The following is a 284,773-nucleotide window of genomic DNA, read 5'->3' as shown; positions in this document are numbered from 1 at the left end:
TTAAATGCTCTTCTAAAATAATGACCTTAGCAAAGGTGTTTCAATTAAACACAGTTTAAATGGATAGAACGAGAGTGGCTAGCAGAATGGGGATCCAGGCCAAGGAACCCCACAGAGGGACATATCACCTTAGACACAGACCTGAGAAACAGGCACCTACTCGGGGGCAGAGTTAAGAGGTAATAGACAGCCATATTTCTTGAGAAATTGTGGTTGATCCTCCAAGCACCCTCTGGTGTTGGGGAGGTGATTGTGATGCTAATTTTTTTTTTTATGTTGCAACATCCTTGATTTCTGTTTCTAAGAATATGTGGAATAGACTTTGAAATCCTAGGTCTGGTTTCCACATTAAAGCATGACATAGCATGGCAGGTGGCACACAATTCATGTAAAGGAAGCTATATGATCACTATAATGGCCAAGCTTGGCCCCAAAGAAGAAGCAAAAAGATTTACCTCTCTCCATTCTTTGAAGGCGTGGAGGACTATGGGTGTGGAACATGGCATATACTCTCAGGTGCAGCTGATGCATTAGTTTGCTGAGCTGCCTCCCCTCCCTCCTGCCCCTTTATTTTTTTTTTATTTTTTGTTGCAAAGGTGGCTCACTGAGTAAGGGAAGAGGGGAGGAAAAATATACACAAAAATAAAGATGATATAAAAACATAATGTGGTTGACTGTGGTGGACCTTGGCAGGCAGAGAGAAATGTGTAGAGTCCAGTGGATTCCAAAAGATGCATTTTCTCTTCGATGAGTCTTAGTTTCCTCAAATAGGCTTGATAATCTCTGTTCTATCAATTCTCCCAGGTGTTGATGCTCCCCATCCCAAAGTAACTTTGTGTGTATCGTATTTATTTTATGTTTACTCATCTGTGCACACATTGTCATTCCCCCTCCCTACCACCACCACCAAGTAAGTTTCACCTATGTCTTTGTGTCCTCAGTGCTTAGCATGGTGACTAATGGTTTTTTAAATGCTCATAGAATTAAATTAAAATTCAATTAAGTGAGTGGCAGCTTAGTGGCACAGTGAATAGAGCACCAGCCCTGGAGTAAAAAAGACCTGAGTTCAACTAATGCATTGTTGGTGGAATTGTGAACTGATCCAACCATTCTGGAGAACAATTTTGAACTATGCTCAAAGGGCTATAAAACTGTACGAACTCTTTGACCTAGTGATACCACTGTATTCCAAAGAGATCATAAAAATGGGAAAAGAACCCACACATGCAAAAATGTTTATAGCAGCTCTTTTTGTGGTGGTCAAGAATTGGAAATTGAGGGGATGCCCATCAATTGAGGAATGGCTAAACAAGTTGTGGTATATGAACGTAATATAATTGTGCTATAAGAAATGACCAGCAGACAGACTTCAGAGAAACCTGGAAAGCCTTAGATGAACTGATGCTGAGTGAAGCGAGCAGAACCAGGAGAACATTGTACACAGTAACAGCCACACTGTGTGATGACCAACTTTGATAGACTTAGCTCCTCTCAGCAATGTAATGATCTAAGACAACTCCCAAAGACTCATGATAGAAAATGCTGTGGAGTCAGAATGCAAATTGAAGCATACTATTTGCTCTCCTTTTTTTTTGTTTTGTTTCTTTTTTTTTGTGGTTCCTCCCATTGGTTCTAATTCTTCCTTACAACAGGACCAATATGAAAAAAAAGAGGATCCAAGTTCAAATATAGCCTCAGACACTTACTAGCAGTGTGACCCTGGGTGAGTCACTTAACCCCAATTACCCCCCCCCAAATTAAATTAAGTGGTCTTAGCTAGTAGAACTATGCAGAGGGACCTATGAGGGAAAGAGCTTGGATGCCTTGCTGTGTGGTTTTTGAATTGGGTTTTATAAGGCAAATATTGTCTTTTATGAAAATTGGAGGTGATCTGGGTGAAATTTTTCTGTTTTCTGGATGATGGGAAAATGTGATAGTGTGTATTGTTATCTTTTTATTCTCCCTCCATTCCCATTGCTGGCACTTTTGGTAAAGAAGGGGGTTAGGGATCTAGCTCATTCTGAGATTACATAAGAGTGCAGGCATAATACCCTCAGAGAACTCCTTAAAAGTAAAAGATTTCCTGATGGACTGAGACAGCTTGGAATTACGGAACTGGGGGATGAGTTCATTCAGATTCTCCAAGTGGGTAAATCCCAGGTAATTGTGGAAGTGAAAGCGCTGGGCTCAGCCTAAGCCAGGACTAGTTTATGGCCATCAAGGCACTTTGACTCCAGACTGCAAGGGTCCAGGGACACCCCAAGTACATGTACCCTCTTGAGGAAATAGGGAAGGGCTTTGTAGTTGTGGAGGTGAAAGGATCACCCTCTCTCATCCCCAATCTCTCACTAATTGTCAATCTCTCTCTGTCCACCGGCTGCTTCTCTGAGGCTTAGAAACATGACCCACAGACCCCTCACTTGATGCCTCCCTCCCCCTGACTGTTGTTCTATAGCTCTCTTCCTTTCCATGACTAAACTCCTGGAGAAGATTGCCTACAAATGGTGCCTCCACTTTCTTTCCTCAAACTCTCTTCTTAACTCTCTTCAGTAACGGCTCTCTCCAAATTTACCGATGATATCTTAATGACCACATTCCTTTTCTCAATCCTCGTCAGTCTTGACTTCTCTTCAACCCTTTGTCAATCACCCTCTTGAAGAGGGCTGTCTACCCCATGCATGTGAAGACTTCCTCCACCCCACAGAATGTGGCGGGGAGGGGTAAGGATGAGAACAATTTTTTCCAAGGGCCATGAAGGCAGATGAAGCTTAGAGCTTGAGCAGACACTGAAGATGCTAAGGTCATCCACTACATGCCAGGCCCTAGCCAGTCATACTGACTTTTGTCCTGCCATTGGACTTCAATGACTCTGGAAGAGAGAGTGAGGCAGGTGACTTTGTGCAGCTCTGCCTCACTTAAATCTAATTCATGCACAAGCTAAGGCGTCACCCCGGGATGTCATTGGTCCTCTTTGAAGACCAAGGACAAACAGCTATCTTCCCTCTAGGTTTTCATGACAGGACTCTATCCTGGCTCTTCTACCTATCTGACTTTTTTTGCTTAGTCTCCTTTGTTGCAGCTACATCCAAGTCACACCCACTATCCCTGGGTATCCCCCAAGGCTTTCTTCTGGACTCTCCTCTCTTTCTATATGATTTCACTCAGTGTTCTCATTTGTTCCCATAAATTCAATCATCATCTCTTCGCTGGTGATTCTTAAACCTGCTTATCCAGCCCTAACATTTCTGGTGGCCTCCAATTTTGAATCCCCAACTGCCCATTAGCCACCTCAAACTGTATATTCTGCAGACATCTTAAATTAAACATGTCCAAAATGGGACATTTTCTCCCTTCCTCCCCCCCTCCAAGCCCTTCCTTTTTCTTATTTAAGGAAGGGATATTATTATCAAGCACGAACATCCTCCCAGGCTCCTAAGCTCACAATCTGGTGTCATTATCAACTCATTACCCTTTTTCACTGTGTACACTCCCCCTCCAATAAGTTGCGGTCAGTCAACAGACATTTATTAAGCACCTACTATATGTTAGGTATTGTGCTAAAGTACAGAAAAGCTAGAAAATAGTTTCTGCTCTCAAGACACTCACAGGCTAATGGGGGAGACACTATGCAAACAAATACTTTTGTCTTGTTATTTTTAAACATGTTTTTAAGTTAGTGCAGGGAACTGAAAAATGCATTCTTTCCTGCCTATGAAGTAACCAGAGCAATGATTTCCCCAGGTACTAGAGAAGGAGGATTGACCTCCTCTCTCTCAATCAGGCTGCTTGCAGCTGTTTCAAGTGTTTTGAAAAACCTTTCGAGAGCCAAAGCATCAATCTTGATGTGATCTTAGCAGGCCTCCTCTGTGGACTGTTTGTACAAAGATTTCACTGGACTCCAGTGTTTCTAAACACACCCAACGGTTCACTTTTAATTCTCTCTTTTTGGTGACCTCTTTCCATCCCACAGGACCCTTTTCACTCAAACCAAAGAGCAGGCTGAGCTAAAGTGCAGTTGTTGTGTGCTGGGGCAGACCTGGCTGGCTGTGGAGGCCCGAGAAAGAGGGAAGGCCCAGGGTAAACATGATGTAGATGGGGAAAACTGGAGGTAATCAACAGAGAGAAAGCACTAGCATTAAGGGAAAGCAGGAAGCAAGCTAAGAAAGCCAGGGAGCAGAGACAAGGAGGGAGAGCATACCAGGTATGGAGGACAGCCAGAGTAAATGCCTTGAGTTGAGAGATAATGTCGTATGTGAGGAAAGGTAAGAAGGCCAGTGTCATTGGATCAACCAATCAATCCATAAAGATTTATGAAGTGCCTGGTATATCCCAGTCCCTGTGCCGAGCATTGACGCTACAAAGAGAAGCAAAAGACAGTCCTTGCCCTCAAGGAGCTTACAATCTAATGGGAGAGACCACATGCAAACACATATATACAAAGCAAGCTTTATGCAGGATGAATAGGAAGTGATTAACAGAGAGAAGGCCCTGGAATTCAGAGGGGTTGGGGAAGGCTTCCTGTAGAAGGTGGGAGTTTTGGGGACTTACAGGAAACCAGTGCTGGATCACAGAGTGCCCAGAGGGGAGAAAGACTGTAAAGTGAAGAAGGGGTCAGGGTATGGGGGCTTTAAAAGACAAACTGGAAATTTTATATCTGCTCCTGGAGGCTACAAGGAACTATTGAATGTTATTGAATAGGGAGATGACCTAGACGAGGGTTTTCAAAAGATTAATCTGACAGGTGAATGGCGTCTGGAGAGACCCGAGGTGGGTGGACGTACCAGCAGGTTATTTCGATAGGCCGAGAGTGAGGGGGTGGGGGCTGGTTACCAGAGAGGTGGCAGCGTCAGAGCAGAGAAGGGGTGTATTCAAGAGATGATATGAAGGTAGAAATAACACCTGGGAACTTGGAGAGGGGTTCAGGAGGAAAGAGCCCGGGCCAGGGTGAAGCCACTGGTAGAATTGGGGATGGAGAAACTGGTGCTCCGGAGGCCAGGAAGCTCTCCTGGGCAAACCTAGGAAAGGCGAGTGTCTATGGCCTTCATAACCTGTCTCACATTTATGCCCCCTTCTCTCCTTGGGATGCTGCCTCCACCCTCGTGCAGACCCTCATCATCTCCCACCTGGACGATTGCACTGGCTGCTGGGGGTGCTGCCTGCCTCAAATCTCTCCTCATTCCAGTCCAGCCTCCATTCAAACACCAAAGAGATTTTCCCAAATTGCCGATTTGTCTATGTCATCCTTCTCATTCCCAATAAACTTTAGCGACTTTTTATTGCCTCCAGGATCAAATATAAAACCCTACTTGGTATTTAAAACCCTGCATAACCTGGTCCCTACATATCTATCCAATCTTCTTATAATTTACTGCCTTCCCCCCACATACTTTGCAATCCAATGCCCTTTGTTGTTTATCACACACAACATCTCCAGTCTCCAGGCCTTTGTCCAGTTCATCCCCTATGCCTGGAATGCTTTTCCTCTTCATCTGTCTCCTGATTTCTTTGGCTTCCTTCAGGTCCCCGATAAAATCCCACCTTCTACAGGAAGCCTTTCCTGATCCCCCTTAATGCTAGTGCCTTCCCTCTGTTGATTATTTCAAATTTATCTTCTATATAGCTTGTTTGTACACAGTTGTTTGCATGTTGTCTTCACCCATTAGAACATGAGCTCCTTGAGGGCAGGGATTATGTTTGCCTTTCTTTGCAAACCCAGCACTTAGCACAGTGCCTAGCACATAGTAGGAGCTTGTTGACTTGGTTCAAATCCTAGCACTAACATATGCTACTTATGTGACCCTGGACAAGTCCCTTAAATTCTCTGTAGATTCTAAGATCCCTTCTATTTCTAAAACTGTGTACTCCTATAGACTAGCCTATATTTCTCCATCTTGTCCACAAGAATAATCTGAAAGACTTCAGTAAGTGCTTTGCTTAAATCCATGTATACCTTAGTTATAGCATTTCCCCAACACACCAATCTGGTGATGAGGTTAAAAACAAACAAATTCTCTTAGTCGGGCATAAAAAACCCATGTCTGCCTTTGAAAAGTTGGAATAAAGGGAGGTCTGAGCCATGGCAGAGATGAGAGACATCGAACAGAATTACCGGCTCCGTAGGTTTCTCAGGGAGAAGATCCTGGACTGAGGGAAGTCCCCAAAAGGTCAACTCCTTCCCCAACCACACCCATTCCAGTGCTTGTCACCAAGCACAGACACCCAAGTTGCAGAATTTTGCCTCAACTACAAAAATACCACAAAGACACAGACATAAAAGCAGAGAACCCAACCTCTGCCTAGGTGTCAGGAATCTTTCCTAGCAGGGGGCTTGGAGCAGTTGTGAATGAATTTATAACTTTTTTGGCCTAAAATAACTCCCTAAAGCCAAAGAGGAAGAAGTTATGTAGACTTTAGTGACTATTAAATTACTCTTAGACTTAAAATGAGCTAATTATTATAACAGGATGTTGGCCTCTTATTGGTCATTCTCTCTCCAAATCCTTATGATAATGCCAATTTAATAATATTCAAAAATTTTGCCAGGAATTCAAATAAAATTCATCCTTCCTATAGCATCTAATGCATGGGTTCTTAATACAAGGTCTATGAACTTTAAAAAACATTTATAGTTGTATTTTACTATTATTGGTTTCCTTGCCCATGTTATATTTTACTTTATGCATTTAAAAACATTTTTATGAGAAGAGTTAAGAAACTGACTGCCACAGAGAATAAGGCACACACTAAAAAGGTTAAGGATCCCTGATTTGGAAGGAGAAGAATCTAATTTCTTATACCTTCTGAAAATTGATCCAACATTTGCCCACCTGCAGCCCTGGGACTCTTCTCCTTCCCTCTGAGATTTTCCAAAGAGCACTGACAGCTGTGTTATATTGGAAAGTGCTCTGGTCCTGGAGACAGGACACCTGTGTTCAAAATGCCACACTCTGAAACTTCCTCGCTGTGTGACCCTGGGACCACAGGATTCTTTGATCCCCAGTTTCCACAAGATTCTTTGATCCCCAGTTTCCACATCTGTGACATAAGGAACTAGGTGAAATGAAAAAAAGAATTGCAGAAAGGCAGATTTCTGCACAATAGGCTGAAACATTGATTAACCAACAGAGCTGTCTCAAAGAGGCATGGACTGCTCTGGGAGGGGGTGACTGCCCCATCACTGGAGAATTTCGAACAGAGGCTGGATGTCGACTTGTGGACAATGTTGTTAAGAGAATTTCTGCCCATTTATGAGTGGGACTAGGCAGTCTCTGGGGTCTTCTTCTGTTCGTAGAGTCTGTGGTCCTCTCCTGGAGCCACCCCCCAGGCCCACTTCCACTTCCCTCTGTTTCCTGGACAACTTTGGAATTTGTTCCATCACCACCACCTGCCATTTCTGGCTCTCCAACACTCCACTCCTGTGGACGGAAGCTGGGATCAACAAGCAGCTGGCGTCCCAGGCCAGGAAACTTTCCGGATACAACTTTGAGGCTGCGCCTTCTCTCTGGGGCCTATGAAGTGATGCCTTTTGGGGGAATCCAAGTTCTCATTGACCTCAAATTTCAGGTGTTAGGGTACCCTGGGGAGCTCAGGAAAGCAAAACATAAGAAACAAATACAGCTCTGGCCTCAAGCCTTACACTTCTGGGAAAGGGGGATTGGAAAAATCACAAGAGGATAAAAGTGGATTTATGCAGGGCCAGTCATGATCTGGAACTTTGTAGGCAAGGAAAGATGGGAGAAAAATATAGGTCTGGCGAAATACTCTAAGTCAGAAGTGAGGAGATATGGGTTGTAATTCTGGTTCTGCTGTGAGACCCTGAGAAAATGACTTAGGCTCTCTGTTCCCCACCCCTGGTATGCTGATGACTCTCAGATCTCTGTCTCCATCCTTGATCTCTCTTCTGAAGTCCAGGCCCCATCTCCAGGATGTAGTGACTGTAGGACATCTCCACTTTGATGTCTCATCAGATCTTCAAGAGGTGATTTTTTTAAAAATTCCTAAACTTTTCCTCTTTCTGTTTCTCATTTTTTGTTTCCATAATACCATCATTTATCCTGTATCTTGGCTCTGTAATCCTGGGATTACCAGCAATGCTTCTCTACTCCTCACTTCTTGGATTCAATCAGTTGCAAGGTCCTGTGGATTCTAGTCAGTCACTTAGTCAGCCAACAGGTATTTATTGTTGCTAAGGGTCAGGAATACTGGAGATACCAAGAAAGTTAAAAAATATGATTCTTTCTCTCAAGGAGCTTATAGGCTAATGGAGAAGCTAACATGAAAATAACTAGATAGATACAAGGCTTGATGGAAGGTCATCTCAGAAAAGGAAGGCACTAGCAGATGGGGCAGGGCGGGACAAGGAAAGGCTTCCTACAGAAAATGAGATTTGAGTGAAGACTCGAAGGAAGCAGGAGACAGAGGTGAGGAAGGAGAGCATTCCAGGCATGGGGCACAGCTGTTTTAAAGACATGGAGTCTGGATTTTGTAGGATGAATAAAAATGCCAGCGTTACTGGATCATAGAGTACATAGAAGGGAGGGAGTGAAGTATAAGCAGACCAGGAAAGTATGCAAGCCATGGAGGGCCACCAGAATGAATAGAGAAAGGTCAGATATGAGTGGTAGGAAGTTCACTTTGGCATCTAAGTGGAAGAGGAGTAGGAGTGAGGAAAGACTTGACAGCAAGGAGGCCAATTAGGTTATTGCAGTGGTCTGTATGTGAGATGATGAGATCTATAACCCGGGTGGGGACTGTGGGAGTGGACAGAAGGGGGCATATGCAGGTAATATCATGGAGATAGAAATGACTCCCGATTCAGTAAGACTCTGCTCCTCTCACTAGTGTGCTCACTTCCCCAAGAGTTACTCAAATAATAATCCAGGATGATTCCCTTCTGCTATCTCCCACCCTCATTATCATCAAGCCAAGTTCCAGGCTCCCCTGTCATCCTGCTCACTGGCTCACTGCACTTGTATGTCTTGGTGCCTCAGCTGTGGTCTACCTCCTGCTGCTGATGTCCCCTCTAGAGATCCTTGTTGTTATCTGTATTTCTTGGGATAAAATGCTTTTAAGGGTAAGGAAGGGAGTTTGACACATATTCTTCAATAAAATAACAGATATGATTAGGTTGTCTTAAAGATGAGCTGGAGCTACCGGGGTTATTTTGTAAACTATAGAAATGTGGCCAACCCCATGTCACTCCTTACCCCCACCTCTCTTCGTTTGGCTCCTGGCTCCTCCTGCAGGTCGACACTCTGGCTGTCATAACACAAAATAGCACAAGGTAAGAATCCTAGAAATACTAGGCTAGGATTTTAGAGATGGGAAGAGCAACAAAGTCTAAACTTTGGAGCAGAGGTGATCACAATGTAGCTGAAGGAGATCTTAGAGGCTACCTGGTGCAGCTCCCTTGTTTTATAAGCAAGGGTCAGGAGGCCCAGATTGGGGAAGAGGCTTCTGGTAAAGACCTCCTGCTACGCTTCCAAGATTCATGATGCTCCTAGTGTGTCTAGGCCCTTCACTGATGCCAAGTTCACCTTTCCTTGCCCTATTGACAATCTTTATGGGTTACCGTGGTCAAAAAAGTGTCCAATCTGGTTATGAGCCTCTCTGGACATGGCTGGGCTGGGGTCTGTAGATGGCACACAGCGTGCATATGCACACACACACACACCATACACCACCGGGCATCCTACCTGGTTGGGATCTGCCAAAACCTTTACTTTGCTAACACAGCCTTAAAGAACTCAAGGTTATGGCCACCCCATGAAGAGACATCGAAGATGGTATCAGTGTACTTACTGGGACCATACCTGGCACTGAGGTGGTTCTCTATGGTTTTCAGCGTTTGTTCATCTCTCTCATTCCTCACCAGGACCACGATTAGGGCAAGGTGACCGGTGCTCTGCTCCTGCAACACCAAGATTTAGAAGACACAAAAATTCAAAACAATGGTTTTTAGAGACTGTGCAATTGAAAATGTGTTAATTTGTGTGTGGTTTTTAAAACAAACTAAAACAAACCATGTTTCTTCATCTATAAAATAGAGATAATGATAGAGCCTGCCTCCAAGAGTCATGAGGATCAGGTGAGATCATAGTAAAGGGCTTGACCTAGTGCCTGGAACATGTTGTTGTTGACTTGTGTCTGATTCTTCCTGACTCCATGGGCCATATCATGCCAATACTGTTCAAATCCTTCTCCAGCTCATTTTACAGATGAGGAAACTGAGGCAAACAGGGTGAAGTGACTTGCCCAGGGTCATACAGCTAGTAAGTATCTGAGGCTGGATTTGAACTCAGGTCTTTCTGACTCCAGACCCAGGGCTCTATCTACTGTGCCACCCAGGGTTATATAAATATTAGTTATTATTATGATAGCTTTAAGAGTGCTAATCTATCAACCACTCCTCCGGGCCCAGCACCAACCCTTCTGCCGCACAGATCATTCCCTCATTTATCATTCCACAAATAGTTCCTGCTGAGTGCCAAGCCCTGTGCTCTGGGAAGGGGGATCTACGACACGTCTCTCCCTCCCTCTGGGGCTCAGTTTCCCCATCTGCAAAATGAGTGGGGGAGCCGCCAGCTCCCAAAGTCTACAGAGCCGTGCCCAGCTCTGTGACTTCTTGGGCCAGGAGGGAGGAGCCCGCCAGAGCTGTCTTGTCCTCAAAGATGGAAACAGCTGGGCTCTGACGCTTCCGAAAAGACAAAAACAAACAGAAAACAAGCCCCTCGGCCAAGCAAGACTGAGCCTGGAAAGAATGCTGGGAATGAAGTTCAGCTGAGTTGTTTAGAGTTTGGCACCAATGAGGTCACGGTGGTGGGTTTGATTCTCTTGCGGCCCAGGGAGCTTTGGCTGTGTTCCTCAGATAGAACCGGAGGATGCTGGAGGCAGGGGAACCAATAAGAGCGTATTGTAGCGGTCCAGGAGAGAGGTGGAGGGGCAGGTAGGTGACACCAGAGTGCCAGACCTAGAGTCAGGAGGACCTGAGTTCAAATCTGCCCTTCCTCGCTGTGTGACCCTGGGCAAGTCACTTAATCCTGTTTGCCTCAGTTTCCTCATCTGCAAAATGAGCTGGAGAAGGAAATGGCAAACCACTTCAGTATCTCTGCCAAGAAATCCCCAAAAGGGGTCATGGAGAGTGGGACACAGCTGAAATGAGTGAACGGCAAAGATCTTCATATAAGGATCCCTAAATATCCTTAAAATGCAATCATGTATGTTTTATTGCACTTATTTTGTTAATTGTCATCCAAATATTTCTGAGGGGTTGACACTGCTGTGCCACACAACATCTCCACAGAGAGGAAAGAGCTTTGGCTTCAGAGGCAAAGAACCTGCCAGGGAATCCTTGTTTTGACAATCGTGTGAGACCTTGGCCAAGTCACAGACCATCCATCTGGGCCTCAGGCTTCCTTGTCGGGTGAGGAGAGGACCTGCAAACAGTCCCTTCCTGCTCCAGGCACTTGATGAGTGGGGATCAGGAAGCACCCTTTACCTCCTTTCCCTGCCCAGCTCCCAGGATCCACATTTCTTTTCACCATTAATGGGTAGAAACACCCATTTCCCAGGTGAATGAACTTCCAGGTGAGCTGATTTTTCCTCTGAGGAGAGCTGACAGACATGAAGAAGATCCTCTCCCTGATTTCAGCTACGTAAAATAAAAAAAATACTTAAGCCACTGGAGGTGCTGGCTAAGAGTGGATTGGGAAGAAGGGAAGAACTGATTTAAATGAGAAAAACCAGTGAAAATATTAAGCTAAGCTTCCGACTTCGATTCAGTTCATTTACCATGGGTATGGTGGTGGGCATTACAAAAACAAAGGCATATTAATCTTTGCCCTCAAGGAGCTTCCACTCTACTTCATTGGAATAAGGGCATTTTTCAGGTCTATTTGATCCCAGGGACAGACCTTTAAGTGACTTCCATGTCACAGGATGCAGACATGGAAGGAAATATAGGTTTCATCTAATCTAACCCTTTCATTTTACAGATAAGGAAACCAAAGTTCCTGAGGAAAGTGAGCTGCTCACAACCTCAGCTAGGCCATAGCAAGAGGAGGATCTGGGCCATTCTCGCCCTGCTAGGCCTCATGATAAAAAGATGCTTGAGGAAATGAGCAGGTTAGTGTTCTTAAGAGACTGGGATGGATTCTGAAACAAAAGCCTCCTTCTAATGGGGATGGGACGTGGGCAGCTGGACCCCAACCCCCATTCACTGCCTTCCCCAAGAAGGTTCCAGAAGCTGGTGTCAGTTGGCCGGGCAGCTGACCATTGGCAACTGGCAACCGTGGGATGTGGAGAGAATCGTGAGGGCCGAGCCCCCAAGGTGGATCATGGGGGCTCCCTGGCCCCCCAGTCTGAAGTAGAGAGTAGACCTGAGAGGGATTGTGGTGAACGTGGGCCTTCATGGTGACATCGTTTCCTAGGAGAATGAGTTCTGGGCCAATGTTACAGGTCTGTGAGTAAGCCAGTGGTTCCTATTTTCTCTTTTCTTTTTAATTCATTCTTAGTTTCAAGCTCTCTTGAGTCCTCTTTGGCCAAATGTGCCTGCCTGTTCTTTACAGGGGATAAATTTTTTTTCTTTAAACAGAAAATTTATCCAAACAATATCTTCAGTGTAGACATTTCTGGAGATGTTCACAGTCTCAGGACCAGCCCTGGTGTGGGCAGAGGTAGATTACAAAAGGTGCCTACCTCCAAGGGGATGTATCCTTTCAACCACAACAGTTCATGGAGACTCACCCTTAACATGTAGAGGGGTTGCAGGATGTGTCAGTGAAAGGAAGAAAACACTCCCCAGATCCCAGCTCTCAGGGTGAGGCAATGGAGGGAGCTCAGGTTCTGGTGTCCTAGGAGCTGAGTTCAGATGCTTCCCAGCCCTGTGACGGGGGGCAAGTCTCCTCACCTGTATTTGCCTCAGTTCCCTCAACCACAAAATGGGGATCATGATACCACCTACTTCCCAGGGTTTCTGTGGGGATGAAATGAGGTATCTGTAAAGCACTTGGCAAACCTTAAAGGCCTATACATGATAGCTATTTTTATTGTTATGATTAAAATGACTAGGGCCCCTGAGGTCTCTTCTAACTATAGATCTAGATCCCAATGAGCTTAAGCTACTTAACCTTAGTTTTCTAATCTGTAAAAAGGGGAGAATCAGACTAGATGGCCTCTGAGTTCCCATTCATCTTGAGCCAGGATCCTGGAAGTGTATGTAACATTATGCTTGGTCCCCCGTGGATGTGTAAATCACAGACAAGGGAATGGGATCACAGAGTCAGGTGTTGCACTGTGGGAGGTGAGGAAGGAGGAGGAAAGCTTGAACCTGGGCTCCGGCAGGCAGTGGGAGGGGATCAGGGCATCAGGACCAGGGCCTCTTCACCCTCTGTGCTTGATGTCAGGAAACACTTCTTAACAACACAAGCTGCCAGGTTAAATAGGGAGCTCCCTGTCATGCAGAGAGCAGTTTGCCACTGGTTGGGGATGTCAAGAGAGGAGATTCTCAGATCACAGGATTACGGATCTAAGCTGGAAGGGGCCTCAGAGTCCAATCCCTTCATTACACTGATGAGGAGGGGAACTGATTTACCCAAGGTCACACAGAGGGTAATCAGCAGAGGTGGGATTTGAACCCAGGTCCTCAAAAAATAAGGCTATTTCTACATTACTCCCAGATGGTCTCTGAGGGGCGTTCCGGTGACTCTGAAAACTGAGTTCCTGTCCTCAGGACACTTAGAGTCTGTGAAAAATAAAGCTTGCATCTTGGAAAATAATGATAAGTAACAGTAGTCATGGCATTTGAGAGTTTGCAGAGAGCTTCACAAGTACGGCCTCATTGGGTCTTCACAACAACCCTGACAGATGAGGAAACTGAGGCAGGCAGAAGTGAAGTCACTCGCCACACTAGTCATACAGCTAGTAAGTAAGCTAGTATAAAGCTGGATTTGAACTCAGGACTTCCTGGCTCCAGGTCCAGTGCTCTGTCCACTGGACCATCTAACAGCATAAAACTGTATTTGGGGGTCAAACTAGTGACCTGAACAAAATGTGTTTTTGGAATTGAGCAGAGAAAGAGAGAATCCATTCTTTGCTTTACAGATGGGAAAACTGGAGAGAGACACAGAGAGAGAGACAGAGACAAAGACATGGACACACACACACACACACATACACACACACACACACACACACACACACACGGGGGGGGGGGAGGGAGAGAGAGAGAGAGAGAATGAGATAGAATGAGAGAGAGAGAATGAGAGATAGAATGAGAGAGAGTCAGAGACAGAGACAGAGAGACAGAGAGCGCTGAGCCTCGAAGGATAAATTGACTTCAGCTCTTTATCCCTAGAATGTGACTTAAAGCCAAGTGAGAAAGAAATCCACCTGGAAACAAGACCCAAACAATCAACAAGTATTTTATCATGTGCTTGCATCAGAGCCATGAAGACAACAGTGAACCAGTCCCTCTCCTCAAGGGGCTTCCATGTTGGGGGGATAGGAGGGGGGACTGGGGGGCTAGAAGAGAGCAAAAGCTGTGCACAATGCACATGGGGCAGAGAGACACCTGGGCCTTGGGGGAGGCCCCAGCAGCTGCTCTGTCTCCTTGAACCCCACCAGGGCACTGAGCCAGTTGGAGCTGGAGAACGACCAGAATAGATCTACTGAGGAGCTGGGGGAAATCCTTGTAAATGAAGCCACCTTGAGAGGACTTGGCCAAACAGAACTGGATGAAGAAGAAGTCAGCCCTTTTTAAGTGAAGACGAGTACCCTTGCCCAAAGGGGACCACAGCAGTGCCCTGAAACTTCCTAGTTGCCCACTGGTCCTCTTGTGGGGTGGGCAGCTTCCTTCTTGGAGTCAAAGATGCTTTGATGCTTTCTGGAGGCCAAAAATCACCCACAGGTGCCTCTCCGTGAGGCCAGGAACACTTGTGCCACTGGACCTGAGGGGAAACAGGCCTGGGGAGCAGCATTAATCAAGCACCCCCACCCCATCTTTACCTCAATACAATTCTTGGGGGTGGGAACCAAGCTTCACAATAAGATGTAACTAGACGCCCCTGCTGCAGAGGCTATATTATAAGGGGGATTAGGGAGGGGCCACAAAGCTTCCTGGGCCCATGGCCCTGTGCCTGGCACTATCTTCTGGGCAGGGGGCTGCCAAGAGAGCCTTAAAGAAGTTTATAACCTGCCACAGGGGCACTTTGAGGCAGTCGGTTCCATCCAGGGACCTTCGGGCCTTCAGAACTCGGCCATTGAAGCACACAGAATACCTCCATCACAGCATTGTGGACACCATGCACTATCAGGAAAGCCTGCCCAGGTAAGGCTGGCCACATACCTGATGAGGGTGTGGCCAGGTAAGAGCCTACCCAGAGAAGGGCCTGCCTAGAGAAGCTCCTGCCCAGGTAAATGCCTGCCCAGGTAAGGATGTGTTCTGGTAAGTGTATGGCCACATAAGAGCCCATGCAGAGAAAGGCCTGCCTAGGAAAGCTCCTGCCCAGGTAAATGCCTGCCCAGGTAAGCTCTTGGCCAGGTGAGCTCCTGTTCAGACAAGCTCCTCACCGCATAAGTTCTTGGCCTGGTGAACAGAGCCTGTCTAGCTAAGTACCTGTTTAGGGAAGCTCCTGCCCAGGTAATCACCGCCTCAGCTAAGACCCTCACCAGGTAAGCTCCTGTTCAGAGTCTTGGCCAGGTAAAGTCCTGCCAAGGTAAGTGCCCATCCAGGTAAGAACCTTCACAGATAAATGCTGACCTGGGTAAGCTCTTGTCAACTAAATGACTATCTAGGTAAGCTCCTGCCCAGGAAAATGCCTGCCTAGCTAAGCTCCTGGCCAGGTAAGGGCCTGCCCAGAAAAGAACTGATTAAGTAAAAGTCTGACCAGGTCAGCCCCCAGCAGTGTCGGCTCCGGCCTGGGCATACTCTTGTCCAAGTCTTCATTTACCCAGGTAGGAACTGGTGACATTGCAGCAGTACAGGCAGGTCTGGAAGCATCCAGGATCATCGCTGGCTGCTTCTAGGGTCACATTCCGAGTTTCCAAAGTTCTTTTTCAAACATAACCTCATTTGTTCTTCATTGTAAACTTGTGAGGTAAAACCTTGCAATGAGTACTGGTATCCTCACTTCACACATGGGAAAATTAGGGCCCAGAGACCCTGTTAGAAAAAGTGTTCCTTATAGGCTATAACCTCAAGAGGAGTCAGGATGACAGCCTGAACTTTGGTGGAGGCAGAAGGAGGGAAGAGTAGGGGGCAGACGTAAGAGGCAGAGACAGAATCAACAGAACTTGGCAACAAACTGGTTTAGAAAAGGGAAAGGGAAGGGTCCATGGTGACTCTGGTATTTCAAGCCTGAGTGATGGGGAAGACAATGGTGCCACTAATAGACAAACCGATAGAAATAGGGAAATAGGAGCCCTCCCAACGAGCCTCCTTGCGTCTCCTCTCTCAAGTCCAGTCAAATTGACAAGAATTAAGTGCCTACAATGTGCCAAGCATTGTGCTAAGTGAGGGATAAACTCCATCTTTGTCACAACGGTAGGTGTAGGGAGGACATGGAGCACCGGAGAGGTCGATGGGACATTGAGGTGGCTACATCCAGCAGGCAGCTGGCCACGTAGGGGCCTGGGACTTGGAAAAGAAACAGGAGCTGGATACACAGGTGTAGAAAGCTCTGTGTAGAAGGCATGGGAGGCATGAAGGCATGGGATTTAATTAGACCATCCCTTGATGGCCTTAAAAAATCTATCTGGTTCATAGAGTCTTGTTACGCATTCACTTTAGAAACCATAATGAATCAACAGCCATGTACTGAGCACCTAGAGACAACAAGGTGGGGTAGTGGATAGAGTGCTGGATTGAGAATCAAGACTGATCTGAGTTCAAATCCTGTTTCAGACATACTAGCTTTGTGACCCTGGACAAGTAACTTAACCTCTGATTGACTCAGTTTCCTCAACTATAAAAAGGGGATGATAATAGCACCTCCTCCCAGGGTTGTTGTGAGGATAAAATGAAATAATCCCCATAAAGCCTGTCAGAAACCTTAAAGCACTCTGGACATGTTAACTGTTATTATGTGCTGGGTGCATCTAAGTTTGAAAAGTCCTACCATTCTAGTGAGGGAGGCGGCGTGCACACATGCAGACTCGAATCCACCTTTTCTTTTCCCTTTCAGGCTGCCTATTCCTGATCTGGTAGATTCAGTGAGAAGATACCTAAGTGCCCAAAAGCCTATTTTAGATGATGATCAATTCAGGTACAGACCGATAAACAGGAAGCCTCCTGACCCAAGTTAGCTGGGGAATCCATGTTTGGATTCACAACCACACTCATGCCCTCTCCTCTGAGGCTCATGGGAACTCTGGGGTGGGGTGGGGTATGTGGGAGAGGGGTATGGGAGGGAGCTGTCCTCCAGTAAGCCTCTGGCTCTTCAGCCTCCCCCTCCAAGATGATGTCAAGTCATCAGTGATGACATCTTTGAGTCTAGCCCAGGGGTGGGGAACTGCCTTGAGGCCATATGTGGCCTTCTAGGTCCTTGGGTGTGGCTTTTTGACTGAATCCAGACTTCACAGAATTTGTTCTGTGAAGTTTGGATTCAGTTACAGGGCTGAACTTGAGGACCTAGAGGGCCACATGTGGCCTTGAGGCCACAGGTTCCCCACCCCGGACTAGCCATTCAACTAGGTCCAAATCCATCTAGTTCTTGTATCTCCATGTTGGCAATTACAATGGAATGAAAGACTTGGTCAAATCTCGTATTTCAACTCTCTCTAAGCCATTTTTGTTCTGTCCTTCCCAGTCTAAATGTAGTTCTTCTTGGCATAGAAACAAGGAAACAGAATATTGAGTATATCGAGGATGTCTGACTTCATTTTTGTCATCATCTGATCCCAGGCGATCTTGGATATTACTCCTTTGAGTCTCTTCTTTTCTCCAACATAGGAGAAAACCCCCCAAACATATAAACAAACCAAACACACAGACCCTTTTTGTTGCCCTCACATTCTTTGCCAGCCTTGCGCCATCTGGAACTGAAGAGGACCAGGTCATGCCTCTGTGTTCGTCCTTCATTGGCTCTCTTATTCTCTCTGCATTCAGTTAAAAATCCTAAGTCAATGCACTCGTTCTGTGTCTGCCTTGGTCTCCCTAAACAACTCTTTCCCATTCTCTTCATCCAAATGAATCCTTTTTGGTTTTCAGAAGTTCCCATCCCCTCTTAGGCTGACCTTTCTAAGGAATTTCAGTCTATGGGATCCTGCTCCTGCTCTTCCCCCAAGCCCAGGGGATCTACATACATACCAGTCTACATTCAACTTGCCTTTCCTCCATTGTCATGAAGGCTAAGATGGTCACTTGCCTCTAAGCTTCCCATCACGTTGGCTTTGGTAACCAGGTTCTTCCTCTTGGTGAAAATCAGTGAGACCTTCGTGGTTTCCTCCTCCTCCTCCTCCAAAAGGATGAAATTATTGTTAAGTCATGCCATGATGTGATCAGCTGCTCTGCTTTGGGGAGAGAGAGAACTGGGTAACTGACACCCACTTCACTTCCCAAACTCTTCATCTCCTACTGCCTTCTGTGGGCTATTCCCACAATGTCCCTTCTAGTTTGATCTTCCCCCAAGGGCTCTGCAGTGTGCTTCCTTCTCTGGTTCTTCTATTTTCTCACATGTATCTTTCTTGCTAACTCCCAATGCTTGCTCCACCTCTACTACCTGCTTTCTCCTTTCTGGCATTTTGGAAGAAGGTGGGCCCTTCCAGAGCCTTGCATTCCATGGGGCTCCATGGCCTTCTGAAGACTTTAGGATGTGCCTCCCTGTCATATTAATTAAGGTGGGACTTTTTTGCTGTTTTCTCTTTTGGAATGCTAAAGTAATCAAATGCCTTTGATTAAGCCTTACTAGGTGCTAAACCCCAGGCCCACACCCTTTTGCTAACTAGGTGCCAAACCCCAGCCCACACCCTTTTGCTGATTAGGTGTGAATTCTTTGGGCCCTGAACAGAGTATAAAAACTCAAAGGTTAGCATTTTGTCTGGAGCTCTCACTCCTGGAGGAGTATTGATGTGGAGACTCTGGACAGCTGTTCTAAGAGCCTCCTGGCTCATGAACCCAGATGTTGATGCTTTCCTGGTAACTACGAATTGTGATCTGGTCTGTTTATATTGTGTATGTTTGTAATTTGTCTATATTTGCTCTGAAGTTCAGGTTGCTGGCCTTTTCTCCTGAACTAAGTGAATCATATTTGTATGTTGGATTAAAGTAAGATTGTTAACCCCTAAAGTTACTTTCCTTAGCAAAGCAGATCAAAGAACCTGTGTTAGCAGCCTTCTGTGTGCTGGCTGTTGGTAGGTCTTGCACCCCTCCAGCTGCTGCTAGCTACATTGTTGCAACACTCGCTTATTGCTCACACTGAGTAGAAGACATCAGAAGGCATGGCTTTTACTATCGCTCCTCCATCAGCTTTGACCTCTTGCTGATTTCCTGGACATTTCACCCACTGTTCTTCATTAGAGCTGGTCTTTATGGAAGCCAGCTTCACAGTGATATAAAAGCCCTTTTCCTTCCCTTTCCTTGGTCAGTTTAAAGAATTTAGATTAGATGGATAAGACTCCCAGCAAACACACACACACACACACACACACACACACACACACACACAGTATATATACGTGCAAACAGACACACACATCTGCATGTGTGCACCTTCCTGTAGTGTATACATACGTGTGTGTATACACATATACACATGTGTATATTTCTATAAATACATGTATATATGTGTGCATGTATATGTATGTACACACATATGGATAAGTGGGGGCAGCTAGGTGGTACAGAAGATAGAGTGCTGGGCCTAAGGTCAGGAAGATTCACCTTCCTGAGTTCAAATCTGGCCTCAGACACTTACAAGCTGTGTGACCCTGGACAAATCACTTAACCCTGTTTGCCTCTGTTTTCTTATCCATAAAATGAGCTGGAGAAGTAAATGACAAACCGTTTCAGTATCTCTGCCAAAAAAACCCCAGATGAGGTCACAAAGAGTTGGACATGACTGTAGTGACTGAACAACAGGTATATGTGTGTTTTGTTGTTCATCAGTCATTTCAGTCGTATGTAATATGTATGATGCAATATACATACATTTTAAAAACTAGACCTTGTTAGATATACTCCTTTCATTGCCAAGAACTTATATTCCAATCTTTTAAGCAAGGGTCCAGAAACTCAAATCATATTCTCAGATACAGTCTTATTAACCAGCTGTTTGCTTCCCCCAAATGTTCCCTCTTCCAAAGCCTTTGTATTCAGTTGGTAGCCTTGATGAAAACACCACCTGTACCCCTAAATTTTTCAGTTTCTTACCTAGTTTCATAATAATTCTTAGCAATGCTTTCTAGATTTCTTCTGGCAAAATTTTATTTTTAATTCATTTAATTTTTTTCATTTGACAAAATTCTGTTTTCTGTCCCTCTCACCTTACCCTCATTTAACAAAGAAAGTAAACAAAACCTTTGTAAGAAATCTACATAACAAAGCAAAACAAATTGCCACATTGGTCACATCTCCTTCTGTAGCAGGTCCATTCCCTCTCTGTTAGGAGGGAAGTGGATGCCTCATTACCAGTCCTTTGGCATTATGGGTGGTCATTGTATTAATCAATATTCTCGAGTCTTTCGAGGTCGTATTGTTGTTACTGTATAAGTTGTCCTCCTGGTTCTGCTCACTTCTCATTGCATTGGCTTATACAACTTTTCCCACTTATTTTTTTAACCCATCCCTTTTGTCACTTCATACAGCAAAATAGTGTTTATTCTAAATTCTATCTATATGCCACAATTTGTTCATCCATCTCCCAGCTGTTATTTCTACTTTGTTGATATTACAAAATGAGCTGTTAATTTTTTGTATCCTTTAATCTCTTTGGGAGTAGAGACCTACCAGTGGTATTGCTGGGTCCAAGGGTATGCACAGTTTGGTCATTTTCTAAGCATATTTCTAAGCATATTCCAAATTGCTTTCGATTATGGCTGGGCCAGTTTACAGCTCTACAACAGTGCATTACCGTGCCTGTTTTCCCACAGCCCCTCCAACATTTACAATTTTCCATCTTTGTCAACTTTGCCAATCTGATGGGTATGAAGTGAAATTTCAGGGTTGTTTTATTTTGCATTTTTTCTGCTTATTATAAATTTGGATCCTTTTTTTCATGTGACTAATGATAGCATGGGTTCCTTCCTTAAAAAGCTCTAATAGCATTAATTGTTCCCATGTGAGTGAACCAAAGTTGGGAGTAAAGGTGTCAGGCATGGGAGGTTCACCAGCATCCCTCAGAGACACACCCCTAAAAAGACAGTAGACCTTTCTTTTTAAAAATTTACTTTATGACTTTATTTACAATATGTATTTATTATAGTTATTTATATACTTTATTCACAAGGTTGTCTTTAACTTTATAAAGGAAAAATTTCCAAGGAAACCCCATCTGAGATAGTAAAGGACAATTGTCATAGTAATTTAAAATGCTACATTGCTCAGTTTCCCCAGGTGTTCATTTAGGCATCATAAAGTAAATGGTTTATACTCTTAGTCAGGAAACTCTCTTAAATTCTGCAGTCTGACCTTTTTCTGCAATGTTCTTCTGATGATTCTCTCTCTCTCTCTCTCTCTCTCTCTCTCTCTCTTTCTCTCTCTCTCTTCCTATCTCTGTCTTTCTTTGTCTCTCTCTGTCTCTCTCTCTGTGTCTCTATCTCTATCTGTCTCTCCATCTCTGTCTTTCTCTCTATCTCTGTGTGTGTCTCTCTCTGTCTCTGTCTCTGTCTGTCAGTCTCTCTTGCCTCTCTCTCCTGTGAATAACATACATTATAGAGTGTGAGCAGCCGCGTCCTCCTCTTAGGGTCCAGCAGCTCTCTCTATAGGAAGAGCCTTGTATCTAGTACATAGGTCCTTCCTGCAGCCCCATTAAACAGATGAGAAAACAGAGGCTCAGAGAGTTGCCATTTGCCCAAGGTCACAGAACTCCTGAAACCAGAAGCCAGGTGTGTCCCATTCTAGTCTGGTCTCTTTCCTTCTCCCTTTCCCCAGCAGAGGGGCATCTTCCCCTCGGTTTCCCACTTCATTTTTTTTGCTGTGTAGAAGCAGCTTCTGCTGGAACTTTGCCCACAATGGTTATACCTCTCTGTTCTTTCGCTTAGGAAAACAGAACTTTTGAGTCATTCTTTTAAATATGGTATTGGAAGAGACCTGCATGAAGAGTTGGTAGCTCTGGACGAGCTCCATCAGGATACCAGCTACATTTCAGGTAAGAGGAGAGACAGAGGGGCACATCCAAGGCCCAGAGGCCACCCCATCTAGTTAAAGACAAGGAAACTGAGACCTGGGATGGGGAAGAGGTCGCTGACCAAGTGAATCCCAGTCCTGGAAATTCCCTGATTGCCTCAGATTTCTTTTCTGTAAACGATAGGATTGAACAGTTGATCTCTAAAACTCATTCTGGCTCTTGAGACCCTGACTCAAGATGGCGCAACCTAGAGAAGCAGGAGCTCCCTATCTCTACCACTGATGTGTTCTGTGCACTCACATTTGGCTTTTCCTGTTACAGAAATGACCAACATCCTTGGGACATATCAATATCAACCCAGGGACAAAGGGGATTGTCAGGATCCCCTCTGAATCTGCACTCAGGTGACCCTTTATTGTTCTCAGCACAGGTCCAAGAGAGTAGAAGCTTTCCTTCCATATGGCCTGATAGGGGAGAACAAGGTGACCTCACTAGGGTTAGGGAGGGCTGCCATCTTCTAGGATTCCTAAGCCACATTAGCTGGGAGACCAAGAGGGTAGGAGTTCTCCCCACCCTATGACTAACTATGACTGACTGTCACACTACCCTGAACTAGGGCCTTGTCCATCAGGTTAACCCAAGACTCCATGGCCATTCATACCTCTAGCTCCTGGTAAGTAAGCCCCATGGATCCTTCCCTTTTCCTATATCCTAGGACAGTAGAGAGTTGGGCTAATGGTGATATGCTATCACTACTTGGCTTAGAAAGCTCATTCTCTCTGCTTGGTTGACACATATTGGTGCTGAGCAGATGTCTATACCCCACATTTCAACACCGTGGCCCTCATTCATTGATTCAATAAACATTTATTGAGTACTATGTGCCAGGAACTGTGCTAATCAAGCACTGGGGATACAAAAAGAATCGAGAGACAGTCCCTGCCTTCAGGGAACTTATAGTCTAGTAGGGAAGATGATATAGAAACAAGCTACATACAGGATAAATAGGAAATAATTAAAACTCATGTCCCCATCAGCCCTGGCACCAGAGAACAGATAATTCAGCACACCTCCTGTGAATCCCTGGAGGCTTTAAGGGGCAGGGTATTGCATCCACTGTCAGACACAAACACCCTGTTGGTTGTTTGTGCTTAACTGTTTTCCTTGTCCCTGGCCCAGACCACGGTTAGCATCATCCCAAGGACTACACAGGGTGTGAGTTCTTCCCGCAGACTCTATGATGGACATTGGTATTCGGTATAGTTATATTTTCCATCACTTCTTTAAGAGTGACATAAATTGGAATATTTATCAACCTTTTTAGAGTAAAAGCTCTATAAAGGCCGGCACCTTTATCTAACCTTATCTAACTCTTGACGCATAACACAGCCAGCCCTTAAAAAACGTGTTTTGAATTGAACCAGTTGGAATTGTTGGATTTGACCCCTCATCAATGGTCCTTTTTTCCCTTCTTCTTCTTTTTAGTAATGTGGATTGATGCATTTTTAGCTCTTCGAGATTCTATAGCTTTCCACAGCAATGCAGCTCTTGCCTTCCAAGCAGATCCAAGCCCTGAACAGAATGACCAACTCACCCGGGCAACCAACCTAACCGTATCATCAATTCGGTTCCTGAAGACCTTCAGGGCTGGATACCTTGAGCCAGAGGTCATGCACCTGTACCCAGAGAAGACCGACAATGAACAATTTAAGAAACTCATTCAGTTCATATCTCCAGATATCGTGTGTACTGCGGCCTCTATGGTCAGTGCCTATCCTCTGGATATGTCTCAGTTCTACAGGCTTTTCAATACAACCCGCATTCCCCTAAACAAGAAGGATGACTTGGTCACCGACGAAAGTGGGATGCACATTTTGGTGCTACGAAATGGGAATTTTTATGTCTTTAATGTTCTAGATGGTGATGGAAATATTGTGAAGGCCGCAGAAATCCATGCCCACCTGAAGTACATTCTTTCAGATGAAAGTCCTACCCCTGAATTCCCCTTGGCATACCTGACCAGTGAAAATAGGAACACCTGGGCCAAGCTGCGGAAAGAGCTGTTGAATAATGGCAATGAGGAGGCCATGGGCCTGGTGGAAACAGCCATCTTCTGCCTGTGTCTAGATGACTTTTCTGTTACAGATATTGACCAATTGGTTCAGACCCTCCACCATGGGGAGGGGATGAACCGCTGGTTTGACAAGTCTTTCAACCTGATCATCACCAAGGATGGGTCTGCGGGCATCAACCTTGAGACCTCTTGGGGGGACGGTGTGGCCGTGATCCGTTTCATGAGTGAGATCTTTAAAGACAGCACCCAGGAGCCCATGGTCACACCCCACTCTCACCTTGCCAATGTGGACTCCGCTTACTTGGTGAGGAAGCTAAACTTCCACCTGAATGACACCTTAAAGGAGGGAATTTCTGAAGCCAAGGAACACTTTGAAGCTATGAGGAAATCCTTGACTTTTCAGTGTTTCCGCTTTGAGAAAGGAGGGAAGGCCTTCCTCAAGAGGCAGAAGGTGAGCCCTGACGCCATGATCCAGCTCTCTTTTCAGATGGCTTTCCTTTCCTTGTATGGGCAGACGGTACCAACGTATGAGGCCTGCAGCACGGGGACCTTCAAGCACGGCCGCACGGAGATCATTCGGCCTGCCTCCACGTACACCAAGAGATGCTCTGAGGCTTTCGTCAGGGAGGCTTTCCGATACAAAGTGAGGGACCTTCGTAATATGTTGTCTGACTGCTCGGAATACCACGTACGACTGATCCGAGAAGCAGCCATGGGTGAGTAGGAATGTTGGTGCTGATGAGCTCCTTACCAAGGACTCTTTCCAGAAGAAAGACAGACTTATTTTTACCGATTCAAGCAGCAATACGCAGAGTCTTTTATAGACGAGACACGTTTTTAGCCTTCACTAGGGGCCCCCTCCTATGCCTCATTGTGACATGGAGATGACTCTGCCTTCCTGAAAGCTAAGCAAGTGTGGCAAGAATGCCAAAGACCTGGGGATGAACTGAGTGTCTGTTGCAGAATCGTAGACCATGGACCTTAAGCTGGAAGGGACTTTGGGCACTGTTGAGGAAACTGAGGCCAGCAAGTCAAGCGACTTCCCCAGGTCACCCATAGATCCCAGACCTGGAGCTGGCAATGCCGCCAACTCGCTCTATATGACCTTCAGTTCATCGCCACTTCTCTATGCCTCAGTCTCCCATGCTCTGTAAGGTCCCCCATGTCCCTCACATTGTAGAACTGGTGTGTATGGTGCTGGTTGTGTGTGTGTGTGTGTGTGTGTGTGTGTGTGTGTGTGTGTGTGTGTGTGCAGTCAGTCAACTAACATTTATAAGGAGCCTACTATGAGCCAGGTATAGGGTTTCTTCTAGCCCTGATATTCTCTCTCCTAAGGCCCCTCCCAGCTCTGACATTCCCTGTTCTCAGCCCCTCCCAGCTCTGACATTCCCTGTTCTCAGCCCCTCCCAGCTCTGACATTCCCTGTTCTCAGCCCCTTCCAGCTCTGACATTCCCTGTTCTCAGGCCCCTCCCAGCCCTGACATTCTCTATTCTATAGACTGTTTTTTAAATGTCTTAAAATGTGCTCTTCTGGCTTTGAAATCTCATGATCCTGAAGGCCAGTCACTCAGGTGGGTCCTTTTTCAGACAGTTGTCATCAGCTCCCCAGGAGCCGAGGCCTCCCCTATGCCATCTTGCTCTTTCCCGGCCAGAGGGTCCACTATCACCAGTAACAACCTTTGTCTGTTCCCCAGGTCAGGGATTCGACAGGCACTTGTTTGCCCTGAGGTTCCTGGCAGCAGCGAAGAGAGGCCCCATGATACCCGACTTCTTCCAGGATCCTGCATATTCGTATCTCAATGAAAATATCCTTTTGACCAACACACTGAGCAGCCCCTTGGTGGCCAACATCGCTTTTGCACCGGTGGTGTCTGATGGCATTGCAGTTGGGTATTCAGTTCACAAGGATTACCTGAAGTTCACGGTCTCCTCCCACTGTGGCCGAAATGTGGGCGAGTTCAATCAGGGAGTGACAAAATGCTTGGATAATATTTTCAGTGTTCTAGAAGGCAGGCCCATTCATAGCTAAGGAAGGCCCATAAAACAAGTAGCTGAGGAGGTCAGAAGATTCAACAGCTAGGCCTAGAACCAGCATTAATTAAAGGCCAACTGTTTGCTCTGGTCTAGGCCTTCTACTTTTTTGCCAGAGAATCTGAAAATGGAGGGAGAAAAAGGGGGGGATCTCTCTCTAGAGCTAAGCGGCCAATCCTACACCCACCATCCCTTCATTCACATGTTGGTGCTTGGCTATGCCATCCTCCAGATATATTCCTAATGAGGAAAGCATCTTGTTGCTCCTCCATGCTTCCATCTATACGTGCCCCTTTGTCACCCTTCTGAAGTTGCCCTAACACCAGCATAAGGGAGAACCATGCAAGTGAAACTCTCAATAGTGTGCAGGAGCCCTGGGTATGAGAAATGATTTTTATGAGTAGTTACCGGAGTAAACGAGTTCACCCTGTTTGGAGGTGGATCTACTAGATAAGAGGAGGAGGGAAGGACAACAGGGTAACTGATCAAGAATGAGTTGTGCTCTTTGAATGACACTGGTTGGGCCTTTCCAGTGGATATGGCTCTGGGGCTTGGGTCTGTCCAGGACACATCAGGAACACTCCTCTTCTCTCTCGATTCTGCCACTTACAAGTCTCTTAACCATATGTCCTCAAAGAAAAACAAAAGTTGGGTTGTGTTAATAGAGCTTGGCCACACCTTTCAAACAAAGCTTATGGGTCCTGAGGAACGTAGAATGACTTTCCAAGTCACTTGCACAGGTAGTCAAAGGGACGCCCCTCTGAATGGAAGCTTGAACAGATTTTTCCCCCAAGAGACACAGCAACAAAATGTCCTGGTCTAGTCAAGCATCCAGAACACAAGGAATGACTTGTAAGCACTGATTTTACAAGTCTTTCATTGTTGATGCGTTTTAAAAGTTTCTGCATCACTAAGATTTAAAGATAAACAAAAAAACTCCTGACCTGCCATTTGCTGCGTGTGAATCTTGTGTCTCCTTTGGGAGAGAGGACTTCTCTGTCTGGACACTTGACTGGTACCTAGTAAAGGTGGTGGTGGTGGTGGTTATTAATTGAATTGGTTGTCTCCCCTTAGCATTTTAGAAAAATTTGAGTCTAAACAGGATTCACTTAATAGTTGAAATGCAATTCCTTCTGTTAATGATTTTTCCCTCATGTTTTGGAGGAAAGTTTGGATTTGAATAAGAATTCTACTTTGAGTCAAACATGAAGTCTCCTGTCTTTTCTTTGGGGACTTATACCTTGATTGACACTGAATATTTCATATTAATATGGGAACGCATGGAGGGGTTGCAATCATCTGCAGATCATAGGTGCCTAGCATTCCTGGAGCCCAGTCACACCTTTTCTGGCTGAGGTGACATCACCTCAACATCACCTTAGGCAACCCATCCCAAAGAAATGACTTCCCCGAGCTCTGTCCCCAGGGGCAATAAAAGGAATAGATAAATCTCACAAATGTAGACTAATAATCATTGTCCTCCAAGTCACACTCATCAGGTTAAGGTAGGATTTTAGGTGAAGAGCAGGTGATGCTTAGGGGGTAGGCCAGGTGAAGCTGATCTCTAGTGCCTTTCCTTAATCCCCATAAGCCCACCTTTCTACCTCCATCTCTCCTCAGTACATAGTACACTCCTGCTCTCTTCTCTGTTCTCCAAGATTTACTCTGTCTCCATCAAAATCAAAGAGGTTCTGGATAAAACCTGATTGAGCTCCTAATGCATTCATTCACACCATATGCTGTTCTACTCCTTTGTAGCTGAGGCCTGGGGGAAAGGGCCTACAGTTTGAGCCCAGCAGCTGAAAATAGCATCGGGGTGGGTCTTTTCTGATTAGTGTCATGGAAAAGGGAGTTTTTCAGTTAGGTCTGAGCTGTAAAACTGGTATGCCATTGTCCTACTGGCCAAGTTTGGGAGAAGGTCACAGTGCTGCATTTGGGAGAATAAAGTCACAAAGAGCCAGTGAAAAACTTGTAGTGGCTTCACTCTGGCGTTTATACTATGGAAGAAAACTCTGTCCTTGGAACTTGAGACACAAGACTGCCAGAACATTTTTGATTCATTTAAATTACTCTAAACATTTTTTCTGCTTAAAGTCGAGGCCCTTAGAAATATCTCTAACACACGCCAATCTGGAGTTCACGATTTACAGCATTTCTAGACAATAAACAAAATTTCACAATAAGATGAGCCTCATGGCTACAAAACCCAGGTGAAAGCTTAGTTAACTTTTCCTTCATCAAACAATAACCTTTTAATTTTGGGCATACCCTAGAGAAGGACTTTTCTTTTTTTTTTTTTTGGAGGGGAGCAGGGAAGGCAATTGGGGTTAAGTGACTTGCCCAAGGTCACACAGCTAGTAAGTGTGTCCAGTGTCTGAGGCCAGATTTGAACTCAGGTCCTTCTGACTCCAGGGCCAGTGCGCTACTCACTGCACCATGTAGCTGCCCCAGAGAAGCACTTTTCTAAAAGCCTTCCCACCAGTTTCTTCAAATACTCCAGGGATTTTCTTTTCTAGGTGGTCGAAAGTAACCTTAAGAGATACTTCCATTAAGCTGAAAAAGATCAGACTTCTTCCTTCTCTTGGTCTGATCATTACCTTAGTCTAATCAAGGCATGGGGAAAGAGGTCCTGCTCCTAAGCACTTAAACACTGCTCTTAGGTACATTCCTGCTTTTTTAAAAAATCTAGAAAACATAGGAATAAACAGATCTTTAATATAAGCAATATCTAAAACCAAAAGCTAGTAATATATGTAATGGGGATAAACTAGAGTACTTTCCAGTAAAATCAGCGATAAAGCAAGATGTTGGATATCACTAATTGACATAGTGCTAGAAACGTTAGTTGTAGCAATAAGAAATTAAGGGAATAAGCATAGGTAAAAAAAAGAAGACACAATTACTACTTTTTAAAGATATGATGCTTTACTCAGAGAACCCGAGAGTCAACAAAAAATTTAATTAAAATAACAGCAAAATTGAAATAAAATTAAAATTGAAGATCAAAATCCACATGAATCACAATTTATGTATATAAACAATACAACCCAGTGGGGAAAGATAGAAAAATTCCAGTTAAAATAACTACTAAATGTATAAAGTATTTGGTAGCCTACCTGCCAACATACACAGGAACTACATGAATATAACAAAACACTATTTACATAAAGATAAATTTAAATAATTGGAAAAATATTAATTGCTCATGGTAAGCCAAACCAATATAATAAAAATGACAATACTACCTAAATTAACTTAATCAGTGCCATGCCAATCAAACTATGAAAGGAATACATCATAAAGACAGAAAAATGATAAATTCTATCTGATGGAACAAAAGGTCAAGAATCTCAAGGGAAGTAAATAAAAAAATAATAAAAAAAAAGAAGGAAGGGGATCTAGTAATACCAGAACTCAAACTATACTATAAAACTGTAATCATCAAAATGATTTAGCATGGTTAAGAAATAGTTTGATCAGTGGTATAGGTTAAGTACAAATGAACACAGTAAGCTAGTGTTTGATAAACCCAAGACCCCAGCTATTGGGATAAGGATTCACTATTAAACCAAAACTCCTAAGAACACCCGAAAGTCATCTGGCAGAAACTTAAGTATAGACAAACATCTCACACCATATATCAAGATAAGTTCCAAATGTATGTATGACTTAGAAGGATAAAAGGTGACATAAACAGAGGGGTAAGGAAGAAATTACCTTTCAGATGAATGGATAGGAGAAGAGTTCATGACCAAGCAAGGGACAGGAAGGATCACAGATGATAAACAAGACAATTTTACATAAATGATTACAGAAAATGTAAAAGTTTTTGCACACAAAAAAAATGCAGCTAAAATTAGAAGGGAAACATAACTGGAGGAAAATCTTTGTGGTAGGTTTCATTTCCAAGATGTATAAGAAACAAATAGATTCAAATGTAAAAAAGTTATTCCCCAGATCAAAGGACATGAGTAGGTTCTTTAAGGAAGAAATCTAGAAGTAATATAACACAATATAATAATTATAATATGTGTGTATATATGAAAAAATGCTCCAAATCATAAATTATTAGAGAAATGCAAATTAAAGCAACTCTGGGGTTCTTCCTTTTACCCACTAGATTGGCAAAGTTGATGAAAAGGGAATATTACAAATGTTGGAGGGTATGTAGAAAAACAGGCACATTAATGCACTGTTGTTGGAACTATAAACTGGTCTGACTTTTACTCCATAGATATAGCAAAATTAAACATACACTTTCCCCTGACACCTTCGGGGTACAATCCCTTCTATATCTCCTTGGTCTCCAGGTATAACAGGTATTAGACTCACTTCGTACAGAGTATTGGTCCTACTAAGTTCATATCCAAAGCCACAATTGCTATCAGCTTCTGCTGAGCTAGGACCCTTGCTCCTCAGGGCATTGATGCTTATCCGTCTATAAAACCCACCCTGGAATCCTGGACTGACAGATCCCCATGGTTCCTTCTCCTGGCCCAGATCAGAGACTCCAGTCACCCAGTGACAGGTCCCCAGGGACCATGAAGATGAGAAAGAGCAAGAAGAGGAGGTTGTAGAGGTGATTTCTCATGAAACTGGTTTAAACTTGATATATATAGGGGTATGTGTGTCTATGTGTATGTGTATGTGTAAATGTATATATATATGTGTGTACGTGTATACATATATATTATAAAGAATTACTATTAGTAACTAGTAATTGAGTCTCATGCCTACTGTCTTAACAAAGGGCCCAACACATGGTTAAGCACTTATGTACTTTCTTATCTTTAAAAAAAATTATGAGAAAAATCTACTCACATATTCATAATCAATCGACAAAAATAGCTCAAGAGTCACTGACATGCCAGGCACTGTGCTGAACCCTGAGGTTATATTGAGGTTCTCCTTAAAGAAAACACGTGAAGGGAACGTTCAAGCTTTCTCAAATGATTTTCTTCAGCATAACTCCATTTTTACAAATCTTTACAAATCAAATTTCATTTGATCTTCACAACGACCCTCTGAGGTAGGCACTATTAGGAGAGTTCTGTCTAGAGAGGGCCATTTTGGTTTAGAACATCTTTGGGGAATTTGAGTGAAAGCTTAAGAGAATGGACTGAAGCACCTTTCCCAATGGCAGTGTCCTTGGGATTTGAGAACTGAATGGCCTTCTGGGATTTGTGGTTCACAGGGACAAGTATTACATCACAGCTCTGAGGGATTCTGGGGCTTCTTGAAAAAGAGTCTGCCAGGGAATAGAGTAGGAGGGAAGGGCTACAAGAACACTTGGGAAGGGGGTGGGGTCCTTAGCCCCTACCCTGGATTTAATGAGCTCAGCTGGAAAGAGAATCAGCAGCTGAGGGGTGATGGGTGATTAAAGAGAGGGGAGAGCTAAGCTCCCCAAGAAGAGGGAGATGAGATCCTGTTAGGTTCCATCTCCACCCCAATTAATGAAGCCACACAAAGCCCAGACATCTTGAGTCAATCAAAAGTAAACTAGGTGTGAAAAGTCCTTAACCAAATTGAAAGGCCCACAGGAGTCTTCTTGTTGTTTGTCCTTGTTCTCTGAAGAGGACCTGGACATCAGGAAGGTGATGCCACGATGAGCAAGTGAACTGGATTTAAGTGAGGGAGGGCTGTACAAAGTCAGGACTCAAAACTGTGGGATCAGAGTTTTCTGGTACGTACTTCTGAGAATACTTTCTATCTGGGTGACCTTAAAAAAGTCGTGTAAAACCTGTAGGCCTTAGCTTCTTCATCTAAAAAATGGGAGGAATCAGACTAGATGGCCTCCGAAGTCTTTTCCTAGGATCCTATGCTTTCCATGGGCAAAGTTCCATGGTTCCGCCACATGACTATACATGTGGAAATGGATTTTCTGATGTGGTTTCCTTGCCCAGGGTCCCTCAGCCAAGAAGGGTCAGGCTTTCAATGGGAACCCAGGGATTCCAATTTCCAGTCCAAGGTCTTTCCACCACCCCACACCGCCTTCCCATGCTCATTGGCAGAAGTCCATGCTTGCCTCGTGTGATGGGTTTTCTTGTGTGTTTTATGGAAATCTGTCTCATTCCTTCCCAGTTACACCATGTCTTCTTCATCTGGTGTCCATTCGCCCACAAGATAATGGAGTATGTAGGTTCCAAAAGAAATCTCTTTCAGACTTCCTTCATCGGATGATTCAAAACCCTTCCCTGGTCCCTCTTGGCTCAATATTGTACCTTTTATTTACCACTTCTTGAGCAAGATATCTTTTCTTTGTCCCCCAGAGAGCAAATCTCATCTACTTGATAAGGAGTAGAAAAAATGCCTTCATCTCCATGAAGGGAGGTACAGTGTCTAGGATAAGCCAGGTGACAGCCCCTCACCAGACCAGCCATGGAATGGGGGAGTTTGAGCCTGGGTGCCACACTTTGGAAAGCACATTGATAAGCTGGCAGGTGGCCAGAGGAGGGCAGCCAGAATGATGAGGGAATAAGGGATGTGCTACATACGGATGGGGGATGGACATGTTTGGGTCAGGGAAATGAAGATTCAGAAGGAAACTGAGCTCTGTCTTAAATGAACAGAAAGGCTGCTCCATGGGAAAGGAAGCCCACTGGGTCTAGCTGGCCCTAGAGGCAATGTCTGGGAGGTGTAAAGGGACCAATCTAAGCTCAATGTGAGGAAATACTTCCCAGAGACTAGAATTATTCCAAAGTAGGACAGGTTACCTCAAGAGAAAGGGGGATCTTCTTCACTGGAGGTCTTCAAGGAGAGAAGCTGGAGAATGTTCTAGTGAAGATCCTTGTCCAGGTCTTGGTTAATTAGATCCAGGTCTTGGTTAATTAGATAATTCTTACAGCCCCTCTGAGCTTTGACATTCCGTGTTCTCAGGCCCCTCTGAGCTCTGACATTCCCTGTTCTAGGTCCCTCCCAGCTCTGACATTCCCTGTTCTAGGTCCCTCCCAACTCTTACCTTCTCTGTTCTACATCCCTGCTAGCTCTGACATTCCCTGTTCTCAGGCCCCTCCCAGCTCTGATATTCCCTATCAGGGCTGCCAATAGTCTGGTGGTCTGCATAAAAGGGACCACCCTAATTAGACTCTTGGGATCCTCTGTCATTTTACAGTTGAAGAAACTGAGCCTCGCAGAGATAAAGTGATGCATATTGAGTGGCAAAGCTGGGATTTGAACCTGGGTTCACTTGCTCCAAATCTAAGGCTCTTTCCACCACCCTCTCTGTATGAGGCAGGGAAGCCAGTTAGGAGATCTCTGTGGTAGGATAGGTGAGGTGTAGAGAGACCCGTGGGGCAAAGGGAAGGGGATTTCGGGGCCCTTGATGCTTTCCAAAGTGTCTTTGGCACCATGATGATCCCAGCAAGCAGCTCCAAGGCGTTTCTGTCCTCATTTTACAGATGATGAAACTTGAGGCTGAGGCAAGAAGTGACCTCCAACCAGTAAGTATCAGAGCTAGGGTGGAACCTAGGTATAAACCAATGTGTAAACCAGTCATTATTTGTTTTTTTTCCGAAGCAATTGGGTTTAAGTGACTTGCCCAGGGTCACACAGCTCCAATGTGTCTGAGGCCACTTCCTACCTGTGTGATCCTGGACAAGTCACTTAGCCTTGTTTGCCTCAGTTTCCTCATCTGTAAAAAGAGCTGGAGAAGGAAATGGCAAACCACTCCAGTATCTTTGCCAGGAAAACCTCAAATGGGGTCACAAAGAGTTGAATGTAACTGAAACAAATGAACAGCAACAACAAAATTGTACCAAGTTGAACTGCAGATATAAATAAGCAGAAGAAAAAATATCTGCCCTGAGAGAGTTATATTCTTTCCTAACTGTTCTTATGATGAAATTAAATTAGATATTATTTTAACAAGCCTGAAAGAAGAGAATTATTATCAATCAATCTCTACAAGGATTTATTTAGTCCTTCCTATTCCCAAGCACTGTGCCAAGCACCTGGGACAAAAAGTATGACGGAAGCTTTCTTGTTCTTGAGGAGCCAACTTCCTCTGATGGGGGACTCACGAAAATAATTAACTATATCAAATACACACACATATGTGCGTATATATTATTGTACATAAAAAAGGAAAATAAAATTAGAACTTGTTTCATAATAAAGTATTAACTATATATCTACTTTTTGGAATTAAAAAAATTTGTTTCAGAAAAAAAACCATCTGAGGCCAGATTTGGACTCAGGTCCTCCTGACTCCAGGGCCAGTGCTCTATTCACTGTGCCACCAGCTACCCCTAAAGCAAACATTGTTAAATCAGCATCTGTGACCATTTCGAGAGGAGTAACTCTATTTACTTCATACTTTGAAATTCCCTTATTTTACATCAATCTGATAAGTATTTTGTAAATGTTTATCATTGAGGGATGATAACGTGTGTCTGATCATCTTTTATTACATGAAACAGATCCAGAAAACTTTGGCATCGATTTACATGTTTAAAGAAATGAAGGAGAGGGGCAGCTCAGCCTCAGAACCCGAACCCTAACCCTAACCTTAACCCCACTTGCCCTGTCGTCCCCCCTCCGAAAAGAAAGAAGTTAAAAAATGAGGAGGGATAGGATGAAAGTAGAGAGAGAATAGAATAAATGGGGGTGGGGATAGGATGGAGGGAAATAATTAGCGATGGGAACTGTGGGGAAAATATTTCAAGCAAGTTTCTCTGATAAAAGCCTTATTTCTCAAACATATAATGAATTGAGTCAAATTTATAAAAGTAAGAGCCATTCCCCAATTGGTAAATGATCAAAGTATATGAACCGTTTTCAGATGAAGTAACCAAAGCTATCTATAGCCATACGAAAAAACGCTCTAAACTCACTTTTGATTGGAGAAGTGCAAATTAAAACGGTTCTGAGGTACTACCTCATATCTAGATTGGTTAAATAGGACAGAAAAGGAAAATGACAAATGGTGGAGGGGATGTGGGAAAAATGGGGCATTAATGCACTGTTGGTGGAATTGTGAACTGATTCAACCATTCTGTAAAGCAATTTGAAACTATGCCCAAAGGGCTATAAAACCATGTATATCCTTTGACCTAGTAATACCCCTACTAGGTCTGTATCCCAAAAGAGATAAAAAACAAAAAGGAAAAGGATCTATATGTACAAAAATATTTATAGGAGCTCTTTTCTAGTGGCAAAGAGTTGAAAAGTGAGGAGATGCCTATTAATTGGGGAATGGCTGAATAAGTTGTGGCATATAAATGTAATGGAATACTATTGTTCCATAAGAAATGTTGAGCAGGTAGATGTCAGAAAACTGAGCAGAACCAGGAGAACATCGTACATAGTAACAGCAACATTGTGTGATGACTGACTTGGATAGTCTTAGTTCTGCTCAGCAATGCAATGATCTAAGACAGCTCCAAAAGACTCCTAATGGAAAATGCCGTCCACATCCAGACAAAAAATTATGGAATCTGAATGCAGATCCAAGCAAAGTATTTGCTCTCTTTTTTTGTTTGCTTCTCCTTTCTCGTGGTTCCTCCCATTGGCTCTAATTCTTCTTACAACGTGACCAATGTGAAAATATGTTTAATATGAACGTATATAGAGCCTATATGAGATTGCATGCTGTCTTGAGGAGGGGAGAAAATTTGGAACTCAAAATCTTATGGAAGTGAATGTTGAAAACTAAAAATTAATTAATTAATTAATTTAAAATCAAAACAAAAAAAATTGGGGAATGGTTGAACAAGTCGTGGTCCGTGATTATGATGGAATACTATTGTGCTGTGGGAACGATGCGCAGCACGCTCTCAGAAAAGCCTGAAGAGAGTTGTACGAGCTTTTGTACTTTGTACAAAGTAACAGCGATATTGGAAGAGATCAGCTGTGAATGGCTTAGCTATTGTCAGCAATACAATGATCCAAGACAATCTGAAGGACTTACGATGAAGAATGTTATCCATCCCCAGAGAAAGAACTGATGCTGTCTGAATATAGATTGAAGCATGCCTTTTTAAATTTAACTTTATTTTTCTTTTATTTTGTCTATGTTTTCTTTCATAACATGACTATTTTGGAAATGTTTTGCATAACTACGCATATATAACCGATATCAAATTGCTTGCCTCCTCAGCTGGGGGCGGGGGGGAAGGAGGAAGGAAGAGAATTTTGAACTCAAAGTTTTAAAAACAAATGTTAGAAGTGTTTTTACGTGTAACTGAGAAGAAATAAAATACTAAAGAGAATAAGATATTCATACTCCTCAAAAATAGTCTTATTTAACCTTTTAAATTGTGTTGAGTCGTATAATTTGACAATTCTGCATAAAATAAAATCGAAAATAACGTCAAGCTGCCAGTGGGTTGTATTGTAAATGCTGACCTCTCCAAACCTGGAGTCAGAAAGACCTGAATTCAAATTCACTCTTAGACACGTATTAGTTGTATGACCCTGGGCAAGTCACTTAACCTCTCTTTCTCAGTTTCCTCATCTGTCAAATGGGGATAATAATGATGCCTACTTCCCAAGGGTGTTGTGAGGCTCAAATGAAGGATGTAAAGCAGTTAGCCTGGCACATAGGAAGTGCTGCCAACTATTGTTAGTATCGTAGAAATAGAATTTAAATTCTTATCAGTTCACATTCCAGCCCACAATATTATAAATACAATTTAGTTTCCCAGGCTATCTCGTAATGCTATAAGGGGACTTTAGGTTCCCAAGCTAGCCCACCCTATTATAAGTAGTGTTTAGATTTGCAGGCTACCTCATAATCTTTCAAATGGAACTTAGGTTCCCAGGCTAAACCACAAGATGATGATGATGATAACGGTGATGATGATGATGATGATGATGATGGTGATGATGATGATGGTGATGATGGTGATGATGATGGTGACGGTGATGATGGTGATGATGATGGTGACGATGATGATGATGGTGACGGTGATGATGATGATGATGATGGTGACGATGATGATGGTGGTGGTGATGATGACGATGATGATGATGGTGACGGTGATGATGATGATGATGATGGTGATGGTGATGGTGATGATGATGATGATGGTGATGGTGATGGTGATGGTGATGATGACGATGATGGTGATGGTGACGATGATGATGATGATGATGACGATGACGATGACGATGATGGTGATGGTGACGATGATGATGATGATGATGATGGTGATGGTGATGGTGATGATGATGATGATGGTGATGGTGATGGTGATGGTGATAGTGATGGTGATGATGGTGATGATGATGGTGATGGTGATGATGATGGTGATGGTGATGGTGATGATGACGATGATGGTGATGATGATGATGGTGATGGTGATGGTGATGATGACGATGACGATGATGGTGATGGTGACGATGATGATGGTGATGATGATGGTGATGGTGATGGTGACGATGATGATGATGGTGATGATGATGATGGTGATGGTGATGATGATGATGATGATGACGGTGATGGTGACGATGATGATGATGATGACGATGATGGTGATGGTGATGATGATGATGGTGATGGTAACGATGATGATGGTGATGGTGACGATGATGATGATGGTGATGGTGATGGTGATGATGATGATGATGGTGATGGTGATGATGATGATGATGGTGATGGTGATGGTGATGGTGATGGTGACGATGATGATGGTGATGGTGACGATGATGATGATGATGATGATGATGATGATGATGATGATGATGATGAAAGGTATTTAAGTTTCTAGGATAGCACACAATGTCTCCAATGGAGTGTGAATTCTCAGGCCGGGCCACCTCGGATGAGGCTGCTATGGAAAGTGGTAGAAAATATTCCTGGTACAAAATGTCCCTGTATCATCAGATTCTTGGGGTCTAGCAGTGTCTACAGATAGGCCTCCTGTAACCCAACTCAGACAGACTTTGAAAATCCTTCACACTCAAGTGTAAATGACTGGTGGTAGATAAAGCTTTGATATGAATGAGCAAAAGAGGACTCAAGACCCTGCCAGAGTTGAAAACATCCCAATTCCTGCCTTCATCTGGTCCCATACTCACTTCCCAGCTAAGTGGCCTCCTGAGCGACATCGTCCTCATCTGTAAAATGAAGATAGTAATACTTTTTTTCTGGCTGCCTCAGTGGGTTGCTGTTAGGATTAAATGAGATGATGCAAGGCTTTCTTAACCTTTGCCCCTTTGTCCTGGACCCATTTGGCAGGAACCCTCCTCAGAATGTTTTTAAATGCATAAAATAAAAGAATTTGGTTATAAGGAACCCAATTTAATTGAAATACATTCGTAATTGCTTTCCCATCCAAGTTCATGGACTGCTTGAGATTTATTTACAGACCCTTTGGTGGCTCCATGGACCTCAGGTTAAGAACCCTCTTAGTGAGCTTCATGTGTGTTACTGTTCAGTCAAGTCCAGCTCTTGGTGACTCCATTCGGGGTTTTCTTGGTAAAGATACAAGAGTGGATTGTCATTTCCTATTCTCGCCACTAGGTGGTACTGTTTCCCCTTAGTTGATGCTAACCCTGAAGAACCAGACACCAGACAAATCCACATTGAGGAGGCAAGTTCTGTGTTCCACCCAAACCCAGTGGGAGCTTCAGATCCAGAAGAATCAGCAAAGACTCAGTTCAGCCGTTGAGTCTTAATGGCAGCGAGCCAAGAGAGCCATGCACTAAAACACAATGCCTAATTTCGCTCACAGTCTCCAGGAGTCAGTCATAAAGGTGGGACTCATGGCGTGAGGGGACCCACTTCTTCCTTGTGGTGCAGGGTCTGGACTCAGGGGATGCCCCCAGCCCTCCCTGCCTTCATTAGAAAATGCTCATGTGACTTTCTTGGTATCAGACTGCCCACCCCCATGCTGGAAGACTCAATGAGGAGATGTCTGTAAGTCCAGCCGCCATTTCTGAAAGATAAGCAGTTGAGGTTCTGGCTATTGACCCAATTGAGGAGGTAAGCAAAGCATCGGACCTGAGGGCAGAACTGCAGCTGTTGCTGCCTACCATTCAAATAGATTGCTATCACTGGTCATTCACCAAATCAGAGGTAATGAGACTGGTTATCTGATGGTCCAATCCTTTACTCAGAACTCAAACATGATAGAGAGTAAAGAAATCTAGACTCTCCGTTCTTTTCTAGACAATCTACAGCCCTATAAAAATTTAGGCATTACTTCTGATGTCAGTGGGCTCAAAAGTCAAACTGTAACTCAGGTAATGCACGGACTCACTTTCCCACCATTTCTGGACAACAGAAAAGCTTTGCTGGGATTTTGAAAATAGGATTAGAAAAGAGCTCCATCAACTCCTGGTTCATCTGGATGCGAGCAAACCAGATACTGGTTAGAGCTCAATTTCTTTAGCTGTAAAGGAGAGGAGGTTGGACAGCTGACCTCTGGTTCACTGGGAGTCGCCCCACAGGGCACACTTGGGTGGCCAGTGTTCAGACAACTGGCTGCGATCAGAGAAATTCCCTATCCACCTTGCTGAAAATGTTTTTGTTGATTCCAACTGCTCTTTGGCATCTCAGGAAAACTCACAGTGAACAGTGAGGTTCGTTGAGCAGGACTGTGAGCAGACCAGGCTACATGTGTGTGATCTGCTTTTAAAAACAAGACCCCTGGTTGTGGTCTGGCTTCTTGTCCTTTCTCCTGTTCACTGAATCTGAATGTAGAATGTTCTCCTAATTCCCAAACTTCACCCTCAACCCCTAGCACCTGCTGCCCCAAACCTGGCTCCTGGAGCTCTCTAAACTGGGGGGGGGTGTGTGACAAGACCCTGTAAAGGGGAGAGGTAGGCCTAGCACTGCCACTTGTGACCTCGAACAAGTCCCTTATCTTTCTAGGTCTTACTTTCCTACTCTGTGAAATGAGGTAGAGAGGAAGAGAAGGAAGGAAGGAAGGAAGGAAGGAAGGAAGGAAGGAAGGAAGGAAGGAAGGAAGGAAGGGAGGGAGGAAGGAAGGGAGGAAAGAAGGGAGGAAGGAAGGAAGGAAGGAAAGAAGGAGGGAGGGAGGAAGAAAGGAAGGAAAGAAGGGAGGAAGGGAGGGGGGAGAAAAGGAGAGAGAGGGAGGGAGGGAAGGAAGGAGGGAAAGAAGGAAGGAAGGAAGGGGAGAGAGAAAAGAAGGAAAGAGGAAGGGAGAGAGGGAAGGAGGGAGGGAGGAGGGAAAGAAGGAAGGAAGTAAAGAAGAAGGGAGAGAGGATGAAAGGGAAGGAGGTAGATGGTTTGAATAAGAAGCTTTAAGATCCCTCCCAGTACAACATGATATGTTTTGTGTTCTAATATCCCCTGTTCTAAGGCACCTCCCAGCCCCTACATCCCCTGTTCCAAGGCCTCTCCAAGCTCTGATGTTCTTTGTGTGTTATTTTAACAAGGTCTAGGTTTGGTCTTCAGAGGTTCATATGCTGGGCAGCGGGGAGGGTATTTCCTTAGACAACAGGTCTTCCAGTTTTGTTAAACACTAAACGTGCCAACAAGCCCCAAACCTTCTCACTTTTGATGGCAGTTATCTTGAGGATTTCTCTATTGATGAATGGCTTGTTACCCAGTCTTCTTTCTAAGGTCTGTTTAAATCTCCTTTGCTGTCCTCAAGGTGAATAAAGTCAATTTGCTGACTGAACATTCAGAATGTGAAGACCTTTGTTGGTCTTTAAATGTTTCTCGCTGTGATTAAAAAGTTCAGTTTGAAAGTTAAGGATCCTTGAAGTTTACCGTGTGGTGACCTCTTCCTGCTAGATACTTATGGTGTCTCTCAGACAGATGTTTGGCAATTTTTTTCAGAGGGACACACAGGTAAACCTGCCAAGCCACCAAGGAAGAGGAGTGTGCCTCTTACCTGTTCCCTGAGGGAATAGAAGCTTCAAAACCAGTAGGGTCCAATGGGAAAAGTGCTGGATTTGGAGATGATGACCTGAGTTCAAAGGTTAGTTGGGTCACTTACCTGTGTGACCTTAGTCATCACTTCATTTTGTGCCTCAGTTTCTCTACTTGTGAAATGAGGAAGAGATGAGGTCCAATAAATCAATAAGCATTTGTGAAGCTCTTACAACATGGCAAGCACTGTGGACAGAAGGAAGGTAGGGACTGTTCTACTGGAAAAACCAGTTTTGACTATAGAGACCTTTGATGGCAAGGTGACATCTTTGCTTTTTAGTATATGGTGCAGATTTGCCATAGCTTTCTTTCCAAGGAGCAAGTGTCTTTTAATTTCCTGGCTACAGTCACCATCTGCTGTGTACCTTTGAGCCCGCGGATATAAAATCTGACACTACTTCCAAAGGTCCATGTAGTCAGAGCTATGGTTTTTCCAGTAGTAATACATGGCTATGAGAGTTGGACTATAAGGGAAGTTGAACACTGCAGAATCAACAGAGAAGGCTTTTGAGAGTCCCTCGGACATCAAGGAGGTCAAATCAGTCAGTACTTAAAGAAATTAATTCAGGCTATTCACTGGAAAGTCAAGTTCTGAAGCTAAAGCCTAAATACTTTGGCCACATAACAAGAAGATAAGACTCATTGGAAAAGACCCTGTTGTTGGGAAAGATTGAAGGCAAAAGGAAAGGGGGACGGTGGAGGATGAGATGGATAGATGGTGTCCTGGAAGCAGTGAGCGTGAGCTTGGACAGACTCTGAGAGATAGTAGAGGATAGAAGGGCCTATTGTCCACAGGGTCACAAAGAGTCATATGTGACTGAACAACATGTGGGACTGTTCTTGTGATCCCACTGGGATGAGTAAGTCCCTTCCACCACTGCAAGCTGGCACTTTCCCTGCAACTGAAAGTCTTACAGAGTTGTCCTGAGCCCTTAACCAGGGTCACGCAGCAATGGGGGATCAAAATGGGACTTGAACACAGGTCTTCCGGATTCTGAGGCCAGCTCTCTATCCACTACTACTTGCTTCTTTTCCCACTGTGGATAAAAAAAAAGGCAAAAGCAGTTGGAGCTTATATTCTCAAGGGCTAGTCAGTCAACAAGCATTCATTAAGCGTCTGCTATGTTCCAGTTAGTCAAGAAGCATTTATTAATGTGTGCCCAGCATCGTGCTAGATGCTGGGGACAGGTAAAAGACAGTCCCTGCCCTCAAGGAGTTCACGGTCTAATTGGGGAGACAGCATACAACCAGGTACAACTGGAGATAATTAACAGAGAGAAAGCACTCCCCATTAAGGGAGATTGGCAAGAAGGTGGGATTTTAACTGACCTGAAGGAAGCCAGGGAAGCCGGAGGCAAAGAGGAGGGAGACGGAGCCAGGCCTGGGGCCGGGCCAGCGACAAGCTCAGAATCGGGATGTGGAGCGGATTGGGGCTGGGTCAGGGGCTCCAGCGTTTTGGTATCATGGCTCCCTTTGGATCCCTTCGGACCCCTTCTCCCAGGAATGTTTTCAAACATACAAAATTGCGAACCACCAGTTATGTCCGGCCAGGAGGGGTGTCCGCCTTGATGCTCCAGGGCCTCCTGCACGCCGGTCCAGTGCGTCTGCAAAACGTGGCAACTGAAGAAAACAAGTTAAATCGACTTCAGGGCAACAGAGTGAAAGACATCAGGTTACAGAGGAAGCGGATTGCGTTGAAACAGTCATCGCATTTTTAAAGTTTATGGTCCCCACGTTAAGATCCTCTGGGCTAGAGATGCCACCCACCCTACGCCCTTAGCAGCGGCAGCCCCTGGCACTGCCATCTGAACTGGCCCTTGCCCTCTCCCATGGGCTGCCCCCTAGAACTTCTGGGCCTAGGCATCCGCCCCGCAGCTGGACTCTCTTCTATGTACTGTCTCCGCCCAGTAGGACACGGGAGGCTTTTCTGTTTTCATGCTAAGTGCTTAATAAATGGTTTTCATAGTGATTCATTCGGTCTAACACGGAATAGTGCAGCAGGGACAAGAGGAGTTCAGAAAAAGATCCGGGGGCTGTAGCGGACAGCAAGCTCAGCGGCCGTGGCGTGTGAACCCAGACAGCCGGTGCCTCGCAGAAAGGAGCGGTTCTTCCCAGGAACTGTGAGCGGGCAGCACGTGCTGGTGGGGGAGGGGGAGGGGCGCCACTGCGCAGGCGCCCCAAGCTGCCTAGGCGACGGGCGGGGAACGGGAGGCCGGGCCCCATGGCGCTGTGCCCGGGGCCCCGCCTGCTCCGGTTCGTGTTTCGCCTTCAGCTCAGCAGTCACGGCCGCCCCCCGCTCAGAAGTCTCGGGGTCACCTTCTGGGACATCGGCGGAGACACAGGGAGCAAGAGAGGCAGCAAAAACGCGGGCCTGGTACACAGCATCGTGCCCACCCTGCACTACCAGGGCAGCCTGCCGCGGTGAGGAGGGAGGCGGGGCCGTGGGGGGCGTGACCAAGGGGCGTGGCCACGACGGGCCGTCATCAGGGGCGGGGCCGGAGGGGGCGGGGCTTGATCTAGAAGGCCTGCTCTCCTTGCACTACTGACTTAAATGGACCCCTTACCGTGGGAGGTGGGGCCAGGAAGGGGGCGTGGCCTAGGGAGGAGGGGGCCTCCCTCCTAGGAGCCCTCCCATTGTTGTTTAGTCTGGATTTTTTTTCGGTCCCGTCTGACCCTTCATGACCCCCATTTGGGGGTTTCTTGGCAAAGATATTAGAGTAGTTTGTCATTTCCTTCTCCAGCTCATTTTACAGATGAGGAAACTGAGGCAGACAGGGTGAAATGACTTACCCAGGGTCACACAGCTCTGAGGTCTGATTTGAACTCAGGTCTTTCTGACTCCAGGCCCATTGCTGTACCTAGCTGCTCCTTCCCCACCACCTATCTATGCCGGGGGAGACCCAGAAGCATCTGTCCCAATCGTGACCCACCTTTACTCTTGGATCCAGGGACACTGACCTCCTCATCCTCCATCTCCAGACTCCGGGTGTATTCTCTGGCCGTCCCCTGTACCTGGAATGCTCTCCCTCTTCCACTCCGATTACTGACCTCCCGGGCTTCCTTTAAATCCCAAATAAAATCTCACCCTCTTCAGGAAGCCTCCCCAAGCCCTCTTAATTCCAGTGCCCTCCTGCTGTTAATTATTTCCTGTGTATCCTATATCTGGCTTTCTTTGTACACACTCATTTGCTTGTTGTCTCCCTCATTAGATTGTAAACTCTCTGAGGGCAGGGACCATCTCTTGCCTCTTTTTGCATCCCCAGCACTTAGCACAGTGCCTGGCACATAGTAGGTGTTTAATCCATGTTTATTGATTGATCGACCAGAGCAAGAATCCTCCACATAGCATCTCCAGTAGACAAGGGCTCATCCTTTGATGAGCCTCAGTTTCTTCATCTGTTCAATGACTCTTAGATGCCATCCAGCTCCAGAGCTGTGGTCCTAAGCTGTGAATCCCAGGGCTCAGAACTGGAAGAGGCTTCAGGGGTCCATTCCCAGCCTCCCCACAGCATCACAGATGCTCTCATGGGGAAGGTACCTCAGGAGGCAGTTACTTCACCCAGACCTGAGCAGCACACCTGACTGGGGATCACTCTTGGCTGAGCCTGTTTCTTCATCTGTTGGATGAGGAGGCTGGATCAGGGGACCTTTGAAGTCCTCGGCAGCTCCCAGTGTCTTGTTTCTGAATCCCCAGTACCTGACACAGTGCCTGGGGGGTGGAAAGAAAGGGCTTGATAAAATGCTTATTGATAGATAATTAAGAGTCACCATGGCATAGCCGGGTGGTACAAGTGGACCGAGAACTGGGACGGGGAATCAGGAAGAGCTGAGTTCAAGTCCAGCCTGGACACTATGCCCTCTGGAATGCTTGCTCCATAGGTAAAAGCTTTCTTCTTAAATTTCTTCTTTACTCACTCCCTCCATCTTCTGGTTCTTACTGAGACCTGGCTCCCTCATGATGACTCTCCCCAGCCCAACTTTCCCTCATTCTTTCAGCCTCTGAGAGATGGAATGTCCGTTGCTCCCCATTGCTGCTTCCAAATTCACCATATTCCGTCATCACTTGGTGACTTCTCCCTCCCTGAGGTTCACTCAGTCTGTGTCTAACACCTAATCAAAATGCTGGTGGTGGCTGTTCTCTACCAACCTCCAGGACACTCCCCTTCCTTTCTCAATGAGTTTGATGCCCATCTCACAGACCTTCTCTCCCCTCCAACTCCTGCCCTCATCCTAGGGGATTTCAGCCTAACTATTGATACACCATCAAACACTCTACCCTCCTAAAGCAGGTCGGGAGAAGGAATGCTAAGTTTGGGCAGCAGATTGCTGGCCTGTAGAGTGAATGCTTCCTTGTTTCCCATGGGCTGCTCCTCCTCCCCACCTCCCCCACCCAGAGGAATCTTGATCTTCAGTTTCTGGTTTGAACTTCTCTCTTCTTGTCCCTGTTCTTCACTCACTTTCTATCCCAGCCAAGTGGACCTGTTGACTGTTGCCCAGTCTTGGTGCCTGGAATGCACCCCCTGCTCCCCTCTGCCTCTTAGAATTCCTGGCTTCCAGACTCAGCTCATGGGCTGCCCCTTCTGGGAAGCACAGAGGAGGATTCCCCCCTCACATTAGCTTGTATTTCCTTATCAGTTCATATTAGGTTTTCCCACTTAAAATATAAACTTTGTGGGCAGGGACTGTTTGATTTTTGTCTCTGTATTCCCAGCACTGAGCATACAGTAGGCACTTAATAAGGATTCACTGAATTGGACATATTTTGATTCTGTGAAATATATGAGCCTTCCAGGGCCCCTAAGGGTAAGGGCAGACTCATGGCAGCGATAAACAAGGTGTGTGGGCACAAGCACAGAGTGATTCTGGCCTAGTCCTGTTAAACATGAGTATGTACTGAGAGCTCCCGTTCCCATGTGGTTCAGTAGAAAGCAGTGGTGGCCCTTGGAGTCAGGAGCCCTGGGTTCTAGCCTGCCTGGGTCACCTTTATGGGTCTCAGTTTCCCCCTCTATGAAACAAGAGGGTTAGATTAGATGCCCTGATGGGCCTTTTCCAGCCCTAGACTAATCTGTGACCCTCTGGGACCTTCTGGTAGCACGGAGCTGACTTTGGGCCTTGATAAGCTCTGGGCATTTTTAGTCCAGCTCACATTCACAGTAATGAATTGGATCCCAAGAGGACTCAGAGCTGGTTACACGGGTATCCCTGAGAGGCTGAGCATCCTTCTGTTGGTATTGGCTTAAGGGCTCAGTGTGTTCTCCCAAATACCAGTCACCAGTAATAAGAGGAACAACACTTATGTAATACTTTGTTTGCAGAACACTGAACAAACATCTCATTTAATCCTTACAACCCTTGGAGGGAGGTTCTGTTACCCCCATTTTACGGTTGAGGAAACTGAGGCAAACAGGGTTCAGTGACTTGCCCGGGGTCCCACAACTAGTAAGTGTCTGAGGTGAGATTTGAACTCAGGTTTTCCTGATTCCAGGTCCAGGGGTCTATCCACGGTCTCACCTATCAGTGATTAGCTCTCAAATACTGTTTAACCTGTTCACCAATTAGCTTTTACAAACAGATATTTACTGAGAAGGGGGGCAAGACAGGAACGTAAACATTTCCCCCTAGCTTCTGGGAGTCGAACTCTCATCTTTACTGCCTGTCCCTGGGAAAATGAGCTGAGACTTACAGCAGTTGAGCTGAAAATGTTCTTCCCTGCCCCCCCCCCCCAGTTTACCTTCTGAGTAGTCCCCAGCCAGTGGATACTTTTCCTCCTTTTGGCTCCCTCCAGCCATTGCTCAGCTGGCCAAGGCCAGCTGCCCAGCACCATTTTCCTCACTGGCCTCTCCTTAAGGGAGTTGGTGAGTCCCACTTTGGACTTTTGGAAGCCTAAACCACCCCAGCCCAGTCTGTCCTGTCTCTAGGCCTCCCTCCTGAAGGCAGCAAAGAATAACATTTGGGCAAATGTTGGACAACATTTTATCCAACACAAAATGAATGGACAGATGATGGCACACTATAAGAAATGAAGAAACAGTGTCCGAGAAGGCTGGGAGGCCTCACCTGAGCTGACGCAGTGATGGGAGGAGAGCATAGGTTGTAACATCAGTACCGGGAAAGGAACTATTCGGGATGACATCAAAACTTGGATCAGTGCGGTGACCATCTGAGACTCCAGAGGACACTGACTGAGGACAGATAGATGCCACATGAAGCATGTGTGGACATGCCCAGCTACGTTTACTTGTAACAAGGGTTTTGTTTTTCTTTCTTTTGTTAATGGGGGGAGAGGGAAGGAAGAAGAAAGAAAAAATAGTTGGTAACTTTGAAGAGTTTCTACGCTATCTCTTGGGTGTACACAGGCATGTCTAGTATATAGAATTAAGATTCTTAACGGCCCTGCACTGAAGGAGGCATTTAATGGATGCCAGGATGTAGGGGATGCCCCCATCAGTGGGGTCATGAATTCATTGAGAATTTCCACATAAGGTCGACACAGGGTCTGGCCCAGTTCTGGCTAAGCACCTGCCACTTGCTTCCTGAGGTCTGGCAGCCAGGTGAGATCCCTCCAAGTCAGCACACTGCGAGTTAAGGCAACCAGAGGCCTCCGCTGGGGGAACCATCAGAAGGGGCACCTGCCAGGGACGATTCCCAACTGGTAGGCTGGGAATTGGTTTCAGGGCTCAGCCCAAGTGCAACCGAGACTGCAGTCCAATTGTTAGCCTGTTCAGAGAGGTCCAGAAAGTCAGTCAGGAAGTCAATCAACTGGTGTTTATTAAGTGTGCACTCAGTGCTAGGCACTGCCAGCAGGAAGCAGGCAGGGAAGAATGGATGGAGACATTTCTTTCTTTTTTAAATTAATTTATTTTAAACTTAAATATAAAATAAGAAAAGGAAAAAAAGCATTTCCATGTACACAGCAGAACATAAGAGAGGATTCAAAATGTACAGCAACAAACTTCCACTTCAGGAAAGCTTATGAAATAAAAAGTCCACGTTGTGTTCCGAGCTGGCCGTCTTGTCTTTGCTTCCTTCTAAGTTATCCTTTGTTCTCTGCTGTACATTTGTACTTTGTTCTTTCTTCTCCCCTCCCCCCCAGAAGACTACAATTAAGTGTGGAAATATACATACATACATATGTACACATACATATACATACATACATACACATACATACATATACTTAGATGCCCACCCATAGTCATTGTCATATGTAGACATATACATTCCCATGCATCTATGAAAGACCATCCTATACTTCTTTGTCCTCTGTTTCTCCGAGGGCAGATGCCCTCTTCCTCCATTGGTCCAAGTCTTGCCATGTTTTTCAAAGTCCGCCAGCTCATCATTTCCTATACCACAGGAATATTCCAACCTTATACTGTCTAGTTATTTAAAATAATCTAAAACAATATTGATTAATATGGATTACATAACATTTCTTAACTTTAAAATGAAAAGACTAAAAATGCAGCATCTTTAGGAAGGGCACAGGACTGGCTACAGAGGAAGATCCTTGGGGTTCTCCAAACTCGTCACTCCATCTCTAGCCTCCACACTTGTGCATAGTGGTTGGCTCTTGACCAGTCCTGGCTAGATGCGGCTTGCTACAAGGAGCTTCTGGAAACCTCTTTCTTTTTCCCAGGGCAGTGGAGACCCACTCTGATGCTCAGGGTGGCTGGGGTTTGGCAGTTGGACCCCAGATACGATCTGGTGAGAGCCCCAAACGTGGGGTCAGGAGAACCAAGTTCTTCAGCCAGCTCTGCCACCAAAGCACCACTGCTCTTCTTGGCCTCAGCCACCTCCTCCTTCAAGTCAGAGTGTCAGATTAAAATCTTCTCTGATCCTGGAAATGGTGGGGGCTCACTTCCACCTTGCAGGGACACAAAGTTGGGCTGGCCTGTGCCAGATTTAGGAGAATTCTATTACAGCTCGTAATACAGGGGAGAGATGTCATCTGCAGGCAAAGACTGAGCGCCATTTCCATCCATGGAGTCTGGTAGCAACAGCTTCAGTTGTTACCTGGGCCGTCAGCTAGGAGGACCCGACTTTACCCCTTTGGTCAGTAGGGCATTCAAAGAGTGATCATGGCACCTGCCGAGGGGCATGGTCAATAAATGCTGGGTCTGGAGTTAAGAGGCTTAATCTATATGACTGTGGCCAAGTCATTTCCCCCCTCTTGGACTCAATTTCTTTGGCTGCAAAACAGAGTGATTGGAACACAAGTGGAAAGAACAACAAAATGCTGTGCAATTATAGTGGTACCAACTATGACCAGGCGTGGACAGAAAGAACAGAGACGGGGATGTTCTTCCCTCGTTGCTGCCCAGCCTCCTCAGTATTTCATCTTCAGCCTCCAAGTCTTTGCACAGATTTCCCCCCATTCTTGGAATGAAGAGGTTGGGCACTATAGCACGCTGGTCCTGACTGAAGAGTTGGGGAGTTTTGCTGAACTGTGTTTCGTCTTCTTGGATGTAAAGGATGGCTGGTTCTTTGTGTGGAGGAGGATGTGAGGGGACATGCCAGTGTTGTGAAACACAACAAGGGGGTTCTCCGAGCAGATCTCTGAGGTCCTTTGCACCTCGGGACCCTCTCCCCACTACCTGCAGGGACTCATGATGGCAGGTGGGCCCTTCCTGAGCCCCTCCTTGCCAGAGCCTGGGGCCAGGCTGGACACGGACTAATGTGACTGTTTTTTCTTCAGATTACCCATTCCCAGACTTGAAGACTCTATTGCAAGATACCTGAGAGCACAGAAACCTCTGTTAACTGCAGGACAATTCAGGTATAGATGGTAAAGAGCAAGAAATAAGAAACTGTCCATGTTGTATAAGGACCAGGCTGGAGTGCAGAGAACTGTATGCTCATGGGCCCAGCAGGAATTGTGGGGGAAGGGGAGGATACCACACACCTCCTTTCCAAGAATGTCTTTGGCTGGCTGAACCATTGGTCAACTCCAGGTGAATTAGAGGTTGATTAGCAGTAGTTTTAATGGGTGATTTCTAGAGCTGACTGAGGTTACATTGACTGACAGCTCAGCCAGCCAGTGCCAGGGAACAGAAGAATGCCCAGAGAATGTCCAATGTGGCCTCTTTCTTCTCCACTCATTGATTCTTCCTAAGAAGAGCCCCTGGAAGGGAAAGCAAGAGGGTGGGCTGCTGAGGCCAGGCAAGGTTGGAAGTGGGAGCAGGGAAAGGAGGAGGAGAGAGAGAGCAGAGAGATGGGAAGCTGAAAGTGCAGGCCAAGGCCAGCACACAGATCAAGACTCTGCTCCATCATTTCAGGAGAACAGCAGAATTTTGCTTCGACTTTCAGCATGGCCTTGGCAGAGAGCTGCATGATATGCTGTTGTTTCAAGACGAGCACAGTCAGCACACTAGCTATATTTCAGGTAGGAGGCAATGATGTGGTCAGGGGAGGCAGCCCTGGAGGACGGAATCTAAAAAGGCCCTGGCTTCGTAGCAGGGGCCAGGCTTGGAAGCTCTTGTCCCTCCTCTTCCCCTATTTTCCAGGATGTCACTTTGCAGTTGAGGAAACTGAGGCAAACAGGTTAAGTAACTTTTCCAGGGTCACACAGCTAGTAAGTGTCTGAGGCTGGATTTGAATTTAGGCCTTTCTGACTCCAGGCCCAGGGCTCTGGGGCTCCCCCTAGCTACCTGACTTTGAGTCAGGAAACCTGGGTTGTGCCTGCATCCAGCACTGTCTGTGGTCCTGCAAATAGAGCCTCCCTAACCCATGCACCCGAGTTTATTCAGCAGTAAAGAAGGTCTGCCGGAGTTACTACTCCTCAGCATGTCCTGTGGTTGAATAAAGATTCTCGTTCATAACAAGGACCAACCCTCAGGAAGACTGAAAATAGTGCTCATTGGCTGGGAGCCACGTTCCTGCCATAGCCTTCATCAGCCCTCTCCTCCTGTCCTGTCACTGCTCCACCCTCTGCCCCCAGACCCTCATCCTCTCACCCCTGGACTACTGCCCCCATAACTGCTGCTGGGTCTGCCTTCCTCGCCTCTCCCGGCTCCAGCGCATCCTCCATCCAGGCACCAAAGGGATGCTCCTGCTGTGCAGGTCTGGCCATCCCCCCCCAAAATTATTTGTAAACTCCAGCAGCTTCCTGTCTGTCACCTCCAAGATCAAAGAGAAAACCCCGTTGGGCTTTTAAAGCCTTCATCACAGGCTTCTGCTACCTTCCTGGCCTACACTTCTTGCACCCCAGCCCCTTTACGCATGCATGCTGTGGTCCAGTGACACTGGCCTCTTTGCTTTTCCTTGCAAGGGGAGCCTTCTTCTCCCTTCTCTGAGCACCTTCATTGGCTGTGCCCCAGGCCTTCCTTGCTCCCTTCCCAGGCTTCCCTAGTTCCCTTCAGCTCCCATCTGATATCTCTGTGAGAAGCCTTTTCTGATCCCACTGCCTGCCCTTGAGATTTTTTATTCTTCTGTATCTTGTCCGGATATAGTTGTCGGTATGTTGTCTTGCCTGCTAGACTGGAAACTCCTCAAGGGCAGGGACTGCTTTGTTTTGCCTTTCCTTCTATCTCCAGTGCTTAGAACTATGCCTGGCACATAGTAGGTACTTGTAAATGCTTGTTCACCTGGCTTAGAACAGTACCCTGGTCATCTCCTCCTACCCACTAATAGATGGAGACCAACAGATGTCCTATTTCCTGTTGTCCTGTATTATAGAGCCATACACCCAGTCAGCCGCTGAGCCCAGGCCTGAATGGGCATGTTGCAAAGGGTACATGCTGATTAGACAGTGGAAAGCACTATCTCTCATTGCTATCTGGGTGCCCCTCCCCCTGCCTATGTTCTGGCTGGGGAGCTTGATGGTTTAATTCAACAGTGACCTGACCTGAACAAATGGAGGGAACTTGGTGTTGTGTACCCAAATGAAATAAATCTTATTAGGCTGTTTTTTAAAAAGATAAACCAGCAGCCAGCAACTGCACCAGATCATGGATGCTGGGACATGTCTGCCCCTCATTCTTAGAGGCCTCCCTGTGCCTTTGGGGGCTGAGACAACAAGTGATGAAAGCTCAGCTCAACTGCCTGACCACCTGCCAGTGCTTTTACCTTTGCCCCGTGGGCTTGTTTCCACTTTCTCCACCCCTCTGGATGTCCTTCTAGGGGAGGGAGACCAGGCAACCAGAAGAGATAGAGTCTACAGCTCAAGGGTGCTAGCCCTGCCCTCCCCACCCCCACAGCATCTTGTGGCCAGACTCCTAGATTTCACTTTGAGTCCCAGGGCTGACAGAACGTGAGTCAAGTGAAGACAATAGTAACAATACCTATGTCCCAGGTGGTTTTGAGAAAAGTGCTTTTGGTGAAGTACAACTGAATTGTGACACCAGCCTTATCTGCCTTCTCCCTATTAGGGTTATTTGGGGGATGGATGTCCTGCTTCTGGCCAAAGCCCTGGCTTGGGAGGAGCTTGGGAAGAGAAGATAAAGCCAGATGGTGAAGGACTTCTGGTGACCCAGCATCTCTCTACCTCCCTCTCTCTCCCCCTTCTCCCTCTCTCCCTCCCTCTCTCTCCCTCCCTCTATCTCTGTCTCTCTCTCTCTGTCTCTCTGTCTCTGTCTCTCTCTCTTTCTCTCTGTGTGTCTCTCTGTCTCTCTACCTCCCTCTCTCTCCCCCTTCTCCCTCTCTCCCTCCCTCTATCTCTGTCTCTCTGTCTCTGTCTCTCTGTCTCTCTCTCTTTCTCTCTGTCTCTCTACCTCCCTCTCTCTCCCCCTTCTCCCTCTCTCCCTCCCTCTCTCTCCCTCCCTCTATCTCTGTCTCTCTGTCTCTGTCTGTCTCTGTCTCTCTGTCTCTCTCTCTTTCTCTCTGTGTGTCTCTCTGTCTCTCTGTCTCTCTCTCTCTCTCTCTCTGTGTCTCTCTGTCTCTCTGTCTCTGTCTCTCTGTCTCTCTCTGTCTCTCTGTCTTTGTCTCTCTGTCTCTGTCTCTCCCTCCCTCCCCCACCTCTCACACATACACACATATGCATGTGTACACATACAATGGAAAGGGATGCCAGAAAACATCCATGGCAATAGAACAATGATTCCTAAATAACAACTTAGTTCCCATATTTATAATCGAATGAACATGATGTCAGTTCAATAAATAGGTATTAAACACCTTGATTGGGGGCTGGAAGGGACCTCAGAGGCCACTGTGTCCAATTCTCATTTTATAGATAAGAAAACTGAGGCCTGGAAAAGTTAAGGTATCATAGGGAGTGAAAGGTGAGATTTGGATCGAGGTACTCCTGACGTCCAAGTTCAGTGTACTTGAAGGCCACTAGGGGGCACCACAGCGCACTGAGTGCTAGACCCGGAGTCCAGCAGCTATGAGTTTGAATCCAGCCTCAGACCGTTTACTAGCTGAGTAACCCTGGGCACCTTACTTCACCGCTGCCTCAGTTTCTTTCCCTGTATGGTAATGGGGATGACCATAGTATCTCCCTCCAGGGTTGTGAGGCTCAAATGCGATTGTATTTGTAACGAGCTTCGCAGATCAGAAGGTAGTACTTTCATTTCCATGATGTTTACGAATGCCATAATAGTCTCCGCAATGGGCACTTGGGGGTACAAAGACCACCACAGGTGTTTCCTGCCCTTGGGTACTTGAGGTAGCCCGTCCGAAAGCCCATGCATACAAGTCTCTCTCTTCATTGGTGGAGATGAGTGCCCGGCCTGAGCACACCAGGCCTCCATTCCTGTTTGGCCTCTTAGAAGCTGGAAGCAAGAAGGTCCCCAAGTGACTTGGGGCTTGAAGTGATGGAGAGAAGACATGCAGGCTACTGGCTGAGCCCCTCACATGAGGCCAGGCCTTCATCTCCACCTATGAGGAAAGATTTCCCCTCCAATTGACTTTGGGATGGAGTTCACCTTACACACCACGGACTCTGAATCCCCACAGTCAAAGGCATCTCAGAGACTGTAGGAGAGACCTTAAAGGTCTGATCCGATTCCCCTCATTTTACAGATGAGAAAACTGAGGCCCAGAAAGGGGAAATTGACTTGCCCGAGTCTATCCAGGTGGTAATTGCTGGAGTGGGGATTTGAATTCAGATCCTCTCACTCTAAATCCAGTGTTGCTGAGTTCAAACCCCTGATTTTGCAGAGGAAGAAACCAAGGCCCCGAGAGGTCACTGACTTGCCTGAGGTTCTGTGGTGAAGCTGAGGCTAAAGCCCAGTTCTCCTAACCACCCCCCACCCCCAGTCCAACTCCCTTCCCACTGCTTCCCATGGTGTCTCCTGTGTATCTTTACCTCTCAACACTCCTTTCCCTCTAGATGTATGGTTGAATTCTTATCTAGGCCGTCGCAATCCACCTGCGTTTAACATGAACGTAGGCTTGGCTTTCCAACCAGACCCCAAAGCGGAGTATAATGACCAGCTCACTCGTGCCACCAACATGACCATCTCAATCATCCGGTTCCTGAGGGCCTTCAGAACTCATACCCTGGAGCCTGAGGTGCTGCACCTCTACCCAGAAAAGACCGACAACGAGCTCTTCGAGAAGTTCATCCGCTGGATCCCCAAGTCATTTGTGTGCCAGATAGCCTCCATGTTTAATGTCTACCCCATGGACATGTCACAGAACTTCAGGCTTTTCAGTACAAGCCGGCTGCCCAAGTTTGCACGGGATACACTTCACACAGATGAGAGGGCCAAGCACCTCTTGGTGCTAAGGAATGGGAACTTTTATATCTTTAACATCCTACAGAGCAATGGGACCATGATCCAGACCTCAGAAATCTATGCCAACCTCAAGTACATACTCTCTGACCAGAGCCCCATGCCTGACTTCCCTTTGGCCTATCTGACAACTGAGAAACGGGACACGTGGGCACAGCTGAGGCAAGAGCTCCTGGCCAATGGCAACCGGGAAGCCTTAAAGAAGGTGGAGACGGCCATCTTCAGCCTGTGCCTGGATGACCTGCTGGTGCAGGATGTTGATCACTTCTCCCAGATCATGCTCTTTGGCAACGGGCATAACCGCTGGTTCGATAAGTCCTTCAACCTGATCCTCACCAAAGACGGCTCAGCAGCCATCAACTTTGAGCACTCATGGGGCGATGCCATGACCGTGCTGCGTTTCATGAAGGAGGTGTTCCTAGATAGCACAGAGGCCCCCGCTGTCCAGCCCCGGGAGGACCCCGTGGCCACCGATGCCTCCAAGGCTGTGAAGAAGCTCCACTTCCATCTGAATGACTCCTTGAGGGAGGGCATCACAAACGCCAAAGCCAACTACGACACAGCGGCGCGAAACTTCTCGGTCAAGCTAGTGCAGTTTGAGAAGGAGGGCAAGCACTTTCTGAAGCAGGAGGGTGTGAGCCCTGATGCCATGATCCAGCTCGCCTTTCAGATGGCGTTCCTTGGGCTCTATGGCCAGGTGGTGTCCTCCTACGAGCCATGCAGTACAGCTGCCTTCAAACATGGCCGGACAGAGGTGATCCGCCCCACCTCCATTCATACCAAGAAATGCTCCCTGGCTTTCCAGGAGCCCTCCAAGCACAGTGTGGATGAGCTCAAAGGCATGCTGTATAGGTGCTCCACCTACCACGTCCAGCTGATCAAGGAAGCTACCCACGGTGAGTGTTGCTGCAAGTTACCTTCCTGGAGGGTCGCTGTGCTGGGTAACTGTGTCCTGAGCAGGGCCAAAACTCCCCCACCTGCCCCTCTCTGACCTCCAGCTCAGCCCTCAGCTCTCTTTTTCAAGTATTGTTCTTTGATCTAGCGATGAGAGAGAGGAGGAATGAGGGGGAAGGGTTGTTAAGAGCCTCATTCCTAGAAGGGGGAGCTCTCATCTCATGGATGTGAAGTCTAAGGGGGAGGTCGCTTCTTGGCCTGCTCAGTCTACTGCTGTGGGGGTGCTGGGAGGGCAAAGGTTATCAGTGAGGGGGTCAGGGAAGACTTCTTTGAGGTGGTGGCATTTGAATTTGACTTTAAACAGAGGGGAAGACAGGGTGTTCTGGGCACAGAAAACTGTAAGTTCCAGGAGCACAGAGGCAGATGAGATTGAGGAGGGCCTTCAGTGCCGGACACTGGACAGAAGAGTTTTGGACTTTACTAAGAAGGCAAAGGAGTATCTGAAGAGTCCCCAAAGAGCTTTTCCTCTTCGGCCCTGTGGACAGGGAAAGAAAGACCAGACAACCCAGGCAGCAGGTCCTAGATTCAGAATCCTTGAGTCACATGAGCCCTGAAAGGTCCTTTTGTCCAACCCCCTGCCCACTGGATGAACACCCTCGAAGGCATTGCCTGTAGTTGCTGGGGAGACGCAGGTCTCAATAAAAGCAAGTTAATGGAAGGAGCATGGAAGGAAGAGGTCCAGAAGGGATGGGCGGCACAGAGAGAACAATGGAAGGGCAGGAAAGGTTGTAATGGGACTTGGAAAAGAGCTGAGGAGGATGGGGAGGAGAGCAGTAGTTTACTCCTAGGAAGCCAAAGGAGATTCTACCACACAGCTGAGGGAGAGGAAAAGTTGTGGGAGTTTGTGGATGAACCGTGATGCTCCCATATTCTCAAAGGTGTTTTGTAGCAGGCCATAAGTGTCACCCCCACCGCTCCTCTGGCCAGGCCTGCTCAGCACCAAGGACAGAAGGAAGGGGAGCTTTTAAATACTTGCAGTGTTTGTTTTGTAGGCCAAGAACAATGACCCTGGAAATGCATGGGGCTGAGACACAAGATTAATAAGCAGATAAGAAGAGAATACCCCTTCACTTCCCTTAATGAGTTTATCCCCAGACCCAGATAAAGGACGCCTTAGAACAGCAGCAGATGTGATTCTTCAGCTTTTGTCACTGATCTTTCAAAGATCCCAGAGAATAAGAGAATCACAGGAAGGCTGGAGATTGATATGTTGTTTTAGAAGGTCAGGAATGGAATCTACAAAGGAGGTGACAACGAGCTTGATGGTGACTGACGCCAAGATTATGGAATCCATCATTAAAGGGAGGGTCAGTGAGCACCTAGGAAAGGAGAAGGAGGCAGTGATCACAGAGAGCTGGCTGAGTCTCATTAAGAACACACCTTGCCAGACTAACCTGGTTTCCTTTGTGGAAAGGGTTACCAGGTTGGCTGGCCAAGGGGATGCCATAGATGTGGGTTTATCTAGGTTTAGGCAAAGCTTTTAGCAGAGTCTCTCATTCACTTCCCCCAAGCTAGCCAGCCCCTCCCACACACTTTCCTATTTTTGCTGTGGGTGCTATGTCTTTCCTATCACCCAGGCTCACAGTCACATGGTTATCCTTAACTTTTCTCTCTCCCCCATCTGCAGATTGGGTCAGTTGGCAAACCTGGTAAATTCTACTTCCACAGCATTTCTCACATTTAGCCTCTTCACGCACACACCCTCCTTGCCTGGGCTACCACAATAGTGTCCTTGGACTCTCTGTTTCCATCCAGCCTCCACAGAGTGGCCAAAATAGTCTTCCAAAAGCACAGGTCTATACATGCTGCCCAAGAATCTTCAGGGGCTCTCCATTGCCTCTAGGATGAAATAGAAACTTTTTGGCTTGGCATTCAAAGCCCTTCAGTCTGGCTCTAGGAAGTGTATCTAAACTTTACTTTTCTTCACACATTTAGTAATTCAGCCACACTTGGCTTCTTGGTGTTTCTCAAACTCAGCATACTAGTTCTGTCAAGACTCTGTGCCCTGATGGTTGGAATCCAACCACTTCTCACTTCTGTCTTAGCTTCTTTATGGCTCAACTCAGAGACCTCATCTTTGTGTTACCACTGTCTCTCTCTTCAAACTGCTTTATATTTATCTCTTTACATGTTGTATTTCATACACACCTTGCCCCCAGCACAGAAGAATTCAAGCTTCTTGACAGTGAATATTTGTCAATTTGTTTGTGTACCCAAGCTGCTAACACAGGGCCTTGCACATAGTAGGTTGGAATTGAAATTTTATACTTGTGGATGAGATAGAGAATTGCAAGGTAAACCATATTCAATGGATTTAGCACGAGACCAAAGGAATGGTCACCAATGGTTTGACGCCAACTGGAAGAGTTCACTCCAATGGAATATTCTGGGCTCTTTGTGATGGATGTCTCCGTGGGATCAAGTAAATCAAGTTATAGATGGCAGACTGAGCTAGGGAGGATGGCAGACATGTAAACAACAGTTAGAATCCAAAAAGGGCTTGTCAGGCTTGAAATGTGGAACCCCATAGAATTGCATGATGTTTGATAGGGATGAATGCAAAATGAGATGCTTGCATCAAAAAACTCAGATTCATTGAGGGGAGGTGTGGCTGAATCACAGGTGGTCCAGAAAAGGTCTGGTGGTGTCAATAATGAGATGTGGAAGCCAAAAAAGCAAACACAGGGTTAGAGCATTGTCCAACATGAGAGAAATAATGAGAGCTCCATCCATCATCCTCCACCTTATCAGACTGTGTCTAGAATGCGGTGTTCGGTTTGGGGCACCTCATGGACAAGCAGGAGGGCAACCAGAGCGGGGTGGGGTCCCCAAGACAGTGATAGGCCTGGGGATCATGGCCTAGGACAATCCGTTATAGGAAGGTGTGTAGCCTAGAGAAGAGAAGACTGGGGTAGGGGAGGAGGGGCATGATATCTATCATCAAGTATTTAAAAGGCCAACCCATGGAAAAGTGATTAGACTTGTCCATTTTGGCCCCAAAATGCAGAAATAGGAGCAATGGTGGATGTTGCAAAGAGGAAATTTTAAGCTGGATATCAGGAAAATGTCCTGCCAATGAGAGCTGTTCTAAATCAAAATGGGGCTGGCTACCTTGGGAGGTGGCAGGCTCCTCCAAGCAAAGGTTGTATGACTACTCTTGGGGCACATTGTCAGGGAGATTCTCATTCAGGTGTGAGTTGGGCCAGATGGTCTTGGAAGCCAGCTCTCTTCTAAGACTGTAATTCTGAGGTTAGATCATGGACCACGGCACCTGGAGTCAGAAGGGCCTTTGAGACCATCCAATACAACACTTTCATTAAATTTTTAGACCTCGAGAACCTGAGGTCTAGAGAGAGTGAGGGCCTAGCCTAAGGTCATTGCGCTACCTCAAGGGGTGGGTGGGGCTAGTCCCAGAGCCATTCCCAAGCTAAAATGCCACCACCATTTTGGTCGTTTTCACAGGTCAAGGGTTTGACAGACACTTGCTTGCTCTTCGGATCTTGGCTGACACCAAAAAGGGCTGTTTGCCTAATATCTTCTTTGACTCTGCCTACAGTCAGCTCAATCACAGCTTCATCTTCTCAAGACATCTGTTCAACCCGACATTGAATTTCGGGGCTTCTATGCCCATAGTGCCTGATGGCTTTGGGATCACTTACTTTGTACAGGATAACAGCATCACCTTCAATATCTCCTCTTGCTCTGATTACAACCTCCAGGACTTCATCCAGATCCTCAAAACTAGCCTGGAAAAGATTGTGGTTATTTTAAAAGGCAAGCCCATTACACATTAGCTCTTCCTGGCCTCCCACAAAATGAACCACGGGAGCTGTTAGGTTAAAGAGGAATTGGAGCCCTTCCCTAGGTCTACAAAGACCAAAAACCTCAGTTGGGAGCTAGGGAAATGTTGTCTGCAACTCACTGGCCATATATTCCAAGGCTTCCCAACCTTCAGGAATAGATGTTTGACCATACATATGGTCATTTAAGAAAGGGCTCATCTATCTGGGTTGTACCTCCCTCTTCTCTCCCAGCTGTGGCTTCTCTATTTGTCTCTCTGTCTAGCTCAGTCATTTACCATCTGTTCCTATCTACCAGTCTGTCATCTATGTTAATCTATGTTAAGCTGTTGATATAACAATCTTGTCATTTAGCATCTGTCAATCATCTGTCTGTCTCTATCAGCTACTAATTTATCACCTACCTATTTCTATATCTCTCTCTTTACATCTACCCACCTGTCATCTGGGTATGTATTTGTCCCTCAGTATCTCTCCCTGGCCATCTACATCAGCTCGGTCTATTGAGATTTCTCCATTTTTTTGTACCTATATCTGCCCATCCTTGCATCCATCCCTTTATCTATTACTCAACCATCTTTTATCTATCAGTCTATAAATCCATCTACATATCTTTAAATCTGTCTATAAATCTGTCTTCAAATCTCTTCTCACAATAAAACTTGAATTTAGCTGGGATGCTTGGGTTAATTTTCAGCACTTTTTTCCTTCAACTCTTACTCAAAGGCTTTCTAAAACCTCTCAGCCTACTGGGTGTCCTGCAGAGCCCACTGAACAGAATTCTTTCTCCCTCTAATGACAAAGACCTACACAATAATAGTTTGAGTGTGGACAGTATGGAAACTGTCTCTTTGAACACAGCAGTGTAGCCAATAGTGTCAAAGATCAAGCTGAATAGAAAGAAAGCACAGGACACATCCTAATCATCCTGTCTTGTTCTGTTTTGTTTTTTAAATAAATCTCTGATGTCAACTGGATTTGTCATTCGTCTATTTTTTTTTCAAGTGGAGCACTGAGAATATTTTGGTAAATTGATGCTTTTACTCAGTTGATTTCTTGCTCAGTAGAGTTCTAGTTAATTGTGGATTTGTTTGTTTGTTTGTTTGGGGCACCAGACACCTGAGGGCCTCCTCTTTCCATCATAGTTATCACTAGCTCCACCACTCCTCTCCAGTTACAAGCTGGCTAAGGTGAGAGAGGAGACGCAGAAAGAATGAGTTGGTGCCATGTTTTGGTTGATAAGCAAGCCCTTCCGGTCACCTTGTCCCCCTTAGATAGGCCATGCCTGTCTTTGGGAGTTTCTTCCTCCTTCCCATGTAGCCCAGAGGAGGCCCCACTCTGTCCAGGTCTCAGGGAGCTCAAGCTCATCCACAGATGAAAACAGAAGTCATCACATGAGGGAGCTGGAAGTTAAAGAAGCCTGTCTCCACCACATTCCCAGTGCAGGCCACCCTGGGTAAGTTATCTGATTCCAGGTTCGGGAGAATGGGGGGAAGAAGGGAATCCCCTCCCTGCCTCCTCACAACAGAGGGTCTGGTGAAACTTAAGAAGCCTCCTGTGCTTACAGAAGAAGCCCAGAGTTCAGAGCCCTGTGGGTCTGAGGGCTTATCCCTCTTGGGAGTCCGGGATGATGGACTTTACCCCAAATGCCTCTGAGCCTCAGCACTCCCTTCAAACACCCTCAAAACATGACTGGAATGCTTCCCTGACATTAGGGCCCACCAGTCACATGGGTGATGATTCGGGGCTATAGTTCCTGATGCTTCTCCTTGGCGGTAACTGGGTGAGTCATATAACCTCAACCTTTGGAGTCCCAGTCGATAAACTATTATATGGTTCCTACTTAGCTAACATTAAAGGAAAAATCATTCAGACTAGTAATGGGAATATGTGTAGGGGGAGGCATCCTTGAACAGGGCTGCTTTGAGAGGACATCTCCTCATGATATTTGCCAGTAGAAATTGACGCTGGGGTATTGAGTTCCATTGTTTGTTAATTTCCCTTGCCTAGACTGTTCCATTGACCTCTCTCTCTATTCTTTAACCAATACCAGATGGTTCTGATGACTGCTGCTTTATAACAGTTTGAGATCTGAAAGTTCTATTTCCCCCTTTGTCCCTATTTCTTTTCATCATTTCCCTTGGTATTTCCAAATGAGTTTTGTTATTATTTTATCGAGTTTTATAAATTTCTCCATGGGAATTTGATTGGTGTGGTGTTAAACATGCAACTTAATTTTGGTAGTATTGTCACTTTTATTATATTGGCATGGCCTAGCCCCAAGCACTGAATATTCCTCCAGCTATTTAAGTTTTTCTCTATTTCTTTAAGGAAAACTTTGTAGTTGAATGTATACAAGACTTTTATATACTTTAGTTGGTCAATCCCCAGATATTTTACACATTTTGTAGTTATGAAATTGCCCTTTCTAAAATTAATCTTTGTGTTTTATTGTTATTATATGGAAATACTGTTGATTTTTGAGGGTTTGTATTGTAGCCTGCAACTCTGCTAAAACTTTTAATTGTCTCCATTAATATCTTTGCTGATTCTCTAGGATTTTCCAAATAAACTGTCATATCATAAGCAGACGGATAATTTTGTCTACTCTTTACCTTCTCTATGCCTTTGATTTCTTTCTCTTGTTCTTTGTTAACATTTCTAGAACTATATTAAATTAGAGGAGGAAGAGTGAGCACCCTTACTTTACACCCATATTTATTGGGACAGGTTCTAGTGTATCCCCATTGCGTATGAATCAAGGTCTTTTGATGCCAAACAGAAAAGTCTGTATTTTGCTCAGTAGCCATAGGGAGCTACTAGAGTTTATTGAGCCTCTGCTCAATGAGCTTAGTCAGATCTATGGTCCTCTTTACCAGTACAAGATGGGTGGGGATAGCATGGCCAGACAGCAGTCTCTGTGGGTTACAGTTACAGCAAGCTCAATGTGAACCAAAAAGGAGATATGATAGCTCCAAAAGCTAATGCTGGTCCCATGCATAGGAAGTGGCAGATAGACTCTGCCCTGGTCAGACATACCCAGTGTCTAGTGCTCAGTTCCAGATGCCACATTTTGGGAAGTAGATTGATTACCTGGAGACTTCTAGAGGAATGCAACCAGGAAAGTGAGAGGCCAAGAGGGTGTGTCATTGGAGAATCAGGAGCCAGGGCCATCACTTTTTATTCTGAAGGACAGGAGACTTAGAAGGGACAGATCTGGCTTCAAATACTTGAAGAGATTTGCCTTGTTGTGTAGAGAGGCACATTATGGTTGTACACAAGGAAAACATTCCCACCATCTAAAGATGTATAAAGACTGGCTCAGGAAGAAATGGCTTCCCTCTTACTGGAGGTCTTTAGGCAAAAGCTGGATAGCCACTTATTGGGAATGTCTAGAGAAGATTCTTGGTAAGCTATGGATTAAAACAGATGGCCTTTGAGACCCCTCCAAGTCTGAGATCATGTGAAATACAAAAATTGTGACTATAACTCATTTTGGGGCCCTATTCAGAGTCTTGGCCATGGATTTGGATTTAGGGAACTGGCCCCAGTCAACTTCTCCACCATTCCCTAAATTCCTTTGGTCTTGGACTTTACCTGGGAGAGACAACTTAAAGTACCCTTGGCCTTGAAGGGAAAGAGAGGGCAGAAGATACTAGAGAAGGGAAGCAGAACAATGACCAGGAGAAGAGGAAAGAACAGAAGCAAGCCTCAGGATAGGACCCATGCCAGGGAGCTCCCAGCCAATGGAAGTCTAGGGGAGGTATTGATCTGCAACACCTGGGTTGAGGAAGGCAGGCAAGAGAGACCTTCCTATGCTGGGGTTAGTGGCATCCAGCCAACCCCTCTTCTCTGTCTCTTCTGGAGGAAGCCATTCCTACAGGAACCAGTGAATTCTTTCATCTCCTAGAAAAACTATCTCCCTTCTAGCTAATAGTCAACACAACCAGTTCATTTCTTGTCTATTACTCTTCATTTAGATTTGGGGGAGATTATTTTGTGCTTCTGATAAGAAACCTTGGCCCAGGGCCGGAGGGCTCTGACTGCATGCACTCCATATTGTGACATCTCTATCTCTGGAAGCTGGCAGCCAGAGGACCAGGCTCTCTTTGCCCTCCAGCTCTCATGAAGGCAGAGGGCATTGAGTAATCAATCTCCACCAATGAGGAGAGAGTCCTATGCAATTGGCCCTTTGAGCCAAGGGTTACAATAAAATAAATTAATTCAATTCTCATTCATGGAGGTCCCCTTGGGTTTTCAAAAACTATTCTAGTGAATGAATGAATGAAAAAGAAGCATTTATTAAGTATTCTGGAGTTACATATACAAAAGTAAAGCTCCTGTCTCAAGGGGCTTATATTCTAATGGGGGTGCAATGTACATATGGGCACTGTGGTCAGGGAGGAGTGTTTTGATTTGTAAAGTTATAGAAATGGTAAACAGAGTCATGAGAGAAAGAATGTTGACACATCCTTTCCAGGAGCAGTGGTCGCAATGGTCCGATTTTGGCTTCAGAATTGGAAAGCTGCGGCTGAGGAGTGAAATGAAGCATGGCTGGGGTCTTCTAGATATAGTGGGCCATGTGAAGTACTCACCAGTTGGGACAGCAAGAGCTCTAGCAGGTTCTCTTATGCTAGAAGTTTTGGCTATGAGGCACATGGGAGGGTACCAAAAATATTGAAGAATGTAGTTCAGATGGACTTCAACAAGTTCAGAAACAAGAGAGGCCTGAGGCCTGAGGCCATATATCATGGACACTGTCTTCAAAAAGAGTGTTGGGAGGCTTGGGACTAACAAGAAAAAAATAAAATCACAAAACTTTCAATTGAATGTATTTTAACAGATAGGAAATTACTGATTAACATTAAGGGAGTCATTTCTGAATCTGCTATCTTTGTATGGTCAGATCTCCAACCTGTTAGAGCAAAGATCAAAAGCAAAACCAAATTTGAAGAAAGAGTGAAATGAGAAGAAAATATGTTGCATAATTAAGGCATTTTCAACCTGACCATTTTAAACAAGCCATTGAGGCCAATAATGAGAAATGGACAAAAGAACAGGCTATCAGCATTTCCTAACAAACACAAATTAATTGCCACAATGAGAGCAAAAGAACCAAGAAACTCCTTCTGTCAGCAAACACTAAATCTACTTAGACAATGACAATTTATTATGTTTAATCATTTGTAAAATATCCTGGAGGATGGTAGAAGATTATGAAGAGTATCTCTTCATAAAAATAGTAAGAACCAGTGGAAGAGAAACAGCTGTATTAAAAGCTTGACAAAAGACTCAAGTAAGCTAAAGTTGGAGTTGCAAAGAGCCTCAGAAGCTGTCTGGTCCAGCTGTCTCATCTGACAGGTGAGGAAACTAAAGCCTTGGGAGAGGACTTGTCACTCAGGCAGTTCCTGTGCCTCCAAAGCCAATACTTTTTCCACCGTGCCAACCCTGAGGGCATTTAAGGGTAAAACTTCTTTTAAAAAGTAAGTGTATTATTTATTATTTTTTTTTAATTTTGAGTTCCAAATTCTCTCCTTCCTTCCTGCCCCTCCCCCATCCATTAAACATGTGAAATCGTACAAAACATATTTCCACATTAGCCATGTTGCAACAAGAAGAGCAAGAAAAATAAAGAAAAATTATGCTTCAATGTGCTCTCAAACATGCTCAGTTCTCTCTCGGGAGGTGGGTAGCAGATCTCATGAGTCCCTTGGAATTGTCAGCATCACTGTCTTGATCAGAGTAGCGCAGTCTTTCCGCGTTGATCATCGTTACAATACTGTTGTCACTGCGTTACTGTGTTACAGTGTACAGCGCACCGTGTTACAGTGTTCTCCTAGTCCTGCTCACTTCTCGTGAGGCTTGCAACATTTTTTCTGAAACCAAACTCTGGGCGTTTCTTATAGAGCCACAGTATCACAACTGTATGACTGAATGAAATGAATGAAACTTCGAAGAAAACAAAAACTAGGTGAAAAAATAGAAACCATGTAAAAAGACTTCATTAACAAACTCTTTCCTTCACCATTCGTTCATTCAGCAAGCACTTGTCAAGTGCCTGCTAAGTGGCCGGCCCTGGCGGAAGCACTTTACCAGCAGTATCTCGTTTGGTCCCTGCGACAGCCCCGGGAGAGGGGCTGTAATTACCCCCATTTTGTAGATGAGGAAACTGAGGCCGGCGGAGGCTGGCTCCCAGCCCAGGGTACGTTCCCGGAATTCCTTTTCTCCCTCTGTGGAGGCCTTCAACAGAGCTCCCGGCAGCCCCCTGCTCAACCTCCCACCTGCTCAAGTTTACAAAATCAGCCCCTGGTCCTTGGTCGGGTAGGGGAGGCAGAAGCAGCCCCTCCCCCAACAGGCCCCGCTGCCCTCCCCACCCCACACTGCTTCCATATTAAACTCAACGTGTCCCTAACGGACCTTTACCCCCAACTCTCCCCTGGTCCAAAGCAGCGCCACGCGCCCGGGCTCCTAGTCCGGGGGTCACCCACATAACCAGCTGTCATGTCCTGTCACTTCCGCCCTCGTGACGTTCCTCCTCTCTGCCCCGCCCCCACTCTCGGACAGCCCCTCCCCCACCCCCAGCCCCTTCCACCTGGGCTTCGGTGGGTGTGCCTGCCCCCATGTCTCCCTGGTCCCGACCACCCCCACCCACCTGGTGGGCAGCTCGGACCCTCCCGGCTCCTTCCCCATCCTGGCACCCCCAGGACCAATACCAGAGCCATTCACGGCCCCCCGACCTTCCCCATCTTCTTGTACGTTACCCCTTATTTCCTTCCCCCCCCACCCCGCGCCGGGTCTGAGATCTAAGAACCCGGAGCCCCAAGGCCCCGCCCCCCGGGACGGACCCGCCCCTTCCTGCCCTCCTCGCTCCTCCCCCCTCCTCCTGGGCCCTCTTCTGCCGGAACCGCACGGCCGGCCCGCAGTGTCCGCTCGGACCGGAGACGCCGACACCCCGAGGTCCCTCCGGCCGGGCGCCCCGGGCCAGAGCGAGGCTCGCGGCGGAAGGAGCAGCCATGGGGCCGTTGGTGGTACGCCTGAGGCTCGGGCCGCGGCCGCTCTGGATGCCGGGCGGAGGCTGCGGGCGGAGGCGGCTCGGGGCCGGGGCCGGAGCCGGAGCCGGAGCCGGAGCCGAGGCCGGGCGGCAGTACCTGCAGCGGAGCGTCGTGCCCACCCTGCACTTCCAGCCGAGCCTGCCCAGGTACCGGCGGGCTGCCCGCATTAGGCGCCTTCTGTGTGCGCCCGGCCCGGGGGGGGGATGGGGGTGGGGGGGCCTGTGGCTCTGCCTTGGCGCCCCTCCCCCCGGCCCTCTGCACCCCCGCGCCAGGGCCGCCCCCGGGTCAGCCCCCGACCGCGGCCACCCGCCAGGCCGCCTCTCCTGCGGCTCCCGCGGCCGGAGGGGGGAGGGGAGTCTGCAGCCGTCCTTGGGGCGGGGCAGGGCGGGGTCCTAAGTGGGTGAAAGGTGACAGCCACTTGTGCCTCCCCTCCCCCCTGTGGAACGTGCGGCTAAGTCCATTGAAGCCTCTGGTCAAGGTCCGAGGGAAAGTGTTCAGCTTCTGCAGGTGGAAAAATAAAAGGGCAAAGGGCGTGAGCTACCCCCCCCCTCCCGCCGGCATGCTCCTTTGCTGCGGGGATCCCCGAACCCCTGTATTCCTCTGCCGCTTTGCTGACGCCCCTCGGGACGGGAACGTTCGCTTCAGGAGGATCCAGGGGCGTCTCTGCCCGGCGGGACTGACCTCCCCTCACCTGTGGAGTCTGCTGAGGGTGGGGGGGTGGGAGGTGATGGCTGATTAAACTTTCCCCACCCGAGCTCCTCATTAACGTGGGTGGCCTCAGAGGAAGGGTCCAGATTGCAACACATTAATGAACGAGTCTTGGTGGCAGGATTTTGGCTATGAGAAGCCTTGTTAATCTTGATCAGCATTCAGGTTTTCTCTGAGGCCTGAACCTATGCTTGAGCATAATGATAAAGCCTAGATTTTTACCTCAATAAGTAATAAGCTGAAAACTCAGCCCACCTCTTCATTACCGTTGGGGATTGCTTTATTTGGCCAGGGGAGGTCCAGTGCCGAACTGTCAGGCCAGTCAGAAGGAAGACACCCCTCGGTTTGTCAACCTTCTTGGTGTTTGGTCATCAAGAGGGACCAGCGACCCAATCCGTTGGTCACCACTAGCCTAATAAATTGCTCAGAATTTTGTCTCTCAGAAGGTCTATCGTGACGCTCATCTTTTATTATCAGTTCTCATGACCTTGTTAATAAATATCCTGCTTGGCAAATTGCCTCAGTTTACCTTTTTGTTAAATTTCTAACGCGACACACTGTGGGCTTTCACCTCTGCTGGCTTCTAAATCTTCGCTGATCTCTAACCCTCTCACTTGAGGCACAGAGCATCCCCACCTTTCTGGTCCCCGAGCCTGCTTAGCTTTCTGCAGACCCCCATAACACCCCATCCCTAGCCCCCTTTTGTTTTTCTATTGCCACAATAACTACTGTACCATTCTGACCTTCACTCTTTTTGAAAAAAATCAGTCCTACTGCATCACTCCAATGGTTCTGCAATTTCAAGCGTTTGGGCATTGCTTCCGGTACTGCAGCTTGCTTTAGCGTCCTTCCCCAAGTTTGACCAACAGATTGAGGTCAGGGTTCATTGACCAAGACTCCTGCATATAGGGTGCCAACAGCCAAAATACTGTTTGTTGATGGTCTTAAAAACCATGCTGTTTATTAGCAGCCTTCTCTCTATAGCTGTGGCAGAAGCAAGTGGGAAAAGACCAAGGCCCATCCCAAAGTACTGGTGATGAGCTGATTCTCACCTTTTTGAGGTGGGCCCAGACTGTAAAATTAGATGAATACTTAGGCCACTGCCAGCTCTGTGGCTTTTGACTACAGAGCCTTTGTTCTATGACTTAGTCTCTTTTGGAGGCAGAATTGGGAAAAGCACTGGATTTAAGTCAGGAGACCCACATTCAAATACTGGCTCTACCCTGTCAACACCCCTGGGATCCTGGGAGGAAGGCACTTCACTTGTCTCAACTGAATATGATCATTTGGAAAATGAGGGGGTGGGGGTGGATAGGCATAGGTGAGGTATGATTGGGCAACAGTTTGCCCAAAAAAAGATCTTGGGCTGTTAGTGGACTAGAAGCCATTAGTTAAAACTAACGCCATTGTCCTCCCTTGAGGGGCCCCCCTGTCCCCACTTTCCAGAATCACATTTCTGGAAGGGACCTCAGAAGTCAAGGAGTTTAGCTTTTTCACCTTGTTTCCAGTGGGGATATTGTGGATCTGAAGGAGGGAAGCACCTAGAAAGAGACCAAAAGCAAAGCAGGCCATGCTTCTGACAGCTTTGCCTTTTCCTGGAGTCCACAGGAGAGACATTAGAAGGGAAGGGTAGTACAAGGTGGGGCATTAAAGAGGAGGAAGAATACTGATAAGGTCATGATTCCAGGGCCAGAAGGGAGCTCAGAGGTCTAGGTTAACTCCCTTGTGTTACACTGAGTGAACTAAGCAGCCAAACCAAGATGCCAACCCAGGCCCTGTGTTTCCAAAGTCTGGCCTTTTATTTTTCCCTGACTGGAGCTGCCTCTTCATAGATTGAGATGGGGGTGGGAGTTCACGTTTGTCAGGTTCAAGGCCATATTTATGGCTAATTACAGCTTCTAGGTGTTGAATGCACATGCCCTGTGCCACAGGAACCAAGCTGAGCAGAGCCAGCTGGCTTTCTGGATTGAGAACCTGCCAGAGTTACAGGGGAGACCAGGGTTATAGCATGTCCAGTGGGTGATTGTGGAGCAGCCCTTTTCCTAACATTAGGCTGGTAACGAGGCCTGGAAAGCTGAGTAAACCAGTGACAATCCAGTCAGACACAGGTACTGGAAAAAAGTCAACATGAAACACTTACTGTGTGCCAGGCCCTAGAGATACAAAGACACCACCAAATGGTTACAGTCCCCTGGTAGGTTACCTTACAAGGGACTGGGGTGGGGTGGGGTATGCAATATGGATACAAGTAACTATAATGTCTGTACAAAGTAATTTCTAAAGGGAGAGAGTGCTTGGGGGAAATTTTGTGCCTCTCTGTGGTGGTTGAAAGTAATTACCTAGATCTGGAGATAGGACTAATCTGTTATGGTGAAGTGTCCACAAGAAACTGCCCTCTCAAGAGACCCCTTTGACTAAGTTTGTCTTGGATGCTGGTACTAGGAACCCTTGGCACCTGGTGTTGGGCTAGTTGTGTAGACATTGCTCCCACTGTACTAAGGGAGAACATTTACAGGGAGAGAAATAAAATGACTTGCTTCAAGGCTTGCAGGTTGGAGCCAGGGATTGGAACCGAGGCCTCCACATCTCAAGCCCAATTCAATCCAGCAAGCATTCATCGAGTGCCTTTATGTTCTGTGCACTGCTTTAGGTACTGAGAATACAGAGACAGAAATGAATCAGTCCTTGCCCCAAAGGAGCTTACCTTTTGTGGAGAGGATATGCTTTGTTCGAGATAGGTGTTCAAGCTAGGGAGTGAAGGAGGCAAAGGACAGATCAAAGGGCCCTTGAGACTATGTGAGGAGAGAAGGAACCTACCAACACCCTTCAGGAAATGCTATACAAAGGAGATGGGACCTGAGCTGAACCTTGAAAGAAGATAATCGCTTGATGAGGCCAAGAAGAGGTGAGGGCATATTCCAGCTCTTGGACAGGGCTGAGCCAAGGACATGGAGTAAGAGGTGGCAGAGGAGGAGATTCGAGGTAAAGCAGGAGCCGTCACCTGCACTCAGACTGCGAGGCCATGTGATAGCCCAGAAACAATAGGGAGCCATCGAAATAGAGGGTCGTGCCACAGGAGTATTGTTTTAGTTACCACAGGAAGGATGAGGAGAAAGGCTGGAAGCAAGGAGGCTGATTCCAATTAGGAGAATAACTACAGGTGAGGGGTGACTGTACATGGCGTTATAATCCACAGGAATGAAGAAGTGATTGGGTTACCAGAGGGGAGGGGAGAATTGGAAATGCCTGGGAGGTGCCCGGGAGGGTGGTGGGCTGTCCTAAGGGGGAAGCTAATGAGTTTATTTTGGCCGTGCTGAGTTTGAGAGGTAGGTAGCCTGGCTCATGGAGATCCATCGAGGCAAAGTCTTCATGGAACTTATTTCTCTTCAATTTTTGCAAAGAAATAAACGTGCCAGTGTCTGCTTGGTTAGTGTGGGTGGGGAGTGCAATTGTTCTCCATCTAAATCCCATCTGACTTGGAATTCTTTCCTTCAGGCTGCCTATTCCCAAACTCGAAGATACCATGAAGAGATACCTCAGTGCCCAGAGACCTCTTTTGGATGACAGCCAGTTCAGGTAAAGACCAGTGACCCAGAAGATGCTGTGGGATAGAACCCGTCCAACCTGAAGGTGGCCCAGGGCTGCAAAGCCAAAGATGAATGTTTTCCCCTTGAAAAAGAAAACTGCCTTCTCAGAGTGTCCTCCCTGGCACAACCTGGCTGGCCAGCCCAAAGCTCCCCCCAGGAGAATGCATTTTATGCCCTCATCCATCCATGGCCAGAATGGGAAGAGATGGACTCGAACAGAGACAAAGGCCAGCACAAAGCTAGGACACTTGCTCCACCGTGGTTCAGCGCTCATGAGGGCTCTTAGGGAATCTGCCATCTCTGCCCACAAGAGAAGGCCTCCTTTTGCCTCCTGCCCAGCAGGAGCAAGGGTTCTGTCTGTCCTCCAGAGTCCCTAGAGGAAGGTTCCACTGTTCCTTCCTTTGTATCCTACTTCCTCCTGCAGATATCATGTTCCAGGAGAACATTAGCTCCTTGGGCAGGGACTGCACTTTCACTTTGTATCTCTATCACCTAGGAGATGGAGTATACACAGTAGGTATTTGATGCATGTTGAAGTGGTTAAGAGGGCTGGAGAGGCCGGGGGTGGGGGAGTCAGATCAAGCTGAACCTTAGAGGCATTTCTGTACTGGGTGAGATAACAAAAAGTGTCCAGGAGTCGGTCCTGCGCTTTGTCAATTTAGAAAACAAACTTTTAATTTTTAATCAAGTCACCAGCAATCATAGACTTGACTTAGGGTTGAAAAGCACTTGAGATGACAGCCCCTTTACAGCCCACCTGCAGCATGGATCCTGCTTGCAGAGTCTCTGATGAGAGGTGGTCAGGGAGTCTGTCACTTCAGGAGGCAGTGTTCTCCATGGGAGGATAGCACTGCTTGGTAGACTTCTCTCATCAGTGTACTAGCCAAGATTACTGGCATCAAATGAACCATGGCCTCTTGGGATTTCTCCAGGCACACCTCTTAGGTTAGAGGAAGCTTGGTACAGTGGGTGTCTTAAGAGGATCTACCAGCATCCACCTCAGAAGCAGGGATGTCGTGCCGCACTATGCCTCAGCATACCCAGAATTCAACACAATCTCTGGCTATGGCCCAGCCTGGGCAGAATTCAGGGACACTCTCACCTTGCTTGTTTTGGGTACTATCTCTCTGAACAGAGTCTAGGGCAGTGTAAGATTTTTTCAGCTGCCATGTCGCCCTCTCAACTCCTCTTGAGTTTGCTGTTCACTAGGCCTCCTAGATCTTTTTCACAAAAAAAAGCCACGTCTCCTCTTGCCTTTCATTCATGAAGTTCATTTTTTGAATCCCCATGTTTGGCCCACATTGTGGCCTTTAGGCTCCAGCTTCATTGCATGCATGTGTTAGCTGTCCTCTCAAGCCTCGGGTCAGGCCAGTTTGACAATCATGTGATCTATTCCTATAGCCAAGTCACTGATCAGAATGTCAAAGAGGATGCACCAGGGCCAGGTGCTTGGAACCCACACTGGAGACTTTCCTGTGGGTTAACATCACCTCTTTAAGAAACACTTGGGGGCTGGGCCTTGAGCTCAGGTTTCTCCCAGATCCACTAAACCGTACTGTCATGGAGCCCATATCTCCACTTTATCCTGGATGAGGGCAGCATGAGACTTAGATGCTGCTCCACCAGGCCTTCCCTGGCTAAAAGGAGACATGAGGTAAGTCTCTATGGCCTGGGCTGGGTGATGTTGTGTCACCCTTTAGTGGCCACAAGCATCTCCTTAATAATGTAGGCTCAGATAGTGCCAAGATTTACAGATCAACTTGATGGCCTATAGTCCACAGATATCCACGTGCTTCCCCTTCTAGAAAACCAGTCCTGGGCACCTCCTTTTCTCTGGGTCTTCCAAAGATGACCAGCAGCAGCTCCATCAGGCAGTAAACATTTATTAAGCACCTTCTGGGTGCCCAGCACCATACTAAGCACTGGACATATAAAGAGGCAAAAGACAGCCCCAGCCCTCAAGGAGCTCCCCATTTAATGGGGAGACAGCATATAAAAAGAAGCTGGAAAAGGCAGGGGTTGGCATGGTCTTGCAGGATGAGAGTGGAATGAAGTCCAGAAGTTCAGCCAGTAGGAAAGGAAGGGTCCTTTTTGCTTGCTCTCTTGGTGCTCTGGGTCCGGGTGACAAGCTCAGTGGAGAGAGCCAGAGAGAGCCCAGGTTAGAGGCAGGGAGGCCGGTGGCTGCAACTCTGGACTCTGAGGCAGGAGGGGCCTGTCAGGGCTTAGAACCCCAACTTGGTCACTGACTAGGTGGCCCTGGTAAGGCGGTTCACTGCCAATGAAAGCCTGTGTAAAGTGGTTTGTAAACCTGAAGGTGCCATGTAAATGTTAGACCTGATGTAAATTACCTCAGGCATGGGAGTGATAATGGTCTTGGGCACTTTCTCTGTAAACAGTAAAATCCTGAATTGTCCTTTAGTCTAGCCTGACTGGGGTCTGCAGCCTCTCTGCCCTCGATGTCCTGTGGTCTGATATTTCCTTCTTGAATGTCTCAGGAGAACAGAGCAGCTCTGCAGGACCTTCGAAAGTGGACTTGGCAAAGAACTGCACGCACAGCTGGTTGCTAAGGACAAGCAGAATAAACATACAAGCTACATCTCAGGTGGGTTTGAGTGAAGCCTGGCTGTGAACATGCCCTATGGCAGAGGGGACCTTGTGACCTGAGGGCAGGCCACCTTCAAGGGAGTTCTGGTCCTAAAAGTATTGTGAGGGAGGATGGCAGAGAGGTCAGCGGTCAGCCTCGCAGTGTCAGTGAGCCAAGGTCACTGCTGGCTGAAGGGGGGGAGAGCTGAGGGACAAGTTCCCAAGCGTTTACTGTTGGCATCCCTGCCCCAAAAGGAAGGGGTCCATCTTTGGGCACAGTTATGACTGGGAAAATGGATTTGAGCCCAGCACTTTCTGTGTGCGTGTGTGTGTGCGTGTGTGTGTGTATGTGTGTGCGTGCGCGTGTATGCATGTGTGTGTGTGTATGCATGTGCGCGCGCATGCGCGTGTATGCGCGCATGCGTGTGTGTGTGTGTGTGTGTGTGTGTGCGCGCGCGCGCGCGAGTGCACGCACGCGCACACACATAAATATTGTCCCTTAGTTTGTATTGTGGGCCTTATTGGCAGTTTTTCGGTACTTAAATAGAACGTCCGGCCTGGAAGGGACCTAGGACCCCATCTCTGTGCAGGCCAGTGTCTTACACAAGGGCAGCCGAGGCCCAGGAAAGGGAGGGGCTGAACCCAAGGCCTGTAGTTAGTTCAGTGACCGTGCTGAGCCTGGAGCCCTGGTCACTGCACTCCTTTCACCAAGGCCTGCCTCTTGGAAAGATGGGAGTACACCCGGGTGCCAGGCGTTGCTCGGTATGTTAGCTCACCACAACCCTGGGCAGCTGGTCATTAGCCTCATTTTACAGACAAGGAAACAAACTCAGAGACAGTGACTCCTCCGTGGCAGGTATCTGGCAGGTGTGAGAGCAAGCATTTGAATCCATTCTGCCTGCCACTGCCCTGCTTTAAATTGCAACCCCATGAGTGAGAGGGGTGACAGTCCCCAAAGGGCTCCATAACTTGTTCAGGATTGCCCAGCCTGGAGGTGGCAGAGCTGGGCTGGGCCTTTGTGTCTGGGTGAGGAATCCAAGACTTCCAGCTGCTCATTGTGCCCTTTGCCCCCTCCCCAGAAAGCTGTTCACTTCTCGTCATCTCTGAAGGGGAGTCCCTGTGGTTTCGCTTTAGCTGGTGCTTGCCTGGCCCTGGATTGGATTCTAGAGGCCTCCCCCAGGCAAAGGGGCCAAGTGGGCAGGGCTAAATGGGGCATTACCTGTGTGAATTCTGCTCTCTCAAGAACCAGGGAAGGAAACAGAGAGGATGGAAAAGAGATGGACAGAAGAGCCAGAGCAGAAAGATGAGGCAGGAGAGAAAAGATGAGTGCAGAGAGAGATTGAGAGAGAGCATCAAGTGAGGCCCTGGAGGACAGGGAGGCCACACCAGCCAGGACCCCCAGCATGTACGTATGTCAGTGACTCCAGCGTCTCCTGAAAACGTCCTCCCTCAGAGCAGCAGCCCTGGGGGGCAGGGAAGCCACGCCAGCCAGGACCCCCAGCATGTACGTATGTCAGTGACTTCAGTGCCTCCTGAAAACATCCTCCCTCGGAGCAGCAGCCCTGGGGACAGGGAGGCCACACCAGCCAGGACCCCCAGCATGTACGTATGTCAGTGACTTCAGTGCCTCCTGAAAACATCCTCCCTCAGAGCAGTAGCCCTGGGGAGCATGAAGGAGGCTCAGAGCAGGGCCACTTAATCCAATGTTACAGAGCTAGGACTCAAACCCATATGCTCTCCTTTGCCACCCTGTCCAAGCTCCTTTTGTCTGTCAGCTCCAAGTCCAGTAGTGTTCCCAGGGCATCCCGTCCCCAGGCAGTGGCCAGATGGACTCCCCTTATCGAGGATGGGTGGGCCTGCACCTCAGCAGAGCAGTGTCCCTGATGCCCTGATGGATGGGCAGGTGCCAGTGCACTTCCATCATTAGGGAGCAGAGGCATCGCTCCTTTGGCCTTCCTGGTGATGAGGCAGGTCCTCCAGCAGCAGGTCTGGAGCCTCTCCTCCCAAGAGGAGGCATCAGGTTAGCCCTGTAGTGGAAGGCCCCACACAAAACAATAACTGTCTCTTTGGAGCACTTTACAGTTTATCTCCCAGCAAACCTCTGAGGGAGGTGGTGCACATTTTGCTGTCCCCATTTTACATGTGAGGACACTTCAGGAGATGTAGCTAGTAAGTGGCAGAGTTGGGCTCAAACACACTTCTTCTAAGTCCAAGTTCATTGTTCTTCCTTTATGCCCCGCCGCCACCCCTGCCAACCTGGTCAAATGTTAGAAAAGCATCCACGTTATCCCTCATGTGGCTGACCTGCAGCTTCTTCTATTTTAATTCAGTCCCTGGTGTCCAGCCCATGGGCAGTTAGGCACTGAAGGTCAGGGGTCATCATCAGCCTACACACTGGTCACACTCAGGACCCCATTCAGTTCTCGTGACCCCTTTAAGTGGCCATGTTCCCTATGTGCTGGGACAGGAATCCTGGCTTTGGTGGACAGGGGAGGGCAGGAGGGACCAAAGAAAGATGGGAACAAAACTGCCAAGAAATGGCACCTTGGCTGGGTTCCAGTCAACGGTCAAGGGTCTCTAGTTCTCATCCCTAGAGTGCTGCACTTGGTTCACAATGGACCCGTGAAATACAAAGTTTATTATTTTCTCATTTTACAGATGGAAAGACTGAGGTCAGGTGAGGACAATAACCTGCCTGGGGTTACACAGTGAGTCAGTGTCAGAGTCGGGACTCAGAACCCCGGATTCTGACTGTTCAGCTTCCTAATCTTCTTTTCACCCTGAGGAAGACAGAGATCTCCCAGCAGGACCATAGACAGGCTGGCCCTTCCCTCAGCAGCCCTAGGGCCACATAGCAGCTGGGCTACCTGGAAACCTAGCTCACCAGCTGTGACTCAGGATGATCACACAGCGGCCTTGTACCCCGAAGTCCTGTTCTCACAGGCTCCCAGCGGGGCATTGGGCAGGTTTTGCTGACCTCTGCACAGCAATCCCACTGCATTGGAAAGGGCTTAGGTTACTCTGGGACGGGGAAAGTACACCATTGCCCACCAGGGACAGCAGCTATTTCTCTTCTGAAATTTGTTTTTGTTTTTTTTTTTAAGAGTTGGACAGAAACTTATCCACCCGCCCCCCCGCCCCTCCCACGCCTCATTTTATAGATTGGAAAACTGGAGCCCAGAGAAGGGAGGAAACTGTTCAGGTCACCCAGACAGTGACGGAGACTGGAACACAGACTCCTTTTGGTGCCAGCCTCCTAGAATACCAGAGAGGCACCTTCTCTCAGGAGGACAAATCTGTCTTCTGCAGTAATACTCAGTGCAGTGATCTGAGGAGTACAAGTTAGTTTCTGAAGCCACCTTGGTTTCTGAATTCAGCTGACATTTTACACAGATGTGTCTTGTTAGGCAATAGCAAATTCTTCGGTTTTTCAGATCTGGGCTTTTGTCAGGATTGATCTTTCTTAACTGATGTAGATCACAGTCCCTCTACTGGTTGAATTGCGTGTATTCGTTTTCAGTTGTGTCTGACTCTGTGACCCCATTTGGGGTTTTCTTGGCAAAGATGCCAGAGTGGTTTGCCATTTTCTTTTCTACCTCATTTTACAAGTGAGGAAACTGAGGCAAACAGGGTTAAATGACTTGCCTAGGGTCATACAGCTAGTGTCAGGGGCCAAATTTGAAGCCAGAAATATGAGTGAGTCTGACTCCAGACTCTATCCACTGTACCACTGAGCCACCTCTCAATGAAACGACATAGGCAAAGCCCACATCTTCTTTGTGGCTGCTTTGGTGTGGAGCCTCTTCATGTGGCTTGGCTGGTCCTCGGAAAGCAGACCCACAGTCCATCACTGGGCCTTGTCCTTGACCTGCCAAGCATGTGTACCAGTCATGGTTTTCTGATACCCCAGGAACCACCCCACCAGGATGTACCATGAGGGTGCCCTAGAGGAGGCTGCTTTGGTCAAACATGATTTCCCTAATTTTCTATCACTGCAGACATGCTTTCCTTCCATTCCTATTTGGCCTCCAACAGTTATTCTGACACCAGCAGTTCATCCCTTGACTTCATTATTTTAGCTGGTTAATAATTTATAAACCCTTACAAATTGTCTAGGGAACTCCCATCTGGACCTTATAAAACCAAGGTGCCATTATGTGGCATACTTTATAAGGATTGTTCACATATGAGGTTTGCTTAAATTGACTTTAGAGTCATAATAGCATTTGGATTTGTTCTCATTCAGGACCCATAGGGACTTCTTCAGTCACCTTTGCACATTAGGGCTTGCCGTGTGCAGGAAAGAAACTGATTGGTTTCCCCCCAAAGTGCGTGCCGTTGGACAGCCTGGCTATTGGACAGTTCTGAGCCCACAGAGCAACCAGACTGCCTGCCAGCACTCAGGGAAGCTTTCTCAGTGGTAGATCCTCACATGCTTGGCAGGTCTTGGGACCTCTCTATGATAACTTTGTCTCCCTTCTCCATGACAGCAGGGATCCTTTTTCCCAGTACTAAGCACCACGGTCTGTATATAGTGGATGCTTCATAAATGTGTGTTTTCTAGAATAAAGCTTCTGTGCTTGTCACTTATTACCTTAAATATCTTCATAGGTCCCTGGTTTGATATGTACCTATCTGCCCGAGACTCCATTGTTCTGAATTTTAATCCGTTCATGTCTTTCAACCCTGACCCAAAGCCTGATTATAATGACCAACTCACACGAGCAACTAACTTAACTGTGTCAGTCATGCGGTTTATGAAGAGTCTCAGGGCTGGCCTCCTCGAGCCAGAGGTGTTCCACCTCAACCCTGCCAAAAGCAACACTGATGCCTTTAAGAGAATTATCCGCCTTGTGCCTTCATCCCTGGCCTGGTATGGCGCTTACATGGTCAATGCCTACCCCCTGGATATGTCGCAGTATTTTAGACTGTTCAATTCAACTCGGCTGCCCAAGCCTGGTCGAGATGAGCTTTTTACCAATGACAAGGAGAAGCACCTGCTAGTGCTGAGGAATGGGAATTTTTACGTCTTTGATGTCCTGGATCAAGATGGGAACATCCTCAAAGCAACGGAAGTCCACGCTCACCTGAAGTATATTCTCTCTGACAACAGCCCCACTCCCGAGTTTCCTCTGGCGTATCTGACCACTGAAAACCGAGACACCTGGGCTGGGTTGAGGCAGGAGCTGCTGAATAATGGGAACGAGGAAGTGCTCAGTAAAGCGGACTCGGCTGTGTTCTGTCTGTGTCTAGATGACTTCCCCATCACAGACCTGGTCCATTTGTCCCATACCATGCTGCACGGAGATGGTGTGAACCGATGGTTTGACAAATCCTTCAACCTCATCGTAGCCAAAGATGGGAATGCAGCCATCAACTTTGAGCACTCTTGGGGTGATGGCGTTGCTGTGCTTAGAGTCTTCAATGATGTGTTTAAAGACAGCACCCAGACCCCTGCCATCACACCCCAGGCTCAGCCTGCACCTGTCGACTCATCGAGGGCTGTGCAGAAACTCAATTTCAGATTGAACGATACTTTAAAAGCTGGAATTGCCAGAGCCAAAGAGAAGTTTGACTCCACCATGCAGACCCTTACTATAGACTTCATCCAGTTTCAGAGAGGAGGCAAAGAATTCTTGAAGAAGCACAAGCTCAGTCCTGATGCGGTGGCTCAGCTCTCCTTCCAGATGGCCTTCCTCCGGCAGTACGGGCAAACGGTGGCCACTTATGAGTCCTGTAGTACGGCGGCATTCAAACACGGCCGTACCGAGACTGTCCGGCCGGCTTCTGTGTTCACCAAGAAGTGTTCAGAGGCATTTGTCAGGGGGCTTTCCCAGAACAGCACAGATCAGCTCAAAGAGATGATGGCCCAGTGCTCCAAGTACCACAACCAGCTGACAAAGGAGGCCGCGATGGGTAAGTGTCTTCCCATTATGAGACTCCTCCTGCCCTGGGAGGGAGAGGGAAGTGAGCTGGCCGAAAAAGGATTTGGTGCTGGAGCTGCCCAACAGAGGAATGGATGGCCTCTGCCGCAGGAGCTCCCCAATGCTGGAGACAGGCTGGAGTTGGCACGACTGGGTTGCAGTGGATCTGCACAGCCTCTGAAGGCCTCTCAACAGGTTCCCTCCTGTTACTGATTGCTTTAAGCACCTTTTTAGGCTAGGACAGAGGCTGAATTATAGACAGGAGTTTTTACTGGAGAATTGGGGGTGGATGCATCAGTCACTGTTTGCCTTCTGTCCCGCAGGCCAGGGATTTGACAGACACCTGTTTGCCTTGAGATACCTGGCAGCGGCTGAAGGTCACAAACTACCCGAGTTCTACCAGGACCCGGCCTATGCGCAGATCAATCACAACATCCTGTCCACCAGCACCCTGAGCAGCCCTGCTGTGAACCTTGGGGGCTTCGCGCCTGTCGTCCCCGATGGCTTTGGCATTGGCTACGGGGTCCACGATGACTGGATCGGCTGCAACGTCTCCTCCTACCCGGCCCGCAATGTCACGGAGTTCCTCCAGTGTGTGAACAAGGCCTTGGGAGATATTTTTGATGTTCTAGAAGGCCAGCCTGTCAAAAGTTAGCAGGGGAGGCACAAAGCACCTCTCTAGTGATAACTGTGGGAGCAAGAAGGGTTTGGGAGTGTCCTGTGAGCTTAGAATCATGAAGTGGGGGCAGCTAGGTGGCACAGTGAATAGAGCACCGGCCCTGGAGTCAGGAGGACCTGGGTTCAAATCCGGCCTCAGGCACTTGACACATTTACTAGCTGTGTGACCTTGGGCAAGTCACTTAACCCCAGTTGCCCTGCCCCCTCCCCAAATCATGAAATGCCTGAGTAACTGAAACAGTCATGTTTTAACTTTAAAATCATCAATCTGCCAAAATTAATGGGTTATTTAAAGTGGGGTGGATTGTACAAGTTAGAGAGTGAATTGTGACTTCTGGGGGCTTCTTTGGGGGTAGGATTTGAGCTGGATGGAGGAGACACAGTGTCTGTCCTGGAGGAGGCCGCTGGCTCCTACCTGGTTAGTGTGGCACGGGCCACATGGGTTAGGGTCGCTCCAGAAAACCATCTCAGACTCTTGTTGAGGATCCCGTGTGGTCTGTGTCAGGGGTGACCCGCTGGCTGTTGGAAATTGATACTCCTGTAATAAAAACTCTTCTCTTGAAACCAGTAACTGTCACCCAGGACAGGCTGGCATGTCATGGGCATTTGTCTTCTACTAACGGAACCCTTGTTATTTGGTGCCTGGACCTGTGATTCCATCAGTATAGGGAAATCCCAGGGAGAAGACTCCCTCTCCCAATGCTGATCAACCGCCCAGGAGCATCCAGACTTCTCTGAGGGCAGTGAGAAATGACAGGCCCCGCTTGACCCCAGACCCCAGCCGGGGGTGGCAGAGGCCCAGGCTGCCCCTCCACTGAATTCCTAGAATTAGAAAATGGACAAAGTACTTTCTGTGTAATCTATAAGGTGTTAGCAAGCTGTGGTTATTCTTACCATGTGACTGAGGGAACCAGGGCTCAGAGAGATGAGGTAACTTAGCAGCCTGATCAGTCTCAGAGACTTGAACTCTGCTCTCCAACTGGCCATCTCTTCTAGGCCGAATGTTAGAGCTGGAAGGGGCTTTATAGCCTGCCAGGCCCACCCTTCCATGTGCAGAGGAAGACAGGCCCAGCCAAGGGGAGGGACTTGCCCGGGGCCAGACAGTGAGTCCCTGTCCAGACCAAGACAAGAACTCAGGCCTCCTGAGCCCCAAGCAAGGACTCCTCCCTTTATATTGGTGATCACAGCACATAACTTGTGTCTATTCTTGAATCTCTCTGCTTCAGCATCTCTTTAGCACCTATAATGGGCCACCTGACAGGGGCCAATGTTCTCTCGAACTTCTTAGCAAAGGTAGAGGGACAGAAGAGGCAAAGGGGTGGGAAGAGTTTCAGTCTGCAGCAGGAAAGGCAAAGTCCCCAAGGAGAGAGCTAGAGGCTTAGAGCTGGGGCCGGGGCAGAGATGGTCACGCCTTCCTGGTCTCCACCTCTCACAATGTCTGAACCCCACTGTAGTTTCTTCTGCAACGCATTCTCCCCTGTCACCAGCCTCTTCATGGTCTCAATTTTCCTCAGTCTGTATCCATCATGGGAGGCAGTGTGGTAGAGGGGATGGAGGGCAGACTCGGGAGTCGGGAAGACCTGGGCTTAAATTCCACCTGAGACACTAGTCACACAAAGCTGGGCAGGTCATTTAACATCTCTGGGCCTCAGTTTCCTCACATGTAAAATGAGGGGGTTGGACTCAGTGGGCTCTTTGGTACCTTTGTCTCTCCTGGGCCTCGCTTGGTGCTGAGGGCTTGTGAACTAGCTTTGTCTGGATGATCCTCCTTGCAATGGGACATTGCTGTCTTCTGTTTGGCCTGAGCGCCGTGCTCACTTCTGGCATCACTTCTGCTGTGAATCATTTTGTCCAGGGGCTTCCCCTTCCCCCAGAGCGCAGATCCCGGCTGCCTGCCCACACTGGGGCTACTGAAATGCCTGCTGGTCATCAGAACAACCGCCCAAGACCATCTGCTCAACATTCAGGGCCTCCAACCCAGGTCTGTGTCCTAAGGAACCAGGGCTCCTTCCTGACCTGGGCTGCCCCTCTGCCCCAGGCCTCCAGCTAACAGTTGACTCATCTGCCTGACTGCCTGGGAAGTGGCTGGCCTTTGTTCTCTGGTGGGGGGTGTAAGAGCCCTGGCACCAACATTCACTACTTTTGTGACCCAGGACAAGTCATGGCCTCTGGGCTTCAGGTGCCTCAGATGGACACAATGACCTGTGAGTTCCCTTTCAGCACCTGACCACCTGGTACACAGCCCACTAAGTCCCCACAGCCACTAAATGGAGGCTTTCTGGGTATCTGTTTTCAACCCCCCTCCCCCAGCCAACCAGACCTGCAGATGCCCAAGTGAACTCTGGAGGACAAAGAGCTGAGTGGGACAGCGAGGCAGCCCCCTGCCCCCACCCCGCCTCTCCCTCAGCCCGTCTCTGGGCTGCAGAATCACACAGGCTTGGGGGACACGAGCCTTTATTGGCGTGACCAGGGGAGCTACAATGACAGGCCAGGCCCAGCCAGAGGCCAACCTGTACATGGCAGTCATCTGGGGCCAAGGGGCAGTTTCTTTCAGCATTTCACAAACTGATGAGTGACCTCATAGATTCCCACAGATTCCTGGGCTTTTTCGTCATAGTCTGTCCAGTCCTGAGAAAGGAGAGGAGGAGTGTGAGGACCCTCTGGGCTTCTCTACCCTTCTCCACAGCCTCGCCCACAATGGGAAGGCCTCAGATTTGAGGTCACAAGACCTACCCCCATCCTCTGGCCTCTGCACACATGGTGCCATGGCTTCCCTGCTGGGCCCCACAGGCAGGTTAACAGTGAAATCTGCCAACTGCTTGAAGCCCGAGTCCAGGTGGAGGGAGAAGGAAGTGGACCCTGGACCTGCACCTTCTCGGCTGAGTGACCCAGGGTCAGTCCCTTCAACATCCCCTACTCCCCTTACCTGGGGTGGCCCCAGGAATCAGGACTCTACAGTGCTAACAGAACCAGAGGGAACCCACCCCTCTCACTCCCCCACCTTCCCAATTTCTATGTTCTTTCATACCACCGACAACCCCCTCCCCAAAGGGATAGGTGGGCCACACCCAAGAGTCTGATGCACCTCACTCCCATAGTCCACCTCTCTGCCATCTTGTGAAACAATTCAACCCCCTCATGCTTAGAGCTGAGGAAACAGCATTGGGGGACCATGTTGGGACCTGACACCAGCTCTCGTGATGCCCAGTCTCATACTCAGCCTTCACATGGCAGACTTGCCCACAAAGACCAGCAGTACTGCCTCCCCTGAGAGCTCCCACCCTCACAGAGGAACCCTCCACACCCAGCATCATCCTCGTGGACCATACCTTTTCAAGCAGATTGATGTCACTGAAAACAGTCCCAGTCTCTGAGCCCTCGGCAGCAAAGCCAGCCTGAGTGGAAGCAGGAAAGAGCTGATGAGTTTGGTCAGGGCCCTTAGGGACATGGTCCTGCTCACAGAACCACATAGTTTTTGAACGGGAAAGCCAGAAGGAACCCAGAGGGAAACTGAAGGCAGAGTTGTCCCTAGCCCTGAGGTCTCCCTCCCCACCACCTCTCTAGTGTCCTCTAACACTACAAGACACATGCCACGTGCCAGCCTGAGAACCCGATGGGGCCCCTTTGGCTCCCAGTGTCTATTCAGCCCAGACCCAGAGGCTGGGCCGTGGGTTTCTGTTTGCATCTGTTAGTTCTAAATCAGGCCCAAGAGCCATGGTTAGACTTTTTATCCTGGCCTGCTCTGTTCTATAGACTCTTATCATTAACTCCCCCCCCTCCCCTCTACACACACCCACACCCACACAAACCCACACCTAGTATAATGTTCTGCACACAGGAGGTGTTTAATAAATGCTGAATTCGACTTATTGTCATGAGCAGGGGCTCCTTCCTTCTCCCTGTAGGTGTTGGAGTGGGGAGTGGGGCTCTATGGACACCATCTGGGTTGTCTGTGCCCAGACAGCTCCACTGGCTGTGACCGTGTGGGTTGGGGCTGCAATGCCTCTGGCCTCCAGGGTCTCCAGTGCCATGGGAGCCAGGACAGGAGGGACCGGGGGAGGCACCACCTACTTGGGGTTGGAAGTCCACAGGCTCCAGGCCCCGACATTCAAACTCCACAATCGTCTTGAACTTCTCACTGTCTTCAGCCTGGAAGAAGGAGAGGTTGGTGGCGGAGGGTGGGGGTGGGGGTCAGCCCTTCCTCAGCTTGGCAAGGAACCATCCCCCCACCCCGGCCAGCAGGGCCGCCCTCAGGCAGTGACTCTCCCCAGGAAATCAGAGTCACTGGATTGCGGGACTCAGAGGCAGGAAGGCCCGGGGGGCAACTGAGTTCCCAGCACTTTCATGTTACAGATGAGGAAACTGAGGCCCAGAGAGGGAGAACGACCTGTGTGAGGTCATACAGGCATGAAGTAGGAGTGGGATTTGAAGCCAGATCACAGCCCCAGACTCAGGGTCCCTCCCCTGATCCTCTGGCGCCTTCTCTGGGCTGGTCATTGCTCCCCCAAAGCGCTTTCCTAAGGCCTCACCCTGAGGCAGAATGAACCACCTGCTTCTGGCTGGCCTGGGGTCGATGCTGCTGGAGAACCTCCCCTTCCCTCAGGGAGGGCCCCCATAATTCATCCAAGTGCCCCCTCATCCATCCTGATCCGTCACACAGTCCTCTAGGCAGGCATTGGTATTACCCCCACTTTGCAGGTACAAAGAGTGAGGACTAGGGAAGGGAACGAGCAGGCCCACACACACAGTGAATTCCCAGCGCAGCCCAGTCTAGGCACAGCGGCCGCAGCTGCCCCTCCCCACCACCCTCCCTGCCCAGGGCAGGGTCAGACTCACGTTGTAAGGCTTGATGCTGTTGCTCAGAATGTCTGAAATGAGAAGAGAAGGCGGGAGTCCTCTTGGCTCCTGACAGTAAAGATCTGCTCACTGCTGACACTGCCCCAGAAAATGAATCTGATCCCTAAGCTTCAAAGCCCCCCAAGGCCCCTGACAGCCTTGCTTCTCTTTGCCCAGGCAGTTGGAAGGCCGCTCCCCTCGGGGCTCCCTACTCAGGCACCCAAAGGAGGAGAGAGATTCCACCCTCCTCTCCTGGGATCAGCACTGATTATTAACAGGCAGAGCCACGCCCTGGCTCCCCTCAGCCAGCACTGTGGAGTATCCGCAGTGTGCTAGGCTCTGTGCTGGGCACCAGGGGCCTGAAAGACAAAAGCGAATTCATTCCTGCCTTCCAGAGACACCACAAACACTACACCAAGCTCAGACAGAGTCATACCAAGTGGGGAAAGGGCTTGTGCTCTAGGCCAGAAGCGGCTCGCTCCAAAACCCGGAAGACATGTTGTGATGTAGACAGGCATGGGCAGAAGGGGTGCAGGATCAGTGTGGAAAAGGAGGCGGGAGCCCCCTGAGGAAGGGCTTTGGGGGAGAAGCTGAGGAGTCTCTATTTGATCCTAGAAGCAGCTACAAGCCTGGGGCTTGGGGAGCAGGAGGGGGACACTTGGTCACCCAGGGGCTTTGGGATCCCTTTTTGTAGGTGTGGGGAAGGAAGAGGCTGGAGGCAGGAAGACCAAATGGGTTTTGACTCCTCCAGCCCAGGGACCCCCCTCTTTCTGATTCCTGTCACTCATAAAGTACCTACTGTGTGCCAGGCACCAGGCTGAGTGCTATGCATATAAAGGATGGTAAACTACAGTCCCCGCCTGAAAGGAGCTCAGTCTAATAAAGGAGGGGAGACAACATGAAATAAGCACGGACGAACAAGATGGAGTCAGGATCAATGACACAGGGGCTTGTGGTCTCCGATGGGGGCCCTGGAAAACGCTTCCTGGGACTGGAAGGAAGCCAGGAGATGGAAATGAGGTGGGAAAGCATTGCAGGCTTGGGGCACAGCCAGGGCAAATGCCCAGAGGCCAGAGACGGAGGCCCTTGTTTGTGGAGCAGCCAGGATACCAGTGTCCTCAGACTGAAGAGTATGGGGAAGGGAGCGAGGAGACCGGAAAGGCAGGAGGCGGCCAGGTTATGAAGGGCTTTGGAGGCCAAACAGAGGGTTTTATAGATGATCTTGGAGGCAAGAGGGAATCACTGGAGTTTACTGAGTGGGGATGGGGGGAGTGAGCCCTGACCCAGGCAGTGCTTTAGGAAAATCCCTTTGGTGGCCCAGCGGAGGATGGGCTAACCTGATACTGCGGCATTAAAGGTGGGATGGGATGAGGGCCGGGCCCACGGTGGGACAGGGTCAGAGGAGAGAAGGATGATGGACTTGGTGACAGATTGGACGTGGGAGTTTGATGGGGAAGTGAGGTGGCTGCAACCCCAGTGGTGCCCTCAGCAGTAACAGGTAATTCAGAAGCAGGGAGGGCTTTGAGGCAAAGACGCCAAACTCACTTTTGGGCATGGTTGGTCTGGACCTTTTTAAGGGCCGGGCATCCAGGGTCCTGCACTGTTTGCCGTTTCATGCATGTTTGCTTATGTCTCCACAAGGGCAGGGGCAGTGTCTAATTGACCTCTGGAGCTCCCACACCCAGGGCATGAGACTTGATGAAGGAAGGAAGGGCAGGCAGGCTTCAAGTTTCAGGAGAGGCAACAGAATCTAGCTTTGGGAGGAGCCTGCCCAATGCCAGCAGGTTTTGGTCCGAGCCCGTTGCCTCCACAAGGGTCCCCCAAGCACCTACCGATGGAGTTGTCCCGGGAGCAGAGCTTACATTTCTGCACCATGGTTGCAGAGCCCCGGCCTCCCTTCAGGGGGACACTGTCCTGCAAAGTTACAAAGTAAGCCATTTAGCAGGCTCAGAAGCAAAGGAGAACGAGGGGCCAGGGAGGGGTGAGGGAAGCCCCCACCCTTGGGGCCACATAGTGGGGGCTTTCTGTCAGCACCTGAACTCGTGGGCAGTGTGGTGGGGTGCAAAGCACATCAGACCTCAACAATCTGCTCCCAACCTTGGCTTTATAATCCAAAAACAAATCTCCCTGGGGCAATAGATGGCAGGGATCTAAACCTGGCATCTGTGAGCTTATGTTTAAAAAAGATTTTGATAACTGTATTTCAAAATAATTGGTTTCCTTTGTAATCAATCTTAGGTATTTTACTTGATTCATTTAAAGACGACTCTGGGAAGGGAACGTTGGCTTCATCAGAACAACAGCCAAAGGGGTCTAGGACACAAGAAATGTCAAGAACCTTTGTTCTGTGAAGTCTCCTAAGCTGCCTTGGTCAAGTTCCCCTGAGCAGCTGCTCCAGACTTTTCAAGCCACTGAAAGTTCTCCTTTCTAGCCCTGACATCTTGGTCAGCTTAGAAGACAAAAACCCTGAAATCTCTTCCATGTTAGGCTCAGACTCCCTAATTCCCTTCTGGGCCTGATTCCACACTCAATTTATCAATTATTTATAAATGGGAAGGTCAGACCCTGACTGTGCTACTCCTCCCGCCCCCCAAACAAGTGCTTTGTAAACTACCAAGCAAGATGACCAAGGGCAACCTAAGGGGCAAAGCAAAGAACCTCAGAGAGTCAGAAGGGCCCTTGAGACATCTAGTCCCCACTCAAACCTTCAGCCCCAACCTCCTTGGCAGCTTCCCTCAGGAGATCCATCCAGATAAGGATGACAGATAAGGAGACTCGTTACCTTAAAAGACACTTCATTCCAGCTGAAATCTACCTCCTTGTAACTCTCAGCCTTCACTCCTAAGTCTGTCCATGAAAAGTCTTTCCCACCCTGTCCCCCCATCACGGTCTGGTCTTCTCCAGTGCAACATCCCAAGGTCTCTAAGCTGGTCTTCCTGCTGTCTGGGTTCCCATCCTATGCCTCTCCTCTGGACCTTCTATAGCTCATTAAAGTCCCCCTACAATGTGTCATTCAGAACTAACCACAACGAAGCTTCCAGATGTGTCTGACCAGGGCAGAGGACAAGTGGGCCTGCACAGGACTGAGAGGTTGGCTATGAAATGCAGGGGCTGGACCAGATCTCTAGGCCCTTTGCAGGATAATCCTATGATCGAAGATCAGCCCAAGCTTCTTTGGCAGCAACTTCCCCCAGGCGCCACAGGTGCAATGCAGCACCCCAGATCGCTTTCTCAGGGACTGTGCTGAAGGCTCAGCTCTCCCCTCCCCAATTCTGCAGAGAAGCCATTCTTGGGGGTTCTCTGTGCACTGTCTCTAAGCTGCAAGGCCGTCCTTGGGCGAGGTTACTAGCCTCTGTCTGAGGTCAAAGCAAAGATGGGAAGGTCGAGGCCTTGGGGTTACCCACGCACACCCACTATAGGTCGGGGGGACTCCACGTGTGCTGTGAAGTCTGTGCCCACGGGCTGCTGCTGAGCCACGCTGGGGGCTCCTCCAGGGGACACGGGGTCACTGACGTTCACAAGCTCCTGGACACGAGTCCAGCCGCCATCCCATGGGAGCCCCCCCACGCTCCCCTCCCGCTGGGCTGGGGGTCTCACCATCAACCGGACGTACTGCCACTTCTCCGACACCTCCCCGCAATTGCCGCATTTCATCTTGGGGAAGAGGGGGAGAGGGCGGCTGGTCAGGGGCTGAAGGTCAGCTGCACCGGCCGGAGGGCAATGGTCCAGGGACTCCGCCCCCCACCTGCCCCAGGGCTCCCCGCAGCCGCCCGCACCGCACCTTAGGCTCCTTCCCTCCGTCCCGGCCCCGCCCCTCGCCTTAGGCCACGCCCCCAGGGGCCGCACCTTAAGGTACCAGCGGAAGTCGTCACCCACGGGCCGCAGGTGTGTCACGTTCTCCAGCGTGGCCTTGAGCTGCAGCCCGATCCTCTGTGCAGGGCGGGAGAGACGAGACTCGGTCCCGACCGCGTCCCCCGTCCCCCGGTCCTCCCCTTGTTCCCTCCTTCGGCCCGCACCCCCATCCCTCCAGCCGCAGGCTCCCCGCTCACCCCCATGGCCGGCCGGAACCGCAAGGGTAGCTGCGGGCGCGCTGCTTTCCGGCCTGGCGTAAAAGCGCCGCCCTGCCCGGGCACGTTGCGCCCGCACGCATGTGCGGCATTACACGGGGGGCGGGACCTGTTACCCTGGTAACCGAGAGGCGTCCCCCACATAAGGGAAAATGAAGCTCTCAGGTCCAGGTCCTCAAGGTCCTCCATAGTTATCCGTGTAATTCTAGTGGCCTTAAACATCTGGTTTGTCACGCACTTCATTGACGCTCGCTCTCTGCTGCCCTGGGCACTAAACCTCCTCCCATGCCTCATTTTACAGATAGGGAAAGGCCATGTGCCTTGAGGTCGTGGGTATGGGGTAAGAGTGAAGTGCCCAAGACGTGCTTATTGGTCTGAAATGTTTATTCATAACCTCATCAAACATCTAAAACTTTAGGACAAGTCGCTGCCAAGACTCATTCCTCGTCTGCAAAATGGTTATAACCATGTCTCGTTTCCCTTGGTGGACCGAGCCACCTCCTTTCCCTGGCACCCGGACCAAGCCTGCCCCGTGGCAGCTTTGCCCCATTATTCCTGGTTCTGCCATTGGACACAAAGTTCCTTTCATCACTCAAGGTGGATTGTAAAGTGCTTTAGAACGAAGACGTGAGAAGGGGGAGTGAAAGCAGGGAAGACTTCACTGGAAAGGCAGAGCCAAAGGTTTCTCTAACAGGATGAAGATGCCACACACTCTAGGCTGCCAATGACAATTCAGAGACGGGAAAAGGCACACCGAATTCAAGGCAGAGCTAGACGTCCAGTGTGGCCAGAGCTGTGCAGATTACAGCCACCAAAGGGACACTGCGGACATCAGAAAAGCCAGGGCAAGATACTTTTGACTCTACATGAAATGGGGCCAGGGAAGGTCAGGGAAATATCATGGCACAACTTAATAGAGGAGAGGAGATGAGGTCCTGACCTCAGCTGGGGGCAGCTTTTCCTGAGATCACACAGAGGTAGCAACTGCAGGATTGGTTTGGGGAGGGGGAGAGTGAAAGATCTCTCTGAGCCCGAGGAGAAATAAGCAAGGTGGGGAGGGCAGAATGTGACGAGTTAGGTGTGAAGTTTGAGGTGCCCACAGGACCTGGCGCAAATGCCCAGAATGTGCTTGAAGGACTTCAGTTTAGGGTACTGGGTCACAGATATAGGAGGAACTTCCAGAGGAGTGACCAGAGGATGGCAGAGGCAGCGTCCCCAGGGGGAGGGGCAACATCCCTGGACCATACCTCCATCCATGGCTAAAGGAGAAGCCTATGGACCAGCCAAAGGGAGCCCACTGACAGGGAAAGACAGAAGACAAAAGCAACAGCCAGACAGGTAGGAGAAGCAGGGAGAAGGAGCAGTCTCCCAAAGCCCGAAAGAACATCAAGGGTGAGGGGCCAGCAACATCCAACAGGCGAGAAAAATGAGGACTAAAAAGACCAATTCAGATTCCATTAAGGTGCCCTTTTCCAAGAACAGTTTCAGCGGAAAGCAGATTGCAGGGGCTGAGGAGGGAGTGGGGAGGAGGCACCAGACACTGAAAGTGTGACAGGCAGGATCAAAGGAAGATTCTTTGGCTGGGGAAGACCCGAGGGTGTAGTTAGGAGGTGAGAAGGGGAGAGAGGCAGTGCTAGATGGGTCAGCTTCCAGAGATGGAGGGCCCGGGATTGGGGACACAAGGAGTAGAACCCTGTGAAAGCAGAGGGAGGAGACTCAGCTCTTTGTAGCCTTCTAATGCACTTCTAGCATAATCTGGATTATATCCATCAATGTCGGTGCCTCCTTTTCTCCCACCGGACTCTGGGCCTCCCAAAGATGCTCAGAGTACATCTTGTCTTTGTCTCCTCCCTGTGCCCAGCACACAGTGGGCTGTACACAGCAGGCACACAACATTGGCTAATTGATCACTCACTCCCTGATCTCAGCTGTAAGCTGCCCCTGTCCAATGCCATGCAGACTTCTTGGGTAAGGAACACAAGCCACACAGCCCTAATTTCATAACCCACACGCAGGGTGGAGTCCAAGAAAGTCACCTGCTGTCAGAACTTGAGGCCCTCCAGGACCAAGTGACTCTGATGCGGAACTTGGCAAGTAAACAAACTCTGTATTCATCTGCATATTTATTTAAAGACAATCACTTACACAGCATATAAAAAAATATTTTCCTAGCTTACACAAAAGTCTTCTGACATTGGGAATGAAAAATGCCACCACCCAAGCACACAGAAAAAGTTAAAAATCCTCAGCCTAGATGGGCTTAATCTTGAAATGCAAACCGATAAGACTGAAGACTAAACACTTTAGGTCCTGGACCAGGTAATAAAACACTCGCAAACCTTCAGGATCCCTAAAACACAAGGAAACACGTGTTAGACTGTATCCAAGGGACAAAATCAAGTCTTCTCTGGCTTATTTCCTTGAACAGAGTCCCACCCAGAGGTACTGAGGCTGCTGCGAGGAAGCCCTGGAGAGCAGCTGGCCCACAACAGATTCCCCGCATTGAGCTGAACATATGGTTCCCACCCCACATCTTATGTTCAACATAGAGCTGATAGGTTTTCTGTAGTGATACTATCCACGTAAATGGCCTAGGATTGCTCCTAGAGGAGAGGGGCCCAAGATCTGCAGTAACAGGTGACTCATTTATAGAGGCAAATGTGAGGAGCAGGGAAAAGAGCCCAAAGGTACCATCTCCATTCACCCTAGGGCCTCTGATGAAGCCAGAAGCAGTTCCGTTAAAATCTGCACCTAGGCTCTGTAGGGGAAGGAGCCCAGAGCCTGACTTGGGGGCAGGATGGTCCGGTGAGCTCAGTGCTTGCTGGGACTGAGCCAGGTAAGAGCCTCATTCCCACTTGTCAGGTATCAAGTGCCCTGGCAGGCCTGTCATTGGGCCCCTGACCTTCAATTCCCCCAGGGAATTCTTCCCAGCACTAAGGATGTGGAAATATCACACGACCAGGCTCTGGGCACCTCAGCAGATGGAAATGGTCAGCCAAACTGTCTGGGCCCCACTCACTGACCAGCCTGAGTATGGGCTGCACCCACCCGTGCAGAAGCAGCAGGGGGTGGCACACTTACTTGGACTGGTTCACATCAATAAGGGAGCCAATCTTGGATGTGGTAAAAGAAATGTGTTCATCTCCAATCACAATTTCAAGTTCCTGAAAAGGAATGGTTTAACAAAAAATGTTATCAGAAAATGATTATCCCGAGTCCAGGCCCTGCCTGATCACATCCAAACAAACTGAGACAGAGAGAAGCCAGGCTTTTCTAGTGACTCACGGCCAGTATGTCACAGTGTGGAGGGACTGGGGCTCTGGGCCTGGGGTGGGGGGGTCTGGGCCCAGCCATACTGAGTGCAGGAGGTGGTTTTAAATGGGAACAGGTGTGAGATGTCATGGACATAGATGTGACAAAGCTGGATTTGAGGAATGAGGGAGGAATGCCCTCCCTCCTCAGCTTGCCTCACAGACTCCTTCTCTCCCTTCAAGACAACTCAAGTAGCAGCTTTTGCACAAAGCCTTTCTAGGTCCCCTTGGCTGTTACTGTTGTCTTGTTTCTCAAACTCCCTTGTACACAAACCACTCTGTTTACTCGTATTTATTCTCTTTATACTAACATACAGATTTGTCATCTCCCCTGTTGTACTTGCAGACCCCTTCCTCCTGCTCCCCACTCACCTGCCTGCCCACCCTGTCTGGTGGAGGCCACAAAGCATCGTCTTCTTTTGTAATCTCACTGTCGTCAATGATTCTCTTCAGTTCCTCCATCACACTCTTATGGACATAAGCCTAGAAACGAGCCAGAGAACAAAACTGGCACTGGCTGCAGACAGAGGATCTGCCCAGTTCTCCACCTCTCCCCCTCCTCTGATCGCTGCGCCCACCCTCAGAGTGGGGGATGGAAGACCTGCTCACCTCTTTTCTGATCATGACGTCATTTTTGTAGTTGCTGTTGTTGGCATACCGCAGTTTTCCTGTAAGAAATAAAAATCACGTTCAGTTTACAAAAAACGAAACCACCTGGTAAAACATAGCTGCCAGAGCACATTCCTTCCCAGCCCCAAACACCAGGTCAAGGAGGTTGGTGGCACTTCCAGAATCAAATCCCCTTTGCCATTCAGAGCACCTGACACCTCCCCCCTCTGGAGTCTTACGCCCTGGCCCCCACCTCACCCTCTTCCAGCCAGTGACACTGGCCTCCAGGCTGTTCCACGAACAAGACCCTCCCCCTCAGCTCTGGGCATTTTCTCTGGCTGTCCCCTGGGGCTGAGGCTCTCCCTCTTCCACTGACTACTGACCTCTCTGGCTTCCTTTAAGTGCCAACTAAAATCTCCATCCCTTCTTATTTCTGGTGCTTATTTTCTATTTATCTTGTATACAGCTTGCTTTGTACACAGCCATCTACATGCTGTCTCCAGCATGATGCTGTGAGCACCTTGAAAGCAGGTACTGTCTTTTCCCTTTCTTTGTATCCCCAGCCGTCAGGACAGTGTCTGACACAGTAGGTGGGTGCTTAATAAATGTTTAGGACTGTCATGGCTGACATTCAGAGGGAAAAACTTACAATGTGAGAGTACAGCAAACTATGTAATTAAAGGTACAATAGGTGGCACAGGAAGAACTGCCTTGTTCTGCTTGGCTCCACAGGACATGCCTGGGAGCAATGGGGGGAAGCTGCCGTTAGAGATTTTGGTTCCAATATGTAGGGGATAGAGTGGAGGCCAGGCCCACTCAGTGAGGATGTAGCCATTACAGGATCCTTGGGGCTACACTGGATGGGCTCTGAGGCAGACCCAAGAGGAGCAAGCTAGCATGCTGGCAGAAGAACAGCAGCCAGATACCCAGAAATTCCACGAGATGAAAAAGGAGGTGCTTGTTGAACACCTGGCCTCAGCTAACCACACACAAATGCCAAGGGAAAAGCTGACAGGCAAGAGGAACTGAGCCTGAGCTCACAAAGTGACACTGCCTGCAAAAGCCCGAATAATCCTAAAGAAACGGTGCAGAAATGGAGGGAGAGGAGCAAGACGCATCTGTTTCCTGGCTGTTTTTTATTAAACCTATGATGCCATGGGGATCGGGAACTCCTAGGGAGAAGCTCCCTCTTCCAGAGCAGATAGCTCTCTCCACCCCCAGAGCCAGGCTGTTGTGAGCAGCAGCTTTGTGAGCTACAAAGACATCATGGGAGGAAAGCCAGAGACAGAACTGGGTTCAAGTGAAGACCAGCAAAGGAGTCCCCTGTGCGTGGGCAGCTGAAGCCTCTGGGTTGAATGGCAGCTTCCTAGTTTTCTATCTCCTGGAATTTCTGAATATCTCTACTGCTGCTCTGCTACCTGCTCGGTCACCCTACACATGGTCATACTCAGGAGCTATCTGGTCCAGCCACCAACAAGTTTCATTGGTAAATCTACAGCCCACCTGAACAGGCTGGGAAATAGAAGAAACAGAGAAGAAGCCTAGGGCAGGAGAATTCTATAGTGGCGACAGGGAAACTTCTATTATCCAGATACCTTGCCCACACACAGAGGCTAATAATTTCTTGACTTGCCTTAATGATAATTTCATCCTTCAAAAGATATGTAGGCCAGGGAATTTATACTCTAGATCTGATGTCCAACAACAAGAAGGAGCAGGTTGATGGAGTGAAAATGACAGGAGCCTTGGGAGAAAATGATTAACCATTCCAGCTCAGAGTCTATGATGAGGAGAGGAAATCCGAGCATAGTCTAACTGGCAATCTAGATTTTAGGTGAGCTGATTTCCAAGGTTTGGATAAAGGTTAGGTAGGATTCCACATTATAAAAATCTAAGGTCATAGGTTTCTCATCAGAAGAGTTACTCTAGCAAAGGACAAATGATGATCTGTCAGGGCTGTTGGACAGGACTTTCTTGTTCATGTACGGATTGGCCTCTAAGGTCCTTTCAATGCAGATTCGAAATGAAGAAACAGCATTAGCGGCGTACAGTGATCTGCATCGTCGGTATCTGGTGACAGCTGGAGCTTCAGACGCCAACTCTCCAAATACAGTGTTAAGTACTCCAAATACAGTGTTAATTACTCCAAATATAGTGTTCTACTAATTCTGCCTTAGCCAACTTTGTCAGATTTAAGGCTTATAACTTTTGGGTGCCAACTCTCTGGACTTGAAAGGTTTTTAGTTTAAGAAACTCAATACTTTTACATCCCAAATAGACACCAAATGTAATCAATCTGTGGATTTCTCTAGTCTATCCTATGACAAATCAGGTGAGCTGTAGCTTGTCAAACCAAGTATTTACTAAGTGTCTAATGCGCCCAGGGCCCTGCACCAGGCAGAGGCAAGAGATACAGGGCAAAGAGTACTGAATTTGGAGTCAGAAGACTGGGTTTGAATCCTGACTGCTTCCTGCCTCCTATGTGACCCTGGCCAAGTCTATGGCTTTTACAGTGAGGGGTTGGATTACATGATCTTAAAGATCCTTCCTGCCCCTAAATGCTATGACACAAAATAATACATCTGAAGAAAAAGTTCCAAGCCTCAAGGGAGATGCAATTCAAATACATGGAAAGCCAAGCAAAAAGCCAAAAATATACTGCAAGACAATGTAAGTCACAAGACTGCCCACAGGCTAGTAATCACCAAATGAGTGACTTAGCTAATATCTATAATAAGATTTCCAAGAAAACAAACCAAAAGAAATCCCTTGAGTTTTGTGGAAAGAACAGTGTCTGGGAGCCAGGGCACCTAGGTTCTTGTCACTGTCCTGCTAATGACCCTGGCCAAGTCATTTCCCACACTTGGGCCCTAGATTCCTCATTTATAAAATGAGGAGGTTGAATACGATGATCTCCCACTTCGCATGTGCTACATACACCTCAATACTGGTTTAGACCAGGAACCTCCCAACAGCCAGGTGGTGATACGTTCAGCTCAGTGGAAGGATGGGGACCTAGGCTTGGTAAGGACAGAAACCAAACAGTCCTGACCGTCCAGGGCTTTACATTCTATGGGCTCAGATTCTAGCAGCCCCAGACAGGAAATGGGGAGCCTGGTAAAGCAGACAGTCCTAGAGCACCTGAGTGTGCGAAGCACTCCACCCAGAGCATTATTTTACGGCAGAGGACACTGAAGTCGGCGTACTCTCCTTCCTCATTGAACACCAAAATCAAGAACAATAATCCCTGACCCCGGATTACCAGGGGTGAGGGGCCTCCTGACATGACTCCCTTCAGCCCATCGGTGGGGACTGGCAGCACCCCAGTGAAACCCAAGCTTGGGGTCCGCAGCCTGCTCCCCACTTCCCCCGTGTTCCCCTTAGTTCGGCCTCACCCAACCAGCCCCGCCCCCCTCCTCCTCCGTGTCCCCCTCCAGCCGCCCCCAGGACCCTGCCCCGCACCCCTCCCCTTCCGTGTCCCACCCACCCACCCCCAGCCCGGGCCCCGCCGCCCCCCCGGACCCTCCCCCGCACCTCCTCCTCCCCCGTGTCTCCCCCCGCCCCCCAGTCCGGGCCCCACCGCCCCTCCGGACCCTCTCCCGCCCCCAGCCCGGGCCCCTCTCCCGTTGCGGCCACGCCGCCTTCGCCCCTCACCGTCCGGCCGAAACTCGAACTCCAGGAACTCGTGGCCGAACTTGCCCTTGTGCCCCACGTAGTAGCGCAGGTAGAAGTCGCTGGCCATGGCCGAGCCGAGCTGGGCCCGAATCTGCGGGACGCGCGGAGGGACGGGAGGCCACACAGGCGCCGCCGCCAAGCAGACCGGCAGGACTCTGGCTAGGCCGCTGGGCGCGCGGCATTTACGTCATGAGCCAGCGCCCGCCAGCTCCCGAGGCCGCGCCCACTCCCTTCCGCCCGCACACAGGCCCCGCCTTCTCCTTGCGTCACCGGCACGGCCCCGCCCCTGGAGCGAGGCGCGGGGAGGTGCATGCGCGGCACGGAATCCCAAGCGGGGCTTTCTCTATAGCCGGGGAAACCCTTGAGCGCTCTGTGCGGAGCATCCCCAGCCGCCTCCTGCGCTGCCCAGCCCTTCCCACCGAAGGAGGAGCGGCCTTTCTCTGCTCTGCAGTCTTGCGTCTCCCGCCGCCTACTGGACGCCTGGAACTGGATGTCCTATAGACATCTTAAACTCATGTAAAGCCAATCCCGGCAGCACCCCTGAGGACTGCTGCTGTGAATAACCTGGATGTCATCCTCAACCCTTCACTTTCTAACCCACCCACATAAAATCTGTGGTCAAACCCTAAGTCCTGTTGATTTCACTTTTGCAAACATCTCTTCTCTCCTCCAACAATACTACAACCCTGGTACTTGCCCTCGTCACTTTCACGCTCCTGTCATAGCAATAGCCCGCTGACTGGTCTCCTTGCCCTCTGTCTCCCGTCTCCAGTCCATCCTACACTCGGCTGTCAAGGTGGTCTTCTTAGAGCCCAGCGCTGACCGGTCACCCACCTCACCCCCATTCAAACTCTAGTAGTTGCCTATCATCTCTAGGATCAAACATAAACTCTGTTTGCCATTCCAAGTCCTTCATAACTTGCTCCTCCCCATCTTTCCAGTCTTAGAAATGCTTCTTCCCTTCTGTAGCTGAGATTGCCTCCTCCTTTTACAGCTGGGAAAACTGAGACCCAGGGAAATGACTTGGGGTCTCATACAGACATGGTTCTAATGAAATGTATTGAAAAGGGGTTCAATGGGCAGACCTGGAGAGTATTAATTAAAGGAACAGTCAATGGCCTTACTCTACCTCCTCTCCCCACAATGCCCTCTTCCAACCAATGTCACTGACCTCTCCTCCCAGCTTCATGCATTTTCACTGGCTGTCCCTCCTGCTTGAAATGTTCTCCTCCTTCACTTCCATCTCCCAGTTTCCCTAGTTTCTTTCAAATATCAACTAAAATCCCACCTTTTACAAGAAGACTTTCCCTTTCCCCCTTCATGCCACTGCCTTCCCTTTGAGATTGTCTCCCATTTATCCTGTATATACTTTGTGCCTATTAGTTTGCATGCTGTTTACTGATAGAAGTTGGATGGGGGGGGGGCTTCAATGACCAGGCTATTAATGATGAGTGAATTTCAAAGGATCTTGGGTGCAATGGCAAACAAGGTGGGACTTTTTGCTGTTTTTTTCTTTTGGAGTGCTTCTTAACACTAAGGCAACCAATTGCCTTTGAGTGAGTCTTGCCTTTGTAGGAAGGCTCATACCCTTTTGCTAACTAGGTCGGGAGAGGTGTGAAGCCCTCTGACCCTGCAGAAGTGTATGTATACTTTGAGATTATCATTTTGTTTGGTTCTCACTCATTGGAAGAGTGTTGGTGTGGAGACTCTCAGTAGACTTAAGGAGCCTCCCTCCCCCCACTTTGAAAACCCAGATATTGGTGCTTCTCTCTGTGGTAACCATGCATGTATAGCTTTGGTCAGACAGATAGAAGCCTGTTTGCTGATTTGTGTTATTTTGCTCTGTTTATATAATTTCTACTTGTAATTTCTGTTTGTGTTTTCTCTGAAGTTAAGGGTGCTGACTTTTCCCCCTGAACTAAGTGAATGATATATGTATGTTTGATTAAAGTGAGATTGTAAACCCCTTAAAGTTGCTTTCCTTAGAAAAGCCGATCAAAGAATCTGTGCTAGTTGCCCTTCTGTGTGCTGGTGTTATTAGCCTTACACCTCCACAGCAGCTGCTAGTAACATTGTTGTTACACTGGGTAAACCACAACTGAAGAAAAGAGTTACAGCAGCAGAGCGGTAAGAAAGGTGGTTCTGGTGGAGGGATGCAGAGGGGTATAGAAGAAGGCACTAAAAGCATTTCCTTCTGATACCTTGTAGAACTATAAACATATGCTCCAGAGTCTTCTTGACCTTGGCAGAGGGCAAAGGAAGTGGTGGAGCTGGAGGAAGTAAATGGAAATCATGTTTGTAAAGCACTTAGCCTCCTGCCTAACAAATGTTTGTTCTCTTCACTCCCCTAGGAGAAGGGGAACCAGACTGGTCAGGATTCCATTCGTGTTTCCCAGCTTGAAAACCGCCTTTCATTTTCTATTCCAGGCAACCTTTGGCTGTCTCTTCCTGTCAAAGAAGGCTTCCCACTCAGCCTTAGTCTTGTGAGATTCAAGGGCATCATCTAAACATACTATTCCATAAAGATTATAAGATCTCTCCTTCAAAAACTTACTGGATCCTCCCTTGCCTCCATTACATTCATTCAGAAATCTGCATATAGACTGTAGTAGATGTCTATATAAGGGGAGAGAATAGGGGAATAAACATTTATTAAGCACCCGCTATATGCCAGTCACTGTGCTTTTATAAACATGACCTCATTTGATACATATGACAATTATAGCTAGCAATGGCCAATCACTTGAAGATCACATCTTACACAATGCTGTAACGTGTGGTATTGGTATCTTTTTTCTACAACTCGACACAATGGAACCAGCCTGGTCACCAGGAAAACTCTGGTTCAGATCCCATTCTACTACATCTTGGCTGTGTGACCTTGGGAAAATCACTTAACCTCTCAGTACCCCAGGCAACTGAAGGTTCTAACCTGTATTTGGCACCAATGAAATCACAGGCTCTAAACCCATCCTGAGGGTCCACTTTTCTCTGCTCTAATGTTTTAGCCTCTGGAGGACTTTCGGCATGGGACACATTCACTGTCCTCTCTCTAGCTTTGTATGACCTACAAATCGGTCACAGCCTATCTGATGCTAGGGACTTGGTTAGAACAGGTCAGGACCAAGCACGGCTCCCTGGGGCTCTCTGCCTGAGACCCCTCCTAAGGGCACTGACTCGTTCATTAATGAACACTCTTCAGATCTGCTCATTTGACCTCTTTTGTGTACATTTCATTAGAACAATGCCTGTGTGAGACCCTACGTCCCTTCCCTGGGCCTCAGTTTTCCCAGTTGTAAAATGAGGAGACATTCTCAGCTAGGGAAGGGAATGAGCATTTATACAGCAGTCCCTGTGTGTCAGGCACTGTGCTAAGCAATTTGCAACTATTGTTTAACCCTGGGAGGTAAGCGCTGTTATTCCCATTTTATGATTGAGGAGATCAAGGTAAAGAGAGGTGACTTGCCTAGGGTTACACAGCCAGTCATTGTCTGAAGCTGGATTTGAACTCAGGTCTTCCTTACTCCCAGGCCCACGTTCTAGCCCCTATATCATGTTACCTCCTAATAGACATCGATGTTTCTGGTTTTATGATGATCTTATTTATTCTTTAAAAAAAAACCTTAATATTTGTAGAGTCGGGAAGAACAAATATATGTAAGAATTATTTTGTGGGAATAGAGATAGGGGTTAAGGGGGGGAGAGGAAAAAAGTCTCTTCCCTACATATGACAATATTGAAAGGGGACACGTCATTCCTTAGCAGCTTTGCCCTATGGGATCTTTTGGGAGAAGCATACCCAAAGGAGAGGAGGGCCCAGTGGAGGGCAAGGCATACCCAAGGGAGAGGAGGGCTGGATGACTGCAGGGCAAAGACAGAAGACCAAACCGAAAGCAAAGAAATGTATGAGCACGCTAAAGGAACTGCTGATCACAGCTTCAATTCTAGGGTGCAGATTGGGTTTTTGTAAGACTTGGGCTTCCTTAGAACGCAAATTCAAATGGCAGCACTCTGCTGCAACTTAGAAATAACACCTTTCACAGAAAGAGGATAGAAAAATAGAGAAACGGAGAATTATTCAGGGGAGAAAAGGGAAGCTTTCTGAAGGAATATCTGGAATAAGAGACATAACCTATTCAAGGGCAGGTGACCAAATACTTTTACCATTGTGAAAAACGTCCATTTAGACAAAACTGCAGAGTTGAAATAAGCATTCAGAGCAGAGGGCAGATGTCTCTTGTCCAAGGACAGCAAGCAGTTTTTACAGCAGTGGATGCAATCATCCACTTTACATGGCTTGTTATAATTGAATTCTCCCTACTTTCTGATAGAAAGACACCAGATGGTTGGGGGATTTCTACATTGTTAGTCCATTAAGATGTTGTTAAATGATAATAGTTTCTATTCCCTGCCCCCATCCCATTCCCTTTAAGTCAAGGTGCATCCTCCACCATGATCTGTTCCCTCTACCAGTCCATGCAAAATTAGTAGTAGCCATTGGCCTTTGTGCTTAAAGAGGACATCGCTATGTTGGGTCAACGTACAGTGTGTCTGACTGTGGCCCATCAGACCAACACACTCTCAGAACGCTCTACCACAGGTCAGGCACAAATAGTCCATATAAACATTTGGAGTGGAGAAGGCTCTAAATTTATGCATCTCATGTTTCTTTAGAGCGACTACAATTTGACTTTGCTCATAGAGCACAGTGCCTTCTTTGATGGGGGCATGACATGCTGGGCAGTCCTTTGCCAGTGTCTCCCATGTCTCACAATTGATTCCAAGGTTCTTCAAAGAGACCTTGAGAATGTCCTTGTATCGCTTCTCCTGACCTCCATGCGAGTGCTTGGTTTGTGTGAGTTCTCTGTAGAATAGTCTTTTAGGCGACCATACTTTTGGCATTCAGGGAACAGTGGCCAGTCCATTGGAATTGAGTTCTCTGCAATAGAGTTTGGATGCTTGGTAGTTCAGCTTAGAAAGGACCTCTTTGTCCAGTGCCTTATCTTGCCAGGCGATTTTCAGAATCTTCCAAAGACAATTCAAATGGAAGCCTTTCAGTTTCCTGGCATGGCACTGGTACACTGTCCAGGCTTCATAGGCATATACCAATGAGGTCATCACAACAGCTCTGTAGATCTTCAGTGTGGTGGGCAGCCTAATACCTTCTCTCCCATACTTTCCTTCAGAGCCTCCCAAAAGAGTAGGTCCAACCATGTTACTCACCCACTCTCAATAAACCCCAGTGGCTCCCTCTTATATTTGATCCCCTGGGATCAAATATAGAACCTTCGTTTTAGTGCTCAAAGCCCTTCAAAATCAGCTCCTTCTTACCATTTTAGACCCTTTGCACCTTGCTTGCCTCCTTCCTTGTATTCTGTGTCTATGATCCAGTGACACTGGCCCCCTTATCTCCTGCATTTCCACTGGCTATCTCCCATACTTGGCATTTGTGTCTCCTGGCTTCCCTCCAGACTCAACTCAGACTCCATCTTCTACAAGAAGCCTTTCTTGATCCCTCCTCATCCCCAGTACTTTCTCTCCAAGATTACCTTCCATTTAGGAAAGGGAACAAGCATTTATTAAGTACCTGCTGTGTGCCAGCCACTGCACTAAGTGCTTTACAGATGTTACTTGGTCGTTTACACTGGTTATATCTCTTCTATGTACATAGATATTTTCATCCCATCTCCCTCTTTCAAATATTATTTTTGTGAGGTCAAGGACCATGTTTTCAACTTTCTCTGAAGCCTTAGTGCTTAGCACAGTGCCTAGCTTCTTGAGTGACTGACTAGCTTTTGAAAAAACTACAGGTGGTCAAGGACACAACTCTTTCGATTGTATAAAATAAAATGACAATGTTACATGGTCGAGCATTCTAGGATGCATATGGTGCTCTTCTCCTTTTAATAAAAATCTCCCACCTAATATATTAACCTTTGTGCTCTCAGGTGAGCTACTGTCCCTCTCAGTACACCTGGGGCTCACCAGGCATGTGTTTTCTCTGGATTCCAGGGTGGGGGCTCTGAGTCAAGAGTTAGAAAATCCCCTGGGCTGTCTATTCTTTCAGTGATCCACATCTAGTTTTAAGTGACCACGATGAGCATAGTACTATACTAGGTGGTGAGGAGCAGAAATAACAGTGAAAAATCCCAAGCAACCTCTGCCCTCCATGTACTTACACTCACTCCTGAGCCTTGGCACCAAGAGCAAGTTCCTGCTATGAGTGTTAGAAGCAGATAACAGTGGGATACTCCAACAGAGTACCCTGGGCTGGGGTCAGATGAAGCAGGAGAGAGCATCGCCAGGTTCAAGGTCATCCTGGGAAGTCTGTTGTTGTTGTTCAGTTGTGGCTTAATTCTTCGTGACCCAATCTGGATTTTTTTGGCTGATATACTGGAGTGGTTTGCCATTTCTTTCTCCAGCTCATTTTACAGATGAGGAAACTGAGGCAAACAGGGTTCAGCCACTTGCCCAGGGACACACAGCTAGTAAGTGTCTGAGGCTGGAACTGAACTCAGGTCTTCTCAACTTCAGACCTGGTGCTATGTGAACTATGGCGTCACCTAGCCCCCCACCCTCCACCTCCATCCTGGGAAGATACCTCTATAAATGCAGCCAAAGGAATTCAGTTTCCAACCGGCTGTTCTGTTATGTTAAAATCAGGTTAAGAGATTATTACCTTAGTTCAATAGAGGCGAGAGTGAAGCAGGTGGGGCAGGACTGAAGAGGTGGCAGCCCTTAGCAAAGTGCCTGACACACAGAAGGCACTTAATAGATGTTTATTGAATGAATGACACACACACAGTAGGGCTTGTCACTCAGACATCCTCCAAGATGCTCAGGAGAAAGGACTTGTTTGTGGAAACACTGCCCCCTGGTGTTCTTTCTATGCTATTTGCTCGACTCCTATTTACTGTGAATCTACTTGGTTTTCAGTCAGCAAACCTGATGCTGTTTGAAGATCCACTGGATCCCAGAGGATGCCAGAGCCAGCTTGAACCAGGTCAGAGAGCTGATTGTTAAATGTGCATTGTGAGCATTTACACTTTGGAAATTGGCAGGTGCTACAAACCAGGACTAGATTTATTGTTTTGTTGACTTTTTTTTTTTTTAAGAAAGTGAGGCAGAATGTGAGAAAAAATTCAGATTAAACTTAAAAGTGTGTCATGCGTGTTCATATCCTCCCCACACACACACAGCCTGAGGCAGTTAAACATTTATCAGCACACCACTGACCTCAGAGCCAGAGCTAAGAGAGACCTTAGAGTCCATAATTAAAAAGAAAATAAAACAAAGTCATCCACAGGCCCACAGGTCTAGGCCTGGAAGAGTCCTCGGAGGCCCACTAGTCTACCTCCCTCATTTAACAGAGGAAGAAACTGAGGCCCAGAGCGGGGAGGTCACTTTTTTCCCAAAGGAGACTCTAAGGGTTCCTTTTCTAAAAGAATTCCCAATAAAATTTCTTCAAAGACTGTGATATCCAAGTGTATGTAAAGAAGTCAGTGTGCAAAAACTAGATTCTCAGGAACGCTGCTATTAGGTAACATTCAGGTGGCTCCATTGCACAGTAGCCAGAGCAACGGACTTGGGGGTGAGGAAGATGAGTTCAGATCTGGCACAGACACTTACTAGCTGTGTGACCCTGGGCAAATCATTTCATCCTGTTTGCCTCAGTTTCTTCTGCTGTAAAATCAAGGGGGGGTAATAATAGCACCTGCTTCCCAACAAGGGATTATGAGGATCAAATAATTTTTGCAAAGCACTTTGCAAACCTTAAAATGTGATATAAATTATTATAACACACATATGTAAATATGTGTGTATATACACATGTATAGATGTAGATATACATATATATGAATATTTTGTCTATATATGTGTGTTGTTTATCTATGTATGTGTACATACAGTGTGTGTATGTGTGTATATATGTATACTCTGTTATTATTATGTATGTCTTTTTTTAATGCCCCTTTTGAGGAAAATTTCTTCCCAATAATTGGACTGATGAGGTAATTATCAATAATATAAACCAATGAAATAGAATTAATTAACCTCACAACTCCTAGATTCTGTGATCCTTCAAGGCCTCAACGTGCAGTGTTACAGTCGGGACAGGAGCTACATGAGACAATTAGTTCCTTTATTGTGAGTCCCATGTGTGTCCAAGTCTCCGATGTTTTCCTAAGATGAAGTCTTAATGGAGAGAAAATACGTAAATGTATAGAAGGGAGCACCCGATACATTAGCTCCATTTAAAATTCCATTGGCAGTAATTTGTAATGCGTTTGCTGTCGTTTCCACTTCTGTAATTACCTCCTAATTGGCCTTCCTGTCTACATTCTCTCTATTTTCCATCATATCCTTTACATGTCATCCTTTTCATAGTTGTAAAAAGCACTTAGCACCACGCCTGGCACACAGTAGGCACTTACGTGCTTGGTCCTTTCCCTCCCCTCCACGTAGCAGTCAAATGCGCACTCTTCCTAAAGCACTGGCCTGATTAGTTCAGTCTCCCACTCAGGAACGGTCAGTGGCTCCCTACTGCCTCCTGGATCCCATCCAAACCCTTCAGTCAGACAGCTCAGTTTTAAGCTCCTCACAGCAGGGCTCCAGCGCACTTTCTTTTTTCCTGTTCCTCGTGAAGATGCTTCAGTCCTTTAAGGGGTGAGAGTCGTTTCTTAGAAGCACACTCCACCCCCAAGCTTGACCAGCGACTTTCAGAAAGAAAACTTTGAGCAACATGGCCTTTGTAAAACAAAGCTGGGTTTTGCCCCCAGGCAGCTTCATCACACTGGACACATCCCACCTTCCCACTGAACCAGCCTACTTGAGGCTCCCCCAATTCAGCGTTCCATCGGCCAGCTCCTCACCTTTGCCGCCTGTTACGCAGCCCTTCCTTAGCTTGGCCCTTTGGAATCCTTAGCTTTCTTCAAGGATTGGCCTGGGAGGTCCCCCATGCAGGGATGGGAGGGGGTGCTTTCTTCGCTACAAGCTCCAGGGGCAAAGCATTTAGGACATTGGATCAAAGGACCGCTGTGATTCCAAGTCTGAGAAGGTGGCACCCTGTGACTTCTGAAGAGGTATTCGCCAGGCCTTTTAAATACTCCCATAGATACTAGGACTATTGGGTAGACGGAACAAGCATTTATTAAGCACCTACTGGGTGCAAGACACTGTGCTAAGCACTTTACAAATATGGTGCTGTTATTATCCTCATTTTATAGTTGGAGAAACTGAGGCAGGAGGAGGTTGAGTGACTTACTTGTCTGAGCTCACACAGCTAGTAAATGTCAGAAGCCAGATCTGAATTCAGGTCTTCCTAACTCCAGGCCTAGGCTCTATCCACTGCACCACCTGGTTGCCTCTAATTTTGGTGGAATGTTAGCAATGCAAGGAATCCCTAGGGATCGACCAGTGTAATCCCTTGTTTTTCTAGATGGGGAAACTGAGGGAAGAAACTGGAAAAGGATTTGCCTTTAGTCACTAATACTTGTTAGTGGCAGTTAGTCCTAGAACCAAATGTCTCCTGAATGTGACAGGCCAGATGTGAACTCCCTTCAGCTGGTGGGGGGGTGGGGAGGACAGTGGGCTGAGTGTTCTTTCTAATTCTGTGATCTGAACAAGAGAATCACTGGACGAAGGCTGCAAAGGACCTCAGAAACCAATCCCCTCATTTAACTAAGGCTCAGAGATGCTCACTGACTTGCCTGAGGTCATATAAGGAGGAAGATGCAGGATCTGAACTCAGATCTTGACTCCAGAGCCCAGGCTCTTTCTATTGTACTGCATACTGTTAATATTCAATAAATCCAGTTTATAGGTCCCAATACGAATACTACAATTGAAGACATCTTTATACTTCTTTGAAGTATATTGGGGTTCTTTGGTCTCTGATCAATCAATTCCCAGCCCACCCTCTTTTGATACAGACACAGAAAGCAAAGGACAGCTAACTAAGGTGTTAAGGTATTGAAGTGTTAACAAAGTTCACAGGTGTTAACACCCATTATCCCTTTAGGACTACGGAAAGTTTTCTTTGATTGGATTAGAAAAGTAAGTGCCATTGGCAAGGTGATGATCAGATTCCTAAGAGACTGAGTTCACCAGCTTTTCAAGGATACATAGCTTGTGTGGTGTGACCACTGTGCCTACACCAGAGAGTGGGGAGGAGGGATTGGTTTTTCTCCTTCTTTCTCTCCATTAACTATTATGGCTAGCACCAGTTATTTGCCCAGTAAGAGACACCCTACCCAGTAGTTAGTTAATCAGTTCCGAGGCATTCTGGACATAGTTGATACACATTCAGCAGAGAGATGAGAAACACATTCTCTCTTCACAGAGAGACACAAAGAGGCAATGATTAGAGAAAAGAGGTAGCATCAGGGACCAGAGAAGAAAGTCAATTGTGGTTTCAGGGGAGAACTAGCCCAGTAAATCAAGAGGTAAGTTCTGTGAAAACTCCACGAGGAGAAAAAGGATGCTGAGGCGGGCAGTATTGGAGACATGAGTTACCCTGGCTATATGGGTTCTCTCTGTTTGTGCCTTACTACCACTATATTCTAAATTGGTGCCTGCTTTTCCCACAGACACTTGTATTTGTCAGGGAAGGTGCTCCGGGTTTGTGGGAGTAATGCTTTTTTTGGTAGCTTTTGTTCTTACTGCTCTGGTATTTTTGTCAAATGGGGTCATGAAAGTTGAACACAACTGAACAACATTTTTACTGTGCCATCTTAATAAATGCTTTTACTTTGAACTAATTATGTCTGCTGGCTTATTGTTACTGATAGATTCATTGGTGGGAGCTCATGAGCCATAGTTTTAGGAGTCCAGATCCACAGGGTTCCCTAGAGCCTTCCAGCAGCAACCAGCTTTTTGGGACCTAACCTGTGAGTGCCATGTTGGGGAGGTAGCCCCCAGAGGTGAGTGCTATACTTTTTATACTTCAAATTCCTCCTGGCTAGTAGCAATCTCTGCACATAGTAGGTATTTTTTAAAATGTGTGTCATATTGACAACTAAAGTGTTAAAATGTATGGTGATGACAAACTGGACTCCATTTTTCTCCAAAGAAAAGTTCAGGTATAATGCTAAGACCTCCGAGAGAAGGGTGGTGTGGATTCCTGGCTGCCACTGACAGGATTCCACTCAGAATACTGTATTAACTGGTATAGCCTTGTAGACAGTTTAACCTGACTAAGGCCAACAATAGCTTATACACAAAGAAGCTGGTCACTGGGGCAGTGTGGTCCAGTGGCTAGAGAGCACATCAGATAGGTTTTCTTCACAGCCCTGCCTCAAGCTTACCTTTGGCAAGTTTACCTTTACCTTTACCTAGGTCCAGTTCAGATATCACCTTTTCCCCAATGCCCTTCCTAAATATGGCTCTCTTGCCCCCCAAGCAGCACAATTTCCCCCTCCCAATGCTTTGCCTGGACTTTTGTTGTGCATGGACCACCATCTCCTCTGCGTAAGAGTTGTCTGTGTACGTCTCTTCCCCCCTGCCCCTGCCCTTATTGCCCTAAAAGCTCCTGGAGGCTAGTTAGGATCTTAGCCCAGAATTGTATTCTCAGTAATGAGTACAGTTCCTTATAAGCATTAGTGCTTAATAAATGTTAGATCAATCTGGCATTTCTGAAGCATAGAATTATGTTACCCTAGAACTGGTTCAACTCCTAGTGGGAAGCAGTGGAAATACTGTAGAATCATATTTCTTGTGTTCAAATCCTGTCTCTGATGCTTATGACCTATGTGATCTTGGACAAGTCACTTGGCCTCTATAAGACTCAGTTTTCTCATCTGCAAAATAAAGGAGTCAGACTAGATGACCTCTTAGGTCCCTTCCAGACATTGGTCTAGGAGCCCATTAGAGAACATTTAATTTAACTTTGTGCCTAGATTTAGAGGTGATGAATGCCCTCTAAAATATTCCTAACAAGTGGTTATCCAGCCTTTGCTTGACCACCCCCGGTGACAGGAAACTGAAAGGCAGCTCATTCCACTTTCAGATAGTTCAATTACTAGCACGTTCCTATAATAAGCAGAATCGGTAGTCTTGTTGTATACTTAGCTAATTATAGTGTTTCTATTAGTGTCGTCTTGATGTTCTTTTAGATTCTAAGCTCCAAGGACTGTGTGTTATCTAAACTCTCCTCCTTCCAACAACTATCACACTCCTGCGCACACAGTGGGCATTTTGCTATTTAACATATTCCTCAATGACTTAGAGAAAGGCAGAGACAGCATGTTCCTCCAATCTGCAGATGTCACCATGCTGGGAAGGATAGCTAACCCATAGGATGACAGGATCCCCAAATAGTCAATAGTCAAACATTTATTAAGCACCTACTCTGTGCCAGGCACTGTGCTGTCAAAAGAGCTCGACAGACTAGGAAACTAAACTGACTCTAAGAAGGTGAAATGTGATGGGGATAAATTACAGGATCATAAATTTAGAGTTGGAAGGAACCTCTGAGTCCATCTAGTTGAACCACCTCACTTTTGCAAATGAGGAAACCGAGGCCCAGAGGGGTAAAGTAACTTGGGATCATAGATTTAGAGCTGGAAATGATGCAAGAAAACATTTTGTTTAAAATCCTTGGTTTAAATTCTTCATTTTGTAGAACAGAAAACTGAAGCTTAGCAAGATTAAGTGATTTGTAAGTGACTTGTCCAAGGTCACACAAGTGACAGCCAGAAGTCAAACCCGTTCCTTTGATTCTAACCCCCTTCCACACTGCCTCCAAATGTAAAGTCCTACCTTTAGGCTCAAGGCATCAACTTCACTAGTACAAGATGGGGATGGAAGGAATAATGAAAAGTTCTTCTGAAAACAATTTAGAGTTTTTGATGGACCACAAGCTCATTATGGGTCAACAGTGGGACATAGCATAACAGATGTTTTGAGGTTGCATTAAGAGAAGCATAGCTTCAAAGAATAAGGCAATCATTCCTCCAGTGGAGCAGTGCACAGAGTGCCAGGCCTAGAGTCAGGAAGACCTGAGTTCAAATCCACCCTCAGACATTTACTAGCTGTGTGACCCTGGGCAAAGTCATTTAACCCTGTTTGTCTCAGTTTCCTCATCCATTAAATGAACTGGAGAAGGAAATGGCAAACCACTCCAGTATCTTTGCCAAGAAAACCCCAAAAGGAGCCACAAAGAGTCAGAAACAACTGAAATCACTGAACAACGACGACCCCGCCCTAGTCAGATCCCATCTGTCTTTAGTTTTGGGTGTCACATTTAAGAAAGGTCGTGAATAGACTGGAGTGTCCAGAGCGCAACCAGCATGAGGAAGGTCTAGGTCATTTGTGGATTAATGATTAGCCTGGAGGAGAGAAGGTTGGAGGGTGAAGTGGGAGCAAAGGCCGGCAATAGCCATTTTCAATTGTTTGAATGGCTATCATTCGATAGAGGGATTACACTTCCTCTGCTTGGTCCCAGAACTAGGAGTAGTGAGGAACTAAAGCAGGAGCAGATTGAAGCGCTATGTCAGGAACAAGTGGCGCTGTCCAAAACCGGAAGGTGCTGACTAAAAGACTAAGGCGTTCCCTTTCTTGGAGGTCTTCAAGCAGAGGATGGATGACCACTGTGGTCCCTTCCAGTGCCGAGATTCTTGGACTACGAGTGGTCTGAGAGAGTGCTGGACTTGGAGGGAAGAACTGGGTTCAAATTCCAACCCAGCTTGGCATTTCTGCACACAGGCTGTGTCCTCATTTGTCAAGTGAGGGGTTGAGCAAGGTGACGTATAGAGCTAAATCTATGATTCCATGAGTGATAATATATAAAGTACTAAAGACCCTAGGTTGGCAATATAAAAATAAGCCTTTCCTGATTCCCCTATATGGTGGCCCAAGGGTTCTTAGCCAGTTCCCCTTTGGCAGTCAGCCTGGTGAAACCTATGGACCCCTTCTCCGAATCATGTTTTTAAATGCATAAAATAAAATAAAATATAGAGGATTATGAAGGAAACCAAAACTTAGTGAAAATAGAGATGTCATATTCCCCCTGTCCAAGTTCACAGACTCCCTGAATTCTATCCAGAGGTTGATTCATGGACCCCAGGTTAGGACCACTCCCTGCCATTATCTGGTATTTTTCTATAGCTGCTTGTGGGTGTTTATATCTCTCCCAGTAGAATGTAAGCTGTTTCATCGTTGGCTCTGTATCTCTGGTGCCTTGCATAGTTCCTGACACGTAGCAGGCACTTAACAAATGTCTTTTGGTTGACTAGTACTTCATGTTCCTCATTAAAAGACCACAATGATACAATTCTCCCAGATTAAAAAAAATGAGTTTAATCTGATTGTAGAAACAGTGCACTGTTTTACAAATGACCTCATTTGGTTTTCAGTTCCCCCACATCTATGTCAGTCCAGCAAAAGAAATGCAGCAGATTCCCCCACCTGTCCTCAGTCCCTCAGCCCATGAGCTAGAAACCAAAAGGGAAAAGGCACTAAGCAGGGATGTGAATAGAGCTGGAGGCAACCCGAGGAGGGGGCAGAAACAGTTAGTGTTAAACAACATTCTAACAAAGCCTGACAGGGTGCTCAATACCAGGATCTTTTCTTTTTTTTAAAGAAAAGCAAGAAACAAATCAGGACACAACAAAAATGGTTTTCTGTTCTATGACTTACGATTTTCTTTTTACAAGAGAATGATGCTTTCAAACCAGGACTGGGCATGAAATTTACAACAATTTGAAGGAAACAAAATTTATTTTTGTTTTGCTTTTGTTTCATAAAACATGTCTGTACAGATTCGTGTTTTGTTGTCTTTTTTTTTTGTAAAAAAAGTATCAAAACCTTCCCATCTCCAAACATATTTACAGGTGGGTTTTTTTCTTTCCTTTTGATGCCAAATGATTGGTACAAACATGGTTTCCTGCTGATCCTGGGCCATGCACATGGTGAATGGCCTCAGAGGACAGAGGGCTTCCTTGATTTAGGATGAGGATGGTAAATCCAAAGCAGGTTTGTCTGTCCCCTCTTTGGAGGTCCTCTGGCCTCCAAAGGACCCCAAGTCTAAAATATAATGAATGCCTCACTTCAGATACTCTACCTTCATGCATCGATGGGGGAAAGGGATGATTTACTCTGGGAAATGTCTTATTATGGCTGACTCATTGCTATACTGTAAGAGGACCGTGGGTTCACTGACCTTCATGGTATACAATGATTGGGGTCTATCTCCAGACGATGCTGCAGATCCTCCATTTTCTTCTTCATACTCAAGAAAGAATTCCAGGAGGACACTTACACACTGACATGAAGACACCCTCCCCCACCAGGCCATTCACTTGAATCGTTCTTGTCTGTGTCAAAGAATTTGGATTTATGGAAAGTGAAAAGTAGTGAGGACCTCCCCTGCTCCCAACGGTGTGGACATAGCTCGATTGAACACTGGGATGTCTACAAAGCAAGGGAGATGGGAGCACTAAGATGTCTACACAGTGGTAGGTTGGGGATGGACATTGCTCTGGACAGAACACCAGCTAAGACGTTTACAAAACACTGGGGATCGAACATGGCTAGAAGATGCCTCAAGGGCCACGATATCCAAACCTCTCATTTTATAGATAGAGAAAGTGAGGAGACCCAAGGAGTCATTGAATGGCATTTGAATGACCACACAGATACTAAGCATCAAAGGGATTTGAACCCAGGCTTCCAATTTCAGAGATCTTTCCACCATGCCTCTCTCTTTGGCAGACACTAGGATGTCTATAAAATTGGGGAGAACTGAATACAACTCTGTATCAAACTCTAAAAGATCCCATCCACCCAGGGCTGGGAATATAATTTGGGCATCTTTCGTTGAGCCAGCACCCTGAGTGTAAAAGGGTCAAAGGTGCTTATATGCTGTATGCTGGAATAAGAGAGTAGAGAAATAGTTAGAAAAGAGAATTTAATGACCAACCAGGACACTGAATGACTGAAACTCTGGCTTTTTTGGCTGAGTCACCATAATTCAAATCTCCCCTCCTTTCTGGATTTCCAATCTCAGCTGCCATCATGCCTGGGAGGTCAGATACTGCCCGAGATTCCCAATAAAGACCCGGATCTCTAAGGAAATGGAAGGGCTGACATGTTACCCAGAAGAGTTTTGTGCAATCTTCCTAAAGACGCTGAGGAAAGGGCAGAATCAAGAATACATCAGCTCCTAGGACTTGAGCTAGAAGAGACCATCTTAAAACACTGAGCCGAACTCTGTTCATAGACAAGGAGACTGAAGTTCAGAGAATAACTCATTGAAGATCAGAAAACCAACAGCAAGAGCAGAATTCAAACCCAGGTCCTCCAAAGTTGAGGGTTGTTGCCCCCCATGTTGCTCCTCCCTTTCCTTTTGAGTCAAATGAAGGGGGTGGATTGGAAGCACTTTAAGGTTCTTTCTTCCAGGTGCAGAATTCTAGGTTCTAAAGAACATCACAGAAGCTCATTCTCTTTCCCTTTTTTACTGACCTTGGATATTTTCCTGGTGATAAAGGGCAGATTTAAGTATTGTATGTTATAAAGGAATTCTAATTGTCCTACACAGCTGCCAAGTTCCCCTCTCACTAACTGCACGCCTTTGTGTTTCTGTCCCAAAGCCAAGATGATAAATGCATGGTGCACATAGAAAGGGTCTAGGCCCATCATAGTGAAACATGGCTGGATGTTCTAGGCTCATCAAGCCTTGCTGCAGAACAAACTAGAGCCACCGTGCCTGGCAGTGTCCTATCCCAGGGAGGTGAAGGTATGATGATGATTATTGATCCCAGCCATCCCGTGGCTGATGGGCTCAGCGGGTGACAGGTATGAGCAGGAGCAGTAGCTCAGCAGGGAAAGAGTCAAGAAAAGTCTGTCACAGCAGAGAACTGGAGGTAGGGGCTCAATCCCTCCACTGGCAGGACAGTGAAGGGGCTAGTTGTTGATAATAGATCTCACAAAGAGAATAATACTGCCCCATGGGCTATGAGGGACTTCCACAGAGAAAGTGACCTATACCATGTGTGTGTGTGTGTGCATGCAGACATAGAAATTCAGACTTGCCTCTCTTATTTACAAAAGTGTAACCCACATGTGTCCATATGCACGGATGTCTGAGACCTGGGAATAAACAATTTGCCATTTATTTGTTTCTCAGAAATTATGATTACAACCTCTTTGCCTCTCCTGACAAGGATCAGAAAGGAGTTTCTTTGATCTGAACTAGACTAGCGGAAAGAACGATTTTTTGCCTTGAACACTTTTTTTCTCTCTTCCCTCCCCCCCCCCCCCCGCTAAAAAAAAGGGCAGAAAGGAAAAGATGAGAAGCCAGAGCACATGGGTCAAGTCTATGCTCCTGGTACTCTTGTTGCTGCCAGGGTGTGGCAGCAACGGAGACAGATTAGAAGCTGGAAATCCTGGGTTTGGAGAGGCATCAGAGTAACGGGGTGGACTGTCAGCTTTGGAACCAGCAAAGGCCAGGGTTCGAATCCTAGCCTGACATAACCTGGCCACTCCCTAAGGCATTAAAATTGAACAGAAGGTGCTGATCTCCACTGGCAGAAGGAGTTCCCTCCCCTGGGAACCCCCTATACCAATGTAATCCCAGGGTTTGAGTCTCAGCTCCATGAGCTGTATGGCCATGGGCACGCCACTTAATCTGTGCCTCAGGTCCTCCACTGAGGAAATGATGACTGCCCACTTTAGAGCGTTTCAAGGTGCACAAAGGTGCTCACTGATCCCCGCATCACCCCAGGAGGAAAGGTCTCATTACCACCATATGAGAGGATACCAAGGCTCAGTGAGGGTCACATGGCTAGTACGGAATAGGGAAGGGAACAAGCATTTATTAGGCACCTACTGTGTGCCAGGCACTGTGCTAAGTTTTAGCGGTTGGATTTGCACCCAGGTCTTCAAGCATTTTCTCTTTTAGCTCCTTGAGGTTTGTTTCTCTACTGGTTCTAGATCTATGGTCTTATATGTAAGTCACTTGACCTTTCCTCAGGGCCCGTTTTCTTCTCTGTAAAATGAGAAGGTTGGACTAAGCCTCTGAGACACCTCCCAGCTCTTAATTTATGACCTTAGCACTAGAGCTGGAAAGAGACTCTGACTCATGAGCCCCTTTCCTCATTTCACAAAGAGGGTCCCAAGGCTCACACAGGAAGTATCTGCACCAGGATTCAAGCTCCAGACCTCCAGGGCTCTTCTTGATCTTCATCACTGAAGGATCAGATGCTTCCATAGAGCCTTGGTTCTTTCCTTTAGCTGCATTCTGCCCCACCCCGTCCCCAATGGAGGGCTGGATACTCTCCTGGGCTTCAACAGACCCCACGATGATCAGAGCAGGGCAGACGGACACTGCCACACAAGGCCTCTGGCCTGAGAGGGCTCCAGGCCTGATGGAGAAGGAAGTGACCCAACCTAATCCCAGCTCTGAGCCTGACTAGAATGTAAGCCCTCTGAGGGGAGGGCTGTCTCTTTTTGTATTCGTATGGCCAGTAACCGGACAGTGCTTAGCACTTAATAAGTGCCTGTGGATTGCTGCCAGGTTTCCTCCTCTATGAAACTGGAAATAATGCCATGATCAGTACTGCACAAGAGGCCTGGGAAGAGATGATAAAGGGGCCAGACAAGAGCACTGACCCTGCCATCCAGGAAGCAGAATCATGGATTCAGAGAGGGGCAGCGTGGGACAGCATCTCAGAATGTTAAAACATAAACTGTCAAGGATGTAAGGGACTTTGGGGTAGAAAACAGAATTCAGAGCACAGAATCTGAGAGCTGGGAGGGGCCTTAGAACAGGAGATGTCAGAGCTTGGGAGGGGCCTTAGAAAAGGAGATGTCAGAGCTGAAAAGACCTTGGAACAGGAGATGTCAGAGCTGGAAAGACCTTAGAACAAGGAATGTCAGAGCTGGGAAGGGCCTTGGGATACAAAAAGATTATTTAATCACCTCTAACCAAACCCTTGTTTTACAGATACAGAAACCAAGATCCCCAGGTGTTTCTGGCATTGTACAAACTGAGCACAGTGGCCTTAGGGATAGAAGCCCAGCCCACGGAAGGTTCTCCATGGTGCTGTCTTGTCCACCAGTGATGGGGCTCTGGCCCACTTTGCCTTTTAGAGATGGGGCAGAAGTGAAGAGGACCCTCTTGCTCCTCTGGCCAGTGTCTGACCTACTCAGAGGCTTCAGCCTCATTTCCACAACCACCTCCGAAGCCATCCCAGACCCTCCTCATTGAGTGACATGACCTTGGGGCTTTGCAGCAGGACTGTCTGTATTTCAAAGTTCAATGTCCATAAAGGTCCATTCCTTCTGACTGCCACCCCCCCACCCCCACCACAGTCTATACACAGCAAGCCAAACATACCCCAAAATAAATACTCTCACCTCTCTAAATTATTTACAGCTCTTTTCTGTGAAATATGTTAATAAATATTCTAGATGGGGTGTTGGGGAGTGGAAAGGACATGAATGGGCTCATCGTTTTTTTTTTAACTTATGTTGATGGATAGCCACAAAGCGTCTTCATTTTATTTACAAAACCCCCCTAAACACCCTCTATAAATATAATTTTAAAACAGTAAGCCAGCTCCTGTCCTGCCAGGCCGGGTCTGGTTCCATCCATCACGTCAGTTGCTCAGCAGGGGCTGCTCTGCTTTTCCTTACGGTAGCGCAGCCAGGTAAGACGCGTATAAAACATTATACATACAAAACTCTCACATCCTTTGGATGTCTGCAGTTCATTATAACTTTGTGGTTACCTTTCCGCAACATAAATTTTAAAAAAGAATCCCAAGCACACACACAGACACACATCCTCACTCCCTCGTTCACACACACACACACACACACACACACACACACACACACACACAACTCCAGGCAAAGAAATGCATCCATCTGTCCATCCGTCCAGTGTCCAGAAAGAGTCCAGTGCATGTGTTTGATCCCATCAGGCACGGAGGGGTGCTCGTCCTTAGGGCAACCCGTCATCTTCAAGGCTTAATGCCACACGCTGGGGAGACAGACCAAAGCAGAGTGAGAGCGAGACAAACTCTGTCTTCCTGAGGAAGACCATGTCCTTCCCTATAGGATCATAGCATCCTAGCTCTATAGACCACCTAGTCTGACCGTCTCATTTCACAGATGAAGAAACTGAGCCCCAGGAGTGGGAAATGCCCTGTCCCAAGTCACATAGGCAACATCAGAGGCCCAGGAGCAGGTCACACCAGACTGGTGGCTTAGAGATACAGTTTACCTAGACTTGGGCTCAAGCCATTCTTACGTTTTATATTTAGGTGACTTTGGAACTGGTTGAGTGATAGGACCCAAGTGTGATCATTAATGGGTTAATGGAGGGGAGAGGTCTCTGGTGGAATGCCCCAGGGATCTGACCTTGGCCTTGTGACATTTAATATTTCTAATGATGACTTTAATAAGGCTACTTTCATAGAAGGCACAGAATTGGGAGGGATAGTTAACATGGTGGTCAAGAGAGGTACTCTTCAATAGGCTAGAGCCTGGGTTGAATTAAAATCCCTTCCATAGACAGCAAGATAGATAGCAAAACAAATCAATACATTGGTGTGTCTGGTAATAGTTGGTAAGCTAATAATAAAAAATTTTAGTAATAGGTCAAATTCTAATGAGATAAGATTATCAATGATAAATTTCCATATTTGGGTTAAAAATAAACTCATACATACAAAATGGAGGAGGAATGCTTAAACAAATATTTGAAAAACAAATCTGAGAGTTTTAGTGGATTACTCAGTAGAAGTAGGTACTTAGCACGGTGGCCAAAACCCCAAAGTGACCTTAAATTGCCTAGCATTTGAAAGGAGGGAAGTGATCATGCACTGTCCTCTAGGCCAGTCAGATGGCTGCATTCGCTTCTGGGCATCTCATTTTACGAAAGGTGAAGAGATTTTAGCTAGAAATTATCTATTCAGGTGGTTTTGAAACTGGCTGCATGATAGGATCCAAATTGTGGTCGTCAGTGGGTCAATCTCAATTAAACTGAAGTTTGACAAAAAGAGGGCAAGTGGGGCATCAAAAAACTGGCAACTACATACATCACCTCAGATGGGCTGAGAGAACTGGGGACGTTGAGCATGGAGGAGAGAAAACTCAGGGAAGATATGCCACTGACTTCCAGTACCTCTCTCAGATACTTGGCACATGGAAAAAGGATGAATCTTCTGTATGGCCCCGAAGGACAGAACCAGCAACAGTATGGGGAGAGGTGCTAAGAGGCCAGCTGAGGCTGGATTGTAGGAAACAGTACCTGGAAATGACAGCTGTCCCGAAGAGGCCTGGGCTGCCTCGAGAGGTGCTGGGCTCCCACTCCTAGAAGGGCTCCAAGCAGAGGCTTCATAGCCTAATAGCCCAGGGGAGCAAAGTTTGGGGAGATAGATACACAGGGCAATGCTATCTCTTGAGGGGCCAAAGCTCACAGGGACCTCCTCAGCAGACACAGCTACTGAAAACCACCCAAGTCCTTGGCACTTTCAAATGATCCCATCTCAGAAATGGAGATGGTTTTATTAATGGAAATAATAATAAAGAAGGGGCTGGACCATCTGCTTGGCTGCTACACCCTGAGGACCATCTGACTTGCAGCTGAAACCTCCCATACGTGTGTCTCCTTGAGAACAGGGACAATATGTTTGTATCCCCAGTGTTTGGCACATAGTTAACATGTAATAAATGTTTTTAATTCACTCGTTTATATTGCTATGTGGATTCTTTTGGGGTCTGGATTGGACTAGGTGGCCACTGACATCCCTTTTAATTCTCAAATTTGGTGATTCTGTGATAAGGAAAAACTTCCTAATAATTAGAACCATTGTGAAGTAGAAAGGTGTGAGACAGGGATGGAGGAAGAGAGGGACACAATGGGAGGAAGGGAGTCAAAAAGGAAGGGGAAGACACAAGAAGAGAGGAAGGAATAGGAGGAAGAAGGCAGGGCAGAGGGAGAAAAGAGGAAGGAGGGAGAGGTAAGAAAGGAGAGAGAGAGAGAAGGAGGGAGAAGGGAAAGAAGGAGAAAGAAGGGAGAGAAAAGGGAAGAAGAAAAAGGAAAAAGGGAGAGAAGTAGGGAAAAGGGAGAGAAAAAAGGAAAAAGGGAGAGAAGGAGAGAGGGAGAGAAAAGGAAGGGGAAAGAGAGGGCAGAAGAGAGATATGGGAAAAAAGAGAGAGAAAATGGGGAAAAGGAGAGAAGGGAGGGAGAGAGGAGGGAAAAAGGGAGAGAGAGAGAAGGAAGGAAGGAGAGACAGGGAGAGAGGGGAAGGAAGAGGCATAAGAGCAGGGGAAAGGTGGGGGAGCATGCTGGGCCCAAGAGAGAGGACCCTCCCTCTGCCATTGCTCCCCAAGAACACTCACTGCAGGGTAGACGTGCCCAATCTGCGCCGCCCTCCCAATGTGGATCTCGTCCTCATCTTCTTCCTCTGTCGTCTTCCTGTACACGGGGTTGTCAAAGTTCATGCTTTTTGTGTTCTTCCTCTTCCAGTTCCTCCAGATCAGGAAGCCACTCATGCCCAGCAAGGCGATGACCGCTGTGAGCGCCGATTGGTGGAGAGAGAGGACACTTCAGCCCAGGCACCAAGTGCTCCCCCCTTGGCCCCAGGGTCAGAGCTTTCTGGACCCAGAAGAGACTGGACACCATGACATTCCCCACAAGGGGCCATCTGGCCTCTGCTCAGAGAGCTCTCATTCCCCGAGAGGTGCCTGTCCCATGATGGGACAGCTCCAGACTGGTAAGATGTCCTTCCTTAGGCTGAGCTGAAATTTACCTCCCCATGACGTCCCCTCATGACTCCTAATTCTGTCCTCCAGGGCAAAGTCTTGCCACCTCCTTGCAGGGCATCTCTCCTTCCACAGGTAGTGGCCCTTTGGCATCTCAGAGTCAGGATGTCCAAAACAGAACCATGACCATCACCCCCTCGCCCCAAACTAAACTTGCCCTTGTTCCCAGTCACCTGACCTCAGTGCCATGCTTGACACTTCCCTCTCTCTCTCACCTCTACCTCCTCACCCCATAGTTAATCTGTTGCCAAATCCTGTCATTCTTGAGTTTGCCCCCTTCTCTCTTCTGCCACCCCCCGGCTCAGGTCCTCATCACCAGACACTACAGTGGCCGCTGGTGGGTCTGCTGGCCACCAGCCTCTCCCCACTCCAGTCTAGCCTCTACTCAACTGTTAAAGCACAGGCCTCCCCTTGTTATCCCTTATTCAATAAACTCCAGAGGCTCCAATCACCTCCAGGACCAAATAAAAAGTCCTGTTTGGTGATCAAAACCCTAGCACCACCCCCACCCCCCACTACCTTTCCAGTCTTCTTACACACACACACATATACAAACACACACACACACACACACACAGATCTAATTTCTCCAGTTAAGACTCTCCATCTCCTGACTCAGTGACTTTTCTGTCACTTTAAGTCCCAGCAAAAATCTTACCTTCTACAGGAAGCCTTTCCCAATCCCTCTTAACACGAGTGGATTATTCCCCATTTATCCTGTCTACAGCCTGCTTGTATATATTTGTTTGCATGCTGTCTCCCCCAATAGATCGTAAGCTTTTAGAGGGCAGGATTTGTCTTTTGTCTTTTTTTGTATCCTCAGCACTCAGCACAGAGCCTGGCACAGAGTAGATGCTTAATAAATGCTTATTGACCAACAATCTAATTGGCCTCCCTGTCTCAAGTCTTTCTTTGTTCCTGTCCATCCCCCAAAGACCCCCTTTCTTAGACAAAGCTCTGCTGAGGATACTCCTCTGCTCACAGACATTCATGAGCTCCCCAGTGTTCTGCTTCCTATTTACGCAAGCCTCTCTGCTGGCCATTCTAAGGCCCTCCACCTCATTATCCTGGTTTTCCTCTCCCTGTTCCAGTCTGCCTTCTCTGGACACTCTCAGGCTCTACCCATGTCCCTCCTACAATGTGGCAGCCAGAGCCGGACATGGTCCTCTGGATATGGTCTATGTCAGAAAACATCACTGCCTGAAGTCCTACCCTAGATTTCTATTCATGCAGCTGGGACTGAGCTGATTCGGGTGGGAGGGGCCTCCTCATTGCCACTTTTCCTTCTCATCTCAGGGAGGGGTCTAGCCTATGGCCCAAGTCTCCATACACACATGAAGCAGAAGGCTGGTTCAGTGGTAAATGAATTCTTTCCAGTACTAGAGACAGCCCAGCACACTGCCCGGCTCATTTAAGATAAAAGGGAAGAGAAGACAGGCAGGGAGAAGAAAGCCTTCTATGGCTCCCATTTCCCCACATCCTCCTCTCTGCTCAGGCCCAGAGATAACGGCTTTTTCCTCCTCCTCCAAATCAAAGAAGAGGATTCAGGGGACCCACTCACCCACAGGGACGATGATGCCAATGATGGCGGCCGTGGCTGTGGAGACCAGCTTGCCACCCATGGTCCCATCTGCAAGACGTAGAAACACATTGACTTAGTAAACCCTGGCAGAGCACTGCCCCATCCACGAATACATTCTCACTCCAAAGTGGCAGAAAAGAGGAAAGATGGCTGACTTGGGACTGGAAGGGACCTTAGACATCATCTGGCCCCACCCCAACATCACCAAGCTAGTAAGTGTCTGAAGGCAGATTTGAACTCAGGTCTTCCTTACTTCAGTCCTGGCGCCACCTAGGTGCCCTAGGTGGTTGTGGTGGTGCTCTTCATAATACATGTAGTGACGTATGGCGCCCATATTGAATGAGCACTTGGTGGGAGTGTCCATGTTGTCAACCTCATGATACTCTGGTTTGAGAGTCAGAGGAGCTGGGCTCGAATCCTGCCTCTGATGTGTGACCTTGGACCTCATATGGAGGTCCTCATATGGAAAATGAAGGGGGTTAGACTACATGGCCTTTCCTTCTCTGGATCTAGAAGCAATCTCTGGTTTATATAGGTTTACCCCTCAACTCTCACACTTGAGAGATCTCTATTTTCTTTTTTTGGAGGAGGGCCTGGTTCTTTATTTCAAAAGCTGTTTTGTCCGTTTTCAATATCAAAGCTCTATAGGTTCCTCCTCTGTCTAGACTGGCTCCCCAACAGAGAGCCCCAAAGAAAGTCCCACTTCAAGCCAACAGGCTTCAGGGTACAAGCCTGACTCAGGCTTCACAGAAACCTCACCCCTCAAAAAAAGGAACTTAAAAAGATGAGCAGCTCACTTCCAGCCCAGAGACTGGAGAGAAAGAGAGAACATTCACAGCCATACTGGGAGGAGAAGGAAGGAGAGAAGGAAGGCTGTCTACAGGGATTATATAGAGCAGGGACGGATGGTTGGGCCTATATTAAGAGTATCCTTGAGAAGGGGTCTACACCCCAGCTTCCTTTCAGTGCCTTCTCCTGTTCTGGGAGTGACCTTGGGCTCTTAAAGGCTCTGCTTTTGCAATCCCAAAGCAAGCAGGTCTTACCAGACTGGAGAGGCTGTGAATGATAGGTAGGGTCTGTTGCCCAAGACCAGCCTCGCTGGGCACCAAGGGGTTCATCACCAGGACTCTGGGATGCAAGTTACAACAGTTCATGAAACCGCTGACTCAGACATCAAGAGGATGACACTATGCATCAATAGAGGGTTTGTTCTGTTTAACTCGAAAGAACAGAAATTTTAAACACCGCTCATAGATTATAAAGATAATAATTAACAAGCAAATTGCTCTCAACAATTCTGGTTTATACATAGACTAAAAATATGATTTGTTGAATAATTCCTGGGTTCACAAATTATGCAAACAATAATAGATAATATTAAAGATGACAACACAAATACTGCTTATTCAAATTTAAGGGTTGTAGCCAAAGCAATACTCAGAGGCAAATTTCCACCCTCCACACTTATTAAACCAGAAAGGGAAAGAGGACATTTAGGAGTGGAGTTAGCCATTAAATAAATTAGAAAAGGAACAAAATAACACACAAGGACAAGCACCAAACAGGAAATCATTACAGTAAAAGGCAAAATCAATGAACGAAAATTAAAAGAATGCTTGGATTGATGAAGAAAACAAAAATCAGTCATTGGAAAAGGCTGCTAAGATCGACAAACCATTAGCAAATTCCCTCAAACACAAGAAGAGGATCCAATGACCAAAACCCGAAAGACAGGGTAGGATCTCGAAGAAAACCCAAGGAAGAAAGAAAACTGAGTCAGCCTGGAATCAGTTAGACCTGGGTCTAAGACTCATCTTTGATATGTCATAGCTATGAGCAAGTTACTTGTTCCCTTAATGCCCCAGGCTTCACTCAGACTATAAATCACAGATGATTGGCCAATCTGTATCGGTGGACTTTCCTCCACCAATTGAATCATAGCTTCGAGCAAAACAATGCCAGTAAAAGAAAAAGGATATAAAATATAAAGAGAATAAATTTACAGAGAACAGAAAAATAAACGTTTATAAAAACCTGAAATACTCAAATCAGCAAGGCAAGAAATAGACAAACCAATCTCGGGAAAAACCCAACGAGCTATTAAAGAATAGCCATGTACCAAGTCATCATCCATTTCACGAGAGAACTCTATGGAAAACTAAAAGAACGAACAATCCCTATAGGATATAATTTTCTCAAAAACAGCAAAAGAAGCCATTTTATTTCATTGTTTGTAGGAAGAAAATATGGTTCTGATCCCCAAATCTGGCCAGAAAAAGATGGGTATTCCCCCAAAAGATCCTAGATCTCTTGAAATTGAAATAATTATACTAATGAGCATAATCCTGGCTCTGCTGATTGCTAGCTACATGATTTGGGGGAAGTCATTTCCTCTCCCTGGGGCCTCAGTTTCCTCATCTGTAAATGAAGGGGCTGGACCAGAAGACTTCCAACGTCCTTTCCAACTCTAAATCTCATGTCTGTGAACAAGTCTCATGTGTACATTAAGATCTATAAAGTGCATCCCCACAACAGCCCAAGAAAATAGGTGGTACAGGCATTATTACGATTTTGTAGATAAAGAAACTGAGGGTCAGAGAAGGGAAGTGCTTTGCCCAGAGACACACAGCAAATGACCCGTTTGTTTATACCCTGCTGCTTCTCTTGTGGAAAGAAGGGTGGTCTTCCTCTCCAGGTGTGAACTAACAAAACCAAGCCTGCAGTACACTCAGGTTCCGTGAGCTGAGTTTTGGGGTGTTTTTTGTTTATTTTGTTTATTTTTTGTTATTGTTGCTTTTTAAATTAATTTTTAAAATCTTTAGTTCCAAATTCCCCCTTCCTTGACCTCTGTCTCACTCACTGAGTACATAAGAAATATCATACCCATTATGCATATGAAGTCACACAAAACAAACGCAGTGAGGTATTAACTAGGGAGGCTGTCTCTGAAGCCAAGGAGCACCAATAAAACCCGGGACAGTGGCTGCCAGAATCTTCCCACATCAAGGATCCTGGGGGATGCGGGGCTGGTTTCCCAGAGGGGCCTCGGCAGACCAGGACCTTCCCATTCCTTCCCTCTGCAGCTGGGGACAGGGTTGGCGTTGCGTGGAAAATGATTTCCGAGAGAGTTTATCCTTCTAAATGAATTCCCCTTGGCAGGTAACTCAATTAGAAAGACGTTTACCAGGTAATGAGACAGGACATTTCTAATGGTGACAATTATTGTGCCTAACATTTTAATAAGCTCTGAACTTAATTATTTTCATCTGGGGGGCTAGGCCAAGGCCTGGGCAGACAAGGGGACTAGGGAGGACTATCTGGGGGATAGGCTTTTACAGGAACCCAGCCAGGCACCCTGTGGTGGAGGCAGTATTGGGTGAGCTTCTGGAGCTCCTAGCCCCATCCTCACATCCGCCCTTGGTTGGGGAGGATGTCTTCATTTGGCAGGGAAGGAAAGGAAAGCTCAGAGGGCCTTTAGAACAGGGAATGTCAGAGCTGGGAGAGATCTTAGAACAGGGGATGTCAGAGCTGGGAGGGAGCTTAGAACAGGGAAGGTCAGAGGCGCTTGAGAACAAGGGATGTCAGAGCTGGGAGGGGTCTTAGAACAGGGGATGTCAGAGCTGGGAGGAAGCTTAGAACAGGGAAGGTCAAGGCGCTTGAGAACAAGGGATGTCAGAGCTGGGAGGGGTCTTAGAACAGGGGATGTCAGAGCTGACAGGGGCCTGAGAACAGGGAATGTCAGGGCTGGGAGGGAGCTTAAAACAGGGAACATCTGAGCTGGGAGGGAGCTTAGAACAGAGGATGTCAGAGCTGAGAGGGGCCTTAGAACAAGGAATGTCAGAGCTGAGAGGGAGCTTAGAACACATAATACACGAGATATAGGATGACATGAAAGATAGAGCACCTGACTCAGAGCCGGGAAGACCTGGGTTCAAATCCTGTCTCAAACATTTACTAGCTATATGACTAAGTCACTTAATGTCTCTGAGCCCATTACCTCACCTATGCAAGGAGGATAAAGAGCACCTTTCCTTCCCCTTCCGAGGCTTCAATGAGTTACTATGATAAGCACCAGGCAAACCCTAGAGGTTATGCGAATGTGAGCTATTCTTATTAATAATTCAGAATCTCATCACCAGAAAGGCCTCTGAGCCCAGGATGTCAGGGCAGGAAGAGACAATGTGGCTCGAATGGGAGATCCGACCCCTCTAATTTGCCCAGAGCAGGGATGGGCTTTGCCCAAAGCCACGCCCACAAGGGGCACAGCTGGGCCTCAGCCCAGGTCTGCTGATGGCAAGGCCAGGACACTTCCCACTGCACCACCCTGCCCCTCTCCCTCAGGCAGGACCTTGCTTCATTAAATCCAGCCTCTGGTGGGGGCATCCTGCAGGTGACCAGGTAACCCACACCCTCCTGATTTCTTTTCTCCCCACCCCACCCCAAAGGGCGGCCAGATCAGGAATCCTTACAGTGCTGGGAGTGGTTGCTGTTTCCTGGGGTGGCAACCCCTGGTGAAGACGGGCTGATGCTGGGCTCACTAGGGGATGTCCCGGAGGTCTGTGAGGCCTCTCCCGAGCTCTGATTCTTCCTGTGGCCTGGGAGGGAGGCAGGGCTGGTGGTGAGAAGGTTTGTGCTGGGGGTCCTCACGGTGGTGGAGGCCAATGTCGTTGTCGAGGTAGATGGAGGGGCTGTGGAGGGAAGGCGGAAGACTGGGTCAATTGTCCAAGCTGGCCTGTTCCAGCTCAAGCCCAGCCATGCAGATCAGACCTTGGGGCTAACGTAGTCCCTGGCATACAGCAGGCATTTAATAAGTGCTGGGTGGATAATAAATTGCTTGTAATACGGATGAAAGAATGAAAAAATGTACAATCTACCCTAACTTACTGTATTGGGCCAGCCCAGGCCATGCTTCCCGTACCATCTCTATGCCTGGCATCTTGCCATCTGCCCGTCCCCTACCACCGCCCCTTGCTTTCCACCTCTTCCATCACTTCCAGAAAGGGCTTTTCAAGCAACCACACCCTATTTTTTAATTCTCCAGGGACTCCCTCCCTTATGTTCACTCCAGGCCTTGCACACAGTAGGCACTTAATAAATGTGAGCTTCCTGACTGACACTGACTTGTGCCGCCTTCCTTGATAAGAATGAAGGTTCTTCGAGGGCAGGGGCAATGTGTCTTCTGCTCCTTGGGGTAGAGACAACATTTTCTCTGAATTTGGAAAACCTGGGCTCATCTTAGACAAGTCAACTAACCTCCCTTTACCTCAGTTTCCTCATCAGGAAACTAAGGAAGTTAGACTCGAGGGCCTCTAGGTCCCACCTAGGTCTAATTTTAGAATTGTATGATACTAAATGCAGGTACACAGTAGGTGTCTCATAAATGCTTTTTTATTAATTTCACTTCGTCCACCCCAATGACTAATGCTAACAGAATAAAATACAAACTGTTTGCCTCAGTACTCAAGGCCTTGCTCCCTCTGTTTCTACTTTTTATCTAGCTGTATAGCATACTTGACCAAATGAGATAATATTTATAAAAGGTCTGACACACAGCAGGTACTTAATACGTGTTTATTTCCTCCCCTTCTCCCTTCCTTCTCCTCTCTACACATTCTGTATCTGAGCTGAACTGGGCTATTAGCTGTTCTCCAGACTGGCCCTTCCCTCTCCCACCTCCAGGTGGTGCCATGATGGGAGCGTGCCTTTGCCTCATCTCCACCTGCTGAAGATCTCTCCCCTCAAGGCCCCACTCAGGGGAGCCCAGCTCCATGAACCCTTCCCTCATGAGCTCAGCTCAGCCTTCTTTCTTTAACTGCCCTCGGGTGCTCTGTTGGGCTCCCTCCTCTGCCCCAACCACATTTAGCCTCCTGGAATGTGAATCCTGGACCTGTCATCCCCTCTCCCAGCAGACTGCATGCTTCTTGAGGGCAGGGACTGTGTTGTTTTCGGTTTTTGTCCCTGAACTATTTGGGACCAAGTAGACACTCAGCATGAGTTATGAATGAGGGAATGAATGCTTTTCACAGGCTAGGTGGCCAGTTCACTTGGCTGGGGCTGCTGGGACTCCTCACTTAGCAAAGACAATGCCCATTTCTTTAGAGCCTTAAGGCTTAAAGAATTGTTCCCCTACAATCCCCATGGAAGGGAAGGAACAGAATTATGGTCATCCCAGTGGAAGCTCAGAAAGTGACCAGACCAAGGACACGCAGGCACTAGGATTTGAACTGGGTCCCCGGCTCCATATCCCGCACCGGGCTCTAGCCAACACCCCAGGGGCACAAATGGGGAAGGGGATGGGGCCAAACAGGGCCCCTGGCAGTTCTTACCTCGATAGCACCTCTTCATGTCTGGGCCCAGCCACATGGAGTCAGGACAGGCACAGGTGTACTTGGGGGAGTGGATGGAGATCTGGGGGGCAGGAAGGCACAGGTATTCACAGCCGCCATTGGGCTGAGAGCTCTGCTCGCAGGCATCGGGAGCTGAGGAGGAGAGAGAGAGCAGGGTGACAGCTCAAGCGAGGGGCACTCCAGACTCCCTCTGGATGCTCTCACAGACCCTTGGGTCAGCCCCACTTAGAAGGCAGGGACATCAAGGCTCAGGAAGGTAACCTGATTAACCCCAGGACCCAGAGACAGGCGTCTCAGCTCCAAGCTTGGGCTTTCTCTATTCCATCCAGGGGCCCTATAGATTCCTGCAGAAGCACAGACTTTTAGGGACCTCAGAAGCCACGGAGTCCAACCCCTGCACAAAAGGCATCTGTACCATAACCCAGCCAACAAGTGGCTGTTCAGGTGAAGACCTCCAGGAGGGGGACCCACACATCCCGAGGAAGGAAGCCCCTCCACTTCGGGGAGCTCTCCTCGGTAGGAATTCTTTCCTGACAGCAAACCTCAACTGATCTCTTTGAGATCCCCCCAGCCCCCAGCTGTTCCTGGGTTTTCCTTCTGGGGCGAGGCACAACAAGCAGATCCTTCCTCCCCAGATCCCCGCCCCCCACCCCAGTCTTCTCTTCTCCAAGGTTCCTTCAAGTGAGCCCGATATAAGAGGCTTTTCAGGCCCTGGTCCATCCTGGCCTCCTTCAGACAATTTACAATGGACCCTTGGAGATAGACTGGAGGGTGACCCCAGCCTAACAGCTTTGGCCATGGCCAGAAAGGAGGGAGCCCTGAGAGCCCAGGCAAGTTTATCCTCCTCTTTCACAGGACTAATGTTGGAAGGAACATTTTCATACCCACTAGGCTAATCTCCCCATTTCAGAGAAGAGCAAACTGAGGCCCAGAATGGGGTATTGATCTCCCCAAGATTCCACAGTCAGTGAATGGCATCTCTCCTGACACCCAGGTCAACCATCTTTCTTCACTTGGGAAACTCAGAAAGGTAATTTAGAGATCACCAAAAAAGTGACTGTAGACAGGCCACTTCCATACTCAGGGCCTCAGTTTCCCAAGCCATAAGACTAGAGGACCTCCAAGGCCTCTTCCACCGTTGGCGTCCTGTGGTTTACGCTTCATTACTTTTGAGTCATGTCTGGTTTTTGATGCAAACGGTATTCTTCAGGCCAATCCATAACATCCCAGAATCTCCGAGGCAGCCAGGTGGCGCAGTGGTTAGAGCTCTGGGCCTGGAGTCAGGAACATTTGAGTTCAAATCTGGCCTCAGGCACTTACTAGCTGTGACCTGGGCAACTCACCCCACCTCTATCTGCCTCCGTTTTCTCCTCTGAAAGATGGGGACGATAATAGCACCTGACTCCCAGGGCCGTTATGAGGCTCAGATGAGGAAGCATGTCACGTGGCTTTGCAAACCCCACTGTTCTATGTAAAAGCTGGTTATCATCTCTGAGTTGGGTTGGACCTCAGAGGTCGCCTGGCTTGAGCCACACTTTGAACAAGAATTCCCACTAGCCCTTCTCCAGCAAACGGCCACCCAATCTCTGCATAAAGACTTCCAAGAAGGGCAAAACCACCCCTATCCAGGCAGCCCATTCTGCCTGGGGACTGTTCTCACCGTTAGCGATGTCCGCCTCACATCAAGAAGAAATCTACTTCCCCAAAACTTCCCCCCCCTGCCCCTCATTTTCCCCACAAAGATCTAGCCTGGTCCCTCTCCAGCACAGAGCAGAGATGAGACATTGACAGGCCACACCTTATTCCCCAGAGAACGCTCCAAATGACTCAACTGCCTCCAAAAATCAGACCCACCTTCAGAGGATGGAAATTTACTTCAAAACACGAAACCACAAGAATGATTTCAAAGCACGCCCTGAATGCGGCTCCCCTAAGCTATGAGGATGTGTCTAGAATTACCGCACCGCCTCCCAGGGGATCGGCTCTCACCGGGGTGGAGAAGCTCCGGCATCTCTATAATATCTCTCCTATCTCTGTGGGGTGGCTTGGTTACAAACTGCCTGACATGGAATTTCTCGTTTGACACTCAGAAGAGTCCTAGGGGATGGGTAGTGGAAGGGCTGTCATGCCCATCTTGTAGACGTGTTAGCTGAGGTCTAGTGAGATTAAAAAATTTATGGAAATTCCAAGAGGAAACCAATCCATCGCCAATCTCTAAGCCGAGGCTGACCAAGTAAGCAGGCTGGTGCTAAGGGCGGGGAGGGGAGCTCGAGACGTAGGGCGAGGGGGTACAGGGAGGGCACCCTACCCGGGGAGTCACCGCCTACCTTTCGGCTGCTTCAGTTCATGGAAGATGACGATGTCATGAGGGTTGTTGAGGTTCTCGGCCAGGACAGAGATTTCAAGGCCATTCAGGCGGTTGGCACTGAAGATGGCTTCGTTCTCCAGGTCTGTCCAGAACACCTTGTCCTGTGGGGCGCAGGCAGAGAAGGTGAGGTGTCGACCCAAGCCCCCCCGAGCCTCTCTCTCATTCTGCCATCAACTGTCTTCATCGGACTGGGAGCTCCTTGAGAGCCTTTTATTACCTTTCTTGGTAGCCCTGGACCTTCGCACAGGTGCCAGGCACATAGTAGGTGCTTAATCAATGCTTGATGACTGACCTTGGGCCTTCTTTGGGCCCTCAGCTTCGTCCTCTGTGAAATGAGGGAGGGGTGGACCAATGACTACTGCATGTACTTCTAGCTATGAGCAAAGTGCCTGGGATCTAGGATGGGGTGAGGGGGCTGCACCTGTGAAATCACTGGTATAGGGAAGGAAGGAAACAAGTATTTCTTAAGTACCTACTAAGCGGCAAGCACTGCTAAACTGTTTACAAACGTGATTTCATCTGATTCTCATAACTACCCTATGAAGTAGGTGCTCTTATGATCTCCATTTTACAGATGAAGAAACTGAAGCAGACAGAGAATGAAGTGACTTGCCCAGTGCCACACAGCTAGTGTCTGGAGCCAGATTTGAACTCCAGTCTTCCTGACTCCAGGCTCAGTGCTCTGTGCACTATGGCACCACCGAGCTGTCAGTAGGCAGCATGGTTGATGAATGGGAAGATTTATCTGAACTGATCCAAAGTGAAGCAAGAAGAACCCAGAAAACAATACAACCATAAATGGATGGAACAGCAGCCTGAAGACTTTGATTATAATGACCAAGCTTTGTCCCAAAGAAGAGGTGAGAAAATGTAATTCTCTCCCTTTTTAGTTGCAGAGTTGGGGCCAGTGGGTACAGAACACAGCATGTTAGTTTATTTGGCTCAAATGTCTTCCTTTCTTCCTCTTTTTTTATTCTTTATTACAAGGAATGGCTCACTGGGTAGGGGAAAGAGGAACGTGTTTAGAATAAAAAAACTTTAAAAGAAAGAAGGGTTTCAACATAAAAACAGAGATGAGCAAGAGGAATTTCAACCTTTGTGTTAAGAGGCTGGAGGAATGAAAACTACGACAAGGAAGAGATAAGTAAAAAGGACCAATGAATACCAGGCGATGAGTGACCCATCTGAGTTTCTTCCCAAAGAGCTGAGTTCGACTCTCTGGAGAGGAAGCAGCTATTTGTTCTCCAAAGAACAAAAATGACATGGATGATGATGGTGGACTAAGGAAAGAAGCTGGAGCTGATTAAGTTTTATTTTTCTCCAATTTTTCTCTGCCATAGAGAAGAATCTTTGGACTGGAAAGGACAAAGGAAAATGGCAAAAGGGAAGCTGAAACCGGATAGGTGGGGAGTACACCCTTTAGGATCCTAAGTTATCCGGCCCAAACCAAAGGGACTAAAAGAACTGATGGGCTGAGATATCATCCACGACATCTGAGCAGGTGGGAAATGTGCAGCAAGATTGGAAAAGGGCAAGTGCCCTGAGATTCAGAAAGAGGGAAGAGAGAAGAGTCTGCAACGATTTCTGGCAAAATTCTAGGACATATTAGACAAAAGTCAGTTAGTGGAAGAAACAAAATGGTCGCTTATTGCAGATGATATAATGATCTACTTAGAAAACCCCAAAGAGTTAACTAAAAAAATTAAAACAATAATTTCACCAAAGTCATAGGATATAAAATAAAATCCATATAAAATGACCAGCATTTCTGGGCATAACCAACTAAACCCAGTAGGAAAAGATAGAGAAATTCTATTTAAAATGACTACAGAAGCAGGGTAATGTGGCGGCTGGCAAAGTGAATGCCCTAGAACTAGGGAGGTAATGATGGGTCCCACTGTCCCCTGCCCTGGTCACACCCCATCTGGGATGCTGAATTCAGCTCTGGGTGCCATATTTAGGAAGGACATTTAGCATTTGACTGCATGTAGAAGAGAGCAGCCAAGATGGTGATGGGCCTTCAGATCAGGGAATTAATCATGATTTTGTAAAAACAGGGATGATGCAGTCCACTGTACCTACCTCATAGGCCTGTTGAGGATCAAATGAGGTGATATGAATAAAGCCTTCCGTAAGCCTGAAAATTTGATAGCACTTCCATCCTCTCTCCTCTCCCCTCCTCCATTCTATGAGTCTCCAATTGGTTCATTTTGCTGAGGGCAGAATCACCGCTTCCAGAGCCTGGGCTAAGACAGGACCATTCTGCTCACAGCATCTACACTCTGGCCCCAGGCTATGTCTGTGAAGCAGCAGCAGGCCTTCAGGCCCCCACTGGTGTATGCCTGTGATAGTTAGAGTCATGCAGACTGTCCAGCCTCAAGAGCTCAGCCCCAGATTAAAAATGGCACACACATCTTTATGGAGCCACAGACACATACACACATACGGAATTGGGGAGATAAAGTGGAAGGGTCTTTTGGGGATCTTTGAGGCCAAAAGCATCAAACTCTTCACTGCTGGCTCACAAGCAGCTGCACAACTCCTGAGTGCAGCCTGAACCAGATTAAAATGTAACTGGGAAAGGTGTAACACAATAAACAAAAGTGGAACACCACACAGGCAATGCTAATTTGTGGTTTTTTTAAAGTAGCCTTCCTTCAGGAAAGGGAGGTTGGAGGGAGATCGTGAAAGCCTTTTTTTTCTGTTCTTTTCTTATCATGGCCTCTACAAAGGCCCCACCTGTCTGCCTAGGACCAGCTGAGCTAAACAAAGACAGGTTCCTCAGCACAGGGATGAACACGGGTGAGGAAGGAGGTCTCCAGACCTGTCTGCTAAAGCCCGAAGGAGCTGGGACTGATCATCACACAAAGTCCTCACAGGCCGGGAGAGACTAGAGATTCCTTTGGAAGCTATAGTTCAGCACAGGCTGCTGCAGACCTGCTTCACTCTCCCTCCACTGGGGATCCCCCAGTGCTGGTGCTGTTCTCCCCTCCCCACATCTCCCTGCTTACACACAGAAGTCATGTTGTATCTGTTTCTAGTGTCTCCTCAGTTGGCTTCCCCCTGAGCCTGGGCCCCTCTAAGAGACACAACATAGACTGACCACTTTATGATGCAGGCATCTGGGGGCCAACGCAGAGGGAGCCCAATACAGCTCAGTATCTAGAACAGTGAGGTTCTGATGGTCACTGCATTTCACAAATTTACTAAAAGCTGTAAAATATAAGATGGACTTTGGGTCTTAAAAATATGCCCCCTGGGGCAGCTTGGTGGCGCAATGAGTAGAACACCAGGCCTAGAGTCAGGAGGACCTGAGTTCAAATGTTGTGACCTCGGACACTTGACCCACTTACTAGCTATGTGATCTTGGGCAAATCATTTAACCCCGATTGCCCTGCCCTCCCCCCTCCAAAAACAAAAACAAACAAAAAAGAATCAACTAAAACTATGCCCCTCTGACACTCCTTGTTCTAAGGCCCTCCCAGCCCTGACATCCCGTCCTCAGACCCCTCCCAGCTCTGACATCCCCTGTCCTCAGACCCCTCCCAGCTCTGACATCCCCTGTCCTCAGACCCCTCCCAGCTCTGACATCCCCTGTCCTCAGACCCCTCCCAGCTCTGACATCCCCTGTCCTCAGGCCCCTCCCAGCTCTGACATCCCCTGTCCTCAGACCCCTCCCAGCTCTGACATCCCCTGTTCTCAGGCCCCTCCCAGCTCTGCCATCCCCTGTTCTCAGGCCCCTCCCAGCCCTGACATCCCCTGTTCTCAGGCCCCTCCCAGTTCTGACATCCTACATCCAAAGATCCCTTCCAGTGCTGATATTGGTCATGTTCGGCTTACCTCAAACACTGCAATCCCAAAGGGGTGGCTCAGAACGTCCACAGAGAAGATAAGGACCTTCCGGTTGCCACCACTGAAGTCAATGCTGGAGAGCTGATGCAGTTTGGAGTCCACCCAGTAGAGACGCTGGCTCAGCAAATCTGGCCAGAGAGGAAGGGAGGGAATTGGGGTAAGGGGGAGGTGTCCATGGAGGCAGAGGGGATGTGGAGTAGGCAACCTCATCAGGGGCACCCGGCTCCCCCAGGCACTGCCCTTCCTGTGTGTCAGCAGAAGAGGCTGTGCTAGGCCCAGGGCATGGGGAATGAAGGTGGTCTGAGCTCCAATGGCAGACTAGCCTTGGACGACAGAAATGAACAAGAAAGTCAAGGAAGTGGGCAGCTAAGACCACGGCCGGCAGACTTTCCACTCAGTCTGTACAAGAATGGATGGCCTGGCCCGCCTGGTCCCAAAATCCCCTCTGTGGCACCGCACCCCTCCCTCTGGTCCTACCCCATTCTCAGAGCACCTGAGCTCCTGCTTGCAGCCCCACTCCCCCACCCAGGGCCCTGCTGCCTCACTCAATTCCCATGACTGTGGATTGTTCATGACAACCTCGGCTTGTTCTTGGCTCCAGCTGCTGAAAGTTATGCTACAATGTTTCCTTGTATTTATTTTGTGCATGCTTGTAAATGTAAACAGCATCTCCTCCAGGCACAGCATAAGCTCCTACAGGGCAGGGGCTCTTCCCTGGGGCCTAGCTTAGTGCCTAGGCACAAAGGATAGAAGATAAGGATTGAGCTGTGATTTCACTGGCCTGGGAAACTCTTGGTGAAGAACTGCCTCGACCAGTGCAGACCAGCCCCCTCTCTGTAACTTAGAGTTTTAGAGTGGTCCAGGGTCACTGAGAACTCCAGTAACTTGGCCAAGGTCACCCAGCCAAAGCACTCCAGAGGCAAGACTTGAACTTGTGTCTTCCTGACTCTGAGACCTGCTGTCCATCCCCTAGCCGGGTCGCCTCTTGCCTGGCACAAAGAAGGCACTTAAGAAATGTGTTAACTGAGACAGCCCTTGCAGTCTTCCAGGAACTTTAGCTCCTCTTCCAGGCAGGGTTTTGGTGGGTGGCACACTTCCCACCCTCCTGTTTCCAGGGCTGGGCCCAAGCCCTTGTACACGGTCCTGGAGCTAGGCCACGGCCAGGCTTTTCTGTGTGACTTTCCCAAGTCCTCTCTGTATCAGCTCTAGGGCATCTGTCAAAGGCTTTCCTGCTCCATACATGAAGAACCAGGTCCTGTCAGTACCTCAGAAGGCAAAGGTGTGAATCAAAGCCTTGAAGTCAAGCTTAATGACCAGCATGCTGTTGGGGATCTACGTCTGGCTCCAAGGAGAGTCAGGCAGTCCATTCTCCTCATCTAATTCCCTAATATGGGATAAACTAACAGGAACTGTTGAAGCTTCAGCAGCCCCTTCCCTAGGAGGTCCACCTGGATTGAGTGGAATATGGCTTATTTTGGGCCTGTAGGAACAGAGAGTGAGCGAACGGCTACAAGGGCCTCAGGAGATCTCTAGTTCAACCCCCTCATTTTTCAGAGGAGGAAGCAGGGGTCCAGAGGGGATGGGTGACTTGCCTGATGTCACAGAGCCTGGACTCAAATCCAGAGACTTTGTGCTTATTTGACTAAGGAGAAAATGAAGACCCAGAGAAGGAATGTGACTTGATGAGTTACACAAGAGAAAGAATTTGAACCCAGGTCCTTGGACCCTCACATCTGGCACTTTCTACTGCACTTGTTTGTGGACCAATGACATCTCAGGTGACATCTTGACTCTGACGTGAATTGGCTTTCGGTGAGGCAGAGCTGTACCAAGTCATCAGCCTCGCTCTCTCTTCCAGATTCATCAGAGTCCAGTGGCAAGACAAAAGTCAAGATGCCTGGCAATGGCTTGGATACAGCAGGTGACATTGGCGTCTACAATGTCTGACCAAGCTCTAAGCACTCCAGAGCTCCTGCTTCAGCCTCCTTTGTGGCCGCTGGAACAGACTGTTCTCATTCGCCCATTTCACCCGGGGATGTCTCTGGTTCACCAAGAGGCTGTGGCTATTGGCAGTCTTTGCCGGTCAGACAGCTTCCAGTACCCAAAAAGCCCAGTGTGTGAGTATCCACAATGATCCTAACCAGCACCAAGCAGGCTCCCTTGCCACATGCAGCCCGGTGCCGCCAACGCCTCTCCACTGGCCCAACACAACTAGGCCGAACTTGTACTCCTGGGCAGGCAAGAACCAATAGCAGGTTTGAAGCCTCCCTGTCTCCCGGCCCCCGGCACTTTTGAGGGTTTTTTATTATTAACAAGGGCCACACCAAAGGGATGAAAGGCCCATCCCTTCCCTCCCATCCCTTTGGTTCTCTGCCCGGGGTTCTAACCTCCCTCTTCTGTCCTCTCACCTCTCACTTTGTATGGGACAAAGAGTTTTTACACTGACTTCCTACAGCCTGGACATTTAGAGCAGTGTGGCAGAAGCCCTAGAGGCCAATTCTGATTCAATTTTTAAAAATTCCTCACAACAGAAGTGTCCTAAAGCACAATGAGCCACCTTAGTAAACAACAGGCTCCAGTCACCGGAGGTCTTCAAACAGAGGCCCAAGCAACGCTGGAGAAGGGGATCTCGTTCAGGCCGTGGCTGGACCAGAGGAGAGGCAGGCAGCATGGCATGACAGAAAGAACTGAATCTGGAGTCAGAAAACCCGGACTGGCACCTGAGTTCTGCTACCTTGTTGTTTGGTCATGTCTGGCTCTTCATGGTCCCATTTAGAGTTTTCTTGGCAGATACTTGAGTGGTTTTTCATTTCCTTCTCCAGATCATTTTAGAGATGAAGAAACTGAGGCAAACAGGGTTAAGTGACTTGCCCAGGGTCACACAGGTAGGAAGTGTCTGAGGCTGGATTTGAACTCAGCAAGGTGAGTCTTCCTGACTCTAGGCCCGGTGCTCTATCCACTGCACCCCCTTGCTGCCCAATTCTAAGCAACACAAAGCTAATTCTCAGAAAATCCCAAATGGGGTCATGGACAAAGAGCTGGACACAAGTTGTACATGAGTGAATGACAATATGATGTGAAAATCTTATAAACATGGAGGAAAGGGCTGGCGGAGTGGGCATTCCATGGGCCTCTTTTACATATGAGCCACACAAAGCAGCCCTACCACACACATACACACACACACAAAATGTTCCAATGTACTATGCTGCCTCCTAATCATGATGTCACAGATCTTCTAAAGGACACACAAATATACACACACATATGTGTGTGTGTTTATGTATGCATTATGTATATCTATATCTATATATGTATCTCCATGTCCATGTCTATGTCTATGTTTCTGTCTGTGTCTATGTCTTCATCTAGTCCATTCATGTCTTGGCATAATGTTTCTATCAGGTCATCAGGCTATCTACTGACTGTATCTGTGTTAGAGTGAGTCTGGATCCGGAGCAGTGTGGACATGATGAGGTACTTAATGGGCTTCCCAAAACTAGTGATGGCAAAGACAGGGCCTGGTTTATCTCTAGACTCACCCAGGGTGATCCCATTGGGCCATTCGATGTTGTCTAGAACTAACACCTGCCGGTCCACTCCATTCAGGCCTGATTTTTCAATCTTGGCCTGGTCGCCCCAGTCAGACCAGTACATGAACCTAGAAGGGCCAGAGAGGGGAGAGAAGCACAACAATGTTTAGCACAATGCTTGGCACTTAAGTAAACACTTAAAAATATTCATTCATTCATTCGTTGTCCCACAGCAAAAAACAGGAAGGCCAAAGGGGAAGGGAAGAGAATAAGCATCTATATTGTGTCTGTCATGTGCCAAGCACTGTGCCAAGTGCTTTATAAATATTATTTCAGGGGCATCACAATGGGCGAGGGAACTTAGAAACCCTAGACTTGTACTAAGCAAAGGACCCAAGATTGTGAGACTGAGGATGGAGGACTTAGTTTAACCTCCTACTCTGTCAGAGAATCTTCCTGTAACACTCCTGAAGGGATCCTTGGACAGCTCCGGTCACCAGGAAGCTCTTCCTTAGACTGAGGTAAAACCTGCCTTTCTGTAACTTCTACTCACAGACAGATTTGAACCCAGGTTTTCTGATACAAAATCTGGTGCTACAATGTTCTGCCTCCCAATCCATTACTTTCTAGGGGCTGAACAAGTCTATGGGCTGGTGGGATCCTTGTTGAGCACATATCCTACATGGTGTGGGGTCAGGTCAGAGCCTGGCCAGCCCTTCCCAAGGCGGGGATTCAAGGCCAGAAACCATCTTCCCTGGTCTCCAGCCTCCCCCTGCTCCCAGTCACAACTCACCCATGGAGCGGGTCCACAGCAATGGCTCGAGGCTCGCTCAGATCGTGACTGAAGAGGGTCTTCCTCCGGCCGCCATCCACGGTGGCCACGGAGATGGTCTTGTTGCCAGAGTCAGTCCAGTAGATATGCTTATGTACCCAGTCGACTGCCAAGCCCTCGGGGGAGTGCAGCTGACTGTCGATGAGGACCACCTGCTCTGTCCGGTCATTGGCCTTGTCGATAAAAGCACTAGGGGGAGCAGAGGGTCAGATGTGGGGCCATGCAGCCACCCAAACAAGCCCAGGGGCCCCCATCACACATGGCTCTCCCTCTCCTATAAACCTCCCCATTTCCCCGGTCTATTCAATGTGGCTGGTGTATGGCACTCCATGCCTGGGCCCAGGCTATGCCCCATGTCTACAATGTTCTCTTTCCTCACTTCTGACTCATGGACTCCCTGGCTTCCTTCAAGGCTCAGCTCAGGAGTCACCTCCTACAGGAAGCCTGCCTGGATTCCCCCAGTTCATAGGACTCCCAGGAGGGCTCTCAGAGGCTATCTAGGCCAACCTCACATTTTAAAGGTAAGGAGGAGAGTGATACGGTCACACAGTAGGGCCAGAATGCTGCCATCTCCCTCCAAACCCAGCCCACTTCCCATGACACCAAGCAGCCTCAGGTAGCTCCCGTCCTCTCTGCTGAAAAGACTTTGTAGCTCTAATTTCCTAAATCTGTATGGTTTTCCTCTAATAGACTGTAAGCACCGTGAGGGCAGGGGCTATCTTGTTTCTATTTTTATGTGCCCAGTGTTTGGCACAGTGCCTAGCGCTTAGTAGGTGTTTAGTACAGATCTGCCGAATGAATGGATGGCTGAATCCCTGGGGATACTAAGGAAGCACGGGCTACCCTGCCCACAGGGTGACTGGGAGGGCCAAACGAGGTCATTTGGGTTCAGAGAATCACTGCAGAAACATCGGCTCTTGTGATTGTTGAAGACGATCTAATTTATCAAGCATTTATTAGGCATCTGCTGTGAGCCAGGCTCTGGGCCAGCTGCTGAGGCTATGATGACAATGATGGAACAGCCCTACTTGGAAGGAAGGAGGGAGGAAGGGAGGGGAGGAAAGAAGGAAAGAGGGAGGGAGGGAGGAAGGAAGAGAGGACGGGAAGGAGGGAGGGAGGAAGGAAGAAAGGGAGAGAGGGAGAAAGGGAAGGAAGGAAGGGAGGGAGGGAGGGAGAGAGGGAAAAAGGGAGGGAGGAAGGGAGGGAGGAAGGAAGGAAGAGAGGAAAGGGAGGAAGGAGGAAGGGAAGGAAGGAAAAAGGAGGAGGTCACTGCATTGAAGAGTGTGTTGGGTAGTAAGGCATTAGAAGACTGGAAAGGCAGGAGGGGCCAGGTTATGAGGGGCTTTGAATGCCAAACAAAGCATTTTGTATTTGATCCTGGAGTGACTGGGAATCACTGGAGTTTACTGAGGGAGGGATAACATGGCCAGATCTTCACTTTAGGAATATTACTTTGGTGGCTGAAGGTAGGACAGATTGGAGTAGGGAGAGACTTGAGGCAGCAGACCCACCAGCAGATTATTACAATAATGGCGTGAAGTGATGAGGGTCTACACTCGAGTGGTGGCCATGTCAGAGGAGAGAAAGGGGCGTATTCGACAGATGTTGCAGAGGTGAAATCAACAGGCCTGGAAAGCGGGGAAGGTGAGAAGGGATGAGGAATCCAGGATGACTCCTGTGTTGTGAGCCTGAGGGTCTGGAAGAAGGGTGTTGCCCTCTATACTAACAGGGAAGCTGGGGGGCGGTTTGGAGAAAACATAATGAGTTTAGTTCTGGACATACTGAGTTTAAGATGTCTACTGGACATCCTGTTGGAGATGTGTGAAAGGCAGCTGGCGATGTGAGACTGGAGGTCGGCAGATAGGTCAGTGAAGGGCAGATCTGAGAGTCAGGATAGAGATGGTCATTAAATCCACGAGAGCTGATGAGGTCACCGAGAAAAGTAGTATATAGGGAGAAGAGAAGGGAGCCCAGGGGTTAGAGGGTGTGACCTGCCTTTGTTGGTATTTCAGTCACGTCAGACTCTTCATGACCCCATTTGGGATTTTCTTGGCAAAGATACTGGAGTGGTTTGCCATTTCCTTCTCCAAATCATTTTACAGATGGGGAAACTGAGGCAAACAGGGTGAAGTAACTTGCCCAGGGTCACATAACTAGTAAGAGTCTGAGGCTGGATTTGAACTCAGGTCTTCCTGACTTTGTCCACAGCACTGCTTAGTTGCTGTGACCTGGATTAGAATCCAGCAAAGGGGAAGGAGCAGGCCTCTGGTGTGGTCCAGGATCCTGCTGGCTGCTAGGTTGGCTGAGGCTCATTGCCCAGGGCTTAGCCAGAATGAGTTAAATATTTTCTCTACAACAACCCATGAAATCACCTGCTACTGTTGGTGATGGCTAATGGGGGCCTGCGCTGATAAAATTATGGGTTTCCTAAGTGCTGGTGATTAAAGTGGCCCTGAGCTAAGCATCCCCTGGAAAGCCCAGTGGGGAGGGTGGCCTGGCCTCAATTTTCCCTAAGTCACTGGAATGGCTCTACATGACCACAGGCATTCTGTGTCCCTGCCTCCTCCTTCCTCACAGCCAGAGGCAGCGAAAGCCATAATTTCTACAGGTAAAGAGACAGACAGCTCATAGGATCACCTGGGGGAGGAGGGAGAAACAGTGACTTGGGGATGGCACAAGAATGTGAGGGCATCAGAGAGGTCGCTCGGGACTACAGAAAGCACCCTGGGTTTGGCGTCAGGAACCCTGAGTTTGAATCCTGGCTTACCCTTATTAGCTGTGTGACCTTGGGTGAGTCACTTTGCTTGGGAGGCAGCAGGCCCTGAATTGGAGCCAGGAAGGCCTGGGTTTGAATCCTGTCTCAGACACCAGCTGTGGAACCACAGGCAAGTCCCTTCTCCTCTCCTCTTCTGTAGAGTGAGAGGGTGGGAACCAATGACCTCTGAGGTCTATGTTCCTTTCATCCTATAACTTCCTGGAATCTCAGGCTCCCATTCTGTAAAATGGGTATAATCATGCTTGTGCCACCTTCCTTTTGATCCCCAGCACTTAGTGCCTGGCACACAGGAGGAGTTTAATAAATACTTGCTGATTGACTGACTACCCCCGACAAAGAGTTCAAGCCTAGAGATCCCACGCCTCCCCTCCAAGACTCTCAGGAGGAGGCTTCACTGGCAGAGAATGAGCCTGGGCCTGGGCTGAGGTCAGAGCAGCGTGGGGCTGCGGGGCTGCTGAGTCCGGCCCAGGACGAGGTCAGAGCAGCATGGGGCTGCGGGGCTGCTGAGCCTGGGCCTGGGCCAAGGTCAGAGCAGGGTGGGGCCGTGGGGCTGCTAAGCCTGGTCCAGGAGGGCTTTGTAAACATTCATGAAATGGCTCTGTTGGGTTTGGCCACCACTAGGTCCCAGGGGAGGCCACTCTCAGGCTTGAGGGGTACTGCACAGGTCACCTGGTCCAGCCTTGGCAGAGCAGCCTGGACCAGTGGCCATGCAGCCTCCACATCGAGGAGAGCCGTGGCTCTACTGGCCTCCCAGTCCCACTTCTAATTCACACTGACCGTGGAGAGACGTAAACCTCCAGGGAGACCCTCCACATTTCCATAATAGCCTGGAGAAAGTGAGTCCTAACGTGGAGGACAGATCATCTGTGTAGGGTGCCACTCCATGGCCACTGAGGGAAGACCACTAGTAACACCTTCATCCTAAGTGGATGGTCAGCCTGGGTGCCAGTCAGGGTTCCCACATGTAAAATGTGGGTTACTTAGCTTTCTCCCATGCATTTCCCACTGCTGCCACCAGGGGGCAGGAGAGCCACTTGCATGACAACCAAGAATACTTGCCCAGTGGCCTAGAGATTAAAACGTCATTGGAAAATATTTAATAAAGTAAATAAAAATACAATGGAACATAGGTGATGTTAATATGTAATTTTCTAAGCCAAGAGGTGCCCCACAGGATTCTGTCTGTATGGTTTCTATTTGAGATGGACACCCCTGCTCTAGAGAGAAAATGAGGGGATGGAAGGAAGGGCCCCTTAGAAGTGGTGAAGCATTATGGAAACGGGGTGTGTGTGTGTGTGTGTGTGTGTGTGCGCGCGAGCGCGCGTGTATGCGTGTGCACGCATGTGTGCATACATATGTATATGTGTGCGTGTGCGCATGTGTGTGTGTGCTGCATGAGTGTGTGTGTATCTGCACATGTGTGTGCATCCATAAGGCTAAGGTCTGCCAGGAGACTGTAGGTTCCACAGCAGACTCTGCCAGACCCTCCCAAGCCAGACCAGCACTGACTCCAGGCCCGGGGGTGGACTGTGGCTCTGTCAATCGAGGCCCAAGATGGTGGAGTTTTGGCTGGTTGATCACCAAAGGCCTGGCCATCAGAGGATGTAACTCCCCCAGATCCCAGACTGCGCCTTAGGGAGGCTATGATCTATGTGAGGGAGTGAGGACCTGCCCTGCAGGAACAGAAGATCTCTGAGGTGTGTCAATACACCCTCTGGTATAACACGCAGTCTTCAATGACTGTTTGCTAACTGACTAAAGGAGCATCACTGAAGTCAGGAGACCTGGATTCTAATTCTGGTCCTGACATTTACTAGCTGTGTGACCACTTAGGGCTGGGCGTTCTGAGCCTCGGTCTCTTCAATAAGAATGGGGATGCCAGCACCCTCATCACCCACTTGTCTCCAGGCCTCCGTTTGTCATCTGTGAAATGGGGGCACTCACACTCCCTGTTACTTATCTCCTCAGGCTCTGCTTCCTCAGGCTGGGTACCCTCTGCTCCCTGAGGATGGAGCTGGCGCTGGGGGGGGGGGGCTCACCTGTAGATTTTGCGGTAGAAGAGGTCACACCAGTAGATGCGGTTGGTGGCCACCTCCACGTCCAAGGCCACCACGTTCTTGAGCATGGGGATGAGGGGCGAGTAGTCCCGCTTGCCCAGGTTGATCCTTCGGACTTCATGGCGGTTGGTGAAGATCAGGGAGGGGCTCGTGCCTGCTGAGGAGGCCAAGGGTCAGGGTCAGGAGCTGGAGCCCGGCTCTCCATGGTCTCCCTCTCTCTCCCCTCTTCTTCCTCTCTTCCACCCTCTCTCCCTCCCTCTCTCTCTCTCTCTCTCTTCCTCCCTCCCTCTCTGTGTCCCTCCCCTCCTCTTCCTCTCTCTCTCTCTGTCTCTCTCTCTTCCTCTCTCTCTTTCTCTGTGTCTGTCTCTGTCTTTCTGTGTGTGTGTCTCTGATTGATTCTGATTATCCTCAGTCCTCCTCCTCCATGGGGACCTCCCTGCTTACCCCAGGTTCTGCTGTCCCTACTCCCACCTGCCACTGACCCAAGCTCCCTTCCTCCCGTGTGTGCGTGTGCGCGCGCGCGCGCGCGCGCGCGTGTGTGTGTGTGTGTGTGTGTGTGTGTGTGTGTGTGTGTCTGCGCCCCATGGATGATGGATGGCCTCCTGGATTGTGAGTGACCTTCTCCTGATCTCTCCTGACCCCAGTGCTCGCTAGACGAGGCTCCTCTGCGGGATGGCCTCCTGCATGGTATTCCTGGGTGAGGTGTGTGCGGCCCCCCACCCCTCCCCCGGCCTCACCAACAGCCTTGCAGTTTTTGGAGAGCGTGTCCATCTCGTAGCCCGGGTGACATTCGCACTTGAAGTACCCCTTGTAGTTGATACAGATCTGGCTGCAGGCATCCGGGTTATCACACTCATTGATGTCTGGGGGGGAGGGGAGACACAGGTGCCCATCAGAGACCCTGCCCCCACGGCCCCTGGGCACCACCCTTGGCCCCTGCTGGCCCCCCGGCCCCCTGTGCACACATGCTCCCATGGGCTCTGAACCACCAGCCAACAAGGTGCAACACAGAAGGCCTGAGCCAGGGGCAGGGAAGGAAAAAATGAGCCTTGAAGTCAGGAATTCCAGCTCTGACCGTTGCTGGGGCCTCGGTGTTACCATCTATAAAATGGAGACACAAACACTCCCAGAGTAACATAGAAATGTGAACTGTTCCTACTGTCTTTTTAACATCGCTGCCGGACAATTTGGGGGAATGGCTGATGAGTGAGGACGGGATGAAAATGGTGCGTCACAGGCACAAAAGGCTTTTGGAGGACGTGCAGCCCAGGGCCAAGTCCACCACCATGCGAGCCTCAGTACCCACTTCAGAGGATTGTGCCCAGAACCGGACGTCATCCTCTAGGTGGGCTCTGACCAGGGCAGAGGCCGGAAGGACCGTCACCTCTGTGGTTCTGGAAGCTCTGTCCCTCTTAATGTAGACCAAGACTGCATTAGCTTGTATGGCTACCACACCCCACAGCTGATACTACTGAGCTTGTGGTGCACTTCAACCCCCAGATTTTTTTTCAAACTGCTCAGATAGCTTAGACCAAACTTCTGAGATGCAGACCCTAGGTCTGTGGTGACAATTAAAATAAATTTTTTTTCATTAAATTCAGGTCCTCTGACATCTCTCCCAGCTCACACTGAGGCTCATACTGAGCTTGTGGTCTAAAAGGCTTTGTATGGGCTGCTGGAGGTCATCTTTTAGGAGCAGCTTCCCGGAGGACATGTCTGTTGAGTAGGGCTGTGGAATCCAGCAGGTGGGACACGCGGAGGGATCTCTGTGTCTCCATCCCTCCCAGCCCCCGGGGCCTCACCTCCACACGTCTTTTTGTCCAGTAGCTCATATCCTGGTGGGCACTCACAGGCATAACCGATCTTCAGGTCCTTACAGATATGGGAGCAGCCACCATTGTTGTGGGCACACTCGTTAACCTCTGCAAGAAGAGCAACAGGTCTGAGGCTCCTGGGGCCAGAGTGGACCCAGGGTAAGGGAACGCTGAGGAGCTGGGAGGCACCATGGGGGCACGGAGAAGGGTGAGGCACCAAGGTCTTTAGAGCTCTGCTTCCTTCTAGCTCTTAAGCTGTCTCAGCCAGGAGAGGGCAAAGCAGGGGGCCCAGGCCTCCCCTTCCCTATCCAACTTTGACTCAGCCACCTTCTCTCTTTTATCTTTCTCACTCTCTCTCTCTCTCTGGGGCACAGACCTGTGGGGTTCCTAGTGACCCAGGCACCTGACTCTTTGCCAAGGATTGGAGACCTAAATGCAGTGGGAATTCCAGCTGCATTCTCCCTGGCAGGCAGCCATCTGCCTCCTCTTGAATACCCCAAGTAATAGGAGGTTCACTACCTGTCATGGCAGCCCCTTCACTTCCGGCCAGATCTCATTGTGAGAAAGTCCTTCCTGCCATCCAGACTACACTGGCTTCTCTGTAACTTCCTCCCAAAATTCCTGGTCCCTCCCCACCAGGGCCACACAGGACAAGGATAATAATTCCTTTCCGCACGCCAGCCCTCCGGATCCTAGAAGGCGGCCACTCCATCCCTCCTGAGTTAATTCTGGAGTAATTTAGTCCCTCCAGTCTAAACAAGCCTCTGAGGGCCTGGTCACCAGCCCGTTCACCATCCTGTCCTAGACACGTGCCCTTGTCAACATCCTGCTTGAGATGTGATCCCAGGAGGCAGCCTGGGTACAGCATAGGTCTAACCAGGGTGGGAGGCAACAGAGTATCTCAGGAAGCTGGAGGGGACCTCAGAAAGCCATCCATCCCTTCACTTTACAAAGGGGAAAACTGAGGCCCAGGGAATTTAAGCAAAAGTCTCAAAGTCCCATAGGTATTAAGAGGCGCGATTTGAACTCAGGTCACCCTGACTCTAGAGACAGGGTTCTTTCCACTGTATTACATTGCCTTCTCTGATGGCTATGCCTTGTAGGATGGCATTAGAAAGTATTAGTGTTGGAATGGCTTTTAAACAGCCATATACTGAAGACTTGTGATCAGCTAAGACCTCCCAGATCTTTTTTATTTGCTCTACTACTACTGCCTAGGGCTAGCCACCTCTTTCCCATCCTCTCCTAATGGAGTTTGCTTGTTGGAACGTCTTTGTCTTTCCCTCCCAGGTCCTTGCTCCAGACTTCTGACCCCTCCTAGGGGCTCTGGCAGCTAAAACTGCCCCCGGTGGCATGGTTTGTCTCTTCCTTCCAGGCAGGAGTGCACAGGAGCATTTGGGTTGGGGGTGATGGGAGGGGGAGGCTGCTCGCTGCATCGGTGGCCCCTTTGCCCCATGCCCACTGAAGCTTCAAAGCTGCTGCCCCGAGCAGAGAGATGAGGCCATTCCCAACCCCCCCAGGGCAGCAGCTGCAGGCGCCTCTGGGATCCCCAGCTCACACCATGCACAGCAGGTGACTCCCCGGCCATGCAAAGGCAGCTCTGCTCAAGACCCCTCCCCCCTCCAGGGTCATGCACAGCTGGAGTGCCCCGAGCCATGCAGACACGAGTGAGTCCCCTTTACCCCTGGGCTGCCTCTTCCTTCTCTGGGCCGCTGTCATAACTGAAATAGCAACATGACGATGAGATGATGATGACGGTGACATCTCCCCCTTCTCTGTCACTCACAGGCTTACAAGGCACTTTCCACACAACAGCCCGTGAAAGTGGTAAGCACCAGTACAGTGTTCCCATTCTACAGATGGGGAACACTGGTGTCTTGCCCAGGGTTCCACAGTGAGAAAGGGCCGAGTCAGAATTCCAATAAAGGTCTTTTCACTTGAAGCCCTCACTACTCCCCCCAGCCCCTGCACCTCCTGAGGGGGCCCCAGGGGGTCTGGCTGACTGGAGGCCCTGTCTCATCCAGGAGCCAGGCTTCCCAGGCCTTCCTGAACCCCAGAGTCAGGCGGATGCCATCTGGGGGATGAAGGGTGCTCAAGGGTCAGGCAGGAGCTGCCTCAGTGACCTCAAGGGCATCGCCCTCAGAGGCCAAGCTACACAGAGCACAGAGAAGGTCGCCCCATCCACCAAAATGTGAAATGATTTCAGGAACGTTTCTTGGCATCCTTTGGTTTTTCATGACCTTCATCTCCCCCCTCCCAATAAACGGAAGCCGATCCTGAGGGTCCAGGGCCCACCTATCTCTGCTTCCCATCTCTCACCACATCCTCAGCTAAGACGTCTTTCATGGTACTCGGTTATTTAAATGTCTCCAGACTCCCCGAGGGGACTAGGACTGGCTTGTTTGGGACCCCGGGAAGGGTCTGGGGAGGGGGAGAGGGAGGGGAGGGAGGCTCCATCCTGACATCCAGGACTCCCCTTCTCAAGCCTTTGCCAAAGTGTATCAGAGCAGGCAGTGAGTGACCTTAATGGATGGAGTCTCAGGGAATCATGGGACATGAATATCATTAGGGGCCTTGGAGACTGCAGGATCATGAGATTTTGAGTTGGAATGAACCTCTGGGGTCTACTCTGACCCTTTCATCTTAGAGCCAAGAAATTCTGAGGCCCTAAGAGCTGAAATTACTCATCCAAGGTCACAGAGATGATGAGCAACAGAGGCCCAAAGGGTTGGGGAGGGGCAAAAGGGGTTCTTGGGGTCACCCCAGGAGGCCAACCTAAAGGGGAGTAAGGCAAGGAACCAGGTCAGGGCTCCCAGAAGTCCCCAGCAAGGACCCCAAACTTGACATAGGGCCACATTTGTCCCAACACACATGTACCATGCTCACACATACACCCATGCGCACTCCACTTGGGTAAGTCATGCAAGAGAGACAGGGAGGAAGAGAAGAGGTTTAATTGGTTAATGTCCCCTGGCTGATTTCTGTTCCTCCCTGGGATATGGTGAGGGGGGGAAGGGTTTAAAGGAGGGAAGGGGGGTCCCCTTTTCTGGAAGGTTCTGCCATGTCCAGGAGAGGTCACTCTCAATAAGACAGGGCAGGCCCCCTGTCAGAGCTGAAGGGACCCAGGAGTGGCTGGCTCGCCTTGGGCCTGAGTAAGAGTCAATACCTTCCTGACCTGTGGTCCCCCAGTGATGGGAAAGGCACTTTGGGACCCCCTCCCATGCCTAGCAAGGGTTTTCTGACATCATACCTAAAACTGCTGCTTTGTGACTTCCCTCCCTCACTTAACCCGCTGTTCTGCCCTCTGGGGTCGAGCTGTACAAGGCCACCCAACAGCCCTCCAAATACTTGGGGACAGCTATCATATCCCCCACCCCCAGACTAAGAACCCCAATTTCTCTAATGGATCCTCCACGCCAAAGGGCATGATCTCCAGCCTGCTCACCGATTGGATGGATCCCAGTCCTTCATAAAGGAAGGGGGTACCTATCACAGGCTCTGTTAGGGTACCAGGTCCCCATTAAGAGCACTCACTCTTCTGGCTGCTGTATCCTACCACTGAGTCATGTTAAGCTTGTGGCCTAGCAGGACCCTCAGATCTTTCCCCTACAAAAAGCTTCTTAGCTCTACCTCTCCCAACCTCTCCTTGTACAGTTGGTCCTTTGAACCCAAGGACAGAACTTTATATTTATCCCTAATGAGTGTTACTGTGTTAGATCAAAGCCAGATGACTGTGGCTCCCCCCACCCCCCTCCACTGTTCCTTTACATCCGATGGGAAGTCTGGGGAAGGGATGGCGAAGTGTTTTCCTTCTCCCAGACGATGGAGTCTTTGTCCAATAACTCGGATTCGGAGGCGTGGTCAGCCAGGGGACTCATTCTGTTTTCTTAACCAAGTTCAGAGATGAGTGCACCTTTAGGGACAGACCCACAACGCTCAGGGCCCATCTCCAGGGCAGCAGGGGGATGTGAGGAGGGCATAAACCCGCTGAGCCCAGTCCTGGAATCTGACTAGTTCCCGTGCTCCGCTCAATCCCCTGGCCTACCTTTCCAGGAACCTAGCTTGGCAAGGCAGGCATTGAGACCCGAGCCGCCAGGGCACCAGTCTCTCCACCCACCAGTCCAATGCCCCCCCATCCTTCCTTCTTCCTGTTCCTGATTACTCAGCTGTTCAAGCCCCCACTGACCTCTCCCCTTTCTGACCTTCAAGCTGGCCTCATCTTTCAAATTTCACAGGCTCATAGTCCTACACTTTGAAGAGTGCTCGGAAGCCAACTCCCTCATTTAAAAAAAGGGAACTGAGGCCCAGAGGGGTCCATAGGGTTCTAGGTCTACCCCCTGTCCTCCCCTTTAACAAAGCAGGCCCACGTTCCTACCTATGGCCTGCTCCTTGCCAATCACACTAATGACCTCTCACTGAATCCAAGCTAGGAGAGCACCCAGGCAGAGGTGGATAGGAAGCAGGCCCACCGTCTCTCCTAAGGCATCTCCTGCAAGCAGTCACTCAGCCGCTGCTTGAATACCTCCAGTGACAGGGACCTCACCATCTACCAGGGAGACGCTTCTTCCACCACCTGAGAAGCCCATACTCGCTCACTGGTTTAGGATTTCTTTTTCTGGATGTGGAGGTTGCCTGGGTAGGGCTAAGACCCTGGCTATATCAGCAGGAGAGAGAGACAGAGACAGAGAGACAGAGAGAGAGAGAGACAGAGAGACAGAGAGAGAGAGACAGAGAGAGAGAGAGACAGAGAGACAGAGAGAAAGAGAGAGCGCAGAACCTGGAGAGCCCCCCTTTGGAGCATGGGGAGCAAGGGCACAGGCAGAGAGGCTGAAGGCTGTCAGAGCTGGAAGGGGTCTGAGGGCAGAGACCTCACCCCGTTATTCTAAAGGCAGAAAGGCCAGAGACGTTAGGTGACCTGCCCAAGGTCATACAGTGAATTAGTCAGGAGCAGAGGTCAGAGCAGGCCGGGGCAGAGCCCTGGAGAGGAGCAGGGGAGGGGGGCAGCAGAGGTGGGGGCCGTACCACATTCTTTCATTGGCTCATCAGACCCGTCGCGGCAATCTGCGCGACCATCGCACACTCTGCTGCTGTCCACGCACTCGCCACTCTTACAATGAAACTTGCTGGGACTTTCGCATGTGGATTCTGTCGGGTCGGACAAGAGAGCAGAGTCTGTTAGGCTGGCTGGGGATGGGGCAGAACCAGGCCCTGGGAACTTCCAGGCATGGAGGAGATAGGAGCTGAGCCTCCCACCAGCCTTTAGGATAGGAAAGAAGGGTCAGAAAGGCCCCCCCACCAAGGTTTCTGGCTCATCTCCTCGACAACACTCCCACAAGTGGTCATATAGCCCTGCTCTTCATACTTCCAGGGATGAGGAAGTCATCCCCTTCAAAGGCAGACCACTCCTGTTGGACAGCTGGAATGGGATCTAAGATCGGCCTCATCTCCACCTCCATGGATCCTTGGAGGTCCAAGGCTGGGCCTTGCTCAGAGGCCCCTCCCAGGTGCAGCAGACACCAAGACAAAGTCTGCCTGGGACTGAGCCACCCTCTAGCAGGTCCCTGGAGAGGGCCCACAAGAAGTCTAGGCCGTGGGCTTCCTCAGCATTCCCCCATTGAGGCCTTACAGGTTTTAGGGGGCCCAGTGCTGAGGAGCTCTGAGCCTCCCCCCAGGCCCAGCTACAGAAGACAGAGCCAGCACCCAATCCAGAGGCCCTGCCTCTCCAGCCTCCTCCCCAGGGGACATCTGGCCATCCAATACAAGGTCAGAAGAAGTCCCCATTGCCCCCACCCTGCCCCAGAACGTACCCTGCAGGCAGCCGGCCTCATCGCTGCCATCAGGGCAGTCCAACTCATGGTTACAGCGCTTGGCACCCTGGACACAGGTCCCGTCTGCACACTGGAATTCTTCAGCTCGGCAGGAAACCACAGCTTCAGAGGGGGAGAGGAGACACATGAAAGGGTCACACCAGGAGAAACACAGACCTCTCACTGGCTGCCAACTCGGCAAAGATGCGGAGGAACCCTTCCCACTTAGTGGGAAGAGAAAACTAAGAAAATTCATGGGCTTTGGCCCAGAGCTCTGGGGGGTCCCTAAGTTGGATGGTGACCTCTCAGAGGAATGGGGGTGCCATTGTGGGGGGAGCAGGGCCAGGGGCTTCCCTCCCACTGTGGGATGGCTCTCACTGGCAGCCTCCCTTCAGAGCTCAGGCCCTCAGCCTCCACAAGGCTCCATCACACAGACTCGGTCATTCCCATGGTAGAACTGTAGAGGGGGAAGTGGGCTTTGAGTTCGGCTCACCTGAATGGCCTTGGGTAAGCCCCTGGCTCTCAGCTCGATGATGCTATCTACAATCTTGGGGGTCTGTGCATGAAGGGGCATGGAGAGATGACCTTCCCACTCCCCATAAGCCTGAGGCTAACCCTTTTTCCACATGATGGCTGAAGACAGCTATCACATCTCACCGAAATCTTCCTTAATCCAGGCTAAACAGGCCCAGCCAGCTCCTTTAATTAAATCCTCAGATGGCACAGTCACCAGGCCCCTCACCATCCTGACTGCCCTTCTCTGGACACTCTCCAACGGATCCACATCCTTCTTAAGTTGAACACAAGCCTCCAGCTGGGGCCTGGCCAGGACAGGGGGCAGAGGGACAATCGCCTCCCTTATTCTGAGAACTGGATGTCCATGGACACCGGGGGACAGGGAGACGCCACCGAGGCAGGGAGGGCGGCGTGGCATGGCAGAGGCGGGCCGGGGGCCAGGGGCACACCCGCTTCTTAGCGATTAACTGGGGATATAGGACTCAAAATGATGCTCTGAATTCTCCGTTCCCCCTCACAGAGCCCCCAGCTGAGGCAAAAGGGTCTCCCCTTCCCCAGTTGGCCCTGGCACACAGCCGGGCACCCTCCTTCAGGTTCCTCTATTCTCCCTCGTATCTCTGGCTGTCTGCACACATTTCAGGGCCTCCTTAGGAATGGCCAGAGGGGACTGCAATGCCCAAGTGGTGCAGGCCTCTCCAGACTCCCACGGAGGTGAGATGATTTGCCCAGGGGTAGCTGGGTGGCGCCATAGTGCACAGAGCTGGCCCTCGCGTCAGGAAGACCCAAGTTCAAATCTGGCCTCAGATGCTTCCTAGCTGGGTCACCCTGTGTCCCTTAACTTAGTTTTCTCATCTGTAAAATGTGCCACAGAAGGAAATGACAAACTGCTCCAGTCTCTTTGTCAAGAAAACCCCAAATGGGGTCACGGAGGGCAAGACACGACTGAAAACAACTCAAGAACAACAAGCAGAAAGGGGGCTTGAACCCAAGGCCTTCTCCCCCCAGTCCAGCACTCTTGGGCCCCATCAGAATGTCAGCTTCACAGAGCCAGGTCTGCACCGTGCCCATTCCTGTGCCCTCAGCCTCTGCATGTGGACACTGACGTTGCCTCAGAAGTGCCCTCCCTCTGGTCTGGGGGCGCCCCTGCACTGGAGATGGCAGAGCCCTGACAAATGACTGGGGATAGCCCTGGGTAGGCCTCCCGCCCATCCTGGCAGCCCAGGACCGCTAGCTAACAAAAGCCATGGTTCGGGGAGCCCGAGGCCAGCCCCAACACCCATGAGCTGTGGGACAGTAGGCAAGACCCTCCCTCGCCCTGAGACTTCCTCAAGGGAGCCTAAGGGGCGGGGCTAGACAGAAAGGAGGAGGTCTGGGAGAAAGAGGAGGGTCTGGTGGGGATGGGAGAGGCGGGGTGGGGGGGGGGAAGGTCAGGAGAGGGAGGAAGGTTTGGTGGGGACAGGGAGGACGGGGGAGGGGAAGGTCAGGAGAGGGAGGAAGGTTTGGTGGGGACAGGGAGGAGGGGGGAGGGGAAGGTCAGGAGAGGAAGGAAGGTTTGGAGGGGACAGGGAGGAGGGGGGAGGGGAAGGTCAGGAGCTCTCTGTTGGGGCAGGTTGAGTCTGAGATGCCCTCAGATGGCAGATGGGAATACGTCAAACTGGCGTTTGGGACCAATGGGTGCCTAGACAATGCTTTGGGAATTTAATGGCCTGGGCCCGGTAGAGCCTGCCCTGACTCCTTTCTCAGAGGGTGCTGTAAGGTGCTAATAACAATAATAACTAGCGCTTTACAGTTTGCCAAGCACTTTTGTGCATTATCTCATTTAAGGGAAAAGCTTTTCGTAAATCCTAAGTGCTCTGCAAACGTCTTGCCAAGGATCAGCCAGAGTGGGCTGCAATCTGCGTTGGTGAAGGGGGTGTCCACAGGGGTAAGAACACAGCTCTGGTCTGTCTTCTTAAGGAAGGTTTAAAGGGAAATGGGAAGGAGGCAGACCCAGGAAGAAATGGGGCAGACCCGGGATGGCCTGGGGCTGGGGTCCCCTTTGACCAGGGGATCTTCCTGGACTTCTCTGTCCAGTCCCCACCATGGCTCCCTTTTGCCTGGGATGTTTCTCATCTCTTCTCTCAGTCTGTCTGTCATCCTTCCTTGTGAGAAGCGGAGCGACCCCACGGACCGCCTGCTTCACCGCCTCCCCCTCCCCGGGGGCTCCCAAAGCCCTGGCTGCCCTCCCCCCAGGCACACACCACAGCTGGCCTCGTCGGACTTGTCTTTGCAGTCCGCGTCCCCATCACACTTCCAGGTCAGATGGATGCATTCGCCACTGCCACAGAGGAACTCGCTGGCGCCACAGGTGGCAGGGGCGGCTGTGCCCGCCTGGCGCCCGCATCGCTCAGGCACCTCGTCCGACCGGTCCTCGCAGTCAGCCTGGCCGTCGCAGAGCCAGCGCTCGGGGATGCAGGTGCTGCTGTTGCATCGGAACTCCTGGGGTCCGCAGACCTGGGCCGGGCATCCCCGCTCGTCGCTGCCATCGCCACAGTCATCGTCCCCGTCACACACAAAGACTGTGGCGATGCACGTCCGGTTACTGCACTGGAACTCATTGGGGGAGCAGACTTTGGGGGAGAGAGAAGACGCACACACGTGAGTCAGGGACACACCAGGGCACGCCATCACACCCATCTCCCCATCTGGGAAAGGAGGCGGGCTTCTGAAACTCCTTTCAACTATGATTCGAGATCTTTTTCAGCTTGATATCCCAGAAGTCTCCTCCAGGTATCAAGTCAACCAGCATTTATTAAGCACCTACTGTGTGCCCAACACTGTGCTAAGCGCCAGGGATAGATACCACGAACAGCAAACACCGTCCCTGCTGTCAAAGGGCCATCTAATACATAAATGCACGTGTATAACCTATATCTCATTGCTTACCGTCTCAGGGAGGGAGGGAGGGATAGAATTTGGAACACAAAACTTTAAATAAAAATGTTTTAAAAATAAACTACTGAATTTTTTTTAAAAAAAGATCCATCTAATAGGGGAGGCAAACCTGCAAACCAAGACATCTATTTAACCAATTTATCCCCTAAACAGGTCTAGTACTTTCCCACCTCTGCACCTTTGCTCATGCTGTTCCCTATGCCTGGAGCCCCTTCCCTTGCCTTCTAAAATCCTACCCATCCATCAAGGTCCAGCTCAAGTGTCCCTCCACCTTCTCAGCCTTCCTGATCCCCTGTAGTCAGCCAGGGTCTCTCCTCCCTGTGAACTCCACCGTCTTCTTGCATGTGCTGTACTTAACATTGGTCTCTGCGTTATTCCCTTACCAGGCTGAAGCCCTCTGTGAGTACAGGGGCTGTGCCTGAGTCAGCTTTCTATCTCCCCTTAGTGGCCAGCACAGGACCTCCCCCCACCCCCATTAGAGCGTAAGCTCCTTGAAGGCAGGGGCTGGGTTTGGGGTTCATTTTGTCTCTGTATCCCCATTGCCAGCACAGTACCAGGCACACAGTAGGCGCTTCAAAAATGCTCACTGACTTGCCTCACTCGGTGCCCAGCAGATCGTCCCAGGTTTTCTAGGTTTACTGGCCTTTTTCCGGCCCCAATTTCTGGGGGGCAGAGGCCACAGGTGATTCCTTTTTTCACTGCTCTGTCCCCATAACTGCATCAGCCCCTGGCATTGTTCTGGGGATGCTGCCGCACCAGCATCCAGCCTCGGACCTGGAGGTCCAGGGGTCCCTGAGCTTCCTCGGATCAAACAGCAGAAGGTTTTGTCGTCTCGAGCCCAGTGGGGCCTCTCTGTGACGCCCCCACCCCCGCCCCTCAGAGCCAAACAGAACAAACGGAATCCTTCTGGCCTCCGTGGGACAGCCCTCCGCGCCCCCCACCCCTGAATGCCGCGATCACGTTCCCTAAGACTTCCTCGCCCCAGGCTACACGCCCACAGTCTCTTTCCCAATCCTCTTAACGGCGCCGTCCTATTTAATGAGGCTCGGGACTCCAGCCAGCTCTCCGGCGTCTCTGCTAAAATGTGGGGCCCAGAACTGAGCCCATGCTAAGAGCTCCCCCGCTTCTCTGACACTTTACGGCTCACAAAGAGCTTGTCTCACCACCCATTTTACAGATGGAGAAACTGAGTCTCAGAGTGGCAGTGTGACTTCTCTAGGGTCACAAATCTAGTAACTGGCAGAGCTGGGATCTGAACCAGGGCTTGATTTAAGGAAAAACTTCATAAGAACTGTATGAAGTGGCATGCTGGAGTATCAAAGGACCTGGGTTCGAATCTTGCCTCTGCCATTTATTCCCAGAACAACTTGAGGAAAATCAATTCTCCTCCCTGGGCTTCAGTTTCCTCCACAAAATGATGGGGTTGGACCAGACGGCCTATGAGGTTCCTTCTGGTTCTAAAACAGAGGCTGTGGCCTCCGGGCCTCAGTTTCCTCAGCTGTAAAAGAAAGCTGATGGGTTAGATGGCTTCTCAGGCCCTTCCAGCTCTACACCTCCTGACGCTGGACTGTGTCCTGCCATCGTCCAGGAGATGATCCTGAGCCTGGGCCCGGCCTCCTGCTCCCCCTGCTCCTCCTCCCACGGTGGCCTTGGCCTCTGAGAGCCCCAGCCCCGCTTCTGCCCCCAGGGGTGCCCACCTGTGGCACAGCCGACCTCGTCGGTACCCATCTCGCAGTCCTTCTCCCCGTCGCAGCGCCAGGATGAGGGGATGCACTTGTGGCTTGAGGGACCACAGCTCAGTTTCTCCGTGGGGCACACCTGTTTGGCTGCATGGGGAGGGAGACACACAAGCACAGGGCAGGGTGAGAGGGGCCCCAGGCAGCCCATCAGTGGCTGAGGCCTGAAGGACCATGGAAGCCTCAGGATGTAGGGGCCCCGGGGAGGCCGTCCGGAACCCAGGAGGGCTGACCTCCTCATTTTGCAGATGAGAAATCAGAGGCCTACGGACATGAAGTGAATTGCCCAGACTCATACAAGCGGTAAAGGTCACGGGTGGGATTCGAACCCCAGTCCTCTGGCTCCAGAGCCCGCACTCTTCCCACACTGTACCATAACAAGCCTCAGTTTACTTATCTGTAAAATAAAGGAACTAGATCAGAAAAGTGACCTAAGCCCTCGGCGAGGAAATGGGAGACCCGAGTTCAAAGTTCAAATGTGCTGTGTGACCTTGTGCAAGTCACGACCCTTCTCTGGGCCTCTTCCTCCTCTGTCAAGGGAGGGGACGGAGAAGGTGCCTCCCAAGGTGTCTGGCCACTTGAGCCCTTCCAGCGGTGCCCACTCCCTCCCCCTCTTCAAGCTGCTCCCTCTCTCCTCTTTGAGCGTCCTGAACCTACTCATCCTTCAAGGCTCAGCTCAAATCAGAGGCTGTGGAGGGTGATACATGGAACACTGGACTTGGAGTCAGAAAGGTCTGTGTTCAAATCCCCTCGAGGCCAGCTCCCTCATTTTGCGGAAAAGGAAACTGAGGCGAAGAAGGTTCTATGACTTGCCCAAGGTCACACAGGAAGGGTGTGAACTTTGAATCAATCATTACCTGAACAAGAATCCCCTCTACAACACTTTGGACAAGAGGTGGTCCAGCTTCTGCTGTGACCCCCAGTGACAGGGAGCTCACCACCTCCTGTGGCACCTCATTAAGGAGAAGCTCTCCTCGTTGTCCAGCCAAAGGACCCCCTATCAGTTCTATCTCTCACCAATGCACTGCTCCCCATTCCTTCTGGAGCCAAGGGGAGCCAGTCTGATCCCTCCTTAACATAGTAACCCTTCAAGAACCAGGGAAGAAGAAAAGTGATGAAAGGAGGAGAGGAGGGGAGGAGAAAGTAACCCCAGAACTCAGGGCCTGAGAGAATTGAAGAGATAACCTTAAATCCTCTTGTCCAAACGCCTCAGTTTTACTTCTGCTAAAGAGCAGAAAATGACTTGGCCAAGGTCACCCTGCCAATAGCTGAGAGCAGCATTCCTGGCTGCCATCCACAAGCCTCTGGTGACCACAGAAGATGTTCTCAGGCCCCCTCGGCCCCCCACCCTCTGCACTAACACCAGACTCAGGCCCGTGACTGGGCTGAGACCCAGAGACCGAGACCGGCTGTCGTCAGGATTACCCTCCCCCCTCGAAGGAGGCGCTCTCTGTCTTTTCTTAATAAACTCGTCACTGCCCACATGATCAGCCAATTTTCTAACAGAGCTAAATTAAACCTCAAGAACTGTATTAACTTCCCAGAGGCCTCCAGAGTGTTCCAAAGCCACAGTGAGACACAGAGTACCTCAGTCCTCCTCAGGCCCCCTGTGGTGCTCACATGGGTCCCAAGAAGCCCCCCACCCCCACCCCTCCCAAGCCAGGGAGAGCTCCTTTTGAGGAGGGACTGTTTCATACATTGTATTCATGCCTGGCACATAGCAGGTGCTTGTGGAACAATACCCACACACATAAAATACACAGAACCTCCCAGGTACAAGATGCCTCAGGGACCCTCTTGACCAACCTGTACTTGAACAAGAATTCCCTGGCCAACAAGTGCTCATCCAACTGGGATACCTCTAGGTGACGGGGAACTCACTACCTTTCAAGGCATTCCAATCCATTCGGGGACAGCTTGCATTGATAGGAGGCATTTCTCACCTCTCCCCCCTGTCCCTAGTACTCTAAGCTCTGCCTCGTGGGGCCAATAAAGATAAATTGCTCTTTGATGGGCTATCCCACATCTACACTCTTTCACACAACATCCCTACACCATCATTATAATGAGCATTTACACACAGCAGGTCGGGGGACACAATGGGGGTAAGCGACTTGCCCAGGGTCATGCAGCTAGTAAGCCTCCGAGGCCACATTTGAGCTCAGGTCTTCCTGTCTCCAGACCCACTATTCTAAAGTGGGGCCAGTGACCTTGTTTTTAGAAATATTTTGCTATAACTGGTATCCCTTGTAAGCCATCAGGTGCTTGAAGTCCCAGGGCTAATCTTCAGGCTGCACCTGGGCCACCCAGATCTCTTTCAGAGGGGACCTTCTCATTCCTGATCCAAGTCCTGCCAGAGCTCCCCAAATCCCAACTCCTCATCTAGCCCTGTCCCTGTCCTGAGCCGAACTCTGTCGGGGGCCCAGGCTGCTGCGGCCACACCTCTCTGTCCAGTCACAGATGCCAGCTCACTCCCAGATCTGCCCCATTGGGGCCCTCCTCATTTCATCTTCCCTCCTCTGGGTTCCCACAGCCCAGCCTGTTCATTAGCAACGAGCTGGTGGGATAAGCTACAGTGGGAGATAGTGAGCTCCCCATCTTCCAGCAGAGGCCAGCTGACTGTTCAGGGCGTCATAATTGGGATTCTTGGTCAGTCATAGGTTGGACTCCATATTTTCTACGGCCTGGTCCAGCTCTGAGGGTCTAAGATTCTCTAGCAGCCCAGACAGCCTAATGCATATTTACATGGCTCAATGCCTAACGTCTGACTACAGGCAGGAGTAAAGGAAGGGTCTGTGGGGATCATGGCTCAGCTGGGAGGGCCAGGACTTGGCACCTGATTAGAAGGAGAGGGCTGAGAGAATGGAACCAAAAGGTCCCCCAGCTGGAAGCCTCGCTGCAGACAGAGATGAGAGCAGTCCCAGTAGCTTTGGGGGTGGAGGGAGAATAAGCCCGAGCTTGGAAAAGGCTCCAGTCATGGTGCCCACCCCGAAGGGAATTTAAGGGCTGGGACAATCAGGGGAGAGGGGGCGGGTTCGCCCCCAATCACCCTAAGCTCCCTCAACAGGGCTGCGGGGATTTATACCCTCATCAAGCCCTAATGGGCCTCGTGGTGGATTCTTCCGATCACTTAATTTTAAACAAATCCCCAGGAGCTTCTGCCGCTGCTGCAGAAGGGAGGAGGGTGGGGATGAGTCACCGCCCCCAGATGCTGCTGACGCTCCAAAGGGGCCATTTAATTTGGTCTTGGAAATCTCAGCTCCCTAGAAGATTTGAGCCAGACAAAATCTTACCGAACATCACGGGTCTAACCTTATTTTTCAGCTGAGGAAACTGAGGCCCGGAGAAGCAAACCTACAGGCAGTAAAGGCTGAGGTTGCCCAAGGACAACCTCTCTGAATACAGGAGATGGCTCAGCTGAGCGAATAGAGAGGCTGGCAGAGAGTGGGGCCAGAGAATGAGACCCCTGGGGTGAGAAAGGGAAGGAAGCCTGGTTGGGGGAGAGAGAGACAGAGGTGGGGATGCGGAAAGATGAAGCCTGGAGGGTGAGAGATGACGACAAGAGAGACAGATGGTGGGAGAGGAATCAGGAGGAAGGGGGAGGGAGAAACAGAGGCAGCAGAAAGCTAGGGAGAGACAGGGGGCCACTGTCAGAGAGACACACACAGGGAGTGTGGACAAAACAGGAGAGATGAGGGACACACACACACATACACACAAAACAGGACAGAAAAGACAGAAAAGGAGAGGGAGAAATAGATAGCATGAAGACCCCCCCCTCCTCCGGGGCCAGGGAATGAGGGAGGGGAGATTTGTTAAGGATTACAGAGAGAGAAGAGCTGGTGCCAGCCCCAGAGAGACGGCAAGTGGCCAGAGGGGACAAGAACCTGGACATTTGGACTCACCAAGGGCTCCTGAAGGGCCCAAAGGCTTGTCCTTGAGAGATGCCACCCTCTGATCCCACCAAAAGTCTGGGGCACAGGATAAGCCTAGCTCTTCCCAATGTCTTCCCAGATGTGGCTGGATGTTAGCTCTCACCTGGGGCCCCTCTGTGCTCCAGCTGGCACCTTTAAGCCCCTCGTCAGCTATGTCCTGGCCATGCCCCTCCTCAGGGATCAGAGTTCTAGTTCAGACAGAAAGGTCCCTCAAACCCCCAGGCTCAGGAGAGCTCTAGAGGCCAGAGCTCTCTCCCTGGGCCTCTTGAGTCCTCCCCATCTCACCCCCAGCACATCCAGACCCAGGCCTGGCTTCTCACAGGGGTAGTGGTGCTGCCAGACCTGGGACATACCCTCCCAGATCGTTCTGGTGAGGGGATGATGTGCAGCAGGTTACAGGAAGTCTTCTGGAATAATCGTTAACAGGCCTCACATCCGCCGTGTGATCCAGGTACCATGGGGTACCCCAACGTCCTTGAATCTCCAAGTCAAAGGAGCCTTGGGAGCCTCACTTGGACCTAGACAGCAACCCCCTACAACCCCTCTGACGAGTGGGTGGCCAGGCCCTGCTTGTAGACCTCCAAGAAGGGGCATCTCACTCCCATTCTCCTGGAAGCAGCTCTCATTAGCTGGAAGTCTTCCTTGAACCCCAGCCTCAACTGGCCCCCCTCCTTGTTCTGTTTTCCTCTGTTCCATGTGCCAGCCTTGTATCCACCCTCCCCAGGCCCTTTCTCCCAATGTCCTTCCTCTAACTGGGGCCTCCCCATAGGCTCTGACCGAGGTGGAATACAGCCTGGAGGCCCTCCTCCTCCTGGACACCACCCAGCCCCAAATCAGGTTATTGGGGGGGGGGCGCCACGTCACTGGTGATGCATATGGAGTCCACAGTCCACTAAAACCTCCACATTTTTTCCCAGATGTAAACCACACCTCCCTCATTTTATATCTGTAAAGCTGATGGGGAGGAGGGAGGACAGCCCAACCTCATTATTATCATCCTGTACTTTACATACGAGGAGGAGAGAGGCTCAGGGGAGGGGGCAGCAGCACCACAGCGTACTGGGCAGCAGAGTGCTGGATCAGGAACCAGCTGACAGTGGATACTGGGACGACCCTGGCCTTCCTCAGGCCTTTGGTACCCGGGCCAATAGCCAACCATCTTCCCAATATCAATGGTGATGGCTCAGCAAACCCCACCGAGAGGAAGGGGCCAAGGGGACAACTGGAGATGGTTGTGTCCACCAAGTCACTCGGGCCACTCCCCAGGACCCCTCCTGTCACGTCTCCCACTCTCTCGGGAGCCCCGGCTACTCATCTCCACTTTAGACTTCAGACTTCTAGAGAGTAGGGTCTAGGGGACAAATATCTTTGTATCCTCACCTGGCATCCCTAAGTAGCCTCACTATCTGTAGAACAGGAGGAGAGGGGAAGAGAGAAATGGAGGGAGGGAGGAAGGGAAAGAGAGAAGAAGGAAGGAAAGGATAGGAGGGAAGGAAGGGAAGAAGGAAGGAAGAGAGGAAGGAATAGAGGTAGGTAGGGAGGGAGGGAAAGAGAGAAGAAGGAAGGAGAAGAAGGAAGGAAAGGAAAGGAGGGAAGGAAGGGAGCAAGGGAGACAGAAGGGCTGGCATCCTCAGGCCAGTCTTCACAGTGTGGTCTCTGGGGACAGTAGCAGAATGCCCGGGCCGGGCTGCGCTCTGAAATCATCCCATCTGACTTTCTCACTGTACAGATGAAGGCGGTGAGAGCCACAGAAGGGGAGGGGACCACCCAGGGTCATGGCGGGGATTCTGACTGAGTCTCCAGGTCCTCTCTGATCACTGTCCCAAACTCATTTTCCCAGTGACTGCTCATTAACCTGGCCTGGAAACCAGACTCTGGAGAGGTCCCTGGTGGCCTCCAGCAGCTCCTTCCCCTCCACCCTGGCAGGGCAGTCCCTTCCAGTGGCCGGCTGTCCCTGTACGTTTGGCCTGATTTTGACTGGCTGCTTGTAACCTTGGACTTGGTTCCCCTCCAAAGGGGGTTCTGTTTTGGTCACTTTTCCGGCCTCAGCGGCTTCTCCCTGGGCACCTATCCTGGCCATGCCCTCAGACACTGGCAGGGGTGGCCTGTGCAGATCAGATGAGAGCGTCCCTCCCAGAGGGATGGCCCACCAAGGCAGTGTGTCATTGCAGGGAGAAAGAGAGAGCATGTCTTGATGCCAGGAAGACCTGGGTGCCAGTCCTGACTGATACATTGTGGCTGTGTGATGCTGGCCAGGTCAATAGCCTCTAAGTGTTCCAGGCAACCCTTCAGGCTGTGTGCCCTAAATGGGCAGAGGGAGCTTCCTGGCGGGGCACTCTCTAACCAGGGAAATGACGGGTCTAGGTTACGAAACAAAAGAAAACAGCAGCGAGTTATGGCAGCCCTAAGGGAGGGGTAAGTAGTACTATAATAGGAGGGCAGAAAAGTCCTTCTCCCCATTTTACAGATGAGAAACTAAGGCCCAGTGAGGGAAATGCCCTAGTCAAGGTCACACAGCAAGTGGCGGAGCTCAGACTCCAACACAGCCTCCCTGCCTCCCATCTGGGGGCTTGAACCCGGACACAAGGCTGCCAAGTAGCCAGAGAAGTGGAGGCTGTTGGGATATGGGAATGTCTGGCAGACTCAGCTCTAAGGATTTCTTCTTCTTTTCCTCCCAGGCTGTCAGAAATAGAGATGCCACCGAGTCATGAGAAACGGCTCTCCAAGCTTCAGGGATGGAGGGGAGGGGGCTAAGTCCGACCCCTCCCAGGAGAGTTCCATCTCCCTGAACTAAGAGGCACAGGATCTGGGTTCCAGTCTCCTCTCCTTCAGAGAACTCTCAATGTAGCCCCAGCTCATCTCCAGGGACCCTAGAGAATCAGACTGGAGGTAGGTCCTCCTCAATGGGTGCCCCGAAGGGGGCCCCAGGATGGAACCGAGGCTGAACAACTTGGCCAAAGTCACCCAGGGAGCTCATGGAAGACCCTGGCCTCCCGACGGCCAGGTTGCTGCTCTATCCACTGAATCACACTGCTTCCTCTACAGACCCTGCCTCATGCAAGAGACCCCTGGAGCCCTTCAACAGCCTGAATTCCTCAGGCAAAGTCAAGGAGATGAGGGGCTACCAAGGGTGGTGGCTGAGATGGTGCCAGGCCAGCCAGGGAGCTCTCTGTCTGTCTCTTTCTCTCCCTCTCTCTGTTTCTGTCTCTGTTTCTCTATGTCTGTGTGTGTATGTGTGTGTGTATGTATGTGTGTCTGTCTGTCTCTGTATGTCTCTCTGTCTCTCTCTCACACACACACACACACACACACACACACACACACACACACACACACAGAGTCTCTGTTGCTAGGTAATGAGGAAACCAGCCTGCCTAGGCAGGGGCCTTAACAATGTGTGTCTCTGCCTCTCCCTTGACCGTGACCAAGAACAGCCCCCTTCCAGTCGCTGCCCCCCTTCCCTTACAACACCCCCCCCAGCCCCAGCTCCAGCTCTGCCTCCACAGCAGCTCCCCCCTGAAGCTTGAGGCCCCTGGGCCTGGCCCTCCCCTCACCCAGACAGGGCAGGGTTGTTGCTTTCACTAATGTCCCCCCCTCTGTAATCAAATGAGAGCCTGCAAACCCTGACAGAGGTCTGCTTTGAGATCTAGAAGCCCTGAGAGCCAAGTCGAGGCAGGCAAACAAAGCGCCTTCCCTCCAGGAGCCCCTGATCCAAGGGAGCTCTGAGGTTCCTCTTGGAGTGCGCAGCTGGAGGGCCCAAGAGGCATCCCCTCGGCACCCCTCCATGCCTTGGTTTGGTTCAGGAAGATCTATGCAATCAGACTAGTAGACAGAAGAACCTCAGAGGCCATGGAGTCACAGTAACTTAAAGCTAGAAAGAGCCCTAGAACAGAGAATGTCAGAAAGCAAAATGTCATAACAGAGAATCTAAAAGCTGAGAGGGGTCTTAGAACAGGGGATGTCACAGCTGGGAGGGACCTTAGAACAGGGGATGTCAGAGCTGGGAAGGGCCTTAGAACAGGGGATAGCAGGGCTGGGAGAGGCCTGAGAACAGGGGATGTCAGAGCTGGGAAGGGCCTTATAACAGGGAATGTCAGAGTTGGGAGGAGCCTGAGAATAGGGGATGTCAGAGTTGGGAGGAGCCTGAGAACAGGGGATGTCAGGGCTGGGAGGGGCCTGAGAACAGGGGATGTCAGGGCTGGGAGGGGCCTGAGAACAGGGGATGTCAGGGCTGGGAGGGGCCTGAGAACAGGGGATAGCAGGGCTGGGAGAGGCCTGAGAACAGGGGATGTCAGGGCTGGGAGGGGCCTTAGAAGAGGGCATGTCAGGGCTGGGAGGGGTTTTGGCGATCATTTAGTACAACCATATTATCTTACAGATGAGGACACTGGGACCCAAGGGAGGGAACACTGCACCAGATCCTCAGGTATGTTGCTGGCAGACCCAGTACTTGGGCCTCCCAGGCCAGGGCCCTGTCAGATGCACCACCCCACACCCCACTTTGCAGGAGCCCACCCTCCCAAGTGCTCATCACTGTCCTCCCGTCAGGCGCTGGGCACTCACTGCATGTGGCCTCAGCCTCGTCAGACCCATCGGGACACTCCTCCTCGCCGTCACACTTCCAGCGCTCTGGGATACAGTGCCCGTTGTTACAAGTGAAGTCGCTGTCTGAGCACGTCTTCTTGGCTGCAAAGGGGAAAGGGAAGAGATTTAAGAGAAGTGGGCTGAGACGGATGGACAGCACTGAGGCATGAACAAGGCACCATCCTACAGAGAGTCTGCAGGGCCCGGCTCCTCCAGCACCAAATCGCTGTTTCTGTGACTTCTCAGGCATCTTCTCACCCAGCTCCTGGGGAACACGTTCATCCAAGATGAACTTTCATTGAAACTAATACTTCTTGGGGGCCTTCGAGGGCCAAGGCCCTGAGCCTGGCCTTGTGGGGTAGGAAAGACAGGTGAGCTGGCATTCTTGTGATTCAGACACCAGCTGTTTTAAGCCAAAATCTGAGTCGACAGAAGAAGTAACAGAGAACACTTGGCTAGTGCTTTCCCATCGTAGCCCTGGGAGATAAGTAATGCATTATCACCCATTTCACAGATACGAAACTGAGGTTTAGAGACAAGAAGTGGCCTGGTAATCAGCTAGTAACTGGAAGTTCAGACTCAGGTCTCTTGGCTTCAAGTACAGCATTCATTCAGAGCAAGTCATCCCATCCAGCCCATGTCCCCCAAAGGACGGAGGAGAGAGTGAGGCTAATGACTTTGCACAGCCCTACCTCAAGTAAATCCAATTCCCTTGGGAGTCAAGACCCACATCCAAATGGATGTCCATTCTGTATGTGAAGACCTTCAGCGAGGGGGACCCCAAATCTGCAAACTTCTGAGCCACGATCCAAACCCGTTTCCTGCCTCTGGGCTGGTCCTTCCAATCCCACCCCATGCCCTGCAGAGAGCCTTGTGATGGTGACTCCGGGGGATGGGGGGGAGACACATTTCTGTAAATCACTCCCCTGCCCCCCTCCCAAAGGGGTCCTCTTGTTTCTAAGGTATCCAGGAAGCCTGCCTTGAGCCACACAATCCAAACCTTGTTCTCCTCCTCCCTCTTCTTCCTCCTCAACCAGACTGTTTTCCCGAGACACTCGCCCCAGGAAAGCATCTCCACACAAATGGCTTGGCCAGGAAGGGTCCCTTCTGTGAGCACCTGACAGGACCATGCTGGGGGCTTTGTCTGGTCCCAGACACTGGCATGATGCATGCTGTCTGCCTTGGTGTTGAAGGCTGGCGTGGGGGTGGGCATAGGGGTGGGGGGGAGGGACCGTCCCCCTCCTCATCTCCTAATCTGGGTTAGAATGGGGGGATCCAGCTCAGCCAGGTCGGAATGCCAACCTCCAAAACGGAGGATACTGGGAATGGCCTGAACCTGTCTTCCTGAAACCAAGCTATTCCCAAGAGCCACTGGCTTATTTGCATGTGATTTGCATATCATTTACATGCATTGTGGAGATGCACTTGAACAAAGATTTAAGAAAACAGTGATTGAGGCACAGCCAGTGTAACCTTGAGCAAGTGACCTCTGTGGCTCCAGCTTCCTCACCTGACAAAGGAGCCCACAGGGCTGGCTGGGTCTGGGGGCTCTGTGTGGGCAGGAGGAGGGAGTGCAAGTAAAAGCAATAGGGCACCCCCTGCCCTGCAGCTCTAACCACAGAGAGGGGTCAGGCTGGCAGGATAGGAAGGAGGGAGAGAGAGGCATAGAACTGGAGGGTATCAGAGCTGGGAGAGACCTTAGAACAGGGAATGCCAGAGCTGGGAGGGGCCTGAGAACAGGGGATGTCAGAGCTGGGAGGGACTTTAGAACAGGGGATGTCAGAGCTGGGAGGGTGCTTAGAACATGGAATGTCAGAGCTGGAAGAGACCTTAGAACAGGGGATATCAGAGCTGGGAGGGACTTTAGAACAAGGGATGTCAGAGCTGGGAGGGACTTTAGAACAGGGGATGTCAGAGCTGGGAGAGACCTTAGAACAGGGGATGTCAGGGCTGGGAGGGGCCTGAGAACAGGGGATGCCAGAGCTGGGAAGGTGCTTAGAACATGGAATGTCAGAGCAGGGAGGGACCTTAGAACAGGGGATGTCAGAGCTGGGAGGGGCCAGAGAACAGGGGATGTCAGAGCTGGGAGGGACTTTAGAACAGGGGATATCAGAGCTGGGAGGGACTTTAGAACAAGGGATGTCAGAGCTGGGAGAGACCTTAGAACAGGGGATGTCAGGGCTGGGAAGGTGCTTAGAACATGGAATGTCAGAGCAGGGAGGGACCTTAGAACAGGGGATGTCAGAGCTGGGAGGGGCCAGAGAACAGGGGATGTCAGAGCTGGGAGGGACCTTAGAACAGGGGATGTCAGAGCTGGGAGGGGCCTTAGAACAGGGAATGTCAAGGCTGGGAGGAGTCCTAAGAAATCATCTAGTCTGAGACCCTGATTGGGGAAACTGAGATACCCAGAAAAGGTCACCAATCTGTGGTTTCACTAGAGTTAGAATGGCAGGGTCAGAATTTGAACCCAGGTCTCCATATGCCCCATCCCATTTTCCTTTGACTACTGCCTTCCTTATGAATCAGGGCTAGGAGAAGAGGGGGCAGTCTGCAGTGACTTTCCTCTGCTCCAGCCTTAGCCATTCCTGAGGAAAATAACGCTCATGAAGGAACCACCTCTGAGTCTACGGACTGCACTCTCATTTTGAGAAGAGGCTGTGTGAGTGTGCGTGTTCCTGCTGAGGGCATCCCCAAAGCCAGAGAGGGAAGGCCCTTTGCTTCCTCTCCAGAACCGGGCCACACAGACTGCGGGGATGTCTGGCAAAGATAGACCTTGGAAGCAGGACGGCCTGGCTCCAGGGGAAGGGCCAGGGATGCATGATCTCATAGGGGACAGATTTCTCTTTATTTTCTGGGAGGGGCCACAGAAAGCACCTTGTCCAGTCCTAGCCACCCCAGGGCAAGGATCATCTCCCTGGCGTCCCAGGCATCCCTGGCAGTGAGGCTTCCGGCTCGACCAGCTCCACTGACAGAGGGTTCGGCGCCAAGAGAGGAGGAGCTGAAAAGAGAACAACTGAAAAGAGAACAAGGCCTAAAGTCCAAGAAACCAGAACTCCAGGTTGGGCTCAGACGCTTGCAGTCACACGACCCTGGGAAAGCTCATACGGTTGTTGCACGGCCCAAACAGGCCTCAGACACTGAGTTTACACAATGTGATGCAAACATTCAAACAGATACAGAAATGTCAGATGTCACTCATTTTATAACCACATATCCAACAATACAAGCATCACTGAAGGCCCACTGTGCGCAGCAGCGCCTGTGCTGGGTGGTGATGGAGGTGTCAACTTTAGATATGCTATTCCCTGTCTTTGTAGAGGTGGGGGGCTATGGGTACTGAACACTGCCTACACTGTCAGACTCAAATAATGTGGCGATTAGTAGCTAATAATAACTTACATTTGTATAGGGCCTACTATGTGCTAGGCACAGTGCCTTTTTAAGCACTTTATAAGAGTTACCTCATTTGATCCTCACAACAGCCTTGGGAGGTTATCCCCATTTTACAGATGAGGAAACTGAGGCAAACAGAGGTTAAGTGACTCACCCAGGTTCACACAGCTAGGAAGTGTCTGAGGCTGGATTTGAATCCAGGTCTTCCTGACTCCAGGGCCAGGGCTCCATCCACTGAGCCACCAGCAGCCTAGTTAGTTTTACTAAAGTCATATTCTTTTCTTTCTTTTCTTCTTTCCTTTCTTTCCTTTTTAAATCATAGGATCATAGATCCAGTGCTGGAAAAAAAAAACCTCAAAAGGAAGTTTCTCCAACCCCCTCATTTAAATTTTTTAAAAAAATTTATTTATTTTCAGTTCCAAATTTTCCTTCTCCTTCCACCCATTGAGTAGGCAATAAATATACCCACTATACATGTAAAGTCATGCAAAACATATTTCCACCTTAGCCATATTCGGGGGAGGGGCAAGAAAAATAAAGGAAAAAATTCTGCTTCAATCTACACTCTGAGTTCATCAGATCTCTCTGGATGTGGGTAGCATTTTACATCATGGGTCCTTTCGAATTGTCTTGGATCATTGCATTACTTAGAATAGCTAAGTCATTCACTGTTGATTGTTGTTACAATGTTGCTGTCACTGTGTACAGTGTTGTCCTGGTTCTGCTCACTTCACTTTGGATCAGTTCATAGAAGTCTTCCCAGGTTTTTCTGAAACCATCTTGCTTCTCATTTCTCAAAGCACAACAGTAATTTGTCACCACAAAAAGAGTGGTTATATTTTTGTATATATAGGTCCTTTTCCTTTTCTTTTTATCTCTTTGGGATACAGACCTAGTAGTGATATCACTGGGTCAAAGGGCCTAGTTCCAAATTGCTCCCCACAACGGTTGGATCAGTTCACAATTCCACTAACAGTGTGTTAATTTTCCAGTTTTCCCACATCCCCCCCCCAACATTTTTTTCTGTCATCTTAGCCAATCTGATCCCAACTCTCTCATTTTTTTTTTACAAATGGGGAAATCAAGGCACAGAGAGCTGTAGTAATTTAGGACCATAGGAATCATAAATCTAGAGGGGGCAAGGAGGCCATCTAGTCTAACCCTTCCATTTTGCAGATAAGGCAGTTAGGTGGTGCTGCGGATAGAGCACTAGACTTGGAGTCAGGAAGACCTGAGTTCAAATGTGACCTCAAGACACTTAAAAGCTGGGTGGCTTTGAGCAAATCACTTAACCTCTGTTTGCCTCAGTGTTTTCATGTATAACATTTCAGGGGTTTAGCTTAGGTCTCTTCCTGATACAAATCTGTGGGCACTTAATAAGTATTTCTTGATAGAATGATTGAGTGAAAGGTCCAAGGTCACACAGGCAGTAAGCACCAAGGGTAGGATTTGAACCCAGAGTGGATCCCTCCAAAATCAGTGCTCTCTCCACCAGAATGTAGGTTGTCTCCCTGATTAGAATGTAAGCTCCTGTTTTTTTCTTTCTTTGTATCCCCAGAGCTTAGCACAGTGCTTGGTATATGGTAGGCATTTGATAAATACTGACTGCCTGACAAAGGATGGTGGGGATACATTCGAAAATGAAAGTAATATAAAAACAAAAAGCATCAATAAAATTTTTTTTAAAAAAAGTTTTACACAGTTTTGAAAAGAGACTTGAGCCCTGTCCTCAAGCAGTTCATGGTTAGTAGAGTCCACCAAGGTGAAGGAAAGAGCGCTGGAGCCCCCTCGGGGCCTTTTAAAAGCCCCCTACCCCCACCCTAGGAGGGCCCTGGCAGGACCACACTGCAGAGGCTTCCTCGATGCCAGGTCCCAGGTCTGCCCTGTGATCCCTGCTCCTGCCCTGGCACCACCACCCACTTGCCCTTCCAGTGACCTTACATAAACAGGTCAGCTGCCAGACAACAGCTGCCTCTATGTCTGGGCTGAGGAATGTTAACCCTGATCTCCTTGGCCTTCACGAACATTATATAATCGCCCTGAGCTGGTGATATCATAATCCGGTCCCATGGCAACCAGGGAGCTTGAACAAAGGAGCCCAGCTTCACCCCCACCCCCACCCCACCCCCAGCCAGACAATGGAAATCCCATTGTCCAAAATGGAGAGGTGGCCCATCTGAGGAAGGAAAGGCCCAGGCTCGGGGAGGCTGGGCCAGGCTCTGCCTTCAATGTGCTCCATAACCTTGGGCAGGCAAGAGGGACTTAGTTACCTCTACTGAGAAATGGGGACAACTCCGTTTGTCTCAAGGTGACATAGAGAACTTCAGATCTGGGGGTGGGGGGTCACAATCCTAGATGTGGAGTCAGAAGTGCTGGCCACCGAGTCCTAGCCTTTCATGTCACAGTGGAGGGGACTGAAGCCCAGAAAGGTGAAGCGATGTAGGGTCACAGATCTGAACCTAGAAGTGGCCTCAGAGGCCACTGAGTCCAACCCAGAGAAGAAAACTGAAGCCCAGAGAGTGAGTGACTTATGCAAGGTCACACATTTAGTCCAGAACAGAGCCAAGGTCACTGATTCACAGAAAGGACCTCGGAGGCCACTGAGTTCAAACCCTTCCTTTTATAAGTGAGGAAACTGAGACCAGGGAGATTGAGGGCTTGCCTAGGCTGCAGCCCTCTTCACCTCTATTTCCTAGCATCCCCCTCTTCCTTTAAGATGCTCTTTATGCTTCAGTGATAGGAGCAAAGGAGAAAGAGCATTCCAGGCACCGGAGAGAGCCAGAGAAAACGCCCAGAGCCAAGATATGAGGAGTCTTGCTTGTGGAACAGCCAAGAGGACAGCATCCCTGGAGCCAGGAGCACAGTTCAGGGAGTTAGGCAGGAGGGGACTGGGAGATGAAGGACTTCAAAGGCCAAGCCGATAGTGTATCTGATCCTAAAGGCAACAGGGAGCCACTGGAGTTTGTTGAGTAGGGGGCGACACGGTCGGACCTGGGTTCAGAGTACGTAGTACTGAATCCAAAGGCAAACATTTGGAGGGGCAACATTTCATTCTGTATGCTTCCTAGTGGTATGACCTTGAAGAAGTTGTTTTACCTCTAAGTCCCATATTACTAGACTGTATATTGGGGAAAACGAGTCAAACTACCTACCTCATCAGGATGTTGCAAGGAAAATGTCTATAGAGTGCTACAGAAATGTGAATTGTTATTAATAAAATGAACAGGAAAGTGTTCTGTAAATTATGGAGTGCTCTAATGAGTAAAATGGGTTCTTATTATCAGAGAAGTTGCTCTGGGTCTCAGTTTCCAGCTCTGTAAAATGGGGGAAGTCACTATAAGGCACATATCTGAAGGAGGTAAAAAACTAGAAAGATCTCACATACTCCAGACTATTTATAGCTGCATTTTTTTGTGGTAGCAAAGACTTGAAAACAAAGTAGATGCCTATCAACTAGGCCATGGTTGAACAAGGTATGTTGTGTGAATGTGATGACTTTATTTTTTGTGCTGAATTCAGAGAAGCATGAGAAGACTTATATGAACTGATGCAGAGTGAAGCCAGCAGAACCAGGAAAACAACATACACAGTAACTACATAAGAGGATAAATGGAAATACTGGAAAAAGGAAACTGTAACTATAACAACCAAGCATTGCTCAGGAGAACAGATCAATGAACCAAGCACACCGTCCTTATTTTATGGGCACCGAGAGCTGCCTGGGCTGTCAGACATGGTTGCTTTGTAGCTGGTTTTTCCTAATGGTCTTTCTTTGTATCCTCCAGTGCATGGCACATAGTACACCATTTAAAATGCTTGTTAATTGATTAATTGAGAAGAAGAGTGTTCACTGGGTAATGGTGGGGTCACAGATATCACCAAAAAAAACCCACCAACAAAACTTTAAAAAATTAAAATTGAAATTGGGCTCTTAACTCTCTTCTAGTTTCACAACTTCTTAGCTGACTGATGGTCTCGGGCCCTGAGCCATGAGAAGGATTGGGACCAGAAAAGTCCTCTGGTCCAAGGGGATGGAAATAGAGACTCCCAGCATCCAGGCCAACATAGAAAATTCAGGATCATCCATATGCACAGGATGCAGGCTTTCCGAGTGTGGTTTGGTTTTGCTCATTTGTGGTATAAAGTAAACAGGACCAGGACAGCCTGTCACATGCAAAGTCTGTTTACGTGTAAACAGGCCCTGGTAGAGTCTGTCACATGCAAAGTTTTAAAACTCCTAAGGTAAGGTAAGCAGGGCAGGGGCACGGATGGTCCCCAACAGGCTTCCCAAAGGGCCACCGGCCACGCACAGGCCGACTTCGGGGTGAGAGAGGGACGGTGACCCACACAGGTAGGAGGAGGGCCCTCACCCAAGGAACTGATGGTGATGAAAATAATGACAACAGCCAGGAATATCTAGAGTAGCATCCACCCATCCTTTATCAGACTTGGTCCTAACCAAAGCCTGGGATGGAGGACATGTCACTATTCCCATTTTACGGACGATTAAGTCCTTAGGGACACACAGCGAGCACCTGTCAGAAGTGGGATTTGAACCCAGGTCTTGGTGATTCTAGCTCCAGCACTCTATCCCCTATACCCACTGCCTCACATTTTATGTCCGACTCCCTCTCTCACTGGGATGAGCCCCAGGGATCATCGTGAAGCCTCCCCCACAACAGCCCTGCAGGGGAATGTTCTGAGATACAGACGCCTTGTTTTACCTGCCAGGGAGAACAGCTCTTTCAGCTGAGTCTCTTCCCCTGAGTGGAAAAGCCCCTTCCAATCACCTCATGTCAGAGCCAGGTAGGACCTCAGACACCATTTTTGACTCTCTCTTTTTACAGGAAAGAAGAAAAGCAGAGTGATTCACCCAAGGTCACATAGCAAGCTCATAGCAGAGCTGGGAATGAATAGCGTATCAGACTCTGCTGAGTCCTGGCCCTGCTCTTTCAAGCCCAGCTCCAAAGGACGCAGAATTTTAGAGAGATCTGCAAGAACCACCAAGTCATGAAATCACAGATCTGGACCTAGAAAGAAGCTCCAAGGCTGAGTAGCCCGCACCTGAAGAAGAGGCGTCTCCAAAGCTTCCCTCCCAGCTCTGCCATCCCACATTCTAAGGTCTCTCCCGGCTCCAAGGCCCCTCCCAACTCTGACATTCTCTCTTCTAAGGCCCTTTCCGACACTGACTTCCTAATACTCTATATTCTAACATTGTTCTGGAGGTCTCGCCTGGCCCTGACATTCTCGGATTCTGCAATTCCATGACTATTGCTTCCCCTCTGTGAGTGTCTGCCAGACCCCTCCACGTTACCAAGACAACCCTAGCCAGTAGAATTCCAATTACCTTTGGGGGCTCCAATCTAGCCCACTCCCCTGCTCGCTGCCTGGGCAGGCACATTCAGATGCCTGTCCAAGAAAGGACTCGACTATTAAACCATCACCCCAGTCAATGGGGACTGTCTGGGGAAATGCCATTTGGCCCCGGGAACAAAAAACCAGGGAGTCCGGGGGAGGAGACTCATCACAGGCACGTACACACACACATATGTACGTGCACACACGTGTACACACACACACACACACACACACACACACACACACACAGAGGCAGCTAAAGCAGGGCAGCTGCTTTATTCATTCATGCCCAGCCTCCCATCCAGTGACTGGCTCCGTCTGGTCCTGGGGAGCTGGGACCCTAGGATGTTCACTCTTCCCTCTCCCCAGCTCTGTCCCTCTCCTTTCTGAAGCATCTGCCTGGGGCTTCCAAACACCCTGGGAGGCAGGCAGGGCGCAGAGGCCTAGACCTCCCAAAGGGCAGTGGGTCAGTGCAAGGCAGGATCAGGCCTGGAGCGTGGGCAAACAGCCCAGGCTTTGGGTCAGAGCTCACAGGAACTTCATGGAGCTTTACATGAAACCCCTCATCCAACACAGGGAAGAAGTGACCCCAGAGGGGAGCAGGGGTCACCTTGGGCAGGACTCTCCCTCCTCTCTGTGTCTCCTTTGTCTAGAGATGAGGGCAGAGGCCATAATCTCATTTGTCAGTGGCAGGTCAAGTTCACACTCTAAACCAGCCTAGACTGTCACAAAGGGTCCAGGGATCATTGTGCTTATAGATTTTGAGCTGCAAGGGCCTTGAGAGGCCATCTAGTGCAAGCTCACTGGACAGCGATAATACAGTACTGCTACCCAGCATTTATTAAGCACCACTCTGCTCCAGGCTCTGCGCTAAGAGCTTTACAAATATGATCTCATCCCATCACAACAACCATGGCAGGTGGGTGCTATTATTATACCTCTATTTGACAGATGAGGAAACTGAGGCAAACAGGGTAAAGGGACTTGCCCAGGGTCACACAGCTAGGAAGCATCTAAGCCTGGACTTGGACTCGGGTCTTTCTGCCTCCAGGGTCATCGATCTGTCCACTGCAAAGCCCAGCTGCCTCTAGGGGCAGGAGCTGAGGCCCGTAAACGTCGAGTGCTCTGCCAAAGATCACCCAGGCAATAAGCAGCAGCGTGGGTGCCGCTTTAGGGGGCCAGGTCAACCCCCTCTGAAAGACTAAAGGAAGTGGACTGAGGACAAACGTAAGGATGGTCTAACTTCCCACAGAGGGGAGACACTGCGCACTTGTCAGTGCCCAAAACATGCATCCACCTCTCAACCCGAGAATTCCTGGATTAAGAGTCATGTGGAACTCCTAAAGGAAGACCCTCTCATGGTGCCCATGCACACGTCAGTTCTTCAACACCAATCTATCAGACAATTAGTGCGTGTCCAATACCAAAAGCAGGAAGATGAGGACTCCACACGGTCATTACGAGAGGGTCACTGCCTCGTGGGGCTTATGACCAACCTTCAGTGACCTGTGGAGGCAAAATCTCTGGGATGGCAGCTGGACCTGGGTGAAGTCACACGTAGGCACATGCTGGATACTTCCTGGCTAGGCACCCCCTTCTCCCCCCAGTGACTTGTTAGGATGACAAATCACAGATGAATTGTGGATCTGCATTTGGTGGAGGGGGTTTCCCCACTGGGAGTTTCTTGCTCCACTCCTCCCAATGAAATAACAGGTATAGAGCCCATGGTTCTGCACATCAAGTCCTCAGATTCTTAAGGTCCAGAGAGATCTGAGACAATACGGCTCAAGGAGGGATGTACACATACCCTGCTTTGGTGCTGTGGCTGGGATAAGAAAACATCTATGCTAATGTCTTTGTCTTGCCAGCCCGGGAGGGGGAGAGTTCAAGCCCACCATCATTAATCAGTGTGTGACATCTGAATTTGCCTTCCGCCAGGACCCGCTCAAACCCTCCCAACTCAGGAGCAAAAAAAAAAAAAAAAAAAAAAAGGAAGAACATAGAGGCCCCAAGGGAGACGGTCAAGATGTGATGGCCTGGGAAAAAGCCCAAGAATACGGGGTAGCAGTGTTTTCTCCAAAGACTTCCCTAGATCGCCCCTTGCCTTTTCCCTTCGGTTTTCTGCCTCTGGCCTTCTCTTCTTGCTGGCTGCACATCACAGTTCACAAAGGCATCACCCTGAGCACAAACGGGAGCATCAGATCCAACCTGGTCATTTCACAGCGGAGGGAGCTGAGGCCCAGAGAGGTTAAGAACCTGGTCCAAGGTCACACAGGGAGCTCTCAGCAGGTTGCTGTCCTTGAATCGAGGGCTCTTTCGGTGATACCCCCCGGCCTCCAAAAACGACATGATGGGCCAAGCAAGTCCCAGAACAGAGAGCGCTCTCCAGAAAACCCTGCCAACACGGCATTTCATCTTCCCTCTCAAATTCCATCTTTATCCCCCACTCTCGGCCAAAATGTAAAGGAAAAAAGTCACTATTTTTATCCCTAGGCCTTCCAAATTTCTGCAAGTTCTGTTTCTCTAGGCAAGGGATCGGAACCAAAAATCGGTACTCAATCTCCCCTTGCCTCTGGGTCTTTTTAGTGCACACCACTAGGATGGCTGGGTCTTGAAGGAAAATGGCAGCTGGCTTTGTGTATCTTCATCTGCTCCCCACCCCCCTCCCCACCCCCACCACCCCACCCCCGCCCTATCCATTAACAAGCAATGATTGAGCACCTACTGTGTGTCAGGTACAGTACGAAGGCACTGGAGATGCAAAGACTAGTCTTGAAGCTAGTTCTGCCCTCCTTACATTCCACTGGGGCAGGGAGGAACAGTTACAGACACAATTCGGTGGACAGAAAGTCATTTCAAGAGGGCGAAAATACTGCCAAGTGGGAGAGCCCAGCAGGGCGTCCTGGAGGAGGTGGCTCCCAATTGGCTTTGCAGGGGCAGCCCTTTGTGAAACTCAGATCAACTTGAAATAGGCCATCCTGCTGTCTGCCTGGGTGCTTTCCTGGTCACCTGGGGCCATGGGATAGAGCCCTGGACACGAGTGTTGAGACCCCTCTCCTCACCCCATTCCATATCGAGTTTCTTCATAAGAAAAATGAAAGACTTAATTTTCAGGGCCTATACTTTGGATGTTAGCAAATACAGTTCCACACATGATGTTCTAGGCTGGGCATGAACACTGATGCCTAAGTGAAATGAGCCAGTTGCACCAGAATCTTAAGAATCTCAAGGTTGGGGGTGTGGTCTCAGGGGCCATCTTGTCCAACCCTTTCCTGAACCATCAATCCCTTCTAGGATATTTCTGATAGGATTCTATGTCCTGGCCAACAACCCTGAGGACCTCCTGGGGCCCTCCTCAGAAAAGGAGATGCAGGGCTTCCCACAGTCGGGCCCCAGCCCCCAGCAACCAGTTAGTGAAGCTGGGCCGTCCCAGGGTGCTTCCCAACCTGCGGCCCCAGCTGTTGCCAAGGGCTGCCTGGGCTCTTCCTTGGGAATGCCAGGCTCCCTGTAGCTGCTCTCGGCTGCACCTTTGGCACGATGAAGATGGAAGCCTTCCCTGGCCCTCTGACAAAGGCATCTTCCCTTCCCTGTGATTTGTGGGAGGGGCACTATTCAGCTCCTGACATCTCAGGGTGATGGACTGACCCAGCCCTGGTGGCCTCCGGCCCCAGAAGGGGCCCCTCAGGCTGGCGCCAGCCAAGGAATCTGGCAGCATCTGGAGCCTGGGGAAGAGTCAGCTTTCAAGTCAGAGCTGGAGCTTTCTCTCGGCCACTAATTAGCTGTGTGACTTTGAATGAGTCCACTCTCCCCTCTGGACCTTGGTTTGCCCCCCTTTCAAATGATCTCAAAGATTCCTTCCAATCGAGCTATTCTGGGGGCCTATGACAACCCTCTGTCCTTGGTATCAGAGGTTGTAATAAAGGCCCCTGGTTAATTCAGGTCACAGAAGGCCAGAGCGCAAGGGGGCCCTTGGTGCTGTCTAATCTAAATTTCCCATTCTACAGATGAGCAAATGAGGCCAGAGAGTTTAAGAGACGTTCCAGTACACTCAGTCAACTTTGATCAAGTGGGTCCTACATGCAGGGAGCACAGTGCTAGGCACTGGGGGCAGACTTTGAGGGGACTTGTGACCTCCTAAGGATAAGCACACTCTCTGTTACAGAAAGCAGCCCACCTGTACATCCTTATCCTGTGTGATCCTAGTCTGGCTCTTTCTATGGATGTGACACCTTTCCTGTCCCCACAGAGCCTGAATCCAGCAGTAGAGAGAGGTCATGGAGAGAAATACATAGAGTAACACATGTAAGTAAGGAGCAGTATTGGGGTGTAGTTAGAGGCAGCTTCAGAGCCAGGAAGACCTGGATTCAAGTCTCACCTCTGACTCATACTGGTTGTGTGACCCTGGGCAAGTCACTTGGCTTTACTGGCCCTCAGTTTCCCCATCTGTAAAATGAGGGGGTTGGCTGGACTGGATGGTTCTTCTCTAACAGCCAAGACCCAAGCCACGGTCTACCCCATGCCAAAACAATGCCCCTTTTAAAGATTAAATTTGTCAGGGTGGAACCCACCCCTTCCCAGGGCTACTGTGGGCAGAATTCTCTGATCCCTCCCCATCCACAGAGGAGTCGAGGAGCCATGTTTTTCATTCTTCTTTCTCATCCTTCCAATCCTCAGGAAGAAAAGCCCCAGTTTCAGCAAGATTAGAGAAGGGTCAGCTGGGGAAGCAGGGCCCCCCGCCACTCAGGCTTGTGGTAGGCCTTGGCATCTATCTGCCAGACCAGCAGCTCCCAGGCGGAGAATCAGCCGACTGCTAGCAAAGAGGGCTAAATTTAAACAGAGGCTGGCACCTGCTCCGAGGCTCCTGTTTGAGACCCACAGCTAGGGACGGCCAACTCAGGAGGATGCTGTGCCCCTTACAGCCAGCTGGATGACCTTGGCCAAGCGCCTACCCTTTCTGGGCCTTAGAATCATGATCTATGAAATAAGAACAGGAGGGGCAGGAGGACCAGATGACCTCTAAGCCTCGCTTCTACTCTGACATTTAGGGAGTCTGTGATTTGTCTGTTTGGGAGCCCCCAAGGCTGCAGGGGGAGAAGGAGAAAGATGGACCCAGGGAGGTGGGCAGGGCCCACATAACGCCCATGAAGCATGGAGCTGCTAGCTCAGGGGGGAAATATATTTTCTTAATAAGAGGGCGTCTCCATCTATTATTCATTCTTGCCCACTCTCAACTCACTTCTTCAGGGAATGGTTGCCTCCATCAGATTAATTGGCTGGAATCATTTGCATTTTCTGTTCCTACACACTGAGTTTACTCAGCATTTCTAAGGGCCCCCTGGCAAAAGGGTTGTGTCTGCCTGAGCAAGCCTTGTGTGTGCCCAGGGAGCTGGCTGCCCAATGGCAAGGAGGAGCTGGAGATGGCAGCACATCCTCACTGGGGCAATCTGAGGCCTAGGCTCAAGGGGTCCTGGACTACTCCAGGGCAGCCTCCAGTTCTGAGGGACACAGAGACCCTTGGGGATGAGTGGCCCAGAGGAAGAGGGTATCAGCAGAGCTCAAGCAGGCATGATAAGAAAATGAGGGCAGTACAGTTCGAAGTTCTGATCTCCTTGTCTGGACAAGGGAGAGAGAGGAGGAATCTTTGGAATCTTCCCTTGAGAACAGACTTCAGAACCTAGGAGATGGCATGTTTGCCCAAAACAGGGTGTGTGTGTGTGTGTGTGTGTACACTAAGCCCCTACCAGACTGTAAACTCCTGACAGGCAAGCACCTTTATGGGTACCTAACAAACCCCCATCCACTGACTGGAATAAAGGCCCACATTTCAGGAAGAACTCTTCCCTCCTCCACCTCAGAAGAACGCTGGAAGGTCTGTAGACGAAGCACTATGATTCCCTTTGTAGAAATGGGGAAAGTCAATCAGGAAAGCTTGCCCAGGGTCACAGAGGATCCTGCGTCAGAGCTGGGACCAGCCCCCGGTCTCCTCATAGGCCTTGTGGCTCTTGAGAAATTAATGAATGAAGAAAGAAATGGCCAAATAAATGCACGGGGCAGCTGGAGAACAAGTGAGGGGTCTCTCCCTGCTCAGGAAAGGGGAAGGAAGGATGGTTCCCTTGCAGACATAAATGCTTGTTGATGGACTGTTAACCATCCCTTTCTTTGCTTTCATCACATATACCTGAGGGAGAGTGGCATTGGGGCCCAAATCGACAGGAAATGCCTCACATTGGAGCTGGAGGGGCCTTCAAGAGATTCTCTCATTTCTGAGGGGAGAACCAGGGAGTGAGAAGGGGTCTTCGGGGCCTGGCCAGTGGCCATCCAGTCATTGGGCAGAGGGAGTCCAGGGCCCCAGGAGGCAGCCACCCACACACTGGACAGCTCCCCTTGGCAGGAAGCTGGTCCTTGCCATGAGCTGAAATCCTCATTGCTGGTTTTGAACCCTGGGGCCCCAGACACACAAAGAACCTCAACCATTGCCTCCCTCCTGTTCTCCAGGCTAAACACTCCCAGGTCCTTCCATACTCATCAGGCCTTCCACTCTTCCTGATTGCCCTCCACCTTATCCCTGTCCTTCCTGAACAGAACAGTTCTCCAGAGTTGGCAGAGTAGTGGAGCGGGTCTCCTGTTCTCTTCAGTCATTTTTCACTTGTGTCCAATTCTTAGTGAGCCCACTGGGGATTTTCTTGGCAAAGATACTGGAGTGGTTCGCAATTTACTTCTCCAGCTCATTTTACAGATAAGGAAACTGAGGCAAACAGGGTGATGTGACTTGCTCAGGGTCACACAGCCAGATTTGAATTCACAAAGGCTGGATTTGAACTCGCTCCTTCCTGACTCCAGGTCCAGGGCTCTACTGAACCTCCCAGCTGCCTCACAGACCTCAGTTTCCTTATCTGCGAAAGGAAGGGCTTGGGCTAGATGGGCCTAATAATCCTATGACCAGATGACCTTTGAGGTCCTTTCCAGCTCAGAGCTGATTGTCCTGTGACCCTGGATCCTCACATGCCAAACCTCAAGTGTTCTTCCTACTACTCCATGCTATCTATGATCTGACTTTGAGGCTTTGGGCCAGTCATTTCCCCTTTAGGAGCCTGCAGTAACTCCTCTCCTGCTGCCTTCACTTGCTATTCAGAGAACACCTCACTGCGGGCCCTCCTTCTGTCTAAAGACAGACAGCAAGGCTTCCAGTGTGCGGAGGAACTGACACAGGGGTCCTGCCTCGACCTCATTTGCTTGGAGTCGTCATTAGGAGATCCAACTGATGTGTGGCTGCTGAGGTTGGAAAATCCCGGGGCTTAATATTCTTAGCTCCTGCTACACGCTAGGCAGGAGGTGGAGGGAGGCGCGATGGGAGGCTCGTTCTCAGAGCCCCCATCTGCAGACCCTCCCTCCCTCCCACCCAGCATTTGGGCCAGACGGCGTTCTCCTATCCTGCCCTGGCCTCACTGGAAGGACAGGAGATTCTGCCTCCATTTGACACACAAGGCCCAGAGACTCAGGTGACTCACCTAAGGCCACACAAAGAGGATAGGCCGAGGTCAACCCTCCCTCCATCATTATTCCCAATTTATCCGGTCCATAGTTCGACTGTACAGGGTTCTTTGCATGTTGTCTCCCCACTTAGACTGGGAGCTCCTTCAGGGCAGAGACTGGCTTTTACCTTCCTTTGTATCCCCAGTGCCTGGCACATAGTAGGTGCTTAATCGATATTCAATGACTGACTGGTATGTCCTCTGACTCTAGAAAAGGAAGATTGCCTGACCTGAGGGTTCTCAACCTGGAATCTTTGGACTTGTTTTTAAAAATATCTGGACAATTGAGTTTTATCTTACACATTTCAAGACATGATTTTAAGAAGGGGTCCTTGGCTTTACTGGACAGCCAAAGGGGTTCAGGACCCCTTAGAAACTTCAGGAACCCTCATCTAAGCCAACCCTAGATTCTAGATCCTAGATCCTAGGAACACTCTATAAAGTCTCCCTGACAGAGCTGTTGGGCCCCCGGCCTGAATGCCTCCAGTGACAGGCTCCATCGGTGTGCCCCCTTCTCCTGAAGAGGGAGGGAAATAGGTTCCACACAGGAGCCCCTCATTTGGCACAAATGAATCTCCTCCTCCCCCCTGCTCATGAACTGGCTCGAGCTGGAGAAAGATTTCCAGGGATGTGGAAACGTGCCAGGCACTGAAGTCAAATGATTCCGAAGAGCAGCCAGGCTGGTAATAGGTTTTGGTGGGAAGTGAGAGGGGATAATGTTTAAAGGCTGTTAATTCTGAGTCTGCAATAAAAGAAATTAAGGCGTAATATACTGAGGAGGCCAGCAGGCCCATTAACCTGAGTGGAATACCAATTATAGTGACGTTCTCCAGAAAGCTAGAAAGAGAGGCACTTTCTTCAAGGCTTCAAGACAGCTTGGAGGCGAGGTGGGGAAGGTTGTTTGCATCTAACAGCACCTTAATCACGGGACAATAAAGAAGCCAGCCTTCATGGGGCTCTACAACGGCCAGGGAAGGAGCCGGGAAGAGGAGGTTTCTAAGCTCCCCAGGAAGGCAGGACCCCTACCCTCAGCCACCACTAGCCTGAGAAAGGCACATCAGCCAAAGAAGCATAGAAAGCTAGAGCTGGAGGGGAAGCCTGGAGATCACCCAGGCCAACAAATGGGGAAACTGAGGCTGGGAGCCAGTAAGGAGTTTGCCCACAATCCTGCAATCTCAAATCCAGGACTCCTGACTCATTTTCCACCAAATCACCTCCTCATTCGTCACTACCCTCTCCTGTGTTTCACATCTGGCTCCTTCCCTCTGCTCACATCCCTCAATGTGGCCTTTACTGCTACAGCCTCCAGTCAGTCTCCTAGCCTCCGGTCTCTCCCCTCTTCTACCCATCCTTTTATGCAGAAGTCAAAGGGAGATTCCCAAAGCACAGGCAGGCCTGGCCATGTCCCTCCAATGCCTTCTCCCCCTTAACACCCATCACAATCTGGCTCCAACTTATCTTTCCAAACTTCTTGCACACACCCCATGCTCTAGCAAACTGGTCAACTCACCATTCCCTTTCTGGGACCTCCTGCCTCCCATCTCCCCTCCACCTCGGAGAATCCCAGCGGCAACCCCCCAGCTTACACGCTCCTCCCCAGCAGGCAGCGCTTCCTCTCTCTCCCCATTCTGTATTTCCTTGTCTGTGTCTGTGTTGTTTCCCCCAGCAGAAGGTAAGCTCCTTGAGGGCAGGGGGCATCTCCTTTCTGTCTTTGTACCCCAAGAGCCCAATACAGGGCTTAGCATATAGTCAGCCCTTAAGAAATGCTGGCTGGGTGAAAGAGAATGCCAAGCCAGCTGCCACAGACCCTGACAAGCTAGGGTAGCCAGAGGACGGCAGGCAGGATGGCGAAGGGTCCTCTAGTCCATGCCCTGTGAGGATTGGCTGAAGAAATGGGGTGGGGGAGGCGGCGTGAAGGCAGAAGAAAGAAGACTCAGGGTTGAGGTCCCAGCTGTCTTTGAGAACTGAAAGGCCTGTCATGAGGAAGGATTCAACCAGTCCTTCAAGGCCTCAGTGGGCAGGGCTGGTGAGAGGGCAGGAGACCACACAGGCAAGCCGACGGAGGTTTTGGCCAAATGCAAGGAAGACCCTCCTAACAATGCAATCAGTTCTTCAAGGGAAGGAGCTAGCAATCTCGATTGGTGGAGGATGTTTCCACACTGGGAATTCCCTTTGACAAAAGGAATCCCAGGCCCAGGCCAAAAACAGAACAAAATTAATTCAATGACATCAGATTGTGGTCGTTCTCCTGCCTCCTGGTCCTCAAAATAAACAAGCAAAACTGAGCTCTTTCCCACAGTCCTGGGGTTGGAGTCAGCAGAGCTGTGGGTTTGAATCCTAACTCTGACACCCACTACGTAACCCTGGACTCTCCACTTAGGTTTGCTCATCTGTAACTACAGAGAACGACGAAGCTTCTCTCACAGAGATAGTGTATGTGACCTTTAAGGTGCTATATAAAAGCCAGATACTTATGATGACGATGAAGGATGATGACGGCCCATTTTCCCTCTCCGCCTCTGGGTACTGCTTGTATGAAGGAAACATGCCCTGCCCCCACTCACACCCACTGCCCAGATTCTCAACTCCCCTCACGGTTTCTAGATGTCCTAGACTCCCCAAACCCTGGGCTCAGGTTGGGGGGTGGATCCTGGAGGTCTCTGATTCCCCCCTAGGGGAGGAATCTTTTCACTAGCCTCTATGACCCCACAGCTCATCTAGCCTCTGTTTGGTTACCTCCAAGGACAGGGAACTCACTTTCCTCGGATCATGAGGATGAGCATGCCTGAGAGGAGAGAGTTCCAAGGGGCTCTCAGCCAAGCGTCCCTCATTGACTCCAACGTCCTGTGGGTCAAACAGCTCTGACACACGGGGGCCTTGGCATTCAGCAGGCAGAATCAGCCTTCTCTGCTATCCTATTCTCCAGCAGAAGGATCCCATCCCACTGGACCATGGGAGGGAGTGTAGACCCACAAAACAAGTGACAAATGGCTCTAGTATCAAGGGGCCTTAGGTTCATATACTGTCCTTGTCACCTCAGGCTCAAACCGCTGCTGTAAATTATCTGTGTGGCCTGAACAAGTCACAAAACAGCTCTCCTTGGCTTCCCCTTGTGCAAAACAAGGGAGGTGAACCAAAGGGCCTCTGGGGTTCCTTCCAGCACTCACTCTAGGATCTTCAAATAATATGGTCTCCAGTCCCTGCCCCATCCTGGCCACCTCTGCCCCATCCTGGCCGCCCCTGCCCCATCCTGGCCTCCCTGCCCCGTCCTTACCACCCCTGCCTCGTCCTGGCCACCCCTCATGGAAGAGAAGAGGAGCCTCAGGACCAAGACAAAGATGGAGAAGAAGCAGCATTCAAACCCAAGTCCTATGATCACATACCTAGCTTTGTTGAAAACCACCTACCCAATCCCTTTGTTGTAAAGAGGGGTAAAGTGAGACATGGAAAAGTTAGAGGGATTTGTTCAAGGTCCCACAAATATAAGTCTCCATGGTGGGATGTGAGACTCAAGGGTCCTCCATGTCTTGGTCCGAGGGTCTTTCCTGCGTGTGCTGTGCAGGCTCCAATGGCAACATCTGACTCTACACTGATGGGTAAATAGAAGGAGGAGGAGGCTAGGAGGAGCCAACCTAGAGACCCAGAGTTGCCCAGCCTGGCTTTGAGACACACGCACACATTCTCTGTCTTTGTCTCTCTCTGCCTGTCTCTCTATCTCTTCTCTCTGTGTCTGTCTGTCTCTCTCTATCTCTCTGTGTCTCTGTCTCTCTCTCTCCCCATCTCACAGAAGGCCAGGCTGCAGTCCTTCTGGAGTTCTGGATTATACTTCTAGGTTAAGACCAGGAATTCTGGGTTCAAAGCACTTCCTGCCCCTTACTAGCTAAGCACTGTGACCCTGAGAGCCAGGTCTTGATCCCACCTCTACCCAAAGCAAGCTGTCCGAACAGAGGGCAGTCCCCGGGTCTGCCAGGCACCTCTCCCCTACACAGATGGGCCAAGTTACCACTTACTGAGGATTAACCAAAAACCTGGAGATGGGGGGTGGGAAGGGGTTCCCACCTCCACAGATGCTGATACTCTTCCCAGGGCTGCTGTTAATTAATCACTCTTTACCTGACCATTCAGTGTAAATTAGCCAGCCCAAGAGCAAGTCACACACTCCACTGAGGCAGGCCCTGAGAAAGTCCACAGGGGGGGAAATCAGAGAGGCCTGGATGGCAAAGGGGGAAGGAGCCTTGGCAGTCATCTAGCCCAATCCTCGGATTTTACAGAGGAAGAAACTGAGACCCAGAGTGGCCAAGCAACATCCTCCAGGCACACAGAGAGAGTTGGCAGTACCTGGCCTGCAAGCCCCCTGCCATTTCCCCTCTCGCCTCCTGTACTAAAAAAAAAAAAAAAGAATTTGGTATCAACAAATCAAAAATACTGCCTTTGAGGCAGCTCAGTGCTCAGTGGCTAGAATGCTGTGCCTGGAGTCAGGAGACCTGAGTTCAAATCCACCCTCAGACACTTACTAGCTGTGTGACCCTGCGCAAGTCACTTCACTGTTTGCCTTAGTTTCTTTAACTGTCACATGGGGCTAATAATAGCATCTACTTTACAGGTTGCTGGGAGGATCACATGAGATATTTGTAAAATGCTTTAGCACAGAGCCTGGCACACAGGAGGGGGCATATACATGCTCATTCCTTTTCCTTTCTTGAAGGTGTTGCTGAAACTCAGCCCCTACCCTTAGTTGGGACTTCTGCCTGCTCTTGCCCTCTAGGCCTATGGTATCCCCCTGAACAGGACACTTGTGCCTTCAGCCTTGATCACTGCGGGAGATGAGGAAGGAGGGTGATATAGCTGAAAGCCCCTGTGGAGGGTCTGAAGTCAGATGACCTGGGTCCAAATACTGGCTTTGTTACTTATTACTAAGAGGCCTTGGATAAGTCAAGGAGTTGACCACAGAGTCTCCAACTCACAGCCATCCCAGCTTTGCTTGAAGAGGTGGCCCATTCCACTCTGACATCACTTAACCTTTTCAGGCCTGTTTCTTCCTCTGTCCAATGAGGAATTTGGGTAAGAAGACTCTTAAGACCTTCCTGGCTCTAAATTCTATGATCTTATGAAAAAAATTGGAAATGATCTGCCTGATCCTCCCCTCCTGCCACTTCCCTCCCATCCCAGGATCCTGGAAAGAGTGCCAAGCTGTGATCCAGCCTCCCGTAGGGGTGACCATAGGTCACACACTGCCAGAGAAAGCCTGGCTGGATTTTGCTGTCTTCATTTCCCTCCTTATACCTCTCCACTCACTCCCCTCAGGCCCTCCCAGCCTTCTGATTTCTCCATCCCACTGGGATGACAAATGGCCAGTGAGATTTCAGCTGTTCCACCAAACAAATTCAGCCAAGGAAAGGGCCATTTCTTGGGTTGTGTCCAAGCTGTGGTTTTATGGAAAATCCAGCAACATAAAACAGAACCTCCAGAAAAACAATGAATCTTACTGGCATCGGCGCTAATGCTCCCCAGGCCTTAGAATCTTATAAAGAGATTTTGCCCCTGCTCCCAAGCCATCTTTCCTCCAAACTTCCCTGTTTCTGTCAAGGGCACCCCCATCCTTCCAGCCACCCAGGAACACGGTCCCTGCCCTCACCCCCATATCTGGTTCTGAAGTCTTCACATCATGTCTCTAATCTGGTCCCTTCCTACAGTCACCACCTTGGTTCAGGCCCTCATTAACTCTCATTTGAACTACTGTAATGGCCTCCAAATGGGCCTCCTTGCCTCTCATCTCTTTCTTCTCCAATTTAGCATCCCAGGCTCTGTTTGAGTACCCCCAGTGCCCCTCACCTTCAAAACCCTTTCCCTCTTGTCCTATCCTCACAGAAAAGTCAATAAATCCAATTCAAAGCCCCCCTCCCCCACCACTTCCTTCAACCAATTCTTAAATGGAATGGTTTCCAGTTCTCTCATCTTCATGGTTATCCTCCTCTGAATAGAGCCCTGGGCCTGGGTTCAAATCTCACTTCTGGCACTTACTACATGTGTGACCTTGGGTGAGTCACTTGACTTCTGAGAGGGTTGAACCAAAAGGCCTCTGTGGTCCCTTCCAGCTTTCAATCTGTGAGGTTCTGAAAGACATTTGTGGGTATATTGGCAATTAAGGTGGGACTTTTTTTTAATGCTGTTTTAGAATGCTAAATTAATTAAGTGCCTTTGATTAAGTCTTACTAGGTACAAAGCTCCAGGCTCACACCCTTTTGTTGATTAGGTGTGAATCCTTTGGGCCCTGAACAGAGTACAAAAACTCAAAGGTTAGCATTTTGTCTGGGGCTCTCACTCACTGGAGGAGTGTTGATGTGGAGACTCTGGGCAAGCCGCTGCTGTAACTTCACCCCCACCCCCACCCCACCCCCCACCCCCCGCCATGGCTTTGCTAACCCAGACCCACTGGTTCTCTGGTAACTACGAATTGTGATTTGGTCTCTATTGTGATATTGTCTCTGTTTGTCATTTGTTTGTATTTGCTCTGAAGTTCAGGTTACTGGCTTTTCCTCCTGAACTAAGTGAATGATATCTGTACGCTGGACTAAAGTGGGATTGTTAACCCCTTAAAGTTACTTTCCTTAGTAAAGCGGATCAAAAGAACCTGTGTTGATATATTGGATTCCATGCCATCTTGGGGAAGGAGGGGGGGAAGAAAATCTGGAACTCAAAATCATGTGGAACTGAGTGTTGTAAACTAAAAATAAAAAATCTTAATAAAAAAAGAACCTGTGCTGGCAGCTCTTGTTGCTGGTCTTGTTGGGTCTTACATCCCAGCAGCAGCTGCTAGCTGCACTGTTGTTACAATGGGCCAGGGGTTTTCTTAGCAAAGATACTGAAGTGATTTGCCATTTCCTTCTCCAGCTCATATTACAGAGGAGGAACTGAAGCGAACAGGGTTAAATGATTTGCCCAGGGTCACACAGCTAGTATCTGAGGCCAGACTTGAACTCAGGAAGATGAGTCTTCCTGACTTCAGGTGCTCTATCCACTGCACCACCTAGCTTCCTGGGAAGTCAGGAAGACCTGAGTTCAAATTTGATCTCAGACATTTACTAGTTGCGTGACCCTGGACAAGTCACTTAACCTCCCTAGGCCTCAGTTTCCTCATTTGTAAAATGGGGAAAATAATAATCGCATTGCTACACTGGGTTCTTGTGAGGATCAAATGAAGCAACCCAAGGAAAATGCTTTGTCAACCTCTGAGAGCTATGTAAATGCTCGCTGTCGCTGTGATTACCACTACCTACCTCACAGGACCGTAGAAAGCTCTCCCTATACCATAAAACACTATAGGATAGAAAGGACAATTAGTAAGTCATTGCCAAGGTTCTCTCTGACTTCATCTGTAAGACTCCAGCACCGGACCTTGAGGCCTTGCGGGCCTCACTCAGAGGCTGACGGGTGGGGATGGGGGGCCAGACGAGCTCTAAGGCTGGATGTCTGTGGTTTCACAAAGGTATGTCAGAACATCACTGACTCAGAGCCAGGAGGGACCACAGAGGCCTTTCGGTTCAACCCTCTCATTTGAGAGATGAAGAAATAGGGAAGTCAAGTGACTGACCCAAGGTCACACATGTAGTAAGTGCCAGGCCCGGGGGTCTATTCAGAGGCAGGTAACCATGAACACGAGGGAACTGGAAACCATTCCATATAAGGACTGGTTAAAGGAAAAGGAGATCTTTAACTTGAAGACAAACAGTAGGAGTGGGAGAGGAAACAACAGCTGTCTTCGAGAATGAGAAGGGTTGTCATGTGGAGGAAAGAGCCTTGGTCTGCCTGGCCCCAGAGGGCAGAACCAGGGCCAAGCTCTAGGCTTGATTTCTGGAAACACTTCCTACCAATTAGAGCTGTCCAGAAGTAGAGGGGGATGCCGATTGAAGCCAAGCCCCAACCTAAGGCATCTGCCATCTGAGCTGTCTGTGGTGCTGAAACATGGGCTGGCCTTGGTGACGAGCCCCTGAGCTGTCCGTGGTGATGAACCCTCTGCTGTCACTCCTGATGGATCCATTAAAGGAGAATGAAAGTGTGTCTGATTATGGTGAACAGCACTTATCAGGACAATACGCTCGATGGGCTCCCAGCCAACTTCCTGCCTCTCGGAAGCGTCTAACTACGCAGCTGTCATTTTTTTTTTTAAACTACAGCCATGATAATTAAATAGTCATTATGAAGAAGGCTCATAGAGACTGGTGCTGAGTAAAGAAAGCCATGCAGTGAAGACACAGCAAGCTGGAGCAGTTAAACAGAGCTCCAGAACATCAGAGGTAGTCCAGGGTCCAAGGGTGGCTCCAGAGAACTCTGAGGCCTTGGGCTAGTCACGTGACTCCTCTAGCTATTTCCCCCTGAAGACCTGAGATGCTACAAGGAGAGAAGAAAGGGAAAACCACTTGACAAGTGAAAACTTTCTCCTCCTGGGTTCCAGAAGGCACCAGCACCAGACCTTGAAAAGCCAGAGGAAAAAAAGGAAGGGTTTCATTTGGGGTAGGGGCTTGGGATACCTGAGCCTCTGGCAGGGCTGCATTCCTCAACCCTACTTCTAGCACGACCTCAGCCATGGCCTAGTCCACACTTGCCACAACTTCTGCACAGAACTGCTGGCCACAAGCACCAGGTCTCTGCCAATAACTAGCCCTGAGATCTGAAGCCAGCTGCTTCTGTCTGAGCCTCATGATCCTCATCTTCAAAATGAGAGGACTTGGACCAAATGCACTGAGATCCCTGTGAGGGGCTCAGTACCAATGTGACCAAAAACTTCCTTCAAGACACAGCTTAGGCTTCTACCCAAGGCTTTTCCTGATTCCTCCAACTCCCTCAATCCCTTGTATTTACTCTATGTCTGTGTGCGTGTGTGTGGGGGGGCGTGGGTGTGTATGGGTGTGGGTGTGTGTATACACACACATACACCCCTCCACACACACACACACACACACAAAAATCATAGTTGTTGAGCTGGAGGGGGCCTCAGAAGCCACCTTGTCAAACTCCCTCATTTTACAGAGAAGGAAACTGAGATCTAAGGAGGTCAAATAGTTTGCCCAAGAGTCAGAGGGAGGATTTGAATTCAGGTCCTCTGATTTGGAGCCAGTGCTCTCTCCCTTGTTGTATACCCCAAGGACATACAAGCTCCCTAAGGGTGGGGATTGTCTCAGTTGTTTATCTTTGCATTCCAGCACCCTGCATACAGTAAGAATTTAATAAGTGACTGTGGATTGGTCTGTTAGCTACAAAACCAACCCAACGCACATATGCAAGTTCCTACAGCTCAAACATACATATGTATGCACAAACACACACACACATCTCTCCAGTGACATCAAGTCACAGCCAGATGGTCGGCTCTTCCTGGAGGCCAACATTTAATGCTCTAATTAATTAACAACAAACCACCCCCCCCCCCTTTTCCACATTCCCACTGCCTTCACCCTGACCAATATGCCTGTATCCCTAATTCCCAAAACGGGCACAAGCCATGTTAGGCAGACTAAGGGGAGAAATCCCCAGGGACCATTGCGTTCATCTGGTTCCACCGGGCTCTGGCCCTCAAACAACATATTTAGGGGGCAAGGCAGGGGTGGAGGGCTGGGGAGGAAAAGGTGCGTCAGAGTAACAATTACTATTCACTGCTGCATAAAGGAGCAACTCTAAATTCTTTAGTCTTGTCATTCAAGGTCCTCTATAACCCATGACAATCCTTTCAGATTATTTGAACCCCAATAATATCCAAAGCATCCGAACTGCTTTTGTTCTACTCTAAAAATGCCCTTTCTGTGGCAGCAACTTCAAAGACCAGATAAGATTGACAAGGGGCATCTTTCCCGTTGGTGACAGGAGGTCTGCGGCCAGAACAGTGGGATTTCTCTTATCTTGATATTCTAAGGACATCTGCATCTTGGGATCATAATCTCTAAATGACACTACCTTGTCAATTGTCTTGTTCAACTAAGAAACTTTCTTTCTTATGACATGGAGATCATAAACTGGAGTTGGGATTGTTACTTAAACCTTGTCTTTCTTCTTTCGGTCAATCAGAAGTTTGCTTCTGATTCTATGATCATGTGTCTGATAGCTTTAAGGGAATAAACTATATGAATTTATATATCACCCAGCCTGTCTGCCTCCTTTAACCAAACTTTCAGGTCGACACCCAACCTCGACCTAAACTTCCAGATTTACCTGCCCTCATTCTCCATAGAAAACTACCAACCCGGATTGGGTAGGGGAGGCAGCAGGGAGCAAAAGCAACCTAGAGGTTGGATTTTACAGATAGGTGAACAGAAGCCCAAAGAGGGGTCGTGGCTAGGCCAAGATCATCTGGTAAATAAATGGTAGAGAGGTGCTTCTCTCGGGAACTCTCAGTCTGGGGAGCTGCCACGGGCCCTCCCAGCGTAGGACAGAAAAGTCAGGACACAGAATGTTAGTGATTAGAAGAGCACAAGAGAGGAAGAACTCATTTGAAGCCACTTGGACATTCTGCTTCCTAACACAGAAGAGGCTGGGGCCTACCTGGAGATCAGGAGTTCTTCACCAGAGGTGTATGAACTTATTGTCTAAAAATATTTTGACAAATGTTTTTTAAATATAATTGGGTCTTTGTGTATTTTAATTTATGCATTTAAAAACATGATTCTGAGAAAAGGATCTATTGGCTTCACTGGACTGTCAAGGGGCACAGGGCCCCTTTTGTGTATATTTATATTTCTGGGTTAGCCCTTCCCACCTCCCTGAATCCCTCGGTGGCTGCCAAAGGAGGCCCAAAGGCAGAAAAGTTGGACACTCTGAGCATCACTTGGAGGAAAAACAACCCAGCCATAGCCGCCAACCCTGCCCCTCATCCATTCCATTCTCCACTAGGAGTATGGGGGAGTAAAAAGCACCTGAAGACCTGTGCTCCAAATCCCTGATTATTGGTCATATATCTGTGAACAAGGCACGCTGCTCCATGTGCCTCAGTTTCCCAGCCTGTAAAATGGGGATGACCTTACATGGTTGCTACAAGGCAAGTGTTTGCCTTCTGGTCCTATGGATATGGAAGTTGTAATGATTAAGGTAGCCTCCTCCTTGGCCTTTTGAAAGGCTGGTCTTCCTCGGTCTCTCCTCCCTTCTTCCAACTGCTGGCTCACTGTGGCCTGACCTTTCCATTCCACCCAGGGAGGGACCCTAGCAGCTGGTGCAGAGAAGGGCTCCCAAGAAGGAGGCCCCTTGGCTGTTCATGGGAGAGACTGGCATAGGCTGCTGGGATATGACTTATTCAGCATTCTGAATAATACAACATAAGGCTCCAGGATTTCTTTTCAAGCCGGGAAATGGGGAAGAGAAATCAGGTGGGTCCTTCCTGAGTGTGAGCCATGCCAGCCCCATGAACACCATCCCTCAAACTCCATCAGAATACTGTGACTTCTCACAGAGAAAGGAGATTTGAAATGTGAAATAGGGACAAAGATTGGGCATAGGGGACCAAATTACAAGGCAAAAAGGCAGGCTCTTGAATTTGGAAGGGATCTTGTGGGTGGATCAAGGCCAATCTGGAAATGAACAGGAGCCCCCTCAATAGCATCCCAGATATACCACCCTAATCTCTAATGACCTCCAGCAATGGGGAACTCACTACCTCCAAAAGCAGATGAGTCCTCTGTTACTTAGCTCCAACTGCTATGAAGCCCTTTCCTACAGCAAGCAAAGATCTGCCTCCATGCAAGTCTCCCACCTTTGTTCCCAGGTTCTAGGCCCAGATCTGATCATAAAGGGCTGATGCCTTTGTAGAAGTCATTTCTCTGGTCTGGGCCTCAGTTTCTACCTCCATAAAATGGAACTGGAGAGTCTCTATCAAGACCATTTGGTTCTATTACTCTTTAACTTGGAGGCTGCATGATCTGAGAACCATAGTTGACAAGCTGGAGACCATCCAGAGGACAGCAACCATTCCAGTGAAGGGCCTCAGATCCATGTCCTAGGAGGGCTAATTGGGGCAGTTTAGCTTCAAGAAGGCTCTGGAGGTATCCACAAAGCTGCCTGTGAGGATCTGAAGGAAGGATTAGCCTTGTTCTGCTTGGACCCAGAGGCAGAATCAAGAGTGATGGGGGGCACTTCCAAAGAGGTAAACTGAGGCTCAATGACAGGAAAGGCTTCCACCAATGTGGAACAGGCTGCCTTGGTAGGTAGCGAGCTCTCTCTCACTGTAGGTTTTAAAGCAAAGGCTAAGTGATCACGTTAGGAAAGGTATATTGGGAATTCTTTTTAGGGGACAGAAAGCTAGTTCTGGAGTCAGAGGATGTGGGTTCGAATCTTGCTTCTGCTGCTCTGCCATTTGTGTGAGTTTGGGCAAGTCAATCAACTCCCCAAGGGCTCAGTTTCCTCATCTGTAAAATGGAAAGGTTGGCCTAGACAGCTTCGGAGCTTTGTTTAAGCTCTGAGATTTGGTGATTCTTGGAGTTCTTTTTAACAACTCGATGGAACAGTCAGTCAATAAGCATTTACTAAGTGCTTACTATGTACTGGGAGGGGAGGGAAAAAGGATGGGTGGGAAGAAGGATGGGAGGGAAGAAGGATGGGAGGGAGCAAGGGAGGGAGGAGGGACGGGAGGGAGGAAGAGAGGGAGGGAGGAAGGAAGGGAGGAAGGGAGGAAGGGAGTGAGGGAGGAAGGGAGGGAGGAAAGGAGGAAGGAAGGAAGTGAGGAAGGGAGGGAGGGAGCGAGGAAAGGAGGGAGCGAGGAAAGGAGGGAGGAAGGAAGGGAGAGAGGGAGGGAGGGAGAGAGGGAGGGAGGGGGGAGGAAGGAAAGAGGAGAAAAAGAGGGAATAGCTGTTAACCCTATTAACTGCTGGGCAGTTAGATCAGAGGTCCGCCAAGCTCATCTGGCTCATCTTTCTTGTGAGCGGCATGCCTCCCCTGTCTGTTTTGTAAGACTCAATCTGTTTCTCTCTTCCTCTTTCTTGCCTCCATTGCTAGGATAATACCAGCATCCCCAGGGGCCCTGGAGCCTTCTTCTCTTGGCACTTACTGAGTTACTCAGACTTAATCTCCTATAAATCATGAGGCGGGCATGCCCCTGAGAGCTGCCTGAAGAGGCCACATCTCCCACACCAGCACAAATAGGAAGGCAGTCACCGATGGTATCACTGGAGGACAGGAATGGGACATCTTCACAAAGGGTGGATGGGCCTGGAAAGACAGTGCTTTTCTCATTTAGATAAGGTCTGAGGAGTAATAAGTATGGAGGATATTACCAGGACCCTGGACTGATCTGCAGTCTGGCAAATGCCTGTTATCTCACACACCAAGAATGAGCCAGATAATAATGTCCGATTTTGCTCAAACAAGACTCGGCTATCTTCTAACATGCACTTATGGAATTAATGGAATTTGAAACCCAGTGTTGTATGGTCTATCCGATGAGCTGATGTGCCCCAAGTACTGTTGAGAGCCAAGAGAATCCCAGACTTCTGGAACCTGATGATCCTAGAACCCCAGAGGCTTAGACCATCAGAATCCCATAATTGCAAGATCATCAAGTCTTGATTTGTCAAATCCTGGAATCACAAAATCAAAGCCTTACCAAAAAATCTTATAATCTTGGAATCTTCTACTTGAGTCTTAAATTCACAGCATCTTGGAGTCACAGAATCAAATACTCATAACTCTTACAATTGTATATTCTTGAAATCGTAAAATTTCAAACTCACAAAATCTCAGAATCCTGGAACCACAGACTCAGAGTTATTGAATACTGAATCACGGACTCTCAGATTTTTACAAATGATGAAGTATAAGAATGACCAAGCCTTCAGACTCATGCACGGATCCTCCAGATCAGGATTATAGAATCTTAGAAATCCAAAAAGCAAAGACTCATGGAATCTTAAACACAAAGAATTTGAGATTCCTGAGGTGACATGGGCTGCCTCAGCGGGTAATGGGCTGCCTCTCAAGAAGGCCTTCAAGCAAAGGCTGAATGACCAGTGGTTGGGTGAGTTCTGGTGGGTGGTCTTGCTCAGGTAGGGTCTGGATTGGGTGGCCCCTGAGGTCAGCGATGAGATCCTGTGACACGGAGAATCTTGGCATCCTACATTCAGAAAATCTCAGAGCTGGATGCTATCTCCATAACCAGAGGCGGCTGGACGATAAGGTCCCTTCCAGCTCCAAAGCTGTCAGCCTATGCTTCTTCTCCTGCCTTAGTCTTTGCAGTACTGTGAGAATCCTACAAGAAGTGGATCAGAGTCAGGCGTCCAACACAGGAACCTTCTGTAGCCAGTGGCCAGCATCCTTCCATGCTCTTTTCCAGGGGGCGCTGTGTTGGATTACAACCACCCATCTGGTTGGCTATTTCCTGAAGGCATTTCTCAAGGGTCCTGGACCATACCAGGAACATAGGACAGAGCCCTGGATTTGGCATTTAGGGAACCTGGGTTTGCATCCTGAACCTGCTCCAGTATTCTGTGTGACTTTGGGTGAGTTCTTTCATTGCGCTGAGTCTCAGATTCCAAATGTGGGAGTTGAAGATACAGAAGAAGAGGGATGCCTAGATCATCTCTATACCTTCCATCCTCTAGAGCTGGACAGAACGTCAAGGAGCACCTAATTCAGTCCCCTCATTTTATGGGACCCAAGAGGGAGTGATCTGCCCAAGGTGGAACAGGCAGTAATTTTCAGGTCCCCCCGATTCCAGGGCAGTGTGATTTCCACTGTCCTCTGATGGCCATCCTATGATCCTGTGATGGATGTTCCCACCAAGGGATAGTTGTAAAAACTTTAACTTTCTCAAAGACAGAGGGGAAATGATGCTGTCACGGGGAGATCTACACCGGGATCTCCAGGGCCTCACCTGGGCACCCCCAGCACACCGGCCAGTTTCCTTCAGCTGTTCGAAGGCTGTATCCTCTACCCCTTCGGCTCCACCTTCTGACCAAATGGCTCTTCCCAGCATCTCCATTTAAGGAGGTGTTCAAACAAGCCATCATTTCATTTCTCACCAGGCTGATGCCCCCACAACCATCTACCTTCCTCCCATCCCTTTTCAGCTCCCTTTTACATGGTGTCTTTCCCAATTAGAACATAAGCTCCTTGAGGGCAGGGACTTTCTTTTTGCTTGTAATTGTATTCCCAGTGTTTGCCCATAATGAGCACTGAAGAAATGCTTGTTGACTGCCTGGCACTACCGAGAGGAACAAAGAGCTCAAGAGGATGGTGACCAAAAAAGAAAAGGAAGATTCATCGTCCCTGCCCCAAAGCCTCTTTTACCAGTGCATAAGAGATAGACACATAGGTACACACATAGATAAATGGATGAATGAAGAGCCAGATAGACAGACAGAGATCCAGATACAGGCACAGAGATAAGTTCCTATCACCCCGTATCTCTCCACTTCCTGGTCAACCAAACTGTCTACACTGGGTGTCCCCACTTCCTTCCCTCTCACTCTCTTCTTAACTCTTTGCAGTCTGGCTTTAGACCTCATCGTTCAATGGAAGCTGCTGAGGATCTTATAACTGCCCAATTTAACAGCCTCTTCTCCCTCCTCCTCCTTGATCCTTCTCAGCTTTTGATGCTGCTGCTGCCTTCTCTCTCTCAGGGCACCTCCTCCTTATCTATCTGCTCTCCTCTGCTGGAATTTCATCCAGGCCATGCACATGGCTCCTGGGTGCATCCCTCCGCTCTGTCCCAGGCACTCTTTCCTTCCTTCTATATACCAGGATGCCTTTTTTATATCATGGAACCCTCTGGCATGCTAGTAAACCTATGGACACCTTCTCAGAATAAGGCTTTTAAATGCATAAATTACGAGACACAGATTATGAAGGAAACAAAAGGTTAGTTGGGGGAGGGGAGAAGGTTTTCTAAAGTTGTTTTTTTTTAAATCTCTTCCCAAGTATCCATGGGTGCCTTGGGGGTTCATGGGTTCTAGGTTAAGGACCCGGTCCTCCACTCTCTCACTTGGTGACTCCATTAGGCCCCGGGTGTTAGTTATCAACTCTATGCAGTTGACCCACAGGTCTCTGTAGCCATCCTCATCTCTCTCCTTATTCAGTAATCACCATCAGCTGCCCATTAGACAGTGCAACTGGATGTCCCACAGGCATCAGACAAACACGTCCCAAACTGAGCTCATCTTCTCTCCCCGCCTCCCCTTTCCTGATTTCTCCACTCTTGCCAAGGGCACCAAAAGCCTTCCCATTACCCAGGCTTCCCATCCTTTGACTTCTTCCTCCCACCCCTCCCAGTCACTAAGTCTTCTCTCTTGACAGTTTGTTCCATTTTCCATAATCTCTTACAATCGCCCACTTCTGTCGACGTGCACCTGCTTCAGGTCCTCATCAGCTCTTCCGTAGACCATGCCACGTTATCCTCTCTTCCACATCCTCTGACCTCCAACCACACTAGCCTACTGGCCGGTCCTCACCCCAGTCCCCAGCACTCTGTCACCCAGCTCCAGCCCCTTGTACTGGCTGTCCCCGACGCTCTTCCTTCTCACCTTGGCTTCTCAGAATTCCTTCTTTCCATTAAGATTCAGCTCTACCCTCTCCAGGAGGCCTTCCTTCATCCCCCAGCTGTTAATGCCTTGCCTTTCCATCATATTATCTACTCTGAACACATACCTGTGTTCATGCTGTCTCCCCCCTCCCCCCATCAACATTGGGGAGCTCCTTGAGAGTGGGAAAAAAAAAGCTTTTTGTTTTTGTCTTCACATCCCCACCACTTAATACAGGGCCTAACACAGAGCAAAAGTTTATTAAATCCTTGTTGATTGATAAGTAAGTCATTTCTCCTGAGCCTTGGTTTCCCCATCTGTCAAATGGGGCACAAACTACTTCACAGGGCTGCTTGCTTGAGACCTTCTCTTTTTAATCCCCAAGAGCTATGAAAATGCCAACCCTATAATGAATCCAGGCCTTGGATTCCCATACCCTTTCTCTAGTTCTAACTGGGGGGCCATCCGTGGAGCAAAGAAAAGCCCCCAATCACCCCCACTGGGAGCCAAGGTAACAGGACTGTCTCACTTCCTAAAGTGGGATCAGTCGGGGCCTCCAGCCCCTAAATCCCTTCTTATGCTGGGGAAACAGGTAACCCAGAGGCCACAATCCATCAGTGGCTCAGGCAGCCCTCCTAGGCCTCCCTCAAACATATAGCCCCCTACCTCCCACCATCTCACCGCCCACACACTCGTAGCTGCGGCTGCTGCTGCCACACATGATGAGTGTGCGGGGGCAGGGGGCTGCCTGTAATCGAGGGATTTCCCAACTTTGGCTGGGATCTGTCACAACATTAATGTTAATTACGGCTCGTTAATTTAGCCTTCTGCTTAACCGGGGCTCCTGACAGCAAATTACTCATAAGCTGTGGTGGTTCAATTCACTACTGTGGTTTTCCCAAACACTTGTATGGCTGACTAGGAAGGAAAGACAAGAAGAAAAAAGAAAAAATGCCCCATCGTTGGTGACTGTGGGCAAGGTAAGCTTCTAGCAAGGTGCGCTCCAACCTGCCCTCAGCAGCTGGTGTTCTGTATCACAGTCAGGGAGCCTGGGCAGAGAACCGGCATCAGGGACAGGGAGGGGCTGGTGTTTCTCAAATCCTGCCTCTAACATTCGTCAGCTGTGGGACCCTTCCCAGCCTTAAAGGATGGGCAATGGCCTCACCAGCTCAGCCAATGCTACCTCCACGCCTGCCCAGCTCCCTCCGAATCATCACTCCCCTTTCTAGAGCAGAGTGTGTTCCCTAGCTTTATTCCCATTTTAAAGAGGAGACTGAGGCCTGAGAGAGGCAAAGTGTTTTGTCCAGGGTCACTAGGAAGAGTGTGAGCTAGGATCGGAGCCCGGCTCTGGTGACCAGGGCTCATGCATCCCTGAGAGTGGGCCCATCATAAGAACAGAGATTACCTGAATGTGGCAGGACACCTGCCCAACCCCAGCTACCTGATAAACTCCACAGAGCCTCAGTGACAGAACGGAGCTGGGGAGGGATTGGGGAGGAGGGGATAGCTCTCCATCGGCTCCAATGCCTGGAACTAGGTCAGGCTCCCCACCCTGCAGCTTCCGTCACCAATTCCCAGTGTCCCCATAGAGCACTCTTTTCATTTAATGTTTAATTAGCCAGGCTGATGAGCCACCATTAGAACGCAGGCAGGAGATGGGGGGAGTGGTGTCCTCCTGGGAGGTGCCTGAGGGGTATATCCAGGCCACTCTCCCCCAGCTCCCCTTCCCTAACCTGGGATGTCAAAGTCAGCCCACAGGTGGATAGGAAACACCCACAGGGGACATGGTGGTTATCTTCAGTGACCCAAACCAGACCAGTGGATGTTTCCGTATGTCACAGGCTGCCCGGCATCCCTAAGACGCAGCTCAGCTCTCTGGCTTCCTTCGAGGCCCACGGAGCTCACATATGACGCCCTTCCGTGAAGCCTTTCCTGGCACCTAAGTTGTTACCGTCCCCACCACCCCCCCAAACTCCTTTATATCTACTTTGGGTATATTTTGTATATTCATCTATAAAGCAAACTGTAGGCTTTGGTTTCCTAATCCTAGAGATAAGTGGGGCAGCCAGGTGGCCACTGGCCATGGAATCAGGAAGACTCATCTTCATGAGTTCAAATCCAGCCTTAGACACTAGCTGCGTGACCCTGGGCAAGTCACTTCACCCTGTTTGCCTCATCTGTCAGATGAGCTGGAGAAGCAAATGGCAAACCACGCCAACATCTTTGCCAAGAAAACCCCCAATGGGGTCACAAAGAGTCAAATACCACCAAAGGACAACAAATACTTCAGGCACCAGCTAGACACTGAGGATAAGTGATGAAAGCCCTCGAGAAGATTACATTCTAATAGGAAAGTGATAAATGCCTCTATTGATACGTACATAATAAATAGAAAAAGGGAATCACAGAAGTTAGGAAGGCATGGGCATCTGGGGGGCAGAAGAGGCTAGTGATGCACTTAAGTGATCCTACAGCCCACGGTGAGCCACTTCCCTGCTGTGGGCCCTGGTTTCTTCATCTGTAACATAAGGGAGGCTTCAAGCTGAAAGCACCCTTCAAGGCTACTCAGTCCAGCCCCTTCATGTTGCAGATGAGGACCCGAGGCCCAGAGAAAGGAAGCACCTGCTCCTAGTTACCAGGCTGGGGAATGGCCGATCAGAGGTCTGACCCCAGGGCCTCAGATTCTGAGTACAGGCTCTTCCCTCTCACTCCTAAGGCTCCTTCTCTCCTCATTTGGCCCCGATTATCAGCCGTGGGCTGGTTGTCTGCTCCATTAAGTAGATTTATAGCCGACCACCAGCCCAGGCCCAGGCTGCTGGTTAGCCCACAGGGACAGCTCTGGTACCCGGCTTCTCTTCCCTGCCTTGGGCTGTCCAGCATTTTTATCAGTGACTGAAGGGTCTCACTATAACAGCTCCGGTTTCTTGAATGCTCTAAAGCCTCCAGAGGGCTTGGCTTCCAGTAACCCCAGGAGAGGGGCAGCAGGGCTAGTATTGTTCCCACTTAGGAGACCCAGACCCCCAAGGGAGGGACCACGGACATGACTGTCCAACCACCCCCAGCAAACAGCCAGGCAGTTTGACATGCTGGGGTGGGGAGGTGGAGCCCAGGGCTCCTGGCTAGGCCTCTGGCACTGACTTCTGGGTGACCCCCAGTTCGACTCTTGACCTCTTGGCTCTATGACCAGCAATTTGAGCCCAGCTGACCTCTCTGGGCTGCTGTCAGGAAAGGGCTTCATAAACGCGAATGCAACATGAGCTATTAAAATACTTAGACGCACAGCAGGGTGGCAATAGGAAGAAGGCCGGATTGGGAGTAGAAGACCTGGGTTCAAATCCTAGCTATGCCATTTACTAGCCCTGTTACCTTAAACAAATCATGTCGCCGATCTGGGCCTCAGTTTCTCTTTATGGAAAATGAGGGACCTAGACTAGTAAGTGCCTGCTGTGCACCGGGCTGAGGATATGTGTATCCTCAAAAACAAAAAACAGAAAAGCAAAAACAAGGCCCCTGCCCTCAAGAAGCACACTGTCTAACGGGGGCAGCCTGAGGATACTCTCAGAGGGCAGGCACTATTGGGGACATAGTGGGAGGAAGGCAGGGGAGGAACAGACCAGAAAAAAGCCTCCTGACTTGGATTCAATCCAGCTCTGCTCCGATTGTCCTGGCCCGCTGGCATTAGAGTCACAAATGCTCCGGCTCCCTAAGAATCTACTCAATACGGCAAATCTTTAATAAACTTTGTTTTTTCTTTGACAAGGAAAAAAAAAAAAGAAGAAAAGGCCTCCTCTGGAAGGTGGAATTTGAGCCAAGAAGGGTGAAAACCAGGAGGTAGAGACAAGGAGGGGGGTGGGAACAGTCCTGTCCCCACCCAGTAGATGTGACCACTTATTTTTCTCCCCAACTCTACCGGCTGTGTGACCTTAGGAAATCCCTTAAGCTCTGTGTGCCTCAGTGTCCTCCTATGTAAAGTAATACTCTCTCAGGCCCCTTCTGGCTCCAAATCCTATGATTCAGAGATGACTTCAAGTTGGGTGAGACAGGAGGCCAGGGACACACCAAAGGCCCTGCCCTCCCAGGTTGCCAACCAACTTCCTGCCTCTGGCCACTGAAAGCCCCTGCCGCTGGCTCCTAAACAGGAGGGGCCCCAACAGTCAGTACTGCAGAATTCAATGACACAAAGAGGGATGGCTTTAATTAGCCGGCTAATTGTTTCCACTGGGGCTCCTAGAGAATCACTTTGTTCTAGGCCAGGCCCTGGATTCTTCTGGCTCAGAAAGGGAGAGACAGGGACAGGAGAGCGCAGGACTCTGGAGAAGCGATGATTCTGTCCAAGAGGTGAGGGGCCACAGGGGTGAGGTCAGGCATGCATTTGTCAAAACACACCCCAGGTTCTCCCTAACGCAGCAGCATCAGAACTCAGTACCTGGAAACAAGAGAGATGTGGCCACCCACGTTGTCCTTCAACAGCTCCTCACCCAGTCTCTCTGAGCCTCGGCTTCTTCATCTGCAAAATGGGCCAGTTTGAACTACGGGAAGTCACCTTCAAGTCTAAAGTTTCTCAGGTTTATGTTTTGCGTGACTGCACACGTATAACCTATATCACTTAATCATTCACCTTCTCAAGAACGGGAGGAGGGGAAGGAGGGAGCGAAAGAATCTGGAACTCAAAATGTTTTAAAAATGGATGTTAAAAATTGTTTTTACGTAATTTGGGGGGGGGAATAAAATAGGAAAATTTCTTAGGTTGCACAGTGCCAGGCTCAGATACTGACCTATCTGGGAGAAAGAGGCTTCTGTGTTTCCCAGCTGGTGGCCCTTTGTCTCTGGGGAAGATGGGTGACCATTGAAGGGATAGCCAAGAACCGCCAACTGACCATCGTCTCAAAGTGCCACCGCCAGGCCACTGTGAGGTAAGGATGCAGGGCCCCCAGAAGGGAGCCCTGAAGGACTGATGGTGCTGGGGAGAAGAGATCTATGCAAGCCCCAACGGCTTTAAGGCTCACAAAGCACGGCTGTCACAACAACCCCGGGAGAGGCGTAGGGCAAGGATCCCCGAGTACCCTTTACAGACTCAAAAACTGAGGTTTGGAGACAAGAGATTTGTCTGGTATCACGTGGGTACGAGGCGTCAGATCCCAGACAAGAGGCTAGTGAGAGGCCAGGGATAGCCTTTCTTTCTCCCTTGGCACTGCTGCTGAGTTTCCCTCCCTCTTTTCTACAGGGAACAGTGGGGTTGGAGGTAAAATCCCAAGCACCGGATGGCTGGGACAGCCTCCTTCTTGGCGCCTGCCCCAGCGACCAATCTGCTAGGCCTCCTGCCGGCCAATCTGGTAAGGCTGGCCAAGGCAAGCGCGGTGCAGAACTCTAGGGCTGGAAGGAAGACGCATGCAGGGGGTGCGATGGACAAAGAACCGGGCCTGGCGTGAGGAAGACCCGAGTTCAAATCCGTCCTCTGACGCAATTGAGCTGTGTGACCCCGGGCGAGTCACTTAACCTCGTCTGTCTCCATTTCCGCAAACGCGGATAATAATAGCGCCTACCTCCCAGGGCTGTTGTGAGGATTAAATATTTGTAAAGTGTTTAGTACAGAGCCTGGCACTGAGTGGGAGCTTACTAAACGTTTCCTTCTTTGGCCACCTGGTCCAAGCCGCAGACACGGCTCTAAAAATACCATCCCGGATGAGCATGCTTCCAATGCTCTGCCTGAAGAACCCGGGGGAGGGGGACCCCGCCATTTCCTGAGGCAGACCCCCATTCAGATTCTGGACAGCGCTCGGTTAGGAAGCGCTTGCTGCCACCAACTGACGGCCACCTCCTGCCCCCCAAGCCCTCTCGGACCCCAGGGTGCCAAAATCAAACACAGACAGCATTCCAGGCTTCCAAAGCTCCCCCCACCCTCGGTCCTGTCCCCCTTGGGATGCCATCAGCCCCTTCCCTTTTGGTCCCATCTGAGCCAACTCAAGGACGTGTCTGGGTGACAAAAAGCCACACCAATGTCCCTCCTTAGCCTGCATTACGTAAGAGGCTGAGCATAATTTAAAATTGTGACTATGGGAGATCAACCCTTGAAAGGAAGATGTGACAACATGGGCCCAGCGTGAGCAAGGGCTTTCATCTCCTCTCAAAGATTCCCCCAAAGAGGGGCACAGAGCCCCCACTTAACTTCTTTTCCTACCAGCAGCACAGCTTGGTTTCAAGCCCAGGAACATCCAGCCACCCCATGAGCTCATCACCTGAAACCCCATCAGCTTGGAGGCTGGCGCTCCTCCTCACACTCCCTTCTGGAGGGCTGGGCAGGGGGCGGAGCAATGAACTCCTCCCAAAGTCTCCCTGTGCCTAGGGTGGTACTGCTACCTTCCGGGTTTCCTAGCTGCTCTGCGGTCCCCTCCCCCCTTCTGTGGGTCATCTTCACTAGCAGACTATAAGTTCCTAGAGGGCAGGGAACATCTTTCTTTTATTTATCTTTATCTTAGGTTCTTTCTAGCACTAGGACCCTCCCAGCTCTGACATCCCCTACTCTAAGGCCCCTCCCAGCCCTGACAGCCCCTGCTCTAAGGCCCCTCCCTGCTTCGACATTCTGTGTTCCAAGGTCCTTTGCTGCTCTGACATTCTACACTGTAAGGTCTCTGCCAGCTCTGACTGTCAGTAATTGTGCATGATTCCTCTGGAGGAGAAAGGACAGCATGGCCTTGAGCCATGGGCAGAGATAGAGAGTGCTCTCCCCCTCCTCCCCCAGCCCCACCTGCCTCCTGCCCACCCTCCACTCCCCCATCTCCCTGCTGTGACAGCCTCTTGGCACCGGCTCTCCGGTTGCCTCCATCTGTCAGGAATAGGCTCTGACAAAGTGTGAGAACTGCAATAAAGCCGTCTCCTGAGCCTGGCCCCCCGACTCAGCAGCCCCGGTGCCAGTCCCCTCCCCCCACTCAGTAGCCCCAGTGCCTGGTCCCCCCAGTTCAGCAGCCTCAGTGCCCAGTCTCTCCACTCAGCAGCTTCAGGGCCTGCCCCCCCCCACTCAGCAGCCCCAGTGCCTGGTCACCCCCATTCAGTAGCCCCAGTGCCTGGCCCCCCCATTCAGCAGCCCCAGTGCCCGGCCCCCTGCTGCCTCACTCCTTATAGAGGGATGGAATGGGGGGCATGCTTTGGGAGGGGGTGGGTCTGAAGCTTGGGGTGACCAGGGATCTCCAAGGCCATATCAGCAGAGCTCAGCTCCATGGGAAAGGCCCTGAGGGCAGCCCATGGAGGGGCCATGCGCCCACTGTCCTGGGACCCAGAGCAGAAATCTTGCAGCTCATTCCCCTGAGGTCGGCCACCAGGCAATGGTCTTCCTTCACCAGGACAGCCTGCAGAGATCATCTGGGGTCTGTGGAGATGGGGGCAGGACCGCAGGGCCCTCCAAACATCCAAGGATCTGCTGAGAGCTGTGGGTGTCATGTTTACAGGAAACTTGGGAACCTCGGACACTTGGGTCATACCTGAAGACATCCCCAGCATGCAGGCACTCCTTGGTCTGGCCTCCACTCCATCCCCAGTCCCTCCCCCTCTGCCAGCCCCCTTCAGCTTCCTTTTCTGTGTGATCTTCCCCCATTGGACTGTAAGCTCTGAAGGGCAGGAATTAGCCCTCTTTTTGTACCCTCGCTGCCTTAGCACAGTGCTTGGCACATAACAGGTGCTCAATAAATGTTTATTGGACAGACTGACTGACAAAGCATATTCTCAGTCGCCCGCATGCTGATTTTCTCATTGCCACCACATTGCAAGACTGAGTCCAAAAACCACCTCCTCCAGGAAGCCTGCCTTGATTTCTCCCAGGCAAAACAGACCCACGAAGCCTGTAGCACTCTGTCTCTAAGCTGGGAGAGATCTTGGAAAAATTACAGCTGGCAGGGCCCTTAGAACAGAGAATATCTGAGCTGGGAGGGAGCTTAGAGCATAGAATGTCAGAGCTGCAGGAGAGCCTTGAGAGAAATGACCATTAATAACCAGGAATTTGAGGAGATTCAGAGTTCTCCCCTTCTAAAGTCCTGATTTTAAAAAATTCAGTCTCTTGAAGGACATTGCTGATAACAAGACTGGACTTTCTGGTTCAGACCCCACCCAGGTGGAGTAACCACGGTGTTCTGCTCAGGTTTGGGGGGGGGGCCTACGTGGGGGGAGGGAAGGGTCTGGGTACAGAGATAAGTCTCTCATGCCAAGGGGGGCATGATGTCGCTCTCAGAACCTCATGAACACCTACCCTTCCAAGGGCAATAAGCTGTGAACCCACCTCACCCCCATGACTGTCACAGCCAAATGACCATCTGAGCTGGGAGGGGGCCTGAGAACAGGGGATGTCAGAGCTGGGAGGGGCCTTAAAGGAAATTTACTCAGATCCCAGGCCTTGCTATCAGGTGGCTCAGAATTCAGTTCCAATTTTACCACGTATTAGCCAAGTGATCTTGGCTAAGTCACTTCCCCACTGAAAGCTTCAGTTTCTCCACCTATAAAACTGGGATACTAATCTTTTTACTGCCTACCTCAAGAGGGTTTTTTTTTTTTTAATACTTTGACCTGTATTCAGACCCCATCAGTTCTTCCTCTGGGGACAGACAACGTTTTCCATCGCGAGTCCTTCAGAGGTGTCTTGGATCGTTGCATCGCTGAGAACGGCTAGGTCATTCACAGCTGACTGTCTCACAATGCTGCTGTTGCTTCGTACACAGTACATCACACTTTGCCTCAGTCCACGCAAGCCCTTCCAGGTTTTTCCGAGAGCACCCTGCTCATCATTTCCCACAGCACAATAGAATTCCATCATAATTACATATCACTACTTGTTCGGCCATTCCCCAGTTGATGGGCATACCCTAAATTTCAATCCTTTGCCCCCAGAAAAGAGCTGCTATAAATATTTTTTTGTACATATAGGTCCTTTTCCTTTTTGCTTTTTATCTCTTTTGGGATACAGAGCTAGCAGTGGTATTGCCAGGTCTAAGGTACACATGGTTTTATAGCCCATTGGGCATAGTTCCAAATAGCTCTACAGAATGGGTGAATCAGGTCACAACTCCACCAACAGGGCATTAACGTCTCATTTTCCCCACATCCCCTCCAACATTTGTCATTTATCTTTTCTGTCCTATTACCAATCTAATAGGGATGAGGTAGGACCTCAGCATTGTTTTAATTCACATTTCTCCAATAAATTATGAGTTGGAGCATTTTTATAGGGCTATAGATAGCTCTGATTACTTCATCTGAAAACTGTTCATATCTTTTGACTGTTTATCCATTGGGGAATGGCTCTTATTTCTATAAATTTGACTCAGATCATCATATGTTTGAGAAATGAGGCCTTTATCAGAGAAACTTGCTTCAGATTCTTTTTCATAGTTACTACTGCTAACTGTGTTTCCCTCCATCCTATTCCCCACCCTATTTATTCTATTTTCTCTCACTCCTTTCACCCTGTCTCTCATTAGGGCTGTTTCAGGGATCAGAATCATAGGATTATATGTTAGGGCTGGAAAGGATCTTAACTCAAATGAGATCAGCCAAGTAAAAGTTGTTTGAAGCACTCTACAAACCTCAACTGTTAACATTTTTTACTAGGAAATGAGCCCAGAGAAAAGGGACCTTCCCAAGGCCACCCAAATCTCACCTCTGAGACTTCCCCAGGAAAAGCCCCAGACCCTGCACTGGGTTCTAGTAGTGAGCCATCCGGAGGCTGATGTACCAGGAGGCCTCTGGGGCCAAGGCAGACAGCCCTCTAATTCAATATGGTGCAGCTAGAATGAACTGCTAGTCCCCACCCTCCCTGGAGCATGTCCTTGGAATCCGGGATGTGGATATGGGGCATGAATGCACAAGGATGTACACGTGTGCTGTGGCGCAAAAGAAGGTGGCAGAATGTGAGGGTGAGGACTTGCAAAATCTGAGCAGGGAATGCAATGGCCCAAAGCAGCTCTGAGGAGGAAGAGAAGGGTTTCCAGGGGCAAAGAGGAGATTGGTTCCCTGTGTGTTCCAGGTAGGAGGGATGAGGACAAGACAAATAGCTGAGAGTCCAGTGTGGATGGAATCGACCTCATAAAGGGGTTAAGGAGAATTAAGGCTGGAAAAGTAGGTTGAAGCCAAGATGGGAAGGGCCTCGAATGCCAGGCTAAAAATATCATTCTATCCTGGAAGTAACAGGGAGTCACTGAAGATATTTTTGAGCAAGGAAGGTGTATGGTCAGAACAGAACCTTGGGAAGATGGCTTTGTCGACTGTGTGTAGAAGGAATCGGAGCTGGGAGAGCCTTGAGGCAGGGAGACCCGTTAGGAGGCCCCCACAGCCTGGTGAGGAGGCAGGTAGGGGAGGCGGCTGGGTGGTGGGCAGAGGAGGGAACAGGAGATGTTGGGAAGGCAGAATCAAAATCACCTGGCAACTGATCCGGTGTGGAGGCTGAGGGAAGACTAGGGAATGATGCCAAAGTTACAGACCTGGCAACTAGAAGGATGGGGTCTACACCCTAGGGAGGTTAGAAGCAGGGGCAGGTTTGGGCAAGGGCAGAGAAGACAAGCTTGAGGGGGAATGGGAGGGGGGAGACCCCCTGGCCTAAAACACACGTCCCAAAAAACAAAATGGAAAGACGCCAAAATCAGTGAAAAGGGAGCCAACTGTCAGCAGGCCTTGTTAAAGGCAGGGATGGAGGACCAGCTGGGGCTTAATGAGATCATCAGAATCCTGCTCGCTGGACAGGAGCTTTTCTGTGAGTGGCGGGGGACAGAATGAGCAGAGCCCAGCCCCAAAGGCATCTCAGGGGTCTGTTGTGGAAAGGAGTCAGAGCTGGCGGGGGACCGTGGCCATTCTGGGGTCCAGTCCCTCATTCTATGGGATTGAGAGAAAGGAAGAGACGAAGTCCAAAGTCACAGAGCTAGTCAAGATGAAGCTCGGGCCTTCAGGCTCCAAGACCGGAACATGTACTACACCGGATGTTCTAGGTATCCACCATTCTAGCATTCCATGGCCAGAAGAGTCCTTAGAAGTTATCGCTTTAGAAGACTAGGCCCCAGTGAGGTCACACAGGGACTAAGTGGCAGAGTCAGGATTCACACTCAGGACCTCTGACTTCAAATCCCGAGTTGTTTCACTATAGTGAGCTGCCTCCCACTTCTCCAATTCTACCATCCCAGGGCTCTGTGATTCTAGCATTCTAGGGCATTCGGTGCCCCTCCTAATGCCAGTGGGGCAAGCCTCCTGACCCCCACTGCTTCTACCTGGAGATTCCCCATGGGCCGGATGGCTCTGTGGGGATCCTCCTAGTGCTCCATGGGATGGAAGTTGCTGCTCCACCGGACCCAACATTTTGTAATGACTTTTCCCAGCAGCCCTGGCCTCTCACTGACACTCAGAACACAGTTATCACCCCGCCTCCCCCAACACACCTCCGTTCATTAGCTCAGGGCTCAGGATGGTCCAAGGCCTGCAATGAGATCCATAGGAGTTCTTCAGTTCATCAGGATGGCCCACAGCCACTGCGTGAGCACATCAGGCTGCCGTCTCATGACTCAGCCATACATCAGCCATGGTGAATATCTCCTGGTGACAGCCACAACACAACCTCTGAATGTCACCTTGAGATCCCTGGCCCATCCACACCTGCCATCTCATCTGTCTCTGTGAATGCCCCCCAGGAGGGAGCCTCCTGCCCCCCAACCCTGGCAGCAAGGCCACTGGGAAGGGGATGGGGGCTGCCTCTTTGGACGTCCACTTCCCAGCTCAGAGTCGTCCCTGAAGAGCCCAGCCTCTACGCTGGCACCCTGCAGAGTTCATCTAGACCAGGGTTCCTAAGCTGGGTCCCCGGATACATTTTAGAGACAGGGAGGTCCGTGAACTCAAATAGTTTTGGATGTTTTCATTAATGTCAGACAAGATGATATTTGTATAGGGTTTAGCACAGTGCCCGGCCCATGGAGGGGACTTCCCTCCCCATTCACTTTTCCCAAACCACCATTCTGAGAAGGGGCCCTGGGGCCTCACCAGGACTGCCAGAGGGGTCGGGGCCCAGCCAAGAGAGGCTCTGGTCCAGAACAGGGAAGTCATGGGCCGAGGGTACCGGGCAGCTCAGTGGGCAGGGCCTCCCCAACCTCAGGACTTGCAGGAGCACAGATGGGGCCCGGCGAAGGGGCTGAGCCATGCAGCATCCATTTGATTTTTTTTGTCCAAGCCTCTCCTGAGCCAATCTCTGATGCCAGATGAAGGATACAAGCTTCCCTTCCACTCTGTAATCTAGGACTCTAAAAGCAGGGAAGGTACTGAGGCAGTGGAGAGATGCTGGAGTCAGTCAAAGGACCTGGGTTTGAATCCTGACAGCCACTTACTACCTATGTGTCCTTGACCAAATCACTTTAGTCTCTGGGCCTCAGCTCTCTTATCTGTGGTCTAGACAACCTTCAAGGTCTCCTCAGCTTCAAACTGAGGCACCTACAAACCGGACTTTTAGACACCAAAAGGGCAACCCCTCCATTCCACAATGAGGATCAGAACAGGAAAGACCCCAGAGGCCACCAAGTCCAACCTCTTCATTTTACAGGTAGGAAACTGAGACCTGGACACATACAGTGACTTACCCAAGGTCACACAGGGAGGACATTAACCAGAATTCGAATCCAGATGATACCCTGTCACTCATGACTGCTTTCCAGGGAAGGCACCCAAGATTCCAGGGTTCCTCACTTAACACAAACCCAAGGCTCAGAGGGAAGGGAACTTGACCAAGGGCACACAGCAAATTGCAAGGATGAGCTCCTGGAGAGTCTGGGCCCTGCCCAGGCGCTGGGGAGGGACGGGCCGAGTTTCTCATTTCATTGAGAAGCCACAGGAGCCTGGGTCTCAAGTGGCTCCCTCCCAGCTGCACCTCATTGACCTAGATTGCAGCCACTTTTCCATCAGAGCATGTGATATCTCTCACTAAGTACCTCACCGTACCTCCCCAGACCCTGGGCTCAGGGCCGGACATGACAGGCTTGGGAAGCATTCTGACCATCAGCCCCATGCTGACCGGGGCCAGGCTATCCTGATCCTAATTATTTCACAGAATGTCAGAGCTGGGAAGGGCCTTAGAACAGGGAATGTTAGAGCTGGGAAAGAGCTTAAAACAGGGAGTGTCAGAGCTGGGGAGAAGTTTAGAACAGGGAGTATCAGAGCTGGGAAGGAGCTTAGAACAGGGAGTGTCAGAGCTGGGAAGGAGCTTAGAACAGGGAGTATCAAGAGCTGGGAAGGAGCTTAGAACAGGGAATGTCAGAATTGGGAGGGGCCTTAGAAAAGGCAGTATCAGAGCTGAGAGAGGCCTTAAAACAGATTATAGAGAACAGAGGCCTTACCAGCTACCTAATCTAAATCCTTCATTTCACAGAAAAGGGAACTGACTCCCAGGAACAAAAAGTAACCTGCCCTGCCCCATGTCCCCCCACTTCTGCATCCCCTTGAGCGGTGGTCACTGGGGGTGCACAAATGGGCAAGAGCCCCAAGGGAGTCCCTGAGAATACAAACCTCCCCACCGTGGTCACCCACCCCACCTCTTTGCCAGTCTTTCCTCCTACTATAGCCTCTTCCCAAGTCCAAGGGTCCTTCTCCCTCAGATTCTGGCCCATGGCCTGAGAAATGGAGAAGCCAGCCCTCTTAGGTAAAAGGTGGGAGGGGGGGGTGGTGATAGGGAGCCAGCCAAGGGCCCCCCACTGCTCCCAAGCCGAAGTCAGAAGTCCTGTGTATGCACCTGCAGTGACCTAGACAAGACAGCAAGACGGGCAGGGTGTTCTTTCTGTAAAGAAGATTCTGCCCAGGCTTTTGTTAGAACATCAGTACCTGGTGTCCAAGGGGCAAGGGAAGCTCAGGTTCCTTCTCTCCAGATCCAATGTCAGAGTGAAATACTGTCTCACGCACTGGGGGGAGGGGAGGCCTAGAGTCAAGATTTTGTCCATATAGGAACTCCCAGCATGAAAATTCCCTCTACCAACTTGGATGACGTCTGTAACTTGCAGGCCCAGAGTCCCCTGGAACACTGAGAGGGCAAGGGACTTTCCCAGGGTCACACAGCCAGGATGAAGCAGAGCCAGCACTCGAACCCAGGCCTTTCTGACTCCAAGGCCGGCTCTGTATCCACTAAGACACAGTCGCTTCCCCGAGCTCATTAGACATTCAGCGTTTGCTGAGTGAGAATATTGGAACTGTCGTGCCAGGGTGGGTATGTGACTGCCCTGCCCAACTGAATGCTCTCTGAGGGCCAGGGTTCTCCCCTGTGTATCAAAACTCGGATTCTCCTCCTGCTTGGAACAAAGGGCTCTGAACATAGTACCGGCTTCACAAATGTTCCCTGAATAAAAAGGAGGTCCAAAATGGAGAGAATGCCCTTGGGCCACTAGGTGGCGCCATTGTGCACAGAGCACTGGGGCCTGGGTTCAAATCTAGCCTCCAACACTTACTCGCTGTGTGACCCTGGGCAAGTCGCTTAACCCTGTGTGCCTCAGTTTCCTCATCTGTGGAATGAGCTGAGGAAGGAAATGGCAAACCAGTCCTGTGTCTCTGCCAAGAAAACTCTAAACGGGGTCACAGAGAATCGGACACAACTAGACAAAATAAGCCCTTGTCACTTTACTTTAGTGACAAATAGCTCGGTGCTGTTTTGGTTTTTAATCACCCCTCTTCCCTCCCTTTTCTAGGCTAGAATGACAAAATCGAGAAGGGCCTCAGAGACTACGCCCAATCGCCTTCATCCACAGATGGGGAAACTGAGATCCAGAAAGGACAAGTGAGTGGGAGAGCCAGGATTCGAATCCAGGTCCTCTAGTGGGATCTCAGACCCAGGCCCAGGCTGTCTGTCCTCCTATCCTGCCCCCTTCTCTACGGCAGACGTTCTTAGATCATTCCTTCCCCCTCTGAACAGTGGTCATTCTCGCACACGTGGTCCGTCCACCTGGGCCATCCTAACAGGGAACGTGGGCGACCTTCACTCCCCAAACCTGAGAGAGGCAGCAAAAATCTGGTGGAAGGAGCAATGGAAAACTCAACATTTTAAAAAATGAATGTTAAAAAAAAGGAATGTTTTCAAAGAAAATGAAAAGAGAAATAGATTTGGAATCAGAGAGCAACCTGGGTGCAAATCCTGCCTATCTCTTACAAGCTGTGTGACCCTGAACAAGTCCTCTGATCTCTAGCTTCATCCTCTGTAAATGACGGAGCTGGACAGCCCCCAAGTCACACCCAGCTCTAATGGACCATCTCAGGAATCTTCCTTCCTTCCTTCCTTCCTTCCTTCCTTCCTTCCTTCCTTCCTTCCTTCCTTCCTTCCTTCCTTCCCAGAGAGTCCGGGAACAGGATGGGCGGGGGGGGGGGGGGGGGGGGCTGGGGGGGAGGGGAGCGCTGCCAGTGCCCTGGCTCAGCAACGGCCTCAATGACCTCCTTCCACCATCCTGGCCTGAAAGTGAGCAACCAGGAAATGAAATCGGACAATTCACTTCTGTCCCCCGGGGGGAAGAGGAAGCGGCCATCATGCTCTAGTCACTGACTTTGAGCTGAAAGGGACCTTAATAAGTGGAAAGAGCAGTCCAAGACCACATAGCTAGTAAGCAACAGTGGCAGCATTTGAACTCAGGCCTACATGACTCCAAATCCATCGCTGTATCTGCCAAGGCTGTAATTTCAGTGTGCCTGGGGCACAGACCCACAAGGAGATCTCCTCTGAGGCACCAGAGAAAGAGCCAGGCTAGCGGGCTTTCAATCTGGCCCCGACCAGGAATTCTCAGCTGCGTGATGCTGGCTGAGTCATTTCCGCGCTCCAAGACTCAATGTTCATTAATGTTTCAATGTTCATTAAAAACCAAACCAAACACTGTTTCCTTTCTGCGGCTGTGGGAAGGGTGCTTTGTATTCCTCCATGTGTGGGAGCCCCTGAATCGCCGGAGGACATGAACTGTGGTCTTCCAGGCTCCAAGGCCAGTTCTAGACATTACCCCACACTGCTTCTAGGCTAAAATGCAAACTCCTTGGCCTGGCGACATCCAGACCCAACCTTGCTGGCCAGCGCTATTCCACATGACCTCCGTGGCCAAACAAGGCAGCCAGTCGGGGGAACTTGCCACTCCCCATATCTGGTGCGCAGTCTCCTACCTGCGGGCATTTGTCTGATGTCACTTCTACCTGTCAATGGCCTAGAAGCACCCTTGTCTTCCATCCACACGCACCACCCTTCTTGAAGCCTGTCAGCTGGAAGTCATCTGTCTGCCTCCTTATTCTACTTCTCTGCATACCTGGAACACCGCACGCTTGACAGCAGCTAACGGCCTCCAAAGTTGCCCAGACAGGCCCAGGGGTCAGGACTGGGGAGGGGATGGTTCTGCTCTATTCTGGCCACATCTGGAGAGCTGGGCTTAGTTCCAGGACCACCATTTAGGAAGGACATCGACTGAGCTGGAGAATACACACGGAGGGCGACCAGGAAGGCAGAGGCCCCCAAGGTAAGGAAAGGAAGTAGACGCTGTCAGCCTGGAAAAGACTCGGGAGGCCTGCAACGAAGTGGATGAGGGATGAGCTGCATTCAGCTTGGCCCCAGAGGATAGAACCGGTAAGTTCTGTCATAGGTGAAAAGTACAAGAGGCCCATTTGGCCTTGCCATAAGGAAGAGCATCTAATGGTTAGAGCCATCCATGGGCTGCCTGGGAGGCTCTCCCCGGAGGTCTTCCACAGCGGGCCTGGATACCTGCTTGTCTGGGACGCTGCAGGGGGGATGTTTTTTTCCATGTGTGGGTGGCTGTCCAGATTGTCATCTCCAGAGCACGGGGCCCTCCCCAGGCTGCACGAAGCTCTCATTTCCCCAAACCAGAGCCTAGAGAGCAGACCTCCCTTCCAATGCTCACACTATCTTCATCCCTAGCAAAGCAACCTAGTGAAACTCTGCTTGAAGGAGGTCTGGTGGGCAGCCTCGGGGCTACTGACACCCTGCTCTTCCTAGAATCTCAGGTTTAGAAGGGAAGGGACCTCAGAGACCATGCAGTCCTACCACATCTGAACAAGAATACCTCTGATAGCCCCTGCTTGTAGACTTCCGGTGATGGGGAGCTCACCACCTTCCTAGGCGCATCGTTTCACTGTTGGGCAGCTCTAGTTAATTCTTCTCTTCTTCAGGCCAAAACCTCCCTGGTTCCTTTACCGATCTCCATATGCTGTGATCTGTAGCCTCTTCCCCTGAGCAGTCTGAAGTCTGAGGTTCTATAGGGCCCTAGGACTACCAGGCATACACTCCCAACAGCAGTGAGTATGGCCATCGGCCATCATTGATGAAGAAGTGGTCCAGCATGTAACATCTTCAATGGATAAAGACACCGGATGAAGACACTGGATGAGGACATGGCATATAAAGATGCTGGATAGATACTGATGGCTTATGAAATTTGTGGCTAACACTAAGCTGGAAGGGATGGCTTTCAAACACAAGATCATGGATTTTGAGCTAGAAGAGACCTCGGAGGCCATCGAGTCCAATCCCTTCCATTTTACAGATGAGGAAACCGAGGCTGAGCTAGGTTAAGCCCAGAATCACACTTCTAGTAAATGTCTAAGGCAGGATTTGAACTCAGGTCTTTCTGACACCAAGCACTCTATAGCCCAGCATTCTATCCCGTGGGCTATCCAGGCTGAATGACAGGTTCAAGTTCCCAAAAAATCCTGACAAGTTGGAACTTTAGGCCACTCTATTAAGATGAAATTTAATAGAGATAAAAGTAAAGTCCTACACCTGGGTTCAAAAAATCAATGGCACAAATACAAGATAGTTCCCAAGAAAAAGGGCCTAGGGTCCAAAGTCAATCAACTGTGTGACACGGCAAGTCACACCTTTGTCCCCTTTAAGAAAGGAAGGAAGCTGACTGTGTCACTGTTCTGTCTTAGCCAGACCACAACAGAAGCACTATCTTCAATAATACTGGAAGCCATATTTTTTAGATAGAATATTGACAGAACTAGAAGGGCAAAACCAGAACAGGCACTGGCATATGAGAGGAAACTACCCAAGATCAGGAGTTCTCAACCTGGGCTCCATGAATGTGTTTTTAAAAAATGTTTCAATATCTATACTTCAATAGAATTAGTTTCCATTGTAATCCTATGTATTTTATTTGATGCAAGCATTTAAAAATATGTTTCTGCACTATTGATGGTGGTTGTTGTTCAGTCATTTCAGTCATGTCTAACCCTTCGTGACCCCATTTGGGGTTTTCTCGGCAAAGATACCAGAGTGGTTTGTCATTTCCCTTTCCAGCTCATTTTACAGATGAGGAAACTGAGGCAAACAGGGTGAAGTGACTTGCCCAGGGTAACACAGCTAGTATGTGTCTGAGGTCGGATTTGAACTCAGGAAGATGAGTCCTCCTGACTGCTGACCTAATGCTCCATCTACTGTACCACCAGCTGTCCTCACTACTGATTAGACTCATAGGGACGGGGAACCTGCAGCCTGGAGGCCACATGTGGCCTTCTAGGTCCTACGGCAGATTTGTTCTGTGAAGTTTGGATTCAGTCAAAGGGCCACAAATGCTACAAAAGAAAACACAAACTAAAAAACAAAACAAAACCAAAAAAAAAAAAAGAAAGCAAAAAAAGCATGCTTCTGATCTAACTATTCTGGAGAGCAATTTGGAACTATTTCCAACAGGCTATAAAACTGTGCATACCCTTTGACCACTAGTAGGTCTGTATCCCAAAGAGATCAAAGGAAAAGGAAAGGACCTATATGTACAAAAATATTTATAGCAGCACTTTATGTGGTGGCAAAGAACTGGAAATTGAGGGGATGCCCATCCATTGGGGAATGGCTGAACAGGTTATGGTATATGAATGTAATGGAATCCTATTGTGCTGTAAGAAATGATGAGCTGGCAGATTTCAGAAAAACTTGGAATGACTAGAATATGAACCGATACAAAGTGGAGTGTGCAGAACCAGGAAAACACTGTACATAGTAACAACGGCAGACAAATAGAGGTTAGGGGACTTGCCCTGAGTCACAGAGCTAGAAACAGATGAAGCCAGATTTGAACTCAGATCTTCATGACTCCAACTCTCCAAGTTCCATCTACTGCACAACCTAGTTGCCCCTATCTAGGCTGCCTCCGACTTATGCTTGCTGTCAAGAGTAACTTCCTTATAATGAGAAGCGTCCCAGTGTGGAACAGGCCACTTTCAGAAGCAGTGGGCACTCCTTCCCTTGGGCCACCCCTTTATGTCAATATTAGGAGACACCCTGTTTTCCAGAGCTGAGGCCCAGCAAAAGCAAGCTGGGCCCTGGGCTTGGCATAATAATAATCCTTTGTGATCCCCCTCTGGATGATCTCATCCTCTGGCAAAAGCACCTAACAATCACATTGCTTTGATCAGTACCAAGTGTTCTCTGAGCTCGGACAAGCACCTGCTGTACCCACGTTCCGGTCATGAAGCCCTGTTACAAACGAAACCTGTTCCACTGTTGCTGTCACACCCCATTGTCAGGGTTACAGCTCATTGCGTAGTGACTGATGTAATTACTGAGATCTTCCCACACTGCCTCGGGTCCCCCCACTAGGGGCGAGGCCTCTGCATGTTTGTCTAATTTACCTGCTCACTGGCAAGCCATTTTCCTCACTTTGAAATTAAACTCGTTCGATTCCCGACTCTCCTATCTCTAGGCTGCTCTGTCTGGCTCTGGCCATCCACAGGTTAGAGGCTTCTGCTCAGTTGACACTTGTTCAGGCCTCTGAGGTCCCTCTCCCCTCTGAGATTCTGAGACTGTGTGAAAGGAATGTCTGTAAAGTTCTTGGCAAACCTTAAATCAATATCTACGCGCCAACTCTTTTCATGTTTGAATTTTTCTTTGTATGGCTCATGAAGATATAACAGGGTCAGCTTCCTCCTCAGCACAAAGAGTTGGACCAGATGGCCTCTGAGGTCCCTCAGCTCTGGCCTGCAGTGGCGAATGACTGTCCCTCGGTCTCTGAGCAGGCTTCCTCAACACCACGTCCTAACCCAGATCAGAGGGACAAGGCCTTCAGAGCACCGAAGGAGGAGAGGCATCTGCCAACACTCACCTCTGGGCCCTAAGGCCAAAAAGCCAGACCGTCCTGGGCCCTGCCACGTCGTTTCTGCAGCCTCTGAGGTCCTCAGCCTGAGGGAGGGCAAGGGTCATCCCACACACGCTGGTTCAGCTCCCAATCCCACCCTCCTCTCTCCTTCCTCCTTGCCTTTATTTGAGCCACCCTTCAAACCAAGCCCGACCCCTATTTCTCAGCCCTTGTCTATACCTGCTAACACCCCTCCCTCCCATCAGTACTCAGCTTGGGTGCCAGGCACAGGGGTCACAGGAGCTTAGATTTAAAGACAGAAGGAAGCTTCCAGGTTGTCTAGTCCTTATTTGTAGATGAGGAAACCAAGGCCCAAGGTGGGTAAGTGGCTTGCCAAAATCATAGAGGCAGTAAGTGTCAAAGACAGGATTTGAACCCAGATCCTTGGACTCCACATCTGGCACTCTTGATATACTCCTCATGCTGCACTCGGATGGGGGAAAGATGACCGGCACGCCAATGTCAGATGTCACGGGCCATTCTGCTCCCAAAGCTGCCCTCTGCCCACCCTCTTTTCCTCCTCCTTCCCAGGTTTAGTCTGGGACACACAGAGCAAGGAAGGGTTGGAAGGCCCTGCACAGGGAGGCCAGTGTCTGTTTACACTTGCACAAAGCCCCAGTCATAATCCCCCGGTGGGCTGGGAAGTGACCGTCTCCCTCAAGGCCCACAAACCCAGACACCAAATAAATAGAGCCAAGGCCTCCCTTTTCATCTGCAGCGGACAAGGGCGGACCCCAGCTCTGAGTTCCCACTGGTGGAACTCAAAGACTACACTGGGCGCGGCCAGTATTTGGCTTGGGAACCAACCCGGTGACTGGTGAAGGGAGGTGAGGAATGTGGGGGTTAAAAGCAGCCCATCCAGCACAACCCCCCATTCTGCAGAGATGGAAACTGAGGCCCCAACTCCCAGTCAAGGGTTCTCCCCTCCTCTGTCACGGAACCTCTTTCTTTAGCTTCCAAGTCTATACCAGTGGTCAGGAGGACAGTGGAGAGAAGAGGGGAGGGGAAAGCAATGAGTCGAATGGTCACAAATCCAGAGCTGGAAGGGAAACCGAGGCCACCCCAGAGATGGCTTGTCCAAGGCCACACAGGTAGAAAGGGCAGGGAGCCTGTCCCAAGTCTCTTGTTTCAGCCCCCTCCCCCACTCCTGAAAAAGGGCAGAGGGCCTTGGCTGGCCTCACGGGGCGGGGGGGGGGGGGGGGGGGGGGCTGGAACCCATGATCCCCAGCCCCGAGGAGCTACAGCTCATACAAAGGCAGCGTTGATCCCACGGCCTCAGGATGGCCTCATTTGGAGGGATCCCTCCTCCCCACTTCCTGAAACGTGGCCGGGGTTACCACCTCAGAAGCAAGGCCCTCTTATTCAGATGCCCCCGTCTGCCCACCCACCTGCCAGCCAGCAGCCTAGCTACCGCCCCTCCCATGGGCAGGCTCCTTTCTATCTTGCCCCAACCCCCAAGGGGTCAATAGGTTGTCTGCTCCAGGTGAAAATGCTGGGGCACTTGGGGGAGAGAAGGTCTGACTTCCTGGGCTTCAGTTACAAGGAGCAAGCCCTTCCCTGGACCAGTGAGGCCTGAGCCTTCCTTCTCTCTTCACCCAGGGGTGGGCCGGGCACAGACAGACATCTCTTGTGCCAGCCTTTTGTTTCTGACCAGCTCTGTGATTTTATCGGCGCAGAAATAGCTGGCAAGGGAGGTCCTTTCCCGATGTACATGGGCCCCCGATCTGCAGTTTAATCTTAGGGAGATACCTCTGCCAAGAAGAGACAGTAACAATAATTATTGATAATAATAGGCAGGGACCAGGCCTGTGATTTTACTGGGACAGGGCACTCCCTGGGGAGGAAACTCTTCTATTAATGCAAACAGCATCTTCTCCGCAGCGCAGCTCACAAAAGCAAGGTGGGGGGAGGTCATTTGTCCAGAGTCACCCAGACCGTTCGTGTGAGAAGCAGGTTTTCTTTCTCATTCACCTCTAAACCACTGATTGACTCATGAAAAATCAAACCCTGTGAGTAAGTAAGTGCCTTCCCCTGAAGCCAGGCCTCAGAGATCTCAGACACCAGCAGGGAAGAGCATCTTCACCTCCTCTGTGTCCTGAGGAAGCTCAGGGACCCCATCTCAAAGTCAGGTTTTTAAGAGCATTGAATAAAATACACATGATTGCCAAGGAAACCAATCGTGGGGAAACTATTGTCAAAATTGTTTGTTTTTTAAGTTCACAGACACCGCCCCCCCCCCCCCACGCCAAGATTAAGAATTCTTGATATAATCCAACCCTCCCATTTCATAGACAAGAAAAAGGAGTCAAAGGGAAGTGACTTACCCAAGGTCACACAGATACTAAGTGTCAGAAGTAGGATCTGAAACCAGATTCTCTGACCCCAGAGCCAGGGCTCTGTCCACTCAAGACCAAGGCCTTCCCTCCCTGCTCCAGCTGCAGCCTGCCTGCCTGATGGACTGACATTCCTAGGGGATCTCAGCTCCTATTAAGAGCCAATGAGTGACTCGGTCCAGGTGCCAAAGGGGCAGGATGGCGAACTGCTGTTACATGAGCACAGAGCGGGAAGCAGAGGCAGGGGACGTGGATGGCCCCCGAGGGAGGACAGGAGAGGCCACAGGTGAGCTGGGCCTGGAGCTGGGAGCCATCCAAGGCCAGAAAGGACCAGAAAGGTCAGCCCCAGGGCCAGAAAGGTCGCACCCACAGCCAGAAAGGTCGGACCCACGGCCAGAGAGGGCCAGAAAGGTCGGCCCCATGGCAGGCCCAGAAGAGAGCTGGAAGTGCCCTGGAGGCTGGGAAGCCAACAGCTCCGTTTTTTACAGGTGGAATCTGAGTGGGGGGAGTCACACAGCAAACACGAAGTGAGGCCTGGCACTCAAGTCAAAGTGGGGTGGACAATGTTTAGATGCTCTGGCTTTGTTAGAGATGAACAGTTTGAGGGAAAATGTAGGGTTAGTCCTGTGCTCATTGGTGTCTGTCTGTCCATCCATCTGTCTCTGCCTATGTTTGTATTATGTGTGTATGTCTGGACATGTCTGTCATTGTGTGTGGGGGGGGGGTATGTGTGGGTGCGCGTGCGTGTATGTGCGGCTCAGCATCTGTGGATGTGGAGGGGTGTCTGCGTGCCTTTTCTCCAGCTGCCTGTGTTCCTAAGCTTTAATAATTCCAATTCACCACTCAGGCAAAAAATCGATCACACAAAGGAATAGTGCGCCCGGGATCAGGGCTCAGCTGATCGGCCGCTGTTCATCCTTGTTTCTGTTAACCGCTTGATTGGAGTGATCATTAAATCAGCTGCCCTGGGGATCTCGGAGTGGGCTTCGTGCCCAGAGCCCCAGCCTGGCCTGGACCCCTTGGCCCTGCTCCTGCTCAGCTGTCCCTTCCTCAGGGTGGGGGGGGTGGTCGTCACAAAAATCAGCGACCTTCCCAGGGCCCATAGATAACAGGCCTCTTGGGGAGCAGGCACTCAGCCTTCCTCCTGAGCTGGCCCAAAGCCCATTGGGGGAGGCTACAAAAAGACCTCCCCTCAGCCAGCGTCATCTTCCAACTCTTTGGGTCTCCTTTCCTTTGTCCCTGTCACTCGTGCACCACCTTGTACACTGGACATCGGTGAGAATGTCAGATGACTGACAGGACAAGGGGAGCTCCCGGATGGCCAGCCCTGTCTTTCTGTCCTTATGTCTCTGGTGCCAAGCACAGCGGGACCTCACTCACTAAACGGCCAGCCGTTGGTCACCAGAGCCTTTCAGGTCAGGCAGGGGCAGGAGGGGGTGCCCCTCAGTTCAGACTGGTCCAGATGTCACCAAATGAGGAAGAGCAGCCCCCGGCCTCTACACTAATGGGGGCACATGTGGTCAAAGAAGCCGCCTGACCCAGGCCCCACTCTGCCAGCCTTCAACCTTATCACTCAGGCCTCAATTTCCTCCTCCAAGGTCTGACCCCCATGCTTTTACGGATGGGAATAACAAAGACAATAAGCCACATTGGCGCAGTGTTCACAGGTTTATCAAGTGTTTTCCAGCCTGTGTGAATCCATCTGGAAAGTGGGCTTGGGGTCTAAAGAGAAAACCCCAGCACTATCCTCCTCCCTCCAGCCAGAGCCTGAGCCGCATGAAAGCCCCCCAGGCCGGCCACGCAGTGGGGGGGCAGGTGGTTACAAAGCATGTTGGCATCTCTCAGCTACAAATAATTCAAGCAATAAACAGCCCCGCGGGTCGCTCTTGGCTCGGTGCCTTCTCGGTGGGGGACGGGGGAGGAAGCAAGCTGCCTTGGCCTGGGACAGGCTCTGTGTCTCAGGGAACAATGAGCTTCCCTTTCTTCCCCTCTCACATACCCACATATCCACAGACCCCCACACACTCGGGTGGGGGATGGGAGGAGAAGAGAGTAGCCTGAATTCAAGTGTTGGGGGAGATTGGGGTACAATGAGCAAAGAAAGGCCCTACCGGAGGATGACAAGCAGTAGTTTGGGGGGAGGCTTACCCCACCATGGAGATGGGCTGGGAAGAAGGCCCAGCTGGTGAATGCACCTGGCTTCGAGCCCACCAGGAGCAGCCTGCCTTGGCCACCAGCTATTCCTTCCGGCTATTTAACTCAGCTCCCCCCCCCCCACCCCTTGGCTGCTCCCAATCTCTGTCCCTGCCGCCAAGTCTCTGATGTCCACCGAGGTTCGCCTGCTAACCGAGGCCCACCTGACCAATGGGTAACAGCTTCCATTTTCTCTGGTGGTTTCCAGTGGACAAAGAACGCAATCTGTGTCCCACTCTTGACATGTTGTTCCCCATACAGGACAGTCCATCTCCAGCCTCCACGCCACTGAAGAGGCTATGCCCCATGCCTAAACTGCGCTCTCTCCTCTCTTCTGCCTCCCTGGATTTCTTACAAGAGGTCTTGCTGCCATCTCCTACCCCAGTTGTTAATCCCATCTCCCCTCCACACTGCTCTATAGTTACTAGAATATTCAAGTGGTCTCTTCTCAGCAGAATGGATGCTCCTGGAAGGCAGGGCTGTCTCATTTTTGTCTTTATATTCCCACTGCCCAGCACAGTCCCAGCACATACAAGGGAGACACCTGCTTGTGGAATAGATGGACCCTGGATATAGTTTAAAAGGCCCAATAACCAAGACTCATCTAGTGCCATAACCCAAGCCCAAATGACACTGGTGATCCCAGGAACATAAGTCTAAGAGTGGAAAGACCCTTAGAGGCTAATCTGACCCAGCCTAATGTTAGAGACAAACAAACTGGCATTTATTCCTTTTGGCTGCTAGGCAGTAGAGTAGCTACAGAGGTGGGTCTGGGGTCAAGAAGATCTGAGTTCAAATCTAGCCTCAGAAACTTACAAGCTATCTGACCCTGGGCAAGTCACTTAACCTTGCCTCAGTTTCCTCATCTGTAAAATGGAGGTAATGATGGTACCTACCTCCCACGGTTGTTGTGAGGATCATGAGATGATAACTATGAAGTGCTTGGCACAGTGCCTGGCACATGGCAAGTGTTATATAGATGTTAGCCGTTATTAGCCACTCACAAGGTCTTACCCAAGTTATACCCCATATAGCCTGGCACCTCCTCTTTCTTTTGGAATCTGCCACATCAGGAATTCCCATTGCCCATGGAATGCCTCCCTGTCTGTGACATCAGAAGAAGAAAACCAATCCAATCCACTCCTCCCTGATGACCGCTGGGCCTGAGACTCTGATGGCCACATCTGACTTTCCCTTCCCTGTCCTTGGTTCAACTCCCACCTCAGACCCTTACTAGATGCATGGTCCTGAGCAAGCTCCTCTACCTTTAAGGGGTTCAGTGTCCTCGTCTGCAAAATGGGGAGGCTGGACTCAGTGACCTCTAAGGTCCCACCCACTTCTAAATCTACCATCCTGTCATTCTTCCCCGTGCTCGCTGGGAGTGGCAGCTGCAGCCTGGGTTAGCAAGCAGGTGCTAGACTGATGGCCTTTTCTCAATGGCCCTGCTTCACATTCCCAGCCTTGGGGGTCTCCAGAGAAGCTGTAAAGCCTTCCTTTGTCCAAGAAGCCAAATGAGAGGCCCCACTTCTTGTGTCAGTGACCTCTCACCCTAGTTCTTCAAAGCCCCAAGAAGGGACTCCCAGGGACCAGGAGGCAAACCAGGAAATTCAAGAATCCCAAGTCAGAAAGAGGCCTTAGAAGGTCATCCGGTCCTGCCTCAGTCTGTGGGCAGATCCACAATCTGGAAATGTAAACTGCCCCTCCAGAACAGGCCACCTTCTGCCTCCAACCACCTCTTCCCTCTGCGGTTATCTCCAACTTGTTGGTGTTCAGTTATTTCAGTCGTGTCCGACTCTCCGTGACCCCATCTGGGGTTTTCTTGGCAGAAATACTGGAGTGGCATGCCATTTCCTTCTCCAGCTCATTTGACAGATGAGGAAACTGAGGCAAACAGGGTGAAGTGACTTGCCCAGGGTCACACAGCTAGGAAGTGTCTGAGGGCAGCTTTGACCTCAGGAGGATGAGTCTTCCTGACTCTAGGCCCAGCACTCTGTCCACTGTGCCACCCAGCTGCTCTGCCTTCAACATACCCCGTATATACTCTGTATATACTACAACTACATGTTGCCTACTCCATTAGACTGTGAGCTCCTTGAGAGAGGGTCTTTTGCATTTCTTTGTATCCCCAGTTCTTAGCACAAGGCCTGGAACACAGTAGGCTCTTAATAAATGCTTGTTGACCCTGCCTGATCTGGAGCACTTCTGGGGCCACTTACAAGCCTAGGGGTCACTCTAAGTACCACTCCCACAACCAAAGGGTCAAGGACTCTGGAGAAAGCCTGCTTCAGTAGAATATTCCAGAATCATAACAGCCATTCCCCTGGGGGTGGGTGCCTCAGAGATCACCTGTGTCAACCCATGCACAAAAGTCCCTTAATAACGTCACTGGCTACTGCTCATCTTGCCTCAGCCTTCGCTCCTCCAGCGAAGGACTTCAATAAAGTAACATGAGAGAAGATTAGCCGGAAAAAATCCTCAACCTCTCTGGATATGACCCATGGAACCCAGCAGAGCAAGAATTAGACAAGAGATCTATGAAAGTACAATATGCCTGGAGCCAACCTTCCAAGACACGTTCACGCCATCTCTGAACACAGCTACAAGGCACTCTTTACAGAAATAAAGGCAGACAGATAATTAGAGAGAGTCGTTGTTCCTGATTAGGCTACGTCCAGAGAATGACGATGATAATTCTCACCAAATCAATTTACAGTTTTAGTGCCATATCAAACAAATTCCCAAGTAGTTATTTTATGGAAATAGACAAAAGAATGATAAAATTTATCTAGGTTTAAAACAAACCTCGAGGGAAATAACTAGTCGATGCTGGTAAAATAGTTTAAAAAGCTGATCAAAGGGGCAGATTAAGTAAAGAAGGCCAAGAAGCAATTAAACATAAGTAGCCCTAGTTTTCAATATACCTCCCAAACTCAAATCACTGGAGTAACGACTCCCTATTAGATAATCACCACTGGGAAAACTAGAAAGCAGTTTGGCATCAAAACAGATGTCGTTTAGCATCTTACACCATATACCACAAAAAGCACCAAATGGAAACTCAACCTAAATAAGAAAGAGCAAATCGCAAATAAACGAGAGGAAAATAGAAGGAAGGAAAGTCCATGACTATGGTTATGGAAAGAAGGCTTAAATAAATAAGTGATGGAGGTGATGATAAAAATAAGAGGGATAATTTCAGGTACTCAAAATTAAAAAGCTTTTGCATGAACAAAATCAGTGCAGCTAAGGATGAAATCTTAAGGGGAAGGACAGACTGTATCAGGGAGCAATGAGATGTTGGGAACCAAACCAAATCCCTTCTTTTGAAAACTGAGGTTGTGATCTAGTTATAGCACCAGCTCAAAGGAGAGCAGGGACAGTCTTTCCTACATTCCATAAAGTACGAGATCTTGCCTGTGGAAAGAGCCAAGAATGTACCAGAAGTTCACACCGACCACACTGGGTCACTGAAGCATGTACAGAAGGCTGAGCATCAAAACATGCCAACCAAGGCAAGGCTGAAGGAGCCATAACCCCAAGAAGAGTTAGAAGAGAACGTGGTCCCTCCTCAAATTCCTTAAAGGGCCTCCCCATAGACAATGGACAAGACTTCTGCTTAGCCTCATGGGCAGAATTAGGAGCACTGAGTAGGTCAAAGCTACAGGCTCGTCATTTCAGTATGAAGAGAAACTTGCTTAAAAAGAGGCCGTCCAAGAGCCCCCGGCACCGGGAGTCTTCAACGGATGCCAAATAACCCCTTGTCAAAGACACTTCGGACAAGGTTCACACTCTGGATGACAGTCAGACTAGCTTATCTCTGAGGTCTCTTCCATGATTTTTGTTGTTCAGGCTCAGAGACTGAGGGACAGGCCCAAGGTCAAACAGCTAGCAAGGAGCAAAGTGTGGGCTCTACCCCAGGCCCTCGGAATTCAAGCTCAAGGCTCTTTCAATGACCCTTGGATGCTCTGTTTAATGTGGTCTCACGGATCCTAGAGTTAGAGGTGACAGAGACCATCGAAGCCAACCCCCTCATTTTACAGCTGAGGAAACCAAGGCCCACAGAGGTGGAGTGACTTTACCCAGACACAGCTATGATTCCCTGGGCTCATTCCAGATTCCAAGCCTTGCCTTCCCTCCTGTGCCACCTAGCTCCCACCTGGAAAGCCAGTGGAATGATGATCTCATCAAAATGGCTATTCTCACCTGCCTAAACAGCCAGGTGGTGCAATGGAGACCTGAGTTCAAATCCAGCCTCGGATACTTACTAGCTGGGTGACCCTGGATAAGTTACTTTACCTCGGTTGGTTTCAGTTGCCTCAACTTTAAAAAGGCGGATCATGACAGCACCTACTTCACAGAGGTGTTGTGAGGCTCAAATGGGATAATATTTGTAAAGTACTTAGCACATAGTAGCTGTTTCCTCTTTTCCTTCCATGTCTGCCCATCCCGTGTAAGGCTCCAGAGAGCCATAGAATCTCTTCCCATTAAACTGCACTTGATTCAATCCAGCCCATCATTCCAACATGCCAAGATCTCTCTGGACCTAACTCTGTCACTGAATGGGTCACCCTGAATAGAGACATCTCCATTTTAGAGACATCTCCACTCCAGATGTTCATTTGGACTGTTTGTGCCCGAGCTGGGGTACAGCCTTGCACACTCTTATTAGTCTATCAGCCACAATGGGACACTGTACCTCAACTTCAACATAGTGACATCATTGTGGTCCTCTTCGAGAACGAAGGACAACCAACCAACCAACCAACCAACCTCAAATGAACTTCCCCTCCCGGCGTCATCTCATCTGCTGCTTGAATAAGTCCCACCGTCTACATCCTTAGCCAAGTAGCTTCATAAAAATACCAGACAGACCTCTAAGGTCCCTCCCAAGTCAAAGAGTCTAAAATGCTAAAATGAGAATTAACAAGAGAACACAGACGAGACAGTCGGGGAATGTGGTGGGTTTTTCCCCAGCCACATGGAAGTCTTTTCCTCCATGGATGTGTTTGCAGTTTGTTCTTCCAAAGCCCACAGCCCTAACGAGGATGTCCTCCCACAAACACCCATACTGAGAGACCAAACTATAGGCACTGCTAGCACCTAAATATAATCTAAGCACCAACTTGTATGCTCAGGCTGGCATCTGCACTGATCAAGAATGAGGAAGCAGAACCAGGAAAAGAATACACCCAGCACTGGAACCAGAAAGAACAATACAATGAGGGGGACCTCTACCTAACTGCAATGACCAGCGTTGGACCAGGAGAGGAAACGAGAAAATGAGCCTCCCTCCTCTCGTAGAGAGCTGGGCATCTAGAGATTGGAAAGGCTGCCCAACGTGGCTGCTGTGTCCTGGGCTTTGTTTGGCTCTATCTTACTTCTCCTGGAATATCCCTCCACAGGCCTGACCCCTTCTCCGGCTGGTGAGCTCCTCCATCTTGTGGAGGGAACCAGGCCAGCCAGCCTCCATCCCCTTCCCAGCTCTGTTCCTGACTTGCCAGATTTCAAAACCATGCCTCTGCTTCTATCTCATCCTGAAACTTCCCTCAGTACCCGGGGCCTCCTCGCCCACAAAGAGCCAAATATCTCGGTGGCCTTCTCTCTCTCTCTCTCTCTCTCTCTCTCTCTCTCTCTCTCTCTCTCATATCCCTGCACCAGATTTGCCACCTTTACTCATGAGTTTACACTAAGTCTGCCATTTTGTGAAGAGGGACGAGCTGGCCGGCCGGTCCTACTAACTTTCCAAACTCTAAGCCACCAGTCCCCACACCAGTTACTGCCATCTGCTATTCCTCCAGCTTTTTTCAGCTCCTTTTTTGTGTATTGCCTTCCCTCATTAGAATGTAAACTCCTTGAGGACAGGAGCTGTCTTTCTGCTTGTATTGTATTCCCAGGGCTTGGAATACAGTAAGCACTTAATAAATGTTCATTTCCTTGTATCCTTTGCTCCAAAGGAAGGCCCACACGATAAGGCACCCAGGACTGTGACATAAAAAAAAAAGGCATTACAGATATCCTAGCATAGAATGGACTTTGAGAAGGGGGCCCAGGCTCCCCCTTCCACAGGCCTTCAAGAAGAGACTGCAAGAACACTAGCCAAGGACGTTTTTACTAGAGATTCTTCTCATGGACCAGCTGGACTACAAGCCTGCTGAGGTCTCCTCCAACTCTCAATTCTGTGATTTACTGATGGTTGATAAAACTTTAAAAAAAAATAGTCTTAGCTATTCTCAGCAATACAGTGAATCAAGACAATCCCAAGTACTTAGGATGAAAAATGCTATCCACCTCCAGAGAAGGAATTGATGGAGTCTGAATGCAAATTGAAGCACACTTTTTAAATTTATTATTCTTGGGTTTTTTGGTCTGTGCTTTATTTCGTAACATGGCTAATGTGGAAATGTGTCCCATGACTGCACATGAATAATCCATATCGAATTGCTTGCCTTCTCAATGAGGGAGGAGGGAAGAGAATTTGGAACTCAAAACTTTAAAAAATATTAAAAATTTGTATTGACATATAATTAAGAAAAAAAGAAAAGAAAAATTAAACGTAAAAAAATACTCTGGGGACAGTATCTGAACCACGTTCTACACTGACCAAACACTCCTGGTCCTACAAGATTACCATGAACAACCTTGGGGAAAGGAAGAGGCTAGACCTGTGATTTCATGGGAAAAGGTAAGGTCGGTCTCTCCAAAATGAGGAAACGCCTTCTAGGCATCTAGGGAAGTGCCATCTGTGCAACATGGAGAGACCCAGAGCTGCCTCGAGCGCCAAGAGGTGGCAAGATGTGGCCAATGTCACACAGCCAGGATGTGTCGGAGGCTTGAACCTGAGCTTCCTGGCTTGGACGTCAGCTTCTCCAATAATAAATGACTTATTCTTTTTGGACCAGACCCGTAATTTCTTTTTTTTTTTCCTTGTTTAACTTTTATTTATTTTTAATTTTATTTTCAGTCCCAAATTCTCTCCGGCCCTCCAACCCTTCCCCAGCCCCAATAGGCAATTCCTTCTACCAGTAGAACCTTCAGGACCTTCTCTACAACCCTCTATTTTTAGGACAGCTCTAAGTGTGGGGAAGGCTTTAGGGACATCATGCCTCAGTGGGTCCCTTTGCAGCTTTTACCCACCATTACTAGTTCTTCCCTGTGGGCTGGGCAAGACAAGGCTCCTCCACATGAGGACCCTTCAGATACTGAAAGACTCCCCTCACATCCCCCAGCCTTCTCCTCTCCCAGTTAGACATCCTTGTCTCCTTGAACTGATCCTCATATGGCATGGGCTCCAGACTTTTCTCCAGGCTTGTGGCTCTCTTCTGAATACACTCCATCTGACCAATGTCCTTCCTAAGGAGCGGACCACAATAATCCCACTCTGCTCTGACCGGGACAGGGGGCAAAGGTCAGTCCTGGGCATCATACTTCTCATAATGCAACCTGCCACCACATCACTAAGACCCCTAGATCTTTTTCAAATAAAATTCTGTCTAACCCCATTTCTCCATTCTATACTTTGAATCTGATTTTGTGAACATACATCTAAAACTTTTCATTCATTCCTGTTAAGTCTCACCCTAGTACATTTAGCCCAAGCTTTCTTCAGGGCAAATACTCTACCAATACTGGAGGGCCTTCCTCTTCCTCCTCCTCCTCCTAGCTTGAGTCATCAGTCAGCTTGAGAATGCCATCCACACCCTCATCCAAGTCAGAAACATTAAGCAGCACAGGACCAAGCAGAGATAGATCCCTCAGGCACACCAGTAGAGACCTCCTTCCAAACACATCAAACTATTAATGATAATTCAACCAGAACCCCCTTAAGGACACTATTTTCTAGCTCACACTTGTTGATCTCCTCCATAAGAATAAGAGACTTTAAGTGTTTTGTTAAAATCTAGATAAAATATTACCAGTCTAATAACTGAGTCTAATCATAGGTCAATAAAGGAGAGACAAAGTGGAGCTGGGACCACCTGCTCTAGGTGAAGCTGCTTCCTCTTCTGGGTGATCACTAATTACCCCTTAATGATCCTTTCTAGAGCTCTGCCAGAAATCCACAGACCTGCAGCCTTTAGAGTCTGCTCTCTTTGAAAACCTGAGGCCAGATTTCTCCTTGTCCTGCCCATTCTTGGGCCCCTCTCCCCTTCTCCCAACAGAGACAATGGCTCAGGAGATTCTGTGGTGAGCTTGCCCCTGATCCAAGAGGGTGTAGCGGAGCCTCCAGTTGGAGGGAAGGACTCAACAACATGACCTCAGAAATCTCTCTGGGCTCTGAGATCTCATGAGCTCATTCCTGTCCGTGAAAATGGGGACAGAGTGGTCTGTGACAATGTCTGCTCTGTGTCCACATCTGATAATTAGAGATGCCGACTGATGCCCAAAGGTACCTCTGAGGCTGGATGGGGCAGAAGAGTAAGGTGACAGAAGCTGGCTGAGTTTGACAGCCCTCCCCAGGGACAAGGGGATGCTCCTGGTAGGCACACAAAGAGGTCTCTTCAAGAATGGGGCTGACTGCTAGGGTGTGGGCAAAGAAGGAACGAGAGGGAGAAACAGCCCTTAGGCACCAGGAAACAGGGATGCAGTGGGAAAAGAATCAGAATGTCAGAAGTGGAAAAGACCTTAGAACACAGAATGCTACACCTGGGAGAGAGCTTAAAACAGAGAATATGGGATTTGGGTGGGGCCTTAAAATAGAGACTATCAGAGCTGGGAAGGAGCTTAGGACAGAGAATGTCACTATTGTAATATAAAAAAGGACAAGCAGGATGGTTTCAGAAAAGCCTGCAAAGAATTACATGAACTAATGCAAAGTGAAACGAGCAGAACCAAGAGAACACTGTACACAGTAACAGCAGCACTGTGCAATGATCAACTATGGTAGACTTAGCTCTTCTCAGTAATACAATGATCCAAGACAATTCCAAAGGACTTAGGATGAAAAATGCTATCTGCTCCAGAGAAAGAACTTGAATCTGAATGCAAATTGAAGCATATTATTTTGCTTTCTTTATTTTCCTTGTTTTGTGCTTTTTTTTGTCCTGTATTTTTGTTCACAACATGAGTAATATGGAAATATATTTTGCATGACTGCACATGTATAACCTATGTCAAATTGCCTGACGTCTTAATAAGGGGAGAGGGAGACAATTTGAAACTCAAAATTTTTTTAAATGAATGTTAAAAATTGTTTTTACATGTAATTAAGGGAAAAATAAAATTAAAAAACCAGAGAATGTCACAGCTGGGAAAGACCTTAGAACAGGGGATGTCAGGGCTGGGAGGGGCCTGAGAACAAGGAATGTCAGAGCTGGGAGGTGCCTTAGAAAAGGCGATGTCAGGACTGGGAAGGAGGGCCTGAGAACAGGGAATGTCAGGCCTGGGAGGGGTCTAGAACACAGAATGAATACTGAGAACAAGGCTGGTCCCACTTTTGTCAATGTAACCCCAGGACCTAGCACAGTGCCTGGTGTGCCAGGGCCTTGAAGTGGGTCCTTAATTAATGTTTGCTAACTGAGTCTGGTCCACGTCCCACCCCTCTCACTAATGGTTGGACCTTAGGCATGTCTCTTTCCCTCTCTGGGCCTCAATTTGCTCATCTGCACAATGAGGGGATTCGACCAGACACCCTCTAGAATCTCTCCCAGCCCCACCTCACTCCCTTGCTCCCTCTTTTCCAGGAGCACCTTCTGATCCTTAGTTCCCTCTCCCATCTACAGGCCAGTGGCTGGCTGCTAAGCAGCTCGGAGGGCCCCACAGTGCTCTCCTCCACGCCACTATAGATGGCTGGGGGGCCCGTGACCCCACCCAGTCACCCACACCCTGCCCCCGAGTCTCATCTTTCTGGACAAGATTTCTGTCACTGATGCAGCTGCCTGATTTGCTGTGACCAGCAACCCTCAGCCCCCCGCTTCCAAGGCCAAACTGGGCAAGGCCTGATTCTAGGGCAGGTGGGAAACACTAAGGAAGTGTCATGCCCCGCCCCCACTCCCCAAAATGTCCAGCCACCCACTGGTCCAGGAATCTGTCCCTTCACACCCCCACCAGGCTGAAGCCTGCCAATTGCCCATGCTCATGTCTCCATCTCAGGCACTACTGACTCTTCCCCATCCCCTCAAGGGGAGGAGACCTGGAGTGGAAGTCCTGGCCTGGAAGTCTTGGGGACATGTGACAGCTGCTTTCAGGTATCTGAAGGGGAATCTGGCTTACTCTGCTTGACCCCGATGGGGAAGGGGGTTCCCAGAGGAACAAAGCTTCCTCAGGATGAGAACTGTCCAAGGTGGGTCAGGGGCTGCCACAGTAGCTGGGGGCTCCACCTTTAGGGATCTTCAAGCGTCAGGTAACTTACATCAGGGAGCTGGGGGCCTGGGCCGGCCTAGATGGTCACTTAGACCTGTCCCACTCCAGCCCAGCCTCCACACCACTCCTAAACAGATAGTCCTAAAGCACAGACCTGACCCCATCACAGCCCTGCTCATGAAGCCTCTGGAATGAGCTAGGAATCCCTCTGTCCTCCTGCACTGAAAGCCTTGCACAGCCTGGCTCAGGCCTCCATGGGCACGTCTGCTGCACATGGGGGTCTGGCATGGCCTCTGGGTTCTAGCCACACTGGCCTGGTGGCCATTTCCTGTACGCTGGGCCGAAATCATGGTCTAAACTCTGACCTATCCTCCACTGGAGCCCCTCTTAAGACTTAGATCACCTTGTCCATGGCCTTTCCTGACCCCATCCCCACCCCAACTGCTCATCCCCTCCAGTTACTTTTCTTTTTAAATTCTAAACTTGACAATCACAAAATAAAACAGGTATTTGCATACACTTATCATATATATTCATATCAATTTACCTGAGTATGTGATGTTGTGTGTATCTATGTGAGTGTGTATGTGAGTGTATGAGTATGTATGTGTGTATACGTGATTGTGCGTGTGAGTGTGCATGTGCATACACGCATGCACTCTTGAATTCTTGGGTCTGAGAGCATGGACGCACTAAGAGGGCAGGGGTTGTTTCATTCATAAACTGGAGCTCCAGCACTGAGGACGGGTCCTACCACACAGTAGGCTTCTTGAATGAATGACTAAGAAGCAGGCCCACTCTCTCAGAGCTCTCAATCTCCCAAGCTCCTTACTCTGGATTGCAAAGGGTCAGAAAGCCCAGATGTAAAGAGAAGGAGGAGGAGCTCTTGGAGGAGGAGGCAGCCATGAGGAAAAGACCCTTACGAGGCAGGCTGGGGAGGTGCCCACCCCACACAGGGCAGCTGGAGCCGCCAGAGCAGCATGGCATGGGGCCCCATCAGAAGTCTGGCTGCCTTCTCTTGTTTGCACCAGGCAGCCAGACCAGCCAGAGGGCAGTCACTCACTAAGTCCCCACTAGGCTGACCACCAAGGCCCCTGCCAGCTCTGCAGACCCTTCTGGGTTTCTGGGGCGCAGCCAGGGGCAGGAAGGAAGCTGGGAACAGTCCCCAAGAGACAGAGGTGAAAGGGCCTCTTTGTCTCAGGATTCATAAAACCTTTCAGACTGGTCCCCGCCACCTGTGCCTAACAAAGCCCTGGCCAGATGCTGTAAAACATCTGTGGGGAGCCTCAATTAACAAATGGAGAGATGGTCATCAGAGCCCCCAGCCTAAGCCCCTCCTCCAAGGGACAGGGCCTGCCCCCTCCCTCATGTACATCCCATGGAGACACCCATCAGCTGCGGTCACAGAGCCAGAGATTCAGAGCGAGAAGGGACCTTGGCAGATCCAAGCCCCTCACTTTACGTTTGGACAATCCCAGGCCCAGAAGGGTGGCAGCATTTGCAGGAAGTGACGCGGGAAGGAAGCAGCAGGTACTGGTACTGAAAATCCAGGGCTCTTGTCATCGACCCCGCTACTGCCCCCTTCCTTCTCCCCAGGGGATTAGTCCTTAGCTTCCCCAGGAGCCAGGGCCCAGCAGCTCCCACCCACCTCTGCCATACCACAAGAGGCCCTGGGCTCAAAAGCAACCATGCTTCCTGCCCTCATCCAGTAAGACAGTAGAAAGAAAAAGAAACGATTAACCAATAAAAATGAGCCTGCCTCAGCCAGCCCTGGAGGGAGCTCACCTCAGTGAAGCCCCTAAGCTTTGGCTGCGCTTGGCATTGAAGGGCAATGGATGTGCCTAGGACCACTAGACACAGAACGTGAAGCCAGGAAACCTGGGTTCGAATCCAGCTCCTGACACCACCTCCCTGCACGTCCTTGGGTTTGTCCTTTCTCTTCTCCCAGGCCCCGATGGTCCCTAGAGTCTTTCTTGTTTTAACTTTAGCCTCCCTTCCCAGAAGGCTGCAGTATGGCAGACCCCTGGGCCTCCTGCCCTCTGCAGAGCAGGAAGACAGTAGCTGAACCTGCAGCCACCAGATATGGGGAGAAAACTTTCCACTTCACTTAATTGCATTCCTTCCAGTTCCCTTAGAAAAACAATCTTAAGTCACATCTGCTGACATCAGCAAATTCTATTTCCTCTTTTTAAAAAGTTGCTCCCCCTACCCCTCCCAGTTCAACCTAATGTAGTCACTCTGTCCCTGGGGAACAGACAGCATCTCTCTCCAGCTCTGCCTCACCCAGAGCTCCCCAAGGAACACAGCCTGGGGCTGAGAAAACCACCGAGTTGGGGGATGCTCTAGGCATCGATTGGTTCAGACACAAATGGACCAGCCCTTTCCAGTTGGGTTAATTATCCTTAGCACCCAGGGGCTGTCCAAAGGAGAGCCAGGGAGGAGAGAGGAGCTGGGAGGCCCAGGGGACTTTATCTAAGGATGCTCCTTACAACTGGGACAAGAGGTGGGCACCCTGTGCGGAGATGGAGACACCTCCGAGGCTGTCTGGCCCAGCCCATTCCTCAACACTCCCACCTACAGAAACCTCGATGAATGGTCCTCCAGCCTCAGCTTGAGACTGCTAGTGGCAGTCCATCCTACTCTGGCATACACACATACATACGTGTTCAATGCGTCCCTGGTATCTGTAAGAAAACACAATTGCCATGGAAGTATAAGCAAACTAAACGCGTTGTTGTTAGAGCTGTAAGATGTTCCAACCACTCTGGAAAACAATCCCTACTTGTGTGAAGAATGTGACCAAATTGTTCATAGCCTTTGATCCAGAGATTTCCCTGCTCCGCACGTCCCCCAAGGAGATCAATGATAAAAAAAAGAAAGGCCCCATACACACCAAAATATTTATATTGGCACGTTCTATAGAAGCAAAGAACTGGAAACCGAGTTGATGCCCATTGACTGGAGAATGGCTCATCAAATGACGGTACATGAACGTAATGGCGGCTAAGGGGCTGCTAAGGAACAATGACTAAGATGGATTTGTATAAAGGAACGTGGGAAGACTCACAGGTAGTGACGGCAAACAAAAGTGGGGATGAGGACGACCATGTAAATGAGATAGAAAACTGACCCCAAAGAGAGACAGGAAAGGACACGTCCCCTTTGCTTCTCTGCACAGGTTTGGAACGCCACCTAGAAAGTCAGCCTGCTGCTCCAGAAAAAGGAATGGGGGAAGAGATACGGTGGGAAACAGCATGATGTGAAAACAAAGGATAACAATAAAATGTATTTAAAATGAAGAATAAAACCCGCCACCCTTTGCATCCTCGATTTTCTCCTCACGGTCACTGCCCCCTGCTCTGCCCTCCTTCCCAATGGCCCCCTGCCTCCTGCCCATACATACATCATCCCCACCACAGAGCTGGTGACGAACAAAAAAGGACAGCTTAGGTGATAAATCGGCCCCAAGAAGGGGAACTTCAGTGATTCAGGGCACAAGGCCAGACCTAGAGGCTCACCAGCCAGCCCTCCCCATCCAAGCGGAGGCCAGCCTGAGAGGCAGACCCAGGGGGAGAACAGAGAAGGAAGGGGAGGAAGGCACAGGACAAGCCAGAAAGATTTCTGAAAGGGTTCTCCTCACCCAGTCCCCCTGGGGGCCTGGAAGAAACCAGGCCAGGTCTGAGTGAAAATCAGCACTCAGGCCAGAAATTGGGTTACTAAAAAGGAGACTGTGACCTGCCTTCTTCCCTTCATCCATCCCCCTGGAGGCTGGGAGGGCCCTAATTCACGCCATCCAAACTCCTGGCCCCAAGCACACGTGCCCACTGGTGAAGGACTGGCACAGCACTCAGGTGGGTGACTCTCTCCACAGAAGGAGGTTTACTGTTTCACCCACTCCAGAACCCCCAGGCCTCCTGGATCAGAAGGCCAATTTAATTCAGCTTGTTAAGTGTCTAACGTGTGCAGAGAGCTCCATCCTTGGCTCTGGATAACAGAGTCCTAGATTTTGAACTGGAAAGGACCTTAACGGACCAACCCCACCACAATTCTTCCAGAGGAGGAAAAAAATGAAGGCCAAGAGAGGTTAAATGACGCATCCACAGTCACACAGGCAGATCTGAGATTTGAACCCAGAGAAGCTCAGCATTGGAAGGGACCTCAGAGCTCATTTAGTCCAAGCTGCACTGAAATAAGAATCCCTTCTCCAACACAGCGGAGTGGAAAGAACATTGGCATCAGTAAGAGGACCTGGGTTCAAATCCCACCTTGGATATTTATTACATATGTGACTTTGGGGAAGTTGCTTCATCTCTCTAAGACTCAGTTTCCTCATCTGCAAAATAGGGAGGTAGAACTCCCTGGCCCCTGGGGTCCTAATCCAGAGCTGTTTCCATTTTTCACTCTGTGAGGGATCCAAGGAGGTGCCGATCATCTGGGGAATGAGACCCAACTATGATATACAGCATGACTCAGAGAGAGGAAAAGAAGGGCCCCAAAGGGAAATCTGAGAAGCCTTCCTGGAGGAGGCCAAACCAAAGAACCAGACAAGAGTGAAACCCCAGATCTGGGCAACCTTTCCCTTTTCTAGGTCTGTTCTGTCTTCCATACAACAAGGGAGCTGGGTGAGCTCACTTCTTGAGATCATTCGGCTGCCATTCTCCACTTACTGAGCATCTGGAGCCCCAATTTCCAAAGGGAAAGATGGCCCAGGCCCTAGGCTCCAGGCTTTGGATGTGTCCACAGAGCAGCCGGCTGGGAGAGCCCCTCTCCTCCTTTCCAGCGGGAGCTGAGCAAGCCCCGGCCAGGCAGGCCTCCAAATAAGAGAAGACCTCGGTGCAGCAGAAAGTATGCCCAATGTGGAGTCAGCAGACTTCAGCTAATTATGGAATACCTTCTTTATGACCTTGGGGAAGCGACTTGGCATCTCTAGACTCGAAGGGCTTAGAGGAAGAAGGAGGAGGAAGGAGGAAGGTCAGGGCCAGCAGCCGAAGGAGTCTAGAGGAGAAAGAGGCACCAGAGATGGGACCCTTCCTTTCCCAAGAAACAACTGGGGTAGCCCCAGGCTAGATCTCACTGGCCATTTCCCTGTTCCAAGAATTTAAACAACTCTCCCTTCTCCACAGCTTTAACGCTTCCAAAGCACTTTGCACCACCTCCTTTGGCAGGCTGGGGGACGGACAGCAAAACCCCATTTTATGGACAGGGAAGCTTAGAGAGCTTTCATCACTGCTAGGATCGGAAAGGCAAAGCCAGATCTGAACTCACAGCGTGGCAGAACCTCAGAGGCAGGGGTCTGTGCCATGGGCCCCTCTGGCAGGCAAGGGAAGCCTATGTGCCTGGATTCTAATCTCATGATGGTGACTTAGAAGCTGTGTGACTTTGAGTAAGTCACTTCTCTCTGGGCCTCAGTTTCCCTGCTTCTTCTGTAAAAAGAGAAGGCAGGACTCCAAACCTCTACAATCCTTCCCAGCTTTAAACTCTACAGTCCTATAGGTTCCCTTCCTGGACACACACACATACCACATAACTGAGAGGGAGGGACGGGAAGAGAAGGTGGCCCAAGGCCAAGGCGTCCTCCCGCTCTGAAGGTTCATTTCCTGGGGTAGGTGTAGATGAGCTTTAATTATGTATGAGGGCCCAGCACAGCAGGCCAGCCACATCCCACAGTCTGGACTGTGCGGCTAATGAAGGTCTAGGCCTAGAGACTGAGTGTCCTACACTCCCCACCCTTCATGAACCCTTTCATCTCTCTTCTCTGTCTCTCCTCTTTCTGTCTCTGTGTCTCCCTGCTCTCTCCATCCCTCTCTGCTTGGCTGGAGGGGAGCTGAAGATGGGGGGGGGGCAGGAAAGGCTGATGAAATGAAGGGGGACGCTAATGAAAGTGAAAATGAAGCCAACCATCGTCACATAAAACCAAGCGAATTGTCTCCTGGACATGGCAACATATTCCATGGTGCCATGAAATGAGGGCCAAGGATTGCCAGAGTGCGCTAAGACTTCAGAACCAAGAAAGGGATGTCTGAAAAGTGAGCTGGAGCATTGAATGGCAGAGCCGGAAGGTCTAGCCTTTAGAGCAGAGAACAGAGACTATCAGAGCTGGCAGGCACCACTAAGCACAGAATGTCAGAACACAGAACATGGGAAGTAGAAATACCCTTAGAACATAGAATGTTAGAGTCCTTAGAGCCTAGGATGTCAGTGGCAGAGGTGGGAGGGACTTTGGAGCAGAGAATGCTGGAGATTGGGAAGGACGAGGGGGTAGCGGTGGTGGTGGTGGTGCTGCTGCTGCTATTCCTCTTCCTCCTCCTCCTCCTCCTCCTCCTCCTCCTCCTCCTCCCTGTCCAAAGCCTGCCTCCACAGCCCCTCCCTACCGAAATCTTTGGGCATCCTCACCCGGATCAGTACCACCCTTCCCCCACAAGACCTCACACCCTCCAACAGGTTTTATAAGCAGGGGAGGAAATTGGTTCCCAGTGTGTGTCCTCATCTCTACCTCCCTTTGAGGTAACTAAGAGGAAAGTTCTCTCCTGTCTCTGCCTCCCCTCGGTTCCCTTCAAGCCCCTGCTCAAAGCCCGCTCTGCCAGAAGCCTTTGCTGTCCCCTTTCTCTGCCTCCAAATCACCTCGAACATCCACAGCTGTCTGCATGTTGTCTCTCCTATCAGACCAGGGGCTCCCAGGAACAGCAGAGTCTGTCTTTTGTCTCTTGACAGTGCCTGGCGCATAGTAGGGACTTAACAAATGCTTGTCAACCTGACACCTTAAGGTCAAGGACTGTGATCCGACTTGTGTTCCTCCACACCCCCAGACTGTGCCAAGGCGCTCTCCACACCCCGTACATGCTTGGACATAAACAGCTGGAGAATTTGAATCGCCTAATTGAGCCCCTCGTTTTTGGAGGAAGAAAATTGAGGTTCAAAGAGAAAACGTGATTTGCCTCAGTCTACCCAACTAGCTCCTTTTTATTTTTTTGAGGCAATTGGGGTTAAGTGACTTGCCCAGGCTCACACAGCTAGTAAGTGTCTGAGGCTGAATCTGAACCCAGGTCCTCCTGACTCTGAGGCCAGGGGTCTAGCCACTGTGCTACTTAGCTGCCCCTCTAGCTAACTCCTTAAGGGAAGGGACTGGCTTTGCTTTTTAAACTGGATCTCTAGCTTAATATAGTGCTTGGCATATAGGAAGCACTTAAATGTTTTTTCCTTCTTTCCTTTCTTCCTTCCTTCTCTTCCTTCGATCCCTTCCTTCTCTCTCTCATTCCTTTCCTTCTTTCTTCCCTTCCCTCCTTCCTTCCTAATAGAGCTGGGTCCTTGCCTCTCTCCATCAGCCCAGGTCTCCCTTCTCCTATTTACACAGGGTCTGTAGATTTCTAAGGGTTATTTTTCCCTCTTAAGTCTTTTCCCCAGAAGTCTTAGGGGCCCTCCTCCAGGGAGGGGGTGGTAGGGAATAGAAGAAGCTAGGCCTAAGGAATATGCAGTTACCCAGGAGAAGGGAAGCTCCTTGAGAGCAGGCATCTTTTTTCAATTGTGCCTCTGTATCCCCAGCACGATGTAGAAGGAAGTTCTGGGGTCATCTACAGTCTAAACAACCTATCATCCCACAAAGGAAGAAAGTGAGGTCCAGGCAGGAGTTGTCCAAGGTCACACAGGGAGTAAGCATCAGTCAGAATTTGAACCCAGGTACTCAGATTTCAGAAACAGTACTTTTTCTAGTAGGAGACTGGATTAGCTGGTCTCTAGGGCCTCTTGTAGACTTCTCCTCCCCTATCCCTGTGCGCGCACACGCACACACACACACACACACACACCCCACCACCTGCTGACTGCAGGAACCAGGAGGCAGCTTTGTGGAGCCCTCAGTCTGACCTGGCCCTGGATCAGCTTCCTCTGCTCTGGCCTCTGGCTCCTAAGCCTCTTCCGGAGCTTTGAAATGCTTTCCAAGCAGTACAGAAGTGGCTGTCATCCCTCCCCTCAGCCCCATCCCAAAGTTGCCACCACCCATCTCCTAGGTCTTAGTCCTACTAAGGCCTGGCCATCCACAGTCAACCAGGTCTAGGTCCTACTAAGGGCTGGCCAGACACAGTCAGCCTCAAGCTGGGTCATTTGGGAATGGAGGAGGTGGGTGGGGAGGTATGGCAGAACTGAGTCTGCCTCCAAGGCCTGACCTTCTTTCCCTAACAGGGGTACCCCCCTCTAAATCTTCGCGCTCCAACCCTTCCCTTTAACAAGTCTCTCCACATTCCCCCCCCCACTCCCTTCCACATCTGGAAAGGAAGAACCTTTCACCCCTATCCAACAACACAAAGGCTGCTTTGTCAGGTAGTGAGCTCCTTGTCACTGAAGTGATCCAAGCAGAAGCTGGATGACCAGGTTACAATGGGCTTCCTCTATGAGGTGAGAGGTGCTAACCAACCCCATCTGAGGTCCCTTCCAGCTCTCGTTCAGCCGCCTTCACTCCACATCCTCACTTTTGGGGGCCTACTCTTCCAGGGTGGTGGTTTCCCATGTCTATGTTGGCATCAGAGAAGGCCATCAGACTCTGTCCTATTTAGTTATCTCTGCTTGATTAGAGAATCTTTAAAAAGTCAGTTGAGGGGCCTTAGAGATCACCTCTTCTACCTCTCCCCACCCTCACTTTACAAATGAGGAAACTGAGGCCCAGAGAAATTGACATGTCCCAGGCCACAAGGATCCTGGACTCAAATCTGGATCTTTCCTCTTCTCATTCAGATACATGGCTTCCCAGTCAGTGGTCTTTCACTAACCACACATGGGCCCCATAGGAACCTCTGTGTGTCTGTCCTTGACTGGACGCTGCCTGAGGACAGAGATCACATCTGCTATTTCTCCCAAGTCAGCATCAGCTGTGACCTCTAGCCAGTCCAGCTGCCTCTGGCCCTCTTCCAAATTGAGTTTCAAGGATCAGAGATCAGCAGGCCTGGGATAGGAAAACCTATCATATGATCATTTCTACCATCCTTCTCTCAAATGCTCCAATGCCTCAGTGGGACAGAGGTGACTGGGCCCTCTCAGACTATACCAAAATCCCTGGCAGGCCCTGCCGAGCTGTCATTCAAAGATCACTTGATAAGAGTGGGCAGGCCTATCACCAGAAGGCTGGCCAGCAGGGGATGAATTTTCCTAGCCATAGAAACTTACAAAGGGTATGTGAGTCGGAGCAGAGAGGGCTAGGTCCCACCATGGCCTCCTGCCATAACATGACACTGCTTCTCATCCTGACCCCTCTCCCCGGGCCCTGGGGTCATGGGGGTGGGGTGGGCAGGGATGCAGTAAGGACAGAGGACAGGCTAGGCAGGATCCAGCCAGGGAGGAGGAGAGTTAAAGATTCCACTTGGGCAGGGGCTAGCAGGAGTACGGTGGTGATCGGATCGGGGAGGAGAGCCAGGCCATGCTGGGGAGGCCCCACCCCCATGACAGAGAAATAGTCTGGTCTCCTGCTGCTAACCCAAACCCACTGGCTTAGTGACTTCCCTGTGTGAACTGCCTGCTCTCAATGCCGATTGTCCTGGCCCGGCGGGTGGGTCCTTCCCTGAACTCAGATGGAGCCTTGTTTTCCCCCACCCAGGCCTGGAACTGGAACAGAAGCCTTTTTCACCGTCCCCCCCACTTTCCAGCTCCCACTGACAGCTCTCACCCCACACTGGGCCCTTCCAGGCCAGGCGCCCGCTGGGATGAGGGGCACACAATCCTTCAAGGGCCTCTCACCCCTGGTTTCTTCCCAGGCCTCCAAGACCCTCCCCTCACAGCAAGCCCCTGCATTTCTATGAGGAGGTACTGTCTGTAGAGCCCTGAGAGGTGGGCGGAGAAAGCATAACTGGCCCTCTCTTACTTACACAGGGGAACGCTTAGATCACTATATCAAAGTTAGAAAGGCCACCCTTGTTGTACAGGTGAGGACACTGAGGCCGGCAGAGGTGGCATGGGACTCCCCCAAGGTCACACAGTTGGGACCTCAGCTTCTGGCTTTGGGGCCGGGTTCTAACCATGACACTGCCTTTGGATACCAAAGATCATAATGGAACCAGAGAATGACAGAGCCAAAATGGACCTCATTTTACAGAATTGAAAATTTTACAGAATTTTACAAAATGAGAAACTGAGGCCCAGCGTAGGGAAGGCACGTTACTCAGAGACATCAATGAGCTTTCACCCCACACCCAAGGGCCTCTGAGATCTGAGGCCAGCTTCCCTTTCCTGCCTTATTCCACACGATTCCCCTCACAGGGTCCACATTCCCATCCTATGGAGCTTTGGCCCCCCTGCTTGCCTCGCCCACACCCACACACTCCATTCCCCATCACCCTCCTCTCTTGTCTCTTGGAATCTCCAGATGACTTTAAAGCTCGGCTCGAATTCTACCTTCCAGCTGAGGATAACAAAGAAGAAGAGAGCATTTAGATGCTTTAAGGGCTGCAGCGGGCTTTACAAATATCTCATTGATCCGCAGGACAGCCCTGGAGGGAGGTACTTTTATTATCCCCCATTTTACAGATGAGGAAACTGAGGCTCAGCTGCTAAGTGTCTGAGGCTGAAAGTGAACTCAGGCCTCCCTGACCCCAGGCCCAGGGCTCTAGCCACTGCACCACCCAGCTGCCAGGAAGGAAGGAAGGAAGGAAGGAAAGAAGGAAGGAGAGATGGAGGGAGGGAAGGAGGGAGAGAGGGAGAGAAGGAAGAAAGGAAGGAAGGAATCCATCTGGGCAAATGAAGAAGCTGAGACTAAAGGCTCTCTGCCTTGGTAGCTAGAAGGGTCTCTAAACTGCCCATATGAGAAGACACAGAGAAGTGGAAGTGAGAGGCCCTAACCAGTAGCCACTGGGGCGTTCCTGAGCCTGGCCAGCACTTTTATCTGCCCTATTCTCTGGCTTTCAGAGATAAGAGAGGTAGAAGGCTGGCAGGGTCCTCCCAGAGGAAGACACTTTGTCTCCAGTTCCTTCTCTTCTTTGCCAAGGAAGCTCCAAGAGGGCAGGGACCAAACCTTGGCCTCCTTCCCCAGCCAGGAAAAAAAGGCCTGGTGCTGGGAAAGCCCTCCACCACCAAGAGCCTGGCTACCTCTCTCTCCTAAGTGTCTATCCCTACCTTTGCTGCATTCCACTGCCCACTAGCAGGCCAAGTGACTTTGGTGTGGGTGCTAAAAAGCAGCCCCATCTGGTTTTCTAAAAGCCACTTCCTCCCTCCCTTCCTTTTGAAAGAGCCACAGTTTAAACTCAACATTCTAAGCCTATCCTGAGCCCCAACCTCCCAGCTACCGCCCACCCTCTCTCTCACAGCCACCTGGCATTTAATCAGGAATATAATCCTATATAGATTGTCTCTTTCCAAAGAATCCAGGCTCCATGAGGCCAGGGGCTGTTTTGGTCAGCCAATAGGCATTTTGCATTGGAAGCCCCATTCTAGGGAAAAGACAGAAAGGTGGCCCCTCCCTTCAAGGAGCTCCCAGTTCAAGGGAGTAACAGGTCAACTGGATATAGGCTGGAGAAACAGATGGGAGATAGCAGAATTAGGGAGGGCTTCCCCGAGGTCTTCGGCAGAGACCAGAAAAAAGCCCTGAAAGCCCCAGATGAGAAGAGAGAGTATTCCAAGCATGGGGGGGCAGCCCATGAAAACTAAGCCTCCTGCACTAAACTCGCTTTCCTTTGCGATCCTGGATATCTTACTGTATGTATGTCTTTTAAAAACGTTATCCTTAGGAGAGTTACACGGCCAGACTGCCCAAGATGCCACACAGATTAGGAAGCCCTGATCTAGGCCAGCTCCTTTCTGAGGACCTTGAGAACATGGGCCCAGAGAGGGGTGGAGTCTTAGCGTGGTAGGGCCACACATTGTGGCAGCAGCCCCCCAGCCCAGCCCTGGGCTACCAGAGGAGCTGGCCTCCTGGGGCCACTGCCGTTCTCCTGTTCACACCCCCACACACAGAAGCTGACGATTCCCTCACCCACGAGGGCCGACTCAGTACTCCCATCTCCCCCGAGATCTCTCCCCAAGCGGGAAACTCTGAGCTGGGCCAATAGAAAGCTGCCACAGCCCGAGGCCCCAAGCCCCAAGCCCAGGTACTTCCAGGAACATGGGCCCCGCCTCTGGCGGGGCCCTCCCGACAGCCTCCTCCTCCTCACCTCCGGGATCCCATCACCAGCTAAGGTGACTTGGCAAAAAAAAAAAAAAAAAAAAGACAGTGGGAGGGGAGGGGTGTGTCAGGGGCGTGGTGATGGGGAGGAAGAGGAGGAGGAAGAAGTGGAGGAAGAGGAGGAGGAAGGGGAGCCCAGGAGAGGAAAGAAAGGCTGACTACCGGCTTGGGTCCCAATACTACAGCGGCCAGGTCTCGGCCCGACGATTGGCCGCTCCGGCCACGAGGCCTATCTGGTGTTGCGAGCCCAGCCAATCAGGGCCCGCGGGGAGCCCATTCATTCACAAAAAAGCCAGAAGGGGAAGGGAGCACCGGCAGCCGGCCCTGTAACTCAGAAACCCCTCCGCGGTCGGCTAAGTCACCCACGTTTTCCAATGCCGCCCCAACACCCACGTGTCTCGGCTAGGTTACTCAGGGCCATAGCACCCAGGGCCACGGGTGGTGGATGAGGCAGGCCGGGCCTGGGGGTGTCACGGGGCTAGGGGCAGCCCCCCTGCTCCTGTGCCCAGGGCCCCCCCATCTCCTCCCCCCGCCCCCGACAGGAAGGGCACTGGGCGCCTCTGAACACAGCCAGAGGTTGGCTAAGACTCCGCGGGGAGTGAAGGTTGAGGGTGGGGACCAGGAGCCTTGTAACGGCCTCCCCACCGCAATTTCCCCACTCCTCCCCCAGGAGCCTGGGTTCTCCTCCCTGAAGGGCAGAAAGCGCCCAAGGGTGACCCAGCCAGCCCGGGGAGCTCGGCCTAGGGCTGCCACCTTCCTCCCTCTCCCCACTCACGGCAGTCATCCTCGTCACTGTTGTCCACGCAGTCATTGTCCTCGTCGCATCTCCAGACTGAGGGGATACAGCGTTCGTTCCCACACTGGAACTGATTCTCCTCACACTCCTTGGCGGCCCCTGAAAGCCGGGAGGGGGAGAGCAGTGGTGTGAGAATCAGCACCTAGGGCGGGCCCCAGAATGCCCCTGCCACATACACACAGCTGGGCAGTGGCTCATCCAGGGGCCCTGGAAAGCATCAATCCCAGTCACCCCCAAAAGCACGTTGAGCTCCTATAATGTGCCTGGCACACCGCTAGGCACAGGCACCAAGACAAAAACCAAACAGTGCCAGCCCTATCGAGTTAGTCCAACCCCCTGCATGTTTTGCAGATAAGCAACTGAAGCAAAGAGACTAAGTCTCCTTCTGCTGAGCTCCCCTTCCCAGACTATGCCCCCAACTGTTTGGTGGTGGAAGAAAGGGGACAATAATTGGGGACACAGGCAGAGAGGGCAGATGGGGGAGGAGCCTCTCCTCAGCAGCCACCAAGGCTAGAAGCCCCAAGAACCACCGATGGCAAAAAAGGCTGGAGATCTCACCCCCTCCCCTTGTGGAAGAAGAAAAGCCACCCTCAGAAGGGCAATGTCACTCCCTCCCCTCAGTGTTCCCCGCCCCAGACAGCTAGTCCAGCCTAAGCCACTCACCTTTCCTCATCCAATCCTGGCCTGGACCAAGGTCCCTCCCACCCCACTCCTGCACCCTCAGACCACAAGGGTAGCGCACAGTGCTGAGGCTCACCGAAGTCCGGGAGTCCTACCCCCCTCCCATATTCACAGGTGTAGGGACGCCAAGAAGGCAGTGAAAGAAAATGAAAGAAGGAAAATAAACCACCTAAAAGACCACTTCTCTGCTAACACCCTTAAACACAATTTTGGGCCCCCTCTCACATCATCCCCCCAAAGTTTTCTGTTCCCTCTTCACAGAAACACCGTTCCTGTCCCTGCATGGGGAAGGGGGGAGGGGGGGATCCAGGCAGCATCTGAGTCTCCATTGCAGGACCTGGAAGAAGGGTGCTTGCAGAATGGGAGGGGCAACTAATATGCGGGGGGGGGGGGAGAAGTGGCCCCTCCACCCCATCTTCATTGTTGGGGGGGCCCAAAACCATGTTACTTAGTTAAGAAAACAATTCTCTATGCAACGCACCCGCCTCCTCGACTCTCCAAGCCTAGGGAATTGGGGGGGGGGATGTAGATACAGGGGAGGAGGCATCTCCAGGGTAAGATAAAACAGGGACAAAGTTAAGCGATCACCCTACAACCACACATCCTCAGCACTCCCCGACCCGAAAGTTCCCATTCTGGGAGTACATTGGGGGCAGAGATATAGACATGGACCAAGGCTAAAATGAAGGGGGTGAAAATAAGATTCTCTCTTCCCCCGTGCTCGGGAGCACTCCATTCCAGGAAGGGGTGTGTGCATGGGAGTGGGAAGGACATCATTCTCTCCCCACTAAGATGAGGGGACAAAGTTAAGAGAACTCCCCAACCCACATATGCTCAAAGCCCCCAATCTTGGGTACTAAGTACCCCATCCCTAGAGAGAGTGTGTAGGGGGCAGAGATGACAGGGAACAATCTCTTCTCCCTCAAGGTCTGATAGTAAGAGGGACAAAGTTTAAGATCCGCCCCCCCCCCCAGCCCTTACTAGCCTGGTCCGTTACGGGGGGGGGGGGGGGGCAGAAATCCAGGGAGCAAAGGACATAACATCCTCCCCTAGACCCTGTCCCGGGTCCAGGCAAAGAGGAAGGTGGATCAGGGGTGGGGTAGCTTCCTCCCCAATGAGTCGGTGGTAGGGTAGGTTGACTACATCCCGGGGAGCACCCCCATCCTAGAGGAAACGTGTGCAAGGAGGGGAGGTGGGGGGAAATGGAGTGGAGAGGATGCAGATAGGAGGGAGGGGCAATCACGCCCCCCCCCGCCCCAGAAGATGAAAGGGACAAAGTTAAGGCATCTTCCCAGCCCCCACCCCCACCCCCGCCAGCTGCACACTCTCAAAGCCCCCAGTCCTGGATGGAGGAAATGGTGGGGGGCGGGGTGTGCAGGCACTGAGGGGAGCGGGCATCACAGCTCCTCTCCTACTGCCAAGACGAAGAGGGTGAAGTTCGGGTCTCGGCCTTCCACGCCCCCCCCCCGCCAGCCCCTCGCAGCGCCCCCTCCCCATCGGAAGGGGGGGATGTCTTCTTTCCGACAATGGCCTGCGGCTAAGGTGGAGGAACCCCAGGCAGGCTTTGTGCGGCTGCCTGGGGGGGGGGGGCTCGGCCCCGCACCTCGCCACCCCTCCCCACACATCGCCCCCACACACACACATCCCCCCAGAGGCGGCCCCTCCCCCCGCTCTCCCCCTCCCCAGCGGCACGCACCTGGGGCCAGCAGATGCAGCAGCAGCAGCAGCGCCGGCAGCAGCTCGGGCCGCCCCATGGCCGGGGGTCCCGGCGCCCCCGCAGCGCCCCGCGCCCTCAGCCGGCCGAGTGCGGACCGCGGGGCTGCTGCGGCCGGCTCGGGCTCGGGCTCGGGCTCGGGCTCCGGCTCGGGCTCAGGCTCCGCTGCATTTCAAGCAGCCTCCGTGACGCTCCCCTCCCCGGCGGGCGGGGCGGGCTCAGCCTCCGCGCGCGGCCCGGCCCCGGCCCCCCGCGCCGCCGCCGCCGCCGCCGCCCCCGCCACGCGCGCGCGGCCCCGCCCCCGGAGGAGGGGGTCGGGGAGGGGGGCCGGGCTGTGCTCGGGGCACGGGGAGGGGCGGGGCGAGCCCGGTGGGCACGTTCCGTCCCCTCCCCCTCCCGAGGGCCCCCGGCCATTGGTGATTCCTCATCCTTATTCACGACACTCATCGTGACGCGCACGTCGCCAGGATGCTGCTTCCCGCTGCGCTTCCGTCTTGTCATCAGTAGAGAGGCCCGGGGCGAGCCGCCCTCAAGGGCCTGGGCAGGACCGCTCCCGCCCCCACCCCTCCTTCTGCAAAATAAGGATGCTAAAAATAGTGGGGGGAGTTGGGGGGCGGAGGGAGTCTGAAGAACGGGTCCTAGACCCGCGAGCCTGGAGCAGGCCCTTCCCCAGCTCGGTGCCTGAGTCCTCATCTGTAAAATGGGCATAGGAAGCCTGGCATGGCCTCCCCCTCATGGCTGGTGAGAGGATGGCACTTTGCAATGCTGGAAGCCTGGACAGATGGCTGCAGTTAGCCCCTCGCCCGAGGATGGGGTGTCTTTGCTTGGACCCACTGGAACGTGAGCTGCCTTAGAGCCCCGGGGACTGGCTGGTCCATCTCTTTGTATGCCTGGCGCTGAAGCCGGTGCCGTGCCCCTAGTCCAGGTTGAAGCTATGCTTTTTCATTCATTCGTCCAGGATCTCGGTGCTGGGGGTGAACTCTACAGCAGCGAAGATCCTGGCCCCTCCACGCCTTCTCATCCCCATCTTTGAACAAGCTGTCATGAGAGCGTTTATCCAGCCCAACCTTCAGGAGACCTTCCCTGCCCTAGCTCTTCCACTGTGTCCTGACTAACTGGGCAGGGCTTGGGCCTGGCATCTGGAAGCTTAGATTCCCACCCACCCACCTGCTTGTACGGCTGTACGTGGCCTTGAGAAAGCAGGGACCATGCAGGGACCCAGCACCCGATGGGAATCAGAACCTGGGCTTGGATTCCAGGACCTACTCCTGAAGCCCCCACTTGTGAGTCGGCCTTACTAAGGGACCTCTCTTGGGGCCTCTGGGCCTCAATCTCCTGTCCCTAAAACAAGTAGGTTGGGATCTCTAACACTGAGTGGAAGGAGCAGCTTTGAGAGACCGGTCAAGCCCTTCCTCATTGGAAGTCATGGGCCCAGAGCTGAAAGGGCCCGAAGAGACCATCAAGTGCAGCCCCTCCATTTTACAGATGAGGAAACAGAGATCTGAGATCACTTTAATAATAATGATGATGATGATATAGCTAGCATTTACGTAGCGCTTACTCTGTGCAGGACACTGTGCTAAAGGCTTTACAGACATTATCTCATATGATCCTTACAAACAGCCCTGGAATGTAGGTGTTATCACCCACATTTTGCAGATGAAGAAACTGAGGCAAACATAGTTAAGTGACTCCCCCAAGGTCACACAGCTAGTGAGTGTCAGAGGCCGGATGGATGTGACTCCAGGCCCAGCTCTATCCACTGCACACCTGAGCTGTCTGTGAGTGAGTGAGCGAGCATCAGAGGGAGCCTTCCAAGCAAACATGCCACGATCACTTACTCTGTGTTGAGGGGGGAGCTTAAACAGGTGGACTTTGAGTCAGGACAGCCTGAACCCAGATGCTTTCCAAGATCCCTCCCATGATTCTCTCTGTCCTTTCCAGCCAGATGATGGGGAAGCAGTGAGCTGTGATACAAAGAGCCTTGAGCTTGGAGCCAGACGGGATTCTGAAGATCACCCATGGGCTATGGGGGGAAGGGGAAGAGTTAATTTCTTCATCTGCAAAATGATGGGGGGGTGCAATGTAGAACTGTGGAAACAGCTTAGAACCTGGAGTGAAGGGAGATCCCACCTGTAACATTTATTACCTGGGTGACCTTGGACAAGCCCCTGCCTCACTCTGAGCCTCTACTTCCTCCTCAGTAAGAAGAGGGGAGTGGCCTAGATAACCCCAAAGTCCCTTCTCTGCACTCAGTCAATAATTCTAACAGACCTTTATTGAGCACCTACGTATTATCATACTCAGGCCTCTGCTAGCAACTGGAGATCAATGCTGAAAGAAAAGAAAAAGTCTCCTCTCCAAGTAGTTTACATTCTGCTTGGAGGGGTCGAGGGTGGGTGGGCAGGGTGCAAGACCAAAACCACTGCTGGAAATCCTGGTAGATTCTGGAGAGGCTGCAGTTTATTCATATAAGGAAATCACAGTCAGGAAATTCCCTCTGCCCTTCTCAGCAATTAACAGTCCTTCAGGGTTGCTCAGAGCACCGAGGGGTTAAGTGACTCATGGACACAAAGACTGTATTGTGTAGGTGGGAATTCTCAGGCTAACTGCATTGTCTCACAAGAATTCTAGTATCCAAAAAAACCTCAGGTGTTGGGAAGATCAGGACAGCCCAGGCCTATTGGGAAAGCAGGAGCCATCCCCATGGGAGAGCACGAGGCCAGCAGTGGAACCACCAAGAAGAGGAAACTCTGCCCTGGCCTGGGTCAGTACCCTTGGATAAAGGCCCCAGTCACCTACCCTAGTTAAGGCTCTGTAGAGCATGCATGCAAAAAAGTCTAATGTGAGGGAAACTGAGGAAGAAGAGAGCGCCAACACCTGGAGGACCCAAAAAGGCTTCATGAAAGAGAAGGAAGCTAAACCCTGAAGGAAGAGGAGGATTCTGGGAAAAGGACCCCAGAACTAGGGGTTGAAAGGGCCTGAGAGGCCAGCTAGCCCAATGGCCTTACTGTAAAGCCTAGATAGGAGAAGAGGAGGGAACAGAAAAAGAGGAAGAAACGTATTCCAGGCTTGAGGGTGAAGACCTGTGGGGGTGGAAATAATCCACTCTGTCCCCGAATGTAAGCAGGCCCAGCCAGCTCTGACCTTTGAGGACTGACTAATCCTAGCTCCATGTCTGGGTGACCTTGGGCAAACTGTTCCCAGGCCAGGAGCTTCTACTTTCTTCTGTACTGTGAGATACTAATCCCTTGTCTATTGACCTCACAGGGCAGTGCTAGAGCATCAAGCAAGATTGAGGGGAGAATCTAAAAAGGTTTGACTGTCAGGAAGGGGACCACGATGCCCTCTGGGCCCCCTAGCTCCTGATTCTGTCTCTGAAAGGGAGGTGGGGGACATCTGCCTCCAGGTCTTTGCCCTGGCTGACCCCCAGGTCTGGAAAGCACTCCCTCCTCACCTCCAACTCCCAGAATCCTTGGTTTCTTTCAAGGCTCAGCTCAAGTCTTCCCTTCTATATGAGGTTTTTCCTGACCACCCTCTGCCCATCTCGACCGCCACCCTCCCCCACAAATTTGTATGTTTTCTACATCTGTGTGTGTATATACACATATTATCTCCCCCTACCCAGACTCTTTGTATCAGTGCCTGGCACATAGTAGGTGCTTGTTATCAATGGAGTAGGGAAGTCTGTCCTTTCTGGGTCAACTTCACAGGAATTTAATATTAAAAATAGCTTACAATAAGTAACCTCTGATTATAGGGTCCTTTGTGATTTCACAATAGCCTACCTGTGAGGTAGGCACTATTTTTATCCCCAATTTACAGTCAGACAACCGAGGCTCACAGAAATGACATGACTCACCCATTTTCACAAGCTTGGGAGTTCCTGAACGAACGAGGGTCCCACCGGTAAGGACGAGGCAGCCTCCCTTCATGGCCATGAACTCCTTTGTCTCAGCCTCTTCTTTACCCAACCAATGAGGGGCTTAGGGAGATGACCCCTCTGGGCCTGGCCTTGCCTAGTTCCAGGATCCTTTCTGAGGCCATTTCTATCACCTGGATTGGCCCAGCCTTAAGAGTCAGAAGACCAGCCTTCAAATCCTGATACTGGTATTTATTCACTAAAAGGAGAAGATATTTGTAAATCACTTTGCAAGTCTTAATAAATGCTGGCTATTGCTATTTTTGGTTGTCACTGTTGTTTTCTCTGAGGAGCCTCAGTTTCCTCATTTCTAAGACAAGAAGGTTGGACTCCATGACCTCTAGGGCCCAGCCCTAGGCCTACACTCCCGTGGCTGCCTGGGTACGGTGTTGTGGCAGCAGCTCTGCGGAGGGAAAGCCCAGGGTCGGCCCAGAAATCAGGGAAAGTTTCCTTGCAGAAGCAATATTGGAGCTGGTCTGTGAAGGGTGTGCAGGGAGTGTCCTAGGCCAAGGGAACTGTGTGAGCCAAGGCATGGGGGGGGGGAAGGACAAATGTGTGTTTGGGTATATACTAGGCATTTAATAAATGCTTGTCTAATTGAATTAAATTGGGTTGATTGGAATTGAATGGGGGCAACAGGGCAAGGTTCCATTTGGCTAGAGCGTTGGCATCCTGAAGGGGAGTGGAGGGAGTAATGAATACTCACCAAACGTGGAGGAGGAAACCTGGGTTCAAATCCTAGCTCTGTCATTTTCTACCTGTGTGAGCTTGGGTCTCTGTCCCCTCCTCTGTAAAATGAGAGGATTAGACAAATGATCTCTTAGGTCCCTTCTATCTCTTCATCTTATGAAATCTTAGGAAATGCCAGATGGGGTCAGATTGCTATAGACAATGGGGAGCCATGGAGGATTTTGAACAAAGGAGTGACTCAGGCAGAGAGGTGTTTGTTAGGCAAAAAATTGCCTGGGCAGGATGGATTGGGGAAGGGTGTAGAGAAGTTGGGATGCTCCTTGAGGAAGGATCAAATAACTACAGTCCTCCACCCCACACACACATTCTCCCACCCTGCACAGCGGGTCCTAATTGGCCCCCTCCCTGAGCACCACACATAGAGGCAGCAGCTCAAGGCCTTGCCAAAAGCAATTAATGGAATCACACCCCAATGGCTTAATTAGGCCCTCCTCCACCAGCCTCCCAACTCCATTTCATTTGGCTTGTGGGTCATGTGGGCCTTGGGATGGAGAGGTAATGGGGGCACCCTGCCAGACAGTGCCAGCTGCAGCCCTGTCTACTCTTCCTTTTCCACCCTGCTCCCCTTCTCAGACTCACCAAAGGCACAAGGCAGAAGCAGCCTGCAGGAGGGCAGAGTCTGATGGCCTGCTCCAGGTTTGAATCCTACCTCCAACATGTGCTAGCCGGGAGACCTTGGAGAAGTCACTATCCCTTGACAGGCATCACACTCCTCAGCTATATAAAGGGGAGATGGATATTTTGACCACTTACTGCACGGGATCATCGTATGCAAAGCTTCCTATAAGTCTGAAAGCTTAAAAATGGGAACTATTATCATTAGTCTCCAAGCATCCCCCAAAGATCTGGGAGGCATGGAGCAGCGAGCTGCCCCCCTCCTTGGGCCCAGGCTGAGGGCCTTTCTAGGAGGGGTCCACTTCACAGCATCTCTCATATCTGTCTCTTTCTCTATGCTCAGATAGCCATCACCCTGGCCTAGGCCCTAATACCCTTCTGGGTTATTGCAACAGTTTCCCTTCTTTTTCCATTTCCTTCTCCAGCTCATTTGACAGATGAGGAAACTGAGGCTGAGAGGGGTTCAGTGGCTTGTCCAGAGCCATACAGCTAGTAAGTGTCTGAAATGATATTTGAACTCCAGCCTTCTGGACTACAAGCCTAGTGTTTTTGCCCACTAGCTGCCTACCTTTTTCAGGTTTACTCAACCTTACTCTCCATCATCTGCACAGCTAGGTGGCATGGTGGATAGAGTGCTGGGCCTGAGTCAGGAAGACTCATCTTACCAAGTTCAAATCCAGTCTCAGACACTTACTAACTGTGTGATCCTGGGCAAGTCACTAAACGCTGTTTGCCTCAGTTCCTCATCTGTGAAAGCACTCCAGTATCTCTGCCAAGAAAATCCCAAATGGGGTCACAGAGAGTCAGACACAACTGAACAATAAGCCCTTCGCCTACTCCATGTTCCCACCCAAATGGCTTTTTTGCTCTTCCCCATATATGAGGATTCATTTCCCACCTCCATCTTTGCGCAAGCTGTCCCTTACCCCTCTTGCCTGGAAGGTTCTCCCTTCTTCCTTTCACCTCCTGAAATCCTTGAATTCCGTCAAGGCTTAGCTCAAATGCCATTTTCTACCAGGCAGTTTTCCTGATTACCCCAGTTGCTAGCACCAACCCTCAACAAGATCGATTTGTATTTTCTCAAGACACCTCCCTGCCAGCAGCCTCCTCACACTGGAGATGTCTTTGCCCTGTGGCTCTCTCTTCTTTAAAAAAAATGTTTATATTATGTATTTTTCCAATTACATGTAATAACAATTTTCAACATTTTTTTTAATTTTGAGTTCCAAATTCTCTCCCTCCCTCTGTCCCTCCCCTCTCCCTTCTTTGAGAAGGCAAGCAATAGATTATACATGTGCAGTCATGCAAAATATATTTCCATATTAGTCATATTGTGAAAGAAAACACAGACCAAAAAAAAAAACCCAAGACAAATAAAGCTTTAAGAAGTATACTTTAATCTGCATTCAGCTGCCATCGGTTCTTTCTCTGGAGGCAGATAACATTTTTCATCATAAATCTTTTGGAATTCTCTTGGATCATTGTATTGCTACGAATAGCGAAGTCATTCACGGTTGATCATTGCTGCAATATTGCTGTTACTATGTATACTGTTCTCCTGGTTCTGCTCACTTCACTTTGCACCAGTTCATATAAATCTTCCCAGGTTTTTTTTTCTTACAGGATAATAGTATGCCATCACAATCATACCCTTAATTTCTAATTCTTTGCCACCACAAAAAGAGCTATTGTAAATACTTTTATGCAAATAGATCCTTTTCCTTTTTCTTTAAAATCTCTTTGGGATGCAGACCTAGTAATGCTACTGCTAGATCAAAGGATAAACACAGTTTTATAACCCTTTGGGGATAGTTCCAAATTACCCCCCAGATTGGTTGGATCAGTTCACAACTTCACCAAAAGTGCATTAGTGTGCCAATTTTTCTACATCCCCTCCAATATTTGTCATTTTGATTTTCTGTCATTAGCCAGTCTGATAGGTATGAGGTGACACCTCAGAGTTATTTTAATTTTCATTTCTCTAATCAATAGTGATTTAGAGTGTTTTTCATATGTCTATAGATAGCTTTGATTTCTTCTCCTGAAAATTTGTTTATATCCTTTGACCATTTATCAATTGGGGAATTACTTGTATTCTTATCAATTTGATTCAGTTCTCTATATATTTGAGAAGTGAGGTCTTTATCAGAGAAACTTGCTGTAAATTCCCCCCCTCCCTAGTTTTCTGCTTTCCTTCTAATCTTGGCTGCATTAGTTTTGTTTGTGCCAAAACTTTAATTTATTTCACATTCCATAATGTTTGGTTATAAATGTCTCTTGTTTGGTCATAAATAGATCTGACAGGTAAATTTTTCCATGCTCCCCTAATTTGCTTACAATATCACCCTTTGTGCCTAAAACATGTACCCATTTCGACAGTATCTTGGTATACAGTGTGAGATATTAGTTTATACCTAGCTTCTGCCAACTGCTTTCCAATTTTCCCAGCAATTTTTGTCAAATACCGAGTTCTTGTCCCAAAAGCTTGGATCTTTGGGTTTATCAAACACTAGAATACTATGGTCATTTACTTCTGTGTATCGTGTATCTGATCTATTGCTCTGATTTAGCACTCTACTTCTTAGCCAGTACCAGATTGTTTGATGATTACTGCTTTGTAATAGTTTGACATCTGATACTACTGCCTCCTCCATATTTTCTTCCATTGATTCCCTTGATATTCTTGACCTTTTCTTCTTCCAGATGAATTTTGTCATTATTTTTTCTAGCCCTATCTTATCTAGCTTTATAAAATATTTTTTGGTGATTTGACTCGTATGGCACTGAGTGAGTAAATTAATTTAGGTAGAATTATTATTTTTATTATATTGGCATTATATATGAACCATTAATATTTCTCCACATGTTTAGATCTGACTTTATTTGTGTGAAAAGTATTTTGTAATTGTGTTCATATGGTGCCTGGCTTTGTCTTGACAGGTAGACTCCCAAGTATATTATAGTGTCTGTAGTTATTGTAAATGGATTTTCTCTTTCTATCTCTTCCTGTTGGACTTTGTAATATAGAGAAATGCTGATGACTTGTGTGGGTTTATTTTGTATCTTGTAAATTGCTAAAGTTGGCAATTATTTCAACTAGTTTTTAGTTAATTCTCTAGGATTCTCTAAGTACACTATCATATCTTCTTCATTGTGATAGTTTGGTTTCTTCATTGCCTAGTCTAATTCCTTCAATTTCTTTTTCTTGTCATTGCTATAGCTAGCATTTCTAGTACAATATTGAGTAGTAGTGGTGATAATGGACTTCTTTGCTTCTTGATATTATTGAGAAGGCTTCTAGTTAATTGCCATTACAGACAATGCTTGCTCTTGATTTTAAATAGATACTACTTATCATTTTAAGGAAAACTCCATTTTTTTCCTGTGCTCTCTAGCGTTTTTTAATAGGAATAGGTGTTGTATTCTGTTGAAGGCTTTTTCTGCATCTATTAGGATAATCATATGATTTCTGTCAGTTTTGTTATTGATATTGTCAATTATTCTGATAGTTTTCTTAATATTGAGCCAGCCCTGCATTCCTGGTATAAATCCCACCTGGTCACAGTATATGATCTTTGTGGTAGTATTCCTGGAATTTCATTGCTAGTATTGTATTTAAAATGTTTAATATTCATTAGGGAAATTGATCTATAGTTTTCTTTCTCTGTTTTTGCTCTTCCTGGTTTGGGTATCTGCACCATATTTGTATGCTAAGAGAGATTTGGTAGAACTCTTTCTGTGGCTCTCTTCTGATTGGTGAACCTCTGGCCTGAACCATTACTATGTCATGAGGGGCCCAGGTAATACTCAATTCATACCCACTCCACTCCTCACCCTCTGAACTTTTCCATCTCCCTGTCAACAACCATGTCCTAGGTGAGTATTGCCTTCTCCTTCCAGCTTTTCTTTCTGGGTTGTCTTCCTCCATTAGAATGTAAACTCCTTGAGGGTAGTGATTGTCTTGATTGCTTGTATTTATATCCTCAGAGCTTAGCAGAGCACCTGGTACCTAATAAGCACTTAAAAAATATTCTATTGTTTCTCTCTCTCCACCCCCTTCCCTCATATCCTCCCTCTCTCCAGTGGATAGAGCACTGGGCCTGGACTCAGGAAGACCTGAGTTCCAAATCCAGCCTCAGACACAGACCTTGAGCAAATCACTTAACCTCTGTCTGCCTCAGTTTCCTTAACTAAAAATGGAGATACTAACAGCACCTACCTTGAAGGTTTGTGGTGAGGATCAAAGGAGGTGATAACTGTGAAAAAACATTAGCACATAGTAGGCACTATATAACTACTTCTTCCTTTCCCTTCCTCCTTCCCTAGCTATTTATCCTTTACCTATTTTCCTTTCCTCCCAATAGAATGCAAGCTCTTTGAAGACAAGGAACATTTCTTTTTTGTCTCTGTAATCTCAGCACCTGGGGAATAGTAGGAATGGCCTGGTTTTGACATCAAGCAGACTTTTAGATGAGTCTGTCTGTTACTGGTCATAGTTTCCCGGGGAATGATCTCTGCCTCCAGCCCATGTCCAGTTTCTCTGAGGGTCTGCAGTGTATAAGCGGTCTATGGCAGGCCTGCCCTGGTGGAGTTTAGAATTCAGTAAGGGTGTGAAGGCAGACACACAAGGGGCCAGCACGGCTGTCCTGAAAATCGAGAGAGAACCTACTGTATCATAGAAAGAGCCTTGGACTCTTAATTGAGAGCCCTGGGTTCAGACACTGGCTCTGTCCTTGACTAGCTGCAGACTAGACACTCTGTATTTGGAATCACAGACTGAGAGCTGGAAGGGATCCTGAAAGTAATCGAGTTCAATTGCTCCATTGTGCAGATGAGGCAGCCTGTGCAAGTTTTAGGAAAACCAAAAAACCAGAAATGACTTGTCCAGGCTCACACAGCTACCAAATATCTGCGGCTGGATTGGAACTCCAGTCTTCCTGACTCCAAGTCCAGGGCTCTCCTCATTGACACCATCTAGCGAGCTGCCTCTAAGCACAAACCAGGGAGTTAGGGAGGGAAGAAGGGCATGAGCAGTTGGCGATTGGGTCCCTCTGACTGGGCTTAAGCCTCTTCCTCTACAGAAGGAAGGGGTTGAACTGAAGGCCCTCTGAGGTGCCTCTCTGAGCCTCAGTCTCCTTCTCTGAAATAGTCCTGGGGCCGTTGTAGGGATAGGGCTCTGTGACCCTCCAGGCCATCCAGTTCTGTTTTATTCTGGTTTTGTTTTTGACCAGACCTGGAGTTTTCTGAGTGTAGAGCTCCAGGTGAGGGAGCTCCCTTCACCAAAGCAGGTCAGCAGCAACTCGGCAGCTCACAGTCTTAGCCAATTGTCCTGAGGTGTGATTCACCCAGGATGGCCCATGGTGGTCCAGTGGCTTGAACCCCAGCATGTCTGGATCCTAATTCCATGGCCAGCTAGGCAACTCTGGGCAAGGCCTTCTCTCTAAGACTGAGTGTCCTCTTCTACCTCACGAGAGGGGCTTGATTGGACCTGATGGTCTTGAAGACTCCCCTCAGCTCTGAACATGGGCTCCTAGGCCCCATTAAAGCTGGGCCACTATCTGCCTGGATGCCCTGGGTTCTTTCTCTTCAACTTGCCCTCCTGTAGCCAGAATGGACTTTGTTTTCTTTGAATGGCTCAGCTCGCCTCGTTGAGCTTCCCTGGACGCTGGGGCTTGCTCTTCCGGGGCGGGACCGGAGCTTCCTGTGTGATGAGTCGTGGTGCTGGCTGAGGGGAGGTGTGTTAACGTGGTCTACGCTGGGGGAGGGGCCAAGTCAAGAACCAATTGGCCCTGGTCGTTCAGGCGGCGCTTGATGATGTCAAAAACTCTATAAGAGGGGAGAGGACAGCTTGAAGATCCTCCTTTCCTTTTCCGGTTGGAGCCAGAGACACCTACAGCCGAAGCTGAGCTGCCGGTAGCAGAGCTGACTAGAGGCTAGTGGGTAATCTTCTTACCATAGAGGGGAAGCATGTATACGATTTTGCCTTATACCATCTCGCTTCTCTGTGGCCTCCTATTTACCCTTGTGAGGCGGACTTATTGGGCCTGGAAGCTTTTGATGAAAATATCAAAATGGGGATGCTGATTTGTGGGCTTGTTATTGTGGAGTGTAAATACATGCTTTAGTTCTCCTGCCTTCTGCCTAGAGAATTCCTTATATCCTGCGGTTCCGGACCTTTTAGGCACATATGAGATTCTCTTTGAAATCATAAATTCTGCCTTCCTAATATACCTCCCTGTCACAGTGAGTTCCTAGCATAGCTCAGCCTAGACCCCAAGGCTCCCAGCTCTTAAACTCAGGCTCCTTCTACTTAGGATCAACATGGAAAGGGGCATGAGATGGGAGCAGCTTTTAGAAGAATGGCTCCTTGCACCAGAGAAGAATGTTGGCTACAGACTAGGGAAAGGACTTCCAGGCCACAGAGTGCCAGGAGCTGTGAACTGAGTTTAAAAGTCCACTCTTCCCATGGACTTACTTATATGTGTGGTGGATTGTGTCACCAGCTCTTGAGGACAGTGTTTATACCAAATATTCTCACTGTATCTCTTTAGTAAATAACCTTAGCTAAAAAGGTAACTCAAGCCACTGGCTGATTGCCAATGGGGAGAACAATAGTGGGAACTCATGAGTCATACTTGTAGAAACCAAGACCCTTAGGGTTTTTCTTTATTCGTGAGAGAGTGGTAGGGAAACCACCCTCTGGGGATCCAACCTGTGAGCATGAGTACGTTTAAGGAGTATTCCCAGAATGCCTTCATCGATGGATACCTTTGAGGTCTCTGACAGTTCTGAGGTTCTTTGATTCTCTGATGGAATGAATAGCAGGATATTCAGGCCTTTACAATGTGTTTGCTTATAATGTATCGAGCTATTAGGAAAGGGCATTGGCTGGGGCAACCTGCATGATTAAGTCACTAATGATAAACTCTCCCAGACCAGCCTCTTCATAGAACCAGAGGAGAAGGGAAGGAATGACAAAGGACAGACTTTTATTGTTAAAAAGACCCTCAGGAGCCATCTGGTCCAACCTATGCCTGAACAAGAGTTCTCTCTACAGTGTACCAGACCTCCTGTGAAGAGAGACTCACTACTACCAAGGTAGCCCAGTCCACTTTGGGATACATCTCATCGAAGATGGCCATCTCACTTTCTCCCTGTTACACTCAACACCAAGCTAAATATGTCCAGTTCCTTCAACTGATCTGCCTATGACGCAGACTCCAACTTCTTTACTCCTGCCTCTGGTGAAGTGGTGGCCCCTCTCTTTGCCAAGTCAAAACCCTTTGACTTTGGCCCCATTCCGTCCCATCTCTCCCTGTCTACTGGCACCTTTCCTGCTGCCTCCAAATACACTTATGTCTCCCACATCCTCAGAAAACCTTTACTTGATATGACTATCCGCAGTAGCTATTGGCTGATGACCCTCTTCTGCTAGTCAACTAATCTCATTGAGAAAGCCTTCCACAGTACATGGCCCTTTCCTCTCACTCTCTGTAGTCTGACTTCTGACCTCATCCATCATTCAACTGAAACTGTTCTCTCTAAAATCACCAATGGTCTCTTAATTACCAATCCAATGGCCTTCTCTCCATCCCCATGCTCCTTGGTGTCTCCGAAACTCCTGACACTGTTGATCAACCGGTTCTCTTGAATACTCTCCCCTCTCTAGTTTTTCGTGACTTGTCTGACCACTACTTCTCAGTCTCCATTGCTGGATGATTTGGAAATCATGACCACTAACCAAGAGTATACCCAAGGTGCTTTTTTCTCTTCTCTCTCTCTTTTTTTTACATTGATTTAAAAAAATTGTTCATCTTCAAATACTCTCCCTCTCTGCAACTTGTTCCCCACCCATTGAGAAGGCAAGCAATATGATACCCATTATACATTTGAAGTTATGCAAAATATTTCTATATTAGTTATGTTACAAAAAAAACCAAGAAAAATAAAATGAAAGAAAATATGCTTTGATCTGTACTCCGAATTCATCAGTTCTCTGTATGAAGATGGAGAGAATCCTTCATCATAAGTCCTTTGGAATTGTAATGGATCATTGTGTTGATCAAAGTTACTAAGTATTTCACTGTTGATTATCTCTTCAATGTTGCTGTTACTATGTACATTGTTCTGCTGGTTCTGCTCACTTCACATTGTATCAGTTCATATAAATCTTCCCTAAAACCATCTCCTACATTATTTCTTTTTTTTAAAGGGAAATGGCTGTTTTATTCAGAGAACAACAATACAGTATGCATTTCTTCATTTAACACCCCCTGAAAGAGAGTATATATCAGACACAAAGAAGCAATAGTTTCATGATCAGATACTGCTTTATGTTCCTTATTAACAACTGGGTAATGAAACCAGGATCTATCTCCTCTTCCTGGCATAAGTCTTTGTTTTCTGATATTTCAACCTCAGATCACCCTTTTCAGCTTCCAATTGAAGGATTGCCATGGTTCTTTCATAGTTCTTTTCAAGAGGTTCATAAACATAACGAGCAGTCCACCTGGTTATAGGATGCTTGAAGTACTCCCAGTGTTCTGAAACGTAGCCTTCTGGGATTTCTGCTAATTCAGCTTCACCAATGAATATATTCACCAATGTTATGCCAATTGCTATTGGAATCCCAGTCAACAATAAATAAAATCTCAACAACTTCAAAAATCTCATCATAGAATTCAGAAGGTTTGATGACAAACATTTTCTTCCTATGGTTTCCACTATGTTGGACAGGGGCCACGGCGCCTGCTCCCAGGATGAACTGGGTCAACAAGATGCAGAGGTGCAGCTTCAGCCCAAGCTGGCTCCCATCGCCACCGATGCTGAAGCCCAAAGCAAAAGGCTCATTGCCACCATGGCTGCTTCTGGCTTTCTTTCCACATTATTTCTTATAGCACAATTGCATTCCATCATAATCATATACCATGACTTATTCAGCCATTCCCAGTTGATGGACATCCCTTCAATTTCTAATTCTTTGCCACCACAAAAAGAGCTGCAATATTTTTATACATATGAGTGATTTTCTTTGTTCTTTTATCTCCTTGGGATACAGTCCAAGTAGTGGGATTGCTGGGTCAAAGGGTATTTACAGTTTTATAGCCCTTTGGGTATAGTTCCAAATTGCTCTCCAGAATGGTTGGACTAATTCACAGGTCCACCAACATTGTGTTAGTACCTATTTTCACAATCCCGTCTAGCAAATGTCATTTTCTTTTCTTGTCATCTTAGCCAATCTAGTAGGTGTGAGGTGGTACCTCAGAGTTGCTTAAATTTGCATTTCTCTGATTAATAGTGATTTAGAACATTTTTTAATACAACTATTTATAGCTTTTATTTCTTCTTGGAAACTGCCTGTTCATATCCTTTGACCATTTATCAGTTGGAAAATGGCTCTTATTTTTATACACTTGGCTCATTTTCCTATATGTTTGAGAAATGACATTTTTATCAGAGAAACTTTCCACAAAAATTTTTTCCACAGTTTCCTGCTTTTGGGCTACATTTGGTTTTGTTTGTGCAAAAGTTTTTTAATTTCATGTAATCAAAATTCTCCGTTTTACCTCATGTGATCCTCTCTATCTCGTTTGAACATAAACAGGTCAGATCCCACCTTACACAAGGTGGATTTTGTGGTCTACCACTCCGATGCCCCCAGTGCTGGAGCTTTCCCTCTGGTCACCATCATCTGGTCATAGGATATTAGGCCCATCTAGTCCAAGCCCTTCATCTTACAGATAAAGAAACTAGATCTGGGAGGCATCTGGGAGGGGCAGGAGAGCCCAGGAGCTGGAGTCAGGAAGGAGCGAGTTCAAACCCAGCCTTTGTGAGTTCAAATCTGTCCCCAGATGCTGACTAGCTTCAGTTTCCTCTTCTGTAAAATGAGGGGGTTGGACTCACTGGCCTAAGAACCGTGTGCCCTTCCTAGGATCCATGATCCCAAGTTCCTGTCCTAATTAGAGGGTGGAGGAAGCAAAGTCAGATAGTTTATCTGAAAGAGATCTGGGGGGTTTAGTGAATTGCAAACTCATTATGAGTCAGCAGGGGGGTAGGGCAGTTGGGAAGTCAAAAAGCATTTGTTAAGCACCTACTATGTGCCAGGCACTGTGCTGAGCCCCGAGGATACAAGAGAAGCAAATCAAATAAACAAACCACCCAGTCCTGCTCTCTGGGATCTCCTGTGGGATCTTAGGGTGAATGGAGAGAGACAGAGTGTTCTTGGTAAGCAGGTGGCAATCCCTCTGTAGCAGGCCCTGGTCAGAGCAGATCTAGAGAATTGTGTTCACTTCTGTTCCAAAGTGGGGTAGGCTCTGGGTGCAGAGGGCCTCCCCTCCTTGGGAGTCTCAGCTCTGTCATGACTCTTGGGAATCCTATGGGTTAGATTAGCCAGGGGTGGGGAACCTGCAGCCTTGAGGCCACATGTGGCCTTCTAGGTGTCTGGGTGCGGCCTTTTGACTGAGCCCACGTTTTACAGGACAAATCTTTTTCTTAAGGGGATTTGTTCTGTGAAGTTTGGATTCGGTTAAAGGGATTCACTTGAGGGCCACATGTGACCTCAAGGCTGAAGTTTCCCCAGCCCTCACTAGATGTTGCCCCAGCCCTTTCTGACTCTGAGATTCTGTGATTTTCTCCCTTCTCACCCCTGACAGTCTCTGTTCTAAGCTCCCTCCAAAATCTGACATTGTGTTTTAAGAAAGTTGTCTCCTGACCCTACATCTTGTTGGCAGCTCCCTGTTCCCCATGGATGATGAAAAATTCAGGCAGTGGCTTTGTCAGCTTATGAAATATTTAAGGTTTGTGTCTAGCAGCTTTCCTCAGGGACATTCCTGGTCCCTGCTTGGAAGACCTCTGGGCAAGTGGAAGCTTCCTGGGAACTCAGCCCATACTGACCTGCCCCCCACACCCACCCCTGATCCAGACTCTGAAGTCATAAAAGCTTTGAGATAGAAGTACTCTTAGAGGCAAGAATGTCAGAGCTAGGAATGGACCTTAGAACAGGGAATGTCAGAGCTGGGAGGGCCTTAGATCAGGGTGTGTCAGACCTGGGAAGGCCTTAGATCAGGGTGTATTGGAGCTGGGAAGCCCTTAGATCAAGGTGTGTCAGAGCTGGGAGGGACCTTAGAACGTGGGACACCGAGCCCTGAAAGTCCAAAGAGAAAAAGAGAGCTGCCCAGATTTAATTCTTCCCCCTTCCCCATCCCACCCCCATTCTTGGCCAACAGTCATCCCGAGGCCATCCTCAGTCACTGGGAACTGTCAGAGGAGTTTCTGTGTAAATGGTGTAAATGGTGAGAGCACATGGCTGCTTCCATCAGAGGGAGCCTTGTAATTTCATCTAGATGATTGGGGGACTCACCAGATTGATCAGGGTCTCCCGCAGTCACTCCTGTGACACACTCATAGAAGTGGGTAGTAGATCAGCACTTAGGGCCTTGGGTCTCTGGGCGGGGGGCACACTGCAAGCCAGTGAGCATTTACTAAGCACCTACTATATGCCAGGAACTGTGCTGAGCACTGGGGATACAAAAAAAAAAACCCTATAAGAGATCAATAAACCCATGTACTTCCCCACACAGGAGTCAGGAGCAGCAATGAGGTCGACAACGTGACCCTATCTGATGAACCTCCTGGAGCCTGAGTCCACAACCTGACTCCCACATCGCTGTTCGGCTATACTCGTAACGCGTGTAGATGCTGTCATGATTAATAAAATGTTGATGCGTTTCCAAGCTTTACCCAATTCATGGGCGCTCTTGTCGGCATCCATCCTCCCAAGCAACGGAGACAAGTACTAGCTACCACGTTATGTAGCTTTTCCTTTAAAGTTTAAACCCTTCGCACGCATTGACTCATCTGAGTCTCATAACAGCCCTGCAAGGGAGGGGCTGGTGTTATTATTTCTGTGTTACAGGTGAGGAAACTGAGGCTTGGGAACAGTTGGGTTATGGGAACGTTCTGGAATATTCTGGAATGTTTAACCTGAAGGAGACTCAGAAGGGGGGATGACAGCTGTGACCAAGTACTAGAAGGGCTGTCAAATGAAAAACGGACCATCCTTGCTGAGCTTGGCCCCAGAGCGTAGAGCCGAGAGGGATAATAACAATAACAAGGATAACCAGCATTTATATAGCTCCTACTGTGTGCCTGAATCATGCTAAGCACTTTGCAAATATGACCTCATCTGAGCCTCACAACAACCCTGAGGGGTAGGTGCTGCTGTGAGGAAGCTGAGGCAAGCAGAGCTTAAGTGAGCTTTAGTTCTAACCTAGGGTCATACAGCGACCATGTGTCTGAGGCAGGATTTGAACTCGGGTGTTCCTTGCCCGAGGTCACACAGCAAGCATCAGAGGCAGGATTTGAACATGAGGTCTTCCTGACTTTTTGTGCAATGCTTTATCCCCTTCACCATGCTGCCTCTCGAATACGTGGGGGGTCGTTAAAATTATTTTTTGACATCAAAAAGGGTCTTAGTGGCTTGGAGTCGGGAAAGAATGAATAAATGAAAGAATAAAGAAGATATTTATTAAGCACTTACTGTATGTATAGCAGTGTACTAAGTGATGCAAATGTTTTAAAAAGAGACACTCCTTGCTCTCAAAAGGCTTACCGCTTTGGTTTTTTCAAACAAGCTTTCACAAAGGGATATTTACTTTAAAGATATAGCAAGAACAAACATACAACCATATTCCCCAACACCTCAGGGCATCCTTTCCCCTACACCACCTCAGTCTCTGGAGAAAGTCAACTTGACTTAGCTTCGTTTTTGCATAGCGTTAGTCCCATCAAGTTCACGTTCAGGTGCAGCATTGCTGTCAATGAGTCCTCATCTCTGCTTCTGCTGGCCTTCAGCGTCAAGATCGATTCTTGTTCTTTGAGTCATTGATTCTGTGAGGGCTCCAAACTTGGATTCTGGACCTCCCAAGGTCAGAGGTGCCATTCCTTTTACTCCAAACAGGAAAGTAGGATTGAGTGCTAGAAGGAACCGCAAAGTCCACTTGCCCAACCCTGTCACTTCATAGAGGAGAACTCTGGGGCCCAGAAAGGTTAAATTACTTATCAGAGATCACACAGGTAGCAACAGACCCTGGTTTTGAAACCAGAAACACTTCTCTGTGTTGTTTTACCTTCTATGAGACTGTGAGTCTGTATGCAGTGGGAACAGAGCCCTAAGGAGAAGTCTGGGCATCTAGGGTCACTATGGTTAAGTTGAGGGTGGAGGTGGGGGAAGTATCTATGGTTTGCTTGCTCTTGTGCATGACTACGTTTACCAGAGGTAGTGGTTATGGGCAATATAGAGGCAGTAAGGCCAGAATTTCAACGGGGTAGGGATGGCGATGGAGAAAACTGTGATCTAGTTATCAAATGTCTTGGGCGGGTGAGGGAGTGGCTTGGAGGTCCACAGAGGAAGGGGACAACATCTGGACAATACCAAGGGATCTTTAAAGAAGGAAAGGTGAAACATCTCAAAATATTCCAAAGGATCTGAAATCTCATCTACATCCCCTCCACTGAGGCAGATTCCAACCCATCCATCCCTGTCCATCCCTTACTCCCACCAGCCCATTTCTCTTCCTATCATACAATTCCTTGAAGACATCTTTTACTTCTCTTCTTCCAAGTTCCTCATGGGCTATGCCTCGAAGCCTGCTCACACACACACACACACACCATGGACTACTCCATTGCCCCTGGGTGACTGATAGTCATCTTTAATTCTCTGATAAGAGAATTTCTGGCTTAACTTTCTTACCCACATTTACTTCAGTTGAGCATGCCACTCAACTAGGAAGACTCAGCAAAATCAAGCTGGAGATATCGACTGTAGCTCTGGTGTTAACCGACTACTTTCCTGCTCAATATAGATCTTCTGCTATCTGTTCTTTGATGTATAAATCATTATCTTCCCCTATTGCTCTTTGAAAAACCATCGTGTTTATGTAACCAAAACCTATATAATGTAGCCCAAAATGAATGCTCAGGGCTCACTAACTTATTGATAAGTGTTCAGTGAAGCCTGTGTTCTCAGCATAATAAACCACCATTTTCTCCTATCTCTGAGGTATTGATTGGCAGCAGTATGAAGTCAGTGGACTCTGGAACAATTTCGTTATAATTCTCGGAGATTGTTGTGTTCTTTGCGTTGATGCCATACAAGATTCCCAGTACAATGTTGGCTATGAAAATATGGCCTTTGCTTTCCTGGAGCCTTGGGATCATTGTGAAATGCCAGTTATATTAAAATGGAAGGCATCAGTAAAGTCAAGTTAACAAGCATTGACTATGTGCTAAGCCCTGGGGACATGAAGAAAGACATAAGCCAGTCCCTGCTCTCAAGGAGCGCACAGTCTAATGGGGGAGACACTGTGCAAACAACTAGGTACAAAGAAGATGCACACGGTACAAACTGGAGATGATCTCAAAAGAAAGATACTCTGTGAGCTGACCCCACCATTTTAGAAAGCAATTTGGAACTATGCTGAAAGGGCTGTAAAACTTCACACCCTTTGACCCAGCAATCACTTCTAGGGTTGTATCCCAAAGAGATCACAAAAAAGGGAAAAGGACCCACATGTACAAAAATATTTATAGCAGCTCTTTTTGTGGTGGCGAAGAATTGGAAATTGAGAGGATGCCCATCAATTGGGGAATGGCTGAACAAGCTGTGGTATATAAATGTAATGGAATACTATTGTGCTATAAGAAATGATGAACAGGCAGATTTCAGAAAAACCTGGGAAGACTTACATGAACTGATGCTGAGTGAAATGAGCAGAACCAGGAGAACACCGTACACAGTGACAGCCACAGTGTTCAAAGACTGACTTTGATAGACTTAGCTCTTCTCAGCAATGCAAGGATCTAAGACAACTCCAAAAGACACATGATGGAAAGTGCTGTCCACATGCAGAGAAAGAACTACGGAGTCTGAATGCAGATGGAAGCACACTGTTTGCTCTCCTTTTCTCTTGTTTTATTTTGTTTCTTCTTTCTCGTGGTTCCTCCCATGAGTTCTAATTCTTCTATAGATCATGACTAATGCGAAAATATGTTTAGTATGAATGTGTAAGTAGAGCCTATATCAGATTGCACACCATCTTGGGGAGGGGAGAGGAGAGGAAGGGGGAGAAAATTTGAAACTCAAAATCTTATGGAAGTGAATGTTGAAAATTAAAAATAAATAAATTAATTATTAAAAAGGAATTAACTTCATCCTACCTTGATTAAAATGAGAAATATTTTTAAAAATAAAAGTCCACAATGGGTTAAACTATGTTAAAGATAAAAAAAATTTAAAAATAAAGGAGAGAAGGTTGCTGAATGACGGGGGCAGGGGGGAGGGTCCCAAAGGAGCAAAAAGATAACCAACAATCCCTCCTGGCCATGTATGGCAGGGGGTATGGGTAGAACATTAAATTTTGGAGAGGGTGCCAAGAGAAGTGATGTCCTTAGAAGAAAACTGGGCTTCAATGAGCACCGGCAGATGGAAAAAAGAAGAGACCTAGGATGAAGAGAAGTTATTACCAATAGAGGATTCCAGAGGACATGGTGAGAAAGGAGGGCAGAGGAGGGCTAGGGCTGAGTTACTGATTAAGTGGTATAACAATTGTAAAGTGCTTAGTACAGTGCTTGGCACAGTAAGCACTATAAAATGTTTATGATTATGATTGCTATGAGAGAGCTGATCCCTGTCATCCCTACTGTGCAGGCAGTGGGAGGTTAAGGCAGGAAGAAAGAAGCATGCCCCATCATAGATGTCAGCGCCTGGGATGAAGCCCTGGTCACCCCAGCCAAGTTCTGTCCCTGAGTAGAAAAGCACTGAATCTGGAGTCAGATGACCTGAGTTTCAAATCTTGGCTCAGCCACAAAGCTTGGGCAAACCACTCCCCCGCACTGGATCTCAGCTTCCAAATCTGGAAAATGAGGGGGTTGGAAGAGATGGCCTCAAAGGTCCCATCTAAATCCCGTGAGCCGATTTTCTTTGACCCCCAGGACTCAGAGTGTGTAGGAAGGTAGATGAAAGGGCTTGATTGTGCCCGTTTCTGGGGCCAGGGAAGAAAGTACAAAACGAGCCTCGTACATGAAAGAGCTATTTAATGAAACAGTAAAAATCCCAGTGTCCAGGCAGGTTCAGCTCTGGTGTTTCTCTCCTGGCTCCTGGGTTGGGGGCAGGGTGGAGGCTTGGGCCAGGATAATGCCTCGAATGCGTCCAGTCCCAGGAAGCCCTTCACATCCCTCCCGCCACAGCATCCCAGGTACAAACAGGCAAAGCAGACCGGGAACAGCCTGTGAAGAGATGCTCCCTGGAGGGCTTAGCTTTCTTTCGCTTGTTAGAAGAAGATATGGGGGCCATGGGCAGGAGATGCAGAGAGACCCATTAAGGCTGGGTGTTAAGAAAACCTAACAATGAGAGCTGTACCAGAGTGGAAAGGGCTGTCTCAAGAGGTGGGTAGGCCCCCCCCCCCATTGGAAGTCTTCAAGCCGAGGCTGGAGCTCCTGCGTCACATTTACTATGGAAAGGTGACAACAACAACCAGAAGAATGATGATGGTGATGGCCATGATGATAATACGCTTACTCATTTGAGCCTCACAAACAACCCTGTGAGATAGGTGCTAGTATTATGATCACTAGTTTACAGGCAAGGAAAGTGGAGAGGTTGAGTGACTTGCACCTAGTGGAATTCTGTGGTAGGGTTTGAACTCGGGTCAAAGCAGAGGGCTGAACCCCAACTTGGAAAACCCCAACTGCTTCATCAGAAGAGCAAGGCAACGTCCTCCCCCAGATTAGGCTCAATACAATTCAACTCAACAGCCAATTCCTTCAAATCATAAATAGACTCTAACTAAGACCAAGAGCTACTATTACATGTAAGGAACATAAACTAGATTCCTTTCCAGTAAATTCACCACTGCTGTTTGACGTGGCCCTAGGAATGCTGGCTATAACTGTAATACAGAGGGAAGAAATTAGAGCATGACCGCAGGTCAAGAAGAAACAAAGATGATCGCTTCTGCAGACCAACCATAGTCAAATAAATCTAGCTTCTGCCCTTATCGCTGTACTGAAACTACTCTCACCAAAGTGTCCAATGATCTCTTAGTTCCTAATCCAATGGCCTTGTTGCAATCCTCCTTCTCCTTGACCTCTCTGCAGCCTCTGACACTGTGAATCACTCTCTCTCTCTCTTTGATACTGTCCTCTCTCCAGGTTTTCACCGCCCCCTCCCCATCCCTGGTTCTTCTCCTCCCTCTCTGACCACTCTTTCTCTGTCACCTTTGCTGGATCCTCCTCCAGATCATGCCCTCTAACTCTAGGTGTCCCCCAGGGCTCTGTCCTGGGCCCTCTTCTCTTCTTCCTCTATACCACTTCACTTGGTGATCTCATCCGCTCCAGAGGATTCACTTGCCATCTCTAGGGTAATGATTCCCTGTTCACCTCCAGTCTTGCCTCTCCAACATCCTTTCAGTGTCCAGTAGACATCTTAAACTCAGTATTTTCAGAATAGAACTTATTCTCTTTCCCCTAAAACCTCCCCCCACCCTCCTGCCTTCCTCATTACTTTGGAGGGCACCACCAGTCCCCCAGGCTCCCAACCCAGTAGTCATCCTGGACTCCTCCCTCTCCTTCACCTCCCCCCATATCCAAGCTGTCACCGAGGCCTCTGCAACCTCTCTCCAATACGTCCCCTTTTCTCCTCAGACACTGCCCCCACCCTGGTCCAGGCCCTCATCACCCCATACCTGGACCACTGCAGGAGCTGCTGGTGGGTCTGCCTGCCTCAAGGCTCTCTTCACTCCAGTAAGCCACTAAAGTGATTTTCCTAAAATACAAGTTACCCCTCCCCCCACCCCAGTAAACTCCAGTGACTCCCTATTGCCTTCAGGATCAAATACAAAATGCTGTTTGACATTCAAAGCCTTTCAAAACTTGTCTCCCTCCTACCTCTCCAGTCTTCTTACACCTTACTCCCCACCATGAACTCTTCCATCCAGTGACACCAGCCTCCTAGTTGTTCCATGAACAAGACCTTCCATCTCTCAGGCTCTGGGTTTTCTCTGGCTGTCCCTCATGCCTGGAATGCTCTCTCGATTCCTCTTTGACTGCTGACCTCCCTGGCTTCCTTTAGGTCCCACCTAAAACCGCACCTTCTCCGGGAAGCTTTGCCCACCCCCTCCTAGTTCTAGTGCCTTTTCTTTATCATTCCCTTATGTGTAACTTGTTCACATATATTTGTTTGCATCAACATGTAACTCCTTCATTAGAGTGTAAGCTCCTGGAGGGCAGGGACTGTCTTTTGCCTCATTTTGTATTCCCAGTACCAGTGTCTGGCACACAGCAGGTCCTAACAGATGTTTGTTGGTAGATCAAGAACTAATTGAAACAATAAGTTCGGCAAGGTTGCAGGATATAAAATTAATCCATATGAATTATCAGCATTTCTATGTGATAGCCATAAAACTCGGCAAGAAGAGATTGAAAGAGAAATTCCATTAAAATTGCTCCAGAACGTCATAAAATCCCTAGAAGTCTACCTTCCAAGACACACACAAGAGCTATATAAATACAGCTATAAAAACCATTACAGAAAGATGATTGTAATCATTGTAATCAAGAAAGTAATGATTGGAAAAATGCTAATTGCTCATGGGTAGGATAAGCCAATATAAGAAAAATGAGAATATTACTTAAATTAATTTACTTACTCAATGCCAAGTAAAATAATACCATATGGGACTGGAAAAAAAAACATAATACTATTCATGTAGAGGAAAAAATGTCCCAAATCTCAAGATACATCATGAGAAGAAATGGGAATGAAGAAGACCAGTAATGTCGAATCTCAAATTATGCCACAAAATAGGAATTATTCAAATAATGTGGAACTGGCTGTAAAATAGAAAGGTTGATTGGTGAAACAGACTAGTTGTACATCACACAAAAACGAATGTATTGAATGCCTTAATGTTCCATAAAGAGGACTATTCGACAAAAACTACCAGGAAAGTAGATTTAGACCAACACCTTTTATGAAGATAAGCTCCAAATAACCACATGACCTAGATAGAAAAGGTCACGTGATAAAAGAATTAGAGAAAATGGAAAAAAACTATCAGATGTATGATATGAAAAAGGTTTATAATCAAATGAGGAATAGAAAGGATCATAGAAAACAAAATAGAGAATTTTGATTACATAAAATTAAAAAGGTTTTGTCCAAACAAATCTAAGATTAAAAACTATTAACGGGGGGAAAATCTTCGCAGCAAGTTTCTCTGATTAAAGTCTTTTTTCCAAAATACATAAAGAACTTATCCAAATTTACCAAAAAAAATGCTATTTCTTAATTGATAAGGGGTCTAAGGATATGACCAGGGAATTCTCAAAGGAAGAAACCTTTTACATAACTATATGAAAAAAATATTCCAAATCACTTCTATTTAAAGAAATGCAAATTAAAGTAGTTTTGAGGTTGTACCTCATGCCTACCAGATTGGCAAAGCTGACAAGAAAGGAAAATGACAAATGTTGGCGGGGCTGAGGGAAAGTAGGCACATTGATGCACCATTAGTAAATCTATGAATGGGCATAACCATTCTGTTTTTAATAGTAAGATTTTATTTTTCCCAATTACATGTAAAGACAATTTTTAACATTTATTTTTAAAAATTTTGAGTTCCAAATTCTCTCCCTCGCTCCTCTCTTCCCCATCCCTGAGACAGTTAAGCATTTTGATGTAGATTATACATGTGCAATCACAGTATAGCCAATCTGAAAAGCAATTTGGAATTACACACAAAAGGTTGTTGTAAAAAAAAAAAGCGTGCCCTTTGACCCAGCTCTACCAACTGCTAGACTTATGCCTAAAAGAGATTTTAAAAAGAGGAAAAGGTCCCTTATATACAAAGATATTTATAGCAGCTCTTTTTGCAATAGCAAAAAATTGGAAATTAAGAGGATGTCTAACAATTGAGGAAGGACTGAATAACTTGTAGAATCTGAATGTAATGGTGTAGTAGTATTGTATTGAAAGGAATGGGGAGATGATTAAAAAAACATAGGAAGACTTATATGAGCTGATGCAGAACAAAGTAAACAGAACCAGCAGAGAATTTACACTATGACATCGGCATGATGAATAAGGATAGTTACAATGACTTTTCTAAACTGATGACGAATGAAATGAGCAGAACTAGGAGAACAATTCCTATAATACAAACACCTTTAAAAGACTGAAGATCTCTGATCAGTGCAATGGCCAACCATGAATCCGAAAGACCAAGGATGAAACATGCTGCCATCTCCTCAATAGAAGAGATGAATCTGGGGCAGAATGGTTCATGCAGACTTTTATAGACAGTGGTTGAGGTAATTTGTTTCTCTTGACTATGTAAAATTGTTTCAAGAATTTTTTTTCTTTTTTTCTGGTAAGGTGGGAAAGTAGGAGAGAGAAAAAATAGATTTCTGTCAATTTTTGAGAGAAAGAGAGACACAGAGACAGAAAGAGACACAGAGAGAGAGGTTCAGGCAGCTACAGGTATGAAATGTTGCTGAGGTCACTGTATTATCAATTTTATTTAACTGCTTTACTTTGTTGGCAACGACTTCTCACACAAGTGTGAGTGACTTGTAAATGTTTGTAATGTAAAAAGAAAACATATCAATAAAACAAAATTCAACCAAGCTTCTCTGGACCTCAGACTCCTCCTCAAAATAATGTGTTGGGCTTTATGATGTTTAAAGGCCTTTCAACTTCTTTTTTTCCTCCTAAATTTATTATTTATTTTTAATATTCATTTTAAAAACATTTTTGAGTTCCAAATTCTCTCCCTTCCTCCCAACCCTCCCCCATCTGTTGAGAAAGCAAGAAATGTGCTGTCAATTTTATGTATGAAAGCATATGAAGGCACAGTTCTTTATTAGCAATTTTTTTAAAAAGCAAGAAAAATTTAAAAAGTGAAAAAATGTGCTTCAGTCTGTACTCAAGACTCTACCAGTTCTCTTTCTGAAAGTGGATAGCATTGTTCATCATGAGTGTTTCAGAATTGTCTCGGATTGTTGTACTGATCAGAAAAGCCAAATCATTCACAGATGACGATCACACAGTGTTGTTCTTACTGTGTACAATGTTCTTCTGGTTTTGCTCACTTCACTTTGCATCAGTTTGTATGGGTCTTCCCGGGTTTTTCTGAAATCTGCCTGCTCATCATTTCTAATAGCACAATACTACTCTATTACAATCATGTACCACAACTTGTTCAGCCATTCCCCAATTGATGGGTATCCCCTCAATTTCCAATTCTTTGCTACCACAAAAAGAGCTGCTATAAATATGTATTTTTTACAATAGAATCTTTTCTTTTTTCTTTGACCTCTTTGGGATACAGACCTAGTAGTAGTATTGCTGGATCAAAGAGTATGAATAGTTTTATGGACCTTTTGGCAGAGTTCCAAATTGCTTTCCAGAAGGGTTGGATGAGTTTACAACTCCACCAACAGTGCATTAGTGTCCCAATTTTCCCAAATTCCCTCCAACATTTGTCATTTTCCTTTTCTGATGTGTTAGCCAATCTGATGGGTGTGAGGTGGTACTTTAGAGTTGTTTTAATTTGCATTTCTCTAATCAGTAGTGATTAGGAGCATTTTTTTCATATGACTATAAATAGGTTTGATTTCTTCTTCCAAAAACTGCTTGTTCATATCCTTTGACTGATTATCAATTGAGGAATGACTCATATTTTTATGAATTTAACTCAGTTCCTTATATATTTGAGAAATGAGACCTTTATCAGAGAAACTTGCTGTATACTTTCCCCCCTAATTTCCTGCTTTCCTTCTAATCCTGACTGCATCGGTTTTGTTTGAATAAAACCTTTTTAATTTCATGTAATCAAAATTATTGTTTCCCATGATCCTCTCTATCTCTTGTTTAGTCATAAATTCTTCCCTTATCCATGGATCTGACAGGTAAAATTTTCCATGCTCCATTAATTTGCTTACAATATCACCCTTCGTTTCTATATCATGTCCCTGTTTCGACCTTATCTTGGTATACAATGTGAGATATTGGTCTCACTTCTGCCAAAATGCTTTTCAGGTTTCCCAGCAGTTTTTGTCAAATAATGAGTTCTTGTCCCAAATGCTTGGATCTTTGTGTCTATCAAACACTACATTATTATGGTTATTTACTACTAGGTATTGTAGAACTAATCTATTCCACTAATCAATCACTCTACTTTTTAGCTGATAGATTGTTTTGATGATTACTACTTTGTAATACAGTTTGAGATCTAGTATGGCTAGCACTTTGTTTTATTAATTCCCTTGATATTCATAACCTTTTGTTCTTCCCAGATGAATTTTTTTTCTGGCTCCAGAAAACAATTTTTGCTAATTTGATTCATATGGCACTGAATAAGTGAATTAACTTAGGTAGAATTGTCATTTTCATTATATTGGCTCAACCTACCCATGAGCAATGAATATTTCTCCATTTGTTTAGATCAGCCTTTATTTATGTGAAAAGTGTTTTGTAACTGTTGTTCATATAATTCTTGGGTTTGTCTTGGCAGGTAGACTCCCAAGTATATTATATTGTCCGTAGTTATTTTAAGTGGAATTTCTCTTTGTATTTCTTCTTGCTGGACTTTGTTGGCAATATATAGAAATGCTGATGATTTATATGGGTTTATTTTGTATCCTGCAACTTGGTGATATTGTTAATTATTTCAACTAGTTTTTTAGTTGATTGTCTAGGATTCTCTAAATACACCATTGTATCATCTGCAAAGAGTGATGGTTTTATTTCCTCATTGCCTAGTCTGATTCGTCCGATTTCTTTTTCTTCTCTTATTGCTAAAGCTAGCATTTCTACACAATATCAAATAATAGTGGTGATGATGGGCATCCTTGTTTCACTCCTGATCTTATTGGGAAGGCTTCTGGCTTATTTCTGTTCTAGAAAATGCTTGCTCATGATTTTAGATAGATACTACTTATCATTTTTAAGGAAAGCTCCAATTATTCCTATGTTCCCTAGTGTTTTTAATAAGAATGGGTGCTGTATCTTGTCAAAGGCTTTTTCTTCATCTATTAGGATAATCATATGATTTCTGTTGTTTTTTATTGATATGGTCAATTATGCTAGCATGCTGATTATGATGGTAAGTCAACCAATCCCAAGTTGCTCATGCTCATGCTAACTCCATATTAGGCCTGTATTCATTCATTCAGCCCATCCTGCATTCCCCAGCTCCTTTCTCAGCTTTTCACTCCTGTGAACTTCGGGTGTTTTAGCTGACAGTCTTCCTTCCCAAGAGCTACCAGCTGGTTTCTATTAGTGGATAGACACAGGTAGGTTCCTCTTTTCTCTTTCCTTTTCATCTGGGAGAGCTGGCGGACAGGAAGAACCTGGGGGCATTCAATGCCTTTTCCCTGACTGACTGGTTGCTCTTGGAGCTTAGATGAAATAGAAGTCAACAACTCTATTCCTTCCGATGAGAATGAAGACCACCAGACCTTATCATCTTTCTTGTTGCTATATTATCCACCTTGCCACTGCCTCCTAAGGTCTTCCAGACCTTACCATCTGTCCTGTCTCTGTGCCCTGCAGTCCTCTGGTGCCATCTTATTAATGACTTAAGTAACCTAAGGACCTCTGGGCCTTGCTGTCCGCCTTGCAGCTGAACATTCTTTTAGATGTTGTCTCCTCTTTCCTTGAGACTCCCCCCTCCGGGGTCTCTCCCCCCACCTCAGGGTCCCCCTTCTCTTAGCCCCCTTCCCAGGATCTTCCTCCCCCAATTCCCTCTCCTCCCCCAGGGTCCCCCTTCTCTGCTTCCACCAGGATCCCTCCTCTTCCCCTCCCTCTCCCTTCAGGGTCTCAAGAAATGCCCGCCTTTTTCTTTTTGTATCACCAAGTAGATGATTTGGGGCAGCTAGGCGGTACAATGGATAGAGTGCCAGTCTGTAGTCAGGCCAACTCATCTTCCTGAGTTCAAATTCAGCCTCAGACGCATGCTAGCTATGTGACCCTGGGCAAGTCACTTCGCCCTGTTTGCCTCAGTTCCTCATCTATAAAATGAGCTGCAGAAGGAAATGGTACATCCCTCCAGTATCTTTGCCAAGAAAACCCCAAATGGGGCACGAAGAGTTGGACACGACTTAAAATGGCCAAACAGCAGCAGCAACAACGAAATCACCAAGTCACCAGCACTTATCACAGTATCTGGCAATCACTCAATAAGCATTTATTAAGTGCCTACTATATGCCAGGCACTGTGCTAAATGCTGGGGATGCAAAGAAAGGCAAAAGACAGTTCCTGCCCTCAAAGACTTCATAGTCTAATGGTGGAAACAATATACGTGAAGAACGACCATAAATGAAGAAGCTCTGTATGGGATAAATAGGAAATAAGCCACTGGGATTAAGAGGGGGTGGGAAAGGCTTCCTAGAGGAGATGACACGTTAGCCAGGAATTGAAGATGAGGAAGGAGGGAGTTCCAGGCATGGGGAACAGGAAGGAAAAATGCCTGGAGCCAAGTCTTGTTCATGGACCAGCTGGGAGGCTAGTATCGTTGGATTGAAGAACGGGGGTTTGGGAGTAAGGCAGAAGAAGACTGGAAAGGTGGGAGGGGGCTGGGTCATGACAGGCTTTGAATGCCAATGAGAGTATGTTGTATTTGATTCTAGAGACAACAAGGATCGACTGGAGTTCATTGAGTAGGGGGATGACGAAGACAGACCTGTGCTTTAGAAAAATCACTTTAGTGGCTAAATGGAGAATGGATTGGAGTGGGCAGAGACTCTGGGGGAAGGCAGACCCATGAGCGGTTTTGCAATAGTCCAGGGGGGAGGTGAGGAGGGTCTGCACTAGAGCAGTGGTCATGTCAGAGGAGAGAAGGGAATGTATCTGAGAGATGCTGCAGAGGCAAAGTCCACAGGCCTTGGCAACAGCTTGGATGTGGGGGAAGGTGACAGATAGTGAGGAGTCCAGGATGATGCCTAGTTTGGAAACCTGAGTGACTGGGAGAATGGTAGGAACCCCAGCAGTAATAGGGAAATTGGGGGTGAGGTGGGGAGGAGAGGGCTTAGAGGGAATGATAATTAGGTCAGTTTGGGACATGTTGAGTTTAAGATAGCTGCTAGAGATCCAGTTCCAGATGTCTGAAAAGCAGCAAAGAGGTTAAGGATAGATAGATATATTTGGGAATCATCAGCATAAATATGATTGAATCTTTGGGAGTTGATGAGATCACCAAATGAACAAGTATAGAGGGAGAAGAGGAGAGGACCCAGGACAGAGCCCTGGGGGACACTCTCAGTTATTGGGCGTGACAAAGATGCAGCAAGGGACACCAAGAAGGGGTCAGAAGGAGAACCAGGAGAGGCCAAGGGGGTATCAAGGAGGAGAGGGTGACCAACAGTGTCAGTCTACAGAGAGGTCAAGAAGGATGGGGGTTGAGAAAAGGCCATTGGATTTGGCAAGTAAGACATCGCTGGTAACTTTGACAGAGCAGTTTCGGTGATGATGAGGCCGACAGCCAGACTGTAGAGGGTTAAGAAGAGTATGTGTATTTGCCTAGTGTGGATGGGGTTCCCAAGGAGATTGGGAACAAAGGAAAGAGAGTTATAGAATGAAAGCAGGGATGGAAGGGTCAGGGAGGGCTTTTGGGGGATGAGGGAGACACTGGCATGTGTATAGGCAATAGGAAAGCAGCCAGCAGACAGGGAGAACTTGAAGATAAGTGAGGGAATGGAGATGATAGAGGGGATGGTCTGCTGGAGGACACAAGATGGAACAGGATCCCCTGTGCACGTAGAGGGCTCCCTCAAAAGGGAGCAAGGCCACCTCTTCTTGTGAGACTAGAGTGAAAGAAATGGTAGCAGAAGGCATCAAAGTGATAGGAGATGAGGAGGGAAGAAGGAGCTCTTGTTGAATGGCCTCCATTTTTTTTAGTAAAATATGAGGCAAGATTCTTGGTTGAGAAAGGAGGGAACAGGGAGTCATGGGAAGTTTGAGGAAGGATAAGAAGGTTTGAAAAAGTCTTTATGGAGAGTAGAATAGTGACTTGATTAGGGAAGTGTAGAAGGATTGTCTAGAAGCAGTAGGGACCTAGTTGAGGTTGTGTACATAAATCCGCAATGGACCAGTGAGAACAGGTGTGTGATTTTCTCCACCTTCATTCAGCAGCACGTGCATAGGAGTGAAGGAAGCAGATGGTGGGAATGATCCAAGGCTGAGGCTTGGCAAGGCAAGATCAATGATAAGATGAGGGGACAAGGGACTCAAGAGAACGTCAGCATAGAGTTGAACTGGCTCACCAGGAGGTCAAGGGGTCAAGATAGAGAAAGAGAAGAGGGTGGCTTGTATAGGGGTGATGAGCTGGGAGAGAACTGAAGGGTGGAGGGATGGAGGTCTCAGTATGGTTGAAGAGCAGGGTCTGTTAGGAAGGCAAAGGGAGAGGTAGAAAGCCAATAGATTGTGGTCAGATAAAGGAATTTCAGAGTACTTGAACATGGACATGATGCATTTGTGGGTGATGGCAAGATCGAAGATATGGCCATTTCTGTGTGTGGCTTAGGTGGGGTGGAAAAGTAGGTTATAGGAAGTGAGCAGGTTAAAAACTGAGACATTATGGTGCTTGAGGGAGTATTAATATATATATTAAAGTCCCCTAGTATGGGGGCAGGAGTTGAAGAGGAGGGAAAAATTGTACTCGGGGAAGTGTCCTAGGAAGTCTATAGACAACAGCTACCAGGATTTTGATCAGGTGGTAAATATGGATTGTATGGACCTCAAAGGAGGAGAGGTTGTTGAATGGAAGGGAAGAACCTGTAAGTGGCAGTGAGGATCAATCGAGGAGTATTCCAAGTGAGTGGAGGGAATGAGGAAAAGTTCAGCCAGTTCTAGAAAGGGAGCCTGTGTGATCAGGAGGAAGCCAGGTATCACTGAGAGCCAGAAGATAGAAGGCATGGGAACAGGTGGAAAACTTAAGATGAAAGCAGGCATTCCAGAGGGCATGGTGGAAGGGACGGGTGGCTTTTGATGGCATGAGAAGGGTAGGTTGATGGAGAAGGGAATTAATAACTAATTAATTAAGAAGGCATTAATAACTATTTGTTGACCAATTGATCATGTGATTGAGAGATACAAGGGCCGTTTGGTGTAAAATCCAAGTGAGTGGGTTGGACAGGAAGCACAGGGGGTAGTCCAAGCAAGGGTGTGGTGGTGGGACATGGTGTATGCTGAATGGGAAGAGAGAAGAGTGCTGCCTCTCATGACTCCTGGCACACACTGGGAAGGGAGGGACCCTAGGATGGGGGGAGGGGGGAAGGCTTCTCTCCCCAGACATGGGAAAGACATCCATTTCAGCTCCAAAGGGATGATCTATGAACAGAGGGCTGTGATTCACTCTTCGGCTGCCCCAGGAGATGAATGTGGCCATCGATCTGCCCTGACGTTGGGCTGGGGGGAGTGAGCAGGTGGGAGAGGCAGCCAGGCAAAGAGGCAAGTTAGAGAGTCTGTCCCTGGGGCCTCCCCTATCCCCTCGGGGGAGCATGCCATAAGGCAGGGACAAGGAGAAACTGTTCCAGTATCCCAGCCCAGATGGGCCCACGAACAGGCTGTTCTAGCAGTGAGTTCCCATGCAGGGTGATCCTGGAGACAAAAAGTTCAGGCCCAAGGCTCCCCTTGGGAGGTGCCTTCTCCCCCAGCTCCCTGGCTTGGCTGCTTAGGGATCTGCCCATCCCCACACCTCACCCCCACTCCCTGCCCTTCTCTCCAGCCTTGGAGGATACACTGGCCCTTTCTGTAGAGACCAATAACCTCTCCACCCAAGCAGGCAAGACAGTGGCAAGAATGGAAATCAGAGACACAGGTTCAAATGTGGACTCTGACACTCCCTAGCTGTGTGCCTTTAGGCAAGTGACTTAAACTCTGAGCTGTCCTCCCCATAGGTAACACAGCACTAATAATTTCTGCCAAGGCCTAGCACAGTATCTGTATGTAGTAGGTGCTTAATAATTGACTGTTTAATGACTGAGCAATTGATCGAGCTCCCTTCTGCCTGCGGTCACTGCTTTGTAAATCTTAGAATACTCAGGAAAACAGGGAGCCTAAAGGTGAACAGATAATCTGCAATCTCTCTCTCTTCATCTGCCTCTAAACACGCAGGAGCTTCTGCCATCCTGAGGATGCCGGCCCTAGACTTCGCTCCACCCATGTCCTAATTTCTACAGAGCTGTCTGTGCCATCAGGCTCCATTCTCTTCACACATGATCATGCCTCTGAGAAGTCATTGATAAACATATAAACAGCACAGGACCAAAGGCAGATCCCTGAGGCACTCCACTGGACACCTCCTGCCACACTGAACCTTGGACAATGAATTGCTATTTGAGTCCAACCATCCAACCAGTCATGATTTCATGAATGTATTAGTGTCGATTCCACGTGGCTCCATCTTCTCCATAAGAATAGCGTGGGATACATTAGCAAAAGCTTTGTTTAAAATTGTCCGCATCTTCAGCATTTCCCTCATCTGTTATACTAACATATATGTACATGTATGTATATATTCACACAAATATACACGCATGCATGTGTATATACACAGAGGCCTCATGTGCATATATGCCTACATGTGTGTACATGTGCATGCACGTATGTGTGTGTGTGTATGTAGATACACACATATCCCTTTAAGTTTCTCAGAGTGCTTTACAAATCTTAGCTCATTTGAACCTCACAACAACCTTGGGAAGAGGCGCTATGATGACTATTTTACCATTTTTATTGGGTGAAGAAACTGAGACAGACAAAGGTGAAGTGACTTGCCCAGGGTCATACGACTACTAAATGTCCGAGGCTGGATCTGAACTTGGCTCTTCCTGCCTCCAGGCCTAAACATGTGGGCTGTGCCACCAAGCTTGAGTGATCCTGCCCCAAGTGAGGCTCAATGGGCAGGACCTGTTTCTGATGACATCAGGATGGTTCTTTTTAATCCCTGCTTTCCTAGTTTTTTCACTTTCGTTTTCTTTTTCTTTCTTTTTTTTTTTGCAATATGGAAATACGTTTTGCATGATTTCACAGGTGTAATTGATTTCACCTTTCTTGCCTTCACAAGGGAGGGAGAGAATTTAGAACTCAAAATTTTAAAAGAATGAACATTAAAATTAAACAATGTTGTTTTTTTTTAAATTGCTGCTTTCCTGTCTAGATCTTTGCCAACTTCTTTAAAACTCCTTTCTAGGATGTTCCCAGGAATTGCGATTAGACTCACCGGCTCATTGTTCACAGACTATTGTCTTCCCTTTTTTGAGAACTGGAGCAGCATTTGCCCTCCTCCACTTCTGTGCCACCTCTCCCGGTTTCCACGAACAAAAATGGCTAGTAGGGAACTGGTGTTCCAGATAAGGAAGGAGACACTGAGAGGCGCTGGATGCCCTTGAGGAATTCACATCATGTGGTCTGGGTGAAGAACATCCTCTGGCCCAGAGAGGGGGAGTAAGTCACCCAAAGTCACACAGCAGGTTAGCAGCACAGTGAAGACTTGAACCCAAGTCTCTGGACTCCCAGTGAAGGGTTGTCTGTAGGCACCAAATTCCATTGCTGGGGTAGTTTGGGTCCTCTGGAAGCTTTTCACCAGGAGTCAACTGGAATTTCTCCTCCTTAGCTCATAGTTCTGCCCTCTGGGGCCAAGCAGAACAAGGCTAAGCCTCCTTTCCCACGGGGGCCCTTCAGACACTTGAAGATACCCATCATGTTCCCCCTGGGGCATTTCTTCTCTGGCCTAACCAAGTCAGTCCCTTCATCTGATCCGCAGGAGGGCAGTACCTATGTTTAAATGTTAACAGGTTGAGAAGAAATAAGAGGAGAAACAGCCCTAAGGATTCCCATGAGGGCCAGAGGGAAATTTTCCATCCCTGGCAGTGCTCGTTCCCTGCAGCAATACCTGCTGCTCCGCAGTGCAACTCCCAGAACAATTTCCCACCATCACTGGCATCCTGGAGGAGGGCCTTTGACTTGGGGTCAGGTGGGCTGGGTTAAGTGCTTCACTGGGCTATCTGGGGCACTTGAATCAGCCCAGGATGGCTATGCAGGAGGCCTGGCCTTGGCCTTGAGTGACCTTGGGCAAAGCACTCCCCCTTCTCTGAGCCTACATGTGAGCCTCATCTGCGAAATGGGACTATTTATACACATCCTACCTCCCTCATCAAGCATGTGCTTTATACCTCCCAAAGAGGACTGCATTCTCTCAGATTCTGCGTTCCCTACCTTCTATGTGTGTTAGTGTGCTTCAGAGGAGACAGAGAGGCTGTCCAGAAGATTCCTGCACTGGGCAGGAGGCCAGATGAGATGCACTCTGAGGTCCTTTTCAGCAGTGATAACTAACATTGTTTGATCCTGTGCTCTGAGCCCTGTAGCTCCCTCTGCAAGTGGCCTAATGCTGTTAAGTGACAGTGGAAAACAGTACGGGATTTGCAGTCACTGGGTTCAAATTCCACCTTGAACACCTCTTTCCTACCTGTGCGACCTTGGACTGTGACTCATTTTTCTCATCTGTAAAATGGAGGTCTCTGAGGTCTCTTACAGTTTTACATCTGTGACCCTATGATAATTGCCAAATAACTTTAATAGACATTATAATCCCTACTCAATTGGGAGTCTCTTGAGGGCAGAGATTATGTCCTATTAAGCCTCCTCAGTGGAGGGCCCTGTCCACAGCAGGCACTTAATAAATGCAGTTTTCTGCCAAATGAATGAATGACACATCTGCCCTGTCCCCCTCTCAGAGCTTTTGGGAGAACCAAAGCAGATCCTGGGCTTTGAGAATTCTCAGACTGGGGTACTTGCCAGGGATGGTGGTAGGTATGATTTTCTGGCATCTCTGTGGCTAGAAACCAAACAAGTTTGAGACCTACAGCTGACAGCTGGAAGTCAGGGAGAGGAAGGGGGCCTTGACTAGTCTGATCTGGAGCTATTCAGGGCATGCACAGAACAAATTTTCTAAGTCAGGAGAGTTGGCACAGGCTGTAACGCTCTCCCTGGAAAGGTGCTCAGGATGTCCCATTTGGCACCCAGGCCAAGTTCATCTACAATTCCATGGTCTAGGGTTCTTAGACCCTACAGTTATATGGCTCTATATTCCAAAATTTTATAATTCCAAGCATTTGTGCCCTAAGATTCTATGATTCTGAGTTCAATATTTCTTAAGGTTCTCTATTCTTGGTTTCCAAGAGCCTGTGATTCTAAGTTTTATGAGAGGTGCGTGGCACAGTGGGTGAAGAACTAGGCCTCAGAATCAGGATTCAAATCTCTCCTCTGACACATCCTGGCTATGCTACCCTGGGCAAGTCATTTAGCTTTGCCTCAGCCAGGACCGTTACAAATCAGTGGCCAGTCTACACTGGCAGAGGGAACTTTCTCAACCAAGTGTTTTCTAGATCAATGAAGCCACTGGACTAACAGTTCTAAGACTCTATGTACACAGGCGTGGAACCTCCAAGTTGGAATGGACCTCGGAGGTCTTATCTAGCGTAAAACAGGCCTGAACAAGAATCCTCTTTAGAATAGACCTAATAAGTTTTGCCTGAAGACTCTCCAGTGAGTGGGAGCTAGGAAGTTCTTCCTTATGCCGAGCCAAAATCCAATTAAAAGTTCCATATTCTGCGGCTTTTTTAGTGGTGGTAAAGAAGTGGAAGTTGAGGGGATGTCCATGAATTGGGGAATGTCTGAACAAGCTATAGTATATGATTGACATGGAATACTACTGTGCTATGAGAAATGACAAGCAAGATGCTCTCAGAAAAACCTGGAAAGACTTACATGAGCTGATGCAGAGTGAAACGTGCAGAACCAGAAGTACACTGTACACAGTAATGGCCACATTGCCCAATGATCTACTTTCAATATCTTAGCTATTCTCGACAGTACAATGATCTGTGACGATTCTGAAGGACTTATGATGTTAGGTGCTGTCTCCAGCTCCAGGGAAGGAACTGACCAAGCCTGAATGCAGATTGAAATACTTTTTCTTTGCTTTCTTTATTTTTCTTGGGTTTTTTAGTGCATTTGCTTTCACAGCATGACTTACATGGAAATGCGTTTTGCATGACTACACATGTATAATCTATGTCAAATTGCTTGCATTCTCAGTGAGGGGGAGAAGGGAGGCAGGGAAAAAATTTGGAACTCAAAATTTAAAAAAAAAAAGAATGTTAAAATTGTTTCTATAAGTAACTGGGGATAAAAATAAAATATTAAATTAAATTGAATTGAATAAAAAAGTTCCATATTCAGTGATCCTCTCATCAAGC

At 48.9% G+C, this 284,773-nt stretch overlaps 6 protein-coding genes and 1 pseudogene across 13 annotated transcripts; 3 read left to right on the top strand and 4 right to left on the bottom strand.

Moving 5' to 3' along the window:
* The first annotated feature begins 12,181 nt into the window (after positions 1-12,181).
* On the top strand, positions 12,182-26,456 carry LOC118846674 (carnitine O-palmitoyltransferase 2, mitochondrial-like). The gene is made up of 7 exons (XM_036755445.1): positions 12,182-12,411; positions 14,623-14,743; positions 15,156-15,325; positions 17,181-17,261; positions 22,195-22,301; positions 23,766-25,070; positions 26,049-26,456. Exons 1-7 carry the CDS (start codon positions 12,182-12,184, stop codon positions 26,381-26,383), a joined length of 2,349 nt encoding a protein of 782 aa, XP_036611340.1. The 3' UTR covers positions 26,384-26,456.
* Positions 26,457-43,401: 16,945 nt separating this feature from the next.
* On the top strand, positions 43,402-60,636 carry LOC118845487 (carnitine O-palmitoyltransferase 2, mitochondrial-like). Of its 3 annotated transcripts, none has more exons than XM_036753405.1 (5): positions 43,402-43,648; positions 49,926-50,006; positions 50,506-50,612; positions 54,579-55,802; positions 59,323-60,636. In XM_036753405.1, the coding sequence occupies exons 1-5, from the start codon at positions 43,449-43,451 to the stop codon at positions 59,652-59,654; spliced, it is 1,944 nt and encodes a 647-aa protein (XP_036609300.1). In that variant the 5' UTR covers positions 43,402-43,448; the 3' UTR covers positions 59,655-60,636. The 3 variants fall into 3 exon arrangements, with proteins under 3 accessions (XP_036609300.1, XP_036609299.1, XP_036609298.1); XM_036753404.1 differs by having other exon boundaries at positions 43,426-43,648; positions 54,525-55,802; XM_036753403.1 differs by having other exon boundaries at positions 43,426-43,648; positions 54,501-55,802.
* A 5,915-nt stretch (positions 60,637-66,551) lies between these two features.
* Positions 66,552-80,795, top strand: LOC118846049 (carnitine O-palmitoyltransferase 2, mitochondrial-like). The gene is made up of 5 exons (XM_036754214.1): positions 66,552-66,858; positions 70,916-70,996; positions 73,503-73,609; positions 78,202-79,506; positions 79,838-80,795. The coding sequence occupies exons 1-5, from the start codon at positions 66,674-66,676 to the stop codon at positions 80,167-80,169; spliced, it is 2,010 nt and encodes a 669-aa protein (XP_036610109.1). The 5' UTR covers positions 66,552-66,673; the 3' UTR covers positions 80,170-80,795.
* A 1,834-nt stretch (positions 80,796-82,629) lies between these two features.
* Positions 82,630-89,159, bottom strand: CZIB (CXXC motif containing zinc binding protein). Of its 2 annotated transcripts, XM_036754212.1 has the most exons (8): positions 89,078-89,159; positions 88,875-88,958; positions 88,626-88,682; positions 86,861-86,942; positions 85,029-85,060; positions 84,264-84,341; positions 83,522-83,587; positions 82,630-82,820 (listed from the first exon to the last, which is right to left on the bottom strand). In XM_036754212.1, the coding sequence occupies exons 1-8, from the start codon at positions 89,081-89,083 to the stop codon at positions 82,743-82,745; spliced, it is 483 nt and encodes a 160-aa protein (XP_036610107.1). In that variant the 5' UTR covers positions 89,084-89,159; the 3' UTR covers positions 82,630-82,742. The 2 variants fall into 2 exon arrangements, with proteins under 2 accessions (XP_036610107.1, XP_036610108.1); XM_036754213.1 differs by lacking the exon at positions 88,626-88,682.
* A 2,044-nt stretch (positions 89,160-91,203) lies between these two features.
* On the bottom strand, positions 91,204-96,858 carry MAGOH (mago homolog, exon junction complex subunit). Its single transcript, XM_036756497.1, has 5 exons — positions 96,670-96,858; positions 93,016-93,074; positions 92,779-92,889; positions 92,177-92,259; positions 91,204-91,445 (listed from the first exon to the last, which is right to left on the bottom strand). The coding sequence occupies exons 1-5, from the start codon at positions 96,755-96,757 to the stop codon at positions 91,346-91,348; spliced, it is 441 nt and encodes a 146-aa protein (XP_036612392.1). The 5' UTR covers positions 96,758-96,858; the 3' UTR covers positions 91,204-91,345.
* A 19,638-nt stretch (positions 96,859-116,496) lies between these two features.
* Positions 116,497-247,212, bottom strand: LRP8 (LDL receptor related protein 8). 5 transcript variants are annotated; one of them, XM_036757878.1, is made up of 20 exons: positions 247,149-247,212; positions 244,751-244,870; positions 164,116-164,238; positions 155,579-155,707; positions 153,188-153,556; positions 150,432-150,554; positions 149,647-149,769; positions 146,307-146,345; positions 144,613-144,732; positions 143,548-143,673; positions 142,793-142,967; positions 137,939-138,166; positions 137,155-137,273; positions 133,601-133,740; positions 129,720-129,861; positions 127,372-127,524; positions 125,515-125,733; positions 121,025-121,093; positions 119,041-119,213; positions 116,497-116,674 (listed from the first exon to the last, which is right to left on the bottom strand). In XM_036757878.1, exons 1-20 carry the CDS (start codon positions 247,204-247,206, stop codon positions 116,636-116,638), a joined length of 2,787 nt encoding a protein of 928 aa, XP_036613773.1. In that variant the 5' UTR covers positions 247,207-247,212; the 3' UTR covers positions 116,497-116,635. The 5 variants fall into 5 exon arrangements, with proteins under 5 accessions (XP_036613773.1, XP_036613774.1, XP_036613775.1 ...); XM_036757879.1 differs by lacking the exon at positions 146,307-146,345; XM_036757880.1 differs by lacking the exon at positions 146,307-146,345 and having other exon boundaries at positions 142,793-142,964.
* Positions 247,213-247,244: 32 nt separating this feature from the next.
* Positions 247,245-261,312, bottom strand: LOC118846673 (annotated as a pseudogene).
* Positions 261,313-284,773: the final 23,461 nt, after the last annotated feature.

Source organism: Trichosurus vulpecula, chromosome 4 (genome assembly GCF_011100635.1).
Source record: "Trichosurus vulpecula isolate mTriVul1 chromosome 4, mTriVul1.pri, whole genome shotgun sequence".
Taxonomy (NCBI): domain Eukaryota; kingdom Metazoa; phylum Chordata; class Mammalia; order Diprotodontia; family Phalangeridae; genus Trichosurus; species Trichosurus vulpecula.
Note: the sequence above shows the minus strand (reverse complement) of the source record. Positions and strands in the feature narration are given on the sequence as shown.

Bases quoted from the DNA above. Each gene is read 5' to 3' on its own strand.
- LOC118846674 (XM_036755445.1), top strand. From the start codon at position 12,182: ATGGGACGTGGGCAGCTGGACCCCAACCCCCATTCACTGCCTTCCCCA. The intron at 14,744-15,155 runs GTCAGCCCTTTT...TCTTCTGGGCAG, and splicing joins CAGAACTGGATGAAGAAGAA to GGGGCTGCCAAGAGAGCCTT. The intron at 22,302-23,765 runs GTAAGAGGAGAG...TCTTCTTTTTAG, and splicing joins GGATACCAGCTACATTTCAG to TAATGTGGATTGATGCATTT.
- LOC118845487 (XM_036753403.1), top strand. From the start codon at position 43,449: ATGGCGCTGTGCCCGGGGCCCCGCCTGCTCCGGTTCGTGTTTCGCCTT. The intron at 50,613-54,500 runs GTAGGAGGCAAT...CTTTCCCTCTAG, and splicing joins GCACACTAGCTATATTTCAG to ATGTATGGTTGAATTCTTAT. The intron at 55,803-59,322 runs GTGAGTGTTGCT...TCGTTTTCACAG, and splicing joins GATCAAGGAAGCTACCCACG to GTCAAGGGTTTGACAGACAC.
- LOC118846049 (XM_036754214.1), top strand. From the start codon at position 66,674: ATGGGGCCGTTGGTGGTACGCCTGAGGCTCGGGCCGCGGCCGCTCTGG. The intron at 66,859-70,915 runs GTACCGGCGGGC...TCTTTCCTTCAG, and splicing joins TTCCAGCCGAGCCTGCCCAG to GCTGCCTATTCCCAAACTCG. The intron at 79,507-79,837 runs GTAAGTGTCTTC...TCTGTCCCGCAG, and splicing joins GACAAAGGAGGCCGCGATGG to GCCAGGGATTTGACAGACAC.
- CZIB (XM_036754212.1), bottom strand. The intron at 86,943-88,625 runs GTGAGACCCCCA...GTAACTTTGCAG, and splicing joins GGCAGTACGTCCGGTTGATG to GACAGTGTCCCCCTGAAGGG. The intron at 83,588-84,263 runs GTAGGTGGTGCC...GCTTCCACTCAG, and splicing joins CTGTGGACTTCCAACCCCAA to GCTGGCTTTGCTGCCGAGGG.
- MAGOH (XM_036756497.1), bottom strand. From the start codon at position 96,757: ATGGCCAGCGACTTCTACCTGCGCTACTACGTGGGGCACAAGGGCAAG. The intron at 92,260-92,778 runs GTGAGTGGGGAG...ATTCCTTTTCAG, and splicing joins CAGACAGGGTGGGCAGGCAG to GAACTTGAAATTGTGATTGG. The intron at 91,446-92,176 runs GTAAGTGTGCCA...CTTGTGTTTTAG, and splicing joins ATTGATGTGAACCAGTCCAA to GGATCCTGAAGGTTTGCGAG.
- LRP8 (XM_036757878.1), bottom strand. From the start codon at position 247,206: ATGGGGCGGCCCGAGCTGCTGCCGGCGCTGCTGCTGCTGCTGCATCTG. The intron at 144,733-146,306 runs GTAAAGGGGACT...CTCTTCTTGCAG, and splicing joins AAGGAAGAGGCAGCCCAGGG to AGGTTAACGAGTGTGCCCAC. The intron at 129,862-133,600 runs GTAAGCCGAACA...TGCGCCCCACAG, and splicing joins TTGGGATTGCAGTGTTTGAG to GACAAGGTGTTCTGGACAGA.